Raw genomic sequence first — 288,358 nt, forward strand, 5'->3', positions numbered from 1 at the left:
ACGATCCTGTGAGATTCCAAAATCTAAGGTTACGAACTTTCCTATTTCTATCACTTCTTGGGGAAAACTGTAAAATTTGAGGTATTGATAAGTGGCTTCTATTTTTGTTTAAATAGTATGCTGAAAATGCATCACTCTCAGGCATACAAAGACTCTACACCCTAGTATAGACATAATTAAATAATAACACTTATAGCTGCACCAGTCATAGCACAAGGGAACGGAAGCAACACCCATCAACAGATGAACAAACAATAAAAATAAAATGTGTGATTATATGATATATAAACATATATATACATTTAAAATGATATATATAAACATATATCCTAACGCATTAAAATTTTACTCACCCATCCATGCATAAAGAAATGCGAAATTATGAAACTTGTTGAAAAATGAATGGGACATTCATTATATTAACATATATTAACAGATTATAATACCATTATATAAAAATACTTACACCATTGTATTAAGCAAAGAAACCCAGACCCAGGAAGAGGAATGCCATATTTGCTCTCTCATGTGTAAATCCTGTTAAATGTGTATCCCGTTGGTAAAAAAAAAATCATGAGGCTGTTAGGGTGGGGGAGGCTTAAAGAGAGAGGCAGGAAACAAGAAAACAAAGTAGACTAGGGAATACTGGTAAGGGAATGGTAGAGCAGGAAAGGGTTTAGGACATGAGGGTGAAATGGCACATAAAATCAACCCAGATGAAATATGTCTCAAAAATCCCATATGATAAAACCTGTTACTAATTTAAAATAAAAGCAATTGTAAAGAAATTAAAAATAATGTAAAACATTTTAATCTAGTAAAAGGACAGATTGTCTACAAAACAATATGCTATTTTTATGTTGATACATTTTTAATATATTTACTTATATGACAGCCAAAACTGTAACTTCAATAGCATATATCTTGATGAGTAATAAATCTTTAAAAACAGAGAAAAAACTTGCAAAACAGGGGCCATGTGTCCCTGGTATTCATGCAGTGAGCACCCTGATATTTCTGAAAACCCTTCTAAGATTGGTGATGGTCATAAAGAACAAAAAATGAAGAGAACAGGTCAAGGTGGAAATCCTCCCTACAAAGAACATCCTGACTTCCAGTATGTTAGTAGAGTCTCAGGTGCCTCACCCTGGACAAAGCTGGAAGACGGTAAATTCAGGAGCTAAAGAAGATTCACAAAGATTGGGGGGAAGCTACATTCTTTACCCAAGAACTGTATTAAATGGACAAACTCATCAAGACTGCAGTGAAGGGCAGCCCAGGGGAGAGTGACCTACTTTCCTTCAAGGTACGTTTCAGCAGCAGAATTTATAAGTTAAGCTCTGAGGAAGAAGAAGAGGATGATTTTACAGATGACCAGTCTGAGGGTCCAGAGAAGTAGTCTAGAAATATGAGTCTAAGAAACAGGTTCCACCATGCCTGGTTACGATATGGAATGAAACAGTAGTTGAACCAGGGGGAATATCCTGTCCACAAGACCGATGCAGGGCAAGAGTTTTTTCTGAACTTGCCATCCTCAGTTTCTCTGAGGTAAATTCACATTCTTGTCATTCTTATGTTCCTGGCCAGGGTAGGATAACCAGCACAGGACTGACTTCCAGAAACACGTGATAACATGGTACATTTCTGCTTCAGTAAGGTGGGGACAAGCAAATGTTCTGAGCTCACAACACATTGTGTCCTGCTCATCAGTGATGTCACCATCTCCCTTGGCAGAGTCCAAATCTCCATGAGAAGCAAGAGACATGAGAGGACATTGGAAGGAAAAGATTCCAGGGGGGAGAGTGATTGTGGGTGGAGAGGCGACTTTTTCGTCATTCTGGGGAATTTCTTTTCTTTCCATAGGCAGGCTTTGTGTTCTTAGAATTCACAAATAGTTTCTTAAGGACTAGGTAGCAAGATCTTTACAAATAAAACCAATTTTGCTCATGAAGTTTTAAAACATGAGAAAATTAAATAAAGAGCAAATTTGTTTACACTTTTCTTTCAAAGAGAAGATAATTTGAGCAATTACTTAAACATTTATTCTTGAGATACTAAGGAGGAGAAAGAATATTTACATACAACACTTGAACAAAACCAAATCCCCTGATATGAAAACAAATGCTAAAATACTTAGGCCTTTCACTTAGGACAGAGGCCAGGAGATCATTGTTAGTAGACTGGCAAATACTGGGACACAGGGATTGAAAAACCACTCATTGCCAAAGAGTTTACTATTTAGGTGATCGTTGCCCTGCAGAAAATGTCCTAAAAGGCAAAAGATTTGTTACACACAGAGAAAAAAATGTTTAAGTAAACTTAAAATATGAAGAAAATGGCCTGAATTCACAGTCACAATTACTAAGTAGATATGGGTATTACTAAGAATCAAGAATGCTTGATATCAGGCTGGTGTTGTTGTGCCTCAGTGGGTAGGTGGCTTTCTATTCTTAAAAGCCACACTTGTTTTGTTTTCATTTCATGGATATTAGTATTTTCCTTGCATGTCTGTATGTACTGGTACATGCTTGGTACAAATGTAACGGATCCCCTGTGTCTGACATTGACGGCGGGTGTAAATTATCACTAGGTGTATAAACCTTGCAGAAGCAGCTACTGCTCTTAGAAGCTGAGTCCCAGCACCCCAGGCACCACATAGAACCGAGCTTGATGGCGCTCACCTGTATTCCCATCACTGAGGAGTTCAAGGCAAGAGGATCAGGAGGTCAAGGGCATACCCGGCTTGTTAATCTTAGGCCAGTCAGGGTTAGAGGAGGTGCTAATCTAACAGAAATAAGCTTCTCGACAAAATGGCACGGGGAATGGGATGAATCATAGCTGAAGTTAAATTGCTAAGAAAGCATTGGAGATAGAGCGACGAGAAGGTAGGGAGAGACCTTGTTGGAGCTTTGCAAAGAGAAGTTGGGTCAAAATGCCTCCGACACCCGGCATATCTCCCTCTTTATCAACAATGACAATCCTGTTAGATCGCGAGTCCTGAGCTCAGGCAATCACTCCTATTCGCTTCCTACTTTAGTCCCTCTGTCCAGTCATTCTTTGCTACAAATTTTTATTTATGTTACACCAGAATGACCTTTCAACGCCATCAATCCTGGTAATAAGCTCCGTGAGGAGAAGGGCTCTGAAAGTGATGAATTCATTAAGGTCCACGGCTTCTCACCCACAAGGCAGGGTCTGGTCACAGGACGCAAAGCAAGACTTCAGTGAACATTGTTGAATGAGGGAATGAAAACCTAAAAAACAAAAACAGAAAAACAAAACAAAACAAAACAAAACAAAAACACTGCCTGGACCTCCCTTTCTGTTACACCACATAAATTTCAATGTTTTCCATGTGGCCAATAGGCCACTTTTCAAGCACAGGCCTGATCCTTTTCCATCTCTCTTGTCAGGCCCTCAGTTTCCCCACAAGGAACTCTATTATCCAACATTGATGTGTGTCTACCGGTTCCTCAAGCAAGCAAACAAAGCTGCAGTCCTCTTGTGTTTTTGTTACTTTCACTTGTTTCTTTCAGGCTGGACTATTTCTAGGCTTTTATTTTTTTCTTGCTTTAGTCTGCCCTGCCTACAGAGGGCTAACAGCTACTCCTATTCCAGCCTCTACTCCTCATCTGCCTCACTTCGAATCCTCTGCTAAATACCATCCAGAATAGGTAGAGACACAAAACCAAACCAAAAAAAACCTTCATGCTTTGTTTAGGGTTCAATACCAGATGTGCGATATAGTCTCAGTAAATGGATATTGACACAGAGAGGTTGGAAAAGAAAAGGAATAATGACGCCAATATTGGTCACTCAAATGCCTTAATTTCTTTCTTAATTGTTTATGTTTTGTTTGGTTGTGTAAATTAAAATTAATTCTCTTTCATTTGCTTTGCAACTTTGATTTTTTTTTCAGCCCTATAACTCAGTCACCCTAATGATTTCTGGTATAAAATTGTTGCCCATTACCAGACATTGCAACCAATCATGGACACATTTAATCTACATGCACATCTCTGGCTAATAATGTAGCAAAACCAAAACTCAGAGCTGTAGTAACACTAGAGTTGTTAGGTAACAAATTCATCTTTTTTCTGACCTAGAATGACCTACTGTCTCTGAAGCCCACATTCTTTCAAGTACTCAGAGGAAGGACAGCAGGTTACCAAGAAGAGACTTGATACCCTATGAGCATATACAGGGGGAGGTAATCCCCCTCAGGAACTGTCATAGAGGAGGGGAATAAGGGGAAAATGGGAGGGAGGGAAGAATGGGAGGATACAAGGGATGGGATAACCATTGAGATGTAACAAGAATAAATTAATAAAGGAGAAAATAAAATAAAATAAAATAAATAAAAACACCCTTTGATGTTCAGAAATCATGTGTGGTATGTACTGGATGTAAACAAAATTTTTTTTATCCCAAGTGTGGGATGTGAAACTGCCTTGTGTGAGGGCTTATGATGTTCCTCTGCTGCAAACTGCCTCATGAAAGGGTGCATGACGTTTATCCCCTAGAAAAGGAACTGCCTTTGTGTGGGGACATGGTCTTTGTCACTTGAAAAACATGCTGCATGGACTATGGGAGTGTATAAATGCCCCCAAATCAAAGATCAAGAGCTTTTGCATTGCTTTGCATCCCTTGGCTGCTCGTTGCTCCGTTATGAGACATTCCTAGAGAAAAATGCTCCGGATAATGTTTCAAGGTTCTGGCTGTTGCTCCAAGATCCAGCTGCCACTATTGCAGTCACAGTTGCTGAATTTACGGTTTGCTGTTTAATGGGCCTGCTGGAATCCTGAAAATGAAGAGTGGATTTGCCCCAAGGAACTGAGTCTAAAATGTTCTACCTCTCCTGTCCCTGTTAACCTTCTTTCTCTCCTATCTAGGGTAAGTGGGTTAGAAGGGAGGTAGAGGCATTAAAGAACTCCAAATAAAGCATATTTAAAAAGATCAAAGCCTAAAGTGGTGGCTTTTAAAACTGACTATCATTATTTTATAGTCCTTGGTGTTAAGATCCATATGATAGAATTAGTTTTTTTATAGAAAGATTTAGTAGAAAATAAAAATCAATGATCACTCAAGAATAGCAAAGTAGATATCTCCATAAGTCTCTTGTTTTTCTATTTAAAATGATAATTAACACTTGACCATGACTGATTACCTTAGAGAGAGGTTCCCTGCCTCTATTGCAAATTAATTTGTGCCACATAAAGTGCACTAAAACATGCAGCGAATTAAGTATTCGTTGTCTGATAATCAATTCATCTTTTTCAAAAAGATTGATACATTTGTAGGTTCATGACTGACTCCATCCAAGTGTTTAAGACAAATTTAGAAGCGATTGTGGAAGAATTTTAGATAAAGTAACCAAAGATATAACCCTTGAACTTTTTTTTTTCAGGGGATGTGGAGTTTAATTTAAGACAGGGTTTCTCTGTGTAGCCCTGGCTGTCCTGGAACTCACTCTATAGAGGAGGCTAGCCTCAAATTCAGCCTCTGTATCTGGAATGCTGGGATTAAAGATATGTGCCACCAACACCTGGCTTTTGCTCGAGCTTTTAATTTTAAATTCAAATAAATTTATTCTTAAGTACTTAGAGTTGGTGTATATAATTAAACAGACCTTGTTTCTTAATTGGCTGTCAATTAAATAAGGGGTCACTCCTTGGGGCTATTCCTTCTTACACATGACCCATTCTATCTCTAAAGCAACAATGGCAACAAGATTCTCCCAGTGCTCTGTGAGCTTCTGACCTCCTAGTTTTCTGTCCTCCAGTCTTGGAAAACCCATCTGTTCTATTCGGTCCCTCCTTGTGGGGCACGTAGCCTGGGTGACCCGTGCAAACAGGCATGGAGCTAGAGTGACATCAGAGACATGTCCAAACCCTGACAATCTCAGCCTTGCGACTGGATCCCTCCCTACGTCCATGCCCTTGCACTCCTAAGCATGTAACCTGGTGACTTCCAACACTACAATTCTCCAGTAGCCAAGTAACCTAACACCTGGAACTCCTCTCCATGTAAAGGAGGTACCCCAATGCCATAAGCACCAACCAATGATGTTAATTAGTCCACCCTGGAAATACCTTCCCACACCCCAAGGTTTATATAATCTATGTCTACCTCAAATAAGCTGGCAGAAACCGTTTCACTAAATATCATCTAAGAGTTGCGTTTTACTGGGAGAGCTCTGAGCTGGGAGAGCTACATCCTTGAAGATCATTTCCCCCTCGGCGCTCCCAGCTGGACCTGAATCCTGTAGACCCCACCTGTTCAGACTCTGCTTCATACTTCCCAGCTCGACGTCCTACACCCAAGGGACGGAGTAGAGCGAGGAACCACACCTCCTGGCAGGTGTTATCTTGAGGTTAGTTGATCTGGAATTCTTTTCTTACTACTATAAAATACATTCACAGTGATATCTAGGTTACTGTTTACATGATCAGCCAGATGGGAAAACAGAGACTACATTCTTTTAAAAAAAATGCTCATGTGGATGTGATAGACTAATTGGATGATTAAGAGACCTTCTATAATTCAAAGCAGAAGGTAGAAGAATAAAACCGTAATAAAGTATACAAGGAAAAGGAAGGCAGCTCCTCACACGGCCATGGAGAGTTAGTGATCTCATGCTTAACAGCTGTCAGGGGTCAGCAGTAGAATAAGCATCTCACAGAATATAGGCCCTGAGTAAATTTAACCACTGTACCTTTCCACACTAGCTTGAAAGCATGTGTATTAATACAATACATGTTCTTATATTGAGCCTATTACAAGGATACTATACTTAGCCAGATGTGAGTGCGTACATCTGTAATCTCAGCACACAGGAAGGTGAGGCAGGAGGAATAACCTCAAGTCTGAGGACAATGTAAGCTACAAGCCAAGACTTTATGTGAAACCAAATTAAGCACCAAAAACTCAACAGGCAAGCAAATGTATTGGGACTCTCAGAATAGACAAGCTATAACAACAACATCAAAAATTAGTATCCAAAACAAATTAACCACAAACACTATGTCACAAGTTAAAATAGAGGCCAGAGATTTTATGGCAATAACTAAGAGAAATGTCTATTTAAAAATGGAAATATTGTTTTTCTATTAGCCTCTTGGTGTACAGAATAAATAGGAACGAATTTTTAAAAATCGCCTCTGAAAGCTATTTATGACTTATCATAGTACTCAAAACACTGTAAGCAAATGTCCTAGCTGTTTAAAAAATCTTTATGTTTCTAGACCAAGATAATAGGCCTAACACCAGGATGATTTTAAGATTGTGAGAGCAAGCAGTGTCCTTCATCAGGACATGTTAATTTTCTTACTAACATTGATTGACATGGATAGCAATTTTGTCATATGTGCACATCTGAAATGCCTTTGTTCTCCTCCTACTAGAGGTCACACTGCCTTTGTGTCTGGTGGTGGTGGTGGTGGTGGTGATATGCTGAATCTGCACTTCACTGATGAACAAAGCCCATATTATTAGGTTTCCTTGTTTTTCTTGAGAAAAGAGAATCTCAGATGTCTTGGTCATATAGTCAGATTTGTCTGTTTTCCCTACGGCACTCACTTTCCACAGCACATCCTCTCTGATTGCTGATTATCTATGAAGCTAAGATATTTTTAAACAAGAGTTGACACATTTATGCAAAAGGCAGAGAGATATTTAAGCTCTAGGTTGGTTTAACAGCAACCAATCAACAGTGTTCTGTGGCATGACATAACTCTAGACAATATGTAAATAATAACTACAAGCTTTGCTTAGGGTAATTTTTTACACAAACCTGTAAGGGCTTGCATGGGGCCTCCTAGCTGTCCTTTGCTGACCCTCAGGTGATAATATGAAAGGCTCAAAAGGCAAAATTCAAACAGAGGTCAGGTAAATTGGCTTCTGGTTGCGTCTGAGGGTGACAATTTCAAGATGTCATGTCCTACCACAAGTGTCCTTTGAACAAATTTTACATCATTTCACCTTTTAAAAATCTTTCTTTTTTGGTTTTTTTGTTTTGTTTCGTTTTGTTTTCTGACAAAGAAAATTTTCAATAGTGCCACTGTGTTTAAGTGGTACTAAGATGTGTTTAAAACAAGTTGATGATATTCTCGGATGTGTTTTTACACACACACACACACACACACACACACACACACACACACAAATTCATTGATGACTGAAGATCTGCAGTCTTACAAATCTTGGTTTCTTACATACTGAAAACATACTCTTTAAAATTCATGCTATGATTTTATGATTTTGACACACATACACATAATTTGTTTATTTAATTTCTTCAATGGAATATTTAGGTACAGTTACCATCATTATATATATATATATATATATATATATATATATGTATGTATGTATATATATATATATATATATATATATATATATATATATATCATTTGGATGATTTTAAGATCATTTAACAAAATTAAATGAGTTATCTCACAGTCTACTGGAGATCAAGTTCAGGTTTAAGATGCTGCCACCTCCAATTTGTTCTTCGTTGGGAAAATAATTAAAATTTAGGAAGTTCGGGTAGGGGCCTTGGTATTCCTTGTAAGTGCAGATGAAGGTATATTTTAAGGAAACTTTAAAGAGATATTTAAAACTTGATTTCTGAGCACAGGGGTTTATGATTTTTATTAGTAAATGATATTTCTGTACTTCCTCTTAGAATATTTTTTGTAGTTCGTATAAAAAGAAATGTTTCCTTGTACCATTTTTATACATGCATGTCATTGTACATTGGTCTTACTCCTCGTTGGCTGGGTGCATTCCTTACAATGAACAGTCCTTTCTTCTGCTTTCAGGTCAAACACATTCTATTACTTTCTCCTGCCTCCGTTTATTCTCCTCTTAGCTCTTTGGGACTCTTTCCTACCTTTAGTGCCTCCCTTTCAATTTCCATGCCTATATGCATTCCATATACATACATGAGTGTATATATATAGCTATATATATATATATACATGCATATATATGAGCATAAACACGTACATCTGTATCCATGGAGACACATATTTAAATCTGAGTTCTACATCAGAGATAACCAACCACACAGAGTTGTTCTGAAGATCACATGTGTGGTGTGGTACATACCTTTCCACAACAACTGCAATAATTTCAAAAGAGAGATCAAACAAAAATAAATTTCAAGTTTTTTGGCATGCTAACTTTGATATATCATGGTGACTTTCTTCTCCAGTCATGTCTATGGGAGGGTTGCAAGTGTCTCATGATTTATGTCCACTTATTTTATTCTTTATGCTGGAAAATGTTCTGCTATTATTTAATAAATGTATTCTCTGTGCCTTTAAGCTTTTATCTGAGTTCCTTCTCTCCTGTGTATTAATAGTTCTTGCTTATTGATCATATTCTAAGTATTGGATGTCAAGTTCATGATAGCTTTTTTCTTTATTGGCATTTGAATGTATGATTTCTTTATATTTTCTTGCATCCCTGATATAGTTTCTTCTTGTTGATCAAGTTTATTAGGGGTGTTTTCTGCTGTGTCTTTTATTTGTCTCATTGAGCAGTTTATTTTCAAACATTTCTATTTTTTATTCTCAATGTTTCTGGAAGTTTCTTCTATGTCAGCAACTTTTCTCATCCATTTTTATGACTTTTCTCTCCAAGATCTAGAATGAATTTGTCTGCCTTTCTGTGTTCTTTTTAGCTCATTGATCATTTTTCCAAGTATATATTGAGCTATTCCTCTGACATTTTATCTGCCTCACTGTCTTTTAATTTAGTAGCTAAGGAGTTATGATCTTTTGTAGATGCTGCCAACAACATCAAACTATACAAGATTCATAAAAGCACCTTAAGTTAATGAAAAAGGAGGTAGCTCACATTGGTAACCTCAATACTCCTAGGCAACATGAGATATAGGGACAGGAGAATGAGCTGGAAGCTCACCTTTATAGTTCTATGACAGGAATTATGAGAGACTGAGAACTGACTTCCAAATATGTTTTTCCAAGGCCACTATACACAGGGCATGCATGAACACATATGTACAAACACACTAAATAAATAAATAAATATTTAAAAGTCAATTAAATCTCAGTAATGCAACACAATGACCACAAGTGAATGAAAAATAAGGCTCGAGAGAATCTTATAGGCTCTACTTCTGCTTTTGCATGAATCAAAAAAGAAAAAGAAGAAAAAGGAAAATGGGAAATGTTAAAACAATATCATGAGGACTGTATTAACAAAAGTAGGCAAATTTGTGAAAGGAAAGAAGAAAATACCTAAGGAATTTTTTTCATGTAATATTATAAAACACCACTAATAGCATAGAAAATAAAAAATATATAGAAAAAAAAGTGTTGAGCCAGCTTCTTTGATGTTCCTGGCAACTTGGAAACTAAAGAGATCAAGTTCTGTGCAGAGAGTGGGGTAGTGGTGGGTCAACTGAACTTAAGGACTCATCTTTCCTATGTTGTATTCCAGTGCTAAATTGGCTTTATACAAATGTTCTGTCTGCCATACCTTCCTTCATTGTAATATTATATTCCCATTTTGTGTACAAGAGGCTGATAGACACACTTACTTTCCAATCTGAGTCGAGTGGGTTCTCAACACTTCCTGAGACTCCCAGTAGTCTATTACACAGCTAGCTGTTCCTGTCATGTGACAGCGACTTTTCCTGGGAAGGTATTGTGCCCACACATGCATGCATATGCATACAAACATGTGCTTGCATCCACTCACTCCAGAAAAGCAAAAGAGACCCACATCAGACCAAAGAAACAATTGTGCTAAACTCCAACTTGGTTAATGAGTTTTATCATACTTGCCTACAAGAGTTCAGATGATGTCTTACTTACAGAAGCAAAGATAACCCAGCATGGGTGAACACTAAGGAAAATAGCATCTCTGGAGATCTCTGCACAAGCTGCAGGCAGCTGTACACACTTGAGAAATCTGTTGGAGCTTGTCTAACAGGAGTCTCCTCTCCTAGGAGTTGTTAATACATCTATAAAACAGGGGAGGGGTCTCTCAGAATCAGGTCTAAGTTTCTTCTTTACCAGATTTGTGTGTGACATTTTTTTTTAAATCTCCTGAATCTCATGAGCTTCCTTACCCCTCTCAGCGGGAATGCTTCCGTTGGCAAGAAAATGACATACACCACTTCTTAAGGTGAACAGTACTGGGATTGCAGGTTGTCTCCCAAGTGCAGAACGGGAGAGGAAGGCAGCCAAGAACAAGGGAATATACGTGCAGGGTCTGTCTTTGATCTTTCCAAACCCTTAAAGTCGGGAGTGCCTTCTTGGGGCAGTGTTGCTGTGTGTGTCAAGTGTTTTGATGGGCCTTCGGAGTTTTCTGCCTCTACAGCAGGGACCGAGAAGATGGCTGTTTTGGTACAATGTGCAGATACTCAAGGAGGCATCTTGAGAGGTTGGCCAAGCCCCTGACCTCAGATGCACAGCTGCTCAACATCAATGTTATTGTCACCTATTGAGGTTCTCTCTAAGATACTGAAGCAGAGGTTATTAGTGACTTTACTTTGTGGCTTCTCAGCTTTCTGCCTTTTTGATCTGAATCCTCTTCCACCTCAGAATGCCTCGAAGGCTGTGGAAGATTAAAATTAGTTTCCCAGAATTGTGTTCTGCTCCCTGAATTCCCTGTTCTGAACCCCATGGGCTCCCCAGCATAGCTCAATCTTAAACAAACAGCTCCTCTCAAGACAGACATGCCTGGCTAGTACTCCCTGAGTCATGGCAACAGAAAAGTATTCCAGTCCTCTGCTGCCCATCCATGGAAGAGATCACTCTCTCACCCAAACCTCGAACTGGATTGTAGGAACAGGAACAGAACAGAAGAGACAGTGGAAGAGGAGGTAGAAAGGCAACTGGATAGGACAGAGTGGGGGGAGTAAAAGAGAGAGAGAGGATCAGATATGGGAAGAGTACAGGAGGTGGGGGAAGCTTACAGGGCCTGGAGAGAAAAGGGACATCAGTGAGACAATCTGGAGACCTGGGACAAGGTAAGCTACAGCAAGGATATGGGGATGTCTCTAGCTGAGCCTCCTAGCATCAGGGACACAAGGCTAAGGAGGCCACCTTTTAAGATGTGGGGAAGGCTACAGTGTTGGGAGCAGAGCACCAATCCACCTACCAAAACTTCAAGCCAAAGCTTTGCCCCTGCCTATAAAATGTGCAGAGAGAAGAGTAGAGACTAAAGGAATGGCCAACTAATGCCTGGCCCAACCTGGGACCCACGCCATGGGACAGAACCAACCCCTGACACCATTAACGATACTCTGGCATATTTACAGACAGGAACCTAACTTAACCATTCTCTGAGAAGCCCCACCCGGCAGCTGATCAAATCAGATGCTGAGACTCAAAGCCAAGTGTTAGGAAGAGCTCAGGGAGTCCTGAGGAAGAGTGAGAGGAAAGGATAAAAGGACCCAGAGGGGACAAGAACTCTGCAAGAAGACCAACAGAGTCCAATTATCTTAGACCCATGGGAGCTTACAGAGATGGAAGCACCAACCAAAGACCATGCATGGGCTGTACCTAGGCCCCTACACATATGTAACTAATGGGCAATTTGATCTTTATGTGGGACCCCTAGTAAGTTGAGCAGGTGCTATCTATGATATGGAATCTGTTGTCCGCTTTTGATCACTTTGTCCTAATCGGGCTGCTTTACCTGGGCTCAGCCCTGATGGAACCTAATATGCTGGGGTGAGTTGGTTTGGGCACATGAGGGCACACGGGTGTCCCCTTTTTCTGAGGACCAGGAAAGGGGTGTACTGGGGAGGTGGTGGGAGGAAGGGACTGGGAGGAGAGGAAGGAGGCGTCTAGATCAGGGTGTAAAGTGAATACTTAAAAAGTTTAAAAAAGAATTACTTTGCTTAAGTAATTAAGGATCTCATTATCAAAAATGTTTCAACTTTGTGCTTTGGGACGTGCTTGTAAATTATCTTTGAAACATTTTGCTTAAAAAGGAGACTTTGCTGTAAATGTTTTTATTTCCTCTGATGAGTAGACCAGATGAAAGCCATACCCAAGCTTTACTAACACATGGCTTGGCTGAAGCCAAAGCATTCCCTCTATCCCTAGCCCTAGGCCTGGAAGCTTGTAGCCTCCATACAATGTAACTTTTGCAAGCCAGAACCTCGAAGGCTTCAGATTCCAGCCTCTGCCTGCTCAGCTAGGCTTACAATGTTTTCAGCCTCGAGACTTACTGCCAAATAAGGTCACCTTTTCTAGTCCTTTCTGAACTCTGCCCGGTTAGTTCAACTCTGGCTCAGAAAGCCTTTCTGAGCTGAGCAATTCAAACTGGCTTCTCACTGAACTGTTCTGCTTGAAGACGTGCCTCTAACCCCTAGGAACTGAGCTTCATGAACTCAACTGCACTCAACTCAATTATGGAACTATACTGTGCTCCCAAACTCTACTGCACTGTCTCTAGAAATTCTTGATCTCTCTCTACACTTCCTTTAAATATATTCCCTTTTCTCATGAGAGTTGGATAGGTCCTGTCTGAGTCCTGATTCTTCTTTGCTTTGTCCATCCATTAATTAGAAGTCATTGTTTGAGATTAAAGGTTTGTCTATATTTCAGCCAGCAGGATTTAAGGGTGTATATTCTAGCTGGACGGATTAAAATTGTGTACCAAATCTGTAGTTCAGCTGGATCACACAGGTCTAGGACTTTGGATGTGATTCCTTGCTGAAGCAGCCATGTTGCTGGATTTAAAATGCTCTACATTTTCCTATCATTATAACTATTGCTAGGTGTGTGTCTTACTGTGCTTGTATGTGATTTGAAGTATCATGTGCAACTGTTGTAGAAGGCTTGCGTATTATAAATTTTGTTTAGATATTTGTGACTTTACATTTAGATCATTGTGCTTCTGAGATGTTTCCAATTGTTGCCTTTCTCAAATTTCAGTCCCAGAATAACTCCCGTCTTGTATGCTTAAAATAGCTTTGGAGTCTCTAAATGACCGTTAGTAACACAAAGATGTGTTCCTTCACCTTATGAGAGGACAGAAAATTGCAGCAAATTAGATTTGTTTGGCATGCTCTAAAGTTTAATTAACTAAAAATAAGTATAACAGTCCAGTGGATTCCTTCATTTAGGACAAATAAAGCAAACCTAATAAATAAAAAATCACTTGAGTCTTATAACCTATTACTTCTCAGCAGATTGTAAAACCTGTCAGAACATCTATTCCTAAGAGCTCAGAGTCAAGTGTATATAATGCACATCACTGTGTAAACAGAACATAAACAGTTAAAAATTTAAATGATAGAGATGCAGGTAGGATGAGGATCTAGTAAAGGATGTTTGATTGACCTAGGTTGGTTTCTTGGATGGGGGATGAAGGGTTGGGGTAAATGGCAATTGAACTATTGTCTTTAAAGGAGATGCTCCAGGAACAGAAAACAGAATCTATAACATTTAGAGTTTGGAGACAATGTGGCTCATCCAAATGTAAAAATAAAACTTATATAAGGTCTGCTCGGAGAGTAAAGGAAGACTCAGTTCTAGACATGAAGAGGTATATGATGAAGCAAATTATTTTAGGTATTTTATTTCTTTTCATAAGAACAATAGATAAATATTAGAGAGTTTTAAACAAGGGTGTTCATAACAGTAACTGTAGCAATAAGGGGATTTTTTACCATATATCTTGCACCTCTCAAGGTACAAGTACTTTCTTGTTAATGTTCTTAGTTAAGAGATACTTTTGTTCAAGAAATATTTGTAATATTTGTGTGAAGAACAAATAGCAATAGCCAAAGAGGGAGTTTATATGGCTTGTTTGAATCAAGCTTCATGCACTGGAGTCAATAGGATTGATGAATAAGAAGAGTTTACTCTCAATTCCTAGGGCTTCTAGATCAGTAGGCAAAGCTACCCTGAATTTTGGACTAGAGAACCATCACCGGTGATCCTGTGGAGACTGCCCATACACTGGACTCCACTTCAACAAACATTATTCCCTTACCATATGCTGTTTCTAGTTTTCCTTCCAGTGGTTTCTAGGGGGAAATACAGAAACAAAAACATAGCATGATTTTTTCCCCAAACTAATTCTCCCATCCTGGCTACAAAGATAGCCATACAAAGAATAAAATATGAATTCTAAGCAGTGAAGTGTGATTAGAACCTTAGCAAATAGTGGTCATTAATAACAAATTGTTGCCCAAGTTTCACAGTGGATCATCCAGTGGTCTACAGACTACTGGCACTAGAAATGTTGAGCTTTTTGAGAACAAAACTTATCAAAATGCTGAACAAAATAAGAATGAAGTCAACTGGCACACAGAAAGTGGCATTGCAATGGAAACACCCTGATGTTCAAAGACCATAGAAACTAACTTAAGCTGTGTATACACTGGGCTAAAACCACTGAACTTACATACTTAAAGGTTTGGACGTTTCACTCTATTAGTTTTGCCTTAAGGAAACCAGTGAGTGAGCCAATAGACAGAAAATACCTGTGACATAATGCTCTTCTTTCCCCCTTCCCAGCATTATATCTCCAGGCCAGAGTTCTGACAATTTTTGATCCTTGTGAGCACTAAGAGAAATCTTCAGTTCCACCAAATTGGAAGTGTCAGCAGGAGCCACAAAACCAGCCACACACAGAGATAGGAACACTGGCCAATACCCAGTGCTGTCACCAGATGATCTAGTCACAGAATACAGTTTTCTTTTATGTACCCGCGTCTTTGCACAGGGAACCTAGAACACAAGTTGTCAGGAACTAGACTTCTGATGTGTCTATTTCCTTTAAGAGTTTCTGGTCTCCCTCACAGGGTGTCGCACAGGCCAACTATCATGCCAGCCTTTTGAGAAACCTTCAGACACATAGCAGTATGGAGACTGTCCTTCTCTGTTCTACATAAATGTGAGAGGCATTTTACAGTGTGATCAGAGCAAAGAATCCATTTCTCTGGGTTTTCTGAGGTATGAAGTAAACATCCTCAGCAAAAAAAGTTAGGAGGAGAAAGAGGTGGAAAGAAGGAAGGAAGGAAGAAATGAGAGAGAGAGAGAGAGAGAGAGAGAGAGAGAAGAAAGAAAGAAAGAAAGAAACAAACAAACAAAGCCCCTCAAGTCAGTTATACCATAGGGTCCCTCCTATGGTGCCCATTGGAGGGAAAACAGGAAGGCATCACAATACTGACCTGATTCCCTGCAGCAAGATGCACTCCATGTGAAGAAAAAGGCAAATTGTTGTGATTTATATACAATTTAATGGTTTAAAGGTCAACTGTTCATTCAAATGAGTGACTTTTTAGAAAGCTTCAGAGTGGCATATATTCACTACATAATAAAACCTGAGGATATTTTATGTACAAAAGAAGCCATAAATATGCAGAGTAATTTTAAATATAAAATAACTATGAAATTGCTAAATTGTTGGGACCTTTAGTCCTGTATACTGAAAATACATATTCTAAAATCCTTTTGTTTACTTAACATTAGAAGAAATCAAACACTCGATGCCCAATTAAAATGTCCAAAGTATGCTAAAACAATAGATGATAACACATGAAAATAAACCCTTAACAATTAAATGCATTACATTTCCTTCATAGCACCCAAATCTAGCAACTTTATCAACAATCACAATCAATAATTCTTCAAAATGAAAAAAACACTGATTTACTGACATTTCAGTTATTGCTATAAAATCGAAACCATTTTTTATGAAACATAATTTATACCTACACATTTAGCTAATAAGGAGTATGATCAGACAAAATAATGAGAAAGCATACTGTAGATTTTAACGCTAAGGCTACGGGTTAAATAACCTTGGAGACTTGTTGGAAGACACTGAGACATAGAGCTTGCATCTGTGGGGACCAAACTTTAACTCTGTATACATATTATTACTACAGCATATTTTAAGTGAGAGACAAGCATGGTATCAATTCTGAGTGACCACATGAGTGACCACGAAATGCACAAGTAAAACAGGACATAATCCTCCAATGAAGCCGCTGAAACAGAAACTGAGTGACACAGTGGCTAACAAAAACAGAATCTACACAAAGGAATTTTAACTATCATAGGGCACAGCAATCGCTGTAATGCATGCATCAAAAAGAGGGGGCAATCAATATTTTGAAGACATGTCTGTGCACCTATGCATGGCTCATGAGAGCAAAGATGTGAGTGAAGCACATGCTCACATGTTCACTAGGGTAAAGAAAGTATGGCTTTTACAAAATGGAGTACTACTCAGCCATCAAAAGGATTAAAATAATGTCATATCTAATAACATGGATAGAACTGGAGAAACTAATAGTCCGTGTAATAAGGTAGATGCAAAAATGCAAATATCACATGGCATCATATATAGAATCTAAAAATGTTGATCTCTGAGAAGTCAAGAATTGAGTTATGGTTACCACAGGCACTCAGATTAACCAGGAGAAATCATGTGCAGGTGATAAACAGGTACCAACATACATCTATATAAGGGAAGTAATCTGCAGGGTCTGTGTAATATGGGAACCACAGCTGAAGTACTATGTATATTGAAACATCAAGAAAAAGAGGTTTGATTACATTTACCACAGAAATGACAAATATTGGATAATATATATTACTGATTTGACTATTGTTCAGTACGTATATGTATCAAAACATTGATATGTCTAATTTTATGTCCTTTTAAAATTATAATGAAGTAATGAGCCATTAAATTATAAAGTATGAATTTTACTAATAATGTAAAAGCCATTTAGAAGATAAATAATCTGTATAATCTATATACTAATACAAATAAATAAAGCACATTAGCCATATGAAAAAAAAAAACCATAAAGTAAAATCCTAAGCACTCTTACAATGGTTGCATAGCACTTTTTACTTCTTTTTTTTTTTTCTTTTTTTTTTTTGCAAAGAAAAATCAAAACAACAAAGAGAAGAGCTTTGGAAACCAGAAAATGAGAAGTAGGAACCGTGTGCCACAGGACCCCAATGCAGAGAAAGGAAGGTTGTTTCTGAGCCATCAGAATCCTACTAGGGAAGTCCAACACAGGGAAATTGTAAGCATTTCTATGACATAAACTCTCATTCTTTGCTGAAGGGTTCTAGAGTTGACTCAGACTTAGCCCCCAATTACGCAGTTACATGGAGTCTGCACAGTGGTGTGGCTTCAGATGGGGAAAAAAAGTCAATGCTCTAGGCCCACAGAACTCCAGGATTATCAAAGAGATAACATCTTTTGGTGTATATTGAACCATATCAGGTTTAACTTCAGAACAGCAAAGATAGAGATGAAAATTTAAAGGACTCTAAAAGTAAAAATTTAAAAGGCTAGCTAATCAGGAACAGATCAAAACAGACGCTGAAACTCACGAACACTAAGTGAAGCCTACAGAGCCTTGTGGAAGAGTGAAGGGAAAGGATAGGAAGAGCCAGGAGCTCTCCGCAAGACAACAGAGCCAACTAGCCAGGGCCCAGGGGGCCTTCTGGGAGACTGAAGCACCAAAAAAGTACCATGCAATGATGAGCAGCTTGGTCTTCATATAGGTCTCCAAATAAGTGGAGCAGGGGCTGTCTGTGACATGGACTCTGTTGCTCGCTTTTTAATCACTTCCACCTGGCAGGAAATTACCTTCTCAGGCCACCATGGAAGAGGAAATTCTCAGTCCTGATGTGACTTGATATGTTAGGGTGGGCTGGTAGTGGGGGAATCTTCCCTTTTCTGAGGGGACGTTGAGGTAGGATAAGCAGGAAGACGGAATAAAGGTGGGACTGGGAGGAGAGGAGGCAGGGGGCTACAATTGGGATGTAAATTTAATAAATAAATGAATTAATTAAAAATTTAAAAGGCTAGATAAATTAATTCTTCTCTGCAGGAAGGTGGCAATAGTTAAAGGAGGCTTCTATAAGGAAATCTGAAGCATGATGAAAGTGGAAAAAAATATTTTCAGTTTTATATTAAAAGTGAGACATAGACCTGGTGGCACTCAGAGGAAGGATAGCAGGCTACCAAGAAGAGACTTGATACCCTATGAGCATACACAGGGGGAGGAGGTCCCCCTCAGTCACAGTCATAGGGGAGAGGAGTAAGGGGAAAATGGGAGGGAGGGAGGAATGGGAGGATCCAAGGGAGGGTATAACCATTGAGATGTAATACGAATAAATTAATAAAATAAAATTTTTAAAAATTGAGACATAGAATAACAGCCTGGATTTTTGTATCCAGAGGCATAATGCTTCCAAAGTAAAAGTTAAATAGTTAAGACAGCAAAAAGAGAAATTATTGATAGCTCACATGTGCTCTGACAATATGGAGAGAAAATCTTCAGAGGAGGGAAGAGTACATATCAGAAATTGAATCTGTAGAAGAAAAGGAAATTGTCAAAGGGTGGAAAATAAACACACAGTGTGGCAGTGTAACTAACCCTGAACCCATCAACTCACATATCTGAGTGCTTAGTTAACAGAGTGGTACCATCTGAAAAGATTATAAGGATCAGGAAATTTCTTGTGGGACAAAGTGTGTTACTGAGCATGAGATTCCAGGGTTTGGTGCCCCTTCTCCTTGCAGATCAGGATGGAGCTCTCAGCTACTCCTCCAGCAACACACCTGCGTGCCACCATCCCCTCTGCCGTGATGACAATGGACTGTAAGCCATCTTCAATCAAACACTTTCTTTTATAATAGTTTCTTTGGTCATGGTGTCTCTTCCCAACAAAGTAACAGTGGCTAGGGCACACAGAGTTTTCTACTTTCTTATGTTTAGAACAATCTAAAACAAATCTGTTTGAAGAAATTATCACAATGGTGTGCTAGTTGAGACAAATGATAGTAATGCCAGGAGGTATACAGAGAAAAAACGAGGAATACTCTATTATAAGGTAACTATTATTATATTATATTATATTATATTATATTATATTATATTATATTATATATGTTATATATAACTGGTACTATCTATCATAAGATAATAAAGAATATATGTGTGTGTGTGTGTGTGTCATTGCACTGCTCCCGACTTCTTTTATGTTTCTTTTAATGTCACTCCGAGCTTCAGGTTGAACTTACCTTCTCTCATTTATAACAGTCCAGAATAATATTGCCCCACCACAAAGGACCCCTGTGATGAATCTCACTGTAAGAGGCCTGAGCAATAGAAGCTTGGATATATTCTATTGATAATGCAACTAAAGGAAACATTTTTCAGGCAAAAAATGAGAAAACCACCTAAAGGTCACAGTATTTTATCACTTGGCTCTAGAGATAGAGATCACATTTGGATACAAATTCACAGCACAGAATTGAACAAATGGCTAAAAGGAGACAGGATCCATTGCTTCTCTTTCTGACAGTGAGGAAGCAAACAGAAAAAGATTTAGATTGGGTTGTGACATGTCTACTATGCTTTGGTCTGTTTTTTTTGGGGGGGGGTGGGGGAACAGTAAGTGATGGCTAACACCTACCTTATACTCAAACAAAAATAATAACTGATAATTTCTCCTCATAGAACTGGACAAGGAAAGAATTCTGGGCTCACATATTTAGTGCAACTTTGGAAGGTTTCTCCTAGAGAAATTGAAAGAAAGCAAATTAAAAGCCATACAATTATGAAAGGTGGAGACAAAATTATTCCTCCTGGCAAATGGCATTACGCTGTATAGAGAACCTTAAAGCCTCCAGCCAAGGACTAACATATCTGATTAGCAAATGAGCAAAATTAAATTAAGTTAGATGAAAATTAGTAGCATTCAAAAGTTTTCATATTATTTTTAATTATAATTACATAGTTTTCCCCTTCCCTTTTCCTCTCTCAGAATCCTCCCATACATCGGTTTTCTCTCTTTCAATTTCAGTGCCTCATCTTTCATTAATTACATGTCAGGTGTATATGTTATTATGCGGCCTGTTGAGTGTAAGTAGTGCTACTTATATGTATGTTTTCAAGGGGACTCCAGTACACACTGGCTACCAAAACCCAAACAAGGGAGCCAGAGGAATCTCTAAGGAAAACCATGCAACTCTGGAGAAAGACATGTAAAGGGGCATAGAAAACAAACAGACATAAGTTCATGAAATGGAAGAATGAATGTTTTTTATGTTTATACCATTCATAGTGATCTATAATACAATATTCATTAAAATAAGAATGACTTTATTCTTAGAACTAGAGGAAGCAACTTTTAAATTCACATAGAAGAAAGAAAACCAAATAAGGCATTCATGAACGATGGAACAGTGCTAGAGGCATCACGCTATTTGACATAAAAATATACTATAAAATTATAGTAACCACTAAAAGAGAAAAGCTTTGACATAGAAAGTGATCTAGAAAACTTTAACAGAAAAGTGATTGCCTTTATAACCCCATGAGCATCCAGTGAACTGACTCTCAACACAGGTAGGTGTATATGTGTGTGTGTGTGTGTGTGTGTGTGTGTGAGAGAGAGAGAGAGAGAGAGAGGGGGGAATTTCTGCAGGAAGAACTTGGAGGGCTGTATAGTCATATGCAGAACATTAAAGCATGACCTCTGTCTTGCTCTAGAGAGAAATAAACTAAAAATTGGTTAAGACAGAAAATTTAAATGTCAAACTGACACTTCTAAAAGAAAACACAGGGCATCTGCACAGGCAATAATTCTCTCTCTCTCTCTCTCTCTCTCTCTCTCTCTCTCTCTCTCTCTCTCTCTCTCTCTCTCTCTGTGTGTGTGTGTGTGTGTGTGTGTGTGTGTGTGTGTGTGTGGGCGGGGGGAATGCACATGCATATATGATATTTTTCAAGTATAGACCCAAAAAGACAAGAAAGATGTTTACTTTAAATTTGATAAATACAAATAGCCAAATCATTATGAATGTGACATTTACAGAACTCATGATTGTCACATGGTTCTCCTTGATGTATGTAGTTTTTTATGCATATGTATATGTATATGAAAAAAGCACTCTTTAAATGTTTCAAGTGGAAACATAAATGATATGGATCAGTTTCTCCCAGAAACAGTTATGTAAACACTAGGCACACAGCCTTTATTATACACAAATCATGATGACTCAGGAAGTGGAAGGACAACAGGTCCCTGAGTGTGTCACCATCCCAGTATGGCCAAAGCTGAGGATGGTGGTACTGAAGGTCTGCATTTGGGCACAGATGTAAATTATAATTAATACTCAGATGCACAGGGTAAAAACTCACTTCCATGTTGGAACGTTAGAGGACCAATGAGAGTCAGCCATAAAATAGACCCTGTGCTACAGAAACCCGGTATGCTGAGCTGAAGAACTCATGACTGGCATGTAGATAACCACAGCACAGGTGTGACCCTTCCACAGGGGGCGCAGCACAGATTCAGCGCCCACAGTTGTTACCTGTACCACACCACCGAAGCAGCAGCATTCACCCAGGACATGAGTTGCTTCCTGCAGCCTGGTCTCAGCCCCCAGGCATGTCCTCCTTCCTCCTGGGAAGAAGTAGTGTACAGAGTAACATGCAGGTTGCTGCTGCTGGAGGTGATGGTTACCGGCAATTAGGTCTATGTCCCGCAGGGCAGGGGTTAGGAGGATTCACCTCCACTATTTCTATGGCTAGGCTTCACCACTATGAGCGGGAGTACAACCCCACAGGCATTGCAGAGGCATGGAGACAGCTACAACCCCACAGGCACTGCAGAGGCATGGAGACAGCTACAACCCCACAGGCACTGCAGAGGCATGGAGACAGCTACAACCCCAAGGGCACTGCAGAGGCATAGAGACAGCTACAACCCCACAGGCATGGCAGAGGCATGGAGACAGCTACAACCCCACAGGCACTGCAGAGGCATGGAGACAGCTACAACCCCACAGGCACTGCAGAGGCATAGAGACAGCTACAACCCCACAGGCATTGCAGAGGCATGGAGACAGCTACAACCCCACAGGCATGGCAGAGGCATGGAGACAGCTACAACCCCACAGGCACTGCAGAGGCATGGCGACAGCTACAACCCCACAGGCACTGCAGAGGCATGGAGACAGCTACAACCCCACAGGCACTGCAGAGGCATGGCGACAGCTACAACCCCACAGGCACTGCAGAGGCATGGAGACAGCTACAACCCCACAGGCACTGCAGAGGCATGGAGACAGCTACAACCCCACAGGCATTGCAGAGGCATGGAGACAGCTACAACCCCACAGGCATTGCAGAGGCATGGAGACAGCTACAACCCCACAGGCACTGCAGAGGCATGGAGACAGCTACAACCCCACAGGCACTGCAGAGGCATAGAGTCAGCTACAACCCCAAAGGCATTGCAGAAGTATGGAGACAGCTACAACCCCACAGGCACTGCAGAAGCATGGAGACAGCTACAACCCCACAGGCACTGCAGAAGCATGGAGTCAGCTACAACCCCACAGATACTGCAGAGACATTGGCGACAGCTACAACCCCACAGGCACTGCAGAGGCATGGACACAGCTACAACCCCACAGGCACTGCAGAGACATTGGCGACAGCTACAACCCCACAGGCACTGCAGAGGCATGGCGACAGCTACAACCCCACAGGCACTGCAGAGGCATGGAGACAGCTACAACCCCACAGGCACTGCAGAGGCATGGAGACAGCTACAACCCCACAGGCACTGCAGAGGCATGGAGACAGCTACAACCCCACAGGCATTGCAGAGGCATAGAGACAGCTACAACCCCACAGGCATTGCAGAGGCATGGAGACAGCTACAACCCCACAGGCATGGCAGAGGCATGGAGTCAGCTACAACCCCACAGGCACTGCAGAGGCATGGCGACAGCTACAACCCCACAGGCACTGCAGAGGCATAGATATATGGCTTCAAATCACAGATTCGCTAATAGCAAAGAATGCACCTCTTCCCCTTTCTTCCAATAATAACAATGTATAATTAATCCACTGGGAAATCAAAAAAAAGTATCAGCGAAGTAAATGTTATTATCATCAACTTTATGATTGTAACAACATGAATTATTAATGGCATTCTGTCTTTAAGCAGATAAAAACATACTGAAGTAACAGATTTAATTTTTGTCTTTGCCTACATAACTGATGTTAATTTTATGTTAAAGGTTCATAAAGGACCAATTTGTCTTTAAATTTGCCTGAGAAACATTTTTTATCAGAAAAAAAAAAACCCACTACATTTTAACTTAACAACTGTCAAACCAAATCATTGACATAATAACCCTTCGAGAGCTCACAGCAACACTTTTACTTATACTTCCAACCATCTTTAAAAGTGAAAGTTAATCTTATCAGCAATGCTATCTTCCTTTAAAACAATTTAAACCATTGAAAGGCTTTTTAATTTTTTTTTTAATATTAGGAGGCACACATGTCACTGTGAACCCCCAGAGGTTGGGGGACACTGTGTGGGAACTGATTCTTTCATTCTACCATGTAGTCTCCTGAGATCAAATTCAGTTGGTGAGGCTGGTGGCTAATCCCTTTACCCTCTGAGCCATCTCCCTAATCCCAAAGGTCCTTTAGCTCATAGGTAACTGTAATATTAATATGGCAGTATCATGAGCCCTACAACTTCATCAGCTGTCTTGAAATCTAAGAAACACTACGCAGTCATTCAACAAATACGTCCTGAGTACCCAGGATGCTCCAGGAGTTGGGAAGATGAGATGGAATACGTTATTATTGATTATCTCAGAGGCAGTAAACTAAAGTTATGACAGAACCTTTAATAGTAGTACTCTTAGCAGTGTGATGTAGAAGAACATAAACAACTCTAATGAACCTTCCCGGTACTTGTCAGCCTCAAAGAACAACATTGCTCTATGGATGAGGTGCCAAACACACTGAACTTCATAACGACTTCTACTCCAAGTGAAATTAAGGGGAAGGATGCGTGCAGATAATATTAGTTGCTACTTCCACCTCTCACCACCACACCATATTTTCTCCTGTCCTGTGCAGATAATCTAATGAGGCAAACTGCATCATCCTGTTGAACAGCCAGTGTGACTACAGTGGTCTCCTCCACAGGAATGCCGGCTACCTTTACATTTCAGGAAAACTGAAATCATTTTTACCCAACTCTAACTCTGTGATGACACGTTATTAACAAGTGCTTGGGAGGAACAGTGAACAAGTACCATTGTGCATCACGTGAAGTTGGGGATTATTCTGAGGAACGCAATGTCATATGAACAACCCAGAGTATACACTAGACTTTAATCTCTTTTGATGTGTGCGGGGGGGGGTGTCATGGGGGGACAATGACAGACTCCACACTATTTATTCCCACTTATTCTCCAAATTCTTCTTTTACTAAGAAGTCAGATTTTTTTTTCCTACTTGTCTTTTCAGACAGAAACAGTGGGAAACATGACTATCGGAATGATTTTTTTTCCTCATGCCTTAAAACAGGTTAAAGCAAGCCAATATGTTGAAAATTCAAAACAGGCATTTAATATTTAATATTATTCACTAAGCATAAATATGTGGAGTGCTAAAGTGTATATATGTAGACTTTGCAATACATTTATTTTCACCGAAATGTCCAAGCCTTTTTTTCCTTAAATATGACACAATCTTAAATATTTACGCTATGGTTTGACTATGGAAGGTTGTTCATGGGATCATGTGTTGAATTGTTGGCCTAATGGTATGTTCTAGAAGGATCTATAAACCTTCAGAACAAAGAATAGTTGAAAGTAATATGCTGCTTACGTCTTTAAAATTATACCTGACATCCCTTTCTGTCCTTGTCTTCCCTTCCCAACACAAGACATACAGCTTCCTCCGTCACCGTACTCAATGCCATATTTTTCCATCATACTAGATCCACAATTAATCTAGTCAAGTATATGGATAGAAATTTCTGAAGCTATGAAGTGAAATAAACCCGCCTATGCTTTCTTCAGGTATGTGCACTCTTAAGATTTGGGCAGGACTGGAGTTGAACTAAATGCATCCTGCAGTGTGACGCCTTGAGGGAAGAATTCTATGAGGTGAGCGAGAAGTGTCAGCCACAGGAGCAGAAACTTCTGTAATCTTTGGTAGGCTGGGCCAATTAGAAGTATGACTCTACAAGGAGAGTGTCTTGAAGAGTATACATAGGTCCCTGTCCCCTTCTCTCACAGATGCTTCCTGTCCACCTGGAAAAAAAAAAACCTCCTTCCCTGACTCCTCTTCCTGAGGCAGTGGCGGATTTCTCCAGCACATGGGTCTATGCAACCACTCATGGAACCTTCTGTCTGTGAGCTAAACTAATTCCCTCCTCCTGTGAGTGTTCGTTCCATCATGCATTTTTGTCACAGGGATATGGGAAGCTAACTTCACCTCCTAGTTTGGAATCCATACCATGCTTAAGAGGGCAATAGCAGGAAGCTCTACAAACCACATGGCAACTCACAGAGCACATGCAGAACTTAAAAACCAAGGAGTTTTTAATCTTGTTTTATTACATCAGTAACAAAATGACTCCCAAGAGTCAAAATTTTTGTAAGTAATATTAATCAATAGAAATGTTTCGTCTATTTTTGAGGCATCCTCTCATGTTGTGGGTGAATCGAGCTGCACTCATCAGACCCTTTTCAGTATAACAAACAACACTGGGAGAAAGGAGAGGATCAGTGGCGTGTTTCACTCATGGTTTCAGAGCTTTCAACTTCGTTTGGCTTCCTTTACAGTTATTGCACTCGCTGAAGGCAGAATGTCATCGAAGCAAGGATATGTGGCTGATCACCCTTTACTGTCTAGGAGTGACAGGAAGGGACTGTGAACAAGGAATTTTTTTTCCAGGGCAAACATCTAGTGGCCCACTCCCTCTAACTAGGCCCACTTCTGATAGCTACAGCACCTCAATGTTCTATTTAGATTTTTAATTCATCAGTGGCATTTATCCACCAGCAATGGCAGAACCCTTGTATTCCATTCACTTCCTAAAGCCCTGTGTTGGATGCTTCATGCATCAGAGACCAGGCTTTCAGCAGACGAGCCTTTGCAGAGTATACTTCTTTTTTTAAAAAAACTTAACACTAGTGGAATTAACCAGAATTAGATGCTTTTCCATAGAAATAAGTGACTGAAGGAGATCAAACAATCATAGGTAAAATGAGAGAAATTTTAAAGAGGCAAAAAGAAGCCTCCTGCAATACAAGACCTGTAACTCGTGATTTCTAAGCAGTTTTCCCTGAGATACAATATTATGAAAATACCTTACAGCTGACTGTGGAATGAAGGACAGAGGCCAATAGTTTTGAGAGAAGAAATTGGTAGAGTCATCAAGACTACATGGACATTTTAGCTCAGATATCTCATCTGAGTCACCGGGTAGATAGGCTCTGCCTCCAAATATGGCACTCTGAGTGAAGGTAGATATTTATATTTAACATTAAGACCTTACATAATATTCTACTTAGGATGCTGCCGTGGAGAAAGCCTATGATTCATCACCTGGGAAGCTTCTGTAGTCTGAGAATAGTTTCACAGCAGAGATGGAATATCTAGCCTACATTGGACACTAGTCTTTAGATATAAGACGAGGTAATCCCCCTCAGGAACAGTCATAGGGGAGGGGAATAAGGGGAAAATGGGAGGGAGGGAAGAATGGGAGGATACAAGGGATGGGATAACCATTGAGATATAACAAGAATAAATTAATAAAGGAGAAAAAAAAGAACACAGTTGCGTGTCTGCTCATGCTATGTACTGGCTCACGGCAAGCAAATGAATTAACTTTGCATCAGTTTTGCTTACCAAGAAGTTGACTACAAAATTTAACTGACTCTTTGGGGAGACTCTGGACCACTGCATAAAAACAAAGGAAACATTCTTCGTTCGTCTGAATTCCTTTTTCACCAAGGCAAGGGTAAATTCTACCATTTTAGTGGCACTATTAAGCATGCGTACCCCCCAGGAAGGAACATAAAATTTGAAGATTGTGTGAAATGATGCACTTTGAAGTTTATTGAATGTGGTAATAGTCATTATTTTTAATGTCATCTGTGAATTCAAATGTTATAGGTACTGATAAAACAGCACTTTGCCCTTGAAGCCCTCTTTGTTTTATCTTCATTATTATAAGCAAAATTCAGTAGACGTTTGTTCCCCTCTTGTTTTTGGATATGGAGTCCCCATGGGTCCACCTGATTAGCAATTAACTGATGGATGGAAATTATTCTAAAGATAGATATGCAAATAATGTTTATTTCAGAGGGTCAAAAATGCATTAATAGACATGATTATTATTCAAGTATCATATTTGTATTTGTTATAATAATTGAGAGGATGGAAATGAATATAAAAAAAGAACGTTTTCAGGCTTTTATACTATGAGTTTAGAAATAAGATAACTAACCACTTCCAAAATGCAGAAACAAGTATGTTAAGCATATCTGTTGTAGTTCTGTAAAAAAGACAATAACATTTTCCCCCTCTGTGTGTCTTAGAGATTTTATTGCTTTGACAAAACATCATAACAAGAAAATGTAAGTTGGGGAAGGAAGGGTTAATTTGTCTTACACTCCCAGATCATAGTCCAGATCATTGGAACTCAAACAGGGCTGGAACATGAAGGCAGGAGCTGATGCAGAGGCCATGGGGATGTGCTGCTTATGGATTTACTTCCCATGGCTTGATCATCCTGCGTTTTTATAGAACCCAGGACCACCAGGCCAAGGATCCAACCACCAGGGCCTGGGCCCTCCCCCCACTGATCACTAATTGTAAAAATGCCTTACAGCTGTATCTCACGGAGGCATCTCCTTAACGGGGCTCCTTCCTCTCTGATGACTCCAGCTTGTCTCGAGTCGACACACAAAACCAGCCAGTACACTCTTGTCACTGAAACATCTTACAACTTAACTAACAACAGCACTCGTCGTGTGGGTGATGTATGAATCTATGCAACTCTATGATGCTCGATCATAGTGGATCTTGCTTCGGATATGTTAGGGGATGGGCTCCTCTTCCTTTCTCTGAACTCTGTAATGGAAAGAATGAAATTTGATATGCAATGTTTCTGTTTAAGGCGCTCTAAAAAATACAAATAGATATCACCAAGGAAATTTGGTTTAGATAATCAAATGATGTACATAAAGAGACTGTAAAAAATGTTATTAGTGACACAGCGGATTTTGTTGAGTGCAGCAGGATGGGCTCCCAAGTCAGTTTGAAAACTGTGAGAGTTAAAGGAGGAGAATGTCGAATCTTTTCTGGGGATTTCATTTTGGGGGATGGTTTTAATATCACACTGGAACCAAGAAAGACAGAGTACAGGAGCTTTTTTAAAAACCAAACTGTTCAGATATGAGGCAGTAAGTAAGCATGAACAGCAGAGGCGCTCCGTGCCAAGTACTGCATGTGAATCTAGACTTGCTATTACAGTGAATCCTGGTGCCCAGTGACTGAGACCTGCTATGTCCTTCCTTTTTATCTGAACTCGCTCAGCGCTGCTCTGAGATTTATAGTATAATTCTTATGAAGGAGGTAAAACTTCCTCTAAATATCTTGTTTAAGAACCCAAATACTATGTACACTGAGAAGTGTAAGAGTCACTATTGCTATTGTCTGGCGACTCGGAATAGGGCAGGTATGTTGATGGAAATTAGTGCATTAGATTCTGATGAGCAGGAACATAAATGGCTTAAAATTATTTATAGTGTGTCTACTATATGAATGCTTCCAAGATCTGACACCTGATCACTAATGACAGGTACACACCTCTTCCCAGCACTATGATCTATGCCTGAGTCTCAGCCACTGTGGTCATCTCTGGTTTCCATGAAGAGGGATATTTTGATTAGGACATAACAGACAGCAATCATTGTCTGCTTCTGTCAAGTGGGTTGAGATTGTGTGCAAAGGATAAGAATTTCAAGTATTTCACTCATCATATTTCAATGGGAAATGAAAGTACAGTGGTGGGAAAGGACCAGCTTCCCCAGAATCACCAAACCTGGCAAGACTGGGGATAGGGATGGCCTCTGATTTTTCAGATGTATCTCTTTCCTGCATGTAGTGCATCATCTTTACTTTTAGCAAAAAGAACATGCTGTGTATTCAAAGTGTGGAGGATGTTTCTTTCCTTTTGGAATACTACAAAATTTTACATAGGATCATAGACCAAGATCTGGTGTAAATCCTCCATGCAGATAAAAACTCTTGTTCTGAGGATGTATGAAATAGATATAAAGATTGTGATTTTTCAGTTGCAGAAATGCTCAGACCACTTGACCAACTGGTTGACCATACATTCCAGAATCTACCAGAGAGGCTGGGAATGTCTCTTCACTGTTTAGGTATCAGAGTGACACTACAAAGAGCAAAGATTACATCACAGTTTAGAGGCTGTCATATGAGCAAGTACTCAAAGGGGTTGACTCTCAAGAGTGTAAATATTAATGTTACACTGCTATGCTTATAGACAGGAACATAGTATAACTCCTCTGAGACGCTTCACCCAGCAGCTGATATAAACAGATGCAAATACCCACAGATAAACATTAGACAGAGCTTGGGGAGTCACATGGGAGACCTAGGGCATCCATTAAGGGATGGGTCAATAACTTCATAAGAAGACCTATAGAATCAATTAACCTCGTCTCATGGAGGCTCACAGTGACTGAATCACCAACCAAAGACCATGCATGGACTGGTCCTAGGCACCTTGCACATATGTAGCAGATGTGCAGCTTGGTCTTCATGTGGATCTCCCAACAATTGGAGCACAGACTCTCTGATTCTGATGCTCCAGGCTTCAGGTAGTAGGGTTATGAATGATTACATTTAGATTACTGGGTGCAAAGCATGGCTCAAGCCCATCTGAGACTGTGGCATGGAAGGAAGTCTGGGCAGTTGATAGTTTTTTGTTTGTTTTTAGTTTGTTTTTGTTTTTTGGTTTTTGGTGGTTTTTTTTTTTTTGAGACATGGTTTCTCTTTATAATAGCCCTGGCTGTCCTGTAACTCACTCTGGAGATCAGGCTGGACTTGAACTTAAAGAAATCCACCTCCATCTGCCTTCCCAGTGCTGGGACTAAAGGCATACACAGATATGTCTGGCTAGAATCTTTTTATTTATATATATTTAGATTTTATTTCTATGTGTCTGTGTATATGTGCACATAGGCCAGATGTCCAAAGAAGGCAAAAGAGGGAATCAGATCCCTGGAACTTGAGATACAGATGATTGTGAGTGTTCTGATGTAGGTACCGGGAGCCAAACCTGTGTTTTCAGCAACTTTGGTACTCACTCTTAACTGCCCAGCCTTCCTACCAGGCCACAGGCTCAGATTTTTTTTTTTATTAGCGAGCAAAAAAAAAATGTTTATACAGTTATCTACTACTGAAAAAGAACGAATATTTTTACAAATATTTTCAAGCATTATTTTAAAATTATACCTGCTCATTACTGAGAGACTGCAAAAGCACATTACAGAATTTGGTGAAAATATCAGGCTTTCTTCCTACAGCCCAATGTGGAGAGCCAAGACCATAGCTGGCAAGCATCTTGGACCTTGGTATAATACATCGAGTGGACCTGGGGCAGGCTGCCTTGCGACCTCTTCCCCTCCCTCAAGGTACTCTCCAGCTGTTCTCAGTATTCCCTCAATTACAGAGACCTTCAGTGGCTGAGCGAAACAAAGTCTATAGATAACATCTTGTGGTTCCAGATGCCTAACAATTCCACCCAGCCTCAGAACCACAGGGGCCCTCGCCCTGCCAAACTTCCTGACTTCCTGACATCTTGTGAAAACCGCCCACCTGGATCACCCTACTCAGCCTCCTGCTTCAATGGTACATATTTGCCTGTGAGAAAATAAAATTTTGTCAGCTTGATCAGACTCCTTGACTTGCTGTCCGTTCTTCGCGTCTCCCTAGGGGTCCGAGGGTCCCAGTAGATTTTCCAGCGGGTCCAGACAGCCCAACATATTTCAACTATACATATATAGTCAACTTCAATACTTATTTTCCTCCTTTAGGAAAGCTGTCAATCAGGAATGCATTTTTTCAGAGAATATTAATTTCAGCAAATGACATTTTAAAATATGCGGCTCCAGGTAATAAGGTTATAAATGACTGCATTTAGAATATTGGGTGCAAAGCGTGACTCAGGCCCATCCGAAATATTTAGAGGAACTAACCAGAAGTTTATGAAACTGATCTCTAAATCTTAGTGATGTCAAAAAACACATCTTTTCCTCTACCCAGAATAGTGTCACTTGGTGAATGGAAAATTTGCAGGGCATTTAGAAATTTAGCTGTCTTTAGTTTCTTGGCTCAGAAATAAACAGCCACCCTTCCCGCCTTAATGTTTATACATATTTAATGCTAAATTATTTAAATTAAATTTTAATGCTTGATAATTTAAGCAGACAAATTAGGCCATTCAGAAGTAAATCTGATTACATGATTGTTGAAAGGTAATATTATATGCAGCTTAGTACAATCCATAAACTAATTCTTTAAAAAGGAATCCGAAAATTTAATTATATGTGGATATCACTCCATATTAATATCTAAATTATTGTGCACTCTACATAAAACTCCAATTTAGATTCACTCTTATTCAATGTTTTCCTCACTTATATTTTAATGTTCCTCAAGTTTACATCTGTTCACATTGCTAAATGTTAAGCATTGAAGCTGTATATTCATGCATTTATTTTTATGTACCTTATTCAGCCCAAATATTGAATATTGTTATACTTTCTTTAATAAGATACCAAATAATGTTGAGAGACCCTAGTAAGGACTATATTCTGTTATGCTAATTAGTTCTCAGCAATCCCTCATCCACTTTCTTTTCTGCATCTGAGTAAAATGATAAGAAATTCTTCTCTCTCTCTCTCTCTCTCTCTCTCTCTCTCTCTCTCTCTCTCTCTCTCTCTCTCTCTCTCTCTCTCTCTCTCTCCTCACAGGGGTGGGATGTGCAGAGCAAGGATGCCCCTTTGCATGAACAAAAGCTCTCACCTTAGCCCCCAAATCCAACTGCTATCAAAGCAGAGAAATCCTGTTTCTGTGAATCCTGAGTGTTCCCTCTCCTGTCACCTCCAGGGGTCAGCAAGGGAAGCCACTGCCTCTTTCAAGCCTACTTGAAGTAACTGTGTAGAGCAGTTAAGAGTGAGTACCAAAGTTCCTGAAAACACAGGATGGCCCCCAGTACCTACATCAGAACACTCACAATCATCTGTATCTCAAATTCCAGGGATCTGATTCCCTCTTTTGCCTTCTTTGGACATCTGGCCTATATGCAGGTATACACAGACACGAATAAAATTTTAAAATATAAATAAAAAGATTCTAGCCAGGCATAGCTATGCATGCCTTTAATCCCAGCACTGGGGAGGCAGATGGAGGTGGATCTCTTTAAGTTCAAGGTCAGTCTTATCTACAGAGTGAGTTACAGGACTGCCAGGGCTGTTATAAAGAGAAACCATGTCTCAAAAAAAACAAAAGCAGACAAATTTAAAAACAAACAAAAAACTTTGAGTCCAGAGTTTAAAACTCTTTGAGACCCTTTAAGCTCTTTGTTGAAATAGTATGTTTTTCTTTTGAGAATGGCCTGGGATATCACAACGCCAGCAGAAATGAGAGGATATTGTAGAAATTAAATACTGAAGGTATAAATTAAGCCATGTACTCACAAAGTCCTAATTAAATAAAGTTACCAAAGAGCAAGAGATAATTAGCTACAAAATCAGATTTCAATCCTCAAAGCACTAGCTCAGAGATGCCATTGTAATCAAGAGAAATGTCAATCCTCTAAGACAAGAGACAATGTCTACTGGAAAAATAAAGTTTAATTAGAAAAGTGATTTTCTATACAATTGGTGACTGGCACAAAATTATACAAAATAAGCCTACATAGGCAGAAGCCACCATGCATAAAATATTGCCTATATCACAATAAACTGGAAGTAAATTACAGAGGCGATTTTTTTCTTTCATAGAAATACCCGTTTTTATAAGATGGAAAGGATTTCAAGGTCCATGTTTCTTTATAAACACATGTGAACAGTCAAATGACCACATGATCATCACGTCCATCACTGGGGAATACATTTGAGTTCAGTTAACAGACTATATGACATAGAGTGTTTTGCATGATAAAGATGCTATTAAGTTGGCAAGCACGTCTTAAGGAGGTTACTAATTGTTACCAGTAGGTTATGACTTGTAAGTAGGCACTTGAGGCACTGTGTTCTGTCTAAATTATTTCCCTGCCATCTTTACCATTGGATAGTCCCTCATTTAACATTGCCATTTTATATAATTTTATGACCACAGACTCATGTGCACATTAAAGAAATGATGGCAGAGAGAAAGAAGTGCTAGCCAGTCTGTCTCTGTAGTGGCTATTCATGGTTGTTAACCTGACCATGTCTGGAAAATGGAGAAGCAAGTCTGTGAGGGGTTTTTGCTTAACTTGGAGTGGGAAGATCAACGTCTGATCAAGATGTTCAGTCCAGGTCATTTGAGCTGGAAAAACCCATCTCTTGTCTGGTGCCATGCCTTCTTCTGTAAGCCTCTATAAGGACAATGGAAGAAGGAAGCTTTCACTCTTTGCCTGTTTGCTCTCTCCTTGCCAGCAAGTACAGTCTTTCACTAGCCTCAAAGCCTACTACTTCTTTGGAATTTATTCTATCAGTTTTGCTACTGTAAAGAACCCTGACTAATATAGTCTCTGAAACAAAATTATTATTATTATTATTATTATTATTATTATTATTGTTATTGTATGTGACATGTATGATCACATGTGTTACATGGCACACTTGTGAAGATCAGAGGATATCTTTGTGGAGTCAACTCTTTCCGCTCACCTTGACATGCATTCTAAGAATCAAGATCAAGTTGTGCATCTTTCACTGCATGCACACTTCACCCTCTAATCCAGAGGTTCTCAACATTCCTAATGCCGTGACCTTCAGTACAGCTCCTCATGCTCTGCTGACCCCAGCCATAAAGTATACGATTGCTCCTTCATGCCTGTAATGCTGCTACCATCATGAATTGTAGTGATTTTAAAGATAGGGATTTGCCAAAGGGGTCACGACCCACAGGTTGAGAATGGCTGCTCTAAGACGTCTTCAACTCCCTGATCCCAGATATTCCATGATCATGCTTGGTCAGCTGAGAAACAGCCACATTTAACTCAAGACGAAAACAGGAAGACACTTCAGTCAGCATTATCAAGAAGGAGTTTATGTTTTATTTCTCTCTATTTTTAACCATACAGGTTCTTTTGTGTATATATGATGGTTTCTGGCTTAGTGTTTCATGGGATGTCGGATCATGTGACTCTGCACTCATATGTTTAATGTGAATTTGCTTGGGCTCTTTTCCTTCTGATTTCTGTTGTTATTTATTTGTTTCGTTTTGTCCTATTCTGATGTGTTATATTGTATTTGTATTATATTATATCATTTATTATTATTATTACTATTATGATCCCTTAGAAGCCTGTTTGCTTTCTAATGAGAGACAGAAATGGGGTAGATCTGGATGGGCAGGAAGGTGAGGAAGAACTGTGAGAGGTAGAGGAAGGAGAAACCCTAGCCAGAATATACTATGTGAGAAAAATATTATATTCAATAAAAGGGAAAATATAATTAATTGTAAAAGAAGTGAAATAGCAAGATAGAGATAGATAGATAGATAGATAGATAGATAGATAGATAGATAGATAATAGAGATCAAATAGGAAATGTGTGACTCAACCCCAGAGAGAGAACATTTTGCTTCTGCATGATTAAGCCTTGTGCCTTGGTACGGAACTGACTGTACATAGGTCACTTGGTGTGGCCTTTTGTGGAAAATGAGACCAGAAAGTCTCAAGTCCATTATCTACTCACTAAATCCACTAATTTCATCAACCTACCTCCTATGTTAGTTCAAACTAAAGTAAGGTGTCAATACAGGTCTCAATGGAAGTGTTAGTAATGAAAATTGGGGTGATCATACATCTTTATGGTGAGATGTTAAATGTCCCTATTCCTCTTTCAGTACTCTACTGAAGGCTCACTCACTTATGAGTATCAGAATTGGGTTTTTTTTCAAAATTCAGTTTAATTAAATTATGGAGTGAGAAGCATTATATTGTGTCCTCAATCAATCTTGACTGTCTTCAAAAGGCGTGTGTGTGCAGGCTCCATGCAGAACTGTAGTGTCCTTAAGGGATACTCTAGCAAAGCTCTCAAAGGTATGAGTTAATAAAAAGGAAGTTAGATCATGGAAATCATGCCCTTACAGGACCTGTTGGTATGCTATTCTTATCCTGCCTGTTTCTCAGTGTCCTAGCCTTCATGCAGCACAAAGTTCTGCTCCATCACGTAGTTTCTACCATGACAATGTACTCTTAATGGTCCTCTTGAGGATGGGATCTACCAAGCATGGGCAGAAACTATGAGACAAGTTATTCTTTCTTCTCCATAACATGGCTGTCTCTTGTAGTGTGCTACAGTAATGGACAGGATAGCTGACAGGTAGAGAAAAATATGCAAGCTGTTTGAATTACAACTGTTGACATGTTGAAAATTTTTACTGCATTTCATGGCTTTGCCTTTATAATTCCTACAGTCCTTAAGTTGAAATGTTGAAGAATCAAAGGGCCGCCTTTTGTTTTACAAAAAAATAAACAAGCAAGCAAACAAGCAATCCTCCCCCAAACTAAAATAAAAAAAAAAATATTTCTTTCCTACTCACTTTGTCAATAATGGGAAAGTGTTATTCTGAGACTGAAATAATCAAGTGTCTTTCTCAGAATCTGATTCAAGTGGAGAAACATAAAAAGCAAATGGTCCATGTAGCATTTGTAGCAACATGGTAGCTATGGTAGCAGTAGATCTTCTTCCTAAGGCCACAGCTTCCTGGTTGGTAGGAAGAGGATTCTGTGTTTGGTCAGTCATGGTGGCCTTTTACTTAGAGAAAGAAGCAGTTACTCTCACGGAACAAAATAACATTCTATACATTTCTTATAGAGCCATTTAAGTTAGACTGTTTGTGTATAAATGAAAGAGAAGGTCCAGGTTTTAAAGCAATAAGCACTTATTTATATTTATTTGGATTAAAAAAAAGAGCCAGTAGGTCAGACTTGATGAGTCGTGTGAGACAAAAGATGGTCAAATTGTGCAATGTCTTCAGTGTGTCTAAGCACGAGTTGTATAAAAATAATTCCATTTTCAGTGTCAGTGTCTAAATCAAGTGTGAGGACAAGGTTTAATATTCCCAAGGGAAAGAATGTGCTTGTTTTTATAAATTATTTATTATTTTCTATCTTTGCTTCAGATTATATTCAGGAAAACTAAATTTTTTTTTGAGAAAATGTTAGTCTGCATATGTCATCAAACTTATTTTTTGTTGTCTCCAACTGGATTGGTGAATATCCCCAGGAGATCGATACTAAGATCTAGCCTGAGAGTTCTGAGCATGTGCAGACAGCAAAGTGTACTGTTAACAAGCAAGAGCAAGCTGGAGGAGTCGGGAGAATAAAAAAAATTTTTAGTTTTTATTTTAATCTGGAAAAGTGTAATAATAAGGCCCAATTATAGAGTTGATCTGTGGAATGCTGAATTAATTTGTGAATGCACAGTAATATATGGATCACGGTAAAGGGTTTAAATATCATTGCTGGTGTTATTGTTATTCCTAAAAGTATAGCTGAAGATGTGTGAGCCACTGTCGTACGAGATGATACGAAACTCCAGAAAATGTGACTTTCTAAGTAGGGTAAAGGTCAGTGTGAACTTGAGCGATTACCTCAGATCCTATCTCACGGCAGTTAGGCTGAGTTCACACTGTGTCAGTGTTTGCCTATCATCAGCCCCTCCACTGGTTTGGAAAACCGACCAAGTGAAAACACAGCCGGAATCTCGCGATAACTCCTCCCATAAATAATTGTGTCTAGAAACCCAGCCCCTGACAGGTGAAGATTTGCTGGTGGGATTATTTCACTAAACGGAACCCATTGCCAACCACTTTTAAAGGAGAAGCTGGTAGTCCAGTGCTTCCAATTTGGGCCGAAGTGTTACTTTGCCACCATGTATATATGATGTTAATGGAAGCACTGCGTCCCTGTGCACTGAGTACTGACATTTACGCAGGGACTCACCGCTGTCAGCGGGGACCGGCATATTAAATTCCTTCTCACACAAATGCACCAGTCATAGAGAAAATAGGAAAGCAGTGTGCTGTCATGTGGGTCACATCTGATAGTTCCTTTTACAGTTTCACAATGGAATTGAGAATGACAAGTTCAGAATGAAAGTGGAAAGGCAGGGGCTATTCAGCATTCAAAAAAAAAAAAAAAAAACTGAAGTAGGAAAATTTCTCCTGACTGCATTTTAAAGTACAACAAAACACACTGAGGAAATAAGTAAATATGTATTTCCAATTTTGTTCACTTTATCTAGGCATGAGATTAAATGATATTAACCAGCACACAGAGAAAATTGAATGGTAAAATAAAATCAGGGGGTTGAAATAGAAATTCAGAAACATGAGATGCACAAATGTAGTACATTCATCAACTGGCACATCTAGGTCACTTAAATTATTAGATAGATAAATAAAGTTCAGATTATGAGCATGTGTAACTTTAGGAAAGTAATGTTATGAGAAGCAGCATTTGCAGTCCCCTGATTTCTTATGGAGAAGTTTCAGTTTCCCTTCGGAGTGCATTACTGAGTAAAGTTCTTCAGTTCATAAAAAGTAGACAAGATTATACAGCCTACAGTGGAGAACCACAGAGTTCAGAAGCAATGTACAGACTTAATCGTATCAATGAAAGCCTTAAATATTTCAAGATTAGACAATGCTGACCATGCTGAGCATGGCATACTTTTGGGGTGACTTGATATGTGTAAAGCAGTCCAGAGTAGATGTATTTGATGTTAGTGGGATGTATAAACCCAACAGCCATGACAATCCGACTTTAAAATAAAGAGCCTATAAAACATGTTATAGAGTGTTAGTCTGTAACATAGGCAGAAATTATTTAATTGGTTTTGAATATTTTTCATTTAGCATTAAGAAAATGGAGAATGTAGTAGGAAATGTCGTAAGGTTAAAAACTGAGTTATTGTTGAATTATTAAAATCATTAATGCATATTTGGTGCTTTAATTACACTAAAAATATTACACACACACACAATGTGAGGTTGACTGTACTGACAGTGTTAAACTGTAATACTTGATACACTAATTCTTTTTTATAGACAATACTATCCTCCCTCAAGGACTCCTTTTCAGTAAGTTGTAGAAATATAATGCTCTCTTACATCCAGCCCCAATTTTGCAATTTTAAAAGTATATGGATGGCTTTAAAAATGGATTCATGGAGAAATTAATCTAAAAGCACAGGACATTTTCAAGGTTACGTAGTCCCATAAGCATTGTTTATATTTTATGAGTGGCACTTGAACAATTCTTAGGAGTACTTCAAATGACAAGCATCTAGTGAAAGAAAACCTTGCTACGGTTTCCATATCATACTCCCTGGTTGTAATTATTGTGACAGGCTGTCAATATTTTATCATCTTTCCCCCAAACCCTATATACTACAAATACACACACACACACACACGTGTGTATGTATGTATGTATGTATACATACGTATATATGTGTGTGCAATGTACAGATATGTGCTCATACTTGAATTCCTATACACAGAATAAATACTTGTACTCCCAGAATTAAATGTGTGTGTGTACATTTAAAGGTTTTGGCTTTGCATTCCTGAGAGCTGAAACGGAATTCCACCATGTGTCCTCAGTCATGAGCCTTAACTGCGCAAGTAGACTTTCCATCCCACAACTCTATCACTTTCTGGCTAGTTTTGAGACGTTTTATTGTTATAAGATGAACACAGGAAGCATCTTCAAATTGATTTTTCTGTAAATTAGATTTCTGAAACTGCAATTAAATTATGCAACTTACAATGCTATGCTTCGAAATACTCCAGGCTCTCTGTAACTGAATATGAATATCCATTTCCTCTGAATATGTCTGTGTTTATACTTGCCAGATGGAGACGAAGGTCATTTATATTCACACCTGACACAGAACTTTAATACCACAATGAAGTCTATAGACAACTGACATCACAGTAAAAGAAACCGGTGTCAAATATATGAGCTGTTCTTTACTCGTGTGCACATTATCTGTCTCATGTTGTTTTTTAAAAAAAAAATCCTCAGGGGATCAATCAAAAATGTGCTTTACTTGGAATTTATATTTATTTCCATAATTATTTCAGCCAGTTGCGGTAATCTTCTGTGAAGTCGCTCATGATATTATTTGAGTATTTTTCATTTCTTTGTAGGCAATGTCAGTGATATTGTGCATTAATAGTTTCTTCTTAATATTTAAGGTTTTTTTTCTCCAAAAGTTCAGTAGCCTTTTACATTTTTGCATATTACTTAAATGTCTTAATCTTTTTCAGTTAGTGAAAAGATATTTTAATCATTTCTTATGGAAGATTTCATAAAAGTAGAAGGATACAATGAATTTTCGATTAACTTACTGAATTTGTTCTTCGGCCTTTTCATATACGTATCTTGTGCGCTTTGATGCTACAGTCCCCACCCTTCCCAGTCTCAGTTCTGTACTCCATCCTTGCTTAAACATCTGGCCAAGCAAGTTTTGCTTCTATGTTAAGATATCACATATGTAAATGTCTCTATTTATCCTCTGCCATTGTAAAAGAGAAAAGACAGCCTCTTTAACAAATAGTGTGTGGCTGTATACATGTAGAACATTGAAACTGACCCTGAATAACATTACTCCAAAAATGGATCAAGAATCTAAACATAAGACTAGATATTAGGAAGCTGATAGAAGAAAAGCACCTCAAATCCATGCACAGGTGGGGAACTTTCTGAATAGGATTCTGATGACATAGGAAACAACAGAAAAATGGTATCCTGTGACACGAAAATTCTTCTGTTCAGTTAAGGGAAATCTCAATTAAGAAGCAATCCAGAAAATGGGAGAAAACCTTTACTGGCTATACCCCAACAGAAGATATATATTTAGAATAAAGAGAAAATAAGACTAAATAATAAACTAAAACAATGACTAATAATATAAAAACACATAATAAATAATAACTAATAAATAACCAATATTTTATTTAATAAATTGTGACTAATAAGTCATAGCTAATAAAATAATAATAACTGATAAAACTAAATGAGCTTGTCTGTAACCAAGATTAACCACAGCCAATCAATTTGTTTTCAACTTCATACCCAAGGACACTACTTGAATTTTAAGCATTCCATTCTTTCCCTTATGGTTGTATGTTCACCTCACCTGCAAAATTTATTTACTCTTTCTCTAAGTCTTAGCAGTTCCATCATTGTTCAGAAACCTAAGTGTGGAGTCTATATTGGGATTCAAATAAATCTAATTGTGAACTGTTATTAACAAAATAAGTACTTTTAATATACAGTGGCACAGAATAAACATTCTTTTATTCTCAGCTCTTTGACCAGTTATGCATCTCTGTATTGACAGAGATGCCCAGTGTAAGAAGGTTGTTTGCCCCAATGTTCAAAATATCCCAGGTCTACAGGTATAAACATAAATATTTAGAACTCAGCCGGGCGTGGTGGCGCACGCCTATAATCCCAGCACTCGGGAGGCAGAGGCAGGTGGATCGCTGTGAGTTCGAGGCCAGCCTGGTCTACAAAGCGGGTCCTGGACAGCCAAGGGTACACAGAGAAACCCTGTCTCGAAAAAAAAAAAAAAAAAAATTAGAACTCAATTTGACGATATAACATCTGAGCAAAATAACAATAGTGAATTCCATCCTAAGATATATGACCTCCCTAGTTATGGGGTAAAGCTTCCACCTGTGAGGCTTACATCATATCCAATCAGAAATCAGTTAGTTACCCCATAATGCTCGTACCACTGTTGTGACAGTAGGTACATCTTTCCCCTGGGTGGTTTATATTGTAGTGTGGAGAGCCCATCATTGAATATGATCATTGATATTTACATAGCACCTTCAGGGGCCATGAAGACTCAGTGCTAAGTGGGGTATCTAAACATTCAAAATTCTCGTGTACTGGGATAACTGCTCTCCAGGCCCCAGCCCTTCCTGGGGAGCTGCTGCAAGTGAGCATCTTCTGGGGAAGAAAGAACTATCCTTTCATTGAGAACATGGCCACTTGTAGATTTCATTTTTCCTTCCATTTATTTATTTAAGCACCTTATATACCTATCCCAGCCGCATCTCTCCTTTCTCCTAGTCCCACCCCTCTCACCCCTTTACTCCCATTCCCCCATCCCCTTCTGCCCCCAATTAGTACCAATCCACCATGATATCTCAAGTCACAGCAGGACTAAGCACATCCTCTCTTACTTGGAAGTGGCAAAGGCAGGCAACAGAGTCAGAGCTAGCTCCTACTCTCATTGTTAAGAGACCCCCCCGCATGATGAGCATGCTGCACGTCTGCTACATACGTGTAAGGGGTATAGATTCTGTCCATGCAAGCTTGTTAGTTGGTGGTTCAGTCCCTGTGATCCCCCATGGACCCAGGTTAGATTACTCTGTAGGTGTTATTACGGTGTCCTTGATCCCTTCACTTCTTCTATCTTTCCCCCACTGTTCCACAGCACTCTCCAAGCGCAGCCCCGTTGCTTAGCATTGGGTCTCTGCATCTGTATCCATCCACTGCTGGATGAAGCTCTCAGATGACAGCTATGTTAGACTCCTGTCTGCAAGCATAGCAGAGTATCATTAATAGTGACAGTGGTTGGCCCACTCCCACGGGGTGAGTCGCGAGCTGGGCCAGTCAATGGTTTTCCATTCTCTCAATCTCTGTTCCATTTTTCACCCCTATACTTCTTGTAGATAAGACACATTTTGGACTGAAGGGTTTATGCGTGGGCTGGTGTCTCTTGCCCTCCTCTAGGAGCCCCACCTAGCTTACTTGCTCAACTGTGTTCGTTGCAGCCTTATTCATAGCAGCCAGAAACTGGAAGCAATCTAGATGCCCCACACCTTAAGAATGGATAAAGAAAATATGGGACATATACACAACGGGATACTACTCAGCTATTAGAAACAAAGAAATCATGAAATCTGCATGCAGACGGATGGAACCAGAAATGATAATCCCGAGTGAGATAACCCAGACTCAGAAAGACATATTTGGTACGCACTCACTTATAAGCAGATATTAGCCATATAGTACTAGGTAAACCTACTGCAATCTATAGACCCAAAGAAGCCACCAAGGGACCTAGGGAAGATGTTTGAATCTCACCCAGAACATGAAATACAATAGACATCTGAAGTACATGGAGGGAAGGAACTGGGTAGGAGATGGGTATCCAGAGGGCAGAGAGAGAAAGGAATGGTGAGGAGAAGAACTGGGAAAGAGAACAGAAACCTATGGTGGGGCATCTCTGGGACAGAGATCCTGGAAGTCTCTGCGGGAGACCCTATTTGAGACAAGGTTTCTCTGTGTAGCCTCGACTGTCCTGGACTCACTTTGTAGACCAGGCTGGCCTCGAACTCACAGCGATCCACCTGCCTCTGCCTCCCGAGTGCTGGGATTAAAGGCGTGCGCCACCACTGCCCGGCCCTCTTGTAGATTTCTTATGCCACAAGTGCATGGCCTGCATCCACGTGCATACGGAGAGCACAGATTTGCGTTAGTGAGTCGTTGAAACTGCAAGAGGATGGAAGCTCGTCTGGTAGACTACAGGGGGAAAGTCAGAAAGGAAGAACAGGGCATAATTTCATGTTCCATTATATGCATTATGAAATTCTCTGGAATACGGAATAATAACAAAAGAATGAACATTTCTGTCCTGAGCTATCGGAATTGAAGTACATCAGGGAGATCTCAGACTGATGTAAAGCCAAAATCTTGCAGGGCAAACATCAAATCCTGCGGGTTTGTGTTTCACATCTGGGACTCTTGATTGCATCACCTGAGATCAAGAATCCTTGAGCAACCTGCCTGCTCCAATTCTAACCACAGAATGCATAACCTGTCTTGGGCTAGCATTTCTCTGTGCCTGTATCTTCCTTAACAAATGCCCTCATCATCCTAGCATTTAAACATCACAAATATCCATGGAAATAGTCTCACATAATGGCCTCTGCCTGTTTCCATCCACCTCAGTCATTGTGTGGAATATAAACAGGGCATATTTGCCAGCTTCCATATGTTTCTAGGTGATTGAACTAGGAAACCGGACAATATACAGGTAAAGCAATGCAAATGATAGATGCATGATAATTCGTAAGACATATTCCCAGGAGAATACTGATTGGACAAATGGTTGATTTCATGCTAAGTCCCAAGAAGTCACATTGAGAATATTATGACATCATATGTTTGCCCTAGAGCAAAGTATGATAGGAAAAAAGAAAGAATGCTTCAGGTTCTTCAATTAAATTGAGCAAATAGCATAAAGCAGAAAGATTAGAGCTTTTTAAAACACCATTATTTTCAAACAATTGTCAAACTAAAGATAATCTGTGTACTTGCTATTAATTTTTTCACTTTTCTCCTTTTGCCAAATGACATGTAAAAATCAAATTAACTTTTTCATTTGATTCATTGTAAGAATTACTCAGATGTTCAAAACCAGAACCATATTACTTAATAGATAATTGAAAACATCAAGATGTAACAAAAAGCATAATTTTAATGGGTTAAAATGGGTGAGCTGTAAATTTAGATTAGAACGGTTGCTAAGTATTTCCTCAAAAACCAATTCTCAGTCTTAACGATAGCCATGCCCCCAAACACGAACAATCAATAGAACAAATCAGGGCAGAGTTGACACCTTTAGTGCGTTTTTCACCAGTGCTGATATGAGTCTTGAATGTATTCTTTTACCAGTCTTCAGAATGTAGTTTATCTTTTCCATTCAATGTAGTAAGTTCACAAGATAGAACATATGGCACCTTTTTTCTTGCTTGCAAGCCAAGGTGTCAAGCCTTCTAAACCTGTGTCACAGGCGTGCCTCTCACCTGCCTGGTCCCTTCTGTGCCTCCATCTGCAGATAATCCAATGACTGGTGCTTCCTCGACCTCTTGGTTTCCCTTATTCTGTGAGAAGCTTCACAAAGAAAACAAACTATAGCCTAAGGCTACTTTAATTGTAGAAATAGTATAATAAAGAGTGAGAAAACTATGAAACAAGGTCATGATGCGCTGCATATACTCAAGAGAAGCAAATTCAAAATTCTTCAAGTTGTATGAACAGGTACTTAAATGTAAAGTGCAGAGCTTCTTTGAGCCAATACATATTATTAGGCTAAGGAAGTAAGAATTAAACTAACAGGCTTAGTTAGTTTACTAGAATGAAAGTAGGCTGCCTTTCCCTAAACCATTGCATAAACACAGATGATACAACATCAATGTCAATACTGCCCTGCAGTAGAGCACTGTTATTATTGCTTCTTCCTACAATATTGTAAATACCCAACTTTTTTTGTTTTTGCACAGCTTCTTTATGCTGCTCTTTCCACCTGAGATGGGTGAATATTCTTGTATATGCCCCCAGAGCTCAATGGATCAACCCTTCACTCCAATGACAGAAGTGATGGTTTCTATATCCAGATGTATTCTTGAGCAGTGAATTCTGCCTTGGTCTTAGGGTAAAGGCACGCACAAAATGAATGCACAAAACAACGTTCCACCAGAATTGTCAACACTATCTAATCCTTCCTACAATTTTTAGACAAAGAATTTCAAAAATAGTCTCTACGAATTATTGTTTTTAAATATTTATAAATCACTTTCTTTTGTGCTTTATCATGACCACAGTACGTATTACTTAGCTACCTCACTTATATCAGAGACTTCTGACAGTGTTTACCAGGTACAAGCTCTAGAAGGTACGGGTTTCTCATATAGAGGCTCTGCTGGATTGCACTCTGAACCTGTTTGGTAGACAATGAACTACAAAGGTGAAGCAAACACATCCAGTTATTTTCATACTGGCTGCTGAGCTACCAGGCAGCTTGGTACAAATAACCAGCCATTTGTGAATTTACTAAGAGTAGCTGTCTTCATTTACAAACGCCTCCTGACTAATTCTATGCACAGTATTTGGTGGCAGTGGTTCTGCTTTATGAGGAAAGACTGTGAGAAATCAGAAATAAGGAGAAAAGCATTAGAAGTGTTCACACTTGGGGGAGATACAAAGGACAAGTGTTAGGATTTTACTGGGGCCCCATGATGTTGAAATACAGCTAGAAATCTGGTTTCTAGCAATATCCCTAGCAAACTGCAGCTCTGTGGCTGGGCATGGTGAAAGGCCTCAACTCACACAGTCATGGAGTGTGCTGGAATTTTTGCTCTGCTACTGGCAACTGCTTGAACCTGGATCAGTAATAAGAAGCCTCTCGCCCCTTTCTCATGTATCTAAGATTTTCTTGCCTCACCATCAACTGCACAACAGTGCCACAGATTGGCAGGCAGTAAATCCTTCAACATATGGCCTCTGGAGAAACTTACAAATCTAAATTATATTGTTTGGCTTTCACTATTTTCCATCTTTATAATTTTTTGAGAATTTCAAACACATGTACAATGAATTATGTTCATATATATCATATATATTGCAAACATTTCTCCTCTACCTCTTATAATATCCTTCCAAATATATTCCCCTCCAAACTTTGTATATATTTTCCTTTGATAATCCATTAGGTCTAGCTATGGCTGCCCATCTTCATAGGGTAATCCACTGGATCATGGGAGACGTACGTGTGGCCACACCTTCAAAACAGAATGATTCTCTCTTCCCTGGAAACTATCCAATGTCTGTAGCTCTTCAGCAAGTGGTAGAGCTCAGAGATCAGGTACCATATTGATCTTAGGGTGTTGTCTGAATCATCTTGTATAGGTCTTATGCAGGTGACCACAGCTGCTGGGAAATAATGGTTGCTATACCTGCTGGAAAACAGCATTTCATAGCACTTCTCACCAGTTTCTGGCTCTTCCATATTTTATGCCTCCTCTTCAACATTCCCTGAGCCCTTGTGGTGAGGTTAAGTACCAATATCTCCTTTAAGGTTGAGTGCTGAGCCTCTTAGTCTCATCACCTTGATTAACTATGCATCCTTCCACTAACTGCTGTCCACATGAGAAGGAAATTCATCTGGCCAACACTGAGAGCTCCTCAAGTCTATGGGGGGGGGCAACATAAATATTTATAAAGCAATTTAACTTTTTAAACTGTTTAATCACTCTTTTTGTACTAGGAAAAAATTTACATTATAGCCACCAGCTTTAATCACAACAGTCAGGAATCAGAGGTGAAGAGAGCTTCTCTGAATTTAAGGAAGTCTGTTCTACATAGTGAGGTCCAGACCAACCAAACTTATATGGTAAGACATTCTCATGACACATGTGCACACACATACCTCAAATAAAAATGCTCCAATAAATTAGAAAAAAAAGATAACCTATTGACATCAGGAAGCAAGACGTCATGCCATGTGTATGCATTTATTCTTTCTTCAGGAAGGTTACACACACACATACACACACAAATTTTATAACAGCAAATAAAACTTGTGAATCTGCAACAAGCTTAAACAGTTTATTGCCAGTGTCATTTTATATTTCACCCCTTATTCACTGTTTTTAAACAAAGCTAACAATTAGAGTTTCTTTTACCTATAGTTAATAGACTTCTAAAGATTCCCATTCCAGACTTCACCTCCCTGTGTATGTGGTAACTTCGCACTTCTGTGAAGAGATTGTGCAGATGTACTGTTAAGGTCATCACAGACAATCTGATTGGACAGTTATAACCGCCTGATCCTTTTCTTGAGAACAGAGACCACGTCTCCTGAATGGGGAGACCTGGTGGCACTCAGAGAAAGGATAGCAGGCTACCAAGAAGAGACTTGATACCCTATGAACATATATGGGGGGGAGGAAGTCCCCCTCAGTCACAGTCATAGGGGAGGGGAGTAAAGGGAAAATGGGAGGGAGGGAGGAATGGGAGGATACAATGGGATAACCATTGAGATGTAATATGAATAAATTAATAAAATAAAATTTAAAAAAAGAACAGTGACTTTTGTTACACTGAACCAGGAAGAAGAGGAAACAGAAGTGATGAGGAGGGAATTGGGCTAGGCTGAACGCCAGAGGCAACCACACAGCTTTGCTGACTACACAGATTAAGTGCAATAGCAGCAGTAGAATGCACACAGTAGCTGGAAATCCAGAGCACCCTCAACCAAAAGCCAGCAAGTCAATGGACCTCAGCCTTACAGGTCACATGGGGCTGGGCTGTGCCAGGAACTCCCGTGAGTTTCAAAGGGAATTCACCCTTAGATCTTCCTGGGTACTCAGCCCTGCTCCCTGGATTGCTACCTGCAAAGCCCTGGTCAGACAAACAGCTAAGCCACACAGGGCTCAGATGATGACCTACAGATTGGTGAGATAATAAATTTGTGTTGTTTTAAGCCTCTCAGTTTGTGGTAATTTATTATGGCAGCAATAGAAATCAAATTCATCAGATTTGTTCTCTTTTACAAATTCCCCGTCAGCCTTTCACCAAATGCTCTTAGCATTCACTATTGATCACTGCCTAGATCCATTATTCCATTAGAGATTGTGAAATGGTAATTTAGAAATTCTATCATTTGCCCTGTGTGTACTACCTGTGTGCATTTTTATAAAGAAAACTTTGTCTTGTTAACTCTTGATGACCCAAAAGCCGAAACAGAACAAAAGCAGTTTTCACTCTTTTTTCTTTATTTTCAATTTTCTGAGTTTGTCTCAGCTGGCACCTAAGTGAATCTAAGCAGCCATATGTATTCTAGATTCTAAAATATTCGATGTACTTGTGTTAACTGCATTAAATAGTCTTTAAACTTACATTTCTGTGAACATTGATATCCCAAGAGATGGCCACTTGTGTAAGGACTCTAGTCTCTCTTTCCTAAACAAGATACCTTAAGTATACAGAATTTTTAACAGTCCAAAATCAAACTCTCTCTCTCTCTCTCTCCAAAATTTTACTAATTTTTCTGGGAAACAATACTCAGAGATTATCATATAGGTAAAATATGAACTCACTGGACCTGGCATATTAGTCATACTGGTGTTTTTAATCTACAAGAAAATGTATTTCTTTAAAAATATTAAAAAAAAAACATGAGCTGCTATTAAATGGAATTTCAATGTACTGTTACATGGGTGTGATGGCCCATTCTGACTGTCGACTTGACTAGATGCGGAATCAAAGAGACGAACTACCAGGTACACGCGAGATGAGGAGTCATCTCAATGAGTTTCATTGAAATAGGAAAGTAAGTATGCAGTAAACATGAATGCCATGTTTCAGCAGCAGCTAGACAAAAGGAAGTCTGCAGCAAGGAAGCTTCTGGTGTTTACCTGTCTGCATTCACGTTGTGCTGGCCAGTTCGCCTACTCTGTTGGCATCTGGCTGCCAACACAGCTGCCGTTCTCCAGTAGCATGAGAGCCCAGCTTCTTCCGCCTTCCAACTGTGCATGAAGGACCAAGGGATCTCCAGACATCCCCTGGTCCTTCAGTGCAAGGTTGGAACCGATGCACAGCCAACCCCAAAGCAGAAAAACCTCCAGGTTGTCAGTTTCTGCAGCATGATGTCACACATTGCTGAACTACCTGCACTATTGTATAAGCCACTAACAGTTCCCTTTTTAACATGCATTTATTCTGCGGGTTCTCTTCCTCTAGGGAATAGTACTTAGTTAAAGAAGTTGTTCATAATTAGTTCTATTTTATTCAGTTTGTCTTAAAGATGTCACACAATTACTTTTTGCTTTATGCTACCAAACCCACAGTGTATCCATCCATATGCTAATGTGATTCACAGACTTGACAGAGTTGACTTCCACATGTCCCTGTGCTCTCTCTCTCTCTCTCTCTCTCTCTCTCTCTCTCTCTCTCTCTCTCTCTCTCTCTCTCTCTCTCTCTCTCTCTCTCCCATTCTTAGAGTTTGTTCTGCTGGCATTACAGTTTAAAAATACAAAGGATTTCAAAACATTTCTATCTGTGCGGCTGATTTATCATGCCTCATCCCTGATCACCTACATTATTTTAGTAATTGAGTTTTCTTCTTTTATGTTATTTTAAATGTGTACAACACTAAGTGGTTATAAATCAAAACATAGAGAGAAACTACATTTACTCAAGTTGAGCTTTAAACATAGCCATCCTACCTTGCTAACTCACCTTCAGATAGGAAAATTTTCGGTAATATTAATTTACCCTTGAAGTGTGCTAAAAGTTATACCACAAAGGAAGTAATTCCTGTCTTTTAAAACAACTAGTCTTCCTGAGAAACAGCAGCATAGGCTTTGTGGAATAAGTACTACTATGAAATTCAAAATCTTGCTAACATCAGCAACTGGTTTTGCCTTGCCCTAATTTGTGGCTTCTCTCTCTGCAAAGGAATTATTGGGGTTTTTTTCGGATTTTTTTTATTATTAATTTATTCTTGTTACATCTCAATGGTTATCCCATCCCTTGTATCCTCCCATTCTTCCCTCCCTCCCATTTTCCCCTTATTCTCCTCCCCTGTGACTGTTCCTGAGGGGGATTTCCTCCCCCTGTATATGCTCATAGGGTATCAAGTCTCTTCTTGGTAACCTGCTATCCTTCCTCTGAGTGCCACCAGGTCTCCCCCTCCAGGGGACATACATGGTCAAATGTGAGGCACCAGAATACTTGAGAAAGTCATATCTCACTCTCCACTCAACTTTGCTGTGTTTATTGAAACTTTTCTTATGATCAATAGATGAAAAAAACCTTTGAATATCTAAGTAGATCACTTAACATCATTTCAAAGGAAATACATTACTTTTAGCTAATAAGTTTAATGATTGAAAACTGAAATTTAATGCTTGGAAGATTAGAAAGAAAGACACAGAAGCTTTATATAATTTTTTAACACTTCACTAAAATTTCCTCAAATTCTCATTGGTTAAATGCTGTATATGAATCTTGTCTTCCTTTAAAGTCAAAATAGAAAGTGAGTTGTATGTTGTTAATAATAATTCAATTCACAGAGTTAAACACAGAGTAACTATTAAACACCATTTTAATATAATAAAATCAATTCACTTCAGAAAATCTTGGTAAGGATATATATTACAACAAAGCTACTATTTTTCATTATGTATGTATGTGTATATATATATGTATGTATGTATGTATACATATATATATCATATATACATATATATATATCACAAACATCCAGCCAATCAAGACATTGAGATGTACAGTAACATGTAAAAAGCCATCATTACTTCTTGACACAACCTTACCCAGAGGTAATTACTTGAATTGATTGTTCCTTGTAGCCTGTCACTCAAATACAAATCACTGTCCTGGATAAGCTTGCTTATATCATGGCACGCGCTAACTGTATCCATGCCAAATGAATAGCCTATTATAAAGAAAAGCATCCATCCTTGACTTTATTTCTCTCTTCTTCTGAAATCGTAGATGTTTCTGGATCTATCCTAACAGTCTGGAGGTGCTTCATATATTGGTTCTAGATATTACTGCCAGGAAGATTCCTGTGTACATGAGCAGGTCTTGGTCATTTGGAAATTTGCAAGTCACAAATCACACTGTGAGACAAGCTGGTATTGTTGACAATTACTCGGCACCACTGATGCTGACCATGCACAGACACACACCAAGTGCTTCGGGGCAATCTCTGCCACTCCTCCTTTTCTGTATTTAAATGTATGAATATCTATGCTTACCTAAGTGATGTGTACAGTTTCAGTTGTTTTACTTTTAGCATTTTTAAACAAGTTGCTTAAATACTTACTAATAGCTATGGGAAAGAAGAACCCATTGCTGGATCGAAGATTACTTACTACTTTTATATTTGGGCATTTATTTTTAAACCAGTTAAAGATTCTTTTGTAAATACAAATGAGACTTATTAGCACTTGTATCTATTATATAGTTTGTGCAAAAAAGGAGTTTAAAGGCACTTTAAGCTGTCTCAATACTATGTTTTATTTAACCATCAGGCTGAATGGCTGCTGTGAGTCACAGCTGAGCAACAGACAGTGTAAAGCTGCAATTTCCCGAGAAGTGGAATCTTAACCTTGCGAGGAAGAAATAAGTGTTCAGATAGAGTGAGGGTATCACTGCATCACTTTGTCAAAGAAATATAATGCTCGTTTGGATGCTAGTACATGCTTGGCATTAATACTTTTTCACTAATGATTCTCCTTTCATAAAGGGAAAACAGATCCTACACTCTGATGTTTTGCCAGCCGATAGTATTCAGGTACATTTTAACACTCTGATTTCTTCTGGCTGTGTTTACCTGACTGCACATTTAAAGTTAAAATAGATTTCTAAGCCCAGTTGAAATGTCTTACTTATAGTAAGTCTGGAAGATATCGTGTACACTGATGCAAATGACTATAAATCTAGAGAGGTTAACCAAATGGTCAGATTCTTATGTTATAAAATGTTATTATTTATTATACCTTGGGTTTCAAGATGGTTTGGAAGAGAAAGTACTTGCTGCCAAGTGAAATGACTTGAGTTTGATCCCCCGAACCTACACAGTGGTGGAAGGAAAGAATCCACTCCACAAAGCTGTCCTCTGACTTCTGCATACATGAATGTTGTGACACTTATGTGCTACCTCACACACATGCACACTCACACATATACATGTGCTAACACACCACACTTACACATGTACACACCTTCATACTCTCACACACTCACATGTTCACACGGACACACACGCAAGCACATGTACACACAGTCTCACAAGTGCACACACATTCACACACTCGCATACTCACACACACACACACACACACACACACACACACACTCTAACATGCACACTCTGTCACACATACATACTCACACACGTCCACACTCATACACACATTACACACATACACATTATAAAATTATAATAAATCTTAAAAATCATTATATCCTAACTGCCAACAAACTGAATATCCAACTATTTGCTTTTCCAGCAGAAACTGGAAATGTCTTTGTTTTGTGCCAACAATGGGTACTTTTTCTTCAGTTGCTCATGAGCACAAGCTTATTCATAAGAGTCTCTTTATTTTACAGTTAATCTAAAGGGTATCATAGGATATAAAGATGGCACCTAGTTAAAGATTTAAACCATTGGTATGAATCAATTTTTAGGTCTCACACAATAGTGACTAGTGACTGTCTTAGTTAGGCTTTATAAACCATTTCTGAAGCCCAAATCCAAGTTGTGTTCTGCTGGGTATATTTAACTCTTCCCCCCACCCCACGTTGTTGTTTGTTTGTTTGTTTGTTTGTTTTGCTAATTCTTAACTTATAAGGTTTACCCTGGGAAAAGGACAGCAATCAGATAACGGATAATGAGATAGTAAGAGTAAAGCAGCACTTTCTCTTTTCTAATTAGACATATTGGGGTAGTCTTCATACCAGGAAGATATGAATAACTGGGGGTCCTTTCTTTTGACAGGCTATAAACCCAAGAATGCTATTCATTGAAATGAAAGAAATATGCAGAATGGAGCTCATGTAAAAGTCACCTATAAACAGTATGCATCGTTAAATGAGCATCCAAGCTTAATTTCAGAATTATTTTAGAAATAGACATATGACATTTTGTTTTGGTGAATAATGAAGCTCTTGGGCTTTCCATGGTGCACACAAAGTAGACAAAATCAAGAAACCATTTCATTGCAAGTGACTTTTCATAATGATTAGGAAAGTCTTGTTCTCCAACCCCTGCCGGACGATGGCCACAGAGCCTCTTACTCAAAGGTAGTTGATAAGTGTACTAGTTACTTTTCTGTTATCGGGATTTATACACCAAGCCCAAAAGCAACTTAAAATAGAAAAAAATCATTTTGTCTTATAATTCCAGAAGGACTGAGTCCACTGTAGCAGGGAAGGTACAGTACAGTGGCAGGAACACACGCCTGGCTGATCACATTTTCACCCACACATAGGAAGCAGAGATCTGAGTTGAGACTGCAAAGCCTCATGGTCCATCACTCCCAGTGGACTCCTTTCTCCAGTAATGCCCTGTCTCCAACACATTCCAAGACATCCCTAAACACCACCAACTTTGGATCAGATACTCAAAGACTTACGTCTTTGGAGACAATTCAAATTCAAACCACCACAGTAAGAGGTACAAAGCAGAAGAGTTGGGCGGGTTAGCACTGGAGGAGTGAAATCAGATTCAACTCTCCAGAGCAAGACTTCAAGGTGGCAAGGGAGACCATAAGCTACAGAAGTTCCATAAGTACTTTCCAAGAAACCAGGTGAGAGATCATTTGCATGAGCATGGCACATAAATAAGAAGCTACATCGAATAGGTTGGGAATGAACATTTTATATTACCAGAGGGGTCCATTCCAAAATTCCAGAAAACATACTGTGAAGAGATTTGTGAAAATGTTAAAAAAAAAAAAAAGAAAAAAGAAAAGGACTGCGTCAGATCGGCCTCCAATAGATCCTGACTCTAAGGCGTGATGGCCAGCAAGATCATCATGTTTGCCTTATCATCCAGCTGACCCCAGGAGTCCCAAAATCCAGGTTCACTACAGCAAGAAATCACCCATAGCAGATGCCTACTTACCTGCAGATACAACATCTAGAGCAGTTTCTGCACATTGAGTCTCCATACTCAGTCTGGCCCAGGTTAGATAGAATGCCTTCAACTTCCATGGCTACCAGCTTGACAAGGCCTCTGAGTATCACCATGTTGACACCAGGGGTCTTGGATTTCAGGCCAGCAACTCTAGCCATAAGGTCCAGGCACTCCTCAGGGCCAGAGTAATCCTAGCACAGTCAATTTAGGATTACTACTAATACTAAGTGAGCCCACACACACACACACTCTGAGATCAGGTCCTGTCCTCACACCACACTGGGTACCAAAGCCAAAGTGACCACACCCACCAGACATATAGAACCAGAGTCCAAGCAACCACCTTCATTCCAACCTCCCATTGCTAGCCCTGCCAGCCGAGTAGCTCTTGCTTCCTTGCACTCTGAAACTATTGTGAATTTACATAAGCTACAAACCATATAAGCCAATACAATCTGTTCTGCTCCAATACCAGGTCAACCTTTCTGTCACATATGCACAGAAAGCTACCTTGCCAAGATGGTATTCGCAGCTCCATGCTTCAGGAGATCCAGAGTAGCCTCACGGGCCCATAGAACATGGAGTTCATTTCATTTTAAGTGGCCCTAGTGTCAGTCCCACCCCCACAGATTAAGGCTTATAATCATGTTCTCTGATTCAAGACACAGACCAATCTCTTTCAGCATAGCTAAAGCCCCTATAGAGTTAGACTCCAAACCCATCAATCCAAACTCAGTCAAAGCCATCAGTTCCTGGAAACCGTTCATCATTTTGCATGGTCTACAATGGATATACCCTGGACTTCAAGGGCCACAGGGTCTTTGAGCCAGGGTTGCTTCCTGCTGATGCTATGCTTATCTCATATCTGGCATGGTGTAACTAAGCATTCAGGGACCCTTACAGCCTATTGTTTCCTAGATAATTACTCACTCGGGTTGGGCAGATTTTCTGGAGAGTTTATATGAAGATGTGCTTCTATGTAATGATGCCGTTTAGATGAATTGATTTTGTAATTCCTGATAATATTTTTTTTTTAGAATTCCTGATTTGACTAAATTAACTCTAAGTTCCCCAACCCTGCAGAATAGCAAAGGCTGCATAAAGAGTGTTCACATGTCACTGGCATGCAAACTGCATGAAGGAGAAGAACAGTCTGGAGACAGATTTATGACCAAAACTCAACATTTGCTCTAGGTTGGAAATGAAGTCATAGGTCTTGGTATGTACCATGATAGATAACCATGAATAGAAAATAGATGATTAACTAATTGTGGAATGAAAGACAGAAGTGCTATCTTTAACTCATAAGGAAGTCTTAGAGCTAAGAGATAGTGAAAGCTGGGCTATATAGTGAATTCCAAGCAAACCTTGGCAAAAAGTGAGACATTAAAACAAATAAATACATATCTTTTCACCTGTTGGGCTACTTCTAAACCTATCTATTTTAAATGAATAATATACAGTCTCTATTTGCTTTCAAAAGTTAGAGATCCAATCAGCTGCTACATTTTGATGAATTGTACATTTAGATGTTGAATTCTACATTTTGAACATTTTGCAAGAGAATACATCGTTTCCAAAAGTTGCAAAGTTACTATGACATAATGCTGTTGAAACACAATAGAAATAGAAACATTAAATTATGATGAAAAGGATGAAATGAAACAAATTCTAAACTAAACTAAGATTTAGATTGCAAACGCCCAGTGGTTTTCAGTATCAACACTTGATAATGACAGAGAATTGCTTAAAGCATTTTTCCCAACTGAAATTGTGGCTGAGCAGGGACACTACATAGAAAAAAAAACCACTTCCTACTGGCTACATTAGTCTTTCTACACTGTGACTGGGAAATTAGAGCCTTGTTGGAACTGAGGGCTAAAACCTTCCTGAGAATGTTTAATCACCTTTGAATTAAGGTTGTCTACTGTGTTTCTGCCTTTATACAACTGTGTCTGCACTGTGAGCCCTTTGTCTTTTTTTCTTATTTTCCTTTTAAAAATGTGTTTATTCTCTTTACATCCTGGTTATAGCCCCATTCCATCCTCTCCTCCTTGTCCCCCCCTCCCTCCCTTTCTCCCTTTCCCTCAGAAAATGGGAGCGCCCCCCTTTCCATCCGCGTCAGCTTAAGTCACAGTTTGTCTCCTTAAACAGCAAGGAGTATTGCTGAAACCCCAAGGCGTAACTGCTCCTTCTGAACCAGTCAGAACTGTGAGATGGTGGGAGGAACTGAGTGTCACGAAATAAAAACGGAGATGAAGAAATCTGATTATTTGATGAGAAAGAAAATGAAAGTTTGCTGCACTCTTTTTGCAGGCTAACAGATGAGTGTCAATAGGAAAAGGTAGGTTAGAAAAGAATGTTATCCTCAGGGTATAAAGGACTCTGAAACTTTCTGTACACTGAATGCAGATAGTGGCACTCTCTTAGAAGTGACAGCATAGTTTCATACAGAGGGTACAAGGAACTGCCTTTTGGACTGAGAATAGCTGAGCTTATTTCCTGTTCCCTCCACTCAACCAATTATTCTTTTAACATCAACTTCCCACAGAGACAGTTAATACATGACAACCTTTCTTGGTCAAGCACGCCTTACTTAAACAGAAGTTTCTCGGGAGAGTTTAAATGACTTGGCACGGAAGCAAATTAGACAATGACAGCTCTACTTCATTTTATTAAAACAGCATTTAGGAGTGAATGTAACATGTATCCAGCTATGAACTGAACAGTTCATTCTTTTGAGAATGTCATGTTAGAGTCCTCTTAAAGCTATAACGAGGAGACGGATTAATAAAAAAGATGATGGATAATTGGATGGTATAATTATAAACAAAGAAATGCGCCTGTGGGGGGAAATCAGGTGAGTGCTTGGGTCTGACAAACATAAATAACCCTTGCACCCAAGACTGCAGGTTTATTCCTTGGAGCAATGATATTATAACACTCTGGGCATCTGTTGTCATGGAGTGGAAGCATCGATTTCTTCTATCAGAAGCAATTTAGGAAGGATCCAGAGGAGAAATGGTATCACAGATATGAAGGGTCTGACAGCTTAATATCCTTTTCTCTGAGAAGGACTTCTGACCTTGTTTCCTCCAGGAATTCAAGTGTACACTAACCAGATTCAGTGGAGAAAATTGTCAGGTCAAATGGGTTTCATTCACAACTATGTATTTTCATTCATCTGCAGATATGCAAGGCAGGCATTCTATCAAAGAACTGAGAATCCCTGCGAGCTAAGGAAACTGCCCAAGCCCACACATGCTTGTTTGCAATGAAGCAAGCAGATGTTTCTCGTTCATTCTCTCATCGCCTCCCGAACTCCCTCACACCTGCTTTCCTTCTGTCTTCTCATCCTTTTTCCTCTCTCACCCCATCTCACCTGACACTCAAATTCTACTGAGATATTTCCAAACAGTTTAGAAGGCTGGGCTTGGCTATTTATAACTTTTGCCCATACAGGCATTGAATTAATTTACTTTGATAAAAGTCAACCAGGAAAGTTTATTTTCTGACACTGCCCTTGTAAAATAGTGTTATGTGCACACTTACATACACAAACAAAGTATATATTTAGCCTTTTTCATGCATCATTAATATCTACATTATGTCTCTGACTTGGAAGCACAATAAAAATGAAATCAGTTTAGCGGCAAATCTTTTGGAATATTAGTGGTAAAAAAGGTAAAGATATGCAGTTCCTATGTGGGGAAGGTACTTTCCACTTCATATATCTACTTATGAACATGTATACAGTTTCACCTGATTTTTAGATATTAAAATGTCTCCATCTCCTGGACTCTTGTGTTTGTAGAGTCTTATATTTATAGGAAACCCCTATTATAATGAACTTACCCGTGTGGACACACGTTACTATTGAGAATGGATTACTATTTCAGTTTTCTACAGAAAATAACTTTTTTTTCCTTTTTAATTAATTTTTTTCAATTTTTTTATTACTTTATTAATTTATTCTTGTTACATCTCAATGGTTATCCCATCCCTTGCATCCTCCCATTCTTCCCTCCCTCCCTTTTGATTGTCAGAACACCATAACTGGTTCATGATTTATAAATCCATGAAAACTAGTCTTAGTATCATTATGTAGCTTTATTTGGCCAGTCAGAGGAAGATAGGACAGGAAAAGACTATCTTAAGGGTGGGGCTGGGAATCTCAAGGAAGTGGAGAAAAGAAACAGCAGAGTATTTTGCTCTTTTGATTTGCTCCATTGTTTTACACACTGTGGCTCTACTTGTGTTTCTAGCCTAGGGCTAGAGCTGGTTAACAGGCAAGTGTGAATGCGCTGTGAGCTCCCAGTGGATCCAGATTTCACTGGAGTCATGGTCAAGAGAGTGAGAACTGCGTGCACACAGAGCTCCTCTAAGCCTCCTCTCCACACGGAGACTTCTGTATCATCATGCAAGAGCCATGAAGCCTAGCGCTGTGCCTCCTGAAGCACAGAGGTCTGAAAATGCATTGCATTGTGCTATTTTTTTTAGAATACCATACAGTGTATTTTGATCTCCCCTCTTCCTCTGAACTCCTCCTAGATCCACACTCAATAAAATTCAAAGAAAGGTTTCCTAGGAAAGAATACTTTAAAAGATACCAGTGTAACACGTGTGCTATACTGTGGTTCTAATAGCACAGTATCATTGAAAACCAACTCTACAGTGATTACTAAATTATGAAAAATAGGAACTAGCAAATATTTGCTTACCAGGATGCTGTTATGTTTATCAAAACTGTATACACAAGAGTCAATCAGAAAATCTGAAAATTTTTGACTAGTTTATTAAGACTATAAATTCATCTCACAGCCTTTGTGGAGTGCTCATTTTGTCTTTCAGGAACATGGTCCTCCTCTCCACATCTTCAGTTTTCTTCATAATCCCATGCATATTTGTGACAGATTTTTGTTGTTCTTGTTGTTGTTGTTGCTTTTCTACATTTTTGTTCAGTCATCTCATGCATATGGATTTTGATTGTGAAAAAAAAATCTTCATTTTACAATTTTTAATTTTTTAAAGTGAGATTTGAAAAGCAAACTTTTCCACACTTGATTTCATTCTCAGAATGTGCATCAAAAGCTAAACAGGGGCCCATTTGAATCCCTGACCTATGGATTATTTGTTGCGATTAGCTTTTTTATACTACAGTTGTCATCAGCAGTCTTCCTTTGCTTACTATTGCCGTAGCAAACAGTTTTCATCAGATAGTAAAACAGCCCATAGACAGGTTTGTTTGTTTGTTACTTCCTAAACTACACAAAAGAAGCCTCCAGCAAGCTGAAGCAATAACATTGGCAGTAATGGCAAACATTTTACCAAACACTTGCTCGTTCTCGGGGCCCACTCTGGTGCAGGAGTTCTTCTGTGCTCTTCCTTGTGCTTTGTTCTCTGGCTTTGAAGGCAGATCCTTCCCGATGGAGGAGGAGCTTGGCTACTGAGAGGATTAATGTCATCAAAAGAGTCACTCAGAGCTTCTCCTATTCTATAATGATCATATGACACTGAGCTTAGAGTGAAGAAAATATCTCATCTTATTTCTGACTTCATGTTAAAAGGTGAGTCAGACACAGAGCAATTCAATCCAAAGCTTTGGGAAGGGGCTTTGGGTATTTTTCCCACGCACCCATCCCTGCCTACCCCTACTCCTGTAAGTTCTTTAATTGGTATCCCCATGTGGCCAGAGTTCTGAGTTTCTTACTCTTTATAAAATACATTCAGCCTGAAGTGGCCATATCCCGGTGCCAGGCAGGACTTCCAGTGGAAGGATAAAGACAACAACCTACCCACAAAATCTTTGACCTAAAATTCATCCTGCATCTAAGATGTGCAGGGATAAAGATGGAGCAAAGACTGAGGGGATGGCAAACCAAAGACTGGCCACCACTTGATGCCCGTCTCATGGGAAAGAACCAATCCCTGACACTATTAACGTTACTCTGATATGTTTATAGACAGGACCCTCACATAACTCCTCTGAGAAGCTTAAGCCAGCAGCTGATGGAAACGGATGCAGAGATGCATAGCCAGACATGAGCTAAGGGAGTCCTATGGAAGAGGTGGGGAAGGATTGACAGAGATGAAGGGGTCAAGGACTCCACAAGAATACCAACAGACTTACTTGAGCCCATGGGGGCTCACAGAGACTGAACAACCAAACCAACCAAACAAAGAACATTCATGGACTGGTCCTAGGCTCTCTGCATAAATGTAGCTGATGCACAGCTTGGTCTTCATGTGGCTCTCCCAACAACTGGAGTGGGGGCCATCTCTGACTTGGATGCCTGCCTTTGGATCCTGTCCCCCTAACTGGGACCTCCTTCTTCTCTGAGGACGGTGGGGGGAGATGGTTGAAGCGGTGTGTGGGGAGGAGTGAGAGGAGGGGAGCTGAGATCAGAATTTAAAGTGAATAAATAAATTTAATTAATGGAGAAAAATCTTGGGAAAATATTAAGTATATAATTCTGTTCTGGTATTTGAAAGACATTGACTTTATTATGACATCCCTGTCTTTTAACTCTGCTACGGGCAAGTATCAGTAAGTAGTGACAATGCAACAATTTACACACTTCTCCCCATGACAAACTCACACACGCCCCAGTTACTTGACACAGAATAGCAAACCAGTAACATGCGCCCTGTGATTTCGTTCTCTCTTTTCTCTTTTATAAAAATTTCAGATTTAAACCTTCATATTTAATTACCTCTATGGCCAGAAGTATAGGCTGATAAAATGATTTATTAAGATAGAGATCGTGCTTGGTATTCCTAAAGTAGAATGGAGTTAATTGGCCCCTGGAGCAGTGATTGCCCTTAGCGCTGTTCACATATGCACAGATTTTTAACCTACTGACTTTCTAATGGAAAGATGACTCACATCACATATAGGTCTTCACACAAAATGTCTTATAGACGGACGAAGCCATCGCTGTGGGGATGAGATGGATTTGGGAGTACTTTGATGATGAACTTCTGACACGAGATTATCTGGCTCCTCTCCCGCTTCCTGGGAACATACTAGAAAGGACACATCAAATGTGCAGAGCAGGGCAATTTTTCCAGGCTTCAGAGCTTGAGCCCCTACAGATTTTGATAGCAGTATTAGGGGAATCGGGAACTCTGTTCAAGGGTTTCCCTTGCACCGTAGAGAATGAGACCAAAAAAAAAAAAAAAAAAAAAAATGCCAACAATCAGGAAAAGAAAATATTTCCTTCCCCAAAAGCTCACTGAGTGGCAATTCTACTAAGGTGGGTAATTGTGACAGAAGGTGGCTGAACCGGGATTTATGTCTTCAGAGTGGTAACATTTTAGTGCAAGCAACAGACACGCTGCAACAGTGTGGCACTTAAGCAGCAGTTCAGGAGATGTATGTCACAGGCTCTTCCAGTGCAGAGGTCAGCCTTACTCTCTGTTTGAAGAAGCTCTTCTCATACGGGTTAATTCATAAGCAGCTGCTCAAATGTTTTAAGTACCACAGTTATCATTCTTATGATGCTATCAATGCTGTTGATACTCATTTATATTTATTAAAAATTTCAGCGATTATTAAAATTGCTTTGGGCACAAACACTGTGATGACTCTGTCTTGTCCCTTTCTTCATTGTTTCCCAGCTGTCTCAGACCCCTTACAAGTTCTCACATAGTCTCCTCTTTAGTCCACCTGTGTGATCTCTTCCCAGAACGCATATCCTCTACTCATCCGGTAAACTGTCCCCTCCTTCTATTCAGCTATCACATAATATTAATATGGTTTCTGGTAAGTGTTGGACCACTGAAAGACTACATCGATGGCAGAACACTGCATAGTACTACTTAGACAGGCAAAAGAAAGTTTTCTTACCACTCCAGAGGTAGGCCTGCCAGGCAAGGCATCACTAGTGCTTGTAGATGGCTTCACATAGCAGTGCAGTGGGAGCTGCTATGATGGGCTCCTGCTGTTGATCATGTAAATGACTCCCTGGGCTTCTGACAGTGGCCATACCATCTGTCCTTAGTTTGCTGGTGTGTTTGGTATCTGGCTTCAGGCTACTTAGGGTACGTAAATATTAGTCAATGTGTGGAAATCTGGATATAGAAGTGATGCAATTGTGTAGGCTCATTGTCTAAGAGGGGGGAGGGGCAATCCAAACTTCTAGCATTTCTTCATGATGTCATCAACACATGTGTTGGGCCACATATGCAGCTATCCTGTGCCGCGTGTAGCCTGGGAGCCCCAGGTTGGACCTAGTTGCAAACAGAACTTTAAAACTGAATCAGGAGTTCAATAGTAATTAATCTATAAAGAGAACAATTAAATGGAGGCCCCCTCCCATGCGCTATGTTGTATTACAAGTGAAAATTATCGCTATACTATAAGGCTTTTGAAAATATGCTAACAAATTCTTAGATTCTCTCTTTCCTGATTATATGTTTCACCATACAAGGTTGTGGGGATCATATCATACCATATATAATATATGATATATATGATTCCAGATCTCACAAGACAGTCCACGTTCATCTGAAACTTGCAGTGATCCTCTTGTCTCTGTTTCTCAAGTGCTGAGATGAAATATGTGTTATACAGGCTTCACTGAAAATCATACCCATAGTACCGACCCTGTCTCAGCAACTTAAACCCCGACTACAAAGCTAGTGTCTCACAAGAATCAAATGTGTTTTGTTTAGTACCAGATGCTTTTCCCTTCTACCATCATTAGACCCCAAGTTTTTGAACGTGCTCCATGTGTGTACTTTGAGGACCAGGATTACACCATGTCCTCTGCATGGAGTCACTGCTTACCAAGTCCTCTCCTCACATGACAAGGCTACCACTTTTCCTCCAATTATAGATAATTCAACAGCTTTCAGAATCTACCAGTCCAAAGAAATCCTCATTTTTATTTTTGCTGGCAACTCCTTTAATTTCTATGAAATTATTAATTTATAATTAACTGACAAAGATACCACTATAAAGAAATCAAGTCCTAGCTTCCTAACATATAGTTGTTAATAGTGTTGCTAAAATTTTTAGACACCAGTGACTTACAGTCTTATCTTTACAGCTTTGAAGTGTTTTGTTTTGTTTTGTTTTGTTTTGTTTTGTTTTGTTTTGTTTTGGGCAATAAGGTCATAGTCCAAATTTTCTATTACTATATTCATATACAGGGGAAGTATATATTTCTCAACTAAATTATTTGTATGATTCTCATGTAAAAATTGGAATGCACTCCCACAGTAGGTGTGCAATAAATTTATCAAACTTGAAGAATAATAAACACATTGGATTTTACAAACGGAAAAATGCGTTTATTTGCCTATGGCCACTGAATATCTTTAATTACTTAAGTGTGCATATTTAAAAACACATGCTCACATAACTTTTTCTGTCTCAGTTTTCTGTTTCTTAGAACTTGACTTTCATACACAGGCATAAATAATCTTTCCAAGCCATATCAGTTATAGCAGGCACAGAATTATTAAGAATTGTTTAACCATTTCCACAATTTTCCTTGGGACTCTACAATGGTATTATTCATCCCAAATTAGCAGGAAGAAACCTTAAAAGGACGATGATCCATTTCCTTTTAATGGGGGTCAAGGAGGTTTTTTGGTTGCTTTCTTGGGCTATAGAGGGTTATTACCAATGGGAGTTGGTTACAAGTTATTATTGGTCTTATTTAGAGAGAGAACAAGGTTAGACTCAATGACATCCCTCTTTTCGTTTATCATACATTCTTAGGTTTGGAGATAAGGGTTGAAAAGAAATAAGGGGGAATATAGAAATATATAGGGAAGATAGAACAAAAAGCAGATTAGTGAATCTACTCCTCAACTTAATGTCTCAATCGGCAATCACAAGGTTATTTTTAATTCATTGGTATAGAATTTTGTATATAGATAAAAAATAAATTTACTTCTAAATACAGTAGTTTAGATTTCAAATGTAAGATTATGTTTCACACATTATATATATATATATATATATATATATATATATATATATATATATATATATATCTGAGTTATTGTATCCATATAACTCAGTTATAATACAAGGTTTACTTCCAATATTTTGAAACTGATATTGAAGACTGTTTTGGATAAATAAGTTATACAAGTTAATTGTTAGCTGATTAAATCATGGTCATGTCAATAACTAGTCTACTTTTATCTCCAGAATATACATCTTAGGTGTGGCAGATAGATATGATTCTATAGAAAGATAAGGTAGGATAGTTAGATAAGGTCTTCAAAACCTCAGAGACATGCAGAATATGACATTTTAAAATGTTTTTATTATTTTAAAGATTCACTGACAAGGAGACAGGTTAACTCCTGGCAACACCCAGCCTATCTCAAAGAGGATGATGAGCATCAAAGAACATCCTTATGGAGATGGCTTCAAATATGGCAAACAAGCCACTGGGGAAAATGTCCTCATTTCTACCACAGACAGAATTCTGTTTGAAATAGGGCAAGCTTGAATGCAGGCAGAGTTGACAGCCAAACTCTGCCAAGACAGGGTAAGCAAGTCCTCAATAGTTCCTGCCTCACAAATATGTGTCAGATATATTGGGCCAGAAGGCTGATGAAGATGCTCCAACATTATAGAGAGTTTTAGGTGTCTATTCAGCTTGCAAACTATCTCTCATCTCATTTGGAAAGCCAATAACCTGCACCCCCTGCATACTCCGATAATAAAGTTTATTCCTTCTCAAGTCTCTGATGGAGTTGAAGACTAGGTAGCTTAGTTTGACAATGAAGCTTAGTTGTTTAGAGGTTAAAATGTTTTTAGGTCTAGATAGATGTTTTAAGTTGATAATGACAAGATGTGATGGAGATTGATTTACATTCAGAATTTTAGATGCACCAAGATAGGAAAGATGGTTTTTTTTCAAGGCTGTCAAGTACCAATAGCTAAACACTAAGATTGTAACATTTATATAATTCCTGATTGTGTCATTCTTCTTCTTGCTATAGGTAGTTTATATATATAATAAAATGTTTAATTAATAAAAATGTACACCATATTAATAAAAACTAGAGAGAATCAGTTTTAGGATGGGATTAATAGAGACAGTAAAACTCACATAAAAATATGAAAAAGTAGCCACCATGTGGTCATAATCAATAATAGTGGGAAGAAATTCCACACATATGTAAAATGATTACATAATCGTTCTAATATATAGACTTGCAAATCTGATGCTCTAATGAAGTCATAAAATATTTACATCAATTAAAAATGTAACAGAGAATTACATTATGTGAAGACAGTTATTGTAACTAGCACAATCAAGTTTTCTTGATGGGGAGAAAATGTCAAAGATCTAAAGGATGCCATGATGAGTACATTTCAGGCTGAGTTTAGAAGTGGGTTGATCCCTCTAAACAAAAGGTAGAAAGCCCAAATAAAAATGAAAACAGAAGAAGTATAGTAAAGGAAGTGGAGGCAGAAGGTAGATGCTGTGAGCTCCTGTAAGCTCATGAGGAAAGGTTCCTGGTTTCTATTGAATGCTACGGGGATGTTGTTGAATGTAGGTCCTAGCGTAATGAAAGAATTGCGTGTTGTAGGCCCTGATGGCCCTCTGTGATCTGTACTGGAAGGGTGAAACCAAATTACATGAGACCCACTTGGGAAGGGGTGTGGCACAGCTCACAGAACGTCAGAGAGATTTGGAAAACAGTCAAATGTGAAGGAATGAGATGAACTGTCATAATAAGGACCCGAGGATGCATCTCTACAGGAGATCCCTTCCAATATTGTGGTAAGTCCTGGGTTGAATCCCGAATTCCACAAGAGAAAAATAGTACAGTCAAGGAAATAGTAGAGCCCAAAGAAAATTGTGTGTGGATTGTGTAATCAGAGTTAAGAATGGCAGATAACAATAGCAATGAACATTTACAAAGTTTCAGTTTGTACCAGTCATTTCAGAGCTTTAATTGTGCCTCCTTATTTAATACTTCAACGATCTATAAAAGGAGTATTTTTTTTTCACTATTCTGTAGACCAAGAGATTGACTTCAAAGAAGCTAATTAGCTCTCCTGGCTATGACATGACCTACCCAGACTTCAAACCAGCAGTCGGGTTTCACAGTCAGTGATAATGCTAATTCTCTACATTTAAAAATACTGAGTTTCACTGGCCAGAAGAGTAGAGTGCAGCCCTTTGAAAAGTTAAAGTCATTAGTCCCTTTAACACAAGAAGAAAGTGCCTCGCAGGAAAATAAATGGGCATGCAAGCTCTCAAGCTCAGAAGTCTCAAAGGCCAAACCCAAATCTTTACTATTCTGTAAGTCACAATAGCACAATATCTCCCCTCATTTGCTTTAAAGTCTTAAATAGGAGCAAGAATTGTGTAATAGTTCATTACAAAACAGAAATCAATGAATAAATTTTGAAGAAACTTAGGGAGAAAAAAAGAAATATCTTCCAATTCATGGAAAGTTGATCATTGAAAGTATAGTGATAATGTCATGTACTGGACAAAAATATTTCTTCCTGAAGTCATATTATCTCTAGGTCTACTACTTAGAACCAGAGAATGTAAAGTCAATCTCTCTTACATATGACAACCCTTCAACTCTTAGAGATAAGTAGCCTACTGCTGGAAATGCTCTTTTCTTTATTGTAAGTGTCCTTTGCTTCTTAAATTTTTTTTCATATTATCACCCTTTATGTCCTTATCTGAATGCATTAAAGTTCATCAGTATCCTTCAAATTGCAGAGCATAGAAGTAAATTTAACAATACAGATCAGGACATACTTTTAAAATAATAGTATAAAACTATATAGGCCTCTATCTACTATATGTCCTCCAGAAAAACTTAGGTATATCATGTAGATGCTATAACATATGGCAGAGGCATGAATTATTTAATTTACCTAAATATTGTCCTATTTTAATCTGACTCAAGAATTTAAAAAATAAACAGAAACAAGCATACAAAATAATCTAAAAGTCCATGGGAAAATCATGTGGAATTGACATATATATCTTTAATTAAATTTATTATAAATATTTCTATTAACATCACAAGTATTTACATGTATAAATATAATATATAAATATATTTAATTTTAATTTAATTAAATGTATTATTTAACTAAATAATGTGTTTGGTTTATTCCATTCCAAGATACTTTATTGACATTGGTGTGATTTTTAAATGGGAATATGTCGACGATCTCTTTCTAATTGTCTTTAATGGTGATGTATAGAAAAGCTACCAATTTTTATAAGTTGATTTTGTGCCCTGGTACTTTTCTGAAATTATTGATTCTAGTTTCCAGGTGTCACGGTGTCACATCCTATGTATATAATATTGTATTCCCTACAACTAAAGATAATTTGGCTTCTTTTCCCATTTGTATCTACTTAGCTTCCAGTTCTTGCCTTACTGCTTCAGCTGGTTCCTCGGGGCTTATTCTGTAAGAGAGAGCATTGAAATAGTGGACAGCCCTGTCTTGTTTCTGATTTGTTCATTTGTTTTTTGAGAGAGGGTTTCTCTGTGTAGCCTTGCGGGGCTGGACTCACTTTTGTAGATTTAAGCTGGCCTTGAACTCACAGAGATCTGTCTGCATCTGCCTCCTGATTTCTGGGATTAAAGGCAGGTGTGTGCCACCACTACACAGAATTGAGATTGCTTTTCTCGAGTTTTTCTCGATTTAGGACAATGTTGGTATCTTTGTTATTTTCCTGTTACTGGGAGTAAACACTATTACTCCTGCAATATGCAGTAGGAAGTGTTTAAATGGTCTAATGGTTTTAGAGGGTTATAGTCCATGATGGAAGAGCAGCATCATGGCAACTGGAACAGCTGAGAGGTTACGTCTTGATCTACTAGGAGGAGGGAGAGGGAACACACCTTTTTGAAGCCTCAAGGAACATCCTTAGTCTTCCAATAAGGCCATACCTGCTAATACATCTAAAAGAGCTCCACTAGCTGGGGACTGGGTATGCAACCACAAACCACAACTTCCACAACATGGCCTCTGTAGGGTTGTGTCTATCTCATAATGCAAAATGCATTTCTCCCAGCTTCAAAGATTTTCTTAGTCTTTCAGTCTCAACACTGTTTAAAATTCCAAAACCTGGTCTCCTGTGGTATTCAAGGCAATTTCTTAATTTCTCTGTAAAATCAAAACACAGATTACATGCTCCCAACATATGGTGACACAGAATATTTATTACCATTCCAAAAGGTATAGTGCATAGTGAGGAAATACTAGATCAAAGCAACACTAAACCTGGCAGGAAACAAAATCCAAGTCCCGTAGTTCCATGTCCAGCTTTAAAAGTTTAGAAGCTCTGTCTCCTCACCTTTTCTGACTGCAATACAGTTCTCCTTATTGGATGGTTCCATTCCACTTGTGTACCTCTCCTTGACAGAAATCACATGCTCTTAAAGCTCTAACATATTGGGGTCTCCAATGCAATCCAGGTTTCCTTTTTGTCTTTTAATGAAATGATTCACAGTGGCTTCCATGCCTGGACTGTTCTGCCACGTGCCTGGCCTCAGCAGCTCTCAACCACAAAGCAGGATTTCACAAACTGTTGACTGGTATGTCCTTCATGATACTAAGCCTAGAGCCACAAGAATGCCAGGTTTTACTACAAACCTGAGGCAAACCCTAGCACTCTGAATCGCTTTTGTAGCAGCTTTAATTTGTTGTTACTTTTTCCCTGAGACAGGGCTTCTCTGTGTGGCCTTGGCTGTCCTAGACTCACTCTGTAGACCAGGATGGCCTCAAACTCACAGCGATCCACCTGCCTCTGCCTCCTGAGTACTGGGGTTAAAGCATGCGCCACCACATCCAGCCTTTTAACATTAGAAAATCATTTAGACCGTTCTCTTTCACGAATTACTTTAGCTGGGTAGGGACTTCCCCTGAGGCTACAGCTATGCTCATTTTGTTTCGTAATCGCCACGTGACAGAGCTAATATTGTGCAATCTTGAAATATTTTCCAGAAAAGAAACTAATCTGTTACTTTTCAATTTGGTCACAGGCAAATTCTTATGACAAGGATGAAAGTAGCCATATGCTTCCCCAAAATATTACAAGAATAGTCTCCATCCCAGCTAGTGATATTTTTCCTGTCTGAGTATTCATGATTATGCCTCCATGGTCCATATGGTTATACACACTGCCGTCTCCCAGAGTCTCCCTAGGAAGGTCCGTTAAGCTCTGCTTGTGTTTGCCCACTTTTCTAGTCCAAAATTCCAAAGCTACGTTCCTCCTACATTATTTTAAGCATGGTTTAAATACACTTATTTGTTGGTATTATGTTGAACCTTTGCTATGTCAGAGAGTAAGAGATTATGCAGTGCTCAATGCCTAGACTCAGGAATCATTGAGGAAGGAGGCTGGGAAGACTGAAAGGTCCAGAGGCAGTAAACAGCAATAGCGAAACAGTATTTGCTAAGCCTGACGAGGACACTGAGCTTGCCACATTATGAGTTCACAGTGCCTGTGACTGCCCACACAAGACCTACACAAGATCCAGCCATCAGAATCCCAACATGGAGAGCAGAGACACTCATGAGGTCCCACCTCTTAATCAGGGAGCTATTGGCAACTGAAGGTAACCGGAGAGGAACAGTTGTTTTATTTTTTCTTCCAGTGATACACCCAAGAGAGGCTACCTATGATCCAGTAAATGGTACAACATCCATGTTCATACATACAGTATTTAAGGGTTAGGTTTGATCAACATATTACATGCATGTATATAATTCTCAAAGTAGTTGCCATTTCTAAGCTTCTACTTCAGGACTTCAACTGTGTGTGTGTTTTTTCTTATAGGGTATTTTTAAAGTTTTAATGTCAAAATCAAATGCCTTGAGTTAAAGAAAACAGTTTATATATGCTTATATATAATTCAAAAAGTCAAAATTACCATGAAATTTGTCAATTTAGACACACAATTTGCATAATGTATCCTTGTAAATTCCTTGACCTACATACTGTATTTTAAGACAGAAGTTACATGGTTTGTACATCTATAGTTAGTTCTAAATAGAAAGTCTATCGTTCAATTCTTAAATAGTCTATTAATATAAATTAAATAACTAATCATTTCAATTTAAATTTAGAAGTTATTAACAGGTACGGAATATACCTTAAGAAAGATTTTCACTGTATAATTCTCTTGATCAGTTTTTACATTTGAGTTTGCATTATCTATCATTCATATGAATTTACAATTTATAATCTATATGCTCTAATGACCCCATTAAAATTTATGACATAAATGGAAACTAAATACAGGAAAAGTGGCTAAATACTACACACTGATTCAATGGATAAATTCATATTGCAAAATAAATTATTCAGTTCATGCTTACTGGCAAAGTCAAATCTTCCTACTACATTATTTTAAACACACTGTTAAAATCAAGCATACTACATAATATATTCATCCTGTCATACAGCATTGCTTGAGTATCCATTTCATATATATTTCCCTGTCAAAATATTCTAATAGTAGTACTCTAAAAATAGAGGAATGGAAATTTCGGTTGGGATTGGAATTTTAAATCAATATACATTTCATTTGCCCACTATAAATCCTGCTGCCTGTTAGTTAGAGTACAGTACCACTACGGTTGGCGTGTATCTTCTTCTCACACAGCTTAGGTAGTAGAGCTTGGTTCTTTGGATCACAATGTTGGGAAATAGCACTTTTAGGCACTGGGGTCTGGAATTAACTAGTGCATTTGGATTTTTTTTTTTTTTTTTTAGTGTCAAATTGACACAAACTAAGTCATCTGATTGATGGGAACCTCAATTGACAAAAATGCCTTCATAGTATCTAATTGTAAGGCATTTTCTTAGTGATCCATGGGGAATGGCCCAGTGCATTGTGGGTGGTACCTTTCCTGGGCTGGCAGTCCTGGGTTCTATAAGAAAGCAGGCTGAGCAAGCCATGGGGAACAAACCATTAAGCCGCACCCCTCCATGGCCTCTATCCACTCCTGCCTCCAGGTTCCTGGCCTGTTTAAAGTCCTGTCCTGATATGCTTCAGTGAAGATCAGCAAAGTGAAAACGTAACCCAAATAAACTCTTTTCTCCCCAATTTGCTTTTGGCCATTGTGTTTCATTACATCAATAATAACCCTAACTAACCTAGAATCCTGCTTTTGGAGAGGATTTTTGGACTCCAGAAAGTCTCTCTCTTCCTGATTTAACATGTGACCACTAGTTTCTGTGTGCACTCAATACTTTACTTTGTCAATACTTTTTCACCAGAAATGAGCTGATAACAGCACTGTGTCCTTAATCTTCTAAAACCGTGAACCTAAATAACTTTACAGGGTTAGCCTGTATCACGTGATTCTGTTAAATGAAAATTATAGATTGATAATAGATGAATGAATGATAGATAAGTGATAAGTTTTGATAGGTGATAGAAAATAGATACACAGTAAGAAATAATAGATGATAATTAATAGAAGATAGATGATAGAGACAGAAAGAGATGATAGATAAGTAGATAGATACATAGATAGATAGATAGATAGATAGATAGATAGATAGATAGATAATATGTAGTATTGGTATTCTATATACTGTGTCTGAATTCCTAGAAAAAAAAGGCTCAATCTTTATTCAGGAACACCGCATGTTCCCGAATGCTAGCAACTCAGTTCAGTCTCATCTTTAAGATATTTTCTTTTGATTTTCACAGCGCTTTGGACCAATTTCTGCCTCCTGATGGATGCGTGTTCCCCACAGGGATTCTCTCAGGTGCTGTTTTCTAGATTATTTGTTTTCTTTCCATCTGTTGAGCTATAGCCTTACAGGAGATGGGATTCCACAGCTCAGGGTCCCTGTTCACCATCATTAGTTCTCCCTAAATGGTTCTCTGGATCCAACACACTAGGCCTTCTTGTGAATCTGGACATTTTTCTCTCAGTTTCATTTTTGTATTCTCACTTTACTCACTGGTCCAGGAAGCCGTGTTCACTCTTAGAGGGTTTCATATGCTCAATTTTATGTTAACCCATGTGTCAAGGATCTTGTCTTTGTTTCATTGCAACAACATCAGCAACAGGAGAAGCGGGTAGGCTGACAACAGATATGCATCTCTCCCTAAGCTCCTCCAACTCCAATATTTCAGTCTCATGCCCAGAACTGGAGCACAACACCTGCTGTAAACTACTCCCTCCATCCCTTGGCCCCACCACTAGTGGGTCACAAAGATTTCCCCCTATTTGATTCCTTCCCCCAACCCATTCCTTTATTCCAGTTCCCAACTCAAGCAGTCACTCTCTGGAAACCTACAGGCCACACTTTGACCAGGGAAGTACATATTTTTAGCTGCAGATCTTGCCTTCTCCCTAGATTCCTTGAAGTTCAATCCCCAAACCTCATCCCCAGCTCTGTGGCAGACCTTCTGCGGTGGCCTCCCTTCCTGCCACCACTCCAGTGGACTCATCATATCCTAAAGAAATGTTCTGCTTTCCTCGCTCCTGTGGACCAACTCATGCCAATTCCTATGTGTCAGCTTGCTAAGCCCAGAAACACATTTTACCTTTGACTCCCCGTGGCCAAAATAGAGATCCTTAAGAAGAAATGGGTAAATTACTTTTAAAAAAACAGTTGACGGAAATGGATAAGACAGTTTAAGGTTAGAAAGTAGGAATATAATTGGTAAAGCACATCCAAACAGTGAAAGATGAAAATGAAAAATTTACCAACGTGAATGTCAGAGGCAACTCTCACCAATAGAATACAAGAGACGGGAGACAGAATCTCAGGTATACATGATAAAAAGTCATGGATAGCCTGGTCAAGAAATGTTAAATATAAGATACTCCCAGTGAACAACACTCAGGAAATCTGGGACACCAAGAAAGGACCAATCTAACAATAATATGAATAGAGAAAGGAGAAGAAACTCGGGGCAGAGGCACAGGAAATATTGCCAACAAAATCATAGAAGGAAAATTTCCTAACCCTGTACAAGAAGCATTCAGAAAACCAAATATGCTGTAACAGAAAAAGAAGTTCTCTCAGCATATAATAATCAAAACACTAAATGTACATAAGAAAAATATAATATTTAAAATAGCAAGAGAAAAAGATCAAGTAAAATATGAGATCAGATGTATTAGAATTATACTTGACTTCTTAATGGAGACTTTAAAATCCAGAAGGGCCTGGACAGATGCACTACAGACTATAAGAACACAAATACCAGACTATACAACTATACCCAGCAAAACTTTGATCACAAAAAATGGATAAAATATAACATTTCATTATAAAACCAAATTTAAGCAATATCTATTTACAAATGCAGCTCCACAGAAGGCACTTGGGTTAATTACACCCAAGAAAACAAACACAAGGCAGAAATAATCTCAGACCAACAAATCAAAAGAGGGAAACTTTATATTTAATTATGAGACAACCAATAGATCAAAGTAAGGAGTAAACAGAGTATAGAAATATTGAGAAATATGTACAAATATTTCCCTAAACCAATCATCATAAATTCGATCAAAGAAATTCTTGAACAGAAATATTAATTCTAAATGAACTTAATATTTTGATGCCAAGAAAAATATAGAGTGAGAATTTTTTGAAGATTTTGTTATGAACTGATTATTAAAATTCCATCAGTTCCCATTATCAATTATAAATACATAAGTAAAAATCAAACCTTATCTTTAAATCATTTTTTACAGCATCCATAGAAAATTCACTCTAAATCTCCACGCTGGGCTCTTTGAGTTTCCTAGAAATGATCAACAGCACATTGGAGACAAGTCCTCATGAATTTTAACAGGTCTTTGAAACATTCAGAGAGGTGAAACTCATGGAAGTAGTCAGCAGACTAGTGATCAGAGGCTCAGGTGTGGTTGGGCAAAGACGGGAAAGATGTTCACTGTAACCAGGACAGGAAGAGCAAGTGCTGGGCTTTATATCACAGAATATGTGTAGTGCAAGTTTTGGATTCTTTTAAGAACTCAGTTATGTTATATAAACATGTTTTGTTTTAATCCCTGGTGTAAGATATGGGTGTGCTTTAGATTGTCCACAGCAGTGTACTATTTGCCTTGTGCAAGCTCTGAGAGGGGCTTTTTTTTTTTAACCAGTTTAATTCTGAGCGCTCTGGAGAGGGAATAAATGCCAGGTCCTGGAGAGAGAGACTGGGGGCTCCAAGGAAGAGGAAAGCTTTTGATGCTTTCCTCCTGCTGCTACTTATTACTGTTCTTATAGTGACAAAAAGAAGTTGGAGACATTCTAAAACAAAGACTACACTTGCCTGAAGGAACCAGATGACCCTAAACAGCAGGAAGTACCTAAAGAAAACTATGCCTTCTCTCCCTACTAACCTCCTTTCTCTCCTACCTGGTTTTGGGGTGTTGGAAGGGACAATGGGGTAGAGATATAAGAAACCCCAATAATACAAAATAGATTTCTATAAAAGCACCTAGAAATATGATTGTAACTAATGACAATGTAGTAATTTATTCCACATATGACTTAATTCCTATATGACTTAAAAGGGAGAATTTAAATGTTCTCAGTCTGAAGAACTAATAAATATGGAAGACAATGGATATGCTAAGTAGCTTGATTTATTCATCCAAAACTTGTGCCTGTACACAAAATTTACCTCCATCTTGGGGAAGGAAAGAGAGGCAACTAAAGGAGTGTGGAGAGCACCCCTGTCATTCAATACTAAAAGTCAGTCTGGAAAGCATTGACGTACAGATATGGACTGAGAAGATTCTGTTTATAAATGGAGGGGTCTGTGTGTGCATGTGTGTGTGTGTGTGTGTGTGTGTGTGTGTGTGTGTGTGTGTGTGTGTGTGCGTGTGTGCGTGTGCATACGCGTGTGTGTGTGTGTGCATGTGTGTGCGTGTGTGTGTGTGTGTGCAGTTGTGTGTGTACATAGGTATGTATGAAACAACTAACACAACTACAGAAAAAAGGCCATGAATCTGAAGTGAGCAACGGGGCACATTGGAAGGTTTGGAGGGAGAAGTGATGTACAGTATTTTCTGGCATATAAGATGGCCCCCAACTTTAACTTTTAACTTTTCCAGTTAAAATATAGAGTTTGTAATATACTCACCTTAAAAGACCACTCCTATCCTAATGCACACCCTGTGCAGCAGACTCAGGCTGCAAATTCTATATTGTCAGAAAATATGGTAATTATGTCATAATCTCAAAGTTACAAAAATATTAAAAATAAATACGTCAGTTTCCTCTCCAAAGAATTGAAGAGAAGGAGGGAAATATCAAAAGAAAGGTGACATGATGATGATGATGATGGAAAATAAGGGAAATACCAAAGCAATCTCTATTTAGTTTTAAATTGTCAACATAAAGCCTCAGTTACAGTCCTTACTATAGATTTGAAAAATACCCTTAATTCCCTTGTGCTTTCAAAAGTTCCATCAAATAAAATATTCTTCTCTCTTCCCCTCTAAACACATTTATTTTGCTTTGAATGTGATAACACCGTTTGCTTCTAAAAAGCGTCCTAACAGAGTTTCATCTCCTAGTTCAAATTATAATAAGTCCTGATATTCACATGATTCTCTTCAGTTGAGCAGAATTCTTTAGATTTAAATAAACATGTACACACACACACACACACACACACACACACACACACAGAGAGAGAGAGAGAGAGAGAGAGAGAGAGAGAGAGAGAGAGAGAGAGAGACCTATAACTATAACTACACACACACACACACACATTAGTGAAGCTGTGTATTTGGTGTATTTTTCACATTTCTGGTGTTTAGCATCTAGTCTTCGTTTTTTTATAAGTTGGGGAAAATGTCTGTATTCTTGGCTATTGCATTTCTTCATGAAGCACCCTACGATGTAAAGACTGAGGAAGTGGCAGTACCATGCTCCAGATTGTCCTCTCAGAGGACATGCCGGAACTAATGTGCTCAAGGACTTGACCCAATAGAATTGCCTATAGCCAAATGGATGACTGAATCCCAATGTTCTAATGTATGTATGTGCCATTTACATAGTTATTACATAAACTTTGTTTATTTTTGCAACATTCCATTTCATTTTTGTCATAATTTTAGGGCTTTTAAACATTCTTTTAAATTATCTGAAAGCCATTTTAAATTTTCAAATGACTTCATAAATGGTCTATTTTATTAACTACAGAAGTATAGAAATGGGAATTAATTTATTATTTCATGGGAGATCTGGTTTCCTGATAAATAGACAGCTCACCAAGCCCAGCTACTTATATAGACTAATTCAGAATCAAACCCATTTCATTCTATATCACCCTAAGTAAATGTCAAAGTAAACTTTGATATATGGTTATTTAAATATCAAATTTTTGAAACTACCCAATTTGCGGTTCCTTGATGACACCAGATATACTTCAAGTCTGAAAAGCAGCCACCTGTGCACCAAACAGTACAATGACAAAATGCTGACGCTAGAGCCATCCTGTGTCTACTACATCTGGGTATGCAAATTGTCCCCAAACACCACTTTCTTTAAGGCTTTAACTTCTTCACAGAAGTTGTCCAGAAAATAGAATTTGGCCTCATTTACATAAAGGCTCTTTAAAAAAATCTAGTTTCACTCTTGTCAGCCATTTATCCAAGTTCCCGGCCAAAAATACATAATGTATTGAAATTGGTTAACAAAGACTAGGTGGCTGTTTCTGCCATTCTGTGCCTTTTGTGGCATTCAAATATTTGCGTTTGTATGTACCACAGCCTATGGCTGCATTGCACTCGAAGTTAAGGTCATAGACAACATGCAGTCCTTCCAAAAGTCGTATGGTTGCTTGAACAAGGAGAAATGCTTTCCTCTTAGACATGACTTAGTATATAGCCATAAAGTCTTGAATTATAAATGTAGGGAAGAGAAGCATTAGCATCTTTCTGATTAAACGTCATGAATTTAACCCCCGCCCCTCCACACATGGTGTCTCTATCTTCTCTACTATGAAAGGTGTAATAGGATAGGAACGTGGTTGAGAATTTGATGAACTATGTGAGAATGGATACAATTAACTAATATTCAGAGTGAGCTTCTGCCCGCTATTCCTGTTGGGAAAACAGGAGATTCAGATCCTAAGACAAGAAAACATATGCTCTACATCCTCCAGGGAAATTGTGCCCTGTCAGTAAGACTGTGCTCTGATGGAGACTCAAGTAGTGAGACAATACAAAAAAGATGGGGTAGGGAGAGGGAAAAAAAAGAGGAAGAAGGAGAAATTGAAGTGTGTACGCCTATTTGTGTCACTTACTATTTTTGCTTTCTAGCCTCAAATGTCACGGCTGTCTTTGTCACATCTATTCTGTTTGTCCTTGACATTTCATGCCTTTTAAAAACCTCTTTATATATTTCAGTGGTGTTTCAAAAAGTTGAAATAAACACACATTCTATCCTACATGTTGATTTTGGATTACTTTCATGAAAAGTATGTTTATAAAATAAAAATAAACAGACCAAATACCAAGGGCGTTACACAACTAGCTGCCAATGTTTGCATCGGTCATTAGATCCCAGGCCTTTTCTACTAAATTAAAAAGGAAAGGGCTAAGGCAGACAAAAAAATTAAACATGAACAGGGAATCTGATCAGTTAGATTATCTGTTCAAACACCAGAGATGAGCATAGAGCCCACTGCATGTAAAAGCAGTCAATCGCATCCATTTTGGTTCCCTTTAGCTGACAATACGAGAGAGAAAATAATTTGCAGTAGGGATTAGAAATTTGCATACTGAATAAGTAAGAACAGTAAAAGGTATTGAGTAAATGGAATCATGTTAAAACCCCCTTTGCTTGAATCACCAATTAGCAAAGAAGAAACAATGCAAAATTGGACATAAATGTACAATAGCAACTGTAGATTGCTTTTCTTCTTGCAAACGAAACACCCACATGCTAGGAAACAGAAAACATATCCTGTGAGGAGAGTACAGGGATCAAGTTGATGATTAAATGCATGTTTGATATGTTCTATGTCATCGTCCATCCGTAAGGAACGGGGGCCTCAAAAAGTTAGAACAAAGTAATGATAGCCAGAACACTGGACTCTCTACAAACAGAAAAAAAAAATATGTCATTTGAGAAAACATCAGGGTGTTGGGAGGACAAGGTGGACAGATGACTGAGCAGTTAAGGGTACTTGCCATTTGGCAGTGGATTTGCACCCACACTAGGTGATTCAGATGTACAGGCTTGTAGTACACACAAAGATATGCTGGCAATACACATGAATAAACAAAATGTAAAAAAAAAAAAACTGATATGGCAACTAGGTGTTACAGATCAATCCCAGAGAAGTTAAAGAAATCATTCTTCTGGGGAGGGGGGGGCAGGGGCGGTTTCTATTCAAACTTGGTTGTAAATAGTGAATACTGCCCCAAGTAGTTTCTACTGTGTGCCTCCACTAAGACTAGAAAATGCAGTTATGGAAGGTTTGCCTTCCGCCATTGGAAATGTCATATTTCATGTGAAAATCAGACAGCTCTTCCTTCTCCCATTTCTTACAACACACACACACACACACACACACACACACAAACCCACAAATTTTGGAAAAGCAGTGCTACAGACCAGTGGAGTGTCCATCAGATGATTTCCTTGGCCTTAGCCTGATCCTGACAAAATCAGCAGAAACTTTGTTCTGCAACGGAAGCTTCGAGCCAAATAAAAGTCAGCCTCTAGATCCATTTGCTCAGCACAGATACAATTTATGTTTTCCCCTTTTGCTTAGCAAGCAGTTGTGCTACGAATTTTATCTGGAGAATTTTGGTGGTAATGAAACATTGCTATAATTTAGGATGAGCCAAGCATGTATAAAAATGAGAGAGAGAAAAAAAATCTGTCTTTCTTGGCCCACATAGGCATTTTTAAAAATACAGATAAAATATAGTTTCTCTGAGCCTCTTGGAGATACCTGCTGCTGTTCATAATTCAACAAAAAGTCAATAGAAAAATATTTTATTTTCAATTAGTAACCATTTATTTTTAAGAAATATTTACTTTAAGGAATATTTATTTTAAAACTAGTCATTCTTCTTCAATCATATTTATTAAATTTTTATAATACAAGTGCATGCCACTATTTTTTTTTCATGACTTGCCCACACATGTATGAGTAAAGATGGATTTTGAGTAATCACACCAAGCAAATAGACATTCCAAAACTATTTTTCAGCTTTTAGAACTTAGACTGTTTTTGAGGTGCATTTCATATAAGGTGTCTAGCAAAGAATATGAGCTCTTTCCATATTAATATCAATATTGCCGTCTTTGAAGAGTGTTTCTTCCTTACTCATTGATACAGGATTTCTCAATCACACCCAGAATTTGCTGGCTTACCCCAGAGACCCACCGCCCAATGACTGGAACTACAAGTCAGTGACCCACTGCCACCAAGTTTGGGGATAGGAATCCCAGCCCACTTGCCTATGTAACAAGCCTCTAACCACTAATCCATAACCACAGCCTTTATTTCAGTAAGTTTTATGATTTGTGGCCTTTACTTAAAAATGAAAGGAAATAAATAGAAGTAATTTCACATTACTGCATGCTAATACGTGATCCACCAGCACTCTTATTAATATTCTATCTTTTGTCAGTGACATAAAGCTCTTCATGGGAGAATAAAGGTGGCAAAGATAAATCATAAGGGGATGGTATGCAATGGCTTCTGAAAAGCAAGTAGTAACGACAAACTTAGAGGATTTAATTTTTCAAGGGCAGCTTTCACATGGGGGGATTTTAAAAGTTAGTTAGAAAGCTCTGTAAGTTTCTTAAGACCCTTGTGATTTTTGAGGTGATGTTTTCAGCAAAATGTCAGCTCAGAGAGGACAAATGCCAACGGTCATTATGAAACATCCTCTTCTGAGACTAATGGAATAGCTTACTCACTATAGAATCTGTCAAAATATGATAAGATACTTTAAATTCCACCAAGGCAAGACTACAAAAACTTTCCCCCGGCATATATGGAATCACACCATAGATAAGGAGAAAATGTATTATATTGTAAGCTGAGGAAATGGGTATGCTTATTTGGAAGCTGGCTCCAATTAAAAGCTCTATTATCTATCATTTATCAATGTTTCTATTATGAACTTGGATCTTTATATACCCATAAATGATTACACACACTGTTCTTAGTAATAAACAAGTCTACACTTACTAGGACGTATATATATATATATATATATATATATATATATATATATATATATATATATATATATATATATATACTCTTTAGAGATACATCTGCACAACAAGATTACTCAGAATTGGTTTTGTGCAACCCGTGAAGGACTTGAACCATATGAATGATATTAGCTCTTTCCTCTTCTCAGAGGCTAACATGAGTCCCAGAATCTGAAGTCTTACATCATCATCTCCCTTTCTGATAGTAAGTAACTAGGACAAGGCCGCCACAGCCACAGGAGATGTAGAGAAATAACGTTCCCGTTCCATCCTCACTATTCTGATTTTAACCAGGATCAATGATACCTTGGCATGGATTTCCTAGGTCTCATTTGAAGATGCACCCTGCCCTTGGCTCGGCTGAGCAAGGCTCGGCTGTAGACTAAGTATCGATATCCCCATGGTGCGCTCATAAAGAAGTGGGAAGGCAGAATTACCCGTCGGAAATAGCACCATGCTCACAGCAAGCGTGTGCACACAGATAGGTTTACATCCACAGCACTCCCCTCCTTTCATGGTTATCATTAACATACTCTACTTCATCTATACCCCTAGAAAAGTCTACACCACAGATTTATGGTCTCACATAAAATTTTTCTAAGTGACAATAATTGGAACGAAATGTTCTGTGCACTAGGCTGAGCCCCTACCAGCTAATTCCCATGAGAGAATTGAAAATTATTTGTTTTCTCTAGGTAATTCTGCCAGCTAATTATCCATTCAACTCAAATTAAGAGAAGTCAAGATCTGTATATAAAATGGTCACTCAAAGTGTCTTCTTTTTATAAAACGGATCTGCAGGCTCCTTTTCTTAAAAATATAAGATTAGAATTTTTGTCATATATGATTTTAGTTTCACCATATGCAATCTCGTCACATACGAATTTGATCAGTTGCCTATTATAGTTGGATAACATTATAAACATACAAAAGATATATGGATAAATTGTACTATAAAGTGTTTGATAAAATGTAGTGTGTATCACAATTTTGTCAATGTAATTTTTTAAAATAATTGCTATTTACAAGTTTCTCAACCATATGCTTTACTTATATTTAAATATACATATATTTATATTAATACTTTTGCTTATATTTATTTAAGCATATATTTACTTAAGGATATGTCCTAATGTTTTCCCCATGTTTATTTTGAGGCATGTCCACCATATTCCCAATAAATTTTGCTGATGAAATACATAGTAACACTTTAGATAGATTTAAGTCATATGAACTTTAGCCATATGTAGTAATATTCAAATGCTTACCACCATATCATTTTTTATTCGCACCCTTTATCTCACCTACAAAAAGCATACATCACTTATATTACCTAAGATCTATCTTAAACATCATTGCATATTATTATACAATTGTTGTTAATTATGGTAGTGATGAACAATAGAGCTCTTGGGCTTATTATTACTAAGTGGAAATATCCTTATAAAAGATTATAAAACAATAACCACCCTTGCAAATTTCATAGAAATTACTCTCATCTCCCTGTGAGGAATCAGAATGATTTTCATACAGTAAAAGAAAAATATAATACTGGACTCAACAGAAAAAATATATATGTGCACACATGTGACCAAACAGACTTCCACTCTTGAACCAATCTTTTTCACACCTTCCTCATCCTGTTTCCCTTTGCTTAGAGCAGTGGCTCTCAACCTATTAGTCAAGACCTCTTTGGAGGGTTGAATAACCCTCCATCAGAAAACACAGATACTTACATTGTGATTCATAAAAGTAGCAAAACTACAGTTATGAAGTAGTAATGAAAATAGTTTTATGGTTGGGGGGTCACCACAGCATGAGGAGCTGTAATAAGGGCTGCAGCATTAGGAGAACCACTGGCCTAGAGCACACACTGTAGAAAGCATACTTCTAGAAATCCTTTGCCTGTATTTAAACTCCCTTCAAGTCTCTCATAAATGGTCTTATAACCCAATGATTTCTTTTTTAAGGAGCTAGGAATCATTCCCCAAGACGTAAGAGGGAGATGGTGGTACATATATTTATTTCTTGGGTGTCCTGAATGACTACTTACTGTCACAAACATGCAGGAGAGTCTACTGGAGTTCATCACATCGGCTAACATAAGTGTTTTAGGAACACACACACACACACACACATACACAAACACACACACACATACACACACACATACTCACACATACACATACACACACACACACACACATACTCACACATACACATACACACACACACAGACACACACAGACACACACACACACACACACACACACACACACCTTACTCTTGAAAGCCCTCTAGTCTTCGGGGCCATTAGACGTGACATTGGGCTTGCTTATTGTAATGATCTAAATAAAGTCCTCCCTGTGGGTTAACTTTCCTTGTACAATTTTTTTTTTTGCTTTATAGCATAAGAACTATATGAATATGAACAGGATGTATCAAATTTGTTCAAGTTTGGAGTTTATAAAACAAACCCACATAATCTTATGTGTGACACCGCATACAAACTAACTTGCTCAAACCTGTTTACAAACTATGTAGCTGAGTTTTCTTTACAATAAGTATTTTTAAATAACTTTGAATCAATTCCCACATCAGACAGATGACGACACAGCGTGGTTAAAATTTTTCTTTGAGGTTTCAACATGTGAATTATATCCATCCAGAACATATTGTTCATTTAGAAGCCACAGCAAATGCTTTCTTGCTTGTAAGGGCTTGTATTTTAATAGAATGAGTAAGTATTGATTTGTAGAGAATTACTAAAAGCCCATGTGAGAAAACCCAGACAATCTCGTCTGAAGGTGAAGCTGGACACTGCCTACACGGGGTCGCTGGGTATTATGTGTGTAACAAAGATCAGGAGAGGATGTCGTAAAGCAGTGACACCCGCTAATGGGAAACTGGTAATGCACTGATCTTAGGTGCAATCCCACAAATGTAAGCGTCGTTAGTGCTTTTGAACTTCACATCAGATTGTTTGTTCCTTAAACAATAGTTCGACTTTCTCTTTACACAGCGAAAGATGAAAGAAAAAAGAGAAAGGACAGAAAACACAGAAGAAGCCCAATAGCCACTTCAGATGAGTTTGCTGTGGTTGAAATGTTCTGAAATGTTAGGGGAAAAATGACGAGAATCAGGGATAAAAGAAGACCTTGGCTTTCTTTTTTGTAGAATTGTTTTCTAAATCTCTAATGAGTCCACTGTCACATATTTCACAGAGCTGGTAGGCATCTTTTTATCTCTTAGATCCTTACATCTCTTTATAACTTTCTTTTACTGAAATATAGTAGGTCTTCTATGGTTTTTTTATTGTTTTGATGTATGTTTATTGTTTCTATTAGTTAATAAAATACAGTAGTATTGTGGGTTAAAATATATTTTCCTTTATCTACACAGCAACAAATAAATTATCAGCCTTGTGAAATGGAAAGTTGAGTAAAAGAGCTAAAATTAAGGACGGTTGGAGAGGTCATATGAAAATGAAATACAGTGAAAGCTTCCTAAAATGTATACATATATAAAGGTGATCTTATGAAATTGTCAAATAATGGCAGAGATAGCACTCAAACTGACCATGCCATGTCACCAAATGAAACTGCCAGTACCAGGATTGGGTTACATGTAATTGAGTTGTGGGTCAAAGTGGTCCCATGGGAATCCTGTCAGACTAGGCTATTGATAAGACTATAGGTTACTCTCCACAAACTGATAGCAAGGTCACATTGTGGAAGACAGCACCTACCCAACTCACTGAACATGGGGAAATCAAGATGACACCCACATAGAGCCACTGTGACTGCCTACGAGTATCTTTGGTACAAGAAGGTACTTTGCACGTCACCAAATATATATATATATTTAAACTCAGCCACAAATCCTGTCATGAAAAATGTGTCCTGCCCGCAAGATATTCTACTGCAATGGTGGCATAAAGCTTCTGAGAGTTACCAACCAACTTAAAGCCCACTGCACATGGTAGCAGCCACATATAGGACTGCTTGGGTGACCAAGAACCAGAAGCTAGATAGGGCATGGAGGGTAAAAACCAACTACTACTGTTCTTAGCAAAGGATGGGGGAGAGAGGGAGAGAGAAAGAGACAGAAAGGAGGAAGAGGAGGAGGAGGAAGAGGAGGAGGAGAAAGTAGCAATAAAATGACTCTCAAATTACATTCTGCTATACTCATGGATGCCTTGCTGAGTCATCCCTAGAGAAACTTTCTCCTACAGTCGATGTAGACAAATACACAGAGAACCTCAACCAGGCATAGGTAGAGAATGACAGTCCATAGATTAAACACTCAGCCTTATGTGGATTTTCTCCAGCAAATGCCTCCCTTCAGGGTCCAGAGACGCCTACAGAAGAGAAGGAAATAGGATAAGAGCTGAAAGGGAAGGAGGACACAAAGAAAACAAGACCCTCTCAATCAACATGATCAAAGCTCATGTGAACTCATAGACTGAGACAGCACAGACAGGGTCTGCTTGGGTGTGCACAGGCCTTCTGTGTATATATTACAGTGTCTCGTTCAGTGTCTTTATGGGAATTCTGAGTGCACAAATGAGTGGAATCTGGTTCGTGTACCTTCTCTTTGGATATTTTCCTTCTGGTTTTTTTTTTTCAGTTCTAATATGTTACTCTTTGTTTTATCATATTATATTTTATTATGTTGTATTTTATTATTATTCTTTATAATATCCCTTTTCTAATGACAGGCAGAAAGGGAGTACATTGTGATGAGAGGGGAAGTGTAGAAGAACTCGGAAGAGGGGACGGAGGAATATTTTATGTGAGAAAATGCTATTTTCAATAAAAGAAAAAAATTTTAAAGTAAGGTAGAATATGAAGTCAGTTGTCATCCAACACTCATGGGGTTTTGTCTCAGAACTAACGGTAATTCAAATGGTGCCTCAAGGATTTTACTGTATGTGAAGTTTTATTGAAACAAAGACATGACTAGTTTACATTTTATGACATTTTATGATATATTTTAATATACGTAGAGTGTGCTTGTTCGTATTACCCAGTTACAAATTGAAAAATGACAAGGAGCTTAAAATTTCAGAGAGTGAACTCACAGAACACTTCAACTGGGGGACTTGTGAGTCATGAGACGCTTGTTACTCCGGTCTGACCCAGCAACGGGAGGTGCCTGTGCTTGCCTAGGCACATATAGATACTATGTCTTCTCAGTAAATGGCTTCTCCTTCTTAGATCCTTGGAACCCAGTATGTGTAACACAAGGGCTCAATAACCGGCCATAATGGTTTCGCACTTTTCTGGAGCAAATATAGCTGTCAGAATCAGGGTTTTGCTATCTCTCTTGTTCATGTTGTAACCTGAAAAACCACGCCCTCTGACGGCGTTTCAGGAACACTTACACTCAGCAGCTAGAATTACGTGGTTTAATCCCCAGGTGACTTCTTCCTTCGTTTATCTTAAATAAATTATTTGTTTCCATTCTTTTTTTTTTTATCTATTTCACACCTTTTAAGCTGACAAAAGAGAAAAATTGATGAAGCAAGCAAGATATCCTGGTGACTACAGCAATAAAACAGAATTCATTTTCACATACAAATCAAAACACAAGTTCATAGGCCATATTTAGAAGTTGCAAAATTGAAACGACTTATTTCTGTTCTAACACACTTCTATGTGCAGCTCTTGATCATCACTTAGGCCTGAGCAGATTGTGTTTGGAGACATGCTTTCACCAAATCAAACACCAATAAGATTTCCTTCCAGAAACAGTTGGTCCGTGAGAATCTGTGGAATTAGACTACAAAATATAACAAAATAACCTAAAGACTGGCCTTGGCTGAGCACAGTGCTCTTGAGTGCTCTCTGCATCATAAGCAGTGCATAGTGCTGTGTTGTATAGTGGGGATTCATATTTTAAACAATAGAATTAATTTTCTAATCATATAATTACAGCTGTCAAAGAGGACTTATGGGTCATTTTGTGCAACAACCACTTCGAAACTTAGACTGACTTCAGTTGACAACGTCTGTGCCTTGGCTGAGCTCCTCAAAAGGTAACTTTCCAGTCACTTGACCTTTCAAGAAAGTGCCGATGCCTGGATAGCTCAGGCTTATGCTGTCCCTTCGCCCTCATGGTTACATTTAGACTGTAGGCTTTAATTCTTCCCACATAAATAATGTGCAGACTACATGGGATCCATATTCTACACTACAGCCCCTCAATAATTTTAAAAGATCTCCGTTTGATAAATAAAATAAGTTACGTTTAAAGATAGCCATTTAAAATATACCAGTTTCCAGCCATAACCCATATTTTCATGAATGGCAGAATGCCATCCTTTTTATGAATAAATATTATCTCATTGTGTAAACCTACCACACATTTCTTTATCTCTTCTTCAGTTAGTGGACGTTCCATATGTATATTAAAATCATGTTTTAATAAATGAGTGGATGCACAGTTCTTTTAAACATGCCACTTTGATGTATTTTAGAGACACACGCAGGACTGTACACTAGTTGTGTTTCTCATTACTTCTGAGACGTGTCATGCTGTTTCCCACAAACTCTGTGCACATTTACACTTCAGCCAATAGATGTAACCATTCCCTTTTAGCCACATCCTTATCAGCCCGTGTAATGTTTGTTTGTTCAATAGCAGTCATTCTTACTGGCTAAGATGACATCGCATTGAACTTTGATGTGCGTTTCCAAGAGCTTTTCTGATGTAGCTATATGTAATCTGTGTGTGTATCTTCTCTTGAGCAACATTTGCATATATTTATTGCCCATCTCAAATATCATGATTTTCTTTATTGTTATTGAATTTTTGAGATCCTTATCCATTCTAAAAAATGATATTCTAAGTAAAATAAACCAGAATGAAAGACCTATCATGTGACCTAACTCATATATGAAATCTAAAATTGTTGGTCTCAGGAATACCATAGTTACTAGAAACTGCATTGAGCGGAAGGAAAGAAAAGGTGAAGATTGGCCTACTAGCTTATAGTTAGATACAAGAAATAAAATGCATGCTCTTCTGAACAGTGGAGTTATTATAGATAAAAACAATGTATTATATATTTACAAAACAAGAATAAAGGACTTACATAAAGCAGGAATTCTGACGGTCTGGCCCATCTAGTCTCTTCAAAGCTGGACAGTCAACTTTCCAGAATCACTGTTGATCACAGCAGACAGTCAGCCGGTCATCAGCAGTAGAGATAAGAGCAGTTTCTCCATCCAGTGACCATTCTGTCACCCTCGTCTCTTGGTGCCCCCATCTTCAATGATGTATACGGAGATGCAGCCAGGAGCGGGTGCCTCTCTCTGTCAGGAAAGCCCTCATCATTAAATGCCATATTTACAACGTCTGTACTTCAAATATAGGATAAATGTTATAGCAGGTTTGTCCTTTAACACTGCATCACACATGCAGAAATTGCAAAATCTCATAGAGCTGGAGGACTATGTACAAATCATATGCACATACTTCTGTTTCTGGGCAACATTGAATTGGTAATATAATTGTTTCTAGAAAACAGGTGTTAGAACACTTTTAAGATTTCTTCAGATTTCTCTAAGATCATGTAGTTTTCCATTTTGTACTCAGTGTGGAAAACAAAGGTGAGCAGGCACCTACACCAAATCAAGAAAGCAGCATGAGATGTCCCAGCCATTGATCTATTCTGACAACGATTCTCAGTTGAATGCCTTCTGTTCTCACTCATAGGTATAAGCTAAGATGTACAATCTTCCAGAAGTAGAGAGAGGCATAGTGGTTAGCAAGGACTAGGAAGGGGAATCAGAGAGAGAGCCTGATATGCCTCTCTCATATTTCAGGTGAAATACGTTTCAAAACATATTTATATAGGAAGAATATCCTCTAATGTTTGAAAGCATAATGCAATGACCACAAAGATTCATACTTACTTTACTTTTCTTAAAATAATTAAAAGCAAATTACTTAATGTTTCCAACACAAGAATGTATAAATACCTGAGATGAGAGATGTGCTAATCACCTTAATCTTCTCATTATGCACTGTAACTACACATGTATAAAAATATAACACTGTATCCATTAGCATGTATATGATACAATGTGTCAATTTTTTAAAGCCAGTTTCTCTTAAAGTCAATATCATTGAAGAAATAAGGGCACATAACACAGTGACACTCCAGTCTTTGTGCCCATATTCTTTCAATATTCTCTGTGATGAAACAATAACTATACCCAAAGTATCTCTTCAGCCTTTGATAGTAGATTGGAAGGCTATAAACTGGACACTTAACTGAAGCAAGGCAGAAGTGCTTGAAAGAATTAACTGAAAAAAAAAAGCACACTAGTTCAGAACTGGGTATTTAAAGGCATTTTCTTAAAAAAAAATGGGGGGTTATTGAGCTCATTCAAAATGATTTCATTTTTGCCAATAATTAAATGTCTTGCTTCCAAGAAAATATTGGAAGGTAACACTTGCGAGAAGGAACTTGTCACCTGTCAACACTCACATGACTTCCTGAAGAAAACAATACGAAGTCACATAGTAAATGGACAGTTTTACAAATGGCGGGATGACTACCCATGCAAAACTGTTCCCGTGTACATGTTATATGTTTCACTCAAAATGTGAATAGACTAAGGAATCCTAACAACAGCAATATGGATGAGACCACTGATGTGGATCTGACTCCGGTTTGCAACTAACTTTTAGATGATTTGATTTTCTGTGGGACTACTGTGCTCTTTCATGCCTCTGGTTCTTAGTTCCCCAATGTTCACCCTTTGTTGCCCACACATAGTATATTCTTCCAGATAGCTACTTATTTCTTTTTGTTATAAAATACCCTCTTTTCAATTATGAGAACATCTCTCATGCTGTATTTTAAACCATTGCCTGCTAAACCACCCATCTCCCTGTGAGACTCCATAACTGAGCTGGGGCTGGTGGCCCAGGCCTGTAATCCTGGTTACTTGGAAGGCTAAGGCAGAAAGATCATAATTTCAAGGTCTCTCTGGGGTACAGAGTGAATTAAGGGCCAGCTTGAGTGACCTAGTAAGACCTTCTCTCAGAACTTAGAGATACAAAAATGGCTCAGAATGCAGTGCACAGATAAATTATCTGCCTAGTGTTGAGTAAGGCTCTGTGTTCAGCCCCCACTACAACAACAACAAAATTAAATTTAAAAAATTATGTCTCATTTTTTCACCCTTGAATCCCAAGAATCCAAATATATCTAATATTTATTGAGCCCTTCGCCCAAAGCACTGCTTGACATTTTCATAGATTGTTCCATTCAATGTTAGCACCAAGCTTGTTGGATAGGTATGTACATTTTCCTTTAAATAGCACGGAAATTAGTACTAAGCCATTTGAAGCACAGTGTCAGCAAATGTCAAAGCTAAAAGACACAAACTGCCTTCATTAACCCATCACATTAAAATTTACTTCAGTGGCATATGTTTAGTAAGTACTTAATAAGTATATGTTAAACAAAATTGTCTTGGAAGGAAATTTTCTGTTGTTGGGTTAATTTTATGGTTGATGCCACATTATAAGTGCATTATTTGCCATTAAATAGAAAAAAACACTGTTGACCAATAAAATTGAAAGCATTTATATGCACTGTTTCTAAAATTGATAGTATATTTTCTAGCTTCAAGACTGACAAAAACTGAAGTAACTGGTGAAGTCTTCATGGGATGGTAGTTAGAAAAGAATATTCAGAAACAGTCTCTATTTTACTGTCTCCAGAGTCCCCTAATACCCCGAGTGGAATGGTGAAACACATCATAAATTTCTTTTAATCTCATTCTAAAGAACGGTTTTCAAATAAATGAGTGTAAATTCCACTGACCATAAGCCAAGCAGAAGAACAGTGGAATTGAAAGTAAGGAATTAGCTATTCTGGTAGGGATAAAATTGCCGGTTCTAAATAAGATAGCTACCCAGCTGATCTCCCTGAACTCAGCCTTCTTTTATGGTGCAAACACTATTTAATATTTTGAATTGAGATTGAGAGAGGCCCACAGGCACATGCACATTCGTTTTCTTACTCCCAGGTGTCAATTCATTTTGTTACAGCATCCGTTACATTTTTCAGCATCACCATAATCTGGAGACAGAAGGGCTGAAAATTTAAGTCAAAGAAACCAAATTTAAAGTTTATAAGACAAAACGATTTGCTCCTTAGAAACGGAAATTACACTGACATGCAGGTGTGACCCAAAATGGAAAAAAGGTACCTTTACTATAAAAATGGTAGGTGACGAACTACTTGTCCGAGACCAAGATCCTCTGGGATGAAAAGTGCCCCATGAATATCCTGTGAGACACCATGCAACCCCAATCAGCACATGATCATTTGTACCCCAATAAGGCCGTAAGCTTAGCCAGTTGCTCTTTGGTTCTCTTATATTTAAATGAGGGGACAGCAGGAAAACGTGGAGGACAGATGTCCGCATAACAATCTTAGCTAACTGTGGCCTCCATGGAAAATTGAGGCTCACTGGCATGAAGAAAACCAAGATCCCTCAGAGTATACCTCAAAATTGACTTTCCTCCTTAGGGAAGAAACTGACTGGCTCAACTTAGTACCAAATCATGTTTGTTATTTGTGGGGGAATAGTGAGGGTATTTTGTTGAAGTGTCAAGCACACCCCTGTCCTGTCCTGTGGTTTTGGTTTCCTGTGGTCACTCCATTTCCAATCTATTTTTGAAGTGCAATGAGATATTAACACATAGTTAGGGAAATATCATCTATATAATTGTTATAACACTCTATTGTTTTGATTACCCTATTAGCTTTTGGATTTAGTCTCTTACTGTACCTACTTAACAAGTTAAACTTTGTCATTGATATGTATGTGTATAAAGACTTTTATTTGTTGAGGGTTCAGTGCTGTTTTCAAGCGTTCCGTGGGTGCCTGGAACAGGTCCTCCATGCCTAGGGGGGGACTATTGCAGTTTGAATTATGGAATTGTAGCATTCAACATCTAAAGGGAAATCATCAAGGCACCAAATCAGAGTGTGACTGTACAGCATGCATGTGAAGTTGCCAAACAGTCAAGTTAAGGAACAAACATGCACCAGCTCCGTTGTTTTCAAGTGAGCTACCATTCAATGAAGTGGATAACAAAGACAGACCAATTGCCGGATCACTCGACCCTGTAAGGCCCGGATCAAGCCCATTCTGTTGGTCATTCTTTAGTGTGGTCCTTGAAATGTGAACAGGTAAAGTTTCTGTTCTGAAAAAAGAAGAAGAAGATGGAGAAGATGAAGAAGAAGAAGAAGAAGAAGAAGAAGAAGAAGAAGAAGAAGAAGAAGAAGAAGAAGAAGAAGAAGAAGAAGAAAAGGAGCTGAACTTCCTGTTTGTGTCTGGTCCACAACTTGTAACTGTTTTTCATTATGTCTTCCACATGACCACTCTGGATTTCTTTCACTCTTCCTCACAATTTGCTGGTCCACAAGTTGTAATGTTATTCATTATTTCATCCATGGGACCATTCTGGATCATTTCAGTCTTCCTCACAGCCAGCTGATCCAAGGTACTTGTCTAGTCACGTCAACCCCATGAACATTTCTGGAAAAATCTCTGGGTTTGGTGCCTTTACTACTCACGGACAAGTTTTTATGTAACTACCCATGCAGCATTTTCACAGGTGCATGAGTATTCCAAGAGACGTCCTTCAAAACCTCCGTGTTTCTCAGATAGCCATCCCTGACTTTAAATAAAGCACCCAAGTCACCCCACGACAAGTGAATGTGGTTATTCCCACCGTCTGAGCTCTCACTGTTGTCCATCCAGTGGCACAAGGGCCTCAGGGTTCAATAGGAAGTAGGAATCCAAAGTAAAGTGACCAAATGAAGTTACAAAGTTCTGTGCCCCTTTTTGTACCCATACGGCAGGGTTGATCTCTTAGGGATGCTGTAAATGTGGACTGTGCCTTCACCCACATGTTAGAAAAATTGATCAAAACCATGGAGTTTTATATATCCAATCATAACCTGTGGAAACCAGTCCCTTTGCAGATACCCTTTATCTGTGAACAATCTGTAATGCTCATCCCAGAGGTTTTTGAAATACACTCATGCTGACTACACATACCGAAGTTACTATATGAAAGCCCTCTCTCCCCATGGCTCCCATATACACTCACACTTGATAAGAAAGTGAGGTACAGAGATCCAGACTGTGAGCACAGATATCTCTGATCCTATGGTACATGATGGGCCTGTGGGTTACCACTATGCCATTAAGACATCTATCATCATGTGTACAGTGTTCCAAAGACACAGAGTTAGATATTGTTAAAAACAACCACAGTGGTCTTGACACAAGTGAATCCACACTTTGAAAATACTTCTTTCCCTACTTTGCCACAGGTAGGTAACAAAATGGCTCTAATCTAACATTTTGTTTAATTTTTTTTTTACAATCCCTTTACCTAATCCACAGAAACTAAAAATTCATAATAATAATTAGTAATAACAATACATAAAGGAACTTCTTGCTAAAGTAACTAATTTTCCTCAGAAATGGCTTTTTAAATTGAGTCCAGTTGAAAACTTCTTATGGCATTGATAGTGAAAGTAAAGCTTTGGAAAATAAACCCACACACATGTTTGTACAGTGTACATAACACTCTGATTTCAAATCACACACTCTATCACTGTACCATAAAAAAAGTTTGGGTTTTTTTTCTTTATTATTAAAAATTTGGCAGAAACTTTATATCGAGACAACTCCGTAGATAAAAATGCCTTAGTGGGGTAAGAGGAGAGAGATCGATGGCATTTTTAAAGAACCCTTAATCTAAAGCAAACTGTTGCTATTTTTGCTGGCAAGAAGAGCTCTAAGCTAAAGTAAATAAACACAACAGGTTACTTAGAGAAAAGCCAAAGATATGACTTTAGATTTCTCCCTAGACAGACGGTTCTGGCTTTTACAGATTGACTGTTTTTATAAAATGACTCTTTCTTGCTGAAAATAGCCGTTAGTCAGATTCCTATTGCTATAACAAATGACAACATAATCAAATTATGGAGCAGGGAGTTTTATTTGGTCTCGTACTCTCACGTGTTCCAGTCCATATCAATGGGCCCCATTTCCAAGCCTGAGCTGAGTTAACTCATCACATCAGGGGTATTGTCAGGGGCAAAACCGTTCATCAAATAGTCAGAAAGGCAAAGAGAGAAAAACTAACAGGTTAGATTTCTGCAAGGGCCTTTGGCTTGAACGACTTAGAGACTCCGCTAGGCTGGAGCTCTTCAGGATGTTCCCCTCTCCCAGTAGCTCTATGCTAATGACCAATTCTTTCCAGTTCACGTGTACTTTTGGAGATACATTATCATTTTACGATCTCAAGAACCTGAGTTTTTCATTATGATCAATATAACATGAAACTATGATGTGTTTCTCAGAATCTGTAAGCCATTTAGGAAACTGTAGAGGAAACAGGACTGAGACAGTGAGCTCAGTAGCACTACTCCAACCCCTGACTGTAGGAAACCCACTGGAAAATGTATTCACTAGCAACTGCTCTTATGTGACTTCAAGCAACTGGGGTGACGTCCATGGGTGCCAATGAGCCAGCCACACTGAATGAATGACAGCTAAGCTCCCAAAGAATACTGACTCTGATTTTATCCTGTGGAAAGGATCCGTGGAGTCACTGAGATGTGGTTCTGGTGATCTCTTCGTCCCCCCACTATTACTGTTTTATAGAATATTATATAACGAATCTTCAATGTTTCAAACCTTTTGTATTTCAAGGGGGTCTTTTAGATCACCCTACAAGTGTGAACATGTGGGGATTTAAAGTCTGAGTACAGTTAGCATGGACATGATTACTTCCCGACATTTTTCTCATTGCATGCTTGGGAATCTTTACTATAGATGTTTAGAAGGTGCTCTGAGGATAGAAATATGTAACAGTGTTATGTGAAGCTGTGACTATAAGCATTTCACTTCACTTCATTTTCACGCACAATGTAGGCTTATATTTATCCTTAGGCAATGAGAAATATGTGGACATATTTTTGTCCTTTAGGACGAAAATAGCAGTCACAGAGAAGATATATCAGAGTTGGTCCCATGAGGAGCAGACACTACAAACTCCTTTGAATTACTCTAATTTTTTCCTAGGATCCTCAGATGAAAACATGAGAATTATGTTTGTAGGCAAGAAAGTTATACTGCTCCTCATAGCAGTTTCATTTCAGTTATGATTGGAAACAGCACAAGTGAACATTAGCAGATAAGTGGATATAATAGATATTAAAACTATGGTATGCCATTTCATTGGCTTATAATGTAAGAAAGGAAAATTAGGGAAAAGAAAGAAGAAACACACAACTTAAGAGAAGTATGCTGAATGAAGACAGGCTATGCAAAAAATAGTATTTGGCCTCGTGTATATAAGATGACAAAACACAAGTTTAAGCTGTACTGATAGCACGGCAGTGATTACTCAGCTGTAGGATGAGGAAATAGAAATAAAGCATGGAAAACATTGGATACAGTAAATGTTTTTATTTCATCAGATGAAGGGATGAAATCAGAGCCTGTCCCAAACCTTTCTAGCTCTTTTTGTACTCTGGCTGGCTGGTTCAACTCAGCTGTTCTGGTCCAAACTCCTCTCCAAACTGACTGATCCAAACTGGCGTTGCTTAGCTTCTGATTGAATTGCCCTGCCTGGCTTCATACTAATTCTGGCAATATGATATAATCTTCTGGATCCTTCTCATTCTCAGGCTCATTATGTCTTTACCTGTTTCTAGCATGTTCTCTCTGCAACCTGTGTCTGTAAAACTGCCCCAGTAAAAACACTCTTCTCTCTCTCTCTCTTTCTCTCTCTCTCTCTCTCTCTCTCTCTCTCTCTCTCTCTCTCTCTCTCCCTCCCTCTCTCTCTCCCTACACTGTACTTCAATAGCCTTTTTTGTCCTGTTCACATAAGAATTGGGCACATTTTATCTCTGACACATTCTTTCAAATCTTTCTATGATTCATCACGTTGTCTGCCCTTCAATTAGATGACACATTGAAACACAGTTGCTTCCTTCTATAAACTAACCTTACCTTCATTTTCTAGGATTAAAGATGTGTACTAAAGGCATGTCTGTACTCCAGCCAAATCATGTTGTAATCTAGAATGTGTCTGAATTTCATCCAGATCACATAGACCTATGTAGTTAGATGTGATTCCATGTCAGAGTAGCCATTTTGTTGGATTAAAATTCTTCCTCATAATATGCTCATTATATTAATTTCAGTGTTGGGTTCACAGGGCTAACAAATGACAAAAGCATGCACTGTAAATGCATGTACCTTATTGTATATTAGTCTTATCTCAATACACCTGCTTAAGAATTATGTACTGTAATTAAATGACACAGTATACTTTCCAAATATTGTTATTCTGTCTTGGGTTTCATCCCATTTGGGGATAAATTTATGTCAAGAGTTTTAAATATTTATTCTACATCTAGCATAAACTTTATGCAGTATGTTTGAGCCTTTACACACATTACTGAATTTGACTCATAGAGGCCTGGAGCTGAATGCTATCTGTGAATTTTCATTTTAGGATTTCAGCTTCCTATTTTTCTTTTATTTTTTTACACTTATTTATTTGGGGGAGGTTCACGTGGATATTGCAAGGAAAAGGGAGGAAACTCAGTTATCTCCTTCCACAATTCCACAGACCAAAGTCAGGTCATCAGGGGGGGTGGCACACTTCCTTCTAAGCCATCTTTGCCAACCACCATTTTTATTGTTGTTGTTGTTGTTGTTGTTGTCTTTTATGTTGAAGACTCTGTTCAAATGCTTGAGTTTGATGCTGATGCATAGGCATTTTCAGTATTGTTGTGTCCAAGCCAGTGATAGAGACGATATAGGAGGCTGTGAAGAGGTAGGCTGGTGTTTGTTGCTAACTTATTCTCTCCATGACATTGTGCCTCTTCCAGAAACTGTGCTCTGATTTCACTCTGTAGATACATTCTTTTAACATCGTATAAGTTGGGCCTCATGATAAAACTATAAATCAACACATTGCAAATGCAAATCTCTGGCACTCCTTTTAAATGGTAAATGCATCTTTCTTTTTAAATTTTCTTTTAATTGTTTGATCACTTTATACATGCTTATATTGTTTTGATCAGCCCATTCCCACTCCCTACATTACAATTCCTCCCATATATACCTTCACTGTTTCATATGATCTATTTTTAGATGCACTGAGTCCACTTGGTGCTGACAACACGTGCATGGGTGTTAGGCTGTCCATGGACACATGAGTAGCCTCTCAGTGGCCACATTTCTGAAGAAAGCTGACTGATATTTTCCCAGCAGCCATCAATTGCCAATAGCCTCTAGTTGGGTGGGTAAGACATTGGGAACTACATCATCTGTTCTTACAATGGTCTGTCAATAGCCAACTACCTGTGAGACTGCTGCCTCCTTGCTGTGTAGAACTTCAGGCATATTTCACCTTCCACAGTATGACCGTCTAACCTGTTAGCATCATTGGTTCTTCTGTAGTATTCTGGATTTCGTATCTGGTAGATATAGTTCTGACTGAACATTGATTTAAGAGTAGGAAAAATATAAGTAACAATATTGTGTAGTTTCCCATTTACAGAGGAGAAATTTCCAATGAGATTCTTCAACATTTTGTAGAAAGGGCAACATTCCCTTGCCATGGGGTTATCTTAATCTCAGAGTAAGTACTTTGATATTATCCCTATTCCTGAGAGTGACTTTTTTTTTAGTGGTGTTTATTACTTCTTCAGACTCTCATCAGATGAGATTGTCTGCACTCTCTTAGTATAGACTGTCTGCGTATAAGACATTCTCCAACTTGAGAAGTTCTGTATTTCTGCACACATACACTCACTCACTCACACACACACACATGTATGCACACACACACACACACACACACACACACACACACACACACACATATATATATATATATATATATATATATATATATATATATATATATATATTTGAGAGGATTAGACATAGGAAGGCCCTGAAGGAGGTACCTGGGTGAGACTAGGAAAAGAAAAGGGAGAGGAAAAGTGATATAACTCTATTTCAAAAATAAATCATTAATAAATTTTGGTTAGCTATAGCTGATCCTAAGGACCTAAGTTTGGTACTCATATCTCAGACTTTTCTGTTCTCTTCATGCACCCTTCTATCTGAGCAGGTGTTACTAAAAATATTCCTAACATACTGGCCTATCCTCTAGCTTCTTCGGTTAAAGCCTCAGTGAATTGAAAGGAGCTCAAGATCAATGCTCTAAGGGGTCCCTCCCCCCACAGCATACAAAGGGTAGTATTTAAAAATCATTAAACATACTAACCTAACATTGCTAATAAATTTTATCGAATTCATCTATGAAAAATTAAGAAGTATACCTTTGTAGATTCAAATACCAAATGAAAGCCCAAGCCTGCAACTCACTCTTATAACGTAGAAGCTGGCCGTCGGAGGCGGTTCTTCTGTGCATAGTCAATGATTCAGAATTGCACTTTCATGAAAGAGTTATAAAGAGACTGTCTCATGAAGGTGACTATCTAGACCACTCCTAACAAACTAAAAATGAACCACAGGGACAGTCCACACTATATTTTTGTTCTTAATCTTCCCTTCCATTTGAATTAAGAACAGAACAGATACTCACCAAATACTGTATTGAAATATAAAACAAAGAAAGTGAGTCTATCAGTTAGTACCTGGGAGCCTCTATTAGGAAATAAACATACTGGGGTATGGGTGTAGCTCAGGCATAAGGCACTTGCAGGATGTCAGAAGATGCATGTACAGTTCATACTTATCACACCAAAGGCTACTCAGTGTCGCACGGAGCTCAGTTTATTAATTCTGGGTTATTTCTACATATTTTTAAATTACTTATTTAGGCCAGGCAGTGGTGGCACATGGCAGTAATCCTAGCACTCAGGGAGGCAGAGGCAGGTGGATCTCTGTGAGTTCAAGGCCAGCCTGGTCTACAAAGCCAGTGCAGGACAGAGAGACCCTGTCTGAAAAAATGAAAGAAAGAAAGAAAGAAAGAAAGAAAGAAAGAAAGAAAGAAAGGAAGAAAGGAAGGAAGAAAGAAAAAGACAGAAAGAAAAATTAGTTATTCTCTTTATACCCCAATCGTAGCACCTCCTTTCCCCCTGGGCCCACTCTCTGTCTCTCTTCCCCATATCCCTCCTCTCTTACCCCTCAGAAAATGGAAGCCCTTCCCTCTCTTACTAACCCACCATGGCATATCAAGTTGCATCACAACTGAACACATCCTTTTCCATGGCGGACTGGTGAGGCAGCCCCAGTAGGGGTGAAATGACTGAAAAGCAGGCAACAGAGTCCAATGAGAAACCTCTGTCCTCCTCCCCTTACTTGGGGACCACATGAAGCCTATGCTGCCCATCGGGTACATCTGTGTAGAGGGCCTAGGTCCAGTCTATGTATGGCCCTTGATTGATGCTTCAGACTCCACAATCCCTCTTGGGCTCAGGTTAGTTCGCACTGTTGGTCTCCTTACGGAGCTCTTGTCCACTCTGGGTTCTTCTATTCATTACCTCCACTCTTCCACAAGACTCCTTGGGCTTTGTCCAATGTTTGGCTATGGGTATCAGAATGTTTTGATCCATTCTTGGTGGAGCCTCTCAGAGGACAACCATGTCAGGCTTTCTTCTGCAGCCATAGCCCAGTGTTCATAGTGTCAGAGGTTGGCTCTCTCCCATTGGGTGAATCTCAGGTTGGACCAGGCTTTGGTTGGACATTCCCTCGAGCTCTGCTCTATCTTTATTCCTGCACATCTTGTAGGTAGGGTAAATTTTGGACCAAAGTTTCTGTAGGTAGGTTGATGCTCCCCTCCCACCCTTAGGAGTCCTGTCTAGTTAGAGGGTGTCATATTCAGTCTCCATAACTCCCATCACTAGAGGTCTCATCTAGAGTCACCCCATATCCTTCCTGGAGCTTACCCTGTCATAGTTCCTCAGCTTGTCTCCACACTTCCTTTTCTTGTCCTCCCACTCCCACTCTCTCCACATCTGATCCTTACCATTATTTCCCTCTGCATTCCCTTTCCTATCCTGTTTTGTCTCCTCAACCGCTTCCACTGTCTATTCTATTTACCCTTCTGAGTGAGATTCCAGCATCCTCTCTTCAGCCCTCCTTGTTACTTAGCTTCTTTGGGTCTGTGAATTACAGGATGATTATCCTATACTATATGGCTAACGGCCACTTATAAGTGAATACATACCATGTGTGTCTTTCTGGCTACGGGTTACCTTACCAGAATAATCTTTTCTAGTTCTATCCACTTACTTGCAAATTTCATGATTTCCTTTTTGTTTTTAAAAGCTGAGGAGTATTCCATTGTGTAAATGTACCACATTTTCTTTAACTATCCTTCAGCTGAGGGACTTCTGGGATGTTTCCAGCTTCTAGTCATTATGAATAAATCTGCTATAAACACAACTGAGCAAATGTCTTTGTTGTATGATGGAGCACCTTTTCAGTATATACCACATACCACATACTTCATGTGTTGCTGTCTCTCACTGAAGATCAGAGTAAGAGAAGTGAGCAATGACCATGTCATAGTCCGAAATCGCTTCTGTCTTGAAATTCTTTCCCCAAGACTTAGTCTATTGCTTTAAATTCAGCCTCATTAAAGTTCACAATGCATGCAAGATTACAGATAGATATGTGGCCAGAATGCATCATGCATAGCCTTCTAGCCCAGATCCAGAGAGGTTCCTCGTTTTCCTCTGAAACTTCATGAGTCAACTCATCAATTCCTGCATTCATCTCAGCACTCTGATCTTCTGAACCACCAATACGGTCCATTATGTTCTTCTTACGACATATTAAGACTCCTCTAGCCTGAGGTTCCAAACTCTTCCACAAGCCAGTTATAAAACCCTGTGGATTTCATAATTGTATTTGCCATGACAAAGTCCCACATCTCAGTGTTGTTTTTCCTTATTATTTACTTTCCTTGTCGCTATGACCTAATACCAACAGAAACAACACAGGGGACACAGACGTTAGTTTAGCTTCTGTTAAAGGGGCTTGGGCATCATGGTAGAGAAGGCAGCAGCCTGAAGCAGCTGATCTCATCATATCCACAGTCAGGAAGTGGAGAGGGATGAAGGCTCTGGCTCATATCAGTTCTTTCCAGGAACACAACCCATGAGCTGGCAATTCTGTCCCTTAAAGGAAATCTTCCCTCATCAGTGAAGCCATTCTCAAACCATCCTCATAGACACACCCAATGGTGTGATTTTTCTAGTGATTATCAAGACAGTCAAGTTGATGGTGAAAGTTAGCCATCACACGTTCTAAATGAGCTTTTTTCTTTTCTTACTGTCATTGTGTTGGTTTACGTTGCTCTTTAGTGTACGTGAAAATCCTTTCCTCACCCATTCCCTTGGTGTTCTGAATCTCCCACTCAAAGTTCATTTAACTTCTTTTTAACAGAAATACTCTTCTAATGTTCATATGTATTTGATTATAATCCTTCCCTCTCTTGACACAATCATGTTATTCTCTTTCTCTCTTTTTAACTTTCCTCTCTCTTTTAATGTTTATCTCTAGGGATTTGAAGACCCATTTGATGAGACTTCACATCAGTAAAGCAATGTTGACAAGGATATATAAACTTTAAACTTATAAAGACCATGATAGAGGAATGAGACTCAAAAAATCATTTCTGTGAAACTTATTCTCAAAATGAAACCTGAAACTTTAAACAACGTAACTTAGATCTCTAAAAATTACTGTGACTTGTGAGAGGAAGAACAGTTGAAGTTAGTAAAAAGTTCTTGCATCCTTCTAAACACCCCTCTCCAGCAGTGAGCATTCAAACAGTACAATTAGCTAAAAATGCATAAAATGGGTCTACAAACATATCACTCATTCTTCCTTCTTTGAGGTGCATGAGTGAAAACATTCCATAAGGAAAGCAGAAATGGTAAAGAGCTCATCTAAAAAGACACATATTCCATAAAGGCAGAGCAATTGCATGGAATAATTCACAATAAGAAATTTCTGTTAGATTTGACCTGATTAGACAAAATAATCTACAAACATAGGGTTGAGTTTATTACAGAATAAAAAAGCTTAGATGTTATAAAGTAGTCTCTAGACCATAAGGCAGAATCATCAACAACCCATATGACACTCCTATGAAAGAACAGTCTAAATCTGTGACTCAACACAGAGTTTTTAAAAGAGAAAAGAGGTCTATGTGCACAGACAGAGTACACAGAAACCGGAGTGTGTGGCACAGAATCAGAAACAGAGAGGAAGGGACCTTTGACCATGTATAATCTTCAAAGAAAATACCACAGTGTCCTAATTCTCCAGGTAGACAACAATTACTAAGCATTCAACCACCTCAAAAACAGTGCCATAATTTTCAATACACGTGCCATACGGAAATGTTCCAAACTCAAACATATCATTTCCTCAAATGCACTACGACAGAAAGAGGGAACTCAGTTTCATCAGTTATTTTTCTCTAAAGACACAAAATGTCAATTATTGACTTAACTATTATATGTTACTTTGAATGAAAATGAAGCATGGGAGAATGGCAAAGTAGAAGGATCCAGAGGGTCCTAGAAACCTACAAGTAGAACATTATGATAGGCAGATTTGGGCCCAGGGGTCCCGCTCAAACTAAGGCACTAGCCAAGGACAATACAGGCGGTAAACCTTAAACCCCTACCCAGATCTAGACAATGGACAGAACACTCTCCACAGTAGAGTGGAGAGTGGGATATGACTTTCTCACATACTCTGGTGCCTCACCTTTGACCATGTCCCCTGGAGGGGGAGACCTGGTGGCACTCAGAGGAAGGACAGCAGGTTACCAAGAAGAGACTTGATACCCTATGAACATATACAGGGGGAGGTAATCCCCCTCAGGAACAGTCATAGGGGAGGGGAATAAGGGGGAAATGGGAGGGAGGGAAGAATGGGAGGATACAAGGGATGGGATAACCATTGAGATGTAACAAGAATAAATTAATAAAGTAAAAAAAGAAGAAAATGTTTCATAAATACCTACCATTCCAACAATTTTATGTTCAGTGTGCATTAGGGAGACAAAAATTTTTATAAGCACATTTTTAGAAGTGAGAGCCAACATATGTTGAGTGTCCTAGAGTTTCTATTGCTTTGATAAAATATTGTAACCAAAATCAATTTGGGAAGGAAAGATTTATTCCAATATATATATCACAGGTCACACTCCATCACTGAGGGAAATCAAGGCAGGAGCTCAGAGACAGAAACTGAAGCTGAGGAGGTAGAGAAACTCTTATCATCAGCCTTGCTCCTCATATTTTGTTCAGCCTACTTTCTTATACAACTTAGAACCACCTGCACAGAGGTGGCACTACCCTCAAGGGGCTGGGCACATACACATCAATGATTAATCAAAAAAAAATTCCCATAGACTTGCCCACAGGTCAATGTATTGAGGCATTTTCTTGACTGAGTGCCTTCTTCCAAAATGACCTTACATTGTATGAAGATGACAAGAAATTAACCAGTACACAGTGAAATTGATATTGTTATTTGCTGGAAAATACATTAGTTCCAAATAATATTCTGGGAAAGCTACAAAATCAATTAATGCTGCTAAGTGGGTGGTCATTATTTAAAAGTTATTAGGAATATGTTACTAAGTTACTAAGCCTTCTTAATGTCTTGCATTCACTAGAATGGGATATGTGCAATATAGCTTCCATTCCAACAGAACTGACAGTCATTGAATGGACCACCTATTAAAACAGCAGAGATGTGATTAGACACATCTCAGAATCAGTTCACAAATATTCACGACTACACAAACAAGCTACAGCAAGAAGGGGTTTTTTAAGTCTCTTTATCTCATTTTACTGACTCAAATATTTTCCAACCTCGTATAATGTAATCACAAATTCAATACCTTTAGTGAAATCTCATTAAATAAATTGCTCTCTCGTATAATTATACATGCCTAATTGCTATTACCTCTAGAAAATATTTTCTGTCCTAAGTACATCAGATAGATATTAAGTACTTCCATCTTAGCCTTTGAATTGATTTAAAAAGGGGGAAATTAAAAAAATAAGATTGTCTGCCTACTGAAATTAAAATTAAATAATAATTATTAAATTGCTTCCTTGAAAATCAATAAAATTATTTAGTTCTTTCAGTAACAAAGAAACTTCTGGGACAATAGCTATAATTACATTGCTTTTATGATTTGGAATATGAAAATTTTCAAGGCTATTGAAGACTACAGTTTCAACATGTGGAGTCTATAATTTACTGTATTGTTGCTGGGTTTTTTGAAGGCAGGTTTGTGTCTCTTTTAAACAAATTTTTTTAAAAAAGTCCAAGCCTTAATTTGGTTCATTTAAAATAGCTAATGTTTCAAAAGTTATGACCCCTTAACACACTTTTCCTTGGATTCAAACTAATATGCTCAAAACCATGTCATTGAACCGTGTTTGTGGACTACGTTTCTTCCAGTATGGTTATGTTTATTTTATGTTGTATTGCTTACCTTCCTTTCATTTTATACTCTTTCATAATTAGTTCTTATAATAACATCAGAAGGGATCATAACATACTAAGTATTATATTATGTTAATTGATTACATACTCCTTTAGCTGGAATTTGTTACATCCATTTAACCAAAGTGAAAAGAGAATTGAGAATGTGCCTATTTTAATCAACCACTAAGTTGTAGAGGCAAGATATAAACTCAGTCTAGTTTTACAAGTTCTGTTCAGTCATTCTTATCTGTTGACTGCTCTTTCTGAGGTTCTCCTGTGAATTATGTGAGTTTTCCCTTTTGATTTTGGTAACAGTGAATCACTCATTAATTTTATTGCTTTCAGTGTTATTTAGGTTTTTGCCTGGATTCCTCCTTCCTCATCCATTTATGGCTTCTTGAACTTAAGTCTTTCCTGGACTCTTTTTCCATCTCACTTTTCTTAATTGTAGATCTATGATATATACCAAGGCTTTTTAAAATATGTCAGTTGCAATCCCTTCCACCTGAGAATTTTTTACTCAATACTTGGCATGTGGTTATATAAAACTATATAAATCTAACTCTTGCTGATAATGTCAAATCTCTAATGAAAGTTTTGATCCTTTAAAAATTCAGTTATGTTGTGGTTTTTTTTTTTAATCCCAAGAGTGGAATGTGGAGCTGCTTTTAGTTTGTCTACAGCTGATAATTGCTTTGTGCAGCTCAGACAGGAGCATGGTCTTTCCCAGTGGCACTTAGTGAAATTCTGAGAGTTCAGAGAGGGGATAAATATCAGAGGCCAGAAAGAGGCTTAGAAAGGATGCTCTACTCAGAAAGAGAGACAGGGAGGGAAGGAGAGAACACAGTCTAGGATGAATGGTAACATTAAAAGGTTCGAGACAAATGATGATATAGCTTAGCTGCTGGCACTGAGTCACAGAAGGCAGGCTGGGAGAGCACCTGATTTCTTACACTCCCCAACTGCCCACTCTCAACACCAGCCTCTCTCTCTCCCCCCCTCTCTCTCTCTCTCTCTCTCTCTCTCTCTCTCACACACACACACACACACACACACACACACACCTTTTTTTTTTTTTACTTCTTTTTCTCTCTGTTCTTAACTATGCCAAGTACCTCTGGCTATTCTTTCCTCATATCTACAATAAATAAAAGCCTACTCCCTCTGAGGTCATGTCATCAGTTTATACAGTAACGAATCATATAAAAATTCAAAAATCTTTGTATAAATGTGCCATTTATTTAAAATGAAAGCAGATTTACATACTAACATATCCTTAGTTGTTTTTAACATAAGGAATCCAACCATGACTGACTGCATAATACTCTAGGATGCATAGTATTGTACTTTTCAGAGGTTAAGAGTTTTGATTTTTATAATCATCAGTTCTAAGAATGCTGTCTCTATGATGGAATTTAAGAAATCAGCCTTGAACATGGGAAGATAAGAAATTTTTTATAGCTCAGGCTTGTAAGTTTCTAAATGGGGGGGGTTGGTTGTCAAAATAATTGGGGCAAAATATGTTTGGCAGAAGCAGAACATAAGAATAACAAGGCTGTCATAACAAGGTGGTCAAAACAACCTTTTGAAACAAAGTCATGATTGCTGTTTCATGGAACAGTTAGTACAGAACCATTTGTAGTTAAGATTATAGGTGGGGTATAGCCCAATACTTGAGAAACAGATTTAATCATAAACAGCATTGAACAAATTTGTTTTTATTATAAGATGGCTTTCAAGCCTAAGATGGAGGCAGGCTGGTTTGTCAAAATATCACGTTTTCCTACATTCTGGAGAAGACACTGGAACATCACTGCTATGCAGTTGTCACACCAGTTTCATATGAGCCAATAAACTCAAGATCACTACCTCCTTCCACACAAAGCTTTTACACCTCAGGCCCAATAGTATCTAAAGCTGTCCTTTTGTGCTGCATTGTCTTAGTCTGAAGGTTCTAACATGTTACAATAGCTCTTATCATAGAGTGTGGTCAACCTACCAGAAATAACACCATTTTAGGAAAAAAATTTTACTTTATACTGTGTATAATTTCAATTACGATATAGGACAGTTTTCCTGAGGACAGAAATCACATCCTGAAGAATGCATTATTAAAAGGTAGAATGTCTGTCACTCTCCCATGATGCTGCTAAGGAAATGAATTAAACAACACACACACACACACACACACACACACACACACACACACACAATTGCATATATGTGGCTGATGTAGATATATGCACAAATAAAAGAAAATGTGAAGTGTTTAGTTTTCTACATCTGGATTATTTCACTCAATGTGATTATCTCAAGTTGCATTCATTTTCCAGAAAATGACATAATTTAACTTTTATGTATGGATGAATAAAGCACATATATATGTTTACATATATATGTATATGTATATATAAACATTTTCTTTATTTATATTTCAGTAGACATCTAGGTTTTCTTTTTACTCGAAAAGAAAACCAACTAAACTGGGCCCAGGGGTGCATACAGAAACTGAAGCCTCAACAAAGAAGCATTCATGGACTAGACCTAGGCCTTCAATACTTATGTAGTCAATGAACACCTTAATATGGGTCCCCTAGTAAGGGTGTAGGGGCTGTCTGTGATATGGACTCTGACAGCTGCTATGTGATCATGTCCCTTTGGCAGGACTGGTTTTCCAAGCCACAGGGGAAAGGGATGCTTTCAGGCCTGATGTGACTTGGTGTGCCTGGGTGAGTTGGAGAGGGAGGCTCTTTTCTGAGGAGGAGGGGAGGGGGATAGAGGGAAGAGGGAGGGAGGATGGAGAGAGGAGAAGAGGAGGGAGGAGCTACAATAGGGATATAAAAAGAATAAATTTTAAAAGAATCTTCATCTACCTGTCACTATCAAATGGCTACATCTCCTTAACTAGCAACGGAATTTCCTGCCTACCTCAATATACCCTCTGTGCTAAGATTTCCTTTTAGTTTTATCAGATCTTGTACATGCTGTGAGTTCATGCGTGCAGGTGCCCTGCTATGTCTGACAAACAAAGATCCCTGAGCCTTGAGAATATAGATGTCCAATTTAGGGTTGAGCACTGTGTAGTCTCTCATTCTCTGCCTATTTTCTGGTTGTCGGCGTCTGGGTTAACCGCCATCTATTGTAAGAAGAAGCTTCTCCAACATGATCTGAGCAAGGTACTTATCTGTGGGAACAGTGATAAATCATTAGGGGTCATTTTAATACTTTGTCCACTTAACAGAATACTATCTGTAGGTTCTGCCACAGAAAACTTTAGTTTTTAAATGGAATATGGTTATGTCATTTCCTGTAGCTTGTCATGAAAAAGGGTATATATGAATCACATGGCCTGATAATGCGATAGTGATGGCATGCTCACCATTTATGAACCAGCTGTTAGGAAGGAAACAACCTAAGTGCTTTTTAATAGGCATTTTTGAATTACAATTTCATCCAGTCAGTCCAAGGAATAGGTTCCACACGTATCCCTGTTTCATTTTCAGATCAAGAAGCTGAATAAAAGCTAACGGAATGGAGCTCATATTAGGACTTTAATTCCAAGGTCTCCTATGCTCAATCCACAACCCCATATTCTCACCATATAAATCCAATATTTTAATACCACCAGGAAACTGGTATTTATTGTTTTATAATACAACAATTCTCTACCCTGCTAGATATTTACTACATTTTATTATTAAAAACTGATGAATGAAGTTTTCCTATGACTCCAAACTGACACATTCTACCTATAAGATGCAGAGCCAAAGGCAAGGTTGGTGATATGCTGAGCTCACTTTGGACTCAGTTCATGTACTATGTATTTTTGGGCACCTGGATTTACCTCTTTGAGTCTCTGCTACACCATTTACAGAGTTGTGAGAAGCCTGTTTCTCCAGCTTTTACTTTGTTTTCAGGGGCAGATAAGAATAAAAAATCTTAGCAAAATGCTTAACACATAGTAAGGAGTGAGTTAAGACAGTTGACTGAATTTGTTCCTTATAACTAAGTAAATATCTGGAGTGCTGGCTCTTTTAAACATATTCAGGCTGAGAAATCTTCATCCCAGCAATATACGGCTCTGATTCTATTTGCATAGTGTTGATAAATTATAATCTAAGTGGCCATTAATGGAAATGGGACTACAATGTTCTTAACAGAAGTAAGTCAAGAGTGGAAAACCTATTTCCATCAGGAAAAAAAATCTTGTAGGGGCTATAAGCAAAATTTCCACTTGAGTATGTTACTTATTTGCACCATGGATACAAACTTCCTTCTGTTTCCAGTAAGTCGTATTTACCTGTGGTGTTAGAACATGCCTATTAAATAATGTAAAATCTTTTAGGAGTTTCTGAGCATACCAGAGGGTAGCAATGCAAAACAGGAGTGGCAACTTTGCTTAATACATAACCCTCAGATACAGTGTACATACTCCACAAGACTCAATAGCAGTTAACACACATCCTTCAGGTATAGTGTGCCTATGCCACGAGACTCAATGGCAAGTGGTTTTTGAAGTGTGGCTGACTTCTCTTTAAATAAAAAATGCGGAAAAGTAGCAGTGTAGGATATACTATAGGCAATAGTTCTCAATTTGGCCTTTGTTGCTATCTTTGGTAGCATTAACTCTTAACTTGTCACAACTTAAGACCTCCTGAAAACAGAGCACCAGTTGAGTAATGGTCTTTAACCGGTTGGTCTCCAGACATGACTGTAGGGCTTTGTCTTAATTGGTGATTGGTAGGAGGGCCAAACAGCTATCCATGTTGCTGTGTCCTCTAGGTTGTTCTAAGCTATATAAGAAAGACAGTTAAACATGAGCCAGTGAGAGAGCCAAATAGCACTGCTCATCCATGGGTCCTGCCTCTAGATTCCTGCTTTTACTTCCTGGCCGGATGCCCCTCGGTGGTGGCCTGGAAGTGGAGGTACAATAAACCTTTCCTTCTTTTAAGTAGCCTTTGGAAGTGCTTTACCACAACAACAAACAGGAGCCAGAATGGCAGTATATTCCTATTAAGATTTTTAATTTAATTTTTCACTTTTGTAATTACGTTTATATTTTAGAGGTTTTAATATAATTACATGGCGTTTCCCTTCTTGTTTCTTCCTCCAAACCGTCGCATATATCACTCCCTGCTCAAATTCTTAGCCTTTTAATTCTTTGTCATTGTACTACACACACACACACACACACACACACACACACACACACACACACACACAGACACAAGAATATAATTCCCGTTCCTAAATACTCATATATAAGCATATACTTATATGTTCCTAAATACATAAATATAACTTACACTGTCTGTATAATGAACATTACTTGTATTTACGTGTTTTCAGGGATGGAAATTTTGTGTTAGATAACAAATGGGTGTGTTCTTCACTGAGAAATACTACTTCTCCTTATGTCAGCATTCGTTAGGTACTTAGTTCGTTGTGCAGGGCTAAGGCCTCATGAGCTTCCCCTAGCTAGAGTAGCATGTCTATTGGTATAGCACACCTTTGTGAGAGCCTCACTCCAGATACAGAATCTGAATCCTGAGGCGTATGATCCAGCATCTATAATTTAAGCACCAATTGTGTTTCAGGTGCATAGGCTGGAGCGTAAGCCTCTGGATAAAGGCTTTGAAATACTGTGTTTTAAACACTGATCTCCCATTTCTATTTAGCATGATATAGTGAAAGCTCATAGCTTTGGCTCTTCCTTAGAAGATCTGCTATAATTAATAAAAAATGAAAGTGCCATGACCGTAACAGACAGTCAATATACAAACTATGATATACCTGCAGTCATAAAGGTGTAAATAAAGCACAGGAACATCTGAAACACTACTGCCCCCTCTCCAATAATGAAAGTGAAGGTACCTATTCATTCTTTTTTTTTTAAAGATTTATTTATTTATTATTGTATATACAATGCTCTGCCTGCATGTACACTTGCAGGGCAGAAGAGAGTATCAGATAACATCACAGATGGTTGTGAGCCACCGTGTGGTTGCTGGGAATTGAACTCATGACCTCTGGAAGAGCAGTCAGTGCTCTTAACCGCTGAGCCATCTCTCCAGCCCTACCTATTCATTCTTAAGCCTGGAGAAATCACTTGATCCAAATGGCGGAAGGATCCTTTTAAAACTTCCTTTTCCTGTCTGTCACCACATTGGTCTCTGCTGCACAACAGTGTGTATGTGCTGCCAGTGAAAAGTCGGCAGTGGTTTGATTATGACAGATCAGAAATCATCACGGGCATTGGGCCCTTTCCCATAATTGCGTCCTACTACAAGCCATGGAATGATCCTGCAGTGGCAATTTCATGATTCCTGCCTGACTCATTCAACTCCCGAGATTGCACAGGCCAGTGAAGCAGTGAATGATATCACGAACCAGATCATATTGATGCCTTGTAAACTCAGAGGAAGACTTTATTGTGAAACTGTGATTCAGTGAGTAATGTCACTGGAGAAGCTAGTCGGCACGCCGTGCTGTCATAAATCATTTGACTCATGAGAAATCATTAGCGGTTCCATTTCGGGAGGCTAGGCAGCAAACTAATTCCTCTTAGATTGAAAACATGAATGAACTTGAATGAATGGAAGCACACTCGTCTCGTAGAAGATGTGCAGAAATGGATAGTTTCTATTATTTATGGAATCCATTTCGTATTTATATCCAAAGCATAGAGATTGAAATATATCAGAAGTAAATGTTGCAGCCAGGCGTGATGGTACACGCCTGTAATCACAGCATCTGGGAGAGAAAGGCAGGAGGATCCTGAGTGGAGGGCCAACATGAGTCGCCGAAGGGGTCCCCGTGAGAAAATAAAAATAAAAATAAAAGAATAAAGAACAGAACCTGAAGGACTACAGCAATAGAAATTTATGTCTGACAAGATATTAATTATAACACCAATATGGCGAAAAATATTGGAAAGGGGGTTATAATTAAGTATATGATTTATTGATAATTTAATTCTTTAGAAGGAAATTACTCTTCTGTTGCACCATAAAAATTCCATTCTTTTCCTAGTGACCTTAGGTTACAGAAAACAACACCAGATCCATGAGCATGCTTCTTGCCTGCTTCACTCTGGTGAATTCCCGTCTGCCACAACCCTTCCTCAGGAAGGAGGCACCCTCGGCTACTAGGAGTCTGGTAAATGATGGATGATCTTACTGAACCCTTTGACCAATTCAGGGTGACCCTGGAAGCTTAACCATCTCTAGTGCCTTTTTAGGGTTGCTTGAGGACTTTGGGATAACAGTGTTTTCAGTTCTTGGCATCACCAAGTTTTCCGAAGACACTGAATCTCAGTGTTCCCTCAACAATCTTCCTGATGGAAAGCCTCTCAGACTCTGCTATCTGGAGACCTGGCGGCTGGGTCAGTGCATGCTCACTGCGTAACTGTTGACCTTATGCCTCTTTCCCTCTGGCTTGGGGGAACTAGCCACCAGAACCGGGAAATCATGACCTCAAGATCTTTCTGTGTTTGTCTCTGTCTTGCTGTCTCATTGTCTCTCTGCCTCTGTCTTTTTCTCATGTGCATAATTTAATTTTTCAATAAATCAAGCTTGAATTTGAATACTAGAATGCTACATATGTAAAAGGATACTTGATAGAAACAACAACAACAAAAATGTTTCCATCTGTTGGACAGACACAACTCAAGTCCAGACTCTGAAATAAGTACAGCTGCTCAACTTTATTGACTCTTATTTGGAAAACCCCTCAGTCATTTACTTCTTTAATCAATAAAATGCAGTGCTAAAATATAGGACTTTTAAAATACAAAATCTGTCAGTTCTAAAACTTGAGGTTGCCTCCAGCCAGCCAAGAAGGAAAAATGAATATTTCAAAGATCTGACTAAACATCTCTCTGACTTTGCCACCCGAGGAACAGAATTTCCACTTGCCTGGAATTGACATTGGGAGCCATTAGGCTGGTACAACTCCCGCTTTAGATTTCTCATGTACACTTTGGTCGAGTTTTGGCTAATGATATCCTTTTTCTTGATTTCTTCTTTCATACTTTCTGGTTGCCTAAAAAGGCTTTTCTGTATCCTCAAATCTGACATGTCTTTTGTCAAAGAGAACATTCACTAAAGCCACAGTGTCCATGGTAATGTCCCTCTGACTGGCTGTAGCATCTACATTAGAAGACAAGCTCATTTGTGTTTGCATATCCTACCTCATCTTCAGACACACGCACACACACACACACACACACACACACACACAAATCTTATTAGAAAAAATTTTAAATTGATCACATAAAGTGATAAGATAGAGGGCATACATGTGTATTTGACACAATTCTGTCACCAACGAACCATTCCTGAATAATACAGAACTGTTTCACTGAGTCAACACTTACTATTTCTCTCTCTTTCATTTGTTGTATGAACTACATAGGGAGTATAATCTCTTACGAATAGGTTCTTGGAGGCTGATCCAAGATGGTGGAGCTGAACACACCTTATTTGATCAGCAGGACAGCAGTGACTATACAGCAACCTAAGGACTGTGCTGAGAATTACAAAATCCCAGTGCTGTTGTACCCCAGGTGAGAGAGGTACAAACTGTGCAGAGCAACAGGCAGGTCTGGCCTCAGGCCACCAGCTTAACCCACAAAAAGTTCCCCAGTCCACACACTCCAGTGATCCAGGGACTGGCCTGGCCATAGCTTAGCTAGCAAAAGTAGAACTTCTTGCCACCAGGATCCAGAGACAGCTGTAAACTTCTAGAACTGCAGCGTCAAGGGTTGCTGGAACACAGAAGACCACACAGCTTAAAAATCACGTGGACCTGACCTCAGGTCCCCAGGCCATCTCACTGAAAGCATTCTGGACCCAGACAGCAGGTGCCCACACACTTCAGGGTTGGATTGTACCTAGCCTGGCAGGAACACAGCTTCTGGCCACCAAGTCAGAGACAGCTGTAGACTGCTGGAACTCCAGCATCAGGGGTTACTGGTCCACAGAAGACTCCAGAGCTTAGAAACAATGAGACCTGTTCTCTGATCCCCAGGCCAATTCACAGAAAGTGCCCAGGACCCTGCAGGTGCACGTAGTCTAGGATCTGGCCCTGTCTAGCTTGGGCAGGAGCACAGGCTCTGCCCATCAGGACCCAGGGAGAACCTTAGACTGCAGGAATTCCAACATCTGGATTTGCTGGACCACAGAGGAGTCAAAGAGAGCCATAGTCTGCTGGAATTCTAGTGTCTGGTATTGCTTGAACACAAAAGACCACACAGCATAGAAAAGAGGTGTTTCTGACATCAGACCCCAAGGCCAATTCACAGAAAGTTCTCTGCTTCCTGCAAGCACCCTTGTGCTCCTGACCAGGAGCACAATCGCTTACTTCCAGGGCCCAGACAGAGTTATGGGCTACTAAAGCAACTAGAGTTGCACATAGAAGAAAACTTCACCAACCTGAGGAAAGAAATGTCCATAAATATAAAAGAACCCCACAGAACTCCAAACAGATTGGATCAGAAAAGAAAATCATCCTGCAACGTAATAATCACTAAACATACAGAACAAAGAAAGAATATTAAAAGCTGCAGGAGGACGATGGCCAAGTCACATAAAAGGACAAGCCTATTGGAATCACACCAGTCTTCTCAACAGAGAAGGCAAGAAGATATTCCATAACAAAACCAAGTTTAAACAATACATAAACACAAATCCAGCCCTACAAAAGATACTAGAAGGAAAACTCCAACCCAAGGGGGCTAACTACTCAGGAAAACAAAGAAAATAAATAACTCCACATCTGCAAAACCTAAAGAAAGAAGAAATACACACTCACTCTACCACCACTAACATTAAAAAAATAGGAACCAATAACCATCGCTCATTAATATCTCTCAACATCACTGGACTCAGCTCCTCAATAAAAAGACACAGAATGACAGATATTGGTAGTACAGAGGAGATTTGATATATTGAGGTCTGGTGTTAGGGGAGGAGGTCTCCCCTTTCTGAGGACTAGGGGAGGGAAGGAGAGGGGAAAAGGGAGGGAGTATGGGACCTAGAGGCATCAAGGGATAGGCTACAAACAGGAGGTAAAGAAGTCAAACGACAGAACAAGCAGATAAATGATAGTGCTAATCCCACTACATGGGAATAGCTCTGAGGCTGGCTGAGACATGAAAGTCTACACATAGACAGTGCTTCTTGCTGGTTACAGAATCTCTGTGACTTATTATTAGACGCCATTCTTCATATGGCATGAATAAAGATTTACAGATATCTTTCTTTCTGCTGATACAAAGAGCCGAGAGCCAGCCTTAATTGTGTTGTACATCACGCACATCTCATACATTGATAACTTTAGAACTGTATAGTGCTTGTGAGAAATTACATGTTTTCAGAACAAAAGAACTGGTCCCAAATGCTGGGTCAGACCTGACAGGGTTCATTCCTCTCAGCATGCTGGACGCTGACATCCTTCACCCTTCATGTTTCTGCACCAGGTACTTCCGTTGCTGTTCCTCATCAGAACAGGAGAGCTCTCAGGACGACTTCAAAGAAAGCTTCCGAGCCCAATTGGTCCAGCATACCAGACTGCCCCTCACAGCATGTCTATTAAGCCTGGAATTTCTCAACATTTAGAAACTGGACCACAAATGCTCTTCTTAGCTTGTTTAACCATTCTCCCCAATTATATTTGGGCTCTTACAAAGCTATTATTCATCCAAAATCAGCTAGAAGAAACCTTAAGAGAATGATGCCCCATTTCCCGTAAGGGGGTTGGGTAGGTTTTTGGCTGCTGTCTTGGGCTATAGATATGTATTTTCATGGGGAGTTGGTTATAAGTTATTATTGGTCTTATCCAGAGAGAAAGCAAAGTTGGACTCAGGGATGTCTCTCTTTTCCTTTATCTTTTTTTTTTCTTAGGTTTGGAGATAGGGGTTGAAAAGAAAGAAGGAAGAATATAGAAATATATAGAGATGATAAGTGAAAAAGTAGATTAGTGACTCTACTCCTCAACTTAATGCCTTAATTGTCACTTACAAGCTTATTTTTAATTCATTGGTATACAGTTTTGCATATTGATGAAAAATAAGTTATATATATATAGTCCAAATTTAAAATTATTCTTCACAGACATTATATATACTCCTACTCTAATATGTGGTATTGCAACTATACAACTCAACTATAATACAAGTTTTACTTTCCTAGTTTGAACATACTATAGCAGGCAGTTTAAGATAATTAAGTAATACAAAGTAATTGTTAGTTGGCCAAATCATGCTCATGTCAATTACTAGTCTATATTTATTACAAGACTATAAATCCTGAATTTAACAGTTATATATGTTTCTATAGTTAGATAAGGTAAAACAGATAAACAAAGCCTTCAAAACCCTCAGAGACCTTCAGAATATGACATTTAAAGAATTGGTTATTATTTTAAAGATTCTTTGATAATAAGATAGGTTAACTCCTGGTTACACCCAGCCTACCTCAAAGAAGATGATGAGCATCAAAGAACCTTCTTATGGAAATGGCTTCAAATGTGGCAACTAGCCACTGGACATAATGTTCTTGTTTGAGGCACAGACAGAATCCTCCTAAAAATGGGCAAGCTTTGATGCAGGCACAGTTGATGGCCAAACTCTGCCAAGGCACGAAAAGCAAGTCCTCATTGCTTCCTGCCACACAAATACCTCTGTCAGATACACTGGGCCAGATGGCATAAGATGATGCTCCAATGTTATAGAGAGTTTTGGGTGACTGTTCTGGCAGCAAACTCTGCTACTTTTTTAATTTTTAATTTTTGAAGCTGCCAACCTGTACTTCCTGTTTATTCAGGTAATTAATTTTATTCCTTCTCAAGTCTTTGATGGGGTTGAAGATCAGATAGATTAGTTTTATAATTTAGCTTAGTTATATAGGGGTTAATAATTTTTAGGTCTGACTGATGTTATAAGTTGGTACAGATTAGATAAGACAAATATTGATTTACATTCCACATTTTAGACTCACCAAGATAGAAAAGATGTTTTCTTCAAGGTTGCCAAATACAAATAACCAAAACACTCTGAATATAACATCTATATAATTCCTGATTACTTTGTCATTCTACTTTCTGTATGTTGTTTATTTTATGTATGTGTAATAATATAAATGTATATGTAAAACTAAATTGATTTAAAGAAGAATAGGTTCCCTTAAACACACTGATATAATCAAGTTTAGATGTGCAGTGCTGGCAATGCCTATTGTCAGTATCTCATCCATGAGTTAAGATGGAGCTTTGAGCTGCTGTGTTACTGACATTCCAACATAGCAATCAAAACAATTTCTATATTTGGAAGTTACTCTGGCATACCAATAATCCAAGTGCAATTGCTTGCCAAATTGTGCTTCACCTTCAAAAATGTGAGGGCTTTCTATTGAACAACTTATATTTTTATTGTCCATTTCCTCAAAGAATGAAAGTTATACTTTCTAGGTTGTCTCTTTAAAACTGCAGATACTGGAAAAACAATGAACCTTACCCGTTTGGGTTTGTCAATTATTCTCAATGGAATTTTCACAATTGTTAGTATTAGCAGTGTTTCTTGCATGGGGAAACATTGTCTTCATCTTACACTATTTTTCCAAGATGACAGAAATGGAATGGGGTAAGATTGTGCCTAAATTTTAAAAGAGGCATGATCAATAAATATTTATAATAAACAGCAACCTTGGTCTCCAAAAACAAAGGCAATTTTGCATTAAAATTACCAAATAAAAATAACATTATTTAATAATATTCATGTGCATCTTCTATTATCATCTTTCATGGATAGCTCACATTCCAGCCTGAGGTAGAGCTCAGCTTCATCACCACATTTTTTCCAGGGGACATGTGCTCAGCTCCTATGAAACTCTGCCATGGAAAGCTAAAGCACTGAAGGAAGGACAAATCCACATTCTGCTCTCAGAATTTTGGCTATACAAGCAATCAATGCTATTGACTATAATTTAATCAATAATGTTTACTTTTATGTATCTTTAAGTACAAGAACATTCTATGAACTTTATGTGTTGATTTTACTAATAATAGATGGACTGATGCTTATAGAAATGAATAGTTGGTTTGTTTTATAAATCAATAAAGCCCATGAATAAATCACAAATTTTCTTGAGCTAGCAAGACTTATGTTTTAATATGAAGCAAATCATTATTGACAACCATTTATAACTCTAACACATGAAAGAAAGCAGCCATATAATCCTTACAAATGTGTATAGTACAAGGAAAATCAAATAAATGCTTATATATATTTAGAGTGTTGCTACAGCACCTGGTGTTCCTATTTTGACTTATGGTGATGCCAGAAAGAAGTTAAACTGGGGCCACAGTTTAAGAACATTTCCCATGCCTCTTCATTCCCACATCCTATAAAGGCATCCCATATGGGCAATATCCCATATGTGTAACACCCACCTATATAGGTTAGTCATTGTGTTATCTGTGTTATCATAATGCTCATCTCTAACATCAACAATTCAAACAGCCTCCTACTTCTCAATTTTATCCTTCTTTCCCCTTTTTTGCCTGTACTTACAGAGATATCCTAAGATAGAACTGAAGTCCTAAAATTATACTCAAATCTTCAGTTGAGCCTTATACTCACAGCTCCAAGGGGAAGCTTACCCTGCACTGGGTTTTCCCAAGACCAGCAAAACGTTCCCAACCCAATAATATAACCACGCTCTTGTGGTGAGTTCAGTGTTTCCTGTACTTCTATTCCCACTTGAGATCATCTATATGCTCAGTGGTAGAGCGCTTGCCTCCCTGTGCCCAAGGTCCAGTCATTGGCAATCGTACTCATGAGAAGCGAACACTAATTATAAAGTAATACCCAATGCCTGTGGCAGCCCAGTAAAAGGGGAAGACAAAAACTGGGATTTGGAGCATCCACATGAAGAGTGATGGGTCAAAATCTCTGGTCATGTCAATTGTATAAAAGCATGGCTACTACTTTATGTGCCGTTTCCCTTTTGTGATTACTCAGCTTGGCATACCTGTGGGAGACTTTAATGTTTGTTAAGGAGATTAAATTCATTACCAAATTCAAAGTCCTACAAAACAAATGGTAAGCCAAGGTAGCTTTACAATTCAAATACTTGCCATTGAACTATCTCCACAGTGCCGCAGCATTGTCACTGAAGAACAGTGAGTTGATTTTGCCGCACTGTATGGAGGATGTGTGGCACTTGAACATGAGCACTACTCAGAGGGAGGAAGTGGATGCTACCATGCCATGCCTTTTGAGCTCGGGACACATAGGCCATTTTTCTTACCGTCCCATCAGTTAAACAGAGATTCCTAAGCAACTTTGATCAGTGTACTTGATGTCTGAGACTCCATCATTCTGATATACATGCATGCATACATGACTACCCTTGCTTACCTGGAGTTATCGCACAGCCTTATGTAAAGGACGATTACATTTTTATCATATGAGCGACTCAAATTTAAATGTTTACTGTGTTGGCTTAGATACAAAAAGAAATTAGGATAACTAGAGAAATGCAAATGAAAGTGATTAGAGAAATAAAGATTAGAAGGATAATAATTACCAATAGCTGACTGCAAGGACTGACAAAATTGTGAACAATGTATACAGGGCCATAGAGAAGGGAGGTGACAGACAGGAAATGAGATGAAAAAGGATGCGCTGAACAATAACACCTGAACAGATGAGGAAAAAATAAATATCAAAACATTTTAGGCATGGTACAACAAATATGAAAATACAATTTAAGAGTCTATTTGTAAACATATTCAGATGAGCGCATGGTGAATTTACACATGAATATCTATAAGATGGGGATAAGTGACCAAAGCATGACTTGGGAATCTGAGGGAAAAAAAAAATACTGAAGCAAGGCAGATCCACCTTCAAGATACAAACCTTGAGTAACTTAGAATTTATACTTTGAAAATAACAAGCTGGAGAGTGTTGTCAAAGGGGAAAAGTGTAGAACAAAAGAAAAATGCATCTGGGAAATGCTTGATAAAAAACACACTTGTGCAACAATTTCCTCCTCCAAACTAAAACATTCTATCCTGAATAGTGTGTTCATTAAAACTCAGGAAGTAAACAACTTTCAAGTTTCAGAAAGTCCCTGAAACCTACTAGATTCTTAAAGCCCCCGTCCCCTCCCCCATAGTTTTGTACTCTGGATATAGTGGAGGAGAAAACCCTCTGACCTTTTGAGCCGCCTGCTAGTCAGGCAGAGAGCTCCAAGAGCTCAGCTTTCAAAAACTGGGCTTTTTGGAGTTGCAGACTGGCTTTGAGTTACCCATAATACTTCAAATAACCCCAATAAATTAATAACTTCACTAATTCTATATATCAGGTGAGTGGGTATGTGTTCCTGTAGATCCAGGAAAAGTTTCACATAATAAAGTTGTTGACCAAATAAGTGCCAAAAATGAGTATAGGACGCCTCCAAAGCAGCTGATAGATTAAAGAATATATGAAAGCAGCGTGTATGGGATGGACTCTGAAGTAGGATGTGAGATCCTGCTGCTTGGCATTTGTCATCAGCCAGAAGACATGCAAGTGAGGTTCTGCAGTCTGTAGCTCCCACATTTGCCTCTGTAATAGAGGATGGGATGGAGGTGTTGGCTAATCACTGGTTAGAGTTGATCTTTTCCAAAGGAAACAGAAGAGAAGTTGGATAGATACTAAAAAGCCGTGAGCCACAGTACAAGGCTGAGATCTGAAAAACTGATAAACGTAGGAAGAGTCAAATGATGGGGAAGAAGAAAAGAAGGCAAGAGTGATGAGTGATGCCTTCAGATGCAACCTTTCATACAGAGAAGGGGAAATCCATAGTTCAGTAAGCAGAGAGGGATCTTATAAATAGTCAGGGACTGTTCTGTCTTTCAACTGTTTGAATTGGAAAGGCCTTTAAATAAGGACTGAATGAACCTGTTAGGGCCTTGCTCATGATGTTGTGAGATCTGAGGACAGATGGGATCCATCTGTCTGTGGAAGTAGATAAAGTGAGTAGTGTAACGACTCATTTCACCTTGAGAGAAAGGTTGTATAACTGGAGGAAATTCATCTCTAGGTGGTCTGGCTCCATTGGGGATACTTGGTTATCACTAGATGCGAGTCCAGTAAATATTAGAGCTTGGAATATGATAGAAAAAGGTCAAGAATTACAGAAACTAGTTCTAAGAGGGATAGTATTTGTTCTACAGCTTAATGAGTCAGGTGTGACTGTTGGCAGGTAATGTTTTTTTTATGTATTTTTATTAATTTATTCAGATTACATCTCAGTTGTTATCTCCTTGCTTGTCTCCTCCCATTCCTCCCTCCCTCACTCTTTCACCATATTCCCCTCCCTTAGGTCTGTGACAGAAGGGGATCTCCTCCCCAGCCATATGGTCATAGCCTATCAAGTCTCATCTTGATAGCCTTCCTATTCTTTCTCTGAGTGCCACCAGGCCTCCCCTGCAAGGGAAAGTGGTCAAGTAGGGGGCACCAGACTTCATGTCAGAGTCAGTCCCCACTCTCCACATAACTGTAGAGAATGTCCTTTCCCTTGGCTAGATCTGAGTAGGGGTTCAATATTTACTTCATGTATTGCCCTTGGTTGGTGCAATAGTTTGAGCAGACCCCCATGGGTCTAGAGCTGCCCATCTCGATGTTCTTCTTGTAGGGTTCTAGGCTCTCTGGATCCTTCTATTTCCTTATTCTCTCATACTTCTCTCACTTAGAGTCCTGGAAAGTGAAGACTTTCAGGGGTCATCCCTGTTGGGCTAGTGTCCAATTATTAATGAGTATATACCATGTGAGTCTTTCTAAGTCTTAACTCACTCAGTGTGATCATTTCTAGTCCCATACATTTGCCCAAAATTTTCAGGATTTCCTTGTTTTTAATAGCTGAGTAGTATTCCATAGTGTAAATGTACCACAGTTTCTTTATCCATTCTTCAGCTGAGGGACATTTAGGTTGTTTCCAGATTCTGGCTATTACAAATAAGGCTGCTATGAACATTGTTGAACATATGTCCTTGTTGTGTGGTGGAGCGCCTTCTGGGTATATTCCAAGGAGTGGAATAGCTGGGTCTTGAGATGGCCCTATTCCCAGTATTCTGAGAAAGCACCAGATTGACTTCCAAAATGGTTGTACAAGTTTGTACTCCCACCAGCAATGAAAGAGTGTTCCCCTTTCTCCACATCTGTGCCAGCATGTGTTGTCACTTGAGTTTTGATCTTGGCCATTCCGATGAGGGTAAAATGGAATCTCAGAGTTGCTTTGATTTGCATTTCTAGATGACTAAGGACGTTGAGCATTTCTTTAAGTGTTTCTCAGCCATTCAATATTCCTCTGTGGAGAGTTCTCTGTTTAATTCTGAGCCCCATTTCTTAATTGGGCTACTTGGTTTGGTGGTGTTTAATTTCCTGAGCTCTTTATGCATTTTGGACATTAGTAATTTGTAAGATGTAGGATTGGTGAAGATCTTTTCCCTGTCTGTAGGCTGTTGTTTTGTTCTGTTGACAGCATCTTCTGCCTTACAGAATCTTCTCAGCCTCATGAGGTCTCATTTATTAATTAAGGCCTGGGCTGTTGGAGTTCTGTTCAGGAAGTTGACTCCTGTGCCAATGAGTCCCAGGCTCTTCCTTACTTTTTCTTTTAACAGATTTCGTATTATTTCTGGGTTTATGTTGAGGTTTTTGATCCACTTGGACTTGAGTTTGGTGCATGGTGATAAATATGAGTCTACTTGCATGTATACATTCAGTAAGACCAGCACCATTTGTTGAAGATGTTATCCTTTTTTCCATTGGATAGATTTGGCTTCTTTGTCAAAAATCAAGTGACTGTATGTGCATGGATTCATTTCTGGGTCTTCGATTAGATTCCACTGATCAACCAGCCTATTGCTGTGCCAGTACCATGCTGTTTTAATTACTGTTTCTCTATGGTACAGCTTGAGATCAGGTATGGAGATTACACCAGAGGATTTTTTACTGTATATGATTGTTTTAGCTATTCTGGGTTTTTTGTTTTTCCATATGAAGTTAAGAATTGATCTTTCAATGTCTTTAAATTTTTGTGTAGGTATTTGGATAGGAATTGCATTGAATCTGTAAATTGCTTTTGGTAGGATGGCCATTTTTACTATGTTATTCTCCCGATCCATAAACAAGGGAAATCTTTCCATCTTCTGATGTCACCTTCAATCTCCTTCTGCAGAGATTTGAAGTTTGTTTCCAACAAGTCTTTCACTTGCTTGGTTAGAGTTATTTCTAGATATTTTATATTTCTTGTGGCTATCATGAAGGGTGTAGTTTCCTTAATTTCTTCCTCTGCATGATTATCATTTGTATATAGGGAGGCTACTGACTTTTTTAAGTTAATTTTGTATCCAGCCATTTTGCTGAAGGTTTTATCAGTTGTAGGAGTTCTCTAGTGGAATTCTGGGGGTCTCTTATGTACACTGTCATATCATCTGCTTGCAGGTAACTTAAAAGGCTTTATGAACATACACCTAATAGATCACTTAGGACTTTAATGGCCTTACTGAGTCCTGTGGCAGGTTGGCATCTTTCATGAATTAGGAGAGGCTATGGAAAATGTGAATGATAGAAATAAAACATAAATTGGATTTGTAGTTGTTTAAAAAGATGTCATAAGGCCTGGGGCTAAAAGAAGGAAAATAAGGACAAGAGTATTTCAGTCACTCAATGGTGAACCTGACAAGATTTGTGTCAAGGCAGAATGCCCAGAAGGGGGGTAAAAAGTAACAGTCAAATGCTGTGTTAGTGAACTGCTAGAAGGCGTTAAAGCCTGAATAACAGTTTAAGAGACAAACAAATGATAAAAGAATATATAGTTTAAAAGATTTAGCTTGACTTAGGAACAGGCAATTATCCCCAGAGTATGTTGTGTGAAGTATCCTGGAAGTAGAAATGGCTTACCACACAGAGCTGATGACAAGGCTTGGGCCACAATGCTGACCAGCAGCCTCTGAGCACCTAGGAGCTGGCTCTGACAACAAGCCTAGCAAGCTAGAGTGACTCTCTCTCTCTCATGAGGCTAATAAATGTAGACAATCTGCTGTGAGCCCATCAGGGTCTGGAGACGTGCAGTGGTCCCATACTAACAGTATGTGCCAGATGGATGGAAGAGGCTGGATGGCCCAAGGAAATGTTCTATGGATCAGAGAAGTCTAAACAGGATGATGTCTCTCATATATACTGTTGTACTTAACATCGCTATTTAGGCAAAAGAACTGAGAGAAGTGATGACATCTTCCATGTTTTATTGGACCCTGATAATGGTTTTGTCAGTATCCCCTTCACAACAGGAGACCAGCTGGCACTTATTTGGAATGCATGCATAGTGGTGGGATGTATACATGTCCACGTGTACACCCTGTAAAAATGTCTTCTTATATAATGCCCACACTTGCTTGTCTCACAAACTTGTAAAAAAAATCACGTGGAATTGCTGTAAGACAGCAGCTGAATTAAAGAAAAGCAACCTTCGCAGATAAGAAAGGGGCTCCCCTAGGATGCATTAGGCTGTTAGTGAAAATCTCAGTGTCATGGGTGAGTTATGTCGACAGTATCACAGATGGCCAGATCTGAGAAGGACGAGCGTCACACACAACTTGAAGGTGAACAAAGACTGAAATCTTAAAGCTAAGTGAATAATGTGTGTAGCCAAGAGGTGAGGTAATGAAAGCAAGCTACAAACAGGTGGAGGACTTGAATGTTACAGACATTCAGATACGTGCCTAAGCAGGAAGCAGATTTTAGAGGCTGGTTGATACATCTGTGATTCCCTGAATGTTTCAAGTGGTTTGATTTTTAAAGTTCTGAAAAATAGGAGCTAGATTATAGAAAAGAGCAATGAATCGTGCATTCATGCAATGGGCATCTTGGCGCTAGGCAGACATAGTCCGATATAGTAGAGTTGCATATACCCATAGAAGGATCAGAGTTCAATGTGCCACACTATAAAAAAATCAATAAATCTTGAGATATTTTATATCAAGGATATTTTTTAGTTTATCCTTAATTAGATAAGTGGTGGCAAAAGTAGCAGAAATGAATAGATCAAACATTCTGAAAGGGCAGTGGGTCATAAGAAAGTTGGAAGGCAGACCCTGGGAGGGAAAACAACGCATCTTCAGGGTCAGCAGACAGAGAAGAGACTTACCAAGAGCTACAGTTTATCAGGGCCTGGGATAGAAGAGATATATGACATGAAACTTTGAATAAACTAGGAGGCAATATCATTGTCTAGTCATGAGCCTAAAAGATCCAAGAACAGACTTGAAAGAGATGTCAGGGAAAAAAAAGATGATCTAAGGTTTAGGGCTGACAATTTGACACACCAAGAAAAAAAAAGTGTAGTGAACAGTTTTCTAGATTGGTTTGGCCCCAGGGAATGTCTGTGGGAGATGTTTCCCTGAGCAGAGATCAAGGCTCATTAGAGAAAGCAAACTGAGCTCCTTCATACATGTACCAGTTCCGTCATCTCTGCTCTTGAAACTGAATGTCATGAGAACAACTGCTTCAAGACCCTGCACCTTGACTTTTCTGCAATGAACCATAAGCTGAGATTATGCTTGAGATAAACTCTTCCTCCCTCAAATTGCAGCTCTCTACCAGGGACAAGACCAGCCTGGACCAAGGAAGACAAGAAGGAGAAGGAGGTGATTATCTTCTGACTCCCCAAGGACAGTCTGACTAGCACCTCAATCTGTAAGAACTGGAAAGACTCAAATATTCTAAAACAAATCACCCATGGCTGATAAGTGTCTCAACTCCCCTGGAAAGTAATCTGTTCTTACCCAAACCGGATCCTGGTTACTGCAACTATAGAACCAACACAGGGTACAAACCAAACAGCATAATCTGTCTCCCACCCAGATCCCACGGTAAGGGAAAAAGAAAAAGCAAGATGCCAAATTTTAGTTCATTTTGAAAAGGCTCTACATGCTTGGTCCTGTCAGAAACCAGAGTACAACATTTGTTCTTCCTCCAGAAAGGCAATTTTGAATTCATTTCAGTCATTGCCTATAATTGAATTTAACTCCAGAAAATCCTTCTTTTGACCTCCACTTGATCTTCAACTTTTTTTTTCAATACAGTTCCTCAGAAAGCAAACTAGTTTCTCTAACTCACCAGAGTGAGAGAAAAGCTTTTAAAAAATACCTGAATCATGAACAAGCAAAAAAATAAATAAATAAATAAATAAATCAAAGCCATCTGTTTAGGGAATATCAGATCAGATGCAGGTAAATAATTAAAAGAGTTTAACTAGAGTTTTTTCTATACAAAAAGAAAATTTCAGAACCACATGGTATAAAAAGTATCACATATGGAAACTAATTAAAACCTTGTCAAAGGATGCTTGTCATCTCTTACACTTTGGTAAGTGAACAAGAAAATAGGATGAGATTGCTACAAAAAGGGGCAAAATAATTTACTTTGAATTTTGTCATTATTTATGAAAAAAATCTCCAGAACCCAAGTAGCATATTCTGGGACTCTTCCTATTGTTTTTAATAACATAAATTCAAATGCATACTAAGTTAACCCATAGAAATTCAGAATCACAGAGAGAAATGAACTAAATGTGTAGTCATGTGGCATCTCATCAAGAATAGATTTCAAAGGCTCACATCCTGAAATCTTGCATTAACTTAAAATAAGCAAAGCCACACAGGCAAACAGCTGAAAAGCTAATGCCCTTTCATAATTATACACAAAAAAATGATGCAATGCCTATGAATTAATCATTTAAGAGCCTGAGTTGTGTGCATGGCTCATTCTGTGTTTTATTAGAAGTATTTTATGGTCAAATATGATTTGCCACTTGCTGCCACCATGTCCTTGAGCACCCATGACTATTTTACTTGTACTTTTTGCATTCTGCTTTCACATTCCAATGAAGGTTTGGTATACACAGTGGAATATATTTCATTGCATTGCACTTGTTTTAGCCATATGGACATTGCCCATCCTCTTTGGATAATCCAGACCCATGTGCGCTCTCTCTCTCTCTCTCTCTCTCTCTCTCTCTCTCTCTCTCTCTCTCTCTCTCTTTCTTTCTCTCTCTCTCTCTCACACACACACACATACACACACACATTATTAAATTTAGATTTAGACGAGCTTTTGAATAATTATTCTCACCTTTCTACTTGGGAGTTGCTATCTAGTGTCAAACTGAGGGAGGGTGTCACTGTCCCCTTCTAGGTGCTTCGTATGCAAGACTACATTGGATACTGTTGTCCCAATATGATTGATAATAATAGTGATGCTGAGGGAACGCCTGAAGTCTAAGAAGTGGTGTGTCTGGAATGAAAGACTGACATGTCTTTCTCAGATGCCTACGTAGGTAAAATGATATTGTCTCCCATGATTCAACAAAAGCAGCCTGGCATAAAGGAGTTCTCATTCGTAGAAATAACCTTGACCCATAGAGAAGACTCTGAAACATGCTATGCAAAACCTGGACGTAGGCTTCCTTTTCCAAATGGCATTTTTTTTTTGACCCACAAGTGGACATATGTTTTATAAATTAAGGCTTATTATTTTTAAATAAGGGGGGATATGCATAGCTAATGAAAGCACTAAAGATGGGAAATCAGCCCCCAAGTTTGTCCATCAGATAACCAAACAAGTTACCAACTGAGAACTACAGTGACATTTTCTTCTTTAGAAAACAAAAGGGTATTTTAAATGCTGTACTAGTGCAAAGCCAATTCTTACTTTGTTAACTCATATCACAATACAATAGGAAACCATTGCATGCATGTTTGTCCACAGGTGTCAAATTGGTATTATCACCATGAAAATTCATTTTCACATTCTTATTTAGTAAGACAGCTCATTTGGGATTTAGTCTAAGAAAAATTTGTTTTTAGCATTTTTCCTAAGTATAAATCTACACAGATCAATAAAACTCCTTTAAATCGTACTTAACATAATTATAGCATTTATTTAGCACTAACGGGGGTGGGTTCCTTTTTAATTTACAAGCTAAAAGTGTATGAAGCTATCTTTTTTTTTTCAGCCTACATTTGTGGGTATCTTCCCTCAGGGGACATAGACAGAAAAAAATGTCACAGAGCAGAACAACTAGATGCTATTGTGCGATTTTCCTCAGACCCTAGTGAAAGGGCCACCCACATGCACGAGCTCAGCATAGCTGTCATTATTCTGAGGTAACCTTTTTGTTCAGGTGCCTAGTGAGTCTATGCTTCAGGGCACAAAGTCTGCGGCTTGCCTTGATTTAGATCTTCAAAAACCTTATCTTATTTTTCCACCCATTCATGAAATATTTATTGTTGTGATGAATACAGCATCATACTCTCTGGAAGAGCTGAGTTTTGCAAGCAACAATAAGTTTTCCTACTTAGATGAGAGCACACTGCACTAAAGGAATGCCCCACACCCTAAAAGAAAATATTTAACTAAAGACTCCAGGAAGGCATCTCAAGCCATTGAATTCTAAGGGAAATTGCCAGTACATTCTGAATGTAAAAGGAATGGTAAAATACAATTATCTCTTTGACTCTTAACCAGACTAAGTATCTTTCAGATGTGTTACAAGGATTACCCTTTGGTAGACTAATAAGAGGCAGAAGGGTTCAGTGTTCGACAGACAAAGGCACCAAGTAAAGAATGCCATGGAAAATCATAAATCCAGCAAACCAAGGAGGCAGCAAGACCATATGGTAGCCAAGACCATGGCAATTATAAGTAATGTGAGGCACAATACAAGGGGAAGGAGATGAGTTTCAAAATGATGGTTATTCAATTAGACCTCAAGACAAGATACGTGCACCTATTTTGCACAGAAAGTGAACTACATCAACGCATAGTGTTGGATGCCTCTGCGTCCTCTACTGGCCTCTTGATTAAGATTTTGATATTCTAGTCTGCAGCCAGTTTCTTCAATACATGAATCTCCAGGCTGATTTTCAAGTTGTCACATTTTTGTTCTTGTTGGTTTAAGAACTACTTTTTGAGTAATGTGGTTCCCACAAAAGAAGTACAAAATCACCCTACTTCTGGTTTAAAAGACCCTTTAAATTTCTCTCATCTTATTTAACACTCACCTGTAAGCTTTCTCATCACAGCTGTGTCTTGAACTTTGTCATGGCAATCCTGCTTTTGATCTACTTTCTCTGAGTTTTGAAACTGAATATATTACCTTAAATAAATGAATATGTCATGTTTCTATCTTATTTTCCTTAAATATCGACATGCTAGTCATCAAGTGGACTCCCTTTTTCAACTTATACATTAGGCTGATAAAGAGTAAAACAAGACAGTACTATTTTTAAATGGAACTCAGTGTCTCATGAGTATTCAGGGCCTAAGCACAGCTGACATTGGCAAAGATTACAGAGTGAAGAGCACAGATGAAGGTCTATAATCATAATGTGGTTTTATCAGAGAAGACATTCTGCTTGCCTTGCTTCCTTTATCTGACATCTAATCAAACTGGGATCAGATTATACCGGGAAAATTATATTTGTAACAGTGGACTCCATCCATTTCTACAGCCTAAAAAGTAGCCACGGTCCTTAAAAGACCACATCCGCTCCTTCACAGGGTAAATTAGCCCACTATAACATATCTTCTAGGAAATTAATGCCATAAATAATACTTTCTCATATGAGTTTTGTCCAAGTAATGATGAAGAACTACAATTTTCCATTGCCTTGAAGATTATATAAAGGTCAAGAAAAGAAAACAGCTTCCCTTTGTCAAGACTTCCACTGCATGGAAGGCTTCAGAAATAAATCTTCCCTACCATGTGCTGGTTCATTTGCTGCTTCAGTTTTCCAAAGTGATGTGAGGTCTTGTTACTTCCGTTCTCAACAGTAACAGCACTAATATTTTACATTTGGATCTTTCTGAATTTGCAGAAATTCCCTTATGTCCCCTCTGCATCACACAAAGCCTTATGTAATAGCCTAAATTTTTACAAATAGGGAAAAAAAGCTGGAAATATTATTGGATGCTTAATTTATGTCAGCATAATTTTTGTGCCTCTGAGTATGTTAAAATAATACCTAAAATGATTTAAAAGATTTAAATTGCTCTCTTCTTTTGCTTTATCGTCTTTGAATATTATCAATTTGATATAAATGTATGTGGCTTTTACTTCCTCTCATCATTAATTTTTCATTTCTGTCACAGCATCTTCAAGAGACCAATGATTGTTTTTTAGTCTATTGCTATTCTATTCCTGACTAAAACAGTGTCTGGGATATATTAGAAATGCTTCCACTTATAAAAATAGCTTAGAGTACCAGATACATTCTGCGCTTTTCCTTCTGAATGAGTTTCACATCATAAAAAGAAATATCAGTATGTGACAAGGCACAGGTGGGAGTGGTTCCCTGGCAGGTGTGAGGCCCTGGGTTTGTTGTCTAGCACTGGAGATGGTGGGGGCTTAGTGACAAGAATCAAAACAGACACAGTGATGGGTAAAGGGATATGTACCAGGTGGGCAGAACTTGAACAAAGATGGGTGGGGAAGGTTCATGTTGAGTATGGGCAAAATGAAGCATGGTAAGACAGGAAGCTTCTAGAATACAGAATGGCTCAGGAAAGGCTCCTCAATGTGGGCACAGTGAGAAAACTCATTTGAAAAAAAAAGTTTAAACTGAAGCTTTACAGTAGTTCACACAAACAGAATGTTTTAGAAAAATAATTAAAGACTTACTTAGTAGTTTAATCTCTTTTTTCTAAGCACAACAAGCTATAAATCAGTGGTTCTCAACCTGTGGGTTGTAACTCCATTGGGGGTTATGTATCAGATATCCTGTTTATTTAATATTTACATTACAATTCATAGCAGTAGCAAAATTAGATATATGAAGTAGCAACAAAATAATTTTTTATGGTTGGGGGTCATCATAATATGAGGAATTGTATTAAAGGATTACAGCAGTAGGAAGGTTGACAACCACTGGTCTAGACATTTTAAAATGACACAGTATCCCACTGAAGTGTAGGACAGTGACTGAATAGAGTTCACAGCTGAAGAATTAGACAGTGCCTACTGTTCACAGTCCCTTGACAGTGACCATGGCTTTTTGGTGCTCAAGAGACACACAGGGGCAACCTAGGTTGGCACAGGAATATATATGGGCTTTTAAAATATAAGAAGTGGATTATAATGTGAAGTATTCGATGCAAAGTGTCATTAAGGAATCAAAAGCAATAAAAATAATGTAGATGCAAGCTACACGGAAAAACCAGCTAATTCTATAAACACATATGCTTGATTAAAACAAGACCTTTAGCCTAGAAAACTTCAATGACATAGCACTTGTCAGGCATGGATGAAGTCCTGGGTTTGATCCCAGTTCTGAGCAAAACAAGGCTACAAAAGAAAGAAAAGAGAAAATGTCAATTTTCATAATGATAAGTAAGATATTTCAGTGAAAAAAATTAAAACCATACCTATCCAAAAGTCCAGCCCTACAGAAAATACTAGAGGAAAATTCCAACCCAAAGAAGTTAACTACATCATAGAAAAACAGGAAAAAATAAGTCCATACCAGCAAAAACAAAAGAAGAGAAGCACATGCGCACGCGTGCACACACACACACACACACCAAAAACAACAACATCAAAATAACAGGAATTAACAACCATTGGTCATTAATATATATCAACAGCAATGAACTCCATTCCTCAATAAAAAGAAACAGGCTAACAGAATGTATACAAAAACAGGATCCATCATATAGCTGCATACAAGAAACATACCTCAGCAACAAAGATAATCATTACTTCAGAGTAAACAGCCAGAAAAAAAGTTCTATGAACAAATGGACCCAAGAAGCAAACACAGAAGAATATACCTTCTTCTCAGCATGACAAAAAAGGACTTGGTCCAGATCATCAGCTAAAAAAAAAGGTCTAGGACAACATAGGCAACTGCCTAACATGAGTGAGGTCCTGAGTTTAATCAGTTAAGTACGTAGATAATAAAAGTTAACTTCTATCTCACACAAGTATGCAAGATGATTATTTCAGGTTCAGCAGTTCTCTGTGAAAAGAACCCACTCACTGTATTTGTTGATCTGTCATTTTTTTTTACTGTGCATTTCTTCAGTCATTTTGTAGTCCACTTTGGCCTCAATTCATCCAGCCATATCAATTTTACATTAAAGTCAGCAGTGAAAAAAACAAGGCTTTAAGAGTAAAGGGTAAAATTCCTAGACCAAATGCTTTAAAGAAGTTTCTAAGAGCCAGGAATTGTGGTGCAGGCCCAGAATCCCTCAACTCTGGTGCCCATTCTAGGATGTACAGGGAAACTCCATCAGGAAATTAAAATAAAAGAGGAGGGAAAGGGGGAGGGGAGGAAGAAGAACAAAACACAGACCAGACAGTGAAATGTAACTCTTTTCCTCAAAGTTGCCATAAAACCCCATCTTGTGTCCCTTTGCTGGTCAGAAAGGGAAATATGTGTGGACAGACACCACAGGGCCTGTTTCAGTCTTCTTAGATAAGCTATGATGCAGTGGCTGGGCATTTGATTTGCTATGCACTGGAAATTATTCCTGATTTATGACTTGTAACAGCATTCATAAGTCTTTTCATTGTTTCTCTATGAGTGTGTGCACATGACAGGGACACTGTGCCTGCGGAAGGAGGACAGCTTCCTGAAGTCAGTTCTTTCCTTCCACTGTCACATGGGTTTTGAGGACTGAACGTTTGGCAAACCTTTAACATTTACGCCATCTTCCTGGCCCCCACGGTGGATTTTGTATTAAACTTCACCTATTATTTTTATTCTTTCTAAAATTAACTTGGATATTGTGTTCTAGTCTTTTGCCTTTATTTTTCTATTTCATATCATACTACAGATGAAAGAAATCAACTGTATACATAGGAAAAACAACGTGTAAGATATTAAACTCCACTCTATGGGCTTCCTTTATGTATCTCACCTGTTTGGCTGCGTCTAAACTTCAAACTCCTACCCAGATCTAGACAATGGACAGGACATTCTCCACAATTGAGTGGAGGGTGGGGTCTGACTTTCACACGTACTCTGGTGCCTCATATTTGACCACATCCCCTGAATGGAGAGACCTGGTGGCACTCAGAGGAAGGATAGCAGGCTACCAAGAAGAGACTTGATACCCTATGAGCATATACAGGGGGAGGAGGTCCCCCTCAGTCACAGTCATAGGGGAGGGAGTAAGGGGAAAATGGGAGGGAGGGAGGAATGGGAGGATACAAGGGAGGGGATAACCATTTAGATGCAATATGAATAAATTAATAAAATAAAATTTTTTAAAAGATAGTAAACTCTTGGCTCAGCTTGAGTCATTGTCAGACACAGATTATGATTTGTGGCAAGTGACAGTTATAGTTGCCTGTGCCATGTCTGGCTTTGTAATAATAGACATTTGTAAAGTAATACATCTGTCTGTCATTCCATCTTGTAGGCTACAGATTAAGTTCAGAGCTTGCTACTTCCAAAGAAGATGAGGCTCAATTGTTCCCTACAAACCCTACATATACCCAACCAGCACTACTGTTCAGCTGACAGCAACATCAACAAAGGACACTGCTTTTTTAAGATCTTAAAACTGTTTTCTTTTGAGAAAACGCTCAGTGTGCTGGTTAGTTTTTGTACCTTGATGTACACTAGAGTCAAATGGAAAAGAGAAATTTCAGTTGAAGAACTTCCTCCATCAATTCCCCCAATGGAGAGGTCTACAGAAAGGCTTCTTCATTGTTAGTTGATGTGGGAGGGATGCTCCCGCCCCGCAATGGGCAACATCACCTCTGGCAATGTGGTCCTAGGCTGTATAAGAAAACAAGCTGAACCAACCATGGAAAATAGACCAACAAGCACCATTCCTCGGTGACCTTTGCTTCTGCTTCTGTCTCTGCGGCCCTACCTTCAGTTCCTGCCATGTCTTCTTTCAGTGATGGACCACTGCCTGAGAATGTAATTGACCCATTCCTCTCCAAGCTGCTTTCCAACAATGTTTTATCCCAGCAACAGAGGAGTAAAATAGACACTAAGAAAGAAAACTTAAAATTAGAATTCCACTTGGATTCCATGTCATTTTGTTGCTTTTTGCTGCTGTCGTTTCTGAGCACTTAAAAAAAAAGGGGGGGGGGGGAATTCCGTTAATAGAATTGTGTTTCGTGGCAAGCGTGGTTGAAATTGAATGAGTGAAGTCATATGCATTCTGAGGACCTAGGCTGGGAAAGTCAGTGAGAAGACATAGAATGAGTACAATAACCCAAGACGCATGCTTTTTTAACTTTGTCACAAAATGGAAGATATATCCATTGTGTGATGAAGTCCTTTAACATCTTACGGAAGGCTGCAGTTCTCTCCGCGGCACAGGCTCATGCCTTGCTATCTGCCAAGGACAGGAAGGCCAGAAGAAGAACTGCTTCTGGCAGCATTCTCAAGAGGTTTCTCTAACACTCTGTCCCAGGGGCAGCCAGCCAAGGAAAATCTCAACTTCAAGGTTTGGAAGAGGCATGTGTGGAAAAAACTACCTTCGTTGTCAGTCCAAGGAGGAGAACCTGGTACAGCTAGAGATAGGGCCATCATGCTGTTAAGGTGCACCTTAGGCGTGATCATTGGCAGGGTCTCTGGGGGGAAATACCAGTACCTTAGACGGGGACCACAATGTTAAATTCCAGCTAATCAGGTTTGGCAGGACACTACTGGAGGAAGGCTGAAGATTAACTGAAAAATATTATGGTGACTCCCAAACCATTCTGCTTGACTCTGGATTGTCCAGTGAACATTCTCTTCTGACTAAATCACAGGGCAAATTCTGGCAAATGACAAGGTTTATCAATGGAACACACCGTAGTGAATCTGCCTGTGTTTGCAACGAACCATAATAGAACACTTACCTGTCTTCTCAGTTACACACTAAGAGTCCACAGGTTTACTCACTTATGTATCCTTGTACCTAGGATTGTGTTTAAGCCTATAAAAGCCCTCAGCAAGTTCTTGTCAACTGTGCAAAATAGTAAATTGAGTTATTGAATTAATGAAAAGATAGATAGGAGAATTCTGCTTTGTCATTTCTGAGCTACATTTTAAGCAAATTTAATACCAAAATTTATTTTTACTCATTAAGGTTCTGAGTACAAACTGTCTGGCACTCTAGGGTACTCAAATTGAAAAATGCAAATATTCTGTTCTCCAATCACAGAGCTTACTAATGCCGTAGAGGCTTCTCTACTACGTTGAAGAGACTTTTCAATTTGCATAATGAGATTGAAAAACTAATAGTTTTTTATTTCTGTCAGCTTTCCTGAACTCTCTCAAGTTAAAGGTATTTTGCAAAAGTATATTTACTGAAGCTTATGGTAGCATTGGAAAATCTGATTTGTCAGAAGCTTATGAAAGTCACTGGCTGGAAACATACTGACATCGTAATTGTCTTTTGTTTATTTGCTTGTTTGCTTTTTAACCTGAAGCTTTATGTGTACTTTTCAAATAAAGAACTTTAAATGAGCTGTGCATTTCCAAAATAACAGGGAAAGAAGAAGTAATTGTTTTCATTGCTTCCTTATGATCACTCTACTGTAAATATACAAGATATTAGTGTTTCTACATCCACTCGATCCAATTACTACTATACGGTCACAAATTATGCTAACCTGTGCTGGCACTTTACTACAGTGATGCCATTTAAATTTTCTTTTACTCGCCTTAATGTTGATGTATTTCTTTTTCTCAGGAAGCAGGCACAGCACCACATCAGAAAACATGACTGGGATAGCGTGCTGGCTGCTTGTGTGTCAACTTGACAAAAGCTAGAGTCATCAGAGAGAAAGGAGCCCCAGTTGAGCCTCCATGAGATCCTGCTGGAAGACACTCTCTAGGTTGGTGATCAATGGGAGAGGGCCCACCCCATTATGGGTAGTGCCGTCCTTGGGCTAGTGGTTCTGGGTTCTATAAGAAAGCAGACTGAGAAAGCCATGGGGAGCAAGCCAGCAAGCAGCATTCATCCATGCCTCTGCACCAGCTCTGGCCTCTGGGGTCCTGCCCTGTTTGAATTCATGTCCTGACTTCTTTCAGTGATAGATCATGATGTGGAAAGGTAAGCCAAATAAACCCTTTATTATGAATTTGCTTTTGGTCATGATGTTTCATTGTGTTATCTGTTGTTATAAAATGTGAAACCCATAGTGTGCGCTCACAATAAAGATTTATGTTATAGAAAGTAATCTACGTCACTGATCATTTACATCATGTGTGGCCTGTTGCAATAGAGACCTTAACTAAGACAAATATTAGGAGTTCAGTACTTTCATACCCCATTAATGGTTCTGCATATGTTCTAAATGTCACTTACATTCATAAAAATTTGAACGGTGATTATTTTTAAAATAACAAATGAATAAAAGATAACTCATTCTCCATATCCCAAAAATCACAATAGCCTGTAACTATAGTGTCCTAGTTTGATTCTCTCTTGCTGTGATATAATATAAGTTTAATTTAATTAATTTTAATTTTAAAGGGGGAGCAGCATTATTTCAGATGAGAAGCTATAGCCCATCATTCATCGAAAGAAACCAAGGCAAGAGTGCAGCAGGGACCATGGAGGGGTGCTGAGGCCTGGCTTTTCTCTGACTGGTCACTTATTTACATAACCCAGGCCTACCAGCTCAGGTGGGCTTAGCTCTCCTGCATCAACTAGAAACTAAGAAAATACCTCACAGACATGATCCTAGGCCAATCCAATGGTAGCAGCTCCTCCGTTCAAGTTCCCAGTCCCAGACTTGAGAGGATGGAGAAGACCATATGGAACAAGGAATCACTAGCTTTCCTCTCTTGGGAACTACTTGTAATATTTGTGATTAACCTTGGTTGTCACTTTGAATGGATTGATAAGAAAATAGATTGTGAACTTGTCTATCAGCATGTGTCTGCTATATCCAGACAGGATTAATTAAGGGGGAAGGCCCAGCCTCAAACAAGGGCTTAGGCAGAATAAAATAAAACCAGGAGAGAGCACACCAGTACAGTCTCTCTCCCTCCCCCTCTGCCCACTCTCCCTCCCTCCCTCCCTCCCTTCCTTATCTCCTTATCTTTCTATGTCGCTATCTCTCTCCTTATCTCTCTCTCTCTCCTTCCAGGTCTCCACTAGTTAAGCATCTCTCCTCTGCTTTGCCCTTCATACAATTATTGACAAAACACTCTGGAACTATGAGTAAAAATAATTCTTTTCTCCCTAAAATTGTTTTGCTCATAAATTTTTGTCACAGCAAATTCTCACAGTACCCTCACTTCGGAATGGAAACCTAGTAAAAACCATGTTCATAATTCATCTTTCTGAAGGATAAATGGCACCCATGAACTCAGTAGTCTATTTTGTAGCATAGTTTTAAGTATCGCTTGTCCTTTCATTTGAATATTGTTAGGCAATCTTGGGTAGCATTCAGCCAGAATCCAAATTTGCACCTTCTTGATGTCAGCTGAATAATCCTTGAAAATAGTCCAAAAATTTGGCAGTAGTTTGAGAGGCACTAATTTTACATATATAGGACACACTCTTCAATTTACCCAACAATGCCATGTCCTAAGTAGTTGTGAAACATAGCACATACTATTTAAACTTTGTTTGCCTTGTGATTTCATATTATACCTTAACAAGATCAAAAGTTGGCGGATCGCTGTGAGTTCGAGGCCAGCCTGGTCTACAAAGTGAGTCCAGGATGGCCAAGGCTACACAGAGAAACCCTGTCTCGAAAAACCAAAAAAAAAAAAAAATCAGATCGTGTGTATTTCCTTTTACTAATGCTATTTCCATAGCCGTCATTCCAGGAGGAATTATAGGAACACAGCTTATGTGTTGAAGGGAAAAATCAGAATTACGTAGGATCATAGTTATCAGCTATTGATGTTTATTTAAACATTTCTCATACAAAATATTGCACAGTGATAAAGCATCTCCAAATGAGGGGCCAGTTCTAAACATCTACCAAACATCCTCCATCTGTATTCTGTTGAACCAAATGTGAAAGTATGAATTCTAGTACAACAGTAACACATCTGACGCCAAATGTAAAGCACTAAAGGTGATACACACACACACACACACATGTACATACACACACACACACACGAAAAAACACTATACAACATGCATGAACTTGAATCCTGTATTTCACCAGGCAGGTCCGTTCTGGTCATCACTTGGTCTTTTGTGACCATTAATGCATTATAAAACAGAGGCTCTAAAACATCTGGCAGCTAGGATGACGGGCACAGCAAATAAATCTGCATTGGGCAGTTCTCCCAAATTGAGCTACTTGTACCGAGAGGAAAGCTAGCTAGCCGGGTGCCAGTGTGCTGCAGAATTCAGGGGCTGTCAGATATTGCACAGGAACCATTTTCAAATTCATAGACTTCTAATAAGGTGGTAACCTTCCAGCAGCATTAAAGTAAAATCTGTGTTTCTCACTGGAAACAATTTATCACTTTCTAGAATATATGCAGTCACACATGAGAGAAAGAGAGAGAGAGAGAGATTTTATTCGAAGCATTCAGTGAAATAGATATATTGGATATTTCAGACGGGAAAGAAAAATACCAAGTCTGAAAGCATAATAAATTCTCCCAGGTCAGGCACTTCCTGTCAGTTAATGAATCCCTGCCCAAGAGGATTCCAAGCCAAAGCTTACGACTTAAACAGCAGCACGTACGGCTAATAAGGGGTTTCATACTGACATTTTCCGTGGTTTCCCACTAGTCTTTTTCTAAAGCCACAGTTCCTATCGATTCCCATCCCTACATTCCCTTTTAAATATTCCTCTTGAGAGGTGTGCTTTCACAGATTAGCAAGTGTGTGCACGAAGAGGAAAGCACAACCTTGGGATAATACCGTGTAACAACAGTGCTGGGTCTTCACAAGGTACTGCTATTGTCTGGAGAGCGAGGGTTTTCAGCGGAGAGCTCTAACAAAGGAGAGTGGGTTCGCTTCACAATCATGGTATTCTTGAATCTTTGTGATTATTTCCTTAAAATTATTTCTTAATCTCTTTGTGTCATCTGTTCTAGGTGGGTAGGATCTCTAATGAACACAGTTAGTCTCCCACATATGTCACAAGTATTTACTCCTGTGAGCGTTAACTCTTCCTACATAATTCCCTCTCTAGTTCTTTTATAAGAATGCTGATGAAATCTGTGAGTCACAGTGTTATCTCTTCCAAGAGCCCTGTACATGAGTCAGGGTCCTAATCTTTTGTATAAATGCACCGACTTCCTAAGAGCACTCTTGCCCAATGCCGTTAAGGTTATTTTTATGAAGCTGTGTTTGCTTCTCTTGGTTTCCCTCTTAACCTGGCTTTCACATATATGACTGAGATTCTTTTAACAAGAAGCTTCACAGCACCACAACTGGGCAGTTGTTACTCTATTCTTAACCCTCTAGGCTAATCTGGTTTCCTCCCAGAATAGATGCCAGAGATACTTTTCACTTTGTAGCTTTCCCTGTTACTGCTCCTTTCCTGATGTCTCTTGGATGTCTGCCCATGGCTCAATTCCCTACAGCCTTCTTAGCTCCTCCTCCCTTGGCTTTTCCCTGTTCAATGATTAGCTATAAGCTGCTTTATTGGCATATTAGGTGACAATTGGGAAGCAGTGTTTACACAACATTGAGACAGGAGATTTTTAGAACAAGGATTGCAGCCATATATGGAAGAGAGGTACAGAAATCAGCATTTGAATTTTGCAATATTATGCCTATACAATAGTGATTACTGAAGGTTTTTTTTTGTTGTTGTTTTTTGTTTGTTTGTTTGGTTTGGTTTTTTGCCAACCAGGTGGCCTGAAAGATTCCCAAATCTTCAAAGTCTAATTTCATTTAAAATTTTCTTCCCTCAGTTTATCTTTCTTTTTCGTATTTTTTTTTTTTTTTGTATTTTATTTTGAAGAATGAGAAAGAAACAAGACTGATTTTTAAGTTTTTCCTTGAAAAGGTCAATAGTAGTGGTTAATTTTCTTGGTCAGCTTGACTAGACCCTGGCATGGAGAGATATATGATTAAGCGTTTTTTCATGTTTGTGCCCAGTGAGGTTTCCAGAAGAGATTCTGTAAAAATGAATAAATTAAATGGGCCTTTTCAATGTTCGTAGCCAGTATCCAATTCACAGACACCTGTATATGACGAGGAGGCAGGGGAACCACATTTTCATTGCTTTAATGGTACACTGGTTTTTCCCTTCTCTTGTATCTCCTAGTTTTCAGGCCCTCAAAGTTCAACCGAACCATGTGTTAGCTCTCAGACTCTCAGGCCTTGGAACTCCACCGCAAGTTTCCTTCCATGGACATGTGCTTTTCTGGCAATGCTTATAAGCTTCAGCATTAACCAGTGTCTTGTAAGAAATCTCCTTCTACATTGTTTCCATTGCTGTTAGGTGGGCCAACTACGTCTTCCACTGAACACCCAACGCAGCTCTTCACATGCTTGCAAATCACTATTTCCTTACGTTATTCTCACTATACTAGGATGCCCTGAACTCCAATTTCTAATAACATTTCCTTCTGGGATTTTATCATAAAAGCTTTTAAGGTCAGTTGATGAAACTTTAGGCTTTCTCTGCCATTATTTAAATTTTCTCTGTAAAGCTTTTTTAACACTCCTGATTCTCCACCCTGTCCATTACAAAGCCATGTTCACATTTTATCAATTGCCTCAACAGCATCCCTCCTTAGGGACACGCTTATATTTTAGCCTATGTGTGTCTAACTTGATGCAAGTTAGCGTCCTCTGGAAAAGAAATAGTAACTGAGAAAGTGCTTTCTTCAGATTGGCCTGTAGGCAAGTCTGTGGAGTATTCTGTAATTGGTGATTGATATATAAGGTTACAGCCATGGTATCCACACACAGAGTGAGTGGTCTGGGTTACTTAAGAAATTGTGCTGTGTAAACCATGCACTCAAGACACAAAGCAACACTCCTCCATGGCTTCGGCTTTAGCTCCTGCCTCCACATTTCCTGTCCTGACTTTCTCTTATTATGGATTGTGAAAGGAGTGTGTAAGCCAAGTTAACCCATTTCTCTCCAGGTTGCTTTTGGTCACAGTGTCTTTATCACAGTGATAGACAGCAACTTAGAACACTGCCATAATAAATTAAATAAATTTATGCATTTCAAAAGTGTAAATTTATTATTTGTTCTCAGAAGTCTAATATGAACTTATTGGGCTATGTGCTGGATTGTTTCCAGGCATCTGGCAGAAAAGCCATGCCTTTGTCTGTCCTAGTGTCCCTATAAGTCACTAGCATTCCTTGGTTCATAGCCTCTCTTCTCTGTCTTCACAGCCAGCCATGACGGGCTGGGTTCTCACCTTACATGTCTGACCAAGAGAAGAAATTCGCCATGTGTAGAGATCATGTGATTAAGTTTGGCCCACCCAGTTAACCAAAAATATCCTTCCTTCCTGGGATGTACAGCCTTACATACATGTGCATAGTCCTGCCTTAATGAACCATTATATGCATAATATTCATTACATGAATAGTATTCTAGAGTACAGTCAGCAGCAATTTTGGTAACAAGCTATTTCACTAGTGTGGAATATTTCTTAAACATTAAAACACATGTAGTATATGTTACTGGCATTTTGCACAAAATCTGTCCAATACATTTGACTAGTGAAAGCTTAAAAAAAAAGCTCATATAGAAATTTGTATTGATTAGAAAGCTAGGAAATGTTTTCACATTAATAAGCACATAAGATGGAATTGTGATCATTTTAAAGACCTTTAGGTTTGAATAGTCTCATGATTTTAAATCTTGATGAAGTGGAATGTGTTACAAATTATGTTTCCCAACTTACAACTATATTATACATATATACATGCATGCATGCATACATACATATGAACATACATACATACGCACACACAAAGATGGCAAAACACAAAAAAGTCAGAATTAGCAAAATGGATTGTAGGGTAAAATATGTCTGCTCTTATTAAATTAATTAAACCTTGCAGATCACAAGGAAACAATAAAAACACAGAAGTAGATATTTTAAGCATTCATCATCACTTCTGTTCCCTAAATATATTCTTAGGGATTTTTGGAAAACATCAAATTACTTTAGTATGTAATAGCATACAAATTATATCCAGTAATTTTAGAAGTTATAAATGAAACAGAAGTGTCAAAAATGAAAAAAAAATAACTGTTGAATGTGTTGCCCTTGACATGTAATAAATACAATTGAGTCTATAACATTTTATTCTTCACAAAGGATGCTAATACTCCAATGTGTCTCAGACAGTTCTCTGTAGGATTGCAGAGACAAAAAAAGACTTAAGAAAAGGAGTCATGGGACCCACAGATTGCACCAAACTTTTATTTTCTTATGTCCATTTTAATGTTAGCCCTTCTTTTTCAATTTTTGATATTTAGCAGAAAGATGAAAGCCTATGAAGGAAATGCTCTTTGCACTATTTTTAAAGATAATAAGGATCAGAGATGCCCTTAATATAATTAATCCAACAAATATAAAAGCAACAAAAATGGAACACATCAGAATTACTGAATAGCTCATTTTATGTCATCAAGGTGCAGTGGGTAAAATTAATAGCAAACATATGTAATTCATGCTGAGAACATCTCCTAGTAAATTCTCCAATGGTATTCTTGAAACCTCCTCAACATTTCAGCTATTAGAAACTATGATTTTAGATCTTAGTGGAGAAGTTCATCGTTTTCCTCAGTCTTAACCAGCAGCCTATGGAGCTCCTTAGAGACAGGGTAATTACATATATTTAGAGAATAGGAAGAAAGGACACAGTGTGTAAAACAAATTGACACAATTATAGCAACAGTCTGTAAAAATCACAGTCTAGCTAAGGCTGTTCTGGCGAGCATTCTCTAGGGACTGAGGCAGATGTAGGACAGGTAATGTATTCTATTTTCATATATCTGTCTCTGACTCTGTCTCTCTTCCCCTCCCTACCTTTTGCCTTCCCTCCCTTTCTCCCTCTCTTCCTCTCTCCTCCCTCCATCCTTCTCTTCTTTTGTCCTCCCTTTCCTCCCTTCCTCCCTTCCTTCCTCTCTTTCTCTCTGACATTGCTGCTAAAAATTTTCATCTAAGTTATCAGTGTGTCTGTACAGTGATGATTTTTGCATTTAAACACTCCAGGGGGAAATAGCTGGAGAGAATATAGCTTGCCATAGACACCACATAGGAAACTTCAAAAGGAATGACGCTGACAAAGATTTCCAACAGCACTTCTTGACCCTCCCCCGAGAGGACATGTCCTGGGATGCTGGTACTCAATTTCCGAGTAATTGTCCACTTAAAAAAATGAGCAGTAAATGATGGAAATTGTTCTAAAAGTAAAGGCAGAGATGAATATGCATGCTCACGTGTCTTTGTCTCTATGTGTTTGTACAGCAGGTACTGAGATCACTGGGAAACTATATCAATACAATTATTAAGGTTTTAGAGTGTTCTTTTCTACTTAAACAGCAAATCAGCTTACTGCATCCATTTTACTTAACGCTTTTACTCAACGGTCAGTGGAAGTGTTTCTGTAAAGGTTCCTAAATATGCATCTTAAGAAATCAACTAGAATTTTTTTTATTAATTTATTCTTGTTACATCTCAATGGTTATCCCATCCCTTGTATCCTCCCATTCTTCCCTCCCTCCCATTTTCCCCTTATTCCCCTCCCCTATGACTGTTCCTGAGGGGGATTACCTCCCCCTGTATATGCTCATAGGGTATCAAGTCTCTTCTCAGTAACCTGCTGTCCTTCCTCTGAGTGCCACCAGATCTCCCCCTCCAGGGGACATGGTCAATTGTGAGAATTTAAAAAGCAAAAATATTTAATGAAAATTTAAAATACACACTTAGTCTTAGTTTTCTTAGTATAGATTTTTCTACTGAGATATATTAACTTTTCAAAATATATTTAGACATTATTTTGGTATATTTTAACTTGGGAACTTTGAGTGAAAGAATTCAACAAAAATTATTTCATTACTTCTTAAAATTATTTGTATTTTTAAATGTATGATTAATAATGAAGTAATGTTAATATTAGATATTTAAGGTACTAGGGCTGGGAGAGAGGATGGCTCAATATTTGGATATTTGCCACTTTTGCAGAGGACTAGAGTTTGATTCACAGCACCTACGTCAGGTGGCTCATAAGCACCAACAACTCCAGCTCCATGCATTCAAACACACACTTGTGGTCTCCAAGGATATTCGTGTATGAATGAAAATAAAACTAAATCTTAAAAATAAATAAAGTATGATTAATATAAAAGAAAGAAAGACCTATCTCCTGAGTGGACAGAATTTGCATGATTAAATTACTGTATCTTTATCATTGAAATGGTTTCTTTACTAATGGTTCTATGCAAATGGATGTACACTCATATGTTTGCAGCATCAATACTTTTAAGTACATGAAATATAACTCTATTCTATAAAGTTATAAATAAGGTACTTTTTCAAATAAGGTAAAGAAATCTTTATCAATATGGAAGACAGTTAGAAGTCATTCAGAATAGTAAGTCCCTGAATATAACTAAGTAATAGCTTTACTTAGATGCATACATGCTGAGATTGTACTGAGGTCGTCTCCTAATGGCTACTGTGTTGGACAGCTGGAGCAGAAATCATGTGATGGTGGACCCAGCCACGTTACAGTGTATTCAAGCCATGACACTGCCATGACAAGCCATGACAAGCCATGACAAGTCATCAGTGGGATGGTCAGCTCCCACACAAGAAAATAAATAAGAGAAAGAAAATAAAAAAGAACTATTTGTTTAGAATCCTCAACAGTAAACAACCCCTAGTCAGGGCTTGTTGGTGTGTTGCTGTATTTGTGACTCTTGATGGGTCCCTTTCATGTTTGTCTCAATGTCATTACCATTGCAGCAGAGTAACCTGAATATTAAAGTTGCTGCCACAACTACAATTTGATTACATTCTGTTACTCAAAGTCCAGCCCTCTTTTTTTGTCCACTTCATTACAGCACTCTAATAGATGGATGACCAGCAATGTTTGTGAATCAAGTTCACACACTAACATCGCTTAATAAGCAGAGGCCAGCCATTACTAGCCAACCTGCATTGCCTATAAAATTAATTAGAATACTTTGCCCAAAAATATAGGAATTTGTTTTTATGACATGATATTATGGTGTCTTGTGCTTAATTATAGGCTATTTTGTTGGTTTAGGATATGAAACTAAGAAGACAGGTTTTAAGGTGTTAGAGATGTCTAAATTCTGAGTCATTGAGTCAATCATCCAGTCAATTTTTAAAAAAAAAAATAACAAAGCAGAAAAATAGGAGAGAAAAGGTCAGAATCATTTTTTTTTTCTTCACAAGTGTATTTATTTCTGCAAATGGTTTCAATGAATCATTTCAAAATCGAACAAGTAACAGATGTCTGTTAATTAGAGATTTGAATTTAATGACATGGTTGCATAGGTATGGCACACAGAACATCTGTGTTCTAGTACCGAACATTAATTTAATTTCTTTCTAGGAGTCATTTACATTTTTCTTCATTTTTGAATAAATTGTTTTTTTCACTGCTCAAAATAGCATTGTTGTTGTGGAGCCCAGGACAGCGAGGCCTTCTCCTTGGGAGCTCTGCACTCTCCCTAGTGAAGCAGATGCAAGGTTCACAGGACTAAAACATTAATTCTGAATTATGTGGCATTCCTTTCCTTGTGGCATGTAAGGAGATTTAAGGATTAGGGGATTAATAGGTCATATCTTATACAGTGAGGAAAATGTTCATTTAGAAAGAAAGCTTTTCCAAATTTCATTACACCGCTGCTCGGTGCCATTCTTGTTGTGCTGCAGACAATAAGGACTAGACTTATTCTTGCTACCTAAAAGTTTGTTTGGCTAAATGATCCCATTTTTTTGCTGTCATTTAAATTCTAATTTAATGCATTGCCTTAGTTACTATCCTTTTGCTGTGAAGAGATACCATGACCAAGGCAACTTATAAAAGAAAGCATTTAACTGGGGGCTTGCTTACAGTGTCAAGAGGTTACTCCATGATCATCATGGATGGCCAAGACAGGCATGGGATTCGAGCTATAGGTGAGAGCTTGCATCTTATTGGCAATATGGAGAGGGGGGGAGGGAGAGGGAGAGGGAGAGAGAGAGGCTGAGTTTGGTCTGGGCTTTCAAAATAATCAAAGCCCACCCAACATGACACATATCCTCCAACAAGGCCACACATCCTAATCCTTCCTAAGAGGTGTACCGCTGGAAACCAAACATTCACGTTTATAAGCCTAAGGGGGCTCACCCTCATTCAAACCATCAATAAGTGCACACCTTTATTGGCTGTGCAGAGTGTGTCAGCAGTTGGGTAAAGCAGCTTCAGTATAGATGTATCACTTTCCCACATCTTTAAACAATCCAATGAGGACATGATGACCCTTCTTTATTTATGCTTTTATCCTTTTCAAATACAGTTTTTAAATTTTTATTTTAATAATTTGTTCTTATTACACCTCACTGGTTATCCCATCCCTTGTATCCTCCCATTCCTCCCTCCCTCCCATTTTCCCCTTACTCCCCTCCCCTATGACTGTGACTGAGGGGGACTTCCTCTCCCTTTATATGCTCATAGGGTATCAAGCAGCCTTATTCATAATAGCCAGATCATGGAAACAGCCTAAGTGTCCCTCAGTAGAAAAATGGATAAAGAAACTGTGGTACATTTACACTATAGAATACTACTCAGCTATTAAAAACAAGGAATTCCCGAAATTTGCAGACAAATAGATTGAACTAGAAATGATCATAATGAGTGAGTTAACCCAGAAGCAGAAAGAGTCAAATGGTATATACTCACTTACATCTGCATTCGAATACATTTTTGAAATATGAAACAAAGTAGCAGAGGCATAAGTAGAACAGAACAGATGATGTGTGGGAATTCGAAAAAAAAAAAAGTGAGGATACATACATACAGGCGACTCAGCGTGGTTTGTGCTGTTATTCACAGCATCCTTCCGACCTGATCTCCACAGCCAGGGGCTAGATGAAAATAAGCCCTGTTCCCTCCCTGCAGATACTTCCAATGAAACAAGAAAATAGGTGACAGTACTACGTGATCTCAATATCGCATGCCATAAGCAGTGGTAGACTTCCATGGGCCTACAGAAGGACTATCAGGTGACGTGGTCATCCAGATGGTCTCCTGAAACTTTTAGTGGTAGATCTTCTTCATCTTCTCCAAGGATAATGAGCGGATAAATTCACGCATGTCTGCTATGCTTTAAAGTATTTAGCTTCCATTCTCTGTGTGTTCGGGTCATTCTAGATAACACCAATGGGACTTCCACACATTTAATCTGCCCCAGTAATGTTTGGGTATAATCAATAAGCCCGAGGTCTCCTTACTTCCTGGTGTACCAACCACAGGCTCCCAGGCTTATGATGTACTTTAACATTTTTATGTGTATGAATATTTGGCTTGCATATATGTAAGTGCTCCTTGTGAGTGCTTGAGGCCAGAAGATGCCCTAAGAGGGCACCGACGCCCGTGGATCTGGAGGTACAGACATTTGTGAGTTGCCCTGATGGTGCTGGGAACCAAACCATAGCCTCTAAAAGAGCCGCCAGTGCTCTTAAGGACTTTACCAATTATCTGGCCCATCATGTTGTACTTTTCGAAACATTTTAAACACCAAATCTGGACCAAGGTATTCTATATGGAGCCGAGGGAAATTGGAAAGAGATTAACATTCAGCTGTTGGGGCTCTCATCGCTGTGCAGTTAATGCTGGCTCTAGGATTCTTCAGTGTCCAAAGATGCTAATGAGATTTCTCAAATATAAAAGATTAAATTCATCTTAAATGGTTCATAAATGTGTAGAAAGACCTAGCCCCAGAGGTGTTGCAGGTGCGGCTGCTGTGTCACGTGTGCATCAGTAGGTGGCAGAGAGAAGAGCTATGTCTACACAACGTGTTCTGACCTATGAACATCTGAATGATTAGTAGCCTAACATTCCCTGAAAAAAAAAAAGGTAGCCTGAGTCACCCACCAGTCCAGCACCATGGGAACCAATCAGGAAGCTAGTCTGAGGTGACCACCAGGATGGCACTGAGCAGTCCTTGTTTGGCAGAGCATGTCTGAGATGACTCCTCCTCAGCATCATTATGCACAAGTGGGAGGTAGCACTACTGAGATGACTCCAGACCCTCAAGAGACCCCACCTGCCACCAAGAGGGGCAAGTACAAAACAGAGAAGCATAAGGCTAATGGCACAGTGACGATAGACAGAGCTGGAGACTCAAGGGTAGTGAGGAGTAGCTTGATGTAGTAGCCAGTGATGTCACCTGGGACCATGAGGGGGCCCTGGCCTGTGCTGACAACAGGGCCTACATCTGGGTTCATGGCCCTGCAGCAGCAGGGGTCTGTTACCACCAAACGCCAGGTGGACATCCCTGGTCTGGGCCACATATTGCAGGGGTTTCTGGTGAGCTAGTCCCAATGATAGGAGTGTGGGAGAACTGGCCCTACCACTTGTCTCCTGTGTGATGGTATGAAGAAGGGACAGATACCATCCTCCACTCTCACCCTTCACCACCTACCACAGCCAAAAGACCTGACCCTGTCCCTTATCAGCTGGAGCAATCAGGAGAGTAGGCCCTGCACCTCATGTGGGTAGCACCACCTTAGGGCTGACCCTGGTGGTGGGGTGCCTGTGAGCTGGCCCTAGAGCACAAACATGGGAGAGATGGCCCTGTCACTTATTTGATGTGGGGTGACATGGGTGAGGGAAAAATAATCTCCTCATACCTTGCTACCTACAGCAGGCAGGAACTGCTCCCATGGACATCAGAGTGGTAGAGCTGTCTCTGCCACTCACCTGCTGCAGCAGAGTAGAGCTGACGCTAGATATTGGGGTTGTGGGTGAGCTGACCTCAAGGGCATGAGTGTGGGAGAATGGCCCTGCTTCTTGCCTGCTGTGTGGTGTCATTGGAAGGGAGATATCCCCCTCTTTTCCCTTTTATCCTCACTACTGGTAGCAGGTGAGAGAGTTGTCCTGATAGGGTCATGAAAGCAGGAGCACTGTCCCTGCCCCTCACATGCTACAGCACTCAGGGGATCAGGCACTGTACCTCACCTGGGAAGCACAGTAGAGTTAACCCTGAAGGTGGGGACCTAGGTGAGCCAGCCCTGAGAGTGTGAGCGTGGGACAGCTGGTCCCACAACTTGACTGCCATGACCAATGAATATTTACAAGCAAAAACAAAGGGGAGAGGGGTAAATAAAATGGTGTTCTCTGGGACACACTGTGATACACTACAGCTTCCACAATGAGATTTTTTTTTCTCTGCTTGGGGGAAGGTTGCCAGGGTGAAGGGTGGAGGGCAGGTACAAGGGGATGGGGAGATGAGTGTGGTTGCAGTGCATTATATGAAGTTCACAGAGCCAACAAAAAGTTTTTTAAAGTATAAGTATCAGCTGTAGGCATTCCTAGTTGTGAAAGAGGTAGTGGGTATTGCCTGAAGCCCATCTTATGGGGGCATTTTCTTAACTGAGGTTCCCTGCTTTCAGATAGTTTAGCTTGGGTCAAGTTGACACAACACTTTCCTGCACAGAACTGATGTAATCTCAAATACACAAAAGATATTTTTGGTAAAAAGTGATTATTCTATTCTTAATTGTATCTGGAAATTCAAAGTAGCTATTATAGGCAAACAAGCTTTAAACCAAACAATGGTTTGGGTAATTTAGACACTCAACTTACAGACTTGCCATGAAAGCACAGAAATCAAATGTTCACACACACACACACACAACACACACACACACACACACACACACACACACACACACACACACAAATAGATAAATAATAACTGAGCTCAATTCAGATCAAATGACTTTCAATGAAGAGCCAAATATTACAGCTTAAAAAGTAACTATCCTATCCAGTGAACTCTGCTAAACCAACTATACTACATGGCCCCCACAAAGATAACATCAGTTTGTACCTCAGGAAATATTTTAATGTGTAAGTGAAATAGGATAACATCTAAATACAGTGGCTAAAGTAATGTAATTGTTTAGTGGGAGGTTTGATTTTGTTACTTGGGTGAAAGTTAAAATGAACTGTAAAAGTGTAAGTCAGTCATGTTAGTAGTAGTCACAGCAATTGGAATACACACATCCCCCTGAAAGATGGCGGGAACGTGATCAGAACTGAGATTTTGCCCAAGAAGACACATGACCGACCAACAAGGACGTGGGCTCACAGGTGCAAGCCTATGACAGCAGATCCTAACGGGGCTAGAGCAGAAGGTCTGCGTTCAAGGTTTGCTGGGGCTGCATGGAAAGCTTGAGCACAGTTAGTAACTTAGTGATGTCATGTTGCAAGGGAGCACAAGGAGAGGGGTGCTATCCAGACAGAGAGGAATAGAAAAGAATCACGTCAGTGCAGACTGTGCCATCGTCTCGTGATTTAACCTCAGAGTACCCTAATAGAAACGGAAAACCAAACAACCAACATCAATAGCTGAATCCCTGCCCTCTGATTTCTGCTGTCAGATCCCTTATTGAAGGGATGTCTACAAAACATTGCACAAGGTAAAAAGATAGAAATAATGCAGGAATCACCTTACGATATGCATAAAAGAACCTCCCAATACTAAGACAGGCTCCTATAGACAGTGCTGTGTCTCTTTCTCTTCTTTCACAGCCCCTTCCTTCTGCACGGCAGTTTTGTCTTGAACTCTTTGATTAGGTCTGAGACCTTGCTGGGTCATCCTCCATTTATTAGTAGCTCAACAGAACTCACACATTTGTTGTTCTTCAATGCAACAGTTTTTCTGTCTCACACCCTAGGATTATTGAGCCAGGAATTCTGAGAGTTTGGTTGGGTATACAACTGTGTCTTTATTCAGCTAATCTGGGATTCAAAAGTGGCATGAGGTCTGTAGAGATGTTTCAGTGCTTGAGTGCTTGCGACTTCCAGAGGATATAAGTTTGGTTCCCATGGCTCAAAAACATATTTCATATTAGCTTCAGAAAATCTGAACCCCCCTCTTCTGGCCTCCATGGGCACCGACACAAGGATAGATATGGGCACACAGACAAACACACATGGAGACTCAAAAAAGCTCCATGAATTTCCATCTCTAAAAGGACAGGGAGAGTGTCTGCTTTCTTATAGAACTCCGGACAATCAGCACATGGATGTCAAAATCCACAGTGGCCTGTTGATTACTAATTAAGAAAATGTCCTATGTGCTTGCCTAAAGCCCATCTTATGGGGGCATTTTCTTAACTGAGGTTCCCTGCTTTCAGATAGTTTAGCTTGGGTCAAGTTGATACAACACTATCCTGCACAGAACTGATGTAATCTCAAGTACACAAAAGATATTTTTGGTAAAAAGTGATTATTCTATTCTTAATTGTATCTGGAAATTCAAAGTAGCTATTATAGGCAAACAAGCTTTAAATCAAACAATGGTTTGGGTAATTTAGACACCCAACTTACAGACTTGCCATGAAAGCACAGAAATCATTCCTATGAAAAGGCTTCTCCTCTTGCTCACACTTCCAGCCCCCAAGTTGCCTATGGCTGATACTTAACTTGGCCTTCTGCTTTGGAATAAGTGCTTTTTTCTTATGAGATCTTTATCCACTATAGACAGAAAAGCTTTCATGGTATCTGTGGTAGCATTACTCTGGACTATATTTGCCAAAGATTTGTGTTTGAACTATGGATTTGAGGGGGGAAATGTGGAAGACAGTTTATCCCATATTCATAGGTGGTGACTCACTGAGCTTGGGGCAGCATTAGGGAGGGAATGCGGCTGCAACTAGAACATTCTATAGATTCAGGATATCTGAAATCAAACAATGCTCCCTACTTACTGCTCTCCTTTACACTCAGTTTGACTTGTCGGCTTTCTCACCTCCCTGGGGAAAGGTGGGTGAAACTGTGATAGCCCTGGTAGCAACTTTTGGCAACTCAGTGAGCACGGAGTGGCATCAGGCTGAATTAAGTGTGATGGCTTTGCAACTGGGAGCATGGCTTGCTGAGGACATTTGTGACATTGTGTATTATGTGTGGACCATCAACTCAGTTCCCAAGATACTGTAAAATTAATATTACTTTCACAAAGACACCTGGACACCAAAGCCAATTTGTGGGAGTGTCACATTTTTTTCCATTGTTTTGCTACGGTGTTTTTGCTGTTAATATAAATAGCATTGCTAATGAATGGCAGCTTAACAGTTTTAAGAGAAATTTTAATCTTATGCATTCTTATAAAAGGCCTCAAAGTATAAGAAAATTACAACATAATTATATATCTTGTTTTACATAAAATGTAAAGATAATTCCCTCAGTACCTCAACTTTCTGTATATGAATCTTTAGTCATCACCAATGGGTAGATAAAGGGCAAGTATACAGCAACGTGTAATTAGTGTAAGAAAGATGTTAAGAAAACTATTTGAGGAAGATCTAAAATACTTTCTGAAGTGAATCATAATAGGTATGCTTTACTAAGGAAAAGAAAAAGCTTCAAAAGCAGTTTGCTATTAAGACAAATGTTGTTATCTAAACAGATTGTCCTCCTTTTCAGAGGTCTCTAGGTTTATGTGCGGGTCTCTCTCTCCCTTCCAGAATCACTATGATTTTGTGTTTCAGTTGGGTTTCCGGGGCGTGCCATTCTCCCTCGGGTTTGGCTCCTGTGCAGCTGGCTCTGTTATTACTGACACTTCTCTCTGTCATTATCGTAACCCCTACCTGCAGGTCCCAACACAAGTCTTCAGGTGACTCCTGAAACCCTCTTAACTTTGAGCTGTAGGAGTGACCTAGAGGTGCACATAGTGTTTCCACATGAGGACACAGAGCACTCTTCGCATGCATGTGTGTACAGAGCAGACAGATGGTCCTCGCACAGCCATTTGGATAAAAGGGTCACACACCCGACTTGGAAAAATACAACTGAAGTATATTCAAGACATCCACTTTTCCTTTATCAACGCGCAAAAGTCATTTTCAGGCCCTGAGAATAGAATTCGTGCAACCCATTTAAGTTCCAGTGCTCTTCCCACCATTCTCGGCATCCTTGGAGATGTGTGTGTGTGTGTGTGTGTGTGTATGTGTGTGTGTGTGTGTGTGTGTGTGTATGTATGTGTGTGTGTGTATGTATGTGTGTGTATTATATATATGTGTGTGTGTATATATATATATATATAATCTCAACCATTGGAAGTGTAATCTGTAGTTATTTTTAAACATCAGCCAAACTTAAAAAGGCATCCCTGAAAGCAGAATGACTTACCACATACTTGTCTAACAGTAGCTAATCACTGCTTACTCCCTGACACACAGGCTATTTGCAAATATTTGCATATCAGGACTTATTTTTATTATAATGGTGCTGAATTAATGCAATGCTTCAACTATTCAAACATAAAAACGTACTTCAGATTCAGATTCTGGGTAGACTCCGGTAGGACTAGCTGTAGTAGAAATGGCTTAATTAGGGTTGCCCTTGCTGTTAAAGGACACCATGACCACAACAACTCTTCTAAAGGAAAACATTTAATTGGGGCTGCCTTACAGCTCAGAGAGATTCAGTCCATTAGCATCATGGTGGGAAACACAGTTGGCATGAAGGGAGACGTGGTGCTGGAGAAGGAGCTGAGAATTGTGCATCTTGATCTTACAGGCAGCAGGACGCTATGAGCCACACTGGGCATAACTTGAGCATGTAAGACCTCAAAGCCCGCCCCCACAGTGGTGCAATTCCTCTGACAAGGCCACACCTACTCCAACAAGGCCACTCCTCCTATAGGTCACTCCCTACTGCCAAGTCTATGGAGGCCAATCCTAATCCAACCACCACAAGGAGGGAGGCCATATTTCCAGTTACATTCTTTGACCATACAGCTGCAGTCACGCGAGGATGCTCCCTTTTTCCTGGCTTGGTGGAGAGGTGACATGCCTGCAAAGGCCTGCATGTGTCTTTTCACACTTCATTTAAGTCACATAGCTATACCTGAAATCTGTAGTGTAATATATTCTACTAGTGGGGACTTTTTTAGCGGGCCAAAGTTGGGCAGAAAGGAGAGGATTGTGATAAATATGTACAGTCTACCACACCTTAAGTTAACCCCAACAGAGCTCCGAGAAGCAGATTTGAACAGTCATCTATCACAATGCCAAGAGATAGACAATATATATATATACATATATATATGTACTTGGGACCTGGCTCATTGCTGCCTGAGCATGAGACCCTAAGTTTGAATCTCTAGAAGCAAAGATATACACACAGAGGAAGGCTAGGATGAGGCGACAGAGCCCTGTAAGGAAGAAACCACAGCACGGTGCATGGTAAGCTTGGTTATTATATAAATTTGGACAGAGAGGCAGGGTTATTACGTCTAGTTCAACAAGGAGGTATAGATAAACAAAGAGGCAGGGTTATTACATACAGCTGATCAAGGAGCCAGGGTTGCCTAATATCAGTAGGTACCTCCTCTGTAGGGGAGTAGTCATCAGGCCATAAATAACTGAAAGGAGCCATGTACAGTGGACATTTTCTGCATACACTGTCATACCCATACACACACAGGTTAGAGGCAGGCTTTGCCATGCCTTTGGGCTTCACTGCAGTGGGAAGGCTTTAGGATTTTCTCGTGAGTCTGAGGCTACAGTCTTTGACATGGCCATGCCCAGGTCACCAACACACATTCACTCAGGGCATCTTTCATGCAGGGATTCCTTTGGTCCCTACATGTATAAAAAGCCAGCATTTACATTCATGGGGTCTAGGGATGGCTGAGGTAGAACATCAGAGTTAGTGAAAAAGAGGAATACAAAGGGTTTTGTTCTAGGCCTATCGGGGCTGGGAGCTGGTTGTCTCTAGTGGTTCTCCCTGCACTTTAGCTCTCAAGCTTACAGGCTTGCTATGTGGGGCCTCTCATTGTGGCAAGAAGATGAAACCATACAGTCACACAAACACAGGAAGCTCCCACAGATCATTCATAAGTATACATAGACATAGACATATTTGGTGGATAGTTGATGGATAAAAAAATGCCAATCAACCAACAGCCATTTTATTTCTGTACTGGGTTTTTATGTCACCTATGAAAAATTACCTCATTAAAAACAGTTACATAAAGAGGGAGTTACAGTAGGACTATTGATTCTGTGTTCTTTCATTTGAACTATATCTAAGTAGATACTTTTGTTTATTATAAGTTTAAAGCAATGGTTTTATCTATCTGTTTATTATGAGTTCAAAGCAGAAGTTTTACCTTTTTCTTATTTCAAATGTGGGTGGTGTGTTCAAAGCAAGAGTTTTTTTTTTTAAATATCAAGGTTTTTCTAAGAAACAGATGTCTGTCTTGTTTTGTATAGATAACAATTTATTCTTTGCTTCTATATTCATATGGTCTTTCTTATCATGGTGTACATCTGGGACTTATCCTTGGGATAAACCTAGAAGGAATGTATTTCCTTGCTTATTAATCTTATTTTCTTTCTTGGTGTAAGGCAGGAGCTTGACAAATGGAGGTTCACAGAGGTCCTAGAAGTTTTTGCTGTACTACAGGGGGGTTTTTTAATTACTTGAATCAAGTCAGAAATTCTATAAAGTCATTTTGAGAAATTGTGGAATCACCAATTCATTTAAACAGTACCATTTCATGAAGGTACATCTTCAATGTAATCTGTAAAAAAAAATCTGCCCAAGAGAGTGAAGCAATACCAGTGAGGATTACTGCCATGTCAGCTATATGAGACAAGTAGGGAAAGGCTGTACAGCAATAACAAGCAGGCTTGACACAAAATCCTTGAGGTTTTGCCTAAACCAGGGATAGACCCATTCATCAGCCATGCAAAAATGAGTGAGCTGCCTCCAGAACTTGCTTGCTTCTGCCAATCCAGCGTTCAGTTGCTCCCAGCATACATGGGCTAGCTAACATGGCTAAGCATCAGAAAGCAGCAAAGAGACCTAACTCAAGCAAGGCACATTGTAAGAACAGACACCTGAAGCTGTCCTCTGACTTTGATATACAAACCTCTGTCCTCAAATACATGAATACACACACACACACACACACACACACACACACACACACACACACAAATGAACAGAGGTTAAAATACTATTTCAAAATTACCAGGGAAATTTTGTTTTTATGCCAAGTCTCAGGCTTATTTCCAAAGACTTACAGGCAAATAAGGTGGGGCTTAATCACCAGTATCAACACACACACACACACACACACACACACCTCTCAGCCACGAATCCAGTATCATGCTTGCCTGCTTTCCCGATGTTTCCATGCTTCCCACCATGATAGTAATGGACTATAACCCTCAAGAACCAGGAACCTTCAAATCAAATGCTTTATTGTATAAGTTGCTGTGACCACGGTATTTTGTCAGAGCAATAAAAAAGTAATTAAGACAAGTAGCGTTATGATAAGTGATTAAGACAAAGGTAAGAAATACTCTCCTTATTTTTACTTTATATTTTCAGTGCCCCAATCCATCTGACACACTCAATTCACTGAGTCATACTACTGTCACTTCCTGTGACCTACAGGTAATCAAGCCATGGCCTTCTTTATGATCCTATTGGCTTTTATTCTTATACACTTATTCCTTAATGCAATTGCAGAATTCCTTTGTGTACAACTGCATTACTCCCAAATAGTCAGACTAAATGGAAAAAAGAAAAATTATGCCTTGACTTATTTCTCAGGCCTGAATTTTGTGCCTTCTGTTAAATAATACAATTTTTAAAAACAGTTGCTGGGTTTTGTTTTTTTTTTTTTTTTCTCAAAACAAATTTAAATTATTTATTTTCTAGCCAAAGGACTATGGAGAATTCAGCTATTCCTCCCACTTTATAACATTCCTTTATTTAATCAACTTACATACAGCTGATAATTAAATATGCATACATTTCAATACGTAGCATCAATAGTGTTTTTTCTTGAACAATGTGAGAATCCCTGATATTATAACATAAGTGCTTAGCATCAGATGTTTTATGATACAAGAAGGAGGAATCTCCATACTGCAGCCTGTGCTCACTTTCTAGTCCTGTGGAATATTGTGTACCATACCTGTTGGTGAAAGGGAGATTTTCTTGTGGTCTAAATTTAATTACAAGAAACATAGACTGGAAAGAAGACATGGGGGAGGGTAATTCAGAGATCTAGGCCGAGCCCTTTACACTCCTTAATTCATTTTACAGTTTCAATTACAATCCCATCACAATCCCCGGTCACTACCACATGCTGCTTGTATGACACCCAACCCAGAAGCATCAACTGCTTCTCCTTATAGGCAACCTGACTCTCTCCAAACGCACCCCTACTTCATGTCATCTTACCCTTCTGATCTCCAGCCGACGTGGATTCAACATGACCATCTCACAGCTCTCAACCCCCAGTTTCCACTACAAAAAAAAAAAAAAAAAAAAAAAACACCTCTGTGCTGGATATGTGGTCCTGCTTAGCAGAGCCCTTGCCAAACATACACAGGACCCTGGGTTTCATTCCTTGTATCACGCAGAGCCAGCATGATGGCACATGCCTGTCACTCTAGGACTCTAGAAGTGGAGGCAAAGGTCATATTTAGCTAAAAAAAAAAAAAACAATTTCACTTCCTGGACTAGATGAGACCCTGTCCTATAACATGAGTACTTACAACAGCTCCCTGACCTCTGAAAACTCATTTCCGTGGATTCTAATCTGCAACCTTCAAGTACTAAGACCTGAAGGTCTTTCTGAGATGAGTAGGTCATGATCAGGGAGATGACCCCAGAGGGCCATCTGGTCAACTCTACCATGAGAGGACAGAGACAGAAGACAGAGAATATGAAGAAAGTGGATGCCCTAGTCGTACTCCAAATGTTCACAACGGCATCTTAGACTTCTGACTCTCAAGAAACATGATAAATCAGTGTCTCTTTCCTTAACTTGCAAAGTAAAACAATTTTGCGTTAAAGGTAAATTTAAAAGAAGTTTATCCTGAGCTAAATTTCAGAGACTTTGACCCAGGAACCCTGATTCAAATGACCTTAAGTAACATTTTCCAGCATGGAAGAGGTTTGTGAACCTATCACAGAACAAGAGGAAAATATAGTCATTTATTAGTTGTGCTCATTGGAACATAAGGTTAATTATACCCTAGAAAAGAAATGAATTCAAGAGTTTTCATATATTTCAGCATCAATGACTTTCAAGTTATTGAAGGTTAAAGATCTGTCTGTGTTAGCTACACTTTTCAATGTATTTTTTATCTATTATTGCCTATTATTATAAGGAGGTTAGATAAGAAACAACAGAGATAGGGTAACTTCGGTCTGGATGTGGAACAATTTGTCAGCCTACTCTGTGTAATTTTTTTATTCAGCCGAGTTCAATTTAGAGACTGTTGATATAGGGAAGGCTTCTTGGAAGAACCGTGAGACAGAGGGGCTACCTCATTGTAACGCCCTGTTACCAGCAGGACAACCGACTGAAACAATATAGTATCATTAATTGTGAACAGGAAACTCCATAGTTCTCTCAGACTATTTCTCATTCCAACATGCGAGGAGTCAGCCCTTGACATGCTCAGCCAGACCTGTAGAATAAGCCCTCTGAACCTAGACAATCTCTCTTTTGCATTGAAGAAGTATGTAGTACGGTTTCTGCTGTTCTTGCAAGTATATGTGGCAAAGGGATCCTTTTCCCAGCTATTGATGTTGTTTGCAAGGCAATCCATCCCTTGTGTTACACTTGGCTAAGGGCTTAATGTAAGCTTCACCAAGGGTTATAGCTTATTGCATTAAAATTCTGGCTTGGCTCTTGTTCCTTAGGGACACTTGCTGTTCTGGGTTTCTCAGGATTTGGGAAGCTGAAGTCTCAATCACAAGTTTTCCTTTGGGTGGCTCCTTTTGTTTTCTTAGTAAGAATCTTTAGTTATAGCTCAAAAGAGAAATGGGTAGGTTTTGTTTCTGTGCTAAAAGACATGGAATCTAGTTGTTTGGCATTTGTTTGGTTCTTTTATTTACTTTTCCCAGTTGTTATTCTCTGTGTACCAGGGAACTGAAAAATGCTTTCTCTAGAACGTTGTTTACTGCTTGTCTTTTAATCATATAATGAAGGGTGGCATTTATCTTCTATGATAGTTTTGTTTTCTTTTGAGATAGAGGGTTACAATGTGAGCCACCATGAACATCTTCCCAGATCCATATTTGAATCTTGGAAGTAAGAGAAGATCATGGGGTAAGTACCATATTATCTAGAGAATACAGGAATCCTGAAACTACAGAGAACATGTTAGTTATGTAAATACTTTTGGGCACTATGTCACAAGAATATAAGCAGATGCTAAATGGAATATCTTTCCATGCCTTGTAAGAAAGTTAAGTCCTTATTGGTAGATTATGGACACTAAATACATTTGTGGAGGATCAGAGCTAGAGCTGCTCCATAAACACAGCCTTATACTTCATCTCAACGCCCCCAGGAAGCATTTCCTGAATGCATTTGTGGCCCATAGCCTTTTCTGTGAAATCAGACCATACATGCATACTTAATGGATGGCTTTAGCTAGAACTGAGATTATAAAAGAACCACACTGTACATGAACTGGAAAAGGAAGGTTTGGATAGTATACTAGTAAAGATCTGAGGTATCTATGCATCTATCTCCTGCCCAGGTCTTTGAGACTGTTTCTAGAGAGTATTCAGTGAACAATCTTCCTGCGTATGTCACCAAGCAACAAAGTATCAGCCATCATTTTGGGGGGAGGGAACCCAGTGTGTTCAACTAACGATTTTTTTTCTCTGAAAAATACAAAGAGGGGCCCATAATGCTGACCAATGTATCTTTATACTCTGAAGGCATAATTGAAAGTTAGAAATATTGAGTTGGCATTTGTGCAGTCTTGTGGAAAGAGCCAACTCCAGGGTCCAGGCAGTATCCTGACTCAAGGTCAGCTAAAAGGAGAATTATGAAGCTCCCAGTGCCCAAAACAAAGTCTAGACAGAGAAAATGCCTAAACTCCAGAGTGAGCCAATCTCTTGACACTAAGAAGATACAAAAGTCACAAAGGAGACAGGACTAAGTCTCCTAAGAGCAGGGATACCGCAGTGGTCGGGGATAGTACTGTCATATAGGAAAAAGCACATTGTGCTCCTTAAGAAGTGTGGGAAGACGATCAGAGGTTAGTAGGCAATTGAGAGATTAAACTGCAGAATCAGGACATATTAAGAATCAGGACCTAGGTGAGTCCAGAAACTCAACAGTGATGTGGAATAGCAAAAGCCATTCAAGGATAAAATGTTTGCTGTAATTTTAAGGTATTTGAAGAAGAAAGAAGAAAGAAAGAAAGAAGAAGAAGAAGAAGAAGAAGAAGAAGAAGAAGAAGAAGAAGAAGAAAAAGAAGAAGAAGAAGAAGAAGAAGAAGAAGAAGAAGAAGAAGAAGAAGAAGAAGAAGAAGAAGAAGAAGAAGAAAGGCAAATGAAAGTAACTTGGGAAATCTGTAGAAAAGGATAAGGGTTTGTGAGAGAGGAACTAACAGCATCAGGGAGGTCCCAATGAAAGATGTATCAAGTTGGATGAAGCAGGTTTTGAGGTAGAACCTAACAATTGCTCTGGTAAAATGCATTATATAGATAATTCAATTTTTCAGGAGCTTCACTTGTGAGAGAGAACAGGACATAAAGTCTCAGTCACTCAGAATGCCTTGGACTATCAAAAACTACAGATAAATAAGACTATATATCCAACTTACATGTTGACCCTTTTGTTTTGTTTATGTGATTAACAGCATGTAACAAGCCAGGCATGGTGGAGTATACCTTTAATCCTAGAACTTGGGAGGCAGAGGAAGGTGGATCTCTGTATGTTCAAGGCCAGCCTGGTCTACAAAGGGAATTTCAGAACAGCCAGGGCTACATAGAAAAATCTTGTCTTGAAAAACTAAATAAATGAATAAATAAATAAAAATATTTTAAAAATGTTTACTAGATTTAACAACTTTGAAGATAATGTGCATGTTTGTGGCATATTTATAGTTCCTACAAAATGATAGCAAGTGTACATGCTTTGCTGTAACATGTACGCACATAGCTAGATAGGTTACAATGCTTCTGTAGTCACATTTGTGGCATTGCCTCATTATTTTTAATGGGTGTATAGGTTTTCAGGAATTGCTATAACTTGGTTAATTTACAAATCATCTGTTGATAGAAGTTTAGACATAAAATTCCTCACATCCTGTACTTGTAAAATAAGATCACAGACAAGAGGTCTCTACTTCCTTGATAGACATCACTAAAGCATATCTCACAGACACTGGGGTGGGTTGTATTATTAAGTGGCAAATCCTGTCTCTTTTGTGAATTCTTATGGTCACAAATTCTTCCGTATCCTCTGACTTTTGTCTTCCTTGTGTGAGTGACTTGAACTAATGGTATGTGGTTACAAGTTGCACTGTTGTTCTGAGCTGGACCTTACAAACATTGAGCATTGCATTCTTTACATGTGTCAAAGAGCAAAGACCTCTGCCACTCCAGCCAGAGTCTAAAGTGAAGCCCATGGAGCAGATGTGGCATTGACCTAGATGTTGAAATGTCTGTTGAATCTCCCAAGACCTGTCAACTTTAGCCAAACCACAGTTGCCCTACATATTCATAGGCAAGAATAAAACATCACGGGAAAAGTCCTAATGGCTTTCATTCTGTGAAAATACATTTTTTCTATGTGGATTTAATTTACTATGGACACTGGTCACAGACATTTAGCCCTGAGTTTTCACAATAACATTGTCAACAGGAAAGCTTCAAGACAGAACCAAAATGCAGAAACATCTTGGCTGAGTTGACTGCATTAGGTGGTGACTCAGTTGGGTGAAATAGAACCCACACAGATCCAGTTGCTATGGTACTGACTAAAAGAAGGAACAAATGTATAACTTAATATCTGAGGAAGTGTTTAATAGGTGTTGGATTCAGTCCACAACTTGGATTACTCAGATGACCTATGTTCTCAACCACTGTGCTGCTCAGTGTCTAGTCCCTATGAAAAAATCCCCTTGAAAACAACTTAAAGTAGCAAATGTTTATTCTCCTGCCTAGTTACAGAAATTTCACAGTGTGGTCACTTGGCCTTGTCACTTTGGGTGAGATGTGAAGCCAAACATATTGGTGGAAAATGTGCATGGTCGAACAATACCACCTAGCTTATTGTGGCCAGGATATACATAGCATGTAAAAGAAAGGTCTTTGCATGAGGCATGCCTTCCAATATCACATCTCCAGCGATCTGCTTCCTGGAAATAGATCCTGCCTACTAATATTTCATTTATGTATGAACTTATCAATGTAATAATTAACAAAGAACCCTAGTTTCCTGAGGGTCCAAGCACCTTTCAATTCTAGGATCAAGCCTTATAAACACAAGGCTTTTGTGAGGAGACTACCTGCCAAAGCTGTAACAATTGTGTGTCCCTTATTAGTGCCCTGCTTATATGAGAAACTAAGCAAGGAAGATTTCAAGCACAATTAATCATAAGACAAATAGGGTTCAATGTTGTACCCAGTGCAATCTACAAAATACTTGGAACGTGACAGCTTAGAGAATAGACTACCACCCTCATTGCTGCAACAGGTCCCAAGGACATAAATGGCAGCTACATTTTTTTCTGAACTACAAGCTCCAGAATTCCATGTCCTCAGAAAAGAAATGTTCTGGTCTAGTAGGAGGATACCAACACCAGTTCTGGTGAGTTTGGGCCCATACTCTAAACTTATCCTTGTTGGTCTTGGCTATAGCAACTGCATAGTGAAATTCCCACCAGAAAAAAAAAAGTGTTCAAAGGGATATCAAAAGTATTCCTGGATGCAGGCTTGTCTTTCTGTGCCTGCATTATGGAGCCATAACCCTAATTTATTCATGGACTTACTACTGTTACCATTGAAGACAATTTGTTGCTTGTCTGTTGGCGTGATGGGTGAAAAAGAGTGATAAATATCACTGGGACATCAAACATACTTTGGTAAGAGTTTGGACCAATAGTTTTGTGTTTAATATTGTGAGGATGGAAAAATAAAGTCCATCATTTGTTTTTCTGAAAGAAATGGACTGTAGGGTAGTCCTAACTTATCTTTTAATTCTCAGAGGTATATGTTTTAGTTTTACAGAAGCAGAACCAGTGTAATTTGCATAAAATAACAATTTAGATGAGAATTTGGCAAACACATCTACTCTTTGCCATCTTAGCTCTTCCTGATAGGGTGGGAGATATCAGACACATCATATGTTGAGCATCCTTCCTTCATGTACTTAAACACCACTCTCTAGCATGTACATTTTATTCATATATGTAGGATACGTGTCCCTTTCTTATCACCAGGCTTTGGTAGCATGCCATTATTAACACAGCAACCTAGTGAGTAAAATATTCAGATAATTAATGTTTTGTGAATTATTATGATAGATAAGAGAATTAGCATACCCAAAGCAGCATGGGAAGATGGTGATAATCATCCTTATGACAAGATAAAATAATTTCATTTTCCTAAACTGAGAAAGAATAAGAAGTAAATATTTTCTAGATCAGTGACCACATATGAGATGTCAGGAGCTTTTAGAATTTTCTCAAATAAAAATCCAACATGGCAGCAGAAATTGAAGCCATGAACTGGTAAAAATTTATGACCATCAATCTTCATCAACCATTTTATATCTCATTTTTGAAAGAACCATAAAGGTTGATTAAATAATGACTCAGAAAATCCCCAGCATTCCTTCCCAGAAGATATTACTACACATGATATATATCTTGGCAGGGGCATCATAGTCTCCAGGAGTTTGTGAGAACTCCAGTTGGCATTTCAAGATATCATATTTCTTATTTCTCTAGTCAAGACTCCAATGTAGTTTTTCTGACAGCTGCTAGCTCTATCAATTCCAAATATACATCATGGGACTAGAGTACTAATCCTAAAATGTGTGCATAGTTATTCTACAGTAAGTGAGAGACAGCCTTGCCTGATGCTTTATTTCCACCTGACTTGTACGAGTTATTTTTTTTTTAATCTAAGTGGCAGTCTTGTTTTAATTAGTATCCTATAGTTCCCATGATGTTTTTTTTCTTTTCCCAGGTACTTAAGTCAAGTCAAGCCTACTTGACCAGTATTACAGTCTAATGGGGAAAGGATTGAGTAATTTTATACATGGGTGTGTGTGTATGTGTGTGTGTATGTGTGTGTGTGTGTGTGTTTTCCCACATGTGTGTTATGTGTATGAATCCCTTAGAACTAGAGTGATAGCCTATTGTGAGCTGTCATGTGTGTGCAAAGAATATAACCCGGGGATTCTGTAAGAGCAGCCAGTGCTCCTAACTGCAGAACCATCTTGTCCACCCTAAATTGGATAATTTTTAACATACAAAATTTCTGTAGTGTTCCCATGTTTTTTCCAGGTCCAGGAAGCTTGTTCACAAAAGCACCCGTGACTTCGTGAGTTTAATTTGTACCAACATAAACAAGAAACCACAATTTTCTATCTGAGTAACTTACATACTTGTCACAATGGTTCTTACTTGTTATGACCCGACAGTGTCTTTATTAGTGCTCTGTGCTACTTAACTCAAAGAACGCATTTTATTACTCAGCACCAAAAGCCCAAATGAGATTTTGATTGTCCCTCAGATCCTGATGCCAACTGAATAACTGTTTGTGGTTTGACACACATCTTTAGGAGCAGCAGCCTGATCACAGAAATCCTAAGATCCCACCATTCCACTGATGGTAAGTACTCAACTCCATAACAGCAGATTCCATGATAAACTCCACCTTACACTGTCGTGCTAGTAGTGCTTACCTCCCTGTGATGATTAGGATTGTCAACTTAATAATGCTCAGAAGCACTAAAGAGCTCACTCCTGAGCATGTCTGTAGAGATTATGTTGAGAATGTTAACTGAGTTGAAAAGACCCATCATAAACATGGGTAGTGCCTTTCCGTGGACTGAGGTCTCAGACTATATAAACAGAGTACCAACATTTGTCTCTGTTACCTGACTGTGGGTGCGATGTGGCCTGCCACAAGTACCTGCCACAATTTCTCTGTCGTTGGTGAAATTTATGCTTTAACTTTGATTGAAAGAAAAGTTTTTCCTTGCTGGAGTGTCTTTATCAATTACTTTGTCACAGGAAAATTAAAGGTTATCACTGGAGTTTTGGTCGGCTCCTATCTGATATTATACAAAGAGTGTTCTAGCATTTCTCCAAGACTCAGTAAAACCCTTTTCATGTCTAAGTTTCTGTAAAGACAACACATTCCAGGCAGGTATCCCAGCCAGAATCCTGAACATCAAATGAGGCATGATTTACCCACCAGAGCAAGTCCCACCATCCAGACCCATGCTCTACCTCCAATTTCAATTTCTCGAAGACCCACTGTAGTTTCTGCTACACTCAGTTCCCATAGTATGTGTTAACAAAGTCTTACAGGTAATTTAGCATCACCTCATTTCCTGCTGGACAGTCTCAGTCCATGACCACAGCCTAGATCCGATTGTCTCCCTGGATTTCATGAGGCTCACTGGGAATAGTTCCAAAGAAGGATGCATGCCATGTTACCAGTCGCCTAGGACTGGGAAGAAAGAGCATGCTCTCTTTATAAAGAAAGAAGCTCATCACATACCAGTTAATTCTGGTCTTCCATCTAAGGCAGTGGTGTTTCTCTGGTTCATTTCCATCTGTGACCTTAATTTGGCTGTTTTTCTTTTCAGGCCTGACTTTGACATCGTTAACAACTGACATTGGGCATTCAATCTCTGGCAATCTTGCCAACCTTTGCAACTAAGCCATAAATCTGATTTTCCCCCTTTCCTCTTTGACTAACAAAGCTTAATATTTCCTCACAAGCTCTGGTGGACCTTTTTACTTCCTGACTCGGTTGACTTCTTTCTTACTGTCTACTAAGACAATATTTAAAACTGGTTCAAAGGAACTAGTCTACAATTTAAAAAACCTTTATTGCACCTAAATCAGGTAAGCTCTATAGCAACCACATTTACCTAATGTCTTCCCTGGACCCACTTGACACATTAATCTTACTTGCCAACATATCACCATTTATATTGGAGCTGCTGTAACAGAATGCTCAAGATTATGTAATTAACAGACGACAGGAAGTTTTTGTTCATGGTGTTAAAAGTTGGGAGGTTCCAGACTAAGCCATCTGTAGATACAACACCACAACTCACAACACCACTTTGTCCTGGAATCGTGACAAGGCCATTGCAGTCTTCTGTAAGGAGCAAATTGAGGTTAGCAGTTTCTGCAGACATGGCAACAGTCACACTTGGACAAGAGGAGGGCTTTGTCATTCCAAATGAATCTGAAGCATTGGGGTGCTCACTGGGTAGCATGGCCCTTGCTAAAATCAAACAATAAACATGACCCAGGATTCCATCTGCTCTTGACACATTCGCTCAGGGCTTATTCAACACCCACCCCCATGCAACACTTAGCCTGTAGATGGTGTTATCTTCCCATATATGGCAGAAGGGGTGACCCAGGTTTGAGTCCATGCCTGTGAACTCTTGGTCTCTCTGTCTTAACAAGATTATGGGGAATTGCAGTCTTGTGGGGGAATTACACCACTGGAAGTGGCCTTGGGGAATTGAAAGCTTCTCCTCACTTCCACACTCTCTCTGGTTTATGGCTTTGGTTAATCTCTCAGCCTCCCGCTCTGGCTGCCTCCTCTGCCATTATGGACTCTTTCTCTGGAACCTTAAGCTCAGAAAACTCTTCCTTCTGTAAGCCCCCTTAGTCCTGGTGCTTAAACACAGTCACAGAGCAGTAAGTAGTGCAGAGCTCCCTCGTGGTCAGCTTTATATTAGCAACCACCATCAGGACTGTGGAGTGTTCAGGACCTAATCACCTCTAAGAGGATCCAGTCACTTGCAACTGCTCAACTGCAGGTGGCATTTCCATATGTGGCTTTCAGGGCATAAAAACATTCATACCGTGAGGTCATTTTTGTTTGGTTGCTCATTTTGTTTTGTTTTTTATAGTTTGCGTTCACGAATCACAGATCTGTTGTCCAGGAGAGCCTTTTCTCTCATGTGCCCTTATTCTGCAGTATCTCTCTGGCTATTGCTTCTTTTCAGTTACAGAAACCTTTGAATCAGCCTCCCTAGTTCCGAGATGTTCTTCTCACCATTGTATGTTCTAATCAGACACATATAGAAGTTAGGAGGTGATCAATAAAACCTTGGAGTTGCAATGTTTGTTATCACTATCAATTAACATGTGAGGCTTTTCCCACATGTAAAAAAAATTATTAACAGGGTCTAGAGACACAACTCAGTTGGTAGAGAGCTGGATTCAATTGAACCCTGGATTCAATAGGGCAGCAGTGTATGAACTTACGGTGGTAGAGCACAGACTTGTGATCACAGCATGCAGGAGATAAAGGCAGGGGGATCAAAAACTCCAGGTTGTCCTTGGTGACATAGTGAGGTCAAGGCTGCCCTGGGTTACATGGGACACTGCCTCAACAACAACAGCAGCAGCAAAAGCAACAACAATGACAACAATAACAAAAACTATACTACTAAAGAAACTAAATTCCAAGGATGTCCATGAGGGCTATGAGAGGTATACATTGAATTATTACTGCAAATAAAATACTTTATTCTTATTTGGTTTCTATGTCTTTACCTTGTGTTCAGTTGTCAGACGTTTTAACTTTCAATGGTTCTTTTAGGATTTTCAAGATGACAAACTTCATATGCAGCAGTAATAATGCTGTATATAAGTTCTAACACCTTCTTTTCTCATCATCCTGGTAAGTTCCCACACAAAGCAAAACGATATTTGTAGCCATCATTAATGGATCCTACTTAGAACCTTTCCGTGTTTGTTTATGAAACATGGGTTCGGTTTTTAGGAACATATCAGAGATGTATGTGTTATTTTGGGAGAATATATCACAGAGATACAGAGGCAATGTGATTTTCTATCAGCAGTTTTCTCTTCATTTTTATGAATGTACAAAAGTGGATATAGCCATTGCAGTGTCAGTTTCTTATCTTTTATATTTAATGCTTTCCTTTACATGACTCATCATAGAAAAAAATACATACCAAACACCCTGATGATAACCAGCAAAAGAGGACACACCTGTAATCTTACAATTTCAGAGAGTAAGGCAAGATAATTTAATTACAAGTCTGAGTCTAACCTGGGCTATGTAGTAACACCATGTCTTATGAAAAGAGAAATAAAAGAATAATTGTTGGAAATATAAAACTATATTTTGTAATCTGTGCGTGGGTGTACGTGTGTTTGGTTATGGGCCAAGTGTGAGACAACTGTTGGTGTCATTTTTCAGTCATCTTCCACTTTTGTTGTTGTCATTGTTTAAATAAAGGGTCTGTCACTGACACGGAACTTGTAAAGTAGTCTGTGGGTCTACTTGGGTCTATGTGTCTCCATCTCTCTTGCACAGAGATTACAACTGGGTACCAAAATATGCGGCTTCTGCCTGGAAGTCTAAGGAGCGGAATTAATTTCCTTGTGCTCTTGAGGCAGATATGCTATCAAGTGACTGGTCCTCATCCTCCCTGTGATGGTGTGAAGAAAGTAAGTGATAGAGGAGACATAACAAGGAGGAAAGATGGTTGTCATATAAATAGCCAAAGTCCTTTACTATTGTTAATCTTATCAGTAACAGTAATACATAGATAACAGATGTTAGAACTGAAGAATGCTCAATTTTAATAAAATTTCAAGAAAAGTATGGACATATGTGAGGGGAGCAAGAGTCAGTGCATCACCAGTCGCAGATAAGATGAACATGGGCTCACCTTGAGAATCCAGGTAGGAGAGGACCAAAGTACTGCAAATGGCAAACACTTTTGAAAAGCTAGTGTACCAGTTACTTTTTATGTTATGTTTCCTTAACCAAGAAGCTGGTGAGAGCCAACCTGAGAAGGAAGAGGCTTGTGTGGCACATGGTTGGAGAGATACAGTCCATCGTGATGAGAAGACATGAGAGATGCAGCCCCATGGCAGAGGAAGCATGTACCAACTCTTGCTTACTTCTCAGAAAAAGGACAGGAAGCAAACATAGGTAGAGAAACATCGCAGCCTACCCTAGGTGACTCACTTCCTCTGCTGAGGTCCCACCTTCTGAAGGTTCCACAATGTCCCCAAACAGTGCTGCCAGCTGAGCCCTCCTCATGCCCCAATACAGGAGCCTTGGAAGGAAATTTCACATTCTGATAACAACAGCAGAGAAACTCGCATTGTTACATACAGAGAAAAACGGGGGGGGGGGGGGGAAGAGAGAAGCTAACTGTGGCCTTATAGTACAGGAGAATAGCACTGTGGTTTTAATATTGAGGAAACAGGCTAAGTGTGAAAGAAGATGAAGACACAGAACACTGAACTCCAGTTAGCAAATTATTGAGAGCATTAATAAAGTAAGGTTGAATTTTGAAAGAAAAGTTGAACCTTTCAAAGATGATAGGAAACCAGAGGCAAGAAAATAAGAAAGAAGGGACTCTTAACTGCTAACTTACAGGAGAAGATGATTTGATTTTTTTTTTAATTTTCAGTGGTTGACCAGTTCTCTAAGAATTGAGCAGGCCTAGGTTCAATTATATACCAGCAGGGAAAAACCTGCTGCTAAGGTCACAATCCATCAATACTGGAAAGCCCTGAGCTTTGCGAAAAATGGAGGATTCCCTTTGTGAGCAAGGCTTCCTCTTCTCTGCCTCAGAGAGCTCAGATCCCCACACCCTCTACCTGAGGAATGTCAGGTAGACTTTAGGGAAATTACAGATCCAACTCCTTTTTTCCAGATAAGAACACATTCAGCAAGCTCCACGTTAGTGATGCATCTCAGTTCCTAAGCCCTTCAGCCAATGACATTTGCCCATCCTAGATATCCCCGCCCCCTCCTCAAAGTTCTATATAAACCCTCATTCACCCCAAATAAAATTGATCTGCCTCCCCTCAGCTGGTCCCAGGAAGTTATTTCCGTACATCTTCACAGGCCGCTGAACCCACAGTTTCTCACTTTTGCTCCCTTCTTCCTGACGACTGGTGGCCAATGGCCCCAGGAATGGGGGCAGGGGGATAAATATAGGAAAGTCTGTTTCCTATAGGTAGCCAAGGGACAGTAGCAAATTTATGAGATATAAAGGGCTTGAGACAATGTAAAGTAAGTTAGGGACACATGTTTGAGTAAAGTGTATTATCCACACATTGTACTAAATGAAGAATTTACAGCAAGTGAGAAGGAACAAGTCTGAAAGCAATTGCCTAAGTTTAAAAATTTGGATGTCGATCCAGGATAGGAGAACAAGAGACAGGCAAAACTTCACAGAGATGGGTAGAGAAGAACTGAGATATGTGTATATAGCAGTAGTGGGGAGAAAGAGAATGAGAAACAAGTATGACAAAGACACACAGTGTTTAAAAGACAGAAGGTATTTTTAAGTGAGAAAGGATTTCAGAAATATACATAGTTATATATATATATCTATATATATGTATGCATATGGCTTGATAAATGGTCAAGGAATCTAATTCTATGCAACACAGCTTTGTTGCAGCAGTGAGGAAACAGAAGCAGACATGAAATTAGAAAGGATAAAGTGATGAAAAGCTCTAAAAGCAGCTGAGTAACAAAAGCGTTGGAAAGTGTGAGAGACAATCTTAAGTGCCATTATATTTGGGTTAGGTTAACTAGTGATTTAATCAAAAGCTAGCCTATAATCTCCTGTAAAGACAGTTTTTATGTGACCAATGACCACGTGACTCTCTAGACTCTGAATGAGCAAATTAACCTTCACAATGAGATCTTAATACATAGAAAAAATGTGAGAAAAGACTGAGGTCTCTATGAAACAAATTCTCCATCAGATTCAAGGGTTCACATCAACTCCCATCAGTATTGTCAGACTAGAGTCCTCCTACCCTAGAAGTTTCTGACATGCTAGACTCCAGGATTTCATGACTTCACTCTGTAAATAAATCTCTGTGGACACATGTGCACGCATGTGTGCATGCATGCACACACACACACACACACACACACACACACACACACACACAGAGAGAGAGAGAGAGAGAGAGAGAGAGAGAGAGAGAGAGAGAGAGAGAGAGAGAATGTAATAAAGAAGCCTGGATAACATGAGAGGACTATTTAAGTAGAATAGATGTTAGTCTACCAACTTGTGAAGAGTTAAAAAAAAAAAAGACTAACATTTGAAACCAAACAAAAATTAACAGCAGCAAAGACTGAAAACATTCATTGTGCACATAACTCTTCTCTCTCTCTCTCTCTCTCTCTCTCTCTCTCTCTCTCTCTCTCTCTCTCTCTCTGTGTGTGTGTGTGTGTGTGTGTGTGTGTGTGTGTGTGTGTGTGTCTGAAAAATTACTAGAACTGGTAAAAATTATGAGAATATAGCCTCGGTCTACATACTTAGTTTAGTATCAAAAACAAACCTTAAGTGTTCTATGTGATTACAACAAGCATCTAAAAGTTTATCTGTCTAGTGGTACTTCATATATCAATAATAAAAGTTAAAGGGGTAGTGATTATTACTGTGATAGTAACAAGAAGAATTCATACATATATGTTATATACATGTAATATAATATATATCATATAAATGTACATTGAGAGAGGGGGTGAGAGAAACAAAGAGGACAGACTAGCTAAGTAGTCTGTGCTGGCCTGAAACTTGAACTTCAGTGAAAGGCTGGGATTGTGTGTAGGTATACACCACCATGTTTCCCTTGTAGTTTTACAGCATAAAGGGTAAATACGAGCTACAATGAAATTGTGTATGTGTGTGTGTGTGTGTGTGTGTGTGTGTGTGTGTGTGTGTGTGTAGGTAGCATTTTAATATGACATATTCATAGTCTGTACCATGAGTTTTGCATATTCCCAGCAAACACACGCTTCTGTACTTTCCTCTCTTCCTTATCCTTCATTTCCCCCACATTTTTTTAGTTTCATGTCTCTGTTGAATGTCTGGACTCAAACTGTGAGAAAGAAAACCCAATATTTTTCCATCTGACCCTGGCATGTTTCATTTAAATTGTGTATAATCCATAAATCCCCTGAAAAGTTTTCTGATTAGGATGAGCCAACAGTTAAAACTTTAGAAACTCTCGAAACTTAACTTCTAAAGTTTTCCTTTCTACAATTTTACTTCTGTCGTTTACAAATTTCAACCTATATACATTATTAGAAGACTTAATTCACGAACTTCATTTGTACTTAATTTAAATTATTTGTTTGTAAGCTGTTTGAGAAAAATAATCAATAAATTGAGTCAATAATATTAGCAGATGTATTGCTTTAGTTACGAGGTGGTAGAATTGAATAATTTCTGCAATTGCTACTCTAAGCATGATTTGTAAACACTGAGAGCTAAACAGATGGGGAAGACACCTAGACTATGATTATGAATCTCATATCTCATCAAAATGAACAAACCCAACAGAATTTGATGACATTAGAAAGATTATAGCACCTCATAAAGAAATTTATATATATATATATATATATATATATATATATATATATATATGCACTAACATATGATAATACAAGAATGAGAAGTAAGTAAATAAGGAAGATAGCCATATTGTTTTAAAATACTGATGACAATATAATTTAAAAGAAAAATTATGTAGATACATTTTAAAAGCATGCAGTGATCCGTTGCTTTATAGGCCATGTGGTTTACAATCCAGGAAATCTAGGAATGATTATTGTACTCATTTCAAATAGAGTTAATATTAACTGTAAAAAAAAAAAACAGAAGTCAATAAAACAGAAGCTGAAGAGATAGTTCAGCCCATGCAAGAATGACAACCTAAGTTCATGTCCCCAGCACCCAGGTAAAAGATTCACGGCAGCACGTGCTCTTAGCCAAGCACTGAGGGGGGTTTTAGAGGAGACATTTGGCTTCCTGGAGATCACTGGCCAGCGAGCCTAGTCATTCAGAGAGATTCAAGTCCAGTGAGGAACAATGTCTACCAAAATATGGTAGTAAACAACAGAGAATGGTACCCAGCATCAACATCTAGCCTCCACATGTATGTGCACACATGTACAGAAACAGATACACAGCAATAATAATCTGCATTTCAAATATAGCAATTTCCTTGTAAACCTTAGTAATTGATATTTATAAACTTAGAAATAAAATCTTAGCTTCAGATACTCTTTTACATAATTTAGAGTTATGAGACTTTTTTACTCTCTATAAAAGTCTTTTTTTTTTCTCTTTATAAAGTCTTAAGAAAGAAGTATCACAAATCTCTCCATTAACAACAAGGAAACAGAAACAACACATTTCCAACCAAGTAAGCAAAGGCCCAGAGAGTCAAGTTTGCTGCACTTACAGTGTGTTCATCAGCTGGCTAAGCATTCCGACCAACTTCATAAACTACTACAAGCAAGAAACCTGAGGCTCAAGAATCTTAGGCAATTTCCTCAGATTTTCAGAGCTAGGAACCAGCAAATCCTCAGCCTAAATCCTGGATCTTTATAAGTGTCACTAAGACAGAAGCTGGAAGGCACACAATGGATATTGGGCAGCAGCTCTGTATAAAGCTGTAGAGCTCATGAGGACTCTGTGAAGGTCTTGACTCCAGAAGTGTGCTTGTGTAGAAGGAAACTGCACACAGGAGCTCTCAGCTTTATTGTCCTTGTGACAAAATGCCTGACAGAAATGACATGAAGAAAAAAGGATTTATTTTGACCATTTGTTTCACAGATTTCATTCTACGGCCCTTGGTTTTGTTGAGTCTGGGGTCAGGGTGAAGCAGAAAAATCAGGGCACAAGGATTAAGTGGAGGGAGGAAGATGTTGCTCATGGCAGGGTAAAAAGAAATCAGACCAAGGAAGATGAGAAAGGAGGAGGGCAAGATCTATCCACATGAACCTTCCTCTAGTGACCAACCCTGCCTACTTTATCCAATCATCCACAATCCTCTGCCTTTCTCGCCTCTCAGTGCCATCAGGAAATGAATGCACAGAGCGCTGGATACATTCTCTGGGCTAAGATTCTTATGATCCAACCATCCCTAGAAACCTCAGCCCTAACACCAATAGGGATATGCTCTCCTAGCCTTGTAGGCCTTGTGAATTCAGTCAAGCTAACAATTAATAGTAACCACCACACACACACACACAGGAAGAACTTCCAAAGAAGTTTGTATTGTGACACTAGAAAGAAACTAAGTAGCTACTTAGCAGAAAAGTATTTGACTACTGGAAAACTTTGATTGTTTAATAAGATCACTATAGCAGGAAGTCACTCAACAAGGATAATCTGAACTTCAGAACTAGCTAACACCCCTGGCTGTGCTTGATGGAATGGTACAAACCAAGAAATTTGTCGAGTCTAGAGGAAGGAGAAAGCAATGTGGCCTCACATAGTGACTCAATATTTAGTGAAGGTCTTATCCTCAAGAAGTGTGTGTGTGTGTGTGTGTGTGTGTGTGTGTGTGTGTGTGTGTCTTGCTAATTCATTAAGAAATAGACACAGGATTAGATTTATCTAAAAAGAGCTGTGAAGATGTGTGCATCCCTTCCATAATTGTGCAGATGATATCAATTTTGTTGCCTGGCTATGTTCATGCCAGTTGACTTCCAACACCATCTGTAGTATGGATAGAGATAAAATAACTATACACTGAGTGTGCAAATAGAAAAGGCTGGAGCACAGGATGTCAGAAGTGATGCTGGCTGAACAGGACAACTTTGCAATGGCTTTTGTTGTTGTTGTTGTTATTGTTGTTGTTGTTGTTGTTGTTATGAATGTGGTGATACCTTTGTGGAGTTTTTGCATCCTGCCTGTTAAGTAACGGCTTGGGCAGCTCAACAACAGAACTTTGTTGTATTTAGCTAGGAATTTTCTTCCCAAACCATCTGGCCTGGCAGGTGTTCATCATCAGATCTGGGTTGCTATGAGACTAGAGCTCACTAATGCTAATGAGGTGTAGAGACAGAAACCTAAATTTTGCTCATTTGAAGCGACTTTATGTGCGTTTTCTGCTGGAAGTACCAGCGATGCCGTATGACTTTCCAAAATGCAAAATTGGTAATTAAATGTTCCCAAAGAGGGTGCTCTGCTGATCAAATATGATAGAATAAATGAATGGGAATGTGTGTTTATTTTCGTTAAACATTATATGAATATTGATGCCTTTTCTCTTGGTAAAGAACAAGTCTGCGGTCTGTGAGTAATTTCAAACTAAAAGGAAAGGAGACGGGGAGTGTGGCTTTCTTTCTATATGATAGTTGTATCTTTATGCTAATAAAGAAAAGAGCCTCAGACTGTGGTTTTCAAAATGATATATAATATTTATGGAAAGTGTAGAAAAGGCAACAATAGAATGAAAGGATCACCTTGGTGATCTCTTTTCATCTAATGGCCACTGATATGACACGAAGTTCAAATTCAGCCAACTGATGGTAGACAGTCACAGGGTAGTGTTAAGGAAATTTGAAATTGACACTCAAGTCACCTTAAGAGAAACAGATTTACAGAAATAATGTAAGGGTGGATAAAGGAATCTGGTTTTTTATATTATTAGAATGACTTAAGAGAGCAGTTCTTAACCTATGGGATGCAACCACTTTTGGAGTTGAATGACCCTTTCACCGCAGCTACCTAAGACCATCAGAAAACACTAATATTTATATTATGATTCATAATCATAGCAAAATTACAGTTACGAAGTAGTAGTGAAGATAATTTTATGGTCAGGGTCATCACAACATGAAAAACTATATTAAAGAGTCACAGCATTAGGAAGGTTGAGATCTACTGCCTTAAACAAATACCTCAGCAGGACAGTACCTGGAACCACAGCAGACTCACTGAGGAGATGAATAGATAAGGCTGACACTGACCCAACAGTCGCTCATCTTGAAGCTACAAAGCATAGCCTGTGCTCCTAAATAAGTGCAATATAGGCCGAAGACTCATAATGAGCTTATGAAGTGCTTGTTTTCAAACTATTTTATTGTGAGTAGCTTCTGCAGAACGGGGAGGGGGCACTCTGGCCACCAGACTAAAGGGCATGAGAAGAAAGTGAACAAGAAACTCCGTCATCTAAGCCTTACTAGAATTCAGGTTACATCAGTTTTTAATAAATGTGAGTTTCTGTGTGATGCTTTGCTTGTGAAGGGGAGAGAAAGGTCATTATCAGTAAAATGTGGCAAACTTTGAAGCTTCCATCACACAACATAGAAAGCAGGTAGAAAAAGGTTTGCTTAAAGCCAATGTTACTGAAGATGACAATAAAGGGACACAGATACTAGATTCCACTATGGAGAGTAATAAAATAATGTTTTGTCTTTATGAAACACACTCAACCTTAAATATGTGTGTTTATTTTCTAGAACCAAACTAGGCAAAAAGAAATTTCCTCCAACATACCAAAGATAGAAAGATTCAATGATAGTTAAAAAGAAAAAGAACAGAAAAAAAATAAGTGCAGTTTAATAAGTTAATTAAATTATTTTGCTTCCTCCTTTATTATAATATTTTATTATGTTTTTATATTATAATAAAATGTACAGTTTTTTGTAAATGCACTATACTCTGGAAGTTTTGCATATTTATCTCAATTTTTTAAAAATAAAATTATGTTTGTGTGCGTGCATGTGTGTGTGTGTGTGTGTGTGTTTGTGTGTGTGTGTGTGTGTGTTTGTGTGTGTGGTCACAGTACAACTTCAGGAGTCAGTTCTTTTCTTCCACCAGGTTGGTCCAAAGGATTGAACTTACATTATCAAGCTTGAACCTAAGAACTTTTACATTCTGAGCCATCCTGCTGTCCCTATCCCATTTACTCTCAACAGTTGTCTATTTTAGGTGTTTAACTATCATTTCAGAAATGTACAAAGTAAGACATATAGTGACTTAATGATTATTTTCCAACTATAGAAGCAGTAAAGGATAGCCAGGAGGCCACAAAATTCCCAGTCTTGCAATTTCACACCTCACAGCCTGCTATGAACTGTGAACACAGGCAGAATAGTTTTTTCTAAAAAACCATCATGTATGATGTTTCTAGAAAAAGAGGCTAGGTGCGATGGTTTGAATAGGAAAGGCCCCCATAGACTCAGTGTTTGAATGCTTGGCTATAGGGAGTGGCACTATTAGGAGGTGTGGCCTTATCCTAGAAAGTATGTCACTGTAGGGCCAGGTTTTGAGATTGTATATGCTTAAGCTGTGTGAGGCACAGTCTCCTTCTGCTGACTTTGAATCAAGGTACAGAATGCTCAGCTCCTCTGGCACTATGTCTGCCTTCATGCTACCATGCTTCCTGCCACGCCATCCATGACGATAATGGACTAAACCTCTGAAACAATAAACCAACCCCAATGAAATGTTTTCCTCTGTAAGAGTTGCCATACTCATAGTGTTTCTTCACAACAATGAAATCCTAACTGAGACCCAAGGTGTGGAGGCAAACTGCACTCATAGTACTCTGTAGGATGGAGCAGGAGGACTGGAAGTCAGAGACCAAATAGGCTATGTAGTGAGGAGAGAGAGAGAGAGAGAGAGAGAGAGAGAGAGAGAGAGAGAGAGAGAGAGAGAGAGAGAAAGACAGAGACAGAGACAGAGATAGAGATAGAGAGACAGAGAGATACAAAGACAGACAGAGAAAGACAGAGAGAGAAAGAGAGAGAGAGAGGAGAGAGAGAGAGAGAGAGAGAGAGAGAGAGAGAGAGAGAGAGAGAGAGGGAAGGAGACAGAGATAACATAGACAGAGAGAAGAGAAAGACAGAGAGACAGAAGAGATGCCTTTTGTTGCTTTTCTCTACAGCAAGCACAATCCAATCAGTGTATGTTGCAAAGCAAGGCAACACTGCATTTTTCAGGAAACTAATTTAATCCTACAGAGAGGATTGTTTTGATTTATATTTTAAAAGCTCTCTTGAGAGTTGGATCTCTGAAACAGCAGAAATGTTATTAGGATAATTCCAAACTGAGTAGAGGAATTACTTAAGTTCTGGTACAATTCTACAGTCTACTATGAATTAGAATGTAGGTCAGAACTAGACGTTCCTGTGGGCTCCTTCAAATACTGGAGCCGACTGATCTCTGCGGGGCCAAAGTGGCTAGGAAAATGTAAGTGATTTATTTACACTCTTATAAAGAAAACCTTCCCTAACAGTGGAAGTACCTGGGTAGCATGGTGTGTTCAATTGCAAAACTGCTGACTATCCCACCTGTGCTAGCCACGCCTGGTTCTCCCAATCAAAAAGAATCCCACTGATTTCTTAAGTGTTCTCTGTCATGAAAGGATTTCATGGTTCATCATCAGATCCATAGGAACACAAGGTGAGCTGTAGAATATAGTACATTGCTTTTTTTTTTTTTCTTTTGTTTTGGTTTGGTTTTTTTGTTTCTTTTTGGGGGGGGTGTTTTGTTTTGTTTTGTTTTGTTTTCGAGACCAGGTTTCTCTGGGTAACCTTAGCTGTTCTGGACTCGCTCTGAGGACCAGTCTAGCCTCAAACTCACAGAGATTTCCCTGCCTCTGCCTTGGCAAGTGCTGGGATTACCGGCGTGCACCACTGGGCCTAGCAAGTACACTATTTTTGACATTTTGTTTTTTCCTTCTGTAAATTAGGATAATAGTGACATTCTATAGAGAATGCATTCCTGAGTGAAACAGCACACATTCATCAGCCACAACAACTGGGCAACCCTTGTATCTGTTTTCAGGAGAACCCATTTTAATGAGCTCTTGAAACAACCGTAAAACCATGCTTTACTTTTCTGAGCTCTCCATTCTTTCAATACCTCTTACTTGACACTGTTTATTCAAAACAGGACATTATATTCAATCTTAGATTGGCAAGCTGTTACTGTACATGTTGATGGTTAATCTGTCTGCCTTCATCTTGTGATGCAGACCTATTATTGACTCCCATATTGTGATGTCTTCCATGTAAAGAACAGCACTCTGGAAATTTCTACCTCAAATCGCCTAATGCTCGGCTCTTCTTTCACATCAATTTTCTAGGTAGCTTCATGTTTTCAGCACAAAAAAAAAGATACTGCAAGCAAAATAATTGACTCTAGTCCTGTTCCCAAATACTTACTCAAGACATAGCTTTAATTAATCTATATATCTAGGTAGTAAGACTTAGAATAGGCGCCATAATCAGGTCTTTGGGGATCCAGATTATCCTACAAGGTAAAATTGGATATTAAAGAAATACAAAACTCAGTGGGTGAGATGGCTTAGCAGGAAAAGTCACTTGCTTATCGCCAAGCCTCACAAACTGAGTCTGATTCCCAAGACCCTCATGGTGGAGAATAGAACCAATTCTGGCAGGCCATCCTTTGTCTTCCATACACTTAGGATCGATGCAACTCCTAACCACACACACACACACACACACACACACACACACACACACACACACTCCTTTAAAAATAAATCCTTTTAACAAAGGAAATAAATAAAATGATAAGAGAATAGAAAAGAATTGTTTGAAGGAATCTGCTGTTTGATGTTGCAGTCCTCCCTGTCTGGATAGCCATTCTAAGCTTCGTGTTAGGTGCAAGGCCCCTCTCCTTAGGAAGGCCTCTGTCTCTCCCCTTGACTCCATCTGGAGAGGGTCTTTAGACATAGATGTCCCTAACCACATTTGAAATAAGGCTCTCGACACAGCTCCCTGCTAGCTCTCCCCTCCCTGTGCCTATAGAATAATTAGGAGCTGTGCTCCCATTCATATTTTAGGAGTGTGCTGCCAAATGCAAACAAGCATCCTTAAGGTGCCAGGTTTCAACCAATTATGAACACCTCTGCTGGAAACCACCCCCCAGCCACTCCCCAAGGGCTCTATAGCCTTTGTTCTCCCTGAGTAAACTGTCTCCTGAAGAGTTTCCCGGAGTGTTCGTTCTCCACTGTGCCTACAGCCTTCCAAGGCCCTGCATCTCTTCTTCTGCTCCTCCTGCTTCAAGTGGGCTGGTGGCAATCAGCCCCCAGGAAGGAGGAGAACCACAAGAAATCACATTATTGAACAAGCTTTAATACTATTCCATTTTTTTTTATTTCACAAAGCAAATGAATAGATAAATCTAAAGGAAATAGTATGATCAAGTTAGAGAACAGCAAAAATATAAAGTCCTCCTCTGAGAAAAGGGAATTTAGAGGGCAGAGAGATGACTCAGTGGCTGATAGCAGTTGCTACTCTTGCGAAGGACCTGGGATTGGTTCCCAGAGCTCACAACCATCTATAGCATTAGTTCTACGGGATAAAACCCCCTCCTCAGACCTCCATGGGCATGAGGTTTCCATCTGCTTACTCTGCTTAATTTTCTAGACACTTGAATGCTTCCTTCTGCAGAAGCATCAGATCCCCCACTCCACAAAACACAACGCCAACTTCCAACAGTTTTAACAGAAGTCTCTCAGCTCAGGGTGCATACCTTCCAATTCACCGTGCTGTAAAACCCCATAAAAGCTGCGATGCAAAGCGGGAAGGCCACTGGCCAGGGTAGTATTGTGTCTTGCCAGTGGGAACTTTCTGAGTGAAATTAGCAAGATGATCCCAACTCACTTTCGAGTAAACAACTTGTCTTATTAAACTGTGGTAGGCCCACGTGAGAGTCTAGCTTACTCTCCAAATCCTTTTACACTGCGTGCAGGCGTGTGTGTGGACCACTTCAATAATGAGGTACACCCCAGGCCTAAGTAAACATTTTGACCTTCCTTTTTCCCCTCTCTTTACAGGTAAAATAAAACTCCTACTCTCTGTTCTTTTAATTTATAATTATTTCATAGCGTGTGCTCACTGTTTTGGGTACTCCATTGAACAAAAGAGAAATAAAATTCTAACCCTGATTAGCTTCCACTCTGAGGGGAAAAAAATACAAACAATAAAACATAATTCTTAATTGAAGTAATTAAATGATGGAAATTATTAGAGGAAAACAGTTAAATAAAGAATAAGAAGGCTTATCATCAGAAAATAAATGGGAAAAAAGGAAGTTGTTCTGTGTAAGTGGTGACTTGGGCCAAGTGATGCTCAATGGTACAGAACTTGCTCAGCACACAGAGGACCTGGGTTCAATCTCCAGCACTGGAAAAGAAAAGTGTGTGTGTGTGTGTGTGTGTGTGTGTGTGTGTGTGTGTGTGTGTGTGTGCGGATATCCACATAAACATGCATAAATAGGCATAGGTGTGGATATAGGTGTGTGTGTAAAACTAAATGGACTCAGCATGTTGTATTTATACTTTTACTCACAGTAATAATTAAAGAATAAGAAGTCAGGGACTCCAAGATGGCGGCAAGCAGCATGGACCATGTTTAGAAGCTCCAGTAAATGATTCAGAGAATTGCACAGAATTCTTAACCAGGAAAGCCAAGCTCCCCATCCCACTACAGGAGGAGTACTCCACAGTTCGAAAGGACCAAAATACAGAAAATCTGCTTACCCCTGCACACGGGAGGAGTGTGGATGTTCTCGGACCAGAGCGGCAGCGGCAGTGGCTGAGATTTGCATCTAGGAACCCTCTAGCAGAGGCAAGTAGCATGGTGACCAGTGGGAATTGCTGCGGGAGAGGGAACTGAGTGAAAGATTTGGGCTCCTAAAACCCTAGGTGAGCTCAGCACGCCGTTTGGTCCCAGAGTCCCTCACTGAACTTGGTGGGCAGTTTGGGCCCAGAGACCCTAGCTCAACTCGGTGTGGGGTTTGGGCCCCGGGACCCTGATTGAGCTCAGAGCACAGTTTGGGCCCAGAGACCCAAACTGAACTCGGTGCATGGTCTGGCTCCTGAGAATCTAGCTGAGCTTGGAGCGGTTCAGGTCCTGGGACCCTAGTTGAGCTCAGCCCGCAGCTTGGGCCCAGAGAACCTGGCTGAACTTGGTGTGCAGTTTGGCCCCAGTGACTCTGGCTGAGCTTGGCAGGCGGTTCGGGCCCAGAGACCCTAGCTGAGATTGGAGTGCGGTCCCTGCCCTGAGACTCTGGCTGAACTCGAGGAGCTCAGTGTGCGGTTTGGGCCTGAGACCCTGGTAGGACTCAGCGCTAACAGGGCTAAGCACATGGGTTGGACCCCAAGACCTGTTTGGGTCCAGAGACAGGAACTGGACTCAATGCTCAGGTTGGGTCCATAGAGGCTAACTGGACTCAGTGTGTGTGTGTGGTTTTAGGCCCCATGACATTAACCTGGACTCTGCAAGCAGGCTGGGTCCCGAAACGCTACCAGGAACTACAGACCAGCAGAGCATCAGGGATACAAGGCACATACTTCAACATAATAAAGGCTATATACAGCAAGCCAATAGCCAAAATTAAATGGAGAGATACTCAAGGAAATTCCTCTAAAATTGGGAGCAAGGCAAGGCTGCCCACTCTCTCCATATCTCTTCAATATAGTACTCGAACTTCTAGCCAGAGCAATAAGACAACAAAAGGAGATCAAGGGGATCCAAATGGGAAAGGAAGAAGTCAAATTATCCCTATTTGCAGATGATATGATAATGTACATAAATGGCCCCCAAAATTCCACCAGAGAACTACTACAGCTGATAAACACCTTCAACAAATTGGATGGATACAAAGTTAACTCAAAAAAGGTCAGTAAACTTCCTATATACAAATGACAATGATGCAGAGAAAGAAATTAGGAAAACTACACCCATTGCATTAGCCACAAGCAATATAAAATATCTAGGTTTCTCTAACCAAACAAGTGAAGAACTAGTTTGAAAAAAAATGAAAACCCTGAAGAAAGATATTGAAGATGACATGAGAAGATGGAATGATCTTCCTTGCTCATGGACCAGGAGAATTAACATAGTAAAAATGGCCATCTTACCAAAAGCAATCTACAGATTCAACGCAATCCCTATCAAAATACCTACATGATTTTTAAAGACATTGAAAGATCAATTCTCAACTTCATATGGAAAAACAAAAAACCCAGAATAGCTAAAATGATCTTGTACAATAAGAGATCCTCTGGAGGAGTCTCCATACCTGATCTCAAGCTGGATTATAAAGCAACAGTAATTAAAACAGCATGGTACTGACAGAGAAATAGGCTGGTTGATTGTTGGAATCAAATCGAAGACCCAGAGATGAATCCATACACATATGGTCACTTGATTCTTGACAAAGAAGCCAAATCTATTTGATGGAAAAACGATCGCATCTTCAACAAATGGTGCTGGTCTAATTGGATGTCTACATGTAAAAAATACCATTGGACTCATATTTGTCACCATGCACAAAACTCAATCCCAAGTGGATCAAAGACCTCAACATAAAACCAGAGACACTAAGCTGGTTAGAAGAAAAAGTGGGGAAGAGCCTGGAACACATTGGCACAGGAGACAACTTCCTGAACAGAACACCAACAGCCCAGACATTAACGTCAACAATTAATAAATGGGACCCCATGAGTCTGAGAAGCTTCTGTAAGGCAGGAGACACTGTCAACAGAACAAAGTGACAGCCTACAGTCTGGGAAAAGATCTTCACCAACCCTACATTTGACAAAGGTCTAATATCCAAAGTATATAAAGAACTCAAGAAATTAAACAACACCAAATCAAATAACTCAATTGAGAAATGGGGCTCAGAACTAAATAGAATTCTCAACAAAGGAACATCAAATGGCTGAGAAACACTTAAAGAAATGCTCAACATCTTTAGTCATCAGGGAAATGCAAATAAAAACAACCCTGAGATTCCATCTCACACACATCAGAATGGCTAAGATCAAAAATTCAAGCGACACCACATGCTGGCAAGGATGTGGGGAGAGAGGAACACTCCTTCATTGCTGGTGGGAATGCAGACTAGTAAAGCCACTTTGGAAATCTATGTGGCACTATCTCAAAAAACTGGGAATACGGCTTCCTCAAGACCCAGCTATTCCACTCCTTGGAATATACCCAGAAGATGCTCCAGCATACAGAAAGAAAATTTGCTCAACCATATTCATAGCAGCCTTATTCATAATAGCCAGATCATGGAAACAGCCTAAGTGTCCCTCAGTAGAAGGCTGGATAAAGAAACTGTGGTACATTTACACTATGGAATACTACACAGCTATTAAAAACAAGGAATTCCCAAAATTTGTGGACAAATGGATTGAACTAGAAATGATCATAATGAGTGAGTTAACCCAGAAGCAGAAAGACTCAAATGGTATATACTCACTTATATCTGGACACTAGCCCAAGGAGCAGGTCCATGAAATTCTTCACTTACCAGGAAAGTGGGGCAGAGGGGAAGACTTCCTATTGGAACTCTAGGTGAGAGAAGCATGGGAGAATGGAGAAATAGAAGGATCCAGAGGGTCCTAGAAACCTACAAGAAGAACATTATGACAGGTAGATCTGGGCCCAGGGGTCCTGCTCAAACTATGGCACCAGCCAAATGCAATAAACTTCGAACCCCTACCCAGATTTAGCCAATGGACAGGATATTCTCCACAGTTGAGAGGAGAGTAGAGACTGACTTTCACACAAACCCTTGGATGGGGAGGCCTGGTGGCACTCAGAGGAAAGATACTAGGTCACCAAGAAGAGACTTGATACCCTATGAGCATATACAGGAGGAGGAGATCCCCCTCAATCACAGTCATAGGGGAGGGGAGTAAGGGAAAAATTGGAGGGAGGGAGGAGTGGGAGGATACAAGAGATGGGATAACAATTGAGATGTAATATGAATAAATTAATAAAATACATATTAAAAAGTGAAAATTTTAAAAAGTTTTTAAAAAAGAATAAGATGCCATAAATTTGATAGGAAGTAAGGGGTCACATGGGAAGGGCTGAAGTGGAAAATGGGATAAAGTAAATTATGCAAATGTATTTTAATTATTAAATTTAAAAAGGAGAATGGTCAAGAGAAGGAAAAAATCCTTTTCACAGATTGCTACACTCCATTCCATCTCATTGTCCTGTTCGTGCACTGTCTCCTTATTTTATCATCAATTTAGTAATTAAAGAGGAAAAGATAGGGAATCCAGTCATGGCTCAGGCAATTGCATGTGGATACTACAAAGTCAAACTGAACTACTTCTTCAAAACACAGAGTCATAGTAATGTCTAGCAGGAACACGTTTTCCTCCCTCATGTAGTTACTCATTAAGAGAAATACAAGAATTAAGTATGGTGTGGGCTTACCTAGAGAGATGTTAACAAGCATCTATTCAACCCAGATAGGGCACTGAAGGTTGGGCAAAGAAATGATTCCAATCAACACCAGCTAAGTGAACCAGTGAGTGAATCGGGTCAAGCAAAATTACATGGTTGACTCAGGTCTTCTGATCACAAGAAGTCCAACCAAGCATGAGTGAAAACTGACAAAGTTTGCATCTGTAACTCTAGTTCAGCTGTCAATCACTCTACCAAAGACTCTTCTCCCCCAGCAGTTACTCACCATTTTTATCACCAGTGGGCCAGTTGTGACTAGGATTATTCTGACCCTCCAGCATGGCATAACTTGCTTGGATGCCCTGAGCCTTGTAAGTTGAGTGAGCAAGCTTCTGTCCTCTCTCTAGAAATGAACGTTGCAATGTGGAAGACCTGAGGGAAGGAGCAATAAACTTATCTGTGTAAATGCCACCTTGGAGGGATGATTTTCACATAGCCTGGGGCCTTTGTGTCGCACTTCATAGGCCTGGCTGAAGAAGCTACTTCCAGTATGTTCTAAATATGCTTAAAAAAAAAATCTCGATTCCAGCCCCAAGCACCAGTCTGTTAAGAGAACCACACAGAATCTAGGCACATTTTCTGCCAGAAGAATTCTAAGTATCACAGAAATCCAAATCCTGCATATCTACCATGGGTAAAGAAAAGAGAAAAGCCTAGTCTTTGGAGGATTTTGCCAGCTCGGGTTCTGTTTTGAACTTTTTTGAAACATGTAACATTCATTGTTATGGGTCGTTCTCATGGGGACTGCTGCCTTCATTTCAAAAGCATTTAATACTTTTTTTCTCTATTATAAGAAGACAATCTCAAAACAAATTGGATTACCAGGATAAGAGAAAAGCAATTGAATTTTAGTTGTTTTGAAAGAGCAATTGGAAAGCACTGTTTTGGTCCTCTGTTCTGAGCAGGGATGAGCACTTCTATAATCGATGACGAGGGCCTCTAAGAATTTATATTATTGCATTGAGGGACAAATGTTTCATTTCACTGTGTTTCAGCATATTATCTATAGAAACCGCACACTTTGGTCTTTCTTTTTGCAAATCATGACTCCTCCGGAAGTTACTGTGACTCAGTAGAGAGGTCTCTTGCTCCTCTAGGAAGAGTGCCTTAGGGTCTAACCACAGTAAAGGCATCTGCAGAAGCCAGGGTCTCAGTGGGGGATTGAGTCAAATCAAAAGTTCTTTCTTTAGAATGCTGCCAGACCCTAGTTTAAAAAGATGTATTCTTCATCCTTTGTCATCCAATTTCCTTGATGGGTGGAGTTTTACATTCTCTTCATTTATGTATACATGTGTACATGTATACATGTCTTACATGTACTTGTTCAAGCATGTGTGTGCTACAGTATGAGGGAATCAAACTCAGGTTGTCAGGCCTGATGGCAACTTGTCATTACACACTGAGCCATATGGCTAGCCCCAAAGCCATTGTTTATATTGTTTTAACATACACTGGATATTTATCAGGGAACATCATATAAGGAAGAGATCGGATACTTCAGGTCAGAACTCTGCTGCATTGCCCACAGGTTCTGAAGCTTGAGACATTGTCCATCACTGTGTATCCCAATGGCCTCATGTATGAAAATATACCCCAGAATTGACAATGCCTTGTCAAGACAAGTGTGTTAGACAAGCAAATCATTCTTAGGAAAGAGCTTGAAGAAGGAGTAAGAAACCATAGCGATATATTAACATAGTCTGATATCTACTTATCTAATGTACTAAATAAAATCCAAACAGCAGGGAGTTGAGCTATAGACATAGTCAGTGTTCCACTGAAATGGAACACAGAGGTAGAAACTACTTGGCAGCTTCTGTGTTCCATTCTGAGCTGGGTTTTTTTTTTTTTTTTTTGCATATCTTCTTCTATGACTCTACTTCTTTGTTGAGACAGTTGGAGAGAAGGGATTGGCTGTTCCAGGCCCTTGCCCCGGTTTCATTTAGGACATGAAAGCGTAACTGATGCTGAATTTTGATGTTATTATTGGTTTTGTTTGGTTTTGGTTTGGCCCTAAATATTGAACCGGGAACTCCGCACATGCTAAGCAAGTTCATTGGAAGTTTCCTTTTCAGTCTGAGCCAGTGTTCCCACGCCCAGCCCACAAAGCAAACGTTATTCTCTGGAGATAGAAGTTTTGACAGGAGCTTGCTGCCTAACTGTGCTGGCTAGTTGTGTCTCAACTAGACACACAGAGTAGAGTTAACTGAAAGGAGGGACATGCCTTGAGATCCAGCTGTAAGGCATTTTTCTCAATTAGTAATCAATGGAGGAGGGTCCAGCCCATTGTGGGTGGCACCATCACTAGGATGGTGGCCCTGGGTTCCATAAGAAAGCAAGCTGAGCAAACGATGGGGAGCAAGCTAGTAAGCCACTCCCTTCCATGGCCTCTGCATCAGTTCCTGCCTCCAGGTTCCTGCCCTGTTTGAGTTCCTGTCCTGACTTCCTTTGGTGATAAACAGCAGTGTGGAAGTGGAAGTGAAATAAACCCTTTCCTCCCCAACTTGCTCTTTGGTCACAGTATTTTGCCACAGCGGTAGAAAGCCCTAACTAAGACAAGAACCATTTCTCATCAATAAAATTGTGGACCCTTTTTAAGGACAGGTCCCACTCCTCTTCTCTTTCTTCTGTATTCTCTTATTGAAAGAATAACATTAGCCTCTACTTGGCAAACAAGTCAGAAAACAGAATCTCATATAATGAATTATTTCCTATGTGCTGGGCATAGAAGTTTATACTTACAAACGTAAAACATTGGAGGTAGATGTAGAAGGATCCTAAGTGCAAGGTCTGCCTCACTTACACAGTGAGTCTGACCCCACTTAAGCTTATATGAGACTATTGCTGGGCGAATATTTAAAATGAGAAGGAAAGAAAGAAAAGGATATAATAATAAAAAGAAAAGAAAGAAATCATCTCCAGCATCCCTTTGGGTAAGAATAGAACCTTGCTCCTGTAGAGAGTGAGGGTCTGACTCAAAAGGGGTTTTCTGACCACACCCTCAAAGCACATGGCCATGGCTTATTCTCCCTTTGAAACGAACTCTCCCTTTTTCTTCTGAGTTTCCTGTTATGTATGATATGCTTATTAAGCGTGTCTTTTGGTTTTTTTTTTGTTTTGTTTTGTTTTGTTTTGTTTTGCATTATTGGCCATCCTCAACTCCTTCAACTTCATGCCTTGAAGCCAAGTGATATCTTTTCCTCCTGCCAAGCCCTTCAGGGTCAGGTAGGAGGCAGTGAGCAGCTGTGCGTACAGGGACATGATTCTGAACATGTTCTTTGCCTCAAGAGCAGTTCTACAGTGAATACAGGAAGCTGGCCTCGCAGCCACAGGAATAATAATCAGAGTCTGCCGTCCCCTTGGTACCTCTGGTGTACCTGATTAACCTTGGGAGGCTTCTGGAGTTCTTTCTGGAATAATAATACAAAAGCATATTAGCCAGACACAACCTTGCATACTGAACCCAAGGAACAGCTAGCTCGTTTTCTCCTAAACCAGGATGGGAACACCCAGGGGAAGGAATCAGGAAAGCTGGTTTCTCCTACCTGTCAGAAACAACTAAATGTTAGGGCTGGTGAGATGTTTCAGTAAGGAATTTGCTGACAAGCCTGGCAATTTGAGTTTGATCTCCATGATCCATATTGTGGGAGTAAACCAAATTCTGCAACTTGTCCTCTGGCTCTATGGCATATGTATGGACCTTGGACTCATACACACACACACACACACACACACACACACAGAGAGAGAGAGAGAGAGAGAGAGAGAGAGAGAGAGAGAGAGAGAGAGAGAGAGAGAGAGAGAGACTGTGATGGTTTTCCTCTTGGATGAGTTTGGCTTAAACTTTCAGGGGTAGTTTGGTTGTTAGAAGTATGGTTGCTACATTCATTGTAGGAAAAAAACAAACCCCCAAAATACCCTTAAAATAATACATGTCAGGAGACCTTAATTTTGTTGAAAAAAACTGTGTGTGTGTATATATTATACATACATATATATATATATATATATATATATATATATATATATATATATATATTCCTTTGTTTTCTTTTTGATGTTCTGCTAAACCTCACTGATTGAAAGAGGCACTCATCACCCCTGCCACTTGTTTGTAGTGGTTTGAATAAGGATGGCCCTGATAGGCTCATAGATTTGAATGCTTGACAACCAGGGAGAGCCATTATTAGAATGTGCAGCTTTGTTGGAGGAAGTGTGTCTCTGGAAGTGGGCTTTGAGATTTTACATGCTCAAGCCAGGCCCAGTGTTTCTGTCTTCCAGCTGCCTGCAGATGCCAGGTGTAGAACTTTCAGTTCCTTCTCCAGTACCATGTCTGCCTGCACGTGGACCTGTTTCCCACCATGATGACAGTGGACTAAACTTCTGAATGTAAGCCAGCCCTAATTAAAAGTTTCCTTTGTAAGGATTTCCATGGTTCACAGTGTCTCTTCATAGCAATAGAACACTGACTAAGACACCATTTTATACTGATAGGTAGGTAGGTGGTGGGTACATTGGTAGACAAAAATAGTTTTATGTGTTTGTGTACATGTACACCACATACATGTTGGTTCACAAAGAGATGCATGAGAGGCCCTGGAGCTGGCATTGTGAGCCACCTGGTTTGGGCGCTAGGAACCAGACTTGGCACCTTTCCAAGAGGAGCAAACAATCTTAAGCATTGAGCCATCTCTCTAACCCTCTCCCTTGCCTTTTCACTCTAACACCATGAAAGACCAATACAGAACAGCATAATGAAATATGAACTTACAATATTGACTATTTTGATATATATATATAATATTTAAGTGGTTAAATAAGGAGAATCTTGAATAAGTATGTAAATAAGAGTTAGCATTTTGACCTTATGGTAGGAAATGGATTGAGCGAGTAAGGAAAAAGAGAGAGAGGTAGGGAGAGAGAGAAATTCAAATTTTAGCTCCCAAGCCTATTAAAAAAAGCAGAATAACAAAGAAAGGTGACCTACCTTAAAGCCATAGACTGCCTGACAGCAAAAGGCAGAGGGAGATGACAGCTATGTCCAGTGACATCAGGGCTGAAAAGTTCCTGAGGCATTGAGTGAGCATCTAAAATAAATGTGATTCTTGATGGCTTTGATATTCTTTGGAAACCTCTGGGAAAACATTTCAAATAGTTTGCTTTCCAAACCTTTTTCTTGGTAAAGTAAAGAGTGGGAACGTGTCACCAGAAGTCCAAGTAACTTGCCTCCCTCGGCGGCTAAGTCAATCTCTATTCATAGAACGGGCATGTTCCTGAGCCTTAGCAATTTGTGTTTCTTTTATTCTCAGAACACATATCAGCCCTGCTAGAATCAGTCTGTGCGCTTGACATATTTCAATGTGATATTGTGAAATAAAGAAGCCTTTTTCCTCCATGTGGACTCAAGTTTTCACGTGGGAGTTCTTAGATTGCAAACTTATGCATCCAATCTAAAGGTTGTATCCACAGACCTGGCCTCCATGTGTGCACTTACTACATGTTTACTCTGCTAATAATAACTCTCCTGTTAAAGAACTCATGAAAAATAACTAAGCCTATCACCATGAAATTTTTAATATATGGCAAGAGCCAGGTGGATTATCACCATTTTGCAATTTTTAAATATAACTTTGGCTTAATGAAAATAATTCAAATCTTTATCATCTTTGTCACATAGAAGTAAAAGATGTTAAAAAGGAAAACATTCTTACTAAGTATGTGGTATAACTTATCATTGCAAAGTCCAGTTTCAATACATGAGTGAGATAACAAGAAGTACAATGAGAATCCAAAACTTTTTAACTGGATTTCAACACCACCTTTTTTCTCCTTTATCTGAAAAGATTTTTTTTCCACCTTAAGCATATCTGATCAGATTTCTGTTAGCTGTATCAAATAAAACCCTGCATATTTCCTCAGAAACAGCTCATGCTACTTCACCTATTCTGCAATTCTTATTTACATTAGTTTTTAAATATTTGAACGTCATGTAGTCTAATGACACTGAAGTATAGTAAACGGCCTCGTCCTTATAAATATAACCAGTTTTGTTCTTCTATCTGAGCCTTGGTTTCTGCAAGGTTAATTCTGCACCATGGAGGACCCTGAAAACCCTTCTTGACCTGTTCTAAAAATGAATGGCTAATTTACAGTAGAAGGGGGAAAAGAAGGTACAGTACTGCAGAACTTCATGGTTCCCAGCACTGCCAACCATTTTCATCATGATGACTCTTCTCTACAGATGATCCCAACTTGTGACCCATGCTTACCAGTTCTTAATCTGTATGTATGATGTTCTGGGACTCCCAGGCTAAAACTCAATAGGTAAGTGATCTCAGTCTATCAACTCACAGTGGGAAGCAAAAAAATTGGTTTCCGTAGCTAAAATTTGAGGATGCAGTGTCATCTAGCAGGATCTAAAAAATGTTAATCCCACTTTAAATCTATGTTCTCCATTGACTCCTCATTTAGCACATTGACTATAATTAGGAACACATATGTATGCGTGTGTGTGTGTGTGTGTGTGTGTGTGTGTGTGTGTGTGTAGCCTCATGAAAAAAGAGACTATGAATTTAAGAGAAGAAAAGTGGGTACATGGAAATTTTTTGAAAGGAGCAAAGGTAAGGGGGAAATGTTATATTATAATCTCAAAAAATAAAAGATAACAAAACATTATCCCCTTACGTATTTATCTACTTTCTTTATTTTCCATCCATGACATGTTGCACATATTGATAAAAGACGCATTAAAAAGCATCATCTTGGCTAATAAATAGCCTGTACAGATATATCAAAGGGCCCAACTTCAAATCCCTACTTTACAGGATGGTTGGATTTCTTAAGGTTTTAAAAATGTCACTGTGTTTTCTCCAAATTTTATAGGCTTCATGTAATTTCTGCAGAATATATTTTATTGGAGTCCTTAATGTCAAGGTTCAACAAAAAAAATGGGACCTGAAACACCTGTAGGCCCGCACTGAAATCCACTCTCCCTGCTGAGCTCTCTGCTCCATCTCAGCATGTTTTCATTATTGGCGCAATATTCACAAAGCTCGCATCTCTATCAGTCATCTCGTCATTAAAAAATACTAAGAAAAATATGACCTTATGTTTATCTCAAATGTTAGTGTCACATTTAATTACATAGATAAGAAGTTATATCTGATTCTATACTTAATATTAAAAAAATCTTATCTAAGTCATGGGGATAACAGAAAGTAACATGTTTTTTTTTCTGGTTACTGCATCATGCACATTTAATTATGACCAACTCTAAGAAAGGTGCTTCCATCATCACCCTTAGGGAACTGGAGGGAAGATCTGTAATGGATGGTTCATTTGACATTAGAGAAGACGGCCAATTGTATCACTTAAAAATGATCAAATAAACAAAACTGGTGCCCAGAAGAGGCCAGCACAGAGAGCAGGATGTTGATGCTGAAGTGCAGTCCTGGAGGATGTTTGTTTGTTTCTTTGTTTGTTTGAGCCCTCGTTGCCCATGGTTCTGAGGTTCACCTTATTCTGTCCTCATCATGTTCTTGAACACATAGCAAAAGTCATCTAGGCCTCAAAATATAGACCTAACTCTTTATAGTGATGAAAACATGGGTTTGGGTTTTTGGAAGTGTGATCAATAAGGATGGGGTTGAGTAAACCACTGCTAATGTCTGTGATAGATTTTAAAATTCAACAGTCTGATCCCTGGTCCCAAAGAAAGAGACAATTCAAGCTTCCTCCTAGCATCACATGATCCCAAATAATGCTGAAAACAGTGGTTTAGCGGCTCAGTCTAGAGGAGAGTATCAGGAGTCCCTCCCATTGCAGAGACAAATCTAATCTATTTTCTTCTCTATTCTATACCAAGCCTGCCTTTGGGACACTGTTGGCATAGCTCTTCCTACTTCTTACCCTCCATGACCTGAGGGGAGGGTGGTGAGGCCAACACTGAGGCGAGTGTGCACAACCTGAAACACTGTGGTCCTCATCATTAGTCTCCATAAAAAATAATTTTAAACATTTCTTACTAGGTAACTGATTAAGCTTTCCACAATCCACAGCATATAGGCATTCAAGGAAATCAACATCTTCTTGTGGGATATAGTCTAGTATAGAATTTCCCACTATCTCAGTACAATGAGAGAAACCCACTTGCCTACACACACACACTCCCCATCCTGAATAGGTCTTCCTCGGTGCCATCGTAGCCTTAATAATAAAATAAGAATGTAGGTTAGATAGCTAATGTATGAGGGAAATATTGTGAAGTGTATTATTACCATATGATATAAATATTTCATTGACTTTTGGCATTTGGAACTAAACTGAAGTAAATGTTACTTAATAATAAAAATATATATATAAGTCATGAAATTGGACACAACAGCTTTTTCCATGACTGTTTCAGATAGGAAGAAGTATGCCTGAGGTACAGTTTCTGTGTGTATGTGTGTGTGTGCACGCAGGCGTGCCTACGTGTGCCTGTGTGTGTGTGTGAGTGAATGTGTGAGTTTATATAACACTTCTATTTTTAGCTTCTTAATGTAGGTTAAAACTGAATATTTTCTCACTCGTTCATGTTTGTTAAATGCATCTGTTCTCGAATGCCAATTATAATAATTTTAGAGTAGAGAACAAACATGTTTCTGTCATTTTCTCTTTTAATATTAATGCACTAAGTGTATTACTAGATTTAAACAACACAGTCTTGTACATATAAAAAGCGTAAAAGCTTTGTATATCTGTTTATACAGATTCATGTTTATTCAATAGAAAGAGATGTGTACATACTTACAGATAGATGGCGGGCAAGGAAAAGTATTCCTCCAACACACTCTAGTTTGTTAAGCTTAGGAAAAAAGAGGAATGTTTGTGCTTTACAACCAAGACGATTTACAGTTCCATAGAATCATGTTTCCTGAACTGATCCTGGGTGTTGTTGTTTTTCCTGAAACTAAAAGAATAAAATAAAATAATACCAGTCACTTGAAATACCTGAGAAATATCAAGTGTTTGCAGACTCTTTGAAGATGTAATATAACAATGTGGATTGAGAAACTACAAAAGATGCATATGGCATGCAGAATTAATTGTAGAAAACAACCCTCGGGGTAGGAGGGGGGACAGAGAGAGAGAGAGAGAGAGAGAGAGAGAGAGAGGGAGAGGGAGAGAGAGAGAGAGAGAGAGAGAGAGAGAGAGAGAGAAGGATAGAGGGGGCAGGGGTGGGAGAGAAAGGGAGGGAGGGAGAGAACTATATATCATTAACACACATAAAAATAAAAACATAATAAAAACATAAAAATTTTTTTTTCTGAGCTGTCAATGTAGTTTGGTGGAACAGCAGTTGTTCAACATGTGTAAGGCCTTGACTGAATCCTCACTACAAAAATATTTTTCTGACTTAACAACAGCTTGGTTAAACTTTCTTTCTTTTCTTTTCTTTTCTTTTCTTTTTTCTTTCTTTCTTTCTTTCTTTTTTTTTTCTTTTTCTTTTTTTTTTTTGGTTTTGTTTTGTTTTTTGTTTTTGTATTTTTTTTTTCAAGACAGGATTTCTCTATGTAGCCTTAGCTGACCTGGACTCACTTTTTAGACCCAGTTGACCTCAAACTCACATCGATCCACCTGCCTCTTCCTCTCGAGTGCTGGGATTAAAGGTGTGCACCACTACTGCCCGGCTCAGTTTGATTAGACTTATGGGATCACATATCATTTAATGTACACACAAACATATGTATGCAAAACTTATAATTTCAAGGTATAATTAAATATATAAAGAATTTGTTGAATGGTAGAATTTGTGAGAATCTGTATCTATTCAGCATTATTGAAACAGAATTTCAGGTACCTTCAAAATGACAATCTTTATATTAGTCAAGGGTTCTCAGGAATTTGTACGTGAGTGTGCTGCCATCTATGCAGTGAACTAAAGGCCCTCTCCTTTGTAAACTTTCCTACTTTAAACTGTCACAGTTGACTAACAGTGGAGAACATGCTGCTAACATGGTATTTGCTAAACATTGTTCATGCTTAAATATTGAAATTATATGTGTGTTGTGGGACTTCTGCACAAGACGGGGAGACATAAAGAGAAGTTTTTCTACCCCAGATGAGAGAAACAATTTCACTAAATTCCATCTTGGTGAAACAAATTTTTATTGAGTTAGTTGCTGAGCATAGGTAAAGGGTAACTCATAGGGGTATGGAAGACATAAATGTAGCTTTATCACCAAAAACCCTACCACAGCATGGTTGACATCTCACAAAAGCTGAGACTTCCATTTCCCTACATGACTTGCAAGTGTCTTCAAAAGTCTCCACCCCAGCAATGATTACTGCTTATATAACCCTGCGGAAGGACTCTTGTAAGTTTCAGGAACTTCCTGAGACATGTTAGTTGTTTGCTTCCCAAGTCTTATAAACTTTGTTTACTTCCTAAATTTAATGAGTCTCCCACCAGAAAGGAATTTTTTCATTCAAAGGATATTCTTAGAAAACAGAAGACATCTCAGCCCAAAAGAAGTGGTCCCATGAAATCATAGTAAACTCTTTATAGCCCTTTATCACAAGTCCCAGTCTGTAAAATTGGGTCATGAATAAGAAGAGAAGAAAAATGAAATGCTAACTTGTGTTGATTTTTTTAGGGCTCGTAGATTCACTCCTTTCTGCAACATAATGAAAATTTGTGTTACCCCCAAATTCCTTTAGATCTCTAACCTCACAGAGTGATAGGGCCATCTTTGAAACCTTATTAGGCCACAATGGTATAACTCTTGTGAATTAAATTGATGCTCTTGTAAATAGGTATTTAGAAACTAACTGTTTCCTTCTACCATATATGAACACAAAGGTAAGACAGTCATAGGTAAGTCAGAAAGTGGACCCTCATCAAACACTGCATAGACTTATGTCTTAATATTGGACCTCTAACATGCCAAAAAGTTTGACATGTACATTTCTACTGTTTATGAACTACATACCCTTCTTCTATTTGTTAGAGCAAACAAACGATTCTCTCATTTTTCTCCTGTGACTCTGAGTATTATAGTACATGAACATTTATGGAAATGCTCAGTGTGGCCACCTACACACACAGTAGAACTTATTAATAGACAGGGGCTGAGGATGGTTAGCTAACTCTAATCACATGGAGACTGGTTCTTCTTGATGAGTTGAAGGAGGAAGAAAATCTAAATAAAGTTATCATCAAATGTAACCAAAAACACATGTATTGAAGGAAATTTGGAGTGGAATGTCGTTGGGATTCAGAAATCATGATGGACCTTGGTCAGGATGTTGAACCACAACAATAGAATTGCAGAGGTTCACTATGATTTCTGAATCACACACAAGATGCTAATGGGCCAAGGGGCAAGTACAACAAAACCTCAGAATGCTGTGTTGTCAGAATCCTAAAGTGGCTACAGGTGGTTGAAAGGAGGTAGGGTGTGGTTGTGTTGGGCTTGCACAATTGGAATAATGTTACACAGAAACTTTGCCAACAATCTCAAACTTGAGATTTAAGATGAGGCCAGTGCATAGGTAACCTGGCCATTCTTAATCAATTTCAAAAAGGCCTGAGATTGTTTTTATGAGGAAACCAGAGCAGCCCAAGCTTTGGAGAAATGCCACAGGGAAAGAGTAGATTCACTGAACACGCATCACACAAAAACATCAACGGTAAAGCAAAAGTTCACAGATTAATTTTGGGGTGTGTGCGGGACAGTGGTTGAGTGGATTAGTGCCCATAGAGTCTAGAAGAGGGGTCTGGATCCCAGAGCTGGAATTACAGGTGGTTGTGAGTTGCCGACCTAAGAGCTTGGAACCCAACTTCGGTCGTCTACAAGGTCAGTGTATGCTCCTAGTGGCTGAGCCATCTCTCTGGGGCCATCATTCTTCAGTCTCTCAAACTCAAAACCAACTAACGTCATAGTTCATCCTACATACAACCACACAGGTCAATACGGTAAAGCATGTTAGAAAAAAAATAAAAGAATCTCAAAAGAACAAAAAGTAGGAAAAAGAAAATATGATCAAAGTGTTAGAGCTGGGGATAAGAGCAAATTAACAAAACTGATTTCATTTAGTTATTTGTGTAGATTCCTTTAAACATAACAGGATGAAGATGAGGAGTGATAGAAAATCATATGAGACAGAAAACAATCCATGCTCGTGTAACTCCTTTTTTTTAAAAGGGGGGGGGGGAGGACATTTTAAATCAAAATTTGCCACACTGAGCCCTCCACAGATGTCAGAGTATTGGAACCATTAAAAACAGGCTCGTAAATAAAGCACACTGTGAAATAAAAATCACCTGGACATACTGTCTTGAGTAGAACAGCAAGGGTATCAGCTGACGGGAGTTAGTCTAGTTAAAAACACGTGGGAATGAGAAATGTGCCTAGACCTGTAGGACTGGAAGTCAGCACTGTGCCAGGGAAGTGCTCAAGGCTTCAGGGGAGTTGGAGAGTTTTTGACAGGAGGGTAGAAGGGCAGTGTTAGTAGCAGAAAATGCAAAAACTGATGCTGTAGTCTTCCGTAGTTTTTGTGAAAATCTAGAGGTGGGAGGAGGCTTGCATGCTTGCGGAGAATCACATCCAATGTCTCAAATAGAGAAGTGAAATGGAAACTGAACTAATGGGCTTTAAATATTAATAGGAGGGTGATGAAGCCTGAAACCATCGTCTTAAATCCATCAGCTAACTTTCCAAATGCTACATATTAGATGAAGTGAAGAATGTTGCAGATGACACTTCTTTTTTTTCCTTTGTTGATATGTATATATTTTTTTCAATTCAAATGAATAAACATTAATACCATAAATTCTTATTTTGAAACTCACCAAAGTAGTCACACACACTCCAAAAAAAAAAAACCAAAAACAAACAAAAAAAAAAACCCTGGGTTTTGTGACAAAGTACAGAAGCATGATCACATTTAAAACTAATGAGAACTAAAGAGAAATTATCCCAAGTGGTAATAGACATTATTACATCCGTAAATATTTTCCTGGTCTTTATTGTAACATTGCACAGTACAATTGCTGTTTTGTGAACTGCGATGGCACAGAAGTGAATGCAAAAACAACTCGAAGAAACCAAAGCACAAGAGTAAAATTATTCAACAGTTAACACTAAAACTAAGTCACCAAGGAGGTAGTTTTCTTTGATTTTAGGATATAATAAAATAAAAATAAAATAAAATTTACTATCACCTATTGGTGGTTTCTCTTCCAAGCAACTTCCAATTTGCCAAGCTACTTTGGTCATCTTTCTCTCAGAAGGTGATTGAATGTGTCTGGAAACATGAAATAGTGGCATGAGCTTCTCTCACTATTTGGCCACTTGTGGCCTCTCACGCATGGAGCCTCAGACACCTCGTCCACGTATCCACAGCACAAGACAAACAGACATCATAGAGGACTGTACAGAGGCTCATTCAGAACAGGCTAATAATGGGAAAATGCCTCCCCTTAACATGCTGTGTCCCTACCTTCATCTCACTGTTAGAGGACAGCCATTGTTAGCAGATCATCTTTCCTCCAGCACCAGCTCTTCCACACTGACGTGGGGACACAACTGTTTCCGGGGCACTTAATTATCTCTACTTAGAAATGCCAGGGGTTAACTCTCACACTGGCCATCCTGAAATGGAGATTTCAATTACTTTCTCTTTTCTCTGACAGTCTTTCCCTCTGATGCGTGAGTCTATGGGTAAAAAATAAGTCTCCTAGTAACAATAACGCAAGCCTAAAATTCCAGCCATGTCCAACCTGTGGCCCACAGGCTCTACACCCCACCTGTTCCTCAAACCCTGGACTGTCTCTCAATATCCCTTTATTCACCATCATTATTATAATGATCACAATCTCTCCAGGTGTGTGAAAGACAAAACTTGATGTTACTTGAATAACAACCGCTTCCATGTCACCAACAATTTCATAGCCCCTTCCATATGTCTACATTCTTACCCAAGCCACTGCCTTATCTCTATAGCTACTATAATTGCATTCAACTTGCCAACTGCCGGTGCCCCCTAGTTCTAAAGCCAGTGTATTGTCCAAATGTTCCTCACTCCTCCTCCTCCTCCTCCTCCTCCTCCTCCTTCTTCTTCCTCTTCCTCTTCCTTTTCCTCCATCTCCTCCTCCTTCTTCTCCTTCTTCTTCTCTTTCTCCTCCTTCTTCTTCCTTCTTTCCTCCTCCTCTTCCTTCTTCCTCTTCCTTTTCTTTTTCTCCTCCTCCTCCTTCTTCTTCCTCTTCCTCTTCTTTTTCTTCTTCTCCTCCTTCTTCTTCCTCTTCCTTTTCTTCTCCTCCTTCTCCTCTTCCTCCTCCTCCTCCTCTTCCTCTTCCTCCTCCACCTCCTCCTCCTTCTATTTTTGACATCCAGGTGTCTAAGTCTTTTAAGACTGTCAAGTGGGAATGCCAGTAAGAATATAGGGGGAAACTCTCCAGGGCTAATCCCCTAGCTGAAGCATCAATTTAAAGGATTTCCCAGTGGTTAGGAACACATACTGACCATATGAAAGACCTGAGTTTGGTTCCTGGAGGCAATAAGAACGCATTCTTTCTATGCCGAGAGCATTTTAGAATTTTTCTTTACTATTTTATTTCAAACAAAAACATCTTTAGCACATTTTAAGACAGATATTTATTTTGTTTGTTTTTATTTGTATATTGGGCAGAGGGTGGTTGTGGGATTCTGAATGTGCCATGTTTTGCAGTTGGAGGTCAGAGGACAACTTGTAGGAGTTAGTTTTTTCCTTCTACCATCTGCATCAGAGGCTCAAACTTAAGTTTTCAGGCTTGGCAACAAGTACCTTTATCCACTGACCACTCTGTCTACATTGAGCATTGTTTAGTTTCCTTAATGGAATATGTCTTACATGCCTCAGGGTTTTATACAGTATGATGATGATGATGATTTCTAGTCTCTAACATACCCTACTTAAATCTATTAAATAAAATATCTCCGAAAGCCTAAACATCTCAGAGAAATAAGCGGAGGTTAGGTTAATGCTTCTTAATTTCTTCTGCCCCATTCTTGCAGTTCTAATGACCTCAATGCCAAAATTATCTACTGTGATTTCCCCCCACTGTAAGATTCGATGCACTACAGTATATACAGCAGGTTAGTCTGAGGACCAGAGCAATGCTCTCAAGTAGGGAGCCTTCCTTAAATACGTGTTGACAGGCTTGCTAGCAGGCTCAAGGATGTGCAAGTTCATATAATAATGATTATATCCCGATAGCCTCGTTGTGTGTGGAAGGTTGGCACACAGGAAACTATAAAAATTACATACGTTGAGTCTGTGACTTCTTGCCGTTCCACGCAATCAACAAGTGTAATGATTTGAGGCTTTCACACTCTGAGAACCCTGCAGTGAGTTTATTTCACAACATTAGCTTTTCTGATAAACAGTTTTCAATTTTCCATCCCAGTGTCTCAAAACTATAAGCTAGTGTTTTTAAAAAAAGAAAAAAAAAGGGAAATAGAAATTAAACTTTCATTATCCCAAGACCACTGTGGATCTTTATATCATATTCTCCCTTTCAATATTGTCTTTCACTGACTTTAGCTTGATTTATGCAAGCAGCTGAGTTCTTTGAAGTCTGTGATTCTGTTTGCATAATCTTCATAATGGGATAAATAAAACAGTGTTTCTAAACCATAAAAAAAATGTCCCAAATGGAAAGCTGAAAGATATCTGACAAAGTTTACTTGTATGAACATCAGGAATGCCTGCCCCATGTGTGGGGAGCGGGTCCTATGCATGGATGACTTCCGTCACAGTCAAGATTCTTCGCGTTTCACTAAAATCATGGTTCTTTGTACTTGGCCCCAAAAGAAAAGAATTGCTACTACTACGTAGTGCATGCCTAGTACTGACATGCACTGCGACAAATTCATCTGACTGAAAGTATTCTGCGAAGCTATCAGATGTGTGAAGAGAAACATAACTGGGACCGATTTTCTTCATATATCTATATAAGACATACATGTACATAAGTCACAATGTTGTGCAAATTTTATACATAGTCCCAACAGCTAGAACCAAACTGTGGCTCAGTTTAACAACTATCACAGCCAATAAGACCAATAGTCCCATTATGGTGTAAGGGATAGAGACAGCCAATCAGTTTGGGGTCGATATGAAAGAGTTCTCTTTAAAATATATTTTTATGGCCAACAAAATATCACATGAGTGAAAGTGCTTATGACACAACCCTAATGACCCATGATTGCAGTGGATAATCACTAGGAAAAGCAATAACGTTAAACATGCAGGGCTGTCTTTTCAGTGGAAGAGATATATACCTGTTTTCCACTAAGAAGGCTGAAAATGGATGTAGTCAACAGCCTGACGGACTGTACTATCCATAGTTCCCAGCCACACCCAAATCCCCAGACTGTTATGCTTATCCCAGGCTCTTTCTCCATATGCCTTTATCTTGAGCGCTGTTGCTCAGTCAATAGAACTGAGGGGATCTTTCACATATACTTCATAGCTTGGTGACCTCTGTGATGACCTAAACCACACCAGATCCCCCCCCCCCAGGCCCTTATGTTATAGAAGGCATTTTAAAGAAGAAGTCACATGCACTTTGCACAAGAGTTTCAATATATTCCCACCTTTAGCTTCATTGTGACAATTATCACGAAGAAATTATTTTTTCTGAAATTGTAGTGTACTTAAATACATGCATAATCAACTGACCAGGGTTAGACTTTAGAATTTTGACTACTGTATACTGAGTTATGTTGAACTGGATCTCCCTCTTGCCTAGTGCAAATCATTACAAAGCTGGCTTGGTGTTTGCACAGACTCCCATGTACAATTTCTGATACCTGAACACACACACACACACACACACACAAACACACACACACACACACACACACACACACACACACACACACACACACAAACACGAGAGAGAGAGAGAGAGAGAGAGAGAGAGAGAGAGAGTAAAAAATAGTAAACAAATAAAACTTTCAAATATTTTAAAATACTAAGGAAAACAATAAATAGTTGCTTTCACAAATGTTCTTTGTTCGTGCTATATAATTACTTTATTTGCTTTTTAACACTGGGAATTGAACTTGATAGTAGAGTGGCTGCTTGGCAGTCACAAGCCCCTAGGTTGATCCCCTACAGTATCTGAAACATTTAATTAATGAATAATAAAGCATTGTTCAGAGAGCAGAGATGACTTCTCAGGTCATAAACAAAGTAAACAATGTGATCCTCATACTCAAAACTCATTGATATGTTTATTACAGCATCTACCTATGATGATTGTCCTTATGTACGAATAAGTAGGAAATTTAAAATATTGAATCAAAACACTTAGCATGAAATTATAAATTCAATACAACTAATAGCTCCATAAAGTCTTCGCTAAGAAGTCTAACATCTTAATCCCTTAAGGTCTCTAAGCCTGGATGTAAGATAGAGAGCTCTTTAATTCATTTTCAGTCATTAAACACACTAATTGTAAGCTTTGTATGTGTCAGACACCCAGCAGGATTCAGAAGATTAATTTATTTCAAAGACTTTAGGCTCTTTCTGCTGAAAGGCAGAGTTAATGGTCTATGAAGTCATCTATTATAAAAGGGTTCTGTACTCCTACTGTGTGTTGGAAACTATGGAAATGGAGGGAAGGACAAGTATTAACTCTTGTTATCTAGATTATAATGGAAAAGGCAGATTTAAAAACTAGTAACAGCCTAATTATCATGAAATTATAGCGTAAGAAAGTTGTTTTTAAGGGATTAAACAGGTCTTAAGAAAACGTCAGTGTCCTGTAAGGATGGTATAGAGCATGCTTTATGTGACTTTTTATCCAGTGTGAGTAGAAAGAGTCATCATGGAAAGATCTTTGTAGGCAGACAGGGCGTCCACTGAAGTCTACCCTGTGCAGAATGGAGCAGTGAAGGATTTGGTTTCCTTTAAACAAAAAAGTCCCTAGTAAGCAACTGACAGTCCCTTGGGGTTTGCTTAGGGAATGCCATTGCTAACCACTGTGGGTATACGGGGCACACCTGATAGTTTCTTCTAATGTGGCAACTCATATGGTGCCCCGTGAGGAAGCTACAGATAAGTCTATCCCATCAAAGTGACTGGAGGTGAGTTCCGTGAAATCCTGAACTGAAGTCGTTTGCTAGAAAAGAAACTCATTTTCCTTTGCCTTTGTACTGCTATATTAATTGTGGTTGGGCTCAATCATCTGGACTGGTCTTAGAACTCTGAGAGAAGTTTTCCTGAAATATTTTGCCCACATCCAAGGATAAACACCACAGCAAAAGGTAGTGAGTGTGCGTTGAATTTAGATGCAGTTTATAAACAGTTGTAACAAAAAAAATTGATCATTAGCAGCAAAATAATTATGATGAAATTAAGTCTCTTTTGTTTACTCTAACCAACACTAGAGAGGCTCTAAAGGATTTCACATGATCATGTGATAGAGTCACAAAGGACTGCCAGGAAAACAAGCCTCCAGGAACCATCCCCTCACCAGGTGACTGCCCAGCAGTAATCCGCTCTGTTCATTCTTGGGCTGATGCTGCTTTCAGGCTACTCCTCTCTGTGACCACTGGCTACCGTGTGAAAATACCTCACCCGGTCTTCCCCCACTTCCAATTGCCTGTCTCTTTGAATCCACTGCAACATGTGTAGTCCCTGAGCCTCTCCTAATCCCAGACAAATATTGTTCTTTGAAGAATCTCTGTCTGATTTCTAAAATTTAGGTTGACACAGAAAGAAGCAAAGGAGAAAGACCAAGTTTGCATAACAATCACTCAAATATGAAAATTATGCACGGGCGCTCATGCATTTATATTCAGTTCAGGGTGAGCCTGAGTGGCTGTTATGACAACTGCTGTAACTTTTCCTTCACAAGATTTGATTCTTCAGACCCTGCAATGAGCTGCTTGTTCAGATGTAATTTGTGCTTCCTAGGTGGAACCTGGTAAAAAGATTAGAGACAAAGGGAAACAGAAAATAGGAATCAGAGTGGGAGAAGACATCATGATTCTGTGGCCTATCATCACTTTGATCAGGAAGAAAAAAAAAGAAAGGAGGAAACTCAGCCTGCCATTTCTCAAAATGTGGCCCAAAAAAACAAAAAACAAAACAAAAAACAAAACAAAACAATAAAACAATCAAGGCACAAGCAGCACTGATAAGCACTGTATTATGGTAGACACAATTTACATCAGCACACGTTGAGTTTAACATTGTCATCTGTTTACATGGAAATTGACTTGTGTCTACATCTAGGTAATGGTTAACTTTTAAGCACTTTAATTGGAAGGAGGGGGTGTGGGTTGAACGGGAGTAAATTAGCATATAGAAAAGGCACAGGTACTTTTCTGGTTTCTATGAAAATTAGGCACAAATTTAAATTTCTGATATTTAAATTTGCACTAAAATACTTACTAATCAGGATAAATAATGCTGCAAATAAAGGAAGTGAGTAGTGTTTGTGATGAATGCCTAGAAAGTCTATAAAGGTGAGCCAATACTTTGATGAGTCACATCCAACGATCTGCTGAATTCAGAATCCTACCATTCTCAGAGTCACTTTGTAAATCTAGCAATATTGTCTTCACAATTATTCTTTAGAAAATCCTATAGGCAGAATGTTACTGCCTTCATACTTTTGTAGAAAAATTATACCAAATGTCTGCGTTACCAAAAGATCAGAGCAGAGACGTCACTGTGAAGAACATCAGTGTACACGATTCTAGCTGTCTATTTGCATATGTGCATTGCACGTGTACATATATGTATCATTCAGGAGTGCTTTGGTCAGTAACAGACTGTATATACTGTGGTGGCCCTGGGAGCTATAATGGAAGTAAATAATTCCCACTGCCTGGTAACATTTTAGTGACCATAGGTCTCAACACAGTATACTGCTTATGTGACTGTGGTAAATCTGTTGTAAATTAATGTAATCTGCGGCCAGTTGTATAAAATTATGGCATAAAACGGGCAGACAAGTATGAGCATACTTGGGGAGGAGCGTAAACACTAAGCGTTGTATGTAATTGTATGCTAAGGATAGTAAGAGTCTATGTCACTGGTCAATATCTTGTCATGGTTTGCCTTCTATTGCTGTGATAAACACCAACAGAGTAGGAATGGGTTTATTTCAGCTTACAGTTTGCAGTCCACCATCAGCTGAAGTCAGGGTCAGAGCTCGAGGGAGAACCCTGGAGACAGGACCTGAAGCAGAGACCATGGAGGGGTCCTGCTTACTCCCCTACTCCCCTGACTGGTTCACCCTGCGATTAAGGGAGCACAGCCAACCACATATGGGCAACTAATCAGCTGACGTTTCCTCTTCCCCATAGACTCGAAGACTGTGTCAGGTTGACAACTGAAGTTAATTATGACATACACCCCATATAATTGCATCACACTTTTACAGTGCACTCCCTTTCCTTTCAAAAACCAAGTGTTCACTGGAAAGCAACGTCTTGGCTTTACACCGTCTCATACATGCATTTCATGTTTGTGACTTTCTTGATTATAGCAAAAAGTCATAAATCATTCTTCACATAGCAGTTTATTCTTTGCAACTTAAATCATACCCCAATTCCACCAATATTGCTTTTAGATGTTGCTCACATTAGCTCTTGGAGATTTGAACACAAAGGGTATTTGAATGCATCCTTGCATTCAAAATGTGCTGGGTCATCTCCTTGCCACCTACCCATGTGTGTGCTTTCACTTCTACACATTTTTTAGCAGGCAGCTATAGCTAGAGACTTAATTCAATTCTACTTTTGTGGATGTCTATAATGAATTTTTTCTAAATTTGCTATTATATCAGAAGGCACATAACACTGCTTCTATCTTTTAATAATGCTATGGTGTGAATCATGAATAAATCTATTCATTTAAATCTTCCATTAAAATACCCCATATACCCATCTCTCCTAATGTTTCAGCATCCACTGTCATATGCTAGCTCCATTATTTCATTAAGTAAAAGGCATATTTATCCTTTAACATTGGCTTACTTCAAGAAAAAAAAATAGGTTGCTTTCTAAGGACAATGTACATGCATAAACACTATAGTTTTAATTACTAGCAGACTTTAAGCCCTACATTAGTGGAATTTTTTCTTCTTTTGTTAAAGTAATGGAGTTTGAGTTACTTTTTAATGACCTTACACAATCAGCTCTTCCCATTAGAGAGCAGGAGCCTTTGTTGTAGTTTTTTATGCATTCATAATGCAATCTGAGCCTTGAAAGTAATTTATATTTTGCCTTTCATTATCTAGTTATGCTATTGTAAGCCTTTCACACAGGGAAAAAAATGAAATTAGATAAGCCAACAAATCAGAGAGTAGCTTACGTTTCAGTTGAGGTACATACCAAAATGAAAATGAAAGCAAAATTGAAGAATAACTTCCGATTGGTGATGATTTGCAAAGAAAATAATGCATATTTATATGATTGAGGTTAAGGAAGGGTAGATAAGGGAATTTCACAAGTTCTCTTAGAGAGCAACACAATGGGATGAAGATCTGAGTGCAGAACTTAGTCATTCAAAGCACAACATCATTTGAGGCAGGAAAAAAAAAGTGCCAAGAGCTAAGGAAGAAGTGAGTTTGAGTTTTCGGAACTTGAGAGAAGGCTACTGTGGCTATGCAGCATTTTGAAGAATGAAATCCCATATCACAAGAAAGTGATAGCCTCATTGCAAGAGTTTTTACAGTGGATATAAACATCAGGGATCTAAGTTTTACCTGATTTGTCTTCAAAAGTCTTTGTGAGGTGTGGGTCATGGTGACATGGTATTAACATGAATCAGGAAGGCAAGGCTGGGCATGCAGCTCAGTGGTAGAGAACATCTTTGGCATTTAAACGGCCCAGGGCTCTACATAACCAGGAACTGAGAGAGGTGAAGAGCAGTTGTACAATTATAATGCTCGACTAAGAAGCCAATTGTAGTCAGCCAGTTAGCAGCCTGCTTGATGGTAGGAGAACCATGTGTGGTAGAAGTAAGGGCATTGCCAAGGGCTAGAGTGGAAGGAAGATTGATGGGAATTTCTAAGGAGAAATCCAAAGTGATATTCCTGTCGCTGGTTTGCTTACTGCTGCTGTGATAACACTGACCCAAAGCAACCTGGGAAAGGAAAGGCTTTATTTGGCTTGTAGGATATAGTCTGTCATCTAAGAAGCATAAGCAGGAACTCAAAGCAGAACATTGGGACAGATGCTCGGTCTTTGTCCTGAGACTCCAGGTGAGAGAGGTATGGGAGAATGGGGAAGCAGAAGGATCCAGAGGGTCCTAAGAACCTACAAGAAGACTATTAAAGTTGGTGGATCTGGACCCAGAGGGTCAGCTCAAACTACAGCACCAACCAAAGACAATACATGCAATAAACCTGGACACCCTATTCAGATCTAGCCAATGGACAGGACATTCTCCATAGTTGTGTGGAGAGCGGGGACTGACTCTGATGTGAACTCTGGTGCCCCCTATTTGACCACTTCCCCTTGGTGGGGAGGCCTGGTGGTACCCAGAGGAAGGGTAAACAGGCTACCAGGATGAGACCTGATAGGCTGTGATCATGTGGTGATGGAAGAGGTCGCCTTCTGTCGCAGGCCTAGGGAAGAGGAAGAAGGTGAAAGAGGGAGGGAGGAGGGAACAGTAAGACACAAGTGACAGGATAACAACTGAGATGTAAAGTGAATAAATTATTTAAATAATAAATAAATAAAACAAAACAAACAAACTAAAAAGTCTGAAGACTAGAACTGAAGCAATGACAATGAAGGAACACTATTTTCTAGCTTCCTGGCCCTGATTTACTCAGCTACCATTTTCATATAGCCCCCGTCCACCTGCCTAGAAAAGGCACAGCCCATGCTAGGCTAGACCCACCTTCATCACTTAGCAATTAAGAAACAATCTTATAGAAATGCCCACAGGCCAGGAACTGATGGAGTCAGTTCCTCTATAGATGTACGCTGTGTGCAGGTGCCTGGTTTGTGTCAAGTTGCAACACGGGCAACTACTTACACAATCAAATGACTGAGGCTTGTGGCATTAACAACATAAAATTAAACTGGTTCAGTCAGCATGTAAAGATGCATTTTGACCTGATAATATCGTTATTTACATGATGTTAAAAACTGGAGCTTTTGGTAGGTCATGAGATATTTCCAGTAGAATCCTGAGACTCAGGGGAGAGGTCATGGCTTAAGACAAGTTTTTTCCTTCATGGAAGGGGGATTGGATAGAAAACAATGTCTAGAAAGAGAGTATAGTAGATAATAGAGGCAAGAAATTTCCAAGCCTGGAGAAATCCGACACTGAGGGAAATACCAAGGAACCTTTGGAAGAAGCCACTGGTAAAAACACAAATTGGGAGCTGAATTATAAAATTGGAGGAGAGGCCAACAGTGAGAGCAAAAGAGGAAACTCTTGGCTGTGCTAATGGTTTTGACAAGAGATCCGTCATTGGGAAAAAAAGATGTATAAAACATCATGAATACACTGAGGAAAGTGGTGTACTGGAGTAGCAGAGGCGATAGAAAGAATGGTAAGCAATACGGTTAGGGGACATGAGGTGAAAGACCACAGAGCTGACGGGCTGCCTTTATCTCTGTTCATTACTCTAAGCATGGCCTTTTGAGTATTTAATCTCTGCTGCGCTTAGGTAATTATAAAAGATGACACACATGTGGGAAGCCATAAGGTCATTGATTAACAGCTCCATTCTGTAGTGTTGTGTTATAATCCACAGAGTGGGTATGGTGCTACACACTGGATTGGATGTTTCACAATCAACCCAAGATTGATGTCTGTGTATGTGTATGTGTGTGTGTGTGTGTACACTGTCCTGGGTAGTTTTATGATATTTTGTATCAACTAAAATCTGTTCAAAACAAGAAATCTTAATTAAGAAAATATCTTCATAGAATATGCCTGCAGGCAAGACTGTAGGGTTTTTTTCCTGACTGATGATTTACATGGAAGAGTCCTGTAGGCAGAAAAGAAGCTACCCCAGGAGTCATCAGATTGACAAGTTATTGGTATATATGTAGGTTTTGAGGCCATAGGGTTAGAGTGGTTTAGATTCTGCCCAGCATAGTGGTTGCAGCTTTAAAATACACTATAATCTCACTGAGTCAGTTATTGGTGCCCTAAGCCATATTGATAAGTATACCTGGATGCTATAAAAAAGAAAGGATAAAAAAAAAAAAAGGATGAGCAAACTAAGGGAACCAGCCAGTAAGCAGCATTTCTCCATGGCTTATCCTTCAGTTCCTGCCTCTGGGTTCTTGCCTTATATTCCTGTCCTGACTTCCTTCATTGATGGAGTGTGACCTAGGACTTGTAAGCTGAAATAAACCCTATCGTCCCTAAGTTGTTTATGGTTGTGGTGTTTCATCACAGCAATAGAAGTTCTAAGTTATACATGAATGTATATGGTGTCTATATATATATATATATATATATATATATATATATATATGTGTGTGTGTGTGTGTGTGTGTGTGTGTTGTGTGTACATACATGTATGTATGTTTATGTATAAGCATGTAGTATATATGTATAAATGGTGAGTTTATGTGCTTATACATATATATGTGTATGGTGTGTGTATATATGCTTATGGGTATATATATATGCATATATACATGTGTGTATATGTATGTAAGTGGCTTACATTAGAGGTGTTAACTGATATTTATTTTGATTGACACCATAGACTTCTTGTAAGAAAAGCCCACAATGGTTGTTGTAAGAATTGTTTCAAGAGTTGTTTTGAAAGTTTTGTAAAGCAGAGAGGTCTGAACCTAAATGTAGAGAATCACGGGTTAGACAATCCTAAATAAATGGTTTCACTTTTCAGACACTATCATACACGAGAAAGGAAGAGATAGGAAATGAAAGACCTTGGTAAAAGGGGAAAATAGGCAAATCCAAGGTGGGAGATTCCAGAGCAGTGTGACAATATTCTTCTAGATAATTGAAATTGCTACGAGAGTAGGCCATAGATATTTTAACCTCATGTACAGAAACTATAAAACAACAGATATATTGTAGAAATCATTTTTAAAATAATTTGCATATATCATATCATGATGTTTTACAACTTAAACATGTAGTGGAACAAATTTTATTTACCAGCTATATTTCTAAAAAGCTGGGGGAATATTAGTTTGTTCCACCACAAGGGCTCAGAGACCTCCATGCGCTTATGTGTAGAGACTGAGCAGAGAGAAATTCAGAATTCTGCTGACTTTCCTTATGTTCTTTTATTGAGAAAACTTCTCAATAAGATACTAAATTTCCAATTTTACACATTCTCTCAGGGCTTCCATGTCCCATCCTTATGTCCATGCTACTTGTTTAATAGATGGATTAGGTATGGGCTTTAATGGCATAATGCAGTCAGGATTTTTAAATTATTTTTATTTTCATTCATTAACTATACATAATAAGTGCTTTCATGATGACGTATTCAAACACATGAATGATGTATTCCGGAGATTTTTAAAGCAGTCAAAAAGATAGCTATGACTCTTTTAGGAATCCTGGAGTCCAGTTGCTTTCCTGCTTCCAGGTTATTCTCTAAATATCCTTCAAGACATAATTGTCATCCATCCTCAAGTCCTGGCCATCATCATCTCCAAGTTACATGTAGCCAGTAGTTAATTATCTCAACAAATGACAAGGGCCTAGGATGCATCTCAAAACTGTCAAAAGCTACAATTCTCACATAGATCACATCTGCTGCAGACATCTGCAGCTACAGCCTCTGTGTAAAGAAAGTGACTTTATTAGGCCTTCTCAAGACTCGGCAAGGGAAGTTTTTTTTTTTTTTTTTTTTAAATTAAAGTAACTCAGTGTGTAGTTTTCACTCAACAGTCTGCAGTAAGACAGCAAAGGCTTTAGGTGCCAAGCCAGACTTAGAGTCTATAATGCCACCCGAACTACACAATGAACAGATCTGGAACAATCCATGTGAGCGTCCATTTACTCAAACACTTAGATTAGCAAGCCCAGTTCAGGGAGCAACCATCAAATTCACATAGCCAAGTCCACTTCAAAGTCCATCACTACGTCTCTAAGACACAAAGTTGCACATAACACATTATCTCAAGAAAACAATTCACTGTGAGCCATCCCAGAAATAGCAGGGAAGAAGAAGACAGGGTGAGATTACGACTTCATAAAATCAGGCTGGTTATAAAATGATGCTCAAGACAAATGGGGAACGGCAAGATCCTGAGCATTGATTGCTGCAACAAACTGTACAGCAGAGCACATAGGGGCACACTGTGCAGCTGGGGCATTTATAGGGCAATCCCCTCAATCATACACATTAAAACTTCGGTATGAGCCGGGAGTGGTGGCATACGCCTGTAATCCCAGCACTCAGGAAGGCAGAGATAGGCAGATTGCTGTGAGTTTGAGGCCAGCCTGGTCTACAACGTGAGTCCAGGACAGGCAAGGCAACACAGAGAAACCCTGTCTCAAAAACCAACCAACAAACAAACAAGTTTGGTACAAGCATAACATCAGAATGTTCTGGAAACTGTTGGACGCCAAAGCATCGGGAGTGATTACAAACTCTGAAAGTGATAGTGAGGTCGGCAGTCTGTTTCAAGAGGTCTCCAAGTGACTCTCACACACTTAACTCTTGGTTGAGCACTATGGATATAGTTAAACTATTCCAATTTGCACGGCAATGTGATATATTTTTAGAAAATCCTTAGCATATAAAAGGTAACATTATCCTATAGGGAAAAATGAAAAGATGAAATCCAGGATAGACAAAGAGAAGAGGCATTGGTCTCAGTTTACAAGCATATGTAGTCAGCAGTGTGGCAGCTAAGATTGTCCTAATGCAGATGTGGCCACTACCACACTAGCAAAAACCTGAACAAATAATTCCTTCATAGTAATTCCTGCTTCAACACCTAAAGAAAACCAACCACAAGTGTTTAAATTGTCATTTTGAAACTTGCCCTATTGACTATGAAATGTTGGAAATGTAGCAAGCCAGAGGTTGGACTAATTATCATAAAAGAACTGTACTAGGACACTCTGGGATGCAGGAGGCATGCTGCTGGCAGAGGAATATTGCAGAGAGAGATGGATGCTCCCAAGATTCAGGTCCGGGACACAGTACCTGTTTAGTGGCCTTTGGCTATGTGCTAGGAATATCCTGAAGAACAGCAGCCAGAGAGAGAGAGAGAAACCTTTGACAAAACCATCAATTCAAACAAAGTATATTCCGGTTTAGAGTCCCTGGAATGTTTATCCCACCCCTAAACACTCCCTACTGTCAGCTTTGGCTGCAGCTCTGCTCCCCTTGCCCGCCTTCATTGCAATGGCTGTGTTCCTGGACTCAGCTTAGGCCAAGGGGATGCAGAGCCAAGCTTGCCCCATCCAATCAGCAGCTGTCTGCTTATCTGACCAGAACAGCTCCCCAGGGCAGCGTTCCTCTCTCCCCGAGATAAGCCATCCTTTCCATTCTGGGAAACAAATCGGCTCTGGAAAGTGGTGTGTGGAGCAAGATTACAAGGGAAATTGAAAGAGAAGCCAGCGTATAACGAGGAAGCACAAAAGCGAAGGAGGTGGGAAGAGCCCTCAGTGAAGACGAAGCGGAGAGCCTGGAGGAAAATGAACTATTAATACTAAAAGTCCAAGAGATTATCCGCCCTCAGGACACTGGCAAACAAGAACAAATGGAACAAATGAGAGGGCAACCTGTATAAGAGCTCCACCTGTGTGAGAAAAAGAGCGCTTACCCTAGCCACTGCGGCAGAAACGGCCTCTTCACACTGGTTTCTATCAGACTTCAAGTTCTTCACACAAGAGTTGAAGTGGGGTCAAGTGAAAATAAGGTAACCTGAGGGATGTCATTGAGGCTTATTTACAGTTGAGGACATTTCTCGCTCCACGTTGAGACTTATTAGATAGTGCCCCCCTGAATCTCAGGCTGCAGAGAGAGGGGAGCTCAGCAGAATTCATAGGGATGTAGTTGGAAGGCAAACACATTTCTACTCAAGGAATCATTTCCAAATTTCCATTTGATGTTTGACAGAACTGACAAAACATCCCCGGATGACTTTAAAGAGTACAATTTGTGCAAGCTATTTTAAACACCAACTCATATTGTTTTTCATGTTTATTTTCTAATTAAAGTGTTAGGCTTACGAAGAGGCCTAGATGGCTTTTGTCTTTAGTTCCTAATGCAAGGGGAGCTTGCCTGTTCCTCAGCGGTCGAGGTTCAGTCTCATTGTGTCCTTTGAATTAGCTCGTTTAAAAGGGGCAGAAACCAAATAAAGAAATGGGGGAAATGACTGCTTACTTCAGCCTTTCAAGTTCCAGGGATAAAGCAGAGTTTTTGAATAAACAAAAGTTTTCCAGATCTGGGAAATTTATGGAATATTAGTTCTTGTCAGGCTAGCCACCTGTGATAGACACAGAACAAACAAAATTCTCACAAACTCACAGCAATTCTGCTGTCCCACCTTCCTGCCTGCTGTTATTCATGGACATGACCCACCATTTCTGGTCCTTTGATGACTAATATAAATGACCTGTTTCATGATATTTGGCACCAAGAATAATCCATTGTCTTCCTATTTCTCTTTATTCAGAGCTCAGGCACATTGCCTGAGTATTGTATTTTAAACAACACAAGTTGCAGCTCAGAAACTCTTACCTTAAGCGATATAATGGGAGAGGCAGTCAATAAAATAAGGGTTTTAACAGAGCACAACAGTGAATTCTGAACACAGAGTATATATCATGCATCCAAAGTAAATATCTGTGCCAAGCCTTCTCAGAGCAAGTGATCTTTTGCTGAGCAACGAAGAACACTTTTGAAGAATCAATGGAAGGAGGTAAGAGGTGTAACCGTGTATGCTAAAGTCTGAAGGTTTAAAAGGTGTCAAGCATATTAGGGGAGAGTGTGTGTGGTGATGGTGAGCTTTTCCTGAAAAAAGACGCACTTCTGCCAATGAATTCCATGGAGCTGAAGAAAGGTAGGCATCAGACCACATGGCATGGGAGAATGGGGAGACTGGATGCCTTCTTCACTGTAAGGGAAAGGCATCAAAAAAATGAATGAGATTGCTTTTAAGAAACACTGATCTGGGTAAGCAAGTCCTCAATAGTTCCTGCCTCGCAAATATGTCTGTCAGATATATTGTGCCAGAAGGCTGAAGATGATGCTTCAATGTTACAGGAGAGTGTTGGGTGACGGTTCAGCAAGTAAACTGTCTCAGTCAAGTTTTCGTTTTGGAAGCTGCTAACCTACACTCTGGGTTCACTCAGGTGTTTAAATGTTATCCCTTTTCAAATCTCTGATGGGTTTGAAGACCAGATAGTTTAGTGTTTCAATTAAGTTTAGTACATTAGGGGTTAAGATGTTTTTAGGTCAAGATAGATGTTTTAAGTTAATAGAGATGAGATATGATAGATATTAATCTCCATTCAGAAATTTAGACCCAACAAGATAGGAAAGATGTTTACTTCAAGTTTGCCAAGTAGAAATAGCCAAATCACTATGAATGTAACATCTATATAATTCCTGATTGTTCCATGGTTCTTTCTTCCTGCTGTATGTAGTTTATTTTACTCATGTGTAATAATACAAATGTATATGGTAAGAAAAAGAAACATAATAAAAAAAAAAAACAAAAGAAACACTGATCTGGCACCACAGTGGAAAATTTGTCCTGATAACAAGATGGTTGCAGTAATAGGGAAAGCGTGTGATTATGTCTGCGTAAAGCAACTGGGACAAGAAGGTGGATGGCAGGGGATGAGAGATGGAAGGGGAAGGATCTACTGGAGTTAGGGACTGACAAAGGCTCCGTGTTTGTAGGAGGATCTATGGCAAACTGTATGACACCGCTGGGTACATAGCTGCCTCCATCAGACAAACATCTGTATGGTAAGAGACACAACAGAAAAATCGTGAAGAGCAAATTACTACTAAGGCTTTGTGGGTGTGAAAAATGTTTCACAGTAATAACATATGATTTTTCCAAGATCCTATGCTCAATCCAGAGTTCACACTTCACTGCTTTGCTTTTCAGTAAACTCCTTTTAATTTGGGGTTACAGGAAGGACAAATGGCCTTAGTATTTGTAATAGGGTTTTTCCTTCTGCGTGAAGGTGGTAATACCAACCCCTAATCTGCAAGTAGCCTGATATTGATACCCAATACGAAAGCAATGGAGTGAGTATAAGAAGGGATATTTTTCAGCACCAAATGGGACATCTATAAGACACACCACATCTCTCCTCAGGGTGCAGGGAGCTTGACAGAGGAGGAGGCAAAAAGATTGTAAGAGCCAGAGATCGGGGAAAACTGCTGAGAAGCAGTGTCTTTTAGGGCACTCATGCATGAGCTCATAGCAGCTGTGGCTGCTTGCACAGAAAAAGCCACCAGCCACCGGCTGTTGTAGGGGAGAGGCTCAGGAGCCCCCACTCCTATCTGAAGGGCTATTGGCAAATGCAACCTCTGGTAGGTTGCTCATACACTAATAGATTGCTCTAAACCCACGAACACATAGGGACCACTGGCTAGACTCCGTGTTAAAATGAAAGAGGAGCGGATGGACAGAAGACTCACTGGTAAGGAGGCTTGCTGTTTGTGCAGAAGATCTCTGCTGTCATCAACACTTATATTAGGTATCTCATAACTATCTGTAATCCCAGGGGGATGCAATGCCTCTATACTCTACAAAGGTTAAAAGAAGAGGACATGAACTTAGAAGGTGGACCAGCTGGGGAAGGAGTCCAGGGGGACTGTATGTACTACTCCAAGGGCACCGTATGCATTCGTGAGACGTCTAACCAACACATTTAAAAAGATAACGGATGCTTTGTAAATGAAGGGGGATTGTGCCACAGTTGTATTCAACTTAAAAACAATCAAGTCAGCAAACATTGATAAATTCATCACTTTGAAGAAGGACATAAATTTACAGAAATATTGATAACGTGAGTGAAGGTGCCAACAGCCCGGAAACCCTTAGATGTTTGAGTTATTAAATATGAATGAAGACTGTGGCCACTGGAGCTCAGAATATACCTCAGCAGCAGCAAGTCTGCCTATCGTGCCTTGTGCTTCGTCGAAAGTTGTGAGGAAACAAGCATGTGTTCAGACAGTTCCAGTTGTTAGATAAGGGACATAAAGTTTTGTTTTACCAGACGAGTGGGATCCAGGGCGTCTAAAGTATCACTATATAATGTGAATGTACTCAAAACTGTTTTGCTGTTTGCTTTAAAAATGCTGAAGGCCGTCTTAGGTGTTCCCATTGCACAGACGCCCAAAATGGTAACTCTGTAAGGTAATATGTCAGTTATCAGCATTGCAGCAATGATTTCACAATGTAAACCACCAAAGTATATGTTTCGTTGTCAAATATACTTCAGTTGTCTAATGCATCCATGTATCTTGGGCAGCTTTGCACTTGCTATGCAGCAGAGAGTGGATTTGAACTTCTGATCCTTACACCGCTGTTTCCTAAGTGCTGACCTCAGAAGCTGCACAACCAAACATGGCTCGACTTCATTTTTAAAATATTTTTTACTATAAATTATGTGTGTATGTGTGTATATCTGTGCATGTGATCACAGTGACAGCAAAGACTGGGGGAGGATGTTGGATTCCCCAGACCTAGAGTTAGCATTCCCTGATATCAGGTCTCTGGGGGGAAAAAAAAAAACACTTTCCATCCTCTGAAAATGCAAGCTTCCATCTCCCCACACCACCACCATCCTGCCCCGCACTTTAGGTTTTAAACATAAAAAAAGATAAAGTGAAAGCTACAGAACAAAAGGAAGGAGTTAGGGGTGGGGTTCTGTTGCTAGAGTGCTTGATTTCCCACTCATCACCTTGAGTTTGAAACTCAGAGCCACATGCCACTGGGCTGGAGTTCCATGTCTCTCCCTTCACATGGGACATGGAATCAGCTGGTTTAGAAGTTCTAGGTAATCCTTGGCTCTACAGCAGGGTGAAACCAGCCTGAGCAACTTGAGAACCTGTTCCAAGGCGAGCAAATAATCCACACACAGACACACACACACAAAAAAAACATAAAAAATTGTTTTCTAGTAATGTCTGATAAGGTGGTTGAAACAGCTAGAGAAGTATTACAATTTAATAATAAAAAGATAAATGGTCCAAATAGAAAGTGGCCATATTCATATGTGATTTTTCTCTAAAGAAGATAGAAAAGTGAACAGAAAACACAAACCACAGTGAAATGCCTCTTCTCAGGCACACGAATAGCTGTTATAGGAAATAAAGGAGGAAAATGGAAAATGAGAGAGAAAGCGTTCAGGAGGGAACACAGACCTTAGTCACACCAACTCCAAACTGTGAACTTCTCGAGCCAAATTGCATGGTGTCTGAGTTGCAGCTCAATACAGCTATTCAACAAAACCTGCAGACTCGAGGCCTAACGAATAAAATAGCTAACTTTCTCAAGTGGCCATAGCTTAGTCATGATCTCTGTCCTTTAGGGAAGTGTATCAAAGGCTACTTCATACGTACTATGTCAAGTAGAGAATTTTAGTGACCAAACTAGCCCCACCATTGTCTTTGACTAAGGAAACAGATCTGCCTTCCCAGGGCTTTGAGTCTGGGTCCTTTGCTCAGGTCATGTTTTCCCAGCATCTCAAAACAAAGCATAATTGTCCTTTCTCACGTTCTCTATCTTTTTCTACTGATACAACCATTTCCAGGGAAATCTCTTTACTTAATGGATCATGCTAATACCATAGTCGGTTCTTCTCTTCCTAAGAGCTACATTTAACCTGATGCTGGGCATGAACTTCTTACTGGGGTCGCTTCTGTTTCTTACATTTTTGTTTGTGAGTCTTAAATGGCTGACCCCTCTTCCCAGGCCCTGTTTCTGAATCAATAGAATGGAATGTCCAGACATAATTTCCATTTGGATCTTATTTTCTGTCTTCACTGATCATAACCCAGGTCAGCTATATTACAGCAATTTAATTTATTATATTTCTTTGACATCTGTTTTAGCTTGTACTAGCGCAGATAATTTATAAGGACATTGACTTAGAACATATTAGAAAAATAGGTAAGCAACAATGCCTAACTAAAATATCCTTATCCGGTTACAAGATCTTTCCCATCATATACAAGTACCTGGTCTCATCAGAGTCTCCAAGGATGCTTCTTAGACATTCAAATTCCCATTTAGCTAATTCAAAGATACCTCTTCCACTTTCAAGGAGCTGGGCCTACAAGCCTGCACACTGTAAAAGTATGCCGCATTATCTAATACACACCAACCCTGAGGATATCATTGCAACACTCAACTCAAATGGCGTCTGCCATACCTTCTTCGCAGGCTCTTGTCATCTGTACCTAAGATCAGAATTTAGTCAATTAAGGGCATGCTTTATGTTGTAGTCTTATGTGCATCATTTCGATAAAATGATGCACTTAGCCTCACCCATCACCCTACTCTATCAGAGCTTGTATAACTGCTGTGCATCACAGAGCTGATGAACAGACTTTGAAGGCTTAATGGACACTCCCCCTGCCCCTCCCCTCCTCCCCGCCCCCCACTTCACTGAAATGAAGTGTTCTCTGCTAAATCACAAAGCAGTTTTGAGGATGGGCATGGAGCCTGGTGGTGGATGCTTGATCAATATGCACATGACCCTGGGGTCACTCTCCAGAAGAACAAAGTGTAGTAATGATGATAACTGTGAGGTTGCGCAGATGTCCTCGTGAAAAACATTTGCTACTCTGATAAAGGCTGACATTTCCTTGTTCCCACCCATCCTCCAGGAAGTTTCACTCCATCATTACATCCTCTGTGCGCCTGCCTCAGCCAGCTCACTGGCGCCCGGGCTGTGCCTTTCACTCTCTCTAACGGGAACAGTCAGATTCCTTAACATTGAATGAATATGGCAAGCACATCTCCTTCTGTGAGAGACAACGTTGGGCTAAGCCGGGGCTTCTCTCAAGCCTTTTGTTAAAGTTCATTCTCAGATGAGAAATATTCGTAAACTGTCTTGGCAGTTCCAAAAACTGACCTAGTAATTGCATTCCAAGAACACTAGGAATCCTCACTTCTGCCCAGAGCGTGCCGGTGAGGTGAAAATGCATGATTTAGGAATAACCTGGCTGGAAAAGCCTGCGTGAGTTATAAACAAGCTGTGCTTGCCTTCTCAGTGCTTGTAAGTGCATTGCACTGTTTTAAATAAATTATCTGTAGCCACGGTCAATAATTCAGGGAAAGTCTAATTGACACAAGGAGATACATTCTCTTCTCTGGAAACCACAGGTTTTAGTTTCCCCCCCTAAGGTACTTACCCGCAGGAGATGAAGGTAACTGGTCTCCATTATTCCCGATAATAGCTTTATGATTCGGCAGACTTCACTTCTAAGACTAAAATACAGTTGCACAAGTGCATTAGGTAGCTGCTTGCCTCTGTTGCCTCATTCTTGAAATTACTGAAAAGGCTTGTTATTCCTTGGTTTTTACTGGAGGTGTTCCTTCCAAAGGTCGAAGGCGTTCAGTAGGTAAGATGGACATTCAAAGGAGGGCAGAACAGAATAGATTCACAAGCATGCTGTGCTGGCCAAGGGACTCTAAATGCTACAGCAGAAGACCACAATTTTGGTCTTTATATTTTAAAAAAAATGTACATAGATGTAAATTCAAGATGCGTTGAAGGGCTAGGCTAACTAATTCAGTAAGAACCAGGTCTTACAAACCATTGGGTACAACAACAACAACAAAAACCGAAGCAGGGATTCTGTTAAACCACTGTAGAATGCCAAATGTTGAGGCTTTCTAAGTGAGCTTGGTGCAGTTTAGAGAAAGTGGCATGACGGTGAAAGAAATTCAAGGTCTCAGAAACTGGGGCTAAAGGAAGCTAAAAACCAAGCATCGGTTTAAAAAAAAAAAAAAAGGTCCAAACTATGAAGTAGAGTTCTCTTCTTATTCCACGCCTTTGCTATCAGGTCAGCAAGTTCCATCCATTAGGATGCAAGACATTCTCCATGTGATGCCTGCCTTCATCCTTCCTCTCAATTGCCACTACACCCAACTCTGTCTCCGTCTCCTGCTTTACCTTCTAATCTGGCTTTTGAAGTCTTTCTCCAGCAAGACTACCTTGTCCAAAACCCATCACTGACTTCCCCTTGTCGTTGAGATAAAATGCCAAGCTTTTCACAAATTATAACCATAACAAAGATACCCCTATTCCATGTGTAAATGGAAATAGTCTATACCATGGCTATTTGGGATCTTCAGTTGCTCAGTAAGATGGCCTCACCTTGACCTGTCATTTTCATTTTCATATATGTATGCCTTTCCAAGAAGGATTAATTCTAATGTGTAGGCATATAATCAAGCATGTACTTCCTGTCTGAAAGTTTGCATCTTACTATGATTAGCAAACTATTTAAGAGAAACACACACACACATACACACACACACACACACACACACACACACACACACACACACGGATTGGATTGGCAGAATACACTTGATTGGTGTTTATATTTTTCCTATCTTTCAGATCCTGTTTCTGTTTTTGTTTTGTTTTGTTTTGTTTTTTATGGTAAGAAACCAGTGAGATAGAAAACAAAAGAAAACAACAAAATGCATAATATGTGATAGAAGCAAAAGTTGAATGTTCTATCTATAAGAAGTTTAAAATTTTGATAATGTATGTCCAGGTTAAGTGATCTGCTTTCAATATCGACTGAGTTTATACTTCTGTATGATAAGTGCAATGCCACACTGATTGACAATTGGACAGGATCTCCCCATCACTCTGGAGACAAATCTCGATACATGCCAGTGAAGGATTTTGCAGGCTGATATGAGAAGACACACTCTTAATATAAATGGTGCAATTTCATGTGCTGGCTCACATGACTATGTAAAGAACAGGAGCTAGATGCCAGCGCTCACCACTTTCTGCCTCCTAGCTTATACAGATAAGCAGGCAGCGAAATCAGAGAGCAAGCCTCTTTGCAATTAGTTCCTCTATGACACAGTGTGAGATACAGTCATCAGGCCTGCACGCAAGCACCTTTCCCACCGAGTCACATCACCAGACCATGGATGACCAATTTTTAGTGATTCTTTTTTCTTAACCCCATAGAGTATCATGAGTCACTTGCCTGACTAATTATATGACACAATTGCCTTATGGATATTACTCATCAGGACTTGAGTAGCTGTTACTGAGTCACAAAGTTTTCCTAAACTCCCAGGTTATATAAAAAGTTAACAAAACATAATATACATGGGGGTCAATTAAAATGCATGTCTCAGAATGGCTTGGTACATTTATTATTAACTCAGCTCAAAACAAAACAAAAAGAAAAAGAAAACTCAAGGCCTGACAAATATATGATGAGAAGGGTCTGGTGAGCTTAAATTGAAAAGAGTTGACTTGGCTGATCGTAGCTGTTTATGCATCGGGTAGATAAACTTGTACTTTGTATAGAGACAGATTGCTCCTCAGAGTCTTCAATTCCTTCTTCTGTCAGGTGAAAGAGACAGAGTCCACCTCAGATGGCCAACTCTAAGACTGATCCATAGTGCCCTTGCTTTGACAGTCTTGTCCAGCTCAACGCAAAAGCCCACAGACATCAGTCTGAAGGCCTGTGTGCATGTCCTCAAGAAAAGAGCTGCCAGGAAAGGATACTGTGTGCGTAACAGAGGGTCCAGATGCCCTGCCCAGTGGGCCAGGGTGGTAAGAATTATGCCCCTCGCTCACTCACTTGGGTCGATGCCTTTGACTCTTATTTTTGAAGATTTTTTTTTATTTCCCTCTCATTACAGCGAAATATCAAACTAATCAATGCTCTTTCAAAACATTTCTTTTGCCTTATTAATAGATAAAGCGAGCTTCTATGTCTCCGTTTCAATTATACACAGATAATACAATTCAACTCTACTTGTTATAAGTCTTTAGTTGAAAAGCAGGCTGATGAGAGAAGACCACTGGGTTCACATTTATCTAGGTCCTTGGGAGTTGGACGCTGCTGGATGTATGGCCTTGGGTGAGTGCATTAACTTCTCCAAGTATCAGAAGTCCTTCTCTCTTTTTAAACATTGAAAGTAGATTTTTTTCTCATAAAATATTCTCTGATGAGTTTCTCCTCACCTAAATCCTCTCGGACTCTCCTGCCTCCTGTCCCTCACAAGTCCACACCTTTGTTGATTTCATTAGAAAGCAAATAGGCATCTAAAAGGAGGAGGAAGAGGAAGAAGAGAAAAAGAAAAGAAGAGAAAAGCACAATAAAAACCCTTGAATAGGACAAAACAAATGAATAGGAAAAAAAAGAAACAAAGAAAAAGCACAGAAAACATATATAGATGTAGACACATACACACACACAAACAGACATTCACACAGACAAATCTTGAACAGAGGTGAAATTGGAAATCATGGTATACAAGCAAAAGACCTATAAGTAGAGAATAAAAATAACCTGAAAACATTATGAGAAAAAAAAAACTTCAAAAATGGCCCTGATTTCATTTTGTGTTGGCCATCAACTGCTAGGCATGGGGCCTGCCCTTAGGTGCGGTTTGTATACCCAGTGAGTCTCCATTGGAGAAAAGTCAAACTTCCCTCTGCTATTAGCTATCAATTAGTGATAGCATCTAGGTTATGGCTGGGGGCTTCTGTCCACTTTTCCTCTAAGTGATGAACCCCATCAGGCTTAGACATATGCATGCTGCCATAGTCCCTGCAAGTTCATGTGTGCATCAGTGCTGTTGTGTCCAGGAGGCTTTGTTTCCGTGGTGTCATCTTCCCCTAGTGGCTCTTACAATTTTTATTCCGTCTGACTTCCCTGAGCCCCATGGGGAAGAATTATATGGAGACATCTTATTTAAGACTTGGCGTTCTAAGGAGTCTCCTTCTGTGCACATGTTTCAGTTTTGGGTCTCTGTATTTGTTCACAGATACTGCAGGAGGAAACTTCTCTGCTGATGTCTAAGCAAGACATGGATCAATCTATTGAGTATAGCAAAATGTTATCAGAAGTCATTTTATGGCTATACTCCTGTAGCAGAAGAGTTGTATTTGGTTCTCCTCTAGGCCACAAATTTTATCTCATGGAGTGGGCCTTGAATCCAATCAGATAATGGTTGGTTACTACCACTATTTTTATGCCAATATTACACCAGTGTGTCTTGCAATCATGTCGCCATTGATCAAAGGGTTAGTTGGGGTTTATTTACTCCTCTGGGAGCAGGCATAATGCTTTCCAGTATCACAAACACTACTCAGTAGGAATGAAAACTCTAGGTAAACGTCAACTTCACTTCTCCATGCTCAGTGAGTTATGTAGGTGTTGTCTTTAGCAATAGGGCCTTATCAGCTTGCGGAAAGCAACTAATCAATCACTTTGAGAATATCCTGTGTTGTTTGGGGTTACCATAGGATCCATTTGGATAACAACTTAACTGTATATAACCTGTTCCTGGCACTGGGCATCTCATATGATGGTGATAGATGTCTACTTGGGGCTTTGTCTACCCTGCTATTTGGTATACATATATGTGTATATCTGAAATTATTAAAGAACAAATTTAATTAGTGCAGAAGATGTAGAAGACACAATGGAAGAAACCAATGCATCCATCAAAGAAAATGTTAGCACTAATAAGTTCCTGAAAACATCCAAGAGATCTAGGACTAAACCTATGATTTACAGGTATTGAAGAGAGAGAGGAGCCTGGTTTTATGTTGAAGTCTTTGATGCATTTCAAGTTGATGTTTGTGCAGAGTGATAAGGATGGACCTGTGTGTACTCTTCTGCATTCAGCCACCCAGTTACACCAGCACCATTTGTTGAAGATGTGTTAATTGTATCTTAAAAGCATGGACACCTTTTATTTATTTCAAAATGCTTTTAGAATTTCATTACAAATATATTTATGAAATATTAAGCAAAAATTATTTACTCAACTCAACTATTAATTAAATTTGTTCTTTAATAATTTCATATATACACAAATATGCATGTGTATATATCATATATATATATATATATATAATTCATTCTTATTATTCTCATTTCCCACTCAAGTCTTTTGTTTTGTTTTTTGACATACTAAGTCTAGCTAGGTCTATATTTGTCTTCTAAATAATGAATTTTGAGAAATTAATTTGACATAAGTTTCAATTCTGCTATATTTTAATAATATAGCATTGTTAACATTATTTACACTCTCACTCTGATATCTCATTGTTTAATTAGACTGCTTTGTTCGTTTGCTTGTTTCCTTTCAAAACGGGGCTTATCTATGTAGCTCTGGCAGTCCTAAAACTCACTCTGTAGATGAGGCTGGCCTCAAACTCAGAGATCCATCTGACTCTGCCTTCCTAATGCTGGAGCTAAAGGTTTGTGCCACAACCACCTGGCTTAATTATACTCTTTTAAAAACACCTTAACTATACTGATTCACAGACTTTGTGTATGAAATAAACCCCCAATATGAGTGACAGAATAATGTTTGGTACTACATTATAAAATATTTGGGGGACCATTTATTTATTCTATAAAACTTAATCTCTTGGAAGAAATGTTGCAGCTCAGAATGTTAGGAAAGCAGGAAAAAAACTAGAAAATTAAACTATGACAAACAACAAAGTGTTGAACATTAGATAATTGTTCATCTTTTTCATTCTCTGGGTCCAAGCATTAGAACAGCCAACTTGGAGACAGATTAAGGAGGGCTACATTGCTTTTACAGTACTTATCCTATGTCTTTTTTGCCTCCTTTTACTTATTATTAACTTAGATGTTACTGGGGTTCATAAGGAATGCAATTGAAATAATTATAAACTGTGTTTCGATTAAAAATATAATGTCTTAATTTTCTTCTCATCTGTGGAAAATCCTGTGTAGACAGAATCCTCATCCAAATGATACAAAGCCTAAGCCAGCCAGACTTGGAGCATTGATGGGAATTGACACCAACCATAAGAAGTAAACCTCCAGGCTAGCTCTCTGCCATTTCATGTTGGATCAAGATTCTATGAATTGTTCGTTTTTCTATGTTTTCTAATATAGTTCAATTACAGAACCATTATTAGTTGTTCCATTTTCATTACCAATGTGGCATTGAAGGACCTAGTACGAGACACCCACCCAATTAATACTTTAGCTTTATTCATATGAGCTATTCCTCTGTATCTCTACCATTGACTGATCTTTTTTCTGCCATTTCAGTTTTTTCATAAAGAAAGTCTTCCGTTTGCCTGCTTTTTCTTATTTTTGAGCCAACCAAAAGTAAAAAGATTGTTTTGGAATTATGTCCTACTCATAATGACATGTGGAATTATTTTGTTTTGTTTTAGTACTGCACATTTAGAAATAAAACAAGTATATTATTTAAAAGGGGGTTGTCAAAAAATATGTAATCTTTTTATTATCTGCATAGCTCCTTAAACAATACAACTTAGACTTGCCTTTGATTTTTTTCCAAGATATATGTTATTTTATTCATTTGTTCTTGTTACATCTAAATGGTTATCCCATCCCTTGTATCCTCCCATTCTTCCCTCCCTCCCATTTTCCCCTTATTCCCCTCCCCTATGACAGTTCCTGAGGGGGATTTCCTCCCCCTGTATATGCTCATAGGGTATCAAGTCTCTTCTTGGTAACCTGCTCTCCTTCCTCTGAGTGCCACCAGGTCTCCCCATCCAGGGAAAATGGTCAAATATGAGGCACCAGAGTACGTGAGAAAGTCATATCCAACTCTCCACTCTACTGTGGAGAATGTTCTGACCATTGGCTAGATCTGGGTAGGGGTTTAAACTTTACAGCCTGTATTGTCCTTGGCTGGTGCCTTAGTTTGAGCGGGACCCCTGGGCCCAAATCTGCCTATCATAATGTTCTACTTGTAGGTTTCTAGGACCCTCTGGATCCTTCTACTTTGCCATTCTCCCATGCTTGTCTCATCTAGAGTCCCAATAGGATATCCTCCCCTCTGTACCAGTTTCCTGGTAAGTGAAGGCTTTCGTGTGACATGCCCCTTGGGCTAATATGCAGATATAAGTGAGTATATACCATTTGAGTCTTTCTGCTTCTGGTTTAACTCACTCATTATGATCATTTCTAGCTCAATCCATTTATCCACAAATTTCGAGAATTCCTTGTTTTTAATAGCTGAATAGTATTCCATAGTGTATATGTACCATCCTGCATTTCCTTGCAAACACTGATTCATGCTGATTTCAGATGCTGCAGATTTTTTTTGTCAAATTACTCCTCTCCCATCTTTATAATACAGTCTGATTTCCAGGTCTTACCAAATTTTTCATAACTAAACTTGCCTATATCTAGTATTGAATTTCTCAAACCAATTCTTGACATAGTTCATTGAAAGATCCATTCAACTGTAAATCTGAGTAACTCAGGTTTAAACCTATAACGATTTCTGTATAGCTCAGATAATTAAGCAAAATTCCCTTAAAAGGATACATATATGCAATCATATATGCACACATGTTTCCCTTTCCAAGCTAATTCCCTCTGCTTACCTGGTAAAGCTTATCTAATGCTATTTTTATTTTTTATTGATTTTTTTATGTTTTACGTTATACTTTATTCACGTTACATCCCAATTGCTAATCCTGCACTTGTATCTCCCTGGCCCCACCCTCTCTCCCTCTGACAGGGGAGGCCCTCCTCCCCTACCATCTGACCACAGACTATCAGGCCTCATCAGGATAACCTGCATCCCTTTCCTATGTGGTCCCTCAAGACCACTCCATCAAGGGGAAGCAATCAAATCGCAGGCACCAGAGTTCTATTTCACCATGCATTTCATCCTCAAGCAACACAGAATCACAAATATGTAGGCACACTGTGCTCACTTCCCTACATCTTTTTGTTCATATTATTTCCCTAACTAGAATGCTGTAGCCCTTATCTAGCCAAAACTTCCCCAACCTGTAAATCTTAGCCTCAGCATTGCCTCTTCAAGAAACTAAGGCAAGTGATGGTTCACCAGCATTCTTTGTGTTTCTATGTCTCTATAATTTCTTCAATAAGAACAAAACCAATCAATTTTTATACATGTTTCACTCACCACAGAATTATAATCTACCACAGAATTTCTGTTTGAGGATAAATGCTTTGCTGTCTTTAATCTCGTCTATTAGCTGTTTCTTATTTTTGCTTCAGTTTCAGGATACAGCAGACGGCAGAGCACAACACCATTCCTTGCTACGTACAAAGTGGATTCTGTTATCTTATAATGAACACTCACGCTTGTTATTTGGGAGGAAAATTTCAGTGAGTCCTTCCAACTTTGAAGAATTTCTAAACTAAATTTGGCTTAAGCGTGTTCTCACCAAGTTCTTTGGCCAAGACAATGTAATTTTCTGACTTCTCTTTTGAGAAGTCAGCAACTGTGCTGACTTGGACTTGAGGGAGGAAAAAAAATATCCTTTTTCAAACAGAATAAGTAATGAGTAAAAGAATCATAATGGCTTGTTTAAAGAAAAGAGAAAGAACAAAATTCAAGAAGCCATTCAAAACTCACAGACTTCACACCGAAGCCATAATGGTCTATTCTCACATAAATAGATTCATTACAGTGAAAAGAATAACCTTTTTCTTTCTGAGTTCAAGTCTCTCTAGCAATGACTGAACTCTTATTCATTAGCTGACTAATGATGAAAGAACACATTTTAGGAGCCAAAGCAGACTTTGCCAAATGTAAGGACTATGTTCAACATTATGTGCTAAAGGAAATAAAAATCAAAGCAAATTAGTCAAGCGGAGAGAGCTTTCAAAGAATAACACTGTCTTTAGAAGGTTTGAGCACAGCAATTCTTTCTTGTATCCATCTATTCAACAAATAATTACTGAGGGATTCAGATATGAACATAAATGGCCGTGGGGTGGAGGTAGGTAGGCAGAGAAAGTGAACAGGAAGCAAGCGATGGATCACTGCACAGACTCAAGGCATGTAGCTAACCGCTTTCCATGCGTGTTATCTTTAATGGTCTCATAACTCTAGTGGTCGGGCCCTGTGTTGCAAGCATCGTCATGCTTTGTATGTGGAAACCAAGGCCCACTTTTGAATGGCTTTGCTCTTGTTTCAATGCCTGCTGGGAGACACCGGTGAGGAGAGAGACCTCACTCACTGACTACTTTTATGGGGATAGAAACCCTACAGGTCACGTTTCCCTTTGTCTTTGTCACCTATCACCTTAGCATGGTTAGGTGCTGTGTAAATATTCATCAAATGGGTGAGCTGAGTGAATGCACCAATCAAGAAGGGTTAGAAAGAGAAAAGCACATGAAAGGCACGAATATTTGGCAACAGCTCTTCTATGGGAAGGCTCCATCACACTTCAATCAGTGACTGTGAGTAGGAACCGTGATGTTTGGCAAGCACACCTCACAGTTGACCTCTGACACCCTCTGGCCATGTGTGCTTAGAAACAGTCTCTGTGTGCTTCATGATCCTCACTTGTACAGAGGGGCCCTAGTAAGTCCGAAAAATGAACATGAAGATGTGAGCACCACAAGGTACCACTTCATCATGGCATTATCACTTAGAAGTATAATGTCATGAACTTTATTTGAATATTTATTTTTATTTTTTCTATGAATGGTTTTAGTTAAACACTGAAATTATCACAGCTGATACCATATACTAACTGAAAAAAGGGTCAAGGTGTCTCTTCCTTAGGCACCAAGTTCCTGATAACACACAGCAAAGGGCTTCAGAAACACAAAGGAGGAGGATTTATGGAAATTATCAGGGAGAAAAGAAGAAATGAATGTTAATGTTATAAATAATAAAGCTAGAACAAAGAGTTTGGAACAAGAAAGCATGGATGTAAAACAGCAAAGATTATTTTGAGAAAGAATAAATAATAAAATTTACATAAGAAGAATTCATTTTAGCAGTTAATCATTTTAATTTTATTACAATCTGTTGATATCTTGAGGGAAAATCAAACCAAAGAAAACATGCAAGTAAATCTGAAAGTGTAATATGTTTACTTACATAATTATAGCTTTATTATGTTAACTCTTATATTTCCATTGACAATTAGAGCATATATATATATATATATATATATATATATATATACATACATATATATGTTAGTATCTATGTATTAGAGTCTGTAATCATACATCATACATTAGAATATATATATAAATGTATGCTAGGCCAACAGCAGTCTAGCATGGAGGTGTATTCCCAGTTATAGGTATAATTTTTATTAATTCTGTGTGATATAAATTTCTCTTGATAACTGGCACAGGTCAGGCAATCCTGGATGTATCTGTTTGGCTTAAATCTATTGAGAGCAAGAGTAAACTACAGTTCAGCGGCTTGCTGAGAGAATTAGACAGGCCGTGAGTCAGGGCCCTGAGAATTGGTGTATGCCTCCTAGCTGACATTGTAATTGGAAGTCCTCGGCAGAGCAGCAAAGTAATCAACAGTCATTGAAAATGGACATCCCTTTAATTCTCAGTAATGGTCCCTGTGGTCAGGGATTAGGCATAATAGCACAAAAGCACAGGGCAGCTGGCATACTGACTTCAGAGGCCTATCATGAATCTAAAAACAGTCTAAAAGTGGTCCACTTGGCATCTTAAGCTCCTTTCAACCCTGCTGTTTTCAGTACTTTTTTTTTTTTTACAGGAAACGTCTATTGTCTTTGACTGGAGGTGTGATACAATGGAGATGCTTCACCCATATATAAATCAGACTAAGAGCAAAAGCATTCGGGTCCTAAGCTCTCAGTAAATGTATTTGTTCCATGCAGAAAATAAAATATTCTTGCATCCTACCTCTAAGTGAGGTTTATTTTCTCCCTGAATGAGGAAAAAAGAGGCACATTAAATGATAATCATGTGCTCCATTTCAGGGTGTTAGACTCTCACTGTTGACCTTTGTACGGTAGCCTGTTTATAGAAACAAGTCATGGAGAATGAAGGCAGCAAATTAGGTCTCTATAAAGGAACGAGAAAGCTTTGGACCTATGTGAGAAGCTATGTTTAAAAGCAGCTTGCTGCATAAATATATTTAGTCAGTAAGACAGTGAACTGGAAAACCAAATTAGGCTCTTTAATATAAAAATCTAAAGCTTAGTGGGAAATGCTTAAAGAGAAAATTCACTGAGCTAGGAGAGTGATTTGTTATAGGAGGTTAGCACTGGTCCTGGTTCTGGGAGCCACTGCAGAGACTAATGAAAAGCACCTTTTCGAATTTAAAAACTTCTCAATGAGAATTAATATTTGACAGCAAGGGAGCATCTGCTCCTCTATGAGCTCTTCCCAACAGAAACCACCCTTTTCAGTGAAGTCGATAGGTATGTTATTTCAAGGGTGCAGGAGGAGATTTGCAGCAGCAATAGGTCAGAATTAGAGGCATGAAACTGGGGCTTCAGGCACAGATGAGGAGGAAACAGAGGAATGTCACGGAAGCATGGCAGATGGTTATGTGAGAAGAGAGCTTGGGGCCCAACCACCTGCAGACTTTATCTTGATCATCTATCCAGTTCCACATTTTCCATCAACAGCCTCACATCTTCACAGGCCTCACTGGTGACTTACAGGGGTAACAACATCACCACAAGGCCGATGTTAGTGGAGGCCTGTGAAGCCCTCGGCTTGTGGTAGGATGTCCAAATGACTGTTAGTCAATAAGGCTGTCACTTACACTCTCATTCATTCGGATTCAGCAAAAAGACAAACGCTAAAGACTGAGCACATGGCACAGCATTATTTCTTTTTGTCTTAAACTATTTGTCAGTAAGAAGATCAGATATGATTCTTTTGCTAACAGCCTTAGAATTCTCCTGAATCACTATCTTTACTGTCTTATACGTATATGTGTTTGGTGTATGCACATATTTTTGTTTCACTTATGGATATACTTACATGTTTATGTCTATGGAGGCCAGAGGTTGACATCAGGTGTCTTTCCCAATTGATTGCTCTCTGCTTTATTTACAGATACAGAATCTCTCACCAGGCCCAGATGCCACTTTGTTTAGTCTAGCAACCTAGTTGGATCTAGAGAGGCTTTGTGCCTGCCTCCTATGGCCTGGGACTGTCAGAGCTTTGCTTTGCTTGTCCAGTAAGGTCTCTGCTCTCCTTGCCCAGCTTTAATGAAGCTTAAGGCCATCTGAATTCTGGTCCTCATGCTCTCACAGCAAGTGCATTACTCACAGAGCCACCTCCCCAATCTATTAACACCTGTATTAACTGTCAAGTTCTGGTCCCAGATAGGCAGCAACTACCCTGACACTTCCATTTCTAATCCTGTAGTGCCTAAAATTGCATACAACATGCCACTGGTTGACTTCCAATAACTGATCACAGAGTGATAAAGTAATTGACACAATTCTGAAAGCACAGGTCCTTATCAGCAATTGCACATTTGCGTGATTTGTGCATCAGCACCAAGCTGTATCATCAGATAGCAGAAGTGAAGTAAGTTCAGGATGTAGCCTAAAGCAAAAGACCCCTACCAAAGATAGAACCATGTAAGGATGAAAGGATCGCAACATGGAAAAACAAATAAATGAATAAACAAACAAGAAGAGCTTCAATTGTAGTAGTAAACAAGACAGACATAGACTGAAAAGAAGATGCTGACATGAGAGATAGGAAACTATCTCTCCCAGATCACAGTGGGATAAAAGCTCCTGGACCACATGCCAAGCTGTCTATATTTATCCTTAGCCCTACAGGGATTCAGAGAGGTTTTTGTTGTTGTTGTTGTTGTTTTGTTTTTGTTTTTTGTTTGTTTGGGGTTTTTTTTGGTTTTTTGTTTGTTTGTTAGTTTTTTAATACTGAATCCTGATAGTAAATTATACATTAAATGCAAATCAAAACAACTCTGAGAGTCCATCTTACTCCCATCAGAATGGCTAAGATCAAAAATTCAAGCGACACCACATGCTGGCGAGGATGTGGAGAGAGGAACACCCCTTCATTGCTGGTGGGAATGCAAACTAGTACAGCCACTTTGGAAATCTATCTGAGCTATCTCAGAAAAATGGGAATAGGGCTTCCTCAAGACCCAGCTATTCCACTCCTTAGAATATACCCAGAAGATGCTCCAGCACAGAACAAGAACATTTGCTCAACCATGTTCATAGCAGCCTTATTCATAATAGCCAGATCATGGAAACAGCCTAAGTGTCCCTCAGTAGAAGAATGGATAAAGAAACTGTGGTACATATACACTATGGAATACTACTCAGCTATTAAAAACAAGGAATTCCCGAAATTTGTGGATGAATTGATTGAGCTAGAAATGATCATAATGAGTGTGTTAACCCAGAAGCAGAAAGACTCAAATGGTATATACTCACTTATATCTGCATACTAGCCCAAAGGGCATGTCCTACAAAAGCCTTCACTTACCAGGAAACTGGTACAGAGGGGAGGATATCCTATTGGGACTCTAGATGAGAGAAGCAGGGGAGAATAGCAAAGTAGAAGGATCCAGAAGGTCCTAGAAGCCTACAAGTAAAACATTATGATAGGCAGATTTGGGCCCAGGGGTCCCGCTCAAACTAAGGCACCAGCCAAGGACAATACAGGCTGTAAAGTTTAAACCCCTACCCAGATCTAGCCAATGGTCAGAACAGTCTCCACACTTGAGTGGAGAGTTGGATATGACTTTCTCACGTACTCTGGTGCCTCACATTTGGCCATGTCCCCTGGAGGGGGAGACCTGGTGGCACTCAGAGGAAGGACAGCAAGTTACCAAGAAAAGACTTGATACCCTATGAGCATATACAGGGGGAGGTAATCACCCTGAAGAACAGTCATAGGGGAGGGGAATAAGGGGAAAAGGGGAAGGAGGGAAGAATGGGAGGACACAAGGGATGGGATAACCATTGAGATGTAACAAGAATAAATTAATAAAAAAAAATTTAAAAAGAATATAAGAATAAAAAGATAAAAATAAAAAATAAAATAAATAAAAACAAAGAAGGATCCCCTTGTTGCAAAATGAAATTAAGGTTTAGGAAATGAGAAAAAACATGATGGCAATAAAGTTAATGAATAAAAACTATCTGGAAGGAAACAGTAGACTATCGCATCAAGTGGACAATATAATATATATTTCAATATGGGAACAAGGAGGTTGTTTTGATGTCAGAAAGAATGAGTTCCATGGAGACAGGGGTATAGGCAATAAGTCAAAAGTGAATGGAGAACTGAATGAAGATTTTCCAGGGTTGATCTGGAGTTACTATGCTCCCCAAGATCCATGCGAGCAAATTCCCAAGTATCCAAAATGCCATCGTATAAACCTTGCCTCCCAAGTTATCCCTGATTGGAAACTAGAGATGCATACACCTGGACCAGACAGCAGAATGGTAGGCGGGGCCAAGGGTCACAGGTTTGGGGTAGAGAAGAAGGACCACAAGGAGGAGAGAGGAAGAGAGGAGAGGTCACCATGAGCTAGCATGAACTAGAAGCCCACGGCTGGGAGGAGTTTGCTCTGAGGATTGGCATGATGGAGAGGAGCAGCCCAAATGGAAAACAGGAGCAAGTACTTATGGGGACTCGGGCTGGGGAACAGACAAGATTGCTTAGAGGGTTAATATCCGCCAAGCCCTAGCGCATTATGGCTTATTAAAAATCTAACAGGTTTCTGTGTCTTTTATTTATATAATAGCAGGTTAAGGAATGACTGCCACCTTAATAATTATATGAATCAATATTAAAGAAAATAACCATACAATAGAGATTATGAGAGAGTATCCTTTGAGGGTGCACTTTGTATGGAGATTTGGTTTATTTGAGACAAAAAACCTTAACACGTCGCTCATGTTATGAGCATGTCATGTTATGGCATATCCTGCTTAATTCTCATGAGTGGCTGGAGTGGAAAGATTGTCACACACTCACAGCGGAAGGTACTGATCAGAAGGGTGAAAAGCAGTAACCAGATCTGTCGGAAAATATTTGACACTGCTCTTTACTGTCAAGTGAAAAACCGCTTACAAGCAGAGTTAAGAATTCAGTAGAGAGGGAAAGCAAGAAACAGGCTTCCATTTATACACACTAAAAAATTCATTCCAGCCCATCAGAAGATTGCCTGTGAAGACACAGACTGAGACAGCCATAGTATGCCTCACATATCAAGGGATCCGGCTCTCTGGACTCACACTCATGGCCCCTTATTCTCATACCTTTGGACTTATAAACCATGAAAACACCAAATGCAGTTGACTGGCCAACACCTTAGTAGGAAGACATAGGCAGTCAGCGAGTGGATTGATCCTGTAGCCCGGAATAAGAACAGGAAACCCTGTAAAGCACACACTTTAAGAAGGCAGATGGCTAGCCAATAACTAGAGCAGTGTAGAGCCATACTGTGGGGAGGTATCAATCTGAAGACATACTTGACCAGTTATGGTAAATGTCTTCACATGTAGTTAGTTCATTGCTAGGTTTGTTCTAGCCTGTGAAGGAGGGCAGTCCAGATGGGCCAGTGTACAGTTTGAGGAGGTAGCAGGAGCCACTGTGCATGTCATTTTATCTTATCCAAACTCTGACTTGAAAATAAGGGCCAGTCAAATCTGGCCAGACAAATAACTGGCATGCAGATTTCAGTCCTGGTAAAGCTGGGCACACGGTTACAGCTCTGTGCGGTCATCTTACAGCCCTCCACAGGTTTTACCGCTTGGCATTTCTGGGCCCAACTTATGAATATAGCTTTATCTTCTGGTATCTCAGCAATAGCCTTTCTTCTGTCCACACCTACTTTTGCATGCTAGACTGTAGAGAGCAAATGCTGAGTCCTACCCTCTCCAATCATGAGAACCAGTGCTCCATATGCGACCACACACAGGGAATATTGGTTCTGTTTTCCTGGAGAATTCCTTTGGTAGCTGTGAGGGATTAAAAACGGTGCCACCCCATTATCGACATAAACTTATATCTTGTGTTTTAACCAAGTTATCCAGGGAGAGGACAAAAGAACTACTTGGAGATATGGCTGCTTCTCAGATCTGTGCAGTACACATACAGGTTGGACTTGTTTTGTTTTGTTTTTAAGGCAAAAAGCAAGGAAGAGCCCTGTGGATCAACTGGAAGTGCTATAGGTGACAAACTGGATAGCTTGATCCCATAAGCATTTGTTTCATATTTAGTTTTTAACCCAAAGTTGAAATCAAATACTGCTGACTAATTACTAACACAAATTAGTGAAATGTATGAACCTCTGCCGCAAAAGAGGTTACTAAACAAAACAAAACAAGCAAACAAAAAAAACTGTGAGCAGCCATAACGACCTACTTCACAGAACTGACAGCTTAAGAGTTATTTGTGTCTGATAATTTCCTACAAAGTGTGCCAAGTTCATAATGGAGACACTTAACAAAGACCAGGTCTATCAGGTGACCGCGGTCAAGGGAAAAATCACATTGAAAGCAAATACCTTCGGTAGGATGTGATGAAGGATACCCTTTATCTGTGTGTCCTTCCTCCCCAGAATGCATCATTTTGGCTTAGTCTCAAGGAACATGTCAGACCAGTTCTTAGAGACTTGCATTCTACAAAACACCTCAATGCTGTTAAGGTTTCTGTGAAAACAAACAAACAACTAAGAAAGCGTGATTATAACAAAGAGAAGCTTGAAGAGATGTCATGAATAGATGCAATAAGGCATCATTTATGGAATAGTAGGTATAGACAAGAACACTGGGTACAAACGAAGGAAATCCAAGTAGGTTTCACGATTAAGAATGATACAAAGTTGCCTCATTAATTCTAACAAACTCACCACAGCAATCCGAGAAGTGAAGACAGAAACGGCGGGTTGAGTGTGTTCACACTGGGAGACACGTGTCTCTGCAGCACTGTGGCTCTGCGATCCCGGGCCCCACAGAATGCAGGACAATTAAATTCCAAAACCAGCACCACTTCTCCAACTTCAGGGCGTTCTGCTGAGCTCCAGCCACAGTAGGGAGAAGGGAAATTCTTTTAACAGTGCCTTCTAGGCATCAGCGGCTCTGAAGAGGTCTGGGAGTCAGCAATGATTCTGACCTTAGATTGCTGGGCACTGCAGCACCCCCTCTGGTATCTAGACTGCAGGCCCTATTTGGGACCCTCCTTTCCCAAGATGGTACACCTGACTTCCCACTGCAGTAGAAAACCATGAGAACACCAACCAGATCAGATAAGGGGGCTATCCTTAAAGTGTTTTGGATACCCAAGAAAAGGGACTACTAGCAGGAAAAAGAGGCATTCTCAATACCAGACAGGGGATGATTTGGTACTATGTTGTTGTTGTTGTTGTTGTTGTTGTTGTTGTTGTTGTTGTTTTCTCAAACTAATGGTAGCAGCTGTATAATATAAATATCATTATAAGCCTTCTATTTGTATGTGAGGGCCACATTTGAAAAATAAAAATAAAAGAACCTGCCAAAATGAAATAGCTGCTCCATTAGGGGAAATGTTTTTATTCCGAATAACAGGGAGAATATCAAGAAGATTCTGGAATAGTCCAGAGACAAATTAGACTAGGCGTGGCCAGGGCTGGGGAAGCAAGGGAGAGAGAACAGTAAAGAACAGAAAGAGAACAGTGGAGACAAGAAGACACTAGTTGGAGCAGCAGGGTATACGGAGGATGAGTAGATGGGGAGAGAGATGTGCATGCGCTGGAGCAGGCTTGGGGGTTTAGGGTAGGGAAGGAAGGAAGCCTGGAGAGGTGAAAAGGGCCAAGCAGCTAGTATAGAAGCTTTGAAATGCAGAAAATGTCCAGCATGGACTTTGAGATGCAGTCACAGGTATACGTCAAGGGAGAGTAGACCCTATGTCCTTTCTGCAAGGAAAACTACTCTGTTTGGGGGACAAAGACCTGTTTCACAACTTTCTGAGGAGTGTTTAACTTTTATCAAACCACCAACAATCTGCCTGTAGTCCAGCCTGGGCTTGTTTCTGGGCATCTGCACTTCCTGAGACCTCATTCCCATAGATGAGGGATTCTCACCCTGTGTGTGGTGACCACTGTGTGTGGGGTTGCCTGTTAGCTATCCTGCACATCCGCTATTTACATTAGAATTTACAACAGTAGCAAAATTGTAGTTATAATGTAACAATAAAATTTATGGTTAGGTGACACCACAACATGAGGAACTGTATTAAAGGGCCGCAGCATTAGGAAGGTCGAGACCCACTGATATAGACACTTTCTACCTAAAAACAAACAAACAAACAAACAAAAAGTGAAGGCAAAATAACAAATTGATCCCATTACCTATGCTATTACTCAAAGCTTAAAAGTCAGTAAAAAAAAATGGATATATTCATGAAAGAGTCTCACTAAGAACAGTTGTCCCTTTGCATCACTGTGTTTCAATGAGGATTTTATAGGAGAGTCCTTGTTTACAAAAAAAGTAAAATACTTCTGTGCAGTTCTTTTATAATGTAGAATGCTTTTTCAGAGAGTCCAGAATTATACTAGTTCAAAAACTAGATTGGGCATAGAGGAAAATGTACACGGATGAGGAGATAGACAGGCACTGGTAGATATATAGATATAGATATAGATATAGATATAGATATAGATATAGATATATAGATATATATATGATACATAGTTAGAAATCCCAGTTCTATTCCATTTCAAATACTACTTATTTTTATTTTTGTATATACATATTTACCTGCATACATATATGTAACAGTATGAAACCACGGGGGACAAAAGAGGGTGTCAGATCCCATAAATCTGAAGCTATGGATGGTTATTGGCTGCCATGTGGCTCCTGGGGACCAAACCTAGGTCTACTGTGAGAGCATCAAGTGATCTTAAATACTCCAGCCAATCTTCTGCTTTTTAAGTGGAATAAGTGTGCAATCAGACATTTGTAAAATCCTCATGGAATTAATATTTCTGAATTGTCCTGAGCCTAAGGAGTTTATGCAGTTACTATGTTTATTTCTTGTTTTTATATATAACTTACTGGGGAAAATAATATAAGGTATAGAGGGGATAAAAGTCAATACCATTATTATCAATACCAATAAACACAGTGAAATTGTGTTTCTTTAAAGCAATTTTACATGTAGATATCCTTTCAGAAACATAATCAGGTAGCTTACTCCATATTAGAAGCATTCCACTTCCATAGCAGGACAATATAATGACTTGATAAAAAAATCAATGCCATTATTATCAATACCAATAAACGCAGTGAAATTGTGTTTCTTTAAAGCAATTTTACGTGTAGATATCCTTTCAGATATAAAAGCAGGTAGCTTACTTCATATTAGAAGCATTCTACTTCCATAGCAGGACACTATAACGACTTAGGCTGTTGGGAGACAGACTTCATTACAAGAACAACTGGACAAATCACTGTTGGTAATCAGTCAAAGGAGAGCATGTTAAAAGGAAGTTGAAAGCTGCCCTTACTACAATGCTGAGTCAATAAGGAGGAACTGTGAATATTTCTGTCCCAGCTGGCTTCTTTGTGAACCCATGGAAAGGCATTCTTTATAGGTAACAGAGCAGTGAGCAGGCACATAGCTTTGATAACAAATGCAGAAAGGATTACAGCATGTGTGCCCAAGAGTTGCTAGAGAGCCACTGCTGAACTAGTTTTGAATGTTCCTTATTATAGAATCAAACATTAGACCCTGTACAACCATGTTATTGTGTTTCTTACTGCCTTAGAAACTGGAGGTTTGGCTCAGCTCAAAGAACGAAGTGAAAAAATCTTCTAATATTTTAGAATATAGTATGTCTGTAGAACCAAGACAGAAAAAAAAAATAACAAATTAAGATAAAGTCTACAGTAGAGAAGACACAATATAGTGCAATGAGACTCTAAAAGGTCAATGAGATATTGACCTTTGTCTCTATGGAACTGAGCCACTGGAGCAGTAGATAAAGGTGATCGTATGCTCTATGTGCAAGACAGTGTGTTGACTGGTTGGATTCATGAACCACTTAATGAGAGCGCTGTGGAACTGTTCCTGCAGAGGCGACACTGAGGATGAGAAAACCCTCACTTAACCAGGAGGCAGGAGATAGTGCTGTAACCAAACCCAGCCCAGTTGGCAAGGAAGTTCTATCTTGCTGGACTATAAGATAAAAATCATATTTTACTAGCCCTCTCAAGCCTTAGTTTACATTATGAAAGTTATTGATACTAATGTTACTATACCTTCAGTTGGAAACTCCATGTACAATTAGGTAAGTTAGTATCACAGCACACAAAATATTACATTTATTAGTGTTTTATTTCTATATAGCCACTGTTAATTAAGTTGTCAGAATATCACCCAAATTTAACTATTAAAATCGTAACTCTGAAAGCAAGATATTATTGAGAGGGAGAGAGAAATATATGGGATGACATTTTCACTTTTATTCATGCAAATGATTATAAACATTCTAATGTTTTTAAAGGGTGAAGCTGAGCACATCAATGCCTGAGAAGTAAGTCGTTAGTTGAACCCCAAAGATCCCACATATTTGTTACTCCGCCAGGAGACTTAAAAGTGATCAGAAGTTATTTGTTTTTGCTGTATTGTGGCTTACAAAAAAAAAAAAAAAAGTACCCTTCAAGTGGGATGCAATTATTTTTAACTCCCGTTCGTCCACAGCACTGTTTACAGTGGCGTCATTGAGCATCCAGGCAGCAATAGCTTTACCTTCTGTTGTGTGAAGAGAGAAAACACTGCTTGTTTGCTTCCCATCAACAACTAAGTGTGAGGGAGTGAAACAGATGCTGCCTCTGTGGTTCTGGGGTCTGAGTTATTGCAGGAGAGTGAAGCCATGGCTGTGCTGCCCTAAATAAGTATGCTGAGTGGAATGAGAAAGCACAGTCCAAGTAAAATTCTGATACGCATCTTCCAGGATGTAAAGCACAGAAGATGGAATCCGAGGCAGAAAGATTAGAGGGATGAAGTCATAGAAAGTATTTTATCTATTGAGTAATTCCTATAAATTTTCCCAGTAGTCTAGCTCAGACCTTTCTTGTGAGTCCGAGGCATCCCTTCACGGACACCCACGTTCAAAAGGAAGGGCCTCCTTACTTGCAAGGAGCAAAGTCAACACAGCATCAGGTAAGACTTTTCTCAAACTCCGAGTTCATGACAAGGGGAGAGTTTGCTCTCTTCCATACATCCAAGCATCCTCTTGAGACCAATTATAAAACACCAGAACCTGGTGCTCTTTGATCACTCTACCTTCTAGATCTATAGACGGAAGAACTGAAAACACAGGTAACAGAGGCAGCAAAAGTGGAATCCATGTGTCATGCCTTCTCAAGCAGAATTTTTGTGCCTTTCCAAGAGGACTTTTTGTGAATTCCAGTTCTATCTTGTTTGTAACAGTACAAACAAGAAATTATTGCTGGCACAAGCCTGATGTCGACTTCTTGAATGGATAGAATTTTTTGGCATTTTTGTTACAAGACTTTTGTCTTTAGCCCTTACACTCATTAATACTACAGGACCCACAAGGCACTGCCATATATAATTCTATATGAGGAACACACAGCAGAGAGAGGCTTTCTGGCAAAGATCTGAACTAAAACTGAAGAAAGAACCCTTTGATGTCATGATTTTGCTGCTGTGCCCCCTGCCCTCACACACACCTTCCTCCATCGCTCTGCTCTGAGAGCCAGGGTTCTAAATATCGGATAATCTAAATAGGCCGTGTTTATCTGAACCCTTGTATGTTTTATAATCATTGGCTTAATTATTTAATTCACAATTAAACATTCTTTCTGTTTTAAGAGCACCAATATGAGGTTCAGTTCAGATAGATGACATGTCTAAAGCCAAGCCCCTGGGAATTTCTGATATGGGAGAGGGACCTGAAGGAGCTGCGTAGGAAGGAGATAGGAGAGGGTGGGGAAACAATACTCTGATGTGTTGTTCACATGTATACAATTGTCAAAGAGCAGCATCAATTAACAAAGAAAGCATAATTCTGTCTCTGGTCTGTGTCGTGAATGGAACAGGATAGCATTATGTTACTTGAAATCTCAGGCCTTCAGAGAACATGTAGCCAGAGGCTCTTATGTGGACAAGATAGAGTCAATCTCTAAGAAAAACAGAACCAGGTAACAGTAATAAGAGCAGGGGAGAGTGTGGTCTGGGAGGCACAGGGGACAGATGCTGAGGTGTCACAGGAAGAATAACTTCTGATGGCCTATTGTGGGGTGCCTAGCTGAAAAGAATTAAATATGTCTAAATACTTAGAATATTTTAGTATCCCTAGTACAAGGAAATTACTTATGTCTGAGGCAAAGGATGCCAGTAACCCAGATCTGATTACTTAATGAACATTGTATTGAATTGTCACAGTGAACCCACAAATATGTATAATTACTATGTGGTAACTTAAAATAAAATATATTACAAAGTAAGAAAATAATTAGAATATTTGCATCACTTCACTGCAATACAACTGGGGAAAGAAAATATCCCTTAGAATGGCACTTACTTATCTATGTGTTTTCACATGGCTTGGTAATTCAAACCCAGGACAAACAACTTGCAAATATATTAAGTTCTCAGCCTTTATATTTAATAAAGGTGTTAGTGTTTATTTTCAACAATCAGTACAAACCCAAAACAAGTGGGAATAAATTCTTGTTTTGAGAGGCAGAAGAAGTCATTTATTGAGCAGATCGACTTCATGCTCACAAAGGTAAAACTGACAGTGCCAGCCAGCATACAAACTGGAGCAAGATGCTCTAGCAAGTACAGTGGACAGAAGGAGAGGGTCCTGTTTTTACATAGTAAATAAGATGGCATATTGATGGTGCATCTATCACACTGAAAAGGCTGGAAATAATAACTGAACAGCAAAAGAGTCTTTCTTCAGGCTGGCAAGTCAACATATTTCACCAATAAATGTCCCCACTGTGCGTATGTAAGATTTGTAAATTGTGTTGAAATTTAAGAAAACTCTTTTCTTTGGCAGAGAAGTATAAAGCAGAGCACATCCCAATGTAAAGTCTCATAAATACATGTTTTGCCTTGTGGAATAGGTTTGGCTTTGCTATTATAGGGGTCCCTCCAACAACTGTCAAGTCCGTCCTTCCTTGTAAATCCATGCCTACACACAGCGATATGGTTAAAAGCCTCCTGAAAACCTACAAAGGCCAGATAGATACCTTGGTGCACTGAGAAATCTTGAGAATCAACAGAGAACAAAGGGCTAGTAATGGTTTGTGCTGGCAGAAAGGTAGGCGGCAGCATTTGTGGAGCTGAATAATGGTTGTAGAAATACTGCTTACTAGGCTACCAAGAGGAGACTTGATACACTATGAGCATATACAGGGGGAGGAGGTCCCCCTCAGTCACAGTCATAGGGGAGGGGAGTGAGGGGAAAATGGGAGGGAGGGAGGAATGGGAGGATACAAGGGATGGGATAACCACTGAGATGTAGTAAGAATAAATTAATAAAATTAAATTAAAAAAAAAAGAAATACTGCTTACTGCTCAGTGCAATCCGAGGAATGAGCCGCCTGTGCCTCTGTAAAGTCTGTAAGAAAATGTTCGGACTTCAAAGGACAGGGTGGTGGATGATGGAGCAAGTGGGATTCATGAACAGGTGGTGAAGCAGAATCTTTCAGTGCTTCCACTGCTTTCTGGTCTAGAGAAGGCAGATAATATCCCATCTCAAGTCTTCCTGAAAGCTGAGAGAAGCGCCACCATATAGAGCTAAGCAATATCCCTACAGTTTGAGAGCAAGTGTCGCAGACTAATGAACCTTTCCTAGGATACCCTCACACTACCAAGTAGACTTGGACAAAAGAGGAAGAACACTGAGAGTTAGCAAACCAAATGCCCAATGTGAGATACCAGAAATTTTTTAAATGTAGCTTCTCTACTGGTATGAAAAGAGAGTTGTGGTTTTTTTTTGGGGGGGGGGTTATTTTTTGTTTGGTTGGTTGGTTTCTGTTTTTTGGGTTTTTGTTTTGGTTTGTTTTGTTTTTTGTTCCACTTTCTAGAAAATCACTTAACAGTTTTCTAATCTTTTATACATCAGGAAATTCATTCATCAAGGCTACTACAAATGGGAAAATAAACATAGTCTTGTTTCAGAAGTAAAACTTGGGTTGGGTATGTATGTGTGTGTGTGAGAGAGATGGTTCAGTATGTGAAGGCATGTGGTGTCAAGCCTGGCATCATGAGTTCAGTCACCAAGACCCATGCGGTAGTTGAAGAGAATCAAATCCAACAAGTTGTCCTCTGCTCTCCATACTTGCATCCTTGAATGTCCCTTAATAGATGATTTAATGGGTGGATGGAAAGATAAATGGATATCCAAGAAGAAATAAAGATATTGTCTTATTTTTAGTTGAAAATGAAATCTATGTTCCATTAGCTCAAGCTAATTCTATGAAGCAAGACAAATCATATTTCTAGAAAATTCATTATTTTTGTTCCAAATAGTATTCTGGGGCATGTGTGTGTGTGTGTGTGTGTGTGTGTGTGTGTGTGTGTGTGTGTGTGTGTGTGTGTGTGTGTGTTTCTGAGGGTGGAACTCAAACATGCTAATACTGCCTTCCCAGAACTTTATTATTGAAATAAGGTTTCACTATATAGTACATGGTAGCCTTAAACTCCCCATGTATTCCAGACTATGTTTGAATTTGCCCTTCTTCTGCCTATGCATCAAGAGCTTTGGATCTTTCAGACATATGTCACCATTTAACTTGATTTTACTTTTTAGTATAGAAATATAACTGCCTACATTTGAACCGAATCATATCACTGTGAAGAAAAACAACTTTTGGAGTGTTGGTCTATTATTTTGGTTTTATTCCTATTTCTTGAAAAAGGACTACAATGGGTTCAGTTGGACATTGTCAAATTTTCAACAAATAAATAATACAAACTAAAATAATTTTAAAACTTGGTTTATTTAAAAACTAGGATATCCTAGTGGACAAGACAGCTATTTGTAGAAACCCCTGGCATATTTGCCTTGTGAAAATGAAAAGAGCAGTTTCCTGGGGTGAGCTACCCAGCGGCTTATCCTTTTAAGAAAACAAGAAGTAAGGCTCCTTTTAGTTTTCGATGGGGAGGAACCAGTTTCTCTACATTCCTCCTGCCCTGGTGCCATGTCTCATCAGCATTCCACGCAGGGAAGCATGTGATAAGATTGGAAGGTTTGGGTAGATGAGGTGGGGAATGTAAAATAGAACAGGACTGGCCATCTCTGCCTATGCTGCTGCAAAGATTCAAGGTGATGTCCTCAAAGGGGAGGGGGAGCACAACAGTGTGGGAACAAGGCTACCTGGGGGAGAAAAATCACGAGAAATGACTACTCCCTGGTTACATCAGGAACACTGAAGTAGGTTGTTCCCGTTTCCTCAGAAGCTGGCACAATGGGCTCAGGGTAAGGAGATGTATGGTGCTTGCTTCAAGTAACACACATTTCAGGAGTGACTGGTTCAGTGTTACAGCACTCACTTACGCTGCCCCCACTTGTCTGATACAAGTTTTAGGAGGAATCTAACCTGCCCTATGGTCTCCAAAGTCAAGATGAGTACCACTGTTTACTTTCAAGTTGTTTTGGCAGCCATTAATTAATGAGTGTGAGTATGCCTTTGCTGACTGCACGATTAGGACTTAGAATATATCAAATAGACTCTTTTCTAATCTATTTTATATCTTCACCCTGCCTTGAGATTTACAGATTTTTTTTCAGCCTTAACTGAAAAGTTTTATAAATTATGGTGCGTCTAAAATATGTACTTTCACTCTTCAAGCAAGTGATATCAGCTAATAGAATTTACGAGACTATATTTCTGAATATATCCCACAATTCGTGTTTTTCCTTGTAACACTAATAGAGGATGAAGTCATTAATTCTTTAGAAATGGCAGCAACAAGACAAATAAAAGTGAAATAAAAGACTATGGCATACATGGACATAGTCTCAAACCAGTCTGGCCTGCCTTTTGAAATGGACGCCAATAAATTAGTGAGAGATCTGAAGAATATGAAATAATGTAATTACTTAGGAAAAGTAAAGCTAGCAGTACTAATAAATTTATAGACTCAATAGTGAACACAAACCATAAAAGCAATTCCCTCTGGATGAGCTCAGAATTTAATTATTTTAAACAGAAATGAGATGAAAGAATGAATGGAGGAAGGAAGGAGACAGATAAATGAAACAGGAGAGAAGGAGAGAGAGGCTGAGAGAGAGAGAGAGAGAGAGAGAGAGAGAGAGAGAGAGAGAGAAACTGAGAGAGAGAGGGTGGGAGGGAGAGGGAGAGGAGAAGAAAGAGGAAGCCTAAAAGGAGGCAGGAGAGAAGGGAAAATGTGAGAATCCAAGAGCCTCTTTATCAGTAGAGTAACTAAGGCAGGGGCAGAGCAGCTTCAGCTAAGGAGAGTATTTCAGTGGTGCACTGGGCTTGATAGTACTGATAACTTTTCCCGTTAAAGTCCTATTTATTCTTGCTAGGAAAAAGTTGACGATTGTTTAAATAAAAAGAATCATCTAACAGTTAAAGACTCTAGGGAGGGCTATTTGAATTTGTGTAAACAACTCCTCTGCAGCAGCTATGCCGGCTCTGAGGATAATTGCTAATTGTAAAGCCGCCACGTGCTTCATCCCTGCCACGAGGTTCCAATTTAGAAGACAACGTGCTGATTATCATCAAGCAACCACTGCCTATTGCGCGAGTTGTCTACAGTCTACACAGTGAGGGGAGTTAGAAACAGGCTGGTGTCATTTCTAAGCAAACTTCTAACTTATAATTAGAGCCAGTTGATTCATTTTGTTTCTAAAGTCAGTTTGGAGATGGGTTTCCAGCTAAGGCTTCTTTCCAGCACCCCCAGATCATGGGGGACTCTTATCTGATCTGTTGGCACAAGAATCTGATTTCCTCACACAAATCAAACGATACAGAATTTAAGAATTCTGCAATAGTATCCTGCCCGTTTCGACCTTGCACTTGTAGTTTGGGGGCAGGAAAAGATAGTGATCATTCCCACAGGTTAGACATGAAGGGATCGTGGTTAATTTCTGGCATTAGCCACTCTTGTGGGTTATATTTCTAAAACACGCCACTGAGACGCTTTCTCTTCCCCATAATTCTGCCCTCTATGTCCCTCAAGCCAGTAGGATGGATGCTTCATAATTGTAAATGGCCTCCAGGATTCTCAACAATCTATCACTGTATAACAATCAGAATTCTTTGTTTAAAACACAGATTTGGTGATGACATCCCTGTGCTCACCCTGATGATGCCTCTTATCATCAGGTGTTGGGAGACCATCCTTGTCCACCCAGTATGAGGTAGTCAGCCAAGTATTCTGAATCATAAATGATATTTTCATAATACAATATTTTTAGGATTTTCCTATTTATTTATATTTCCATGTCCTTGTTGCTATATTTCCATGTCCTTGTTGCTGATTATGACTATTACAGAAAACCCTGTGTGAATTTAAAAAAAGTCATGGATAACTTATATTACAAGAGCTGACTAAGGTGAATAGTAGATGTCGCTGTTGGCAAAGCTTTGTCTAGTAACAAATACAGGTATACAGAATATGATGGCTTGGATATGAAGTATCTGCAAAAACAACTGTGTGCTGAGGACACACAGCATAAAAGATAGGAATATCTGGCAATGGACCCATCATGTTTACATTAGCTCTGACTAGGTAGTCATACTGACGGAGGGGAGCCTTACATCTTTAATCTCAGTTCTATAACTCTTGGGGCAAAGACTTTCTCCAAATGTTCCTGGAACTTGAAATCCTTATCGGTCTTACTCAATTACAATTTTGTAAATCTGAATACGTGAGATAAGTTTCATAAAGTTGATACGAACTCATTAACTTCATCACGAATGTGTGAAAAGCCGTGATCTTACTTTTTCCAGCCAAGTGGGTTGTCTGTAATAAAACACCTATCACTTCAGGGATTTAAATTAGCAAGCCATCTGGTAGGGAAAAAAAAGCAATAATGAGGACAGCATTACTCATGAGAAAAGGATTGAGTTTGACTCAAGGGACTAAACAGTATTGTGATCAGTCTTTTTGGGTTTTTTTTTTTTAAGTTTCAGTTCATATTAAATTATCACACCTCTGAGGGTCACATTTTAAAAATAGATTTCTGCATTCTAAACCCAAAAGTATATACCTGAAGAAATGGACATGTAACTGTTAATTAGATGCAGAACCTAATCTTTAACTCGGGGCTACAGAGGACCCGGTAACATTCTCACTGTCAGTACTTGCCAGGACATGCTTGCCAAGGGACAGGAATGCACTGTTAAAATATCCTGCACACAGTGTGTTTTTGATATGGGACTACTGGAAACCGAGAACTATTGTTTTTATTAAAATTAATAAGTAAGAAATAAAAGTAGTAGTGGTGTGAGCATGTGGGTTTGTTCAGTGCGAGCTGGTGAAGAGTGGCTCATTTCTCACTTTAGAAAGGAATTCGGCATTATTCTGAAAAGCCCTGTCACAATAATTGACTAATATAGCTTTTAAAATCCTGTTGGTCTAAGATTATGTCAGTAAACATATGGCATATTTTACAGGCTGTTGTGTGGTCATGCTTATGGAAGCTGAGGGGCTCCTGGAAGTCATTTTATAGTGAATGGTGAGGGAAGAAACAAGTTTATTGGAGCTTTCTATACAGCCTGGAGTCTAGGATTTATTCTCTATATATTTGTGGCATATTATAGTCATATATGTATTAACAAAATAAAATAAGCAGATATTATATTGTTTGGTGATAAGAGTAGATTTTCAGTAATATGTGTATATACTCTTGTAATACCTACATTTTCTATGAGGAATATACATATATATATATATATATTACTTGAGGAATATACATATATATGTGTATTGCTTTGTAAATGGGAAATAAGCAATAAATGCTTTCTTTTACAAATACTGAGGAGATGAATGGCTCATGAGGTTGTTTTGTCCAATCTATTTTCATTTGATTTACAAAGCACATCAATGGGGGATGCCATAATAAACATCACAGCACAAATGACAGATGGACATTTATTCAGTATTAAATTCTTCCTGACTGTCCACTTTATATGATGTAAAAATCTTAACTGCTGCTGAAGTACTAGACTTAGTTATTCTTTGTCTTATTTGACTCCCAAGACATTTAAGACATTGGTCTTCTGTATTAACCACATATATTTTTTTCTTTTATTTAAGTAATTTATTCAGATTACATTGTTATCCCTTCACTTGTGTCTTACCATTCCCCCTACCTCCCTTTTCCATCCTATTGCCCTCCCTTAGGTCTGTGATAGAAAAGGACCTTCTCCCCTACCATATGATCACAGCCTATCAGGTCTCATCCTGGTAGCCTGCTTAACCTTCCTCAGAGTGGCATCAAGCCTCCTGATCAAGTAGAAGTGGTCAAATAGGGGACACCAGAGTTCATGTCAGAGTCAGTGTCCACTCTCCACACAGGTGGAGGTGGAGGTTTTCTGCATGCATTATCCTTGCTTGGTACAGAAGTTTGAGCAGATTCACCTGTGGTTTTCTGCATGCATTATCCTTGCTCGATACAGTAGTTTGAGCAGACTCACCTGTGGTCACCAGCCCCTGGGGTTTTCTGCAGACTGGTGGGATGATCTGAAGTCAGATCTATCCCAGATCCACACTCTTGGCTCCTTCAGGGTCAGTGGACACTGATGCTATTTCTCTGTAGTGCACCATTCAGTCAGAGAGGGAGAGAGAAAAAGCGCAAGTACAAACCGGCACAATACTGTGCTGGGCTTTGGATACTCTGCCTGCGTGGCCACTGACCCCTGGGCATTTCTGTGGACTGGCACGGTGGTCTGATGTCAGATCCACCCATTTTCCTAGGTTTTCCCCAGGCCAGCTGCTCAAGAGTTTGGTGCTCCACTGCCCACAGTTCAGTCCCAGATACAGAGTCTATGATATAGAGCACAGATGCAGCTTGCAGGCAGATATGGGTCCAGACACTGGGGACTGGCCACCCGTCCTTCTCTCTCTCTCTCTCTCTCTCTCTCTCTCTCTCTCTCTCTCTCTCTCTCTCTCTCTCAATCAAATTAATAATAAAGACTAGCCTGTGTGTCAATAAAAAGTGATGTCAAGGCTGCTGGTAAAAAGGGCTCTACCCAACACTGATATGAGTATATAGAGTGACTCAAAAACATGTACAAACCCCTCTACAAATACCTGCTGGGAAAACAGAATGGCTGGCTATGTCTACAAGGAAAATTAATAGTAAGTTAGGGGTGTCATATTCAAGGAGGCATGTCTCAGTGTGTACAGATGTGTCTATCACCAAATCAACTTAGGGATGGGGGAAGAGGATGTGTTGCAGGCCACCAATGCATTTGTTACACCTCACTTTTAGAGTACTTCAATATACTAGGAACCTCTGCATTGGGACAAAAAAAAGCCCCCCCCCAAAGACAAGACCTCATACATTGAAAACTGAAAAGGAGGAAAGGGCTTATTTACCTTACACTCCCACATCACTGCTCATCACCAAAGGAAGTCAAGACAGGAACTCAAGCAGATCAGGAACCTGGAGGCAGGAGCTGATGCAGAGGCCATGGAGGGTGCTGCTTACTGACTTGCTTCCCCTGCCTTACTGAGCTTGATTTCTTATTGAGGCCAGGAGCACCAGCCCAGGCATGGCCCCACCCACAATGGGCTGGGCACTCCCCCATCAATATCTAATTAAGAAAATCCCCTCCAGCTGCATCTTATGGAGACTTTTCTTCAACTCACCCTCCTTCGTCTCTAATGACTCTTAACTTGTGTCAAGTTGACACAAAACCAGCCAAAATATAACCTACTGCGTCCATTTAGCTTTGCACAAGTGCATCTGACCAGTGCTGACTATTTGGAATTGGACAACCAAGGTAGGAGTTTGTGTCTGGAGGCAGCTGATTGTCTGTCTCTCAGCAGCCAGTGAAAATATGTGTTTCTTGACCTGGGGTGGGACCATGTGAAGTTTCCCTGTCTACACTGACTTGTCAGTTGCTGTTGTCATTATGCTTGTCTGCTCAGGCAACCATACTGTCAGAAGCTCATACACACACTTTCCCTGTCATGTCAAGGTAACATACACTATCAAGATGCACCCTGAGGCCTCTGGTTCTTACAATTTCTCATTCACCTCTCTCCAAAATTTTCTCTAAGCCTTGGGTTTAGGGGTTGCATTGCATATGTATCAGGTATTGTTAGGCACCCCACTTATTCTCTGCATTTTGGCCAGTTGTGAAGGTCTGTAATAGTCAATATCTGTTGCAAAAAGGAGCTTCGTTGACGAAGAGTGAGAGCTACACTCATAGGTGGGTGTAAGGATACACATGTATGTAACACATTACTTTGGTTTAGGGTCCTGGCAGAAGTATGTGCTCCTACGACCTTTTCAGCCAAGTAGTCTCCTCGGCTTTCAGTGCCAGCCACAGATTGCTTCCTGTTGAACAGCCCTTAAGTCCAGTTAGACAGATGTTGCAAATACCCACACAAAAAAGTGCCACTGTTGTTGCAGTGTGGATGTCTTGTCCACCCAGCCAATGCTCTGGGTCATAGGCTCTACAATATGTAGAACTTTCTATTGCTTCTCCTCCCTGAAGTTCGTACAGTACCTTCTACTACTATGAGAGCCGGTTGTCAGGGAGGAGGCCCTCCTCTCACTGTCAGGACTGTTCCTCCACTTTCTGTGTCTGAAGTAGATTGGGTCTTCAACAACCGGCTTTGCCTTCAAATTTTGGGAGACCACCAAAGGCAAGAGCAATATCCAGTGTTGATTTGGGGGTTTCTTTGACTCCTTTAGCGAGCACACTTTAGGAGGTTTTTCATGAATGACATTGAAGGTTTTCCTAGCTAGTCTATGGGTTTTAGGGGGAACATGGTCACCCCAGATGGGAAAATCTTCTTTAAACTCTATATTTATATATGCATATACACATGTATATGTAATTTTATATAATCATATAATATGCTTTCCTATGCCATCTTTGGTTTTATTAACCCATCATACCTACATCTCCTTTGTATTGTTGTTCCTCTGCCCCCTTCAGTTAAAAGCTCAATTTTCCCATTGATCCCTTCATAGCACCTGTGTCCTATGATTCATTACTCATCCCCCATTCCCTTCTCTGCAGTTCTTTTTATCCCCCTTCCTTGGCACCTTTTTATTATCCTCGCATCTGAGGCTATATTCCCACATCTAAGATTTGGAGCTAAGAGCTACAAATAAGAGACAACCAATGACTCACTGTCATGCCACTTGGTAAAATTCCTTCCACTTACATGAATATTTTACATATGTTTTTAACTATATTTCACAGTGTACATGTATCACATTTTCATTATCCATTCATCAGTCGAAGGGTACTTAAGTGGTTTCCATTTTCCAGCTACTGTGCCCAGGGCTCCAAAGACCATGGTTGACTCAGGGTCTGTGGGGTAGACTGTGGAGTCACTTGAGCATCCATTATTAAACAGTGGTAGAGCTGGATCGTATGGTAGACTTATGTTTTGTGTTTTGAGAACTCCCCTCACTGACACCCAGAGTGGCTACACAGAAGCAGTGAAGGAGGGTTACCTTTCCCCAATATCCTGAAAATAATATGTAGGCCTCAAATCTAGTTATCTCTGTGAGTTAAACAATATTGAGCTCTCCTATAAATGCACATATGTTGGACGCATAAAGCACCTTTTTTATTCTCCTGGTAATTTGTCCTTGGTCAGTTTAATTTGCAGGCTCCAGTTGCAGAACATAATGAAATAAAGGAAAAAAACCCACCTCCCCCCACACACACCTAGAAATTCAAATGTAATAACAGAACATTATTGTTTGTGTTGTCTATGTTTATGAGTCAGACTTGATTCTTAAGTTCTCATTCAATAAAAAAAAAATTTTAATTTAACTCCATTCCTGAGATTTTCACTTAGAAATGAGGAAAAACTTGAAGGATAAAGCACATTTTTATTCATCATTTTTACACTATGAGAGAATGCTTTGTTGAGGCTGAAAGTCATTTAGTGGCATTTTCTTAACTTAGGGATAGATGATCATTTGGAAGGTCATTACCTGGAGATGACTGTAAGGAATTAGTATTCTGCACTAACTTGTTGATGCCCAACTCCTTAGCAAGATGATTAAAGCAAAACTTTAAAGATGGGAAGACAGCTCAGCAGTTAGGAGTGCTTACTGCTGCTATAGAGGCCCCGGGTTGTGTTCCTAGCTCCCTTGATGGATGGCTCACAATTCTCTGCATCTTCAGATCCATGGATCTAATATACTGCCCACCACAGGCTGGCCCTCCTCCGTCAATCTGCAATCAGAAAACACCTACGCAGACATCCTCTGCGAATCTGTCAGAAGTAGTTCCTCACCGGAGGCTCTGTCTTCCCGGGTGCATCGAGGGGACAGCTGTAGTGAGCTATGGCAGAGATGTTCCCCACAGACATCCTACTCTTTACTGTGGCATTTATTTTAGCATTGGAGTTTACTGTTTTCTTTTTGACGTCATAAATTAAGGAAAGGACTTCAGTGAACAAATCTCTGTTCAGAATTACTTCATAAAATTTCATATGTTTGGAGAGTGGATTTTCAGCCATTATTGGAATATCTAAATGATCTGTGGACTAAGACAATGGTTAAGGGGCACCATGGTCTTCATACTTGAAGGAGTCAAGTCTAGAACCAACCTGCAAGCTTTCTCAGCGAGAACTACCGCTCAAAATAGCAGGAGGTATTATTCAAGGTTCCAACAGAAAATCAACAGTCCCACTCAGCTGTAAAGCCTATGAGTGATAGGTCCAGACAAATAGCCTCAATGGAATAGTAGTGGGAATTATATCATGGTCATAACAAACCAACAGTTGTCTAATTCTAATTTGACTTTATTCCCGCTCAATAACGAAACCATGCCTGGTACTGAAACATACCCAACTACTGTAGCTGCACAGGCCATGGACCCTAAATAAATACCTACAACTGTCATTTTCCTAAATCAGCATAATCTTATACCCATAGAGCAGATACTACAGCTACCACAATTGCACACAATGCTTAGAATAAGTTACTGTAGGGTATACAACCCCAGCTGCTACATATACAACTCAGTGTCTGTGTCTAAGGGTGAGGGACCATCATGGAAGCCGAAAGGTGTGTGTGTGTGTGTGTGTGTGTGTGTGTGTGTGTGTGTGTGTGTGTGTGTATTCTAAGGCCTGCGCTCAGCACCTTGTACATGTTCAGCACTAATTCTACCACTAAGAATCCCTCCTTGCCATTCTCACTACTATCTTTGCCACGCACATCATACTGTTAGTTAGTATGAGGGAGGAAACAGACCATTTTTACATGAGCATCTATCAAACCACATCTTCTTCATGTATACACATGCACTGGCTTTTTTTTGTTGTTTTTAGAAATAATAATAGTGTTTTACATTTATTACTGTGACAAATTTGAAATATTAGGGTCAATTCAATTCTAATGCGCAAAGAACTTTGAGATGTTCCTCTTTTTTTTTTTTTAACACAAAATAATTAGATTTATCAGTAAGTTGAAATCAAGTAGGAAAGGAAGAATTCTATATATACCCCTTTCTTCTTATTAATTTTAATGCTGAAATTAACAAGTGGCCTTTTAGGTAGCATTTTCTCCTTTGCCTGTAGAGAAGGTGAAATTATTGAACCTATTCACCTGACACTAAGGGAAAAAGGGAAGAAATTTTTAAAAAGGAAGAAGAGAAAATGTGCCATACAACAAGTCTTTATTACACCAAGCCTGCTTCATGGTGGCTGCAGAGAAAGGTGTGGATGAGGACGACAGCATCTGTGACCACTTCCCCTCAGTCCTTGCTGCCCCTGAGGTAACACAGACAACTGGGAATGATTAGACGTCATCACATTTAAAAGCTATGTAAGAAATTAATTACATTGTTAGAATTATTGCTGGGAAGCAGGTAAAGAGAAATGGGGCATTGTTTTCCATCTGTCCTGAGGCATAAATGAAGGCAGAACTTGAAGTCTGTCTGACATTCACTCTGGGCCTTTCATTATTATGGCAGGAGATTGAAGGGTGTCTTATAAAAAATGTCAGCCCAGCTCATTATCAAGGGACTTTGTAAAAGTCTTAGAAATATCCCATACCAGTTTAAATCAGCAAAAGCATCTTCTGTAAGCCATGGGAAGAATTGGAGATAAAACTTGAGTCTCTTAGCCAAGGGTCTACCCCAGCCCAGAAAACAAAAAAACAAAAACAAAACAATGGGACCGGAGAGACTTAATTTGTAAGTGTATTTATGTGAGAAATTGATGACAGCTTATAGCAAGCAAGAAGGTAGATACTCATAGTTTGTATAACAAAAGTTATATTGTATTACGGTGATGGTCACCATACAAAGTTCACACTCTATATTCCTAACTACAGTCCTAAACCTATTTCCACAAGACTGCTCGCCTGTGCAATGTACCTTAGCTGAAAATCAGGTACAGTCTCCAATAGAAGTCTCTCATTCAAGAGTCAGTACCCTGGCGGAGACTCTCCAGATGCAGGGAAGATCAAAGTGAAGTCTCTCCAGATGTGAAGAGCAGAGCATTGCTCTGGGTCTCTGGCTATACACCATCCAGTGGCATCATGGGGTTATAGGACTGTGTCTGGTTATCTTGAATAAGTAATGTCACTGGGTTGTGTCTATTGGTTGCAACCTTGGGTACAGTGGGTTGCCTGACTAAGATGTTTTTACATGTCTAGAAGGCATTTTTTTGTACTATGTTCACTCCATATCTGTCAAGGGAGAAAAACCAGAAAATAATAAAGTATTTAAAATTAAATTTGTAGGTAAATAAATGGAGCTAGAAAAAGACATCCTAAGTGAGGTAATCCTAGCCCAGAAAGACAAATGCGTTTTATATTCAGTTCTATGTGTATATTAGCTACTAATTCAGAGAACCAAGCTGCAATGTATAGAATTACAGAATACACACACACACACACACACACACACACACACACACACACACACACACACACACACACACATATATATATGAACTAGGGATGCAGATATACGTTCCTGGGAGAGGGAAATAAAATAGTGGTTGTGTATGGATGCAGCAGCAATGACTGAACTGGTAGATCATCGAGTGTTGAGAGAGAGTGAAGTGGGGAAGAGGAGTGAAGGAAGTGAAGAGAGGAAGAATATTAGGAGAAACAGGAAAAATTAAGAGCCATTTGAGGGGTAGTATCAAACCCTAATATAGTAGAAGCTTTGTAAAATATATACATACATGCAGGCAATCTAAATAGTGCCCTGTCTGGACATCTCTTTTCACCAAATGAAACTTCTGGTAGTGATGTTGAGGTTGGGTTGCATCCATTTTAGTTGTCAAAAGAGGTCCTATGGTAATGCTCAAAGAGCCCAGGCTGTTGACAAAACTATAGGTTACCTTCCACAAACAGATAGCAAAGTGGCCTGTTGCTACAGACAATACCTACATGGCTCAATGAATATGGAGCCGTAGATCTGGTGCCTATTTAGAACTTCTGCCAGGACTCTAGCAACTTTGGTACAGGAAGACACTCTGCCCACTACCAAAGGGAAAATGTAAACATCAATCAAGCCTTAACCTCTTGTTCTACAGTTATGTCCTCTCTGCAAGATACGCAGTGCAATGGTAGCACAAACCTTGTAGGTATGTCAACTGTTACCTAATTTTACCTAAAGCCCATTCCATGAGATATAAGCAATACCTGACACTTCTTAGGTGACCAAGAGCCTGAGACTATATAGCCCAGGGAACCAGTGTAAAGCCAAGTACCTCCGTCCTTAACATTAATGATTTCAAATGTGGCAATAGAAAGACTCCTAATGATATTCTGACACTCATAGATCAGTGTCTTGCTCACTGATATTCCTTTGATCATCTCACTGATCATCACAGAAACTTCCTTCTCCAGTAGCTGGGAATAAACACAGAGACCCAAGCCAGACATTATGCAGAAGATGAAAGACCTTGAAACACTCAGCCCTAAATGGGATGTTTCCATTAAATACCTCTGTTCAGGGCTCAAAACAAAAAAAAATCATGCAGAAGAGGAGGAAGTAACAAGGGGCCAGTAGGGATGGAAGACACCAAGAAGACAAAGCAAGGCAGCCTTCACAGAGTCTGCACAGATCTACACCAAATATGTTGCTATGGATGAAAGTGGACCCATGATCCAGTCCAACCATTGGCAATTTCCAATTGACAACCATTTGCAAATGAAAATTTACTGTTTTTTTTTCAAGGAAGTGTCACTGGGGAAACTTTAAGGATTGGCTGTATACCCAAGAGTAGATTCCCAACACAAACAAAATCAATGCCATCTTTCGAGGCTCCTTGTCTTATAATGTCATTTCAGGACTTTGCTTTCTTTTTTAATATAATTTTTATTTTATATTTTTAATTTTTATACTACAGGTCTTTTTCATCCATTATGCAACTAGTTTTTGTTTTTATGTGTTTTATTGGATTCTTGAGTGTGTGTACTAGTTAATCTCCCTGTCTATGTCTATTTCTTCTGACTTTTCTTTGACTCTTTTCCTCGTATTTTTGTTTTGTTCTGTCTCGGTGTGTAAGTTTTATATTTCATTGTATTATTTTGTTTTACTTTTCCCTTATAAGACTGTCTTCTGAAGAGAGACAGAAAGTGGTGGAACTGGATGCAAGGGAGATGGGTAGGAACTAGAAGGAGCAGAGGGAGGGGAAACCATAGTCAGGATATATCATGTAAGAAAAAAGCTATTACTAATCAAAGGAAAATAAGTAGTAAAAGCATACACGAATACCCCACATGCACCTATGTATGTGTGTATGTATGTACATATGTATGTATATCTATCTATTGTCAGTTTAATGTGTGTGTGTGTGCATATGTGCATGTGTGCATGTGTGCTTGGATCCAAAGTGCCTTTAATTACTAAGGCACCAAACAATATGAGGAATTTAGAGTGTTTTGAGAATTATGGAGCTTTTATAGGCTCCTAGTGAGCTTGTCTTCAGGAGCTAGGATCCTAGAAAACTTAATGGGTATCAAAGCTGTCCCAAACCATTAACTTATCTCAAGAATTCAAAGACTGCATTTCTCACACCACAGAAGGTTAGTTTTAGAAGAAGTGTGTGACAGAATCATAGATGGGGCCTATGAGGGAGCAAAGGAGGGATGAAAAGAGAAGGAAGAGAGGGAGGAAGAGAGGGAGGAAGAGAGGGAGGAAGAGAGGGAGGAAGAGATGGGTAGAGAATGCCTATAGAGCAGGAAGGTTGCATGAAACAGGGCACTGTCGGGCTGCCAGTCTACAGGCTTTTCAAAAGCCTTTCCCAAGAATTAGAGGGAAATACGGGAGGTGGATGTTGGTTAGTCTTGTTGGCCTGACCACAAAATGTCCAAGTCTCCTCTCGGTTTTAGTCAGAAGATACACACAGCCTCTCAGCGGACGTGTTCACTTAGGAGAGACAAACAAATAGAAACCAGAACTTTCTTCCGGCAATCTTGGCCTCCAGTAAGAACATTCTTGAAATTTCTACATGAGTTCCCTTCACTATCAGGCCAGTTTGTCAATGTCCTTGACATTGCTGGCTTTCCCACAACCTTTAAAGTGCCACCAAATACCTGCGACTGAAATAATTTAATGGGTAATATTTACCAAGAACTTTGAAGCATATAAAGTATTATAGAAAAGCGTGCAAAAGATAGTTAGACCTTTCTATTATGGTTTGCTCTCCTAACTATAGCTTTGTACATTTTAAAAATTATCTACCTAATGTGTTACATGAAATAAAGGTGAGAAAACTATGATCATTTTAGATAAATAGGACATGAGTATAAGTTGTGTGGTTTTTTTTCTGAAAATAGTGTTCATACGGTTTGTACGATATTAGTATATTTCAGCTTATTTTTCATTATGCAGAATTTAAAGTTTGAGTATTGTAAAAAAAAAAAATCTAACAACTCCAGAGTTTAGGTTGACATAATTTTAGAGCAACAGTTCCATATTCAAAATTAAGAAAATCTTTTCTTCTTAAAACATGGGCAACTGTTCTAATTAGATTTTCTTGTAATTAAGCTTGAAGGAAAGAAAAGATATATGAAAGCTTGGCTTCATTACAGAAAATACTGTCATTCTTTATATTCAATTATTCCTTAAAATAAGAAGTGCCTAAATTGTCTTCAATTTAGGGTAATGGACAAACTCTGTTTTAGTGTTGTTTCTCTTACATACAAGTCAGAAACTTGGCATGCTGATTATTTTTAAATTTTAATCTCACGAAGGCCCAGTTAGCTCAATTAAAGCAAATTAGAAATGAGGAAATGTAGTCAATAGAAATAGTAATTTAATGTTATCAATTTTAGAAATAGACACGGCAGTGACTTTTCCTCTCTGCCTATCCAGCAAGCGCTCTTCTCAGACTTCTCTAGAAAAACATCTTCCATCCACACAAAGGTCATTCTGTCCATGCAGAGCCTCTTAGGCTGTACCCCAGCAGAGGCCCGGCCAAAGGCGTGATTTGTCGTAGACACAGATTGGTTGAAGCTGGGCCTTTGATCTAAGTTTACCCAACTAAAGGGGATTGTATAATTTGTAAGGATAGACTTGGGTTTCTAAGTATGTACCTCTAAACAGCATACATTTTCCATGTTTAAAAAGCAAAACAAATCTCTAGAGCTTAAGAGTTTAGAACAGAGAAATCTGGTAGAAACAATGGAAAAAGACTCGGTCCCACGAACTTAATTTGAACCCAGCAGCTGTGTTTTCCATCAAGTAATAATGAAGAACATGTGCTTATAAACTATACCTTTGATTGAGCTATACTGCCAGGCGTACACTCAGGAAGCAGAGACAGGCAGATCCCTGAACATTCAAGTCCAGCCTGGTCTTTATAGTGAGTTCCAGGATAGCCAGGGCTACACAGAGAAACCCTGTCTTGAAAAAATCATAAGGTTCTATTAAAATGCACTGGAGAGATGGCTCAGAGGTTAAGAGCACTGACTATTCTTCCAAAGGTCCTGAGTTTAATGCCCAGAAACTGCATGGTGGATCACAGCCATCTATAATGCCATCTGATGCCCTCACCTGGCCTGCAGGTGTACATGTAGGCAGAACACTGTATACATAATATAAATAATAAATAAATCTTTTTTAAAATGTCAAACCACTAGAGGCGTAGTCTTATATAATTGCATGGCCAACAAGCAAACCTCATCTACACAAAGAGTTCTTGTAAACACTCAGAACTGGTACAGATCTACAAACATCTATTGTGTGCTCACTCCTGAGAAGTACAGAATGACCCAAGCACGATGCTTGCTGTTAAAGATTCTGTGGTATATATATTTTAAATAAGATAAATATATGTTTAAAAGGTTCATGTCTTATCACTATCCTTGTATCTTATCATTAAGTATTGTCATTAAATCCTTCAACTATACAAAGGGGTAAAATCAAAACATATGATTGGCTCGGAGAGGGTGACTATTTGATGGTGGACAATTTACCCTTGACATCTGTGATAATGGTTGGATAAGAGTCTATCAGGGGATGGTCACTTGATGGGAAAAATATCAAAATGTTCCTACAGTATTCTGAACATGACCATCCCATACTTAATTTAAAAGACTTAACTCTGCTATTTGTATGTTCTTTTCCCCATTCCAACAAGTACATACTATTTTTCCTCAGTCTGATCATTTCATTCAGAAATTCATTTGAAAACAGTTGCGTGCATACCATTTCAGCCTCCGTCTTATTAGAGGTTTAATTAGTAATTGTCTCATTGAAAAAGTCAGGATCTGCAAAACATCCAGTGGGCCTATCGGGTCAAGACATGGAAGAAAGGATTACAGGCCCATGAACCCGCATGTGGGAAAGGAATTAGTAGATTTATTAAAGTAAGAAGAGAACTGTCTGAGTGTATATTTGAAATTATAGAAGGATTTAAGGAATAAGTCTGAGAAAGTACGCAGTCATAGATAATGAAGAATTTTTAATACAGATCAGGATTTTGATATTTTCTTCACAAAATGGGGAATTCATTGGCTATGTGGGAGTGCTAGAGTATCTTTATATAAACCTCACTAGCATTTGAAGGCTAAGTAGCTGTGGGAAGAAATGGAGTGGAAGACTGGATATAAAATAGTCCTGGGAAGGGGAAGGAAGAGACTTGGGATGGAGAGGAAATGGCAGACTATAAATTTAAGTGCGGTACATCAACAGCCATGGTGGAATATACATGATAGAACAGTGTGTCTTGGTCACAGTATTCTTCTGTGCAATGTACACGATGTGATACTGTGTTTTATTCATAGATTTCTCTACAGTGATATTTCCTTGTTTTTTTATTTTATTTTTTATAAAAAGTAATTATAGAAAAACACTGTATCTCTTGGTATATAAAGCAAAGTCCTTTAAGTGACCTCAAGAGCCTTACAGTCAACCTCCACCATGTGAATATGGCCAAGCAGGATAGAGAAAATTGAGAGACCATGTGGGAGAAAATAGTTGCTGACACTTTGAAAATCAATCTGGCACTCAAAAAATTTGGAATAGGGATACCTCAAGACCCTTGGAATATACCCCAAAGATGCTCCACTACACAAGAACATAACTATGTTCACAGCAGCCTTAATCTTAATAGCCAGAATCTGGCAACAACCTAGATGTCCCTCACTCAAAGAATGGATAAAGTAACTGTGGTATATTTACACTATGGAATACTACTCAGCTATTAAAAACAAGGAAATCTTGAAATATGCAGGCAAAGTGATGGAACTAGAAATGATCATCCTGAGTGAGTCAGCCCAGACCCAGAAATATACACCTGGTATATATTCATTTATAATTGGACACTAGCCCAACATGGATGTCCCCTGAGAGTCTTCATTCAGCAGGGGATTGCGATAGATGCTGAGACTTCCTATTGCGACTCCATGTGAGAGAGGTAAGGGAGAATGGAGAAATAGTAGGACCCAGAGGGCCCAGGAACCCTAAAAGAAGACCATGACAGCTGGCGGATCTGGACCCAGGGAAGTGTGCTCAAACTACTGTACCAAGCAAGGATAATGCATGCAGTAAATCTAGACTCCCTCCCTATTCAGATCTAGCCAATGGACAGTGCATTCTCCACATATGTGTGGAGAGTGGAGAGTGACTCTGACATGAACTCTGGTGCCCCCTATTTGATCACTTCCCCTTGATGGGGAGGCCTAGTAGTACTCAGAGGAAGAGTAAACACACACACTATCAGGATGAGACCTGATAGGCTGTGATCATATGGTGGGGGAAGAGATCCCCTTTTGTCACATGCCTAGGGGAGGGGAATAGGGTGGAAGAGAGGGGGAGGGAGGAATGGGAAGATACAATTGAGGGGATAACAATTTAGATGTAATTTGAATAAATTATTTAAATAAAATTAAAAACAAAAAAGAAAATAGTTGTTGATCCTGATGCAGTGGCACTGCAGAGTAATACAATTTCACATGGCACATGATGGCTTCCCCTAAACTGTTTTTGTGTGTGTGTAAATTTGGTTTTATTATGGGCTGTCTTGTTTTCTCCATCCATGGTGATTAAAAGTTTGTGTGGTACAGTAGTAGTCTGAGTTGACATCTGTGGTCTCTTGGGGTCTGCAATGTTTCTGCCCAGGCCCTTCTGGCTTTTAGAATCTCTGTTGAAAAATCGGGTCTAATTCTGATAGGTCTGCCTTTATATGCAACTCAACCCTTTTGCCCTTGCTGCTTTAAATATTGTTTGTCCTGAACATTTGGTGTTTTGATTAGTATGTGTCTAGAGGATTTTCTTTTCTGGACCAATCTATTTGGTGCTCTGTAAGCTTCTGAAGTAGAATCCTAGCTTGCTGATGGGTTTTGCCTTTCTATGTCTCCTTTTATGTGCTTATGTGCTATGAGTGCTTACTACTCAATCCAAAGTAATGTGCTAACCAATCACAGTTGATAGGCTTCCATTATATATGTAGTTGCTCATGTACAATAAAGTAGATGAAGTCTCACTGGGGGGGGGGGTGCCCAGGTAACAACTTAAATCAAAGTCCATCCTCCAAATGCTCATCTTATCCCCTTTCTCCTTCCCCTATTGGATAACGTCTTTCCATGTCACTGTGCTACTTTCATCTCTTTGTATATAGTCTACCACATTGGGCTGGTTGTCTTTATGAGCATGGGTGGGGAGCTTTTCACTTGACCTTGTGCTAGTGACTACATTACTGTCAATTGCCCAAAGCTCCTCAGAAAGCGATGAAACCTGGTGACATCCACCACTAGTATATGGGTGGCTCCAGTCTCAAGAGTGACAACAACCACGTCATGTGACTACTGTGACTGAGTTTTGGTGTTCCAAGGTTATTCTTAATTGATGTGATAGTGAGTTTCAAATAAAAAATGTTGATGTAGGCAGCGATTTATAATACACTTTGTGTATTCACAAATACTCACAAGAAATTCCTAGATACATCCTTTATTGAATAGCAATGTTATATTAAAGTACTAATATGATACTGAGGAACTACACATAAAATTTTAATTTATCAAGTGGGTTAGTATCTTACTGAGGTAAAATAATATATAAAAATTAGTATCTTAAAATTACACTTCATATATGTATTATATGTATACACACTTATTTAAAGTTAGATGGCATCACAAGTGCTTTATACTGAGTCTGCTTTCCACATTTATGATTCTCATCTTAAAAAATACAAATTTATACCGTTTCTCAAGCTCTTTTTATGCAAATATAATTTTCTGCAGTACTATAATCACAAGATAATCTATACCTAAAAATCAGTATTACTAATTAATGTAGCTCAGGATAAGAATGCATCAAGATAGTTTGATTAATAAGTGAGACTATTCTTGGATTCGGTTTATGAGTATTTTGTTTAGTATTTTTGCATCAATGTTCATTAAAAAATTGGTCTGAACTTCTCTTTATTGGATCTTTGTTATGGGGTTTAGGTGACTGTGACTGTGGCTACATAGTTTGGTAATGGTCCTTCTGTTTCTCTTTTGTGGAATAGTTTGAGGTGTATTGGTATTAGCTATTCTTTGAATGTCTGGTAGAATTCTGCACTGAAACCATCTGACCCTGGCTTTTTTGTCGTTGGGAGACTTTTATTGACTGTTTCTATTTCCTTAGAGGTTAAGTCTCTTTAAATTGTTTACTTGATCTTAATTTAATGTTTGTAAGTGGTATCTATCAAGAAAATCATCCATTTCATCCAAATTTTCCAACTTTGTGGAGTACAGGTTTTTGAAGGTTTAACAAATCTTTTTATTTCCTCAGTGTCTGTTATGTCTCCCTTTTCATTTCTGATTTTGTTAATGTGGATACTACCTTTTAGATAGTTTCACTAAGGGTTCGTTTATCCTGTTTATGTTCTCAAAGAACTAAACCTTGGTTTCATTGATTCTTTATATAGTGCCTTTTGTTTATAATTTATTGATTTCAATCCTAAGCTTGATTACTGTCCCACCTAAAGGAGGGATGTGGGAGTGAAACAGAAATTTCAAAGGTTATAACCACAAACTACAGGCACGAACACTGGGACGTATTTAGAAGGATATACAAAACTTTCCACATCTTGTCTACAGTGCCATTTACAACAGTCTCTTTTAACTTACACATCATGCTTAGCTACAAAAAAACCCAAACCCAAACCAAACCAAACAAAAACCCATAAGACAGTAAAATGGTCAAAACAAAATCAAAACAATCCCACTCCCTAAAGCCAAACCAAATGGAACAATTACAAAAAACCCCTAAAACACCCATAACCCTTACTATGAAATAAAATAATAGCAAACAAAAAACCAAAAAACCACTACAGAGTGTGCAAAGCTAGAGCAAGCATTCAAATCAGACTCATTACATATAGCAGGATATTAGAATTGTAAGACTGTAAAATTTTTCAACAACTATGATTAATATGCTAAGGGCACAGTGGGTAAGCATCATGAGCGAGTAAACAGAGAGATGAAATTCTATGAATACCTAGGAAATGTGTGAGATGAAAATGCTGGTGACATAAGTGAAGAATACTTTTCTTTGACATGCTTCTTGCTGTACTAGCTATCAGTACACTGAGAAAGCAGGCTTGAGGAAACTTCTTGGAAACTTCAAACACTGAAAATCAAAAAGTGAAAGGAAAGACTGAAGTGAACAAAACATCTAAACACTGTGTGAAAATTACAGAGTATTAATATGTGCTTAATGTAGAAAGACTAGGAATCAGAAAAGCATTTGAAATAATCAATGAGAACTTGTCCAACTTGTTATCAGACACTGAGCAACAGACTGAGGATTCATGAAGTACAGAAACACAGAACATATAAATAGCTACATCTTGCATATAATTTTCCGACTACTGAAAATTAAAGAAAAATGCTAGATGCTGGAAGATAAATGAGTGAAGGATTTGCCCCCCAAACTATATGTAGATTATAAACATCCCCGTGTAGCTCATATATGGATTAAAAACAAGAGGGCAAAGAAAGATACACTATGTAAATTATAATCAAATTAAAAAGGGAAAACTTTCATCTCAAACAGAAAGGTCACATGAAGAAACGCAACCAGGTTTAGGAGAGTGCAGACTGCATAGAGTGTCAGTCTCTCAATAGGAGGGACCGTTTAATTTGTGAGCCGATAACAGCACCATCTATAAGAATCAAAACATGAGGATAGCAAGGAGAATAGACACTATGCTGTTATAGCCGCAATCCTGTAATGGACAAGCCGCCATCCATACTCCTGTCAGGAGCCCTTTACCAACGCCCCATCAAGTCACACGTTCAACTCATTGGAGCATCCAGCTAGACTTGGGCAGATTCACTTGATTTGTTTTTGGTGTCTTATTTGGAGTGAAGAGATGCTTGTTCATGCCTCCCACAAAACAGTTATGAAACACTATGGTATATCCACATGCTATTTTGTCCAAAATTCTAGAATGCTCAACAATGAGGGTGAACTCTTGCCCATAGACTATTAGATAAAAATTTTAGTGTAGGTTGACTAACATTGGTACCATTCTGTTGGAGGTTGTTAAAAAGGGAGTGTTGGGAAGTGTACAGGTCAGTACTATGTGGAACATCTTATTCTTTTACTCTTAATTTTGCTACTAGTCTCAAAGTGTTCAAATAATAAAGATCATTGTAAAGTCAAGTCAAAGGGAAAGAGCGTCTGTTTCCCAGGCAATAATATCCTTCTGTGGCATTTATGTTTGCTCCATGTGACTCTGGTCAACAAGTAGGAAAAAACAGATGGTAGAAATTCTTTTCAGCCATTAGGAGGTGGTTGTATGTTTTTCGTGTTGACATTAGTTGTCCCATTGCCATTATTCAGTTAATTACACCCAACCACAAAAGTGCCCTTATATGTGGGCTAGAGTTGGACATTATGCTTTAATCAGTATAGAATAGGATAGCATTTAATGATTAAGAAAAAGCAGTTACAGATTTCATTTCAAAGATTCAACATCAACAAATTTTATTGTAATAAGCAATATACGTTTTTCTTGCATACTATAGAAATTTATATTCATGTACTTCCTAAGAAACAACACAGACCTGCAATTAAATTCATAAGCAATAATAATTATGATCATGTACCAATAGAGTACAAATAGTTGCAGACTTTCTCAAGTTGCATAATTCAGACAAAAAGGTAATCTAATTTTATTTCATTGCTCTCCAACCCTAAAAAAGAACACACAAAACTCAGCACACAGGAGCATTCATAAGCAAGGTCAATGTCGGAAAGTAAGTAGCACCCTTAGCAACTAAAATGATTGTCAATATTTCCACGAAGCTTAAATAGAGCATACATCGCTTTATAAAGGCAATAAAAGTAACTGGTAAGTACCATACAGTTTACCTGATGCTCTTCTCAGGATCTGCATTGCATGTTTAACTCAGGAAATTAAAATGAATCCTTGAAGATAGAAAATCAATGTTGAGTAGGGAAAAGAGTCCAAGGTGCTTTCAACCCTACTGATTGGACTGGTCAGAGAATTACCCTACTACGCCTTAGGCCACATCATACAACACCATGGGACTCTCAGCCATCGAGGTCCATTCATTCATTTCCAAGAGGAATTAGCCTGTGCTGAGCATGAGAGGTGTTATTCTAGAGACAGCCTTGTCCACAAGAAGTTTACAGTCTCGATGGAAAGAAGAGACCTTGGAAACATATTTGAAAGCAGCAGGCAAAGCATGTATTCTCACAGAGGAATTGGGCATTTGCTTTCAACTTTGATAAGCAGCAGACTGTAGCAATTCTAGTGGGTCCTTTTCTGAAGTATTAGGCTGATGTGACACAGCAGCAGGACAGGACCTGAGTGTTTCAGTACCTCAGGAAAGTTTCTTTAAAAAGGAACTCATTACCAAAACAATTTACTCCGTATTTAAGTAAGTCCACATAATGTTTAACTAGGATAAAGATGAAGCAGGCACAACCATGGCTTAAAGTGAAAAACAATCCACCGAATCTCCTTATTTGTCAAGCAAAGCTCCCTTAATTGCTATTTCAGGGAACACCCATATTTACGTTACCATGTGGAGGTTTGTTCAGTGGTAATCAAGACACATAGAGAACAAAATACATTATGTTTCAGTTTGAAATCTTGAATTATACCTTAAGGCATAATTTATAATTAAAACAATTTTACAAATTAACTCTGAAACCCATTGTCTTCAGGAATTCTTTCAAAAAGTAGCTGTGGTTAAAGTAAAGTATTATCTTCTATGTATCTTAACAAGCAATCTTAGTTCCAAATTTTAAAGTTATAATGAGAAAATATTTATTGGAAGCATATGCCATTAACAAGAAAGATAATGTCACAGGTACTGACGCTGTCTCCAGTCACAGTGCCAATGTCAGCTGGTTACACTGCATCCATCTGGTTGAATATAACCAACACTCATCTGCTTGGAGGAGCAGTAAGGTCTCCCACATGTACACAAGATTCTCCTGGACCATGCCAGTTTATAAAAACCTACCCAACAGTGGACCCTACAGTAGACGTCACCAGGGACTACCCAAAACACATAGCTGGTGCTATTTTTTTTTTCCTGCTTTGCCAAAATGACCTCCAAGAGTCACCACTGTTCTTCCAGAGACTTATTTCATTACAAATTATTTTGGGTGTTTGTTGTTGATTTCTGGAGGGATCTGAAAAAGAAGAAACATCTAGAAATGCTATCTGCGCAGGCATAGTAGATGTAAACGGCATTCTCTGGCATCAAAGTTTTAGTTCCACTGATATTGGCTACCCATTAAGTATCTCATTTTACCTGATAGAATCATTATTGTATTTTTCCTAAAATATCTTCCAATTCTTACAGTACTGTATTACTGATGTCCTTATTTTAAATGATGACAATTGTTTAGGAAATGATTGTCTTTAAAAATAATGTCTAGATATTGGCAATGGGGTAATTAAAGTAACACTGATATATTTATTAACATAATACTGGTACCTAGAATGCCTTTTATATCACCATTATATCATATATTGTGCAAAATTTAGTAGTGTAATACTTTGTCTATGACTTACCCAGAATTCTCTAATGTGGCAATGAAATTGTTTAAAAGTTTGACTTTGCAAAGTTTGATTGAAGGAATGCATTTATATTGGCTATGAAGACTTTTAAGTGTGTTTCTAGGAAACTATTTTACTCACTGTATAAAGTCAACATGACTGAAAGCAGGGCTTCTGTAGTAAATAGAAGTAAACACATGTTGGAAATAAGAAGAGGGGTTCTATCGTCAAGCTTGCACTCACTCAGAGCACTGAGCTACATACACGTAAGTCAGTCTGTAAAAGTGGTGAGTGACATCTGGAGCTGCAAACAGCTGTGGTGGGCCTGCATCAGTGGTAGCACTGTATTGCTGACAAAGTGGTGCCAAAGTGAATTCTAATTCCTGGCATCCTGAGGCACTTTTGGAAAATTCCATAAGGCAAGTGCCAAGGAGTAATAGATTTGTTTTGCTAGGTTCTATCAAATCAAATTCAATTATGTAATTTTCCTGCATATGGAAAAATCCCTATTTTAAAGATGCCTTCTAGACTACAAACATCTTTAAAATCTCAGAATTCTGAAGCTTGGAGTTGGAAGGGTGTTTCCTATTTTTGAAGATGTAGTTCAGTCTTGAAATATTGCTTCTGGGAGGCTATACTTGTAAATGACAAAGGAACAAGGGCATCTGTATCACAGATGATGTCATGGGGAAAATGAACAGAGATGGATCTCATCCAACAAGGGGGGATGCATAAGATCTCCAAAGTGTCCAACAAGAGAAGATGACAAAAGCAGTAACAGCTGTGTTCTCCATGAAATAAGGAGCATGCTCAGATGAACTTTAATAGGTACATATATAGGTTATGTTTTCTCAAATAATGAAAACAATATATTGTACTAATAAACCAAGTTACTTTGATCTCAAAAACATTATTTTTTGCTTTCTGGGGCAGTCCTATAAATGGGGTAGCCACTGAAATTCAAACTATCATGTTTGGTAGTAAGTAATTTTTTACTGTTTATATCATAGGTAGCAACAAATATAAGACTAGTTTATGCTATAATAAATAACTTTTTATTCCAATTCAGGGAAATATATTACATTTGAGTCATATCAACACATTACCACTTATATGAGAAAAGGCTTATGAAAACACTTTAGCTATTATGTAATTATCATTGTTTGAGGTAATTTGAACTGATAAGAGAAGCAGGCAGCTTGGTATCATGTTGCCCGTATAGACAAGGCAATTGCTGATGGAAACATCATGAAGCATAATACAGGCTGAGGCTTGGTCTAATTTCCAGTATAACGTTTACACCTTTGTATCTATGTCTTACCATGTGAATTTGGAAGTTGAGTGAGCACCCCAGGGACTCCTTCTGCTTTTAGATAAACCTAGGTTTAAACTTTGGTCTGACAATATATTATTTTTAACATTAGAGAAATTTCCTGAGTGTGTGTGTGTGTGTGTGTGTGTGTGTGTGTGTGTGTGTGTGTAAGAGGGAGAGAAGAGGGGGGGGAGAGAGGGAGGGAGGGAGGGAGAGTGAGAGAGAGAGAGTGAGAGAGAGAGAGAGAGAGAGAGAGAGAGAGAGAGAGAGAGAGAGAGAGAGTCACAAGTAGGGTTTGTTCTTTTATATAGCCCATGACAGGTAAGCAATGGCATCACATGTAGGCAGACTGAAGAAGAATCCTAACATTGCTACCTTTTCCTATAATTAAAAAATGAGGAACATTAAATTGTTTTTATATAAGGTAAGTTAAAGTATATATAAGGTTTATTAAGTGAGATTGGGAGAGAAGGAAAAGGGGAGGGGTACGAGAGAGAGAGAGAGAGAGAGAGAGAGAGAGAGAGAGAGAGAGAGAGAGAGAGAGAGAGAGAGAGATTTGATAATATCAAGTTAATGACGTTGAGTATGGCTTTGGTTTAATTATAAAAAGGCATTATGTAGACAAAATGCACGTCTGAGCTGCTTCTCTACTTTGCATTCTCCCATTGATTCAAGCCAAATATTTGGGATAATTTATTTTGTTAAAGGTTGAAAATAGTCTAAATATAAGTTTTTCTTTCATAAGGCATTTTTGGATAAAATGTAATTTCTACTATAACATCTCTATAAAATTACATTTATGCTCTTTTTTATATTCTTGATGGTCAGGTAGGACTAGGAGCAAGTGAGTAGGTAAGTTCTGTCTTTACAACACACTTTTGAACATCTCAAACTGAATTGTTTCACTTATGTTTTATGTTACTCGTGTCTGGGTGGAACATGTGGCCAGTTAGTGAAGGTTGTAGGAACACTGAACAAATGGGGAAACTCTATACATCATTGAGATTATACTGAGAAAACATCATGTCTTGAATGTGATACATATCCTACCCAATGGCCTCTTCAAAAAGACCCAGAGAGAAGAATAGGCCAGAACAAGCCCGTACCCACTTATCTGTCTATGGATGATGAAGAAATAGTTAAGGTTAAATGGGAAAAAAGGGGGGGGGGGAGTTTAACCAGCAACCACAAAATATGTAAACTAGCTAGTGCTCAGGGACTCTGGGTACTCTAGTCCCTTTTGTACAATTTTGATATGATAAATGGAGCTCAATGGGATTTTAATGGTAACAACTTAGTTTCTTATCTTGAACATTTAAAATCTGTTTTTCTTGGAGACAGGGATGTATTCATCCCTAAAGCTGCAGACAAGGGTGCTACCTGCCTTTCCTCCTCTACTTATGCAATTAGATAGGAACACATGCTTTAGGCCAGTAGTCTTTCCTCAGTCTTTGAAAGATTTCATTTAAGCAACAAGTGTTTCAACAGGTGCAGTGGACTGGGGAAGGCAAAGAAGCAGATTAGTTTCTATTATGCTTTTGTTGCTTATTCAAGTGAGTTATGCCTTAATTTTGAATACGTCTGTTATAAATATACATACTTATCATGTCACAGTTCATCATGGCTCTACACGCAAGGTCATGTGCTGGGCAACCCTTCCAAACCCTTAAAGAAAACCAATTCAATAACCATTAAGGCAACTGAAAAGCACCAAAGGAAATGCAGCTTGGTTTTGGTTTACATCATTAGCAAGTGAGAAAACTAAATCTCTTTCCAAGGAGAAAGAAAAGCATTGGAATCCTCTTCCAGCATCATCTGACAGTGGGCACCAGAGGACACAGACACTGACTGCAAGCCCCACCCCACTGCCCTACTGGTCCTCTCCTCCTGCAGTCTGATATGTATATTATTTTAAAAGGTATGTTATATGTATATTATTTCAAAGAGTGCAAGGCATTCTTGCTGGAAGTGTTTATGACTGACAACAATGATTTCTTCTGACAAACAGAAGTGAGTATGAATGAAGTAATCATACTAAAAAGCTGTTAAAGACTGGGAGGAACTAAGTTAAAATAAAAGTAAAATGGTACCACATACCATCCTGATTCATTCCTCTTCTATATTGGCACATTTTGTTTTCAATTAGATAATTGGAAAGTATAAATATTTTCATATTCAAAAGAGCAAATGTTAAATGAAAAAACCCAAATGTTATCTTACTCCCTACATATGAACATATGAACATATGAAACACATTTGAAGCAATGTCTAAATGTTATTTGTGAAACAAATCTTTAACGTTGACTGCCATAAAAGTATGATGTTTAGGAAGAACTCCTAAGAAATAAGAATAGCACCCATCTCAACTGCAAAGAGGAGGAGGAGGAGAAAGAAAGAAAAGGAGGAGGAGGAGGAGAAGGAGCAGGAGGAGCAAGGAAGAAGAGGAGGAGGAGGAGGGGTGCACGGTAAGAGTTGCATCACTTCAATAATAAAACACTAAGATCTTTCTATTATCATAAAATTAAACAAGACTTATAAGAATAATTAGTCTTTGTTTATATGTATACACTAGGAAATCACAGATCTCTCAGAGTGCCTTAAGAATGATTCTGAATTCCAGATACTTTTACGAAAGAAAATGAGAAAAATGCTAAACTAACCTAAGCAACAACTCCCCAATGTCAGAATTGTTATAACCTATATGCCTGCCAGTCACCACAACCTGTAAAAGTGAACACAAATATAGCTCATTCCCATTGTATCCCTGGAGGAGTCTTTTGTTTAAAAATGACTACGATAATATTTTAATTTTTTCAAATTAATTTATTTCTTTATGATCTCCAGATATTCAGTGTTTGTGCAGATACATGTGTTTCTTTGTGTGTGAAAAGACACATGATTTTCCTCAATTTACTTTATAACTTAAAATCAAAAAACGAACTTTGAAGAGTCATTATATGGAATTAATGCTGAATCATGCTTAAGTAAACCAGGGGTCTGGAACGCAGGTCTCATTCTACAGTTAAAAAGTAAATGTCAATGAAAGATTTTTTTTAATGTTATTTTTCATCTCTGCACCCGAAGTCAGGTATGCAAAGAAGCCAATTTATGGATTTGCTGTTTGCATAATCTCACATTTTAACCGTGCAAACACGTATTAAAGTATTAATTTGTAATATGTCATTGAGGAAGACACCAGTTTTGTTACTATTTGTGATCTTTTGTTTTAGCTGAAAATCTTTTCCAACACTTTGAAAAACACAAAGAAACTCATAAGTAAATTCATAAACACTGGTTCGGAGGTGAGATTCACGTTAAATGTTACTTTCTCTTTCTCTGTTGGAAGGAGAACTGTGTGCGGTTGAACCTCTGATGGCAACACTGTCCTGGTTAGATTTGTTCAAAGGCCCAGATTCTTTGGAAGCCTGGAAAGATGCCTTGCTCTTCCTTGCATTCTCTCTCTTCTTTTCCTTCTCGAGAAGCCTGTAGTTTATAGCATTGCCAATGAATAGCCAAATGCCTGATATGACCACGACTGTCCCACAGGCTGCATACATGTATTTATACTCTCCAGTCTTGTCGACCAATTTACCTACAAGACAGAGAACATCCTTTAAGAGGCCATGATAAAAGGATAACACAACATCTGGAAGAAACTCCCTCAGTTAAACTGTCTTCCTCTTATTTAAATTATTATCAAATTATTCTTTAATACAGAAAATATTCCAGATGATACTTCTATATGTACTTAGTAAGGATGTAAGCAGACATCTACAGGCTTACCTTTTACCGGCATGCTGCATTTATTGAAAACTATTTCTGCCAATAAAATGTATAATCAAGAAAAATTAGACATACCTGTGTTTGTATATTAAGACAGAGGAATATGAGGCATTTTTGTATACAGACATGTGGCTTCATGTGTATTTATTAATTTACTTCAGATACTTTGAGATTACATCATTTCCTCACATTTCTTTGTTTCTTTATGTTAATATTGAAACAGTTACATTCTTTTGGAATGTTTACTAATCAATTTTTGGTGTGATTAACTAATGGCTTCATTATGCTCATCAAAGACTTAGGTTTATCTGTGATATTATCCTTTATCATCACTGTGAAGTGTCCTGTGTACTATGGACTCTTCTCTTTTTATTTTTTTCATTATTAGAGCTAACAAAATGAGGCCCTGTTGCTTTCTATTTTTTAAAGGATCTGTTTTAGCATGTGTGCATGCATGTGTGCACGTGTGTGTGAGTGTGTGCACATGCGCATGTGTTGTTCATTCACATGTATTTGCATGTGCCCTTGGAGGCCAGAGGAGGACGATGGATCTCTTAGAGCTGGAGTTACAAGCCATTGTGTGCTCTCTAATGTGGGTGCTAGGAACTGAACCCGGGTCCTGTTGAAGAGCAGCAAGTACTCTTAACAGATGGGCTGTCTCTCTCCACTCCCAAGATTGTAAACATTTTTTGAAATTTAAATTTATTTTTTAAATTTATTGATTTTACATCCTGATGGTAGCCTCCTGCCTCCCTCCACACCTCTGTGGCTCCCTCATCTCCTCCCAGTCCTACCCTCCCTCTCTCTACCCTCCATCCCTCTCCCCTGGTCCTCAGAAAGGGAGAACCTTCCTCCCTTACCAACTGACCCCAGCCTATCAAGTCTCAGCTGAACTGCCTACATCCTCTTCTTCTGTGGCCTGGCAAGGCCAAACTGCTAGGGGGAAGTAATCCAAGACCAGGCAACAGAGTCCATGTCAGAGACAGTCCCCACTTCCCTTTCTAGGGGACACTTGGAGACTGAGATTGTCTTAAATGAATCTCATCATAGTTCATATTCTTTTTTAAAAATTTTTTATTGATTTATTCATATTACATCTCAATGGTTATCCCCTCCCTTGTATCCTCCCATTCTTCCCTTCCTCCCATTTCCCCCCTACTCCCCTCCCCTATGACTGTGACAGGGGGACCTCCTCCCCGTGTATATGCTCATAGGGTATCAAGTCTCTCCTTGGTGACCTATTATCCTTCCTCTGAGTGCCACCAGGCATCTCCATCCAAGGGACATGTTCAAATATTGGGCACCAGAGTTTGTGTGAAAGTCAGATCTCCTTCTCCACTCAACAGTGGAGAATGTCCTGTCCATTGACTAGTCTGGGTAGGGGTTCGAGGTTTACTGCCTATATTTTCCTTGGCTGTTACCATAGTTTGCGGAGGACCCCAGGGCCCAGACTCACCTGTAGTTTTCCAGGACCCGCTGGATCCTTCTATTTCCTCATTCTCCCAGGCTTCTCACACCTAAAGTCTCAATAGGATGACCTCCCCGCTTACCCACTATCCTGGTAGGTACAGTTTTTCATAGGGACGTACACCTTGGACTAGTGTCTCGATATAAGTGAGTATATACCATTTAGCTCTTTTTGCTTCTGTGTGAACTCACTCATTATGACAATTTCTAGTTCAATCCATTTGTCCACAAATTTTGGAAATTCCTTGTTTTTAATAGTTGAGTAGTATTCCATAGTGTATATGTACCACAGTTTCTTTATCCATTCTTCTACTGAGGGACACGTAGGTTGCTTCCAAGTTCTGGCTATTATGAATAAGGCATAGCTCATATTCTTAACCATGCTGCAGATTGGATTCACCCAATCTCTTCTACAGACAGGTGCTGTGCCACTTTGGAGGTTAAATACCTTCTTAGTTTTACTGAATCTGCAAACTAGCCTGGAAGAACTTATTTGTTCCATTTGTTTAAAACTATTCTGATGGCACTAAAGCTAAAGATTAGCTGAGTCTAAAACATTTTTTTTCAGCTCATATGTAGTTCTTCATTTTTCTCATGTGAGCATTAACTTCTTAATAACTCTTATGGACAAACTTTGATATTAGCATGTTTGTTACATAGCACTTACACCTCAAGGGATTGTGGTGTAGACCCTCGAGTGCACCTCTTTACCAGGCTCTCAAGCATTTTGACAATACTACAGTTAGTACTAAATCGAGCTTTGTGAAATACACCTATTTCAGAAAACTCGGCTTAAATTAGGAACAATTAGGATGGAGCAATCAGGGTTCAGTGAGCTTGAGTAACCATCATACATACAGTGTAGAAAATTTACATCACATGACTCTGAGCACCAGGGGTTAAACAGAGACCCTGAACGAGTGAGCTGCATTCATTATACACATGCAGTGACAGGGAGGGAAGGCCCACTTGGAATAACCGTTAGCACCATCATCACCACCATCAAAAACATTTAAACATGGAACACTAAAGAAGGTTTTAATTTCAATCATGCATGGGATGCATTTGCCATTATACTGTGTGTTTAAACAGTAGAGTTGTCTCCCATAGTATCGAAGAGCACTCCCAATATGTTTCAAAAGGAAGCCACAAAGCGATCCATAGGAAAACCAACCAAACCCATGGAGTATAGAATGACTATTTCACCCACGTTTCTCCCTCCCTTTTTTTTCCTTCTAGTCTTATTTATTTTTGTCCTGAATTTTCTCTCCTCTCCTTCTCTCTCACCATCCCTTTTCCATCTGAAAAAATTTAGGCCTTTTTCTCAACTTCTTGATGTAGTTTCGTCAGTAGGAATTTTAGGATAGATACTTCCACAGCCATCTTTAAAACAATTTCAGATCAGGAAAACTACATCTCATCTCTCATTTAGAAATATGTAGCAGACATTATTTACTCAAAAAACTAAACAGGAATGCATGTTCCTTTATCTCTAGTCTGCACCAATGATAATGAAGTGTATCTACTTTAGGCAGCTAATGTAATCATAAAAATCCAAATTCTAATCCTTTCAGGATATTATGTTATATTTTTGCTCATTTTTTGTAAGAAAACCAATTACCTGTTCACTGATATTAGCCATACTTTAGACATGTATATAGTCTTAAAATCATAAAATAACTGATATACATGATAATCCCAAAGTATCATACACATCATCAATCCAACTTATGTTCATAACTTTGTAATCACAGGCTCTTAAATTTTGGGTTATACCACCCAATTATAAAAAATTTCAAGTGTAAAATCTCTCCAGTCTTTTAGGCAACTCGAGTTATTTACATTAATCATTTAATAAATTAAGAAAGCACTTAATCACCACGAACAAAGTACCTGTTCACAGATCCTGATGCTATCCATTCTGCTGTCATTGATGAGATTCTTTTTTAACATTTATTTTTAATTTATGTATTCACATCTCTATCATAGCCCCTCCTTCCCCTTCCTCCCAATCCCTCCCTCCCACCTTCTTTCCTCTTCACTTTGTCTTCAGAAAAGTGGGGACACCCCTCCCTTACTAACCCACACCAGCACGTGAGGACTGAGCTGCTCCTCCTCCACTGAGGCAGGGCAGGTGGCCTGAGCAGGGCAAAGTGATTGAAAGCAGGCAACAGAGGCCATGTCATAGCCAGCACCCACTCAACTTAGTAGCGCACCCACATGAAGATCAAACTGCCCATCAGTTACATGTGTGTAGGGGGCACTGCAAGGAGACCAATAGAGTCAACTAACATAGACCCATAGGGGCTTACAGAGATGGAAGCACCAACCAAAGAAAAATATTCTTACCAGCAAGAGGAGGACCGATAAGAACTGGGCCACACTCTGTGATTGTGACAAGTCCCACAGCACTGGAAAACCTGGCAGGTCCGACGTGGTCCATGAGACTTTCATAGAGGACAGAGGAAGTGCTTCCAAATCCAAGGCCAAAAAATATAGCGTAGACCACCAAAGCTGCATAGGTGTCGGCCAGGGGGCAGAGGAGATGGCATATGCCAGTGAAGAGGATTGAAAGGCTGAAATAGTACTGGATCCGTGGACGGATTAACTTGGTGTTTGCTATTAATCCTCCAATAGGCCGAGAGAACATATCGACAAAAGCCATCACAGACAGCAATAAAGCTGAGTAATAATCATCCACTCCTTTGTTTTTAGCATATGGAGTCAAGAATAAAACAGGGGCAAAAAACCCTAGAAACATAATGATACTTCCAGATAGGTAGATTATAAATCCTCTATGCTTAAAAAGCCTAAAATCTAACATCATATTAATCCTGTCTCCTAGTGATAACTTATTGGCGTTCTTCGTATTTGGATGTCCTGAATCAATCTTACTTTTATTAGATGTTAAAGTACGTGGATTTTTCACAACTGGTCTCATAAGGGACCCACCAAAACAGCTATGTAAAAATATGCCTCCCAAAATTAAGAAGCTTCCTCTCCAGCCATATTGGTAATACAGGTACTGACTGAAAGGAGCCAGGGTGCTTAAGAAAACAGGACTTCCAGTCATGGCTAAGCCAATTGCCATGGGTCTTCTCCTATAGAAGTACTGTCCGATTATCGTTAAGGCTGGTTGCAGGTTGAATGCTAATCCTAAGCCTGAAACAGAAAACAAAAACAAAACAAAATCAGCAAAACAGAACAAAAATGACAAAGGGGGAAAGAAAACACAAACACATTATGTCACTCACCAAAGAACTTCCTCACAATGTTCATGATAGAATGTAAGACAATCATACATCCTGCAGGGAGTTGAAATCTTTCAAGACTATAAACAGAATTTTAATTGTACAAAAAAGAACCAAATTGGTTTTCATAACTAAACATAGTAGAAATGTTTCAAAGTCTTCTGTTTCAAGGAGCAGAAATAAGGAAATATTGAGGTATGAAAAAAATATCTAAGAAGAGGCTATAGTGAAGACAAAATTACAAACCCTAAATCATAATAATATAATTCCACAGATAAATTAGTGATGCCCTTCTCATATGTACTTATATGCAAATAAACAGCTACATTTATTTCTGGTGAGATTTAAAGTTGGGGCTACTCTGCTCTGACAGTAAAACAAATTTTAAACAGACTAAAACAATCAAAAATTTTAACCATCTTCCACCTGTTCACATATTTCTTTCAATATTGTGCAAGAATAAAATTGAGAAATAAATTTATTCCATTATTTCAATGCACATCCACCACATTCTAAATTTAGAGTCTAGAGATCTACACATGGCCTAATTAAAAATGATTTCCTTTTATGAGTTGGAGTATAGTTTATCTTCAGGAGTTTTATTTGATTCATTGAGGACAAGTGCCAACCATGGGATCCTTGGCCCTGCTGGTTCCATCTTTGAGAGACAAGTTATCTTGCAGATCACCGAGACATGATTCTACTCTAGATGAATAATGCTTTAAAGGCATATAACTAATTTACAATAAACTATTTCGCTATACTAGCGTTGGTACTATTCTATTTTAAAAATCAGTATTAAGGTAAGAATCTTTCATCCTACTCATTTGGATAAACGGAAACCATATATTCCTAAGTAGTTAAGTACTCAGCTTCTGGGGTCACAGCATTAAGTACAAGTACTCCACAGCTTGATGATGTTTTCTGAATTTAATGTTCTCTGAAAGCTGTGGAATGAACCAAAAACATACTTTAGGGGAAACAGGATGCAACCTTTCCAACCTTCCCTCAAGCACATCATTGAGATATGTAGAAAGGGTATAATTAGCTGATTCTCGTCACTTTGTGGGCAGGTAGTGTGTAAGCAGAGGGAGCTGAGCTAAGACCCAGGTATTGTATTTCATTTATCTTTATTAATTTTCTCCCTACAAAAAAAGACGAGGACTTTTTGCTTTTAGATGTTATGCCAACTAAGTAAAGTGAAACACATCGGTCCACTCTAAAAACACCACACAGTGGTTCATTCTAGAAACACCAGGCCTCTGAGACTCAAACACATGAAGCTGTATTGAAATAGCAGTGAAATTACTGACAGCTCAAATACAAGAACATCACAACCATGGCATCTTTACTACACTACACCTTCTTTGTCTTCTCTGCTGAGATACAGGAACATCAGGATATCTGTATACAGGACATATGGACAGTCTTTTCATAACAATGCTTAGCTCTGACATGCAATATTTTGATTTGATATTTAAAATATAAAAAATGTGTTTTGCCATACAAAAATGTGAGAGGGACATAGAGTGGTTACAAAAGCAAAGAATTATCATCATTATTATTGTAGCTCTTTGTTCTCAGCAGGTAGCCCAGGTGGGTCTTGAACTCACTGTGCAGCCCAAACTACCAAAGAACTCACCATTTCTTGTCGCAGTTTCCGCAGTGCTGGTTTTATAGGCATTTACCACAATGGCTGCTATTCATTGGCCGCTAAAGCTATGTTTTTCTTCATTAAAGTACAAATAAGTATAAATGTAGACTGATCTCCACTCAAAAATAAGAAATGTTGATGTAGCCTTAAGTAGACTGAAGTCCAATTTTTCTTAAAATATGAAATGTAGATTTTTAAATGAAATTTATTCATAAGGAATATAAATATTGCACAGTATACGTTGCTTTGAGTGAAAGAGACTCCCTCAGATGTCACAGTGTTGTCATTCTCAAGGTCTGCGAGAGTGCTTGTAAGTACTTCACTAAGAGAGAGACAGACTAATGTAATGTGCAAGAGCTAAAAACAAACTTGTCAAGACTTTTGTTGTTCATGCTTAACCAGTGTTATCTGAAAATATCTACTTGGCTTAAATTATCTATTTTTAACTTATTATTACTGGTAAGTTAGATACTCTAAACAGGACTAATAATATGTTTTATAGAGTTGTTACACCAGGAGGTAGTCACACCACCACCACAACTCCCTCAGGAGTAAAAAGTGACCAAGTTAAAACAACTCAAGCAGCTTCTGTTTCCATATCTGTAGGATGACACAGAAATAACCATGTAATGAATTTTTAAAAATTATTTCTTAAAGTGAAATGTTTAGTCCTACCATAGGTACTATTTTAATGCATAAGATTAAAAAGTACCACCTAAGAATAGACTTGTTTCAAGAAAACAAACTCAAACAGAATGTTAAGAATTGTTTCTTATTCATCCCTTTCAAACAGTCTATATGAAAAAGGAAACTGGCTTACCGGTAAGGAAGCCAACGGTGAGGTAAAGTTCTGTCACAGTGTTGCTGTAAGAAGCTGAGACCATTCCAATACAGCATAATAACCCTCCGCACATCACCACTGGCCGGCTGCCATACATATTTACCAAGATACTACTGATAGGACCTGAGGTAGACAAGTGATGAAAACATACTAGTTGAGAGGGGTCAAAGGTTTATCCTTAATATTCTTTGTTCTGAATGCTAAGAAACTGCAGCTTAGTGGTCAAGGAGGATAAGTCCCTACATAATATAATTGCGGCTTTCCAATATGCCACATTGACTGATCTGTTTCTAACTTTTGTTTTGCATTCCTGGGCCAAGGTGATCCTGTCTCAAAGGTCTGATTATCTGGAACTAGAGAGAAACATTGACATTTACACCTGGAGAGCTATTTTATTTTACTTATTTTTAAAGGATTTATTTTATCTTGTGTATGCGTGCACTTTAATGTAAACACTCACATGTACGGTATATGCCGCTCTTAGAGGTCATAATGAGGTGTCAGGCTCTCAAGGGCTGGAACTACCTCTGAGCTCTCTTTTTTTTTTTTTAATTAACTTCTTCATATTACATCTCAATGGTTATCCCATCCCTTGTAATCTGCCATTCCTCCCTCCTCCCATTTTCCCCTTACTCCTCTCCCCTATGACTGTGACTGAGCTGTCTTTTACGCCCCCACTTCCTTCATTTAAGATGCTGGTTGTTGCTGTCCACATGGCAACCACACATCACTAACACAGCTATCATGCTACACGTGCTTGGACTTTGTATTAAATCCTATGATTTCCATGACCATAAATTCACATTTTGAAGAATATGAAAATGAATCCTGACTTCACTCAAATGTTCATTATGTGACCTATTGTCACAACACCCTGAACGCAGCAGCATAAAACCATACAGAGTGAGGGTGGCTTCTTGGATGAAGCTGCCCACAGGATGAGGCGATCCTACCTAAGAAGCTTCAGGAAGAAATGTCACAGCTTATTTAACATATATTTTCCAGTGCATTTGTGTGGATGTATATGCAAGTATAAACACTCAAAAATACTTAAGGTCATTAAAATAATGTATATTTATTTAATTATGTGCAGAGATCATGTCTTAGGTGTTATAAACCTTACAGCATTGTGTTCTGCTTTAGTGGACAATATTTTTGGTCTTGCAAAAATGCAAATGTAACTTAAAAACCGAACTCATATTTGCTGAAAGTCTGTTTTATACAGTCTTCCCAATTAGAAATTATTTCCTTTGAAATCTCATCTATAGCTTAAAATTATATTTCATATGAAACTAGGGATACTGTTTTAAGGGAAATAAATACACATTAGGTCAAAACCGAGGTCCAAATTTGGTCTAGAAAAATAAATTCTTATCCTGTAGGACAATTTGAAATTTTCTTGCATCCAATCACGCTGCATTTGAGAATATTGATGTGATAAAGTTAACATATATTGAAATTCAGTTACTATTGTACCACATTCATTCATGCAAGTATAATTAGTTACAATGTAATTTTCAAGTGAGATGACTCAAAAACAATATAAAACCTTGTATTAAAAGCAGCAGAAAAGATAACATTTTAAAAGACTTAATTAATATAATACATGTATTCCAAAACAGTGGGGTTGGGAAACAAAAGTAAAGGATAAATGGTTAAGATGGTTGAAAGTAGCAGAATTGTGTTCTTAATATGATAAAGTTTCCTTAGTGATGTGCTAAAAACAAAAGAATTGCATGTTATATAATACTTAACATGACCCTTTAATTATAAAATGAGCATCCTCCATGGAACGCATATAGCTAGATTAAATAGTTTTGAGTGAAAAAGAAAAAGACAATCAGAATAAATTGTGATCATTAATTATTAAACTCAGTTGCAGATGATTCATGGATTTTTTTTCTGTTTCTTTTCTCAAAATTAGTTAACTGACTCAACTTAATTCAGCTAAATTAAATTCATTGCCTAAACTCTCAGAATAAAGCCAGCTGACTTACATAAAGAACAAACTAATAAGCAAAACACATTACAATCCTCAATATATTCAATAGAAAAGAAACTAATGAAATGCATTATGAATGATGATAGGTATTATGATAAATAGAAAATCGAAACAATCCAAGGTGCTCATCAATTATCAGGACTAACAAATTGATACACGCTCAGCTCTTATATATTGTGTTCCACTTTTGGTGAGGTGCCTGAGTAACTGATGGACAAATGACATACTTCATTACTATATTGATAAGGACCTTTGCCTAAATTTAACAAATATAAAGAGGAACTTGAGCCACAAATCACAATTTAATATGTAATGTATGTCAAGCAATTATACATCTATAGCCCTAGGTTGAGTTAATCTCACCCAATGATTGCTTTCTCATTGCTGCTATTAAATAAGGAGAAGTGTGAAAACAAACTTAGTGATGTTGGTGTTCCTTTGTAGAGAAGGAATCTTAAATGAAGTTTCCAATCTTAATGCATTAATTTTATTTCACACTCCATACCTTAGTTAAATGATATTCTGCATGGGTATATTCATATCATATATAATCTTTTTTTATTCCCATGAGATTTACCTTATCAGTGATCTTTTTAGACATAAGCAAAACTCTTTACCTCTTACTATTAACATTTAGGGATCTCCTAAAGTCTTTCTAATTTGTAGGATCTGTGAATAGAACTTAAAGGTATGATACAAAATAAAGATATTTTTATAGAAACAATCCCAAATTGCTTAATAATAGCTTGAGGAGACATCTGACATTGAAAGTAAGCGCCACCACCTAGGGACATGGCTCTTTGATATATTATCAGCTTGCTTTTTTTTATAAGAGTAAAAAAGAAGATGTGAAAAGCTTACATTCTGATGATACATGAGTTTTATTCACAATGAATTTGTTTCACAACCAAAAATGTCTTTTTGCCCAGACATAGGACTGGTTATTTTCATGATTACTTACTTACTAAATTTGCTTTTGTCAATAAATCTAAATATTTAAAATCAATATATTATCCATGTAATTACAATGTTTAATACAACTAATAGTTATTAGTATGATATTCTATACATAACATATATAAATAATGCTTATTAGCTAAATCAATAATAAACATTCCTACCTGCAGAGTTGTATGAGTCCACATCCAAACAGCATCTACTGTTCACTTTCAAAATACATGTATTTCTATTTTCTTTTATTTACAAATATCAATCCCAATCCTTGCCACTGGCCTGGTTGTGAGAAATTTTTGTGACTCTGCTTTGCTAAAATGACAAATATTTTTTATGTCTCTTCATTTTTTCCTCTTCTACCATAACATTTTATTTATAAATTCATTTGACCACTACTTTTAATTATCACATCTGTTTAAGGAAACAATTGATTGTGTTCTGTGAGGAAAGAGAAGGAAGGTGCAAGAACTAACATCTTATCTAAAATATTAATTCAGACTAAAGATTTTTGGAAAAAAAGAAAATTTTATACATAAATATGATGTGCTCCATTCAACTACCTTACTTCTTCCCTCCAATTCCTTCTATAGCCTACCTCTTACTTTTCCTGCCCAATTTCATATATTCTATATTAAAGCAACTGAGTCCACTTAGTGCTACCAGTATGTGCATGGTTCCAGGCCCATCCACTGCATCACAGGCAGCCTGCTTGGACCATCTAATGAAAACTGACCACTCCCAGCAGGCATCATCTAATGTTCTCTATACAGGAGCAGGAAAATCAAGCATTTCCTGTGTCTAGAGGTCACATTATTTTCTGGCAGGAAATCATCCCACCTCTTGAAGGCTGCCATGGCTGCTTATACAATAATGAAAAGACCCTGTGAACCTGCAGCATTACTTTAGATATAAAAGTACATTTAATCCTTACAGTCTTCTTGGGCTTTGGAAACTATACACAATTTCCATGCTATACATAAAGAAACAGAGGATTCAAAGTAGTGGCTTTGAAAGAGAGCTCTAGCTCTCTGCTGTCACTCCTGTGAAATGTCATTTTCTTTTTCTGGCTGGTATGATTGAACTTCTTTTCCATGTGTGATGCAGTTCATAAAATACTGCACTTGACATTATATTTATATATTACATTTTCTATTCATTGGATTAATTTTTAGAGGAAAAAATAGGCTGTGTTGCAGAAAATACTATGGCCAGCCCAAGAGACACACTTCTGCCTCATTCTTAGCTGAGCTCTGATTGTATTTCTTACATACTAGCTGTGGGTTTCTATATGAAGCATAATAATTCTATGCTGCTTTGGTGACTTAATGCCACGATCAGACACTTCCCTGGATGTAAAATTTTGAAGGTAATTCATACAGGAACAAGTTGTATAGGAGATCCTATAAAATTATTTTGAAAATCATAATATACACCTCTAGATGTTTTCATGAGAATCTGATGCCTGTCGATGCCACTAATATCATAGAGCCGTGGTGTGAAACAGCTTAAAGGTGAGGAAGATACTGACAACATGTATAAGATTAGAGGAAGGTCAATGATTAGATGTAGCCAGATGCCCCTCATGCATCTATCAAATCCTCTTACAGATGCTAGGACTGGCAGCTGAACTCTCTGCTGAGTGCTGAGAGTTGTGTGGAAGAGTGGGGTGACAGAAATACCTGGAGGGGTCAGGTCAGGAGCTCCACAAGGAGACCATCACGGCTGGTGAATCTAGACCCTGAGGGAGCCTGCAAAAACTGATGCACCAACCAAGGATCCCTGTTCAGATATAGCTGATGGACAGCTCATTCTCCACAGAGGTCAGAGCAGGGCTGGGGACAGAGGAGCTGGGGCTGCCTTTGACATGAACTGTGGTGCCAGCCATTTGGTCACTTTGCCTTGGTTGGGGAAGGGGTGATGCCTTGATGGCACATGACGGAAGGGGATGCAGGCTATCCTGACAAGACCTGATAGGCTGTGGTCAGACCATGGGGGAGATGTCCCCTACCTCCTACACCTTGCCATCAGAGGTCTATGAGAGGGAAATAGGGCAGAAGAGGAAAGGAGGTTGGGAATGGGAAGATATGAGCAAGGAAATAAGAAGCAGGATATAATGTGAGTGAATAATAATAAATAACAATTTTTAAACAGGTAAGAACCAGCAAGAGTACATTTGAAATATGAGTATTTTCTCTACTCCTTCTACAAATGAAAACATTCCATTTTTATTGAATAAATAAGAAAAATAATCACAGATACCTGTGAACTTATTTTCAGAGTCTTAATGCCAAGACATGTCATAGACAAACATTTGGAAAAAACCTAAAGACCTATTATGAAGCTGTTTGGAAATTTTGGTGTGTTTCCCACAGAACTCTGCCTAGGCTCTAGGCATTTGCTTCTGTTTCTTAGGAAGAACACATATTTTTCCCAGTTAATGTGGACTGAAAGAGGACAGACATTTGTCAATGTATACACTGCTCTAGATTTGCTTCTTAAAATCACTTTGTTGTTGGTGGTGGTGGTTTTTGAGACAGGGTTTTTACGTGCAGCCCTGGCTGTCCTGGATTCACCATGTAGACCAAGCTGGCCTCAAACTCACAGATATCCATCTGCCTCTGCCTCCTGAGTGCTGGGATTACAGGCCTGTGCCATTATGCCAGGCAGTTAAAAGTCACTTTTTATTCTTTTATATTTTATATTTTAATATAATTAACTCATTTCACCCTTCCTTTTACTCCCTCCAAACCCTCCTGTGCTACCCCCTCTCTTTCTATCTCTCTTTCAAACACATGGCCTCTTTTTAATTGTTGATTTTATATACATATATATGCACATATTACACATTATACATACATACATGTATGTACGTGTAGCCTGTATAATGTTAATTGCATGCAACTGGATATTGCAGCACATAATGGTCAGGGATCTTTGTGGAAGAAGGGGTAGAGACATATATTTTTCAGAAGTAAATCTAATAATCAAATTAAACTGAACTAAAGTTTGTTGTTGTTATGATCACTAAAGGAAAAATTAAACTTTTTGTTTTTGGCTAGTCAAAAGGTAAAAGTAATAACAAAATCAGTAAATGCTTCAAACAACACCAGGAGTAAAGGTGAAGTACTGTGTTCTGTAGTAGTTGTAGATTACTGGAAGGGAAGCCAAGGCTAGTCAGATCTCACAAGTGACAACACAAACAATGAACCACATGCAGAGCATGAGCAGAAAGCTTATACATCAAAATGCTCCAGGAATCAGGAACCCATTGCCAGAACCTGAAGGAACAAATGTTTGTAATGCTATGAAATTCAAACCAAACCCCTAAATATTATAACCACACATTTTACAATAAATCATTCCAGTTCTGTAAAATTCACTCCAATTTTTCTGTTATTTTGATGGCTGTGCCCATCAAGAACTTCAAATACTCAGTCAATAAATCTAAGTGTGGCACATCTTACAGAGTGCCTTCAGTTCAACATTTTAATTCTAAGACAGGTGAATGTTTTAGAGTGGATAAAGTAGCTAAAGTATTGGACTAGCTCTTTACAGTCCTCCCAGTTTAATATCTAATAAAACAATCCATATACATTATTTACCCAATATATAATTAATGATGAGGACACTAGTTAGCCTACTGTGCGTGTGTGTAATGTATCTGTGTGTGTGTGTGTAATGTATGGTGTGTGTGTGTGTGTGTGTGTGTGTGTGTGTGTGTGTATACCTGAAAGTACCTATCTACAATGTGCTCATGTGCATAAACTTGTGCATGTGAAGGTCAGAGGCTGACGTCAGATGCCTTCTTCAATTGTTCTCTGCTCTAGCTTTTGAGATAGGGTCCGTCACTGAACCTGGAGCAAACTGATTTGAGAATACTAACCAAGCATCAAACTCCAAAAACATTCCGGTGTCCACTTTCCTAATACAGGTGTTTTAAGGGCCATAACATCTGGACTGGCTTTTTACGTAAGTGCTTATTGTCTAAAAGCAAATGATAAAAAAAAGTGCGAGTAATCTACAAAGTAAAACTTGAAGGAAATGCCTCAGTTGCTTGCTTGTATTCCTATCTACAATCAAGAGCCAGTTAAGAAACAGTGGAAGCAAGTCCTCAATAATTCCTGCCTGACAAATATTTCTGTCAGATATATTGAACCTGAAGGATGAAGATGCTCCAATATCAGAGTTCTGGGTGACTATTCAGATAGCAAACTGCCTCTATCATCTTCTCATTTGGAGAGCTACTAACCTGTACTCCTGACATACTCAGATAATCAAGTTTATTCCTTCTCAAGTCTCTGATAGGGTTGAATGCGAGGTATTTTAGTTTTACAATGAAGTTTAGTTGTTTAGGGGTTAAGATGCTTTTAGGTCTAGATAGGTGTTTTAAGTTAATAATGACAAAAAAAAAGTTAATAATGACAAGATGTGATGGAGAGTGATTTACATTCAGAATTCTAGATGCACCAGGGTAGTAAAGATGTATTTTTCAAGACTGCCACATACAAATAGCCAAAACACTAAGAATATAACCTTTATATAATTCCTGATTGTGTCATGGTTCTTGCTATAGGTAGTTTATTGCATATATGTGTAATGATATAAATGTATATGTAAAAATATTTTTAAAAGAAGAGGAGGTCCATGGATGTGATTCAAATTTTATTCCATGAACAATAAAAAACATACTGATTTAAAGAACTGCAAACGTTTCTGGTACTCTAATGTGAAGATTTGGTCTTAACAGACAGGAAGTAGATTTGTAGATGGGATGATAGTGTGATTTAATAATGCCTAGATATCCCTTCATAGTTTTTCATATGTGCTGTAGGATGCTTGTTTGGTTTTATGATTCTTGGAAAAGAAAAGTTAATTTTACTGGCTTAGAGTCACACTAAATATACACAATTAACAATTAACACACAGTGGATTAATAGATGTCTGGTTGAGATTGTACAAAAGTTTTCCTTAAATACACAAAAGACAACTGTCTAGAAGTGTTACAGTAAAGACAGAATGACCCTCAAACAATTCCCTGTCATATTGTAGACAAGCTGACAGTCTTGTTGTTTTAAGTCGCAACAAGGCTAGAAAAGAACAAGAGGAAATGATTAAATGTGATCTTATAGCACTATGATAAATAAATATGTTTTCATTTTTTCCAGTGAAGGACATTAAAAACCCAACCCAGTGTGAATTACAGGCCTATCTTAAAATAGAGAGGCACCGAGATGTGGCTGTGCACTGAAAGAGGATGGATGATTATCAGTTAGGAAAAGTGTTAAAATTTGTGATATCTAGAAATAGACAGCGGTTGCTGATTTTAAGATCTGCATCATGCACCCATACACAGAATAGTCATTAGAGACTAATTTCATTCCCTGTTGAATATCCCAATTCTCCTAGCTTTATTGTCTTAATCAATATTGTTGTATGCCATTAGCTATAGATTACAGCGAATGAACTGATACTCTGCAACAATTATATGGGGTGAAGAGTCTCTTCTTGCAGAGTGTAGCCTGGTGTTGGTTTCATTTCAACAGTCATAAAACTAAAGCAGGCAGTTCTACCCTTCCTTTGTAAAGTATGTGGTACATGAAAACATAACACTCACACACACAGGAAACAATACTCTTTAGACAAAAATCCAATCTAACTACAAATTTTCCTCCCTCTAATTTTCTAAGGCCATTATCAAAAACTTCCTTTTATTGTAGCAAGGGTATGTTACCTGAGATTGGCTCTTCAAATGTTACCAAGGAATTAAGGTGAATTATTCTTTTCTGTAGTTGCTATAAAACTGGTTATTAGAAGGAGTGCCAAAGTCAATTAGA

The 288,358-nt window shown here is 38.9% G+C and overlaps 1 protein-coding gene and 1 long non-coding RNA gene across 13 annotated transcripts in view; both read right to left on the reverse strand.

The window, feature by feature from the left end:
• Nucleotides 1–28,414: 28,414 nt before the first annotated feature.
• LOC311584564 lies at nt 28,415–212,687 on the reverse strand. 3 transcript variants are annotated; one of them, XR_014774938.1, is made up of 7 exons: nt 212,443–212,687; nt 198,146–198,297; nt 193,452–193,610; nt 189,648–189,747; nt 133,320–133,442; nt 87,910–88,129; nt 28,415–28,948 (listed from the first exon to the last, which is right to left on the reverse strand). It is a non-coding gene; the product is annotated as an uncharacterized lncRNA (long non-coding RNA). The 3 variants fall into 3 exon arrangements; XR_014774940.1 differs by lacking the exon at nt 28,415–28,948 and adding an exon at nt 79,649–81,620; XR_014774939.1 differs by lacking the exons at nt 28,415–28,948; nt 133,320–133,442 and adding an exon at nt 79,649–81,620.
• A 58,687-nt stretch (nt 212,688–271,374) lies between these two features.
• The window catches only part of LOC311584562 (monocarboxylate transporter 2-like), a 205,224-nt gene continuing 188,240 nt past the window's right edge, over nt 271,375–288,358 (reverse strand). For all 10 annotated transcript variants that reach the window (XM_084759013.1, XM_084759008.1, XM_084759011.1 and 7 more), the window contains 3 exons: nt 279,548–279,691; nt 276,172–276,984; nt 271,375–272,164 (listed from right to left, as the gene is read on the reverse strand). In XM_084759013.1, coding sequence (XP_084615139.1) covers nt 271,887–272,164; nt 276,172–276,984; nt 279,548–279,691 — 1,235 coding nt within the window. In that variant the 3' untranslated portion in view covers nt 271,375–271,886. The remainder of the gene's footprint in view (nt 272,165–276,171; nt 276,985–279,547; nt 279,692–288,358) is intronic.

Source organism: Acomys minous, assembly GCF_964271855.1.
Source record: "Acomys minous genome assembly, chromosome: 15".
Lineage (NCBI taxonomy): Eukaryota > Metazoa > Chordata > Mammalia > Rodentia > Muridae > Acomys > Acomys minous.